Source organism: Vulpes lagopus, chromosome 5 (genome assembly GCF_018345385.1).
Source record: "Vulpes lagopus strain Blue_001 chromosome 5, ASM1834538v1, whole genome shotgun sequence".
Classification (NCBI taxonomy): Eukaryota; Metazoa; Chordata; class Mammalia; order Carnivora; family Canidae; genus Vulpes; species Vulpes lagopus.
In genome coordinates, this window is record NC_054828.1 from 76919067 (window position 1) to 77196938 (window position 277872).

A 277872-nucleotide genomic window follows, 5' to 3' on the forward strand; every position below is an offset into this window, starting at 1 on the left:
CTTAGCAGAGACTTTGAGCTATTCTGGGGTCTCAACTTCATCATCTGTGAAATAAGTACGACTCAATCAACATTACCACATGTGGGCACTATAAAGCTTTCTGTAAATTAAAAAAAAAAAGAAAGAAAGAAAAAAGAAAAGAAAAGGAAAAAGTCAGGGTACCTGGGTGGCTCAGTGGTTGAGAGTCTGCCTTCGGCTCCCATGGTGATCCCCGTGGGATCGAGTCCCGCACTGGGCTCCCCCCACCCCCCCACCCCCGGCAGAAAGCCCCGCTTCTCCCTCTGCCTGTACTCTGTCTCCGTGTGTCTCTCATGAATAAATAAATAAATAAATAATCTTTTTTAAAAAAGGTCTTCGGTAATGCTAATAATAACAGTGATCATGTCACATAATAAAAAGGTTTTATTTTAGAGCTAAAGAGGAGCTTTGGGGCTGCAAGCACTTTAATTATAGCATGTCTGACTTGCTTAAACCTCATTACATAAATAGACGGTACAGAGTCTCAGGCAGTGCCGTCACCAAAGGACCCTTTTCCATGGTCTTAGAATAATTGAGGAGGAGATTCTAGTACCGTTGGCTACTGTCTTGAAGCACTCCTAGGGCTCCAGGAAGTTCAGGAACCCTCTGCCCCCTCTGAAGCTAGTTTTAGTGCCCCAGTCGCCTCAGTGCTTGGAAAACTGAAGGCCGAAGAGGTACACGGTTCAAAATCACGGGCCACCGGAGATGGAGGCAGCTAAGGCTGCAAGGTTTCATGAGGATGTTTCCCCATCTGAGGCAGGTTCCTGTCCCCAGATTGATGGTGAAGCTGACAGGTCAGATCTCTGGGAAAAATCACACAGTGTCCTGCGACCGCCTAGTGGGAGCTTCTGCTCCTGAGACCCTCGGGGACTCCAGCTCGGGTTCGGGGCTGACCTGTGGCTGGGGTGAGGCAGGCACGCCACAGGGCCTTCCCTCCAAAGTCTCCTTACAGTCAGGTGGTGTATTTATTTATTTGCCCATTTTACAGCGCCCCTGGGTGGGACAGCGCAGGCTCAGCCCTCGGCCCTTCCGCCAACACCCTCCAGGCGCGCGGGGAGGGAGGAAGGGAGGCGCGCAACGCGGGCTGGCCCGGCCCCCGCACCCGAGCCCGGGAGCCCCGCCTCCGCTCGCGGGTGACAGCTCAGCTGGTGCGGGCGGCTCGTGCCAGCCAGTCGCGTCTCGGCCTGGGGTCGCGTGCGCGCCCGCCCGGCTGCCTCCGGCCGGGTCCCCGGACGCCGCTCCACGTCCCGCTCCCCCCAGGGCACTCGCTCCCGCGTGCCCCGACGCGCCGGCAGCTGGAGGTTCGGCCACGTCGCCTCGTTTTCCTCAAAAGATCGCGGAGCCGAGCCCCCTCGTTGCCAGCACGGAAGGAAGGGGCTGGAGGCCCGTGCGCAAGGGTTCTGGTTTTCCCAGGCTGCTTCCCCTCCCGGGCGAGGAGCGCCCCGAGAGTGAGGGAAGCGCCTGGAAAATGGAGCAGACGTGGACGAGGTAGGTGAGCGGCTTCCTCCCCGCGCTCCGGCCGCCGCGCGCCTGCCGCCCGCCCCGCGGGCCGCCCCGCACCCCGCGCGCTCTCCCAGGTCGCGCCACACCTGGGGCCTGTGACACTCTTCTCTGTTTTTAAATGCCTAATTCCCACTTCTCTCCATCCTTCTGCACGGGTTCTCTCTCGCCGTATCCTTGCTTAATGGATCTGCCTTCCACCCAGTCTTGATATTAAACATACCCACGGGGCTTACCTGGAAGTTTTTGTAGGAATGGCTCTCTGTCTTTCCCCTGTTCTACAGATGAGAGGGATTGTGTAGATCATTCTTTAGAGAGACGTTTCATTTCAGATATCTTGGAAAATACCAGATTCCTTCTCACCCTGCCACGTTTTTCTTCCCAACCTCGTCCTCCACCAGTCACACAAAAGGGAGAGCGGGGAGTGAGCAGAGCCCAGCAAGCTCGTCTCCAGAGTCTCCAGTTGGAGTGACTTTGGAAGAGGAAAGAAGGAAGACCAGGGTGCCCTTCACTGGCCAGGCTCTATTGAGATCAGAGTGATAATAGCCAGCTTTTAGGTCAGATTTTGGAGATGCCCAGTGGAAGTGTGTCTTCTCCATCCCCTAGTCCTTTCCCTCAATGTACTTTAAAACAGACTTACTGAGGGATAAAAGGTAATGTGTTGGGACAAAGAGCTGGTTTTCGTCTGTCTGTGGATGGAGAGGCTGTACTCCAGAGGTGGTTCCAAAAGAGATACTGCTCCATCTCCAGGATGTAGCTTTGGAGACTGGAGTGAGGCCAAATGTGTGTGTTGACTCCTAAAGGAAAGCAGAAGGTATAGACACAGAAGGGAAACTAGGGCTTACTGGGATTTGTGCAAAACTTCTAGGGTATTTCAGCTGATTGTTCAACAGAAGTTCTCTACATCTTGTCAGTTTTAAAGAAATTGAAGCTGTGAGTGTGTTGGTAGACCCACACTATTTAGGTTTACAAGTAACAATTCTGCTTTTTGCTCTTTTCTGCTCTTCTTAGCCCTTTCCTACCTAGAGGGCAGTTAGATAAAAGGAGTGCAATATAAAGACACAAGGCGTCTAAAAACCACATCTGGAGGGATGATCAAGGGACCTGAGGCTCTCCAGTCTTGAGAAGTGAAGATAGGGCTGGGATAGGGTGGATAAGGTAGCTTCCTTCAAATATTTGAAAAGCAATTAGTGGTAATGGGATTAGATGGATCTGGAATCTCTTAAGAGAACAGACCACATTGTGAGGAAGCAAATGATGGCTTAGTGTAAGGGAAAAGCTTTCTAACAAGCGACCTCCCTGGATGGTAAATAGATTCTCAAAATTGTTCAAGCAAAGGCTAGACGACCACTTGATGGTAGTGAGAGTGAAGCATATCATGGATTCTTGTTCTCTATCAGTGTGGTTCACACTTAAAAAAAAATATATATATATATGTATATATAATTTTTTTTTCCTGAAATTTATGTTTAGATTTCAGATAAATTTGGAAATAATTCAGAAAACCGCAAATAATATGTTTGTGGTTTGATTCATGTCACAAATGGAATATATCCATGCTAATAGGCATTCGGATCAAGAAAGAGGACATAAGCAGCACTACTAAAGCCCTTGTGACCCAAGAATAATTTATCCTAACTTGCAACACTATAGATGAGTTTTGCCTGGTTTTGAATCTTATGTCAGTGAAATTATCCACTTTGTATTCTTTTACATCTGGCTTCTTTCTTTCGATCTTATGCTTGTGGGATTCTACCACATTGTTGTGTGTAGTTGGAGTTCATTCATTCTTGCTTCCGTTTGGGATTCTACTGTGTGTAAATATATTGAATTTATCCATTCTATTGTTAATGAACATTTGGACAATATCGAGTTTGGAGCTATTATGAATAGGTTACTTCCTGTGAACATTCCTGGGCATGTCTTTTGGTGAACATATGTACCTACTGCTGTTGGGCAAATACACAGAAGTAGAATTTCTGAGTAATCGGAAATGCATGTTCAGCTTTAGTTGATACTGCCAAATAGTTTTTTGAATTGATTGTGAAGAGGACAGACAAGGGCTGAGATACACTGAAAAGGTGCTTCACATCACTAGTCATCACAGAAATGCAAATTAGAACCATATATCACTGTATACACCATTGGAATAGTTGAAATGAAAGAGACAGAAAATACCAAATGTTGGCCGGGTGAAAGAGTCAGAATGTTTATGCTTTTTTTCCCCTTTACAATGAGAAATATACTTACAACAGGTATACTTGCATACATACCTGAAACAAGAGTTTCATGTAACAAATCTTAACCTTACTATGTATTTTATACTCTGATCTTTTCCACTTTACTCTTTTTCTTTAAAAAAGAAAAAATGCTAGTGTGACTCAATTTATTTCACCACCTAGTGGATCATAGATGGAAAAATCCTCTAATCATATCATAACGATGTTTTAGATATTTCCTAACTCACAGCTAAAATCAGGTCATAAACATTTATTTAAAATGTGAGAACCGAGGACAGGCGAAGCACTGTGCTAAATGCTAAGGGTGAAACAATGAATGAGACTGAGTTTCTGCCTTTGAGGCAGGGTTGAGGGTTGTACTTTCTCATTTTCTGTGATTCTAATAGATGCTAATGCAGACATATGCATGAGAGCCAGTGGAAAAGCACAACTTGGGAAATTCAAAGAATAAAAATTAACTATAGGGGCGCCTAAGTGGCTCAGTGGTTGAGCATCTGCCTTTGGCTCAGGTCATAATCCTGGGGTCCTGGGATCAAGTCCTGTATCAGGATCCCTGCTCAGCGGGGAACCTGCTTCTCCCTTTGCCTATGTCTCTGCCTTGGTCTATGTATCTCTCATGAGTAAATAAATAAAATCTTAAAAAAATAATAATTAACTTAAAGCAACTGTTTAGAGGGTGCTTTAGTGGCTCACTACATTAAGCATCTGCCTTCTGCTCAGGTCATGATCCCAGGGTCCTGAGATGGAGTCCCAAGTCAGGCTCCCTGCTCAGTGGAGAGTCTACTTCTCCGTCTGTCCCTCCCCCTACTCGTGCATGCTCTCTCTCTCGCTCTCTCTCTCTCTCTCAAATAAATAAAATCTTTTTTAAAAAATAAAATAAATAACTTTATTAGGCTTCCATTTACTAACTTGTGTGCTAATCCCTTTGCAGACTTCCTTTCACCTTTTCCTCACAACTCTATGAGGTATGAGGGAATGTTATTATATTCATGCTTAAGACAAGAAAAAGTGAAATTTAGAGAGATTAAATAATGTGCCCAGCTGAGAAAGAAATACAGCCTGGAGTTGAGTTTTGTTGGTGATTCAGTTTCTAAGTTGGATCTGGAGCTGGCTCCTTATCCTGACTACTCAAGCTTATGAATAAGTGTAAGACTGTGATTCTATTCCCAAGTTTCATTCTTGGCAGCTTTGGAAAGCTTCCTGTCTGAAAGGTTCTTCACATGAGCCTCCATACCCTTTATCTTGTTCAGTCAATCCACAAAGGACAGGGTGCTGAGCATTTGAGTTCTCAAAGTAAAATATCCCCTACTGCCAGCTGCACATTGTCTGCCCTGTTAGAGGTCAATAGGAGTGTCTTTTCCCAGGGATGTTGCCTGACTGTTGCCGGATTCTTTGGTTAAATCATCTGGGGAGAACATGGTTGGTTCTGGAATACCATATTTCCTATTATGAATACATACACCAGCCTTACAAAAAACTGATTTGGTCACAAATCAAATTAATATCCATGAATAAGATAAGGGTTATCAAAGAAGTAAGCTCATGGAGATGATGAGGAACCTGATGATGAGGATAATTTTGCTCACGTTGTAAGTCTTGTATTGATCAGGCAAACAGCTTCTACAGCTCTGAATTTTTAGCAATCACTTTTCTGAACTGACAGCTCACTGAAGAAGAGAGCATATTTCAGATTCCTTAGATTGCATTAGTTTCTTTTTGCTGCTGAAACAAATTACCACAAATTTCGTGGTTTAAAGCAACAAAAATTTGTTATCCTGCAGTTCTGGAGGTCAGAAGTGTGGAAATTGGTCTTCTAGGCTAATGTGAAGATGTCTGCAGGAGTATGTTCCTCCTGGAGGCTCTAGGAAAGAATCTATTCCTTGCCTTTCCCAGCTTTAGAGGCTGTCCACTTTCCTTGATTCATGGCCCCTTTCCAGCAATGGCAATACTCCAGTCTTTGCTCCCTTATCTCATCTCCTCTTCTAATGCTGACTCTCCCACTTATCTCTTACAAATACTCTTGTAATTCCTTTGGGCCCTACTGGATAATCTGGGATAATCCTGCTATCTCAATCCTTAATCACATCTGAAAGTACTTTTTGTCATGTAAAGTAGCACATTCACAGGTTCTGGAGATTAGGAATGTGGATTTCTTTGGAGGGCCATAATCCAGCCTGCCACACTATGCAATGCTGGAGAAGTCATTACTAATTCTCTTCCCCTTTTGGGTGGAATTGCTCTTGTCTGTAGCATATGGGGAAGCTGACGAAAAGTCAGGCAAATCTTATGTGAACCTTAGTCAACTTCTCTAAACAAACGGAGGAAAAGTGAACTTGAACGTTCACAAGTGAACTTGAACTATTTAATGGCTACCTGTAAGATTGAACGTTAGGAAAAGAAAGTAATCCAATAGTCTGTTTTGCTTTGTTTTATATAATCTTGTAATTTAATTTCACACAATGCAAGCATTGATTGTATTTGCCTGCTGTGGCTATGAAAACTTGGAGAAGTGGAGCGACATCCAGGAAAAACAGTGATTCAGTCTCAAAATTCAAAAATTTTAGTTTGTTTTTTCTCCACATAAAGTGCAGCCTTCAAGGAAGACAAGAAGCCCATTTACCATGGTTATGTTGTGCTTAAATGATCCCCATTGATAGCATATTTGCATTTATTCTGCTTTATATTAACTTTTCTCTACATTAACTCCTTAACGGTAAAAGAAGCAGAGACATTTATTTCTCTTTGAATTCATGGTAAATTGGCAGACCCATTTACTAATGTATAGTTACAACCAGAAATCACACTCCCCTCCATTTTATAGGTGTGGCAGCTGAGGCCAGAGAGGTTAATTAAGCATTGGAGCATGAATATCTGCTTGCTTCCAGTACCTTCGCTTACTGTGGTGCTGCTGCTTTGCATATAGCCCCCCTTTTTTTTTTTTAATTAGGAAAATGCTCATTTTGGGGATGCCTGGGTGGCTCAGTGGTTGAGCATCTGCCTTTGGCTCAGGGCGTGATCCTGGTCTGGGGATGGAGTCCCGCATCGGGCTCCCTGTGAGGAGCCTGCTTCTCCCTCTGCCTATGTCTACGTCTCTCTCTGTGTCTCTCATGAATAAATAAATAAAATCTTATTTTTAAAAAAGGAAAATGCTCCTTTTCATAATTTTATTACTGAAACGTCTTTGGTCTTTGAATTTTCCTTTTAACATTCAGCATTTCTAACAATTAATTCTCTGCATTTGGGGAAGGAAAAATCTCTGCCTTAGAAACTCTGATCTACTTTTAAATAGGCCGATACTTGCATTTTGGCTTGAGGAACATATCTCAATCGGTGGTTTCATCCCTACTTGCATATTTCTCCTGTACTAGATCAGACTAGATACCCCCACCTCTGTGTATCTTTCAGTTTACATGCTAAGGGTAGATTTCAAATACCAGAAGATTGGGAAGGGGTCATTTTATGTCTGAAAGGATAAACTGGGTGGCTGTCATCATAGTGCCCTCTCCATTCTAGATGGCTCAGGGATAATTTATACAAAGCTATGTGGAGTATCCATCCATTCAGTAGATGCCCTGGGACACTACTCCTATTGAAATTGACCCTACTTTATAAATAAAATTCCAAAATGAGCTCAGAACATTCCACAAGTTGTCTGTGGCAGAAATTCAAATAGCATTTAAAGTTAGAAGAAAGTCCAGAATAAAAGAGATGTCATGATGACCCAGGATGGCTCTATTTACTTCTGTTTTAAAACATTCAAATACAATGAGGACTTGTTTTCCTTAGTCTCAGAACATCTTTGGAGTTCTTTGGTCAGCAAGACAAGCATGACCTGAACTTGTTTTTTCTCATGGCTGAAACACTTCATCATCACCATCATCATCACAATTGTAAGTTGTATTTTCGTGGCACTTTAATAGTTTCTAATACATTTTCCCTTAATGTGTCTCATTATCTCTAGTCCTTTTCTGCTTGTTCCACTTTCCAGAAACTTCTTTCTCCTTTGGCATCTCCTTGCCAACTAGGGACAGTAGCTACTGGTACCTTTTCATCATGGCCAAGGTGGAAGAGGTATGAAGAAGCAATAACTGCTGATGTATAGAAAGCATTGACTGACAAAGAAAATCAAATAATTTCTAGCATTTCACACAGTGGAAGAGTATTTTCCATGTTATAATGTGGAATATTGTTATTCATGATGTGGAAATATAATACTTTACTCACTCATTCCCTTATATGGATGTCTTTTGGGTTTCAGTTTTTAATTATTATAATAATAATACTTGATAAACATCTAGGTATATGAAGCATCTTCTTCCATAGGATTGTTTTTGAATGATAGATGTTCAGAAGTAGAAAAACAATATCAGACATTCCTAGTTGTTGCATATAAATTGCAAATTGCGGGGATCCCTGGGTGGCTCAGCATTTTGGTGCCTGCCTTTGGCCCAGGGCGCGATCCTGGAGTCCCGGGATCAAGTCCCATGTCAGGCTCCTGGCATGGAGTCTGCTTCTCCCTCTGCATGTATCTCTGCCTCTCTCTCTATGTCTACCGTGAATAAATAAATAAAATCTTTAAAAAAATAAAAATAAATTGCAAATTGATTAGCATTTAGACTCATAACTATTAGACATATAGACAATATTTTGGTTCAATTTAACCATCTTTTTCAAGACCCAAGTCCCTATATTGCAGAAGGGGAAGTGGAGGTGCACTGACATAAAATGATGCATCCTAGGTCAATCAGTAGTAACATTCCCAACTTCTATTTCTCTCTAGAGTAAAATGCTTCACTCTTGCTATTAATCTTTTACAATCTTGAAGTGTCTCCTGAAACGGTAATAAACAGAAATTTTTAATATAAGAAAATAAAAGTGGATATAAATTACATCAAAATTATGCATACAGGGGTGCCTGGGTGACTCAGTTGGTTAAGCATCTGATTCTTGATTTCAGCTCAGGTCACAATCTCAGGGTCATGAGATTAAGCCCCGCTTAGGGCTCTGTGCCCAGTAGGAGTCCGCTTGAAGATTTTCCCTTTCCCTCTGCCCTTTCCGCCCCTGCCCTGACATAACACGTGTTCTCTCAGTCTCTCTCTCTCAAGTAAATAAATCTTTAAGGGGATCCCTGGGTGGGATCCCTGGGTGGTGCAGCGGTTTGGCGCCTCCTTTGGCCCGGGGCGCGATCCTAGAGACCCGGGATCGAGTCCCACGTCGGGCTCCCGGTGCATGGAGCCTGCTTCTCCCTCTGCCTGTGTCTCTGCCTCTCTCTCTCTCTCTCTGTGACTATCATAAATAAATAAAAATTAAAAAAAATAAATCTTTAAGAAAAAATTCTCTCCCTCTCCTCTCCCCCTCCTCCCATTTTCCCTCTAAAAAAAAAAGAAATATCAGATTATGAAAACAATTTTAAAAATTATACATACATATTACAATGTCTATTGCAAGAAGAGGAAAAGAGAAAAGAGATGCTGTATTTGATGATGGGATTATGGGTAACATCCTTTACACGCTGCCTTAAAACTAAGTCAATATATGTTTTTACAGCAGGAAGAAATTTACATTTATGTCTATCAAGTGACAACATATAAAGTTTTGAACAAAGTTGGTTTGACAACACTTCTGTTATTACTCAGACATTTCCAGGTTATTGGCACCATGGGAGCAGTGTTATTGCCAGATCACCTAAGGAGCTGGTTGTAGAGTATCATTTTACTTTCCCTGGGCTAAAATTATGTGGGGCTTCCTATACCAGCTGTTCCCACCTACACACCTAGCCTTGCCTTTGTTAGGATAAGTTTACCCTTCAAAAATTAGTTTCACCATTACCTCCTTTTGGAATTATTTTTGGAACCCACTTCTGGGTGTTTTCTGTAGTCAGAGCATCCTGTCTACTCTGTCATAGCTTGCAGCTAGGTGTGGTTTATGTGGTATTTTCCATTCTCTAAGCTTATTGGAAGAAAAGACTTGTTTTTTTGACTCTAAATATTCAGCATCTAATGTTGTTTCTAGCACTTAGAAGATCCTCAGTTCGGAACTTTCTAGAGAACATTCCCCACAAGACTGATATGAACATCTATTTGGTAGAGACCTCCTTATTATGGAATAGAAATAGCTGGCCATCAAAGCTTGATAACACTATACATTCCAATTGCATTTATTTATTGTTTTAGTTATATGCTTCAAATTCCTGTTATGATCTAGACTTATTTAATACTAGCTATATGATAGTGGATGATAAAAAAAACTCTGCCTGCAAGTGGCTGATGTTCTGGAGGGATCACTAGGCATGAGTGTATATTACTATCCTGCCTGGACTCACACTTCCTTCCTTCCAGTCCACTTCCATACACCATCAGCAAGCCAGGTTTGCAGCTTGTCTTCACTGCACATTCTCTACCCCTAGGACTTTTAACTCTGAGTTTGTGTTCCCTGACCACAAGGTCAAGTTCCCCCCATCTCCCCATCAATATCTGAATATTCAGTTTATCTTATCGCTTACTCCTGTTCCTCTATCTTCCAGGCCACCTGCTCTGTGTCCACCTCCCTACTGAGCCTGGAACTTAGGGGCAGGTCTTTGGATCATTCTCAGCACTGCTTCAGAACTTCTCATTACTTTAACAATCCCCAAACCTTGGTAACCCTCAGTCAGTTCTATTATCCTCTAGATTCTATAATCTTTGTTTTATCTTTTTAAATTGATTTTCTTTTGTTGAAGTGAAATTGACATAGAATATCATGTTAGTTTCAGGTATGCATCATAGTGATTCAGTATTTTTATACATTATGAAATGATCCCCATGGTAAGTCTAGTCACCATCTGTTGCCATGCAGAATTATTACTTATGCTGTACATTATATCCTCATGACTTATTTATTTTATAACTGGAATTTTGTACTTCCTAATCCTCTTCATCTATTTCACCCACACCTTCAACCTTCTCCCTATCTCTGGTAATCATTAGTTTATTTCCTGTATATATGAGTCTGTATCTGTTTTGTTTCGTGTATTTATTTTGTTTTTTGGATGTCACATATAAGTAAAATCATACAATATTTGTCTTTCTCTGTCTGACTTATTTCCCTTAGCATAATACCCTCTAGGTCCACCCATGATGTCATGAATGGCAAGATTTCGTCCTTTTTTTTATAACTGTACATATACAGTGGATATCATTGTGGTATATGCCACATCTTCTTTAGTCATTCATCTATTGATGAATACTTCATTTGCTTCCATCTCTTAGCTATTGTAAATAATGCTGCAGTGAACATAGGGGGGCATAGATCTCTTCGAACTGGTGTTGGGCTATCTTCAGGTAATTACCCAGAAGTGGGATTGCTGGATTATATGGTAGCTCTATTTTTTTTTTAAGTGGGCACCACGCCCAGCATGGATCCCAATGTGGGGCCTGAAGTCACGACCTGAGATCAAGACCTGAGATCAAGAGTCAGATGCTTAACTGACTGAGCCACCCACAATTGCCCCAGTAACTCTATTTTTAATTTTGTAAAGAACTTCCATACTCTCTTCCATAGTGGCTACACCAATTTATATTCCCATGAACAGAGCATGAGGGTTACCCCTTATAAGCTTTTTTTTTTTTTAGTACATTATAGAACCATACTGAAAAAGAAGACTCTAGATTCAATCTTTTTATTTGGAGCAGATCTATAATGTTAAGAAATTCTCCTCTTCCTCCTCCTCCTCTTCTTATGTACTTCCTCCCTCTCCTCCTCTGACTCTTCTCCTGAAAATGCATTCTTCAAAGTCTTTGACTTCAATAATATAAATAAAATCAAGATACAAAGTTGCACATGAAATGTGACTTTTATTTTGTAGAATTCTCAGAGGCATATGAACTGAAGAATAGTGACAGTAAATACATTAAAAATCTTTGTCAATGTTGTCTTTAAGTGGTAGCATTTTTTATTACTTTTCTGTATTCATTTTTCTCTTTTCCAAAATTTTCTAGAAGGAGCATGTAATTCTTTTTAAATCATTAAAAGTAGGCACAATAAAGAATAGAAACAGTAGAAGATTATGTGAATAAAAAGCAGGTAGAAACAGGAAAAATATTTATCTCTTGATGTTTGATCTAGGGCACTGAGATGGACTGTGCCAACTGCCTTGGCATACTATAATGCCTTGTGAATATTGGTTGTTAAGGAAGACTGAGGAGTACAGAGTGCATTTCCAGGGCCAAAAGTCAACAGCACAAGCTAAGTTTTAGAAGTGGGTGAAGAGACCATATACCATCCCCCAGAGACATGATTGAATTTGAAGCAGATTATTTTCTTGTCTCTTTTGAAAAGAGTGCTATCAGTGTCTTAGCTGATTCTGGGCATGGGGGAGAGAATTTATTAGATATTTGGATGTCTGATAACCTTATGGAGCAAAGTGAGAAAAATAATTACTTGAACTTCCTTTACCTTTTTATAGAAGTAAGCGGTTTGTTTCTCTAAACCTTGATGGATAGGAGCAAGAAATACAACGTTCATTCCTTTTAGGCCAAAGACTTAGTACAAGAGCAAAAAAAAGGTCATAAAACTTCCATCAGTTGTTGCAGATGCAGGAATGATGCTGGCAGCTCCCCATAGCTATTGAAGACTTATTACTACTTAGGAAAACTGCCCCCCAGAGTTCCATTTGGCTGTGGTCACTCACAGTGAATAGAGTCTGTTGAGTGAAGGGTATAATTGCACCCTGTATTGGAGAAAAGTAGATGTTGCTGAATCAGTGCCAAGTCAGCCTACACTTAGTCGGCATGCATGGGGAGACTCATGAGGGATGCTGTCTATGTTCTGAGGGGGCTTTGCCAATTAAGCATCTTAGCTTGCAGAGGTTATAATGATAGGTCTTGAGATGAGAAAAAAATTATAACCTCCCTGTTTATGTGCTCTGCATCTGTGACTTCTACCCTATTTGTATTCAAATATGTTTTTGCAGTTTTGGTGCTGAATGAGGGTGAGATTTGGTGAGATTTGGAACATAGAAGATATACTCAGTGTCTCTCTTGGCAAGAGAAAAGAAGATCTGAGGAGAAGTCTTAGAGCTTGTTCACTGTTGGCCTTTCCTGTTTTGATTGTCTATCCCATCACTTATTCTGCCTTTCAGTTTATTTCCTTTGTCTATTAGGGACAGTGGCAAGTGTTAGCACAGAAGAGGTTCGGGGATGATATGAACATTTAGAGAGATTTGGGTAGAGATAAGGAAGTATAAAATGGTGGATGACTCACTTTTCAGGATAGGACCTATAAAAAAATAGTCATACTAGCCACTTCTCTTTTAGGATTTGAATTCATTTGTCACATGGCATCTGTTACACCAGTATTCAAATACTCAAGTGTGAGCTGTGTCCGGCGAGGATGAGTTGACATCTCAAAAAACAAATTTGTGTCTGAATTTGAGTCTAAATCCAATCTTGACACAGCATCACTGTCCACCCCTCAGATTCTCAGGGATCACTTTCCTGCAGTCAAGACAGGGATAGAGGAAGCTCCCTGGTAGGAGGTGTAGGTAGAAGTAAGACATATTGGAAAGAGAAAAGGTTTGGAGTCAAGTGCCATTTTCAAGTTCAGGCTTCACACCAACTAGCTGTGTGATCTTGGGGAAGTCACTTCATCCTTCTGTATGCTTTGTTTCCTCATCTGTGAAAGAGGGATACAGTACCTACTTGACAGGATTTTGTTAGGACTGAATGTGATGCTACCTGGAAAGCATCAGGCACTGAGTGAATTGTGGTGGCAGCATTGGTGGTGGGTGGTGGTGGTTGTCCACAGTAATGATGGACATTTAATGAAAGATTAGTGCTGAGGAGAATTCCACTGGAAGAAAACATGTCGAACTGTGAAGTTAGGCACAGGCAATCCAGAGACAGTTACCTGTCGATGTCTTTGTTCCGAAGCTGGTGCTACTTGTGAAACCCTACCATTAAAAGTTCTCAGAGCCAGAGCTTCACACATTAGAGAAAGGAGGCCATAGTTCTCCTTCCAACCCTTTTCTATCTGCAAGTATTGAATGTAGTAGATACAAAATAAAAATGCAAAAAATCGATCTCTGAACATCAGAAAAATTTTTATTTGAACCAGAATTTAGTAACTCATGCCAAATGAGCTTGAAGAATATAGGAATTAGAGGGCACCTGGGTGGCTCAGTCTGTTGAGGTCTGTCTGCCTTTGGCTCAGGTCATAATCCCAGGGTGCTGGGATCAAGTCCCCCATTGGGCTCCAGTCCCCCATTGAGCTCCCTGCTCAGTGGGGAGTCTGCTTCTCCCTCTATTCCTCTTCTCTGCTCATACTTTCTCTCAAATAAATAAATAAAATATTTTTTAAAAAAAGAATATAGGAATTAGAATGTGTGTTTGGTTCAGTGTCCAGTGCTGAGGAGGACCCCAATTAACAGCAAACTTCAACAATCTTCCTGTCACACCATATAAGCCCCACTCTTTGAGAAGATCAGACTGATCCTAATCTCCTACATTGTTTATCTTTTATTGAGGGCTTCATTAGAAGGGCAATGTAAATTGGATCAAAATACATTCTCTTTTTTAAAAAATAAGAATTAACCTTTTAGGGGCACTGGATGGCTCAGTTGGTTAAGCATCCACCTCTTGATCTGAGCTCAGGTCTTGATCTTGGGGTCATGAGTTCAAGATCTATGTTGAGCTCCATGCTAAGTGTGGAGCCTAGTTAAAAAAAAAAAATTAACCTTTTAGTATAAAATAGTAAAAGAAGAAAATAAAAAAGGCAGATATTCACTTGAATTTTCTACCATCCTAAACCTCTAGCTTTATCTTTTGTGCAGATTCTCTTCTAGTCCATATATATATAGATATTTTTTACTACAGTGCAAATCTTAGTCCTGATCCATCCTTGCATGACATTTTAAAATCATCTTTGGGGGTTCTAAGTAGTTACATAAAGCTGTGTTAGAGGAGGGAAGTACAAATGAAGAAATGGTCTTCACGCTTGACTTCCCTTAATACTCCTGCCTGAGGGTTAGAGCTTGGAGAAAGAAGGCTCAAGGAGAAGGAAAGGTAGAAACATTTGGGAGGACAGTCCTGGGGATAGTTTATGCCTACTCAGGCAGGAGTAAGGATAGATTCAGTGTTCTGTTTTCTGCATTTTCCTAGCTACCCTCCCCCCCCCAACCAGGACAAAATTAACTGCTATCTCATTTATGTTCTGAAATCTCTGTTTTAAATCTCATTATTCATGTAATTATCTCATTGAATCCTATCTGCCTTCCTCAGTAGATCCTAGTATCTTGATGAGGTATATTTCTTTTTCACCTTTATGTTCCCAGGACTTGCCATATAAGCCACTTCTCTTTTTTTTTTTTTTTTATTTATGATAGTCACAGAGAGAGAGAGAGAGAGGCAGAGACACAGGCAGAGGGAGAAGCAGGCTCCATACACCGGGAGCCCGACGTGGGATTCGATCCCGGGTCTCCAGGATCACGCCCTGGGCCAAAGGCAGGCGCCAAACTGCTGCGCCACCCAGGGATCCCTAAGCCACTTCTCAATAAATGTTTATGAAAAGTAATGGAAAAAAAAAAAAACCTAAAAATAGCAATCATGGCCCAGGTTTTTGCTCCAAGTTCTGCTAAAGCAGATTGTTTTTACCCCTTCTGCATTTTTGTTTATAACAACAACAACAACAATAAAAAGCTATATAAGGGCAGCCCCGGTGGCGCAGCGGTTTAGCACCGCCTGCAGCCCAGGGCGTGATCCTGGAGGCCCTGGATCGAATCCCACCTCAGGCTCTCTGTATGATGCCTGCTTCTCTCTCTGCCTCTCTCTCTGTCTCTATGAATAAATAAATAAAATCTTAAAAAAAAAAAGTTATATAAAAGAAGTCTGAGACATTTTGCCTCCAAGAGATAGCCTTTGTCCCTACACTAGAGATCTTAAACAAAAGTGGCAGTAAGTGATGAAGGAGGAAACCCAGACAGTGTGGGGCTCCAACAGCCTAAGTGGATATGATTGCCCTGGAGAGAGGACCTGAAAATAAGTGTCCCTTTGGGAGTTTGGACACTCATATCGGAAGCAATATTCCTCAGCTAAAATTTTTAATAGGTGAGACCAAGGAGAAGAAAGTACTAGGGATGGACTGGATGGACATCAGCTCCTTAGAAATAGTTTGGGGGGTGACTTTTGTCCTGAGATACCACCATCTCATACTGTTCAGAGACTGTTGCACAACCTGCTTTGTAATGTAAAGTTGTATGGTTGCCATCTTGTCATTGCTCATGAATAATATGGTCCAATAACATGATCTGTTGCTCTTCGCAGTCTACAAATGAAACAGGCCAAAATACAAGGCAATAACACTAAATGTGCAGTTTGCAAAGGAAGACCAATGGCTTCCCTATAGAAAATATCTCTCTGCAGGCTCCATCCTAGTGTTACCCTTTGGTAAGGAAGGAAGACCCACATTTCTATGCTTCCCCACAATGTTAGGAGAGAATAGACAATTGGCACCAGTGAGCTGCTTACATTTTGGAAAAGAGCTATGTCAGTGTGGCCACTTTTAAGCAAAGCAAAATTGAGTGCTTGGATATTCCTGACATAATTAAAACTACTATATTTAGGAAATTACTGGAAAAAAATCCTCAGAGCACAGTTTGACAGCAGCAGAGTATCAGAGTGTAGCAGATGGCTCTGAAAGAATCAATTATTTTCTGTTTATTTTCAACCTAATCACCCTGGGAAACTGTAGGAAAAGTTAGTAATATGGGATATCGGATGTTGATGTGTTGTTTGAGTCCAGTATCTTCTTAGCTACTTATCAGCAAATCAAGAAATCATGAGCAAGATACCATGCAGAAATTGAGCAGGCAAACAGCTTGTGGGTGGGTTGTACTTGGAAAATGCCTGGTTCTTCAAATTAAGCAAGAGAGTGGCTTGGCAAAATTTAATAACTGTAACTTCAGTAGAATTGGTATCAGTATTAACAGATTGAAGAAGGAGAGAGAAAAAGGATAAGGCTCATTGGGGTATATTTATACCTAACATTCAGTTCATTTATACAGGAATACCATTTAAGGTAAAGTATCTTGGGAGAAAGATTGTATATGTACATTTATGGGGGAGAGCTGTGACTGCCCTGGTGAACCATATGCTAGCTGAGCATGAGTCATTCATGGTCTGATGTTAAAAAATAAATCTACAAACACTTCAGTTTCAGAAACTAGGACAAGGCCATACGAATGTTTTCCAGGTTTGTGTAATATGGAAGAATTTACCAACACATATATATTACTGCTTCACAAAGCTGTGTGCATGTGTGTATATGGCATAGGTTGGAGTCTGTCTCTAGTATATCTCAATTCTCTTTGCACTTTGGTTTATTAGATGTTGTCACAAATTGCAATCCCCTAGACATATACCTTGTGTTTCTTCACTATGAACCTCTTCCCTGGGGGAGCATCAAATTCCTTCCCAACATTTTGGAGCAGATGATCAGCAATAAGAGAAGGAACTTGAGCTGTTAATAGAGTTAAAGTGATTTTTAAAAATCTCCTGAGACTATAAGTATGGCCATTAACTCAGTACCCATCCAAAGTGACCTCTCTATCCTTCCATTTATTGATTCATAGTGGGCAGACAGCTAGCTCAGAGAGGGTGTAGGTGGGCTGGAGAAGCTAAAGTATCTCATGGGGCCTAGATGCATTGCCTTGTAATCTACTCCTGATCTATAATGTGGAATCTTCAGAGCAAAGAGGATTGAATGAGATCATGTCTGGAAAGTTCTCCAGATCCTTGGAAAGTATTAAAAGGAGTTTTATGGTTAAGTGTCTATTGGAATAGAATTGCAAAATTACAGCGAGGGACCTTAGAAAAATCCATGTACTTCTTTTACAAATATTTGAGGAAACTGAAGCCCAAGAGGTGAAAGTGATTTATGAACCCGTTTTAGTAGTTTATCATCAAAGATTAGTGAATTGCATGCTGAAGCAAATAGGTTACCCAAGACTGTGTCTTTGTTTTGTTTTTTTTGCTTTGTTTTGTTTTTTAATACAGTATACAGCATGGTGGTATTTCAGATAAATAATATAGTGTGATTCCACAAGTTTAGATATTATATTCAGCAGGAGTGGAGCTACCATCTGTCACCATACATCACTATTATAATATCATTGACTATATTCCCTGCGCTGTACCTTTCATCCCTCTGACTTATTCATTCCATGACTGGAAGACTGTATCTACCACTCATTTTCACCCATTTTGCTCTCCCCTCCACCCTTCCCTCTGGCAACCATCAGTCTATTCTCAATTTTATAGGTCCGATTCTGCATTTTTTTGTCTATTCATTTGGGTTTTTTTTTAAGATTCTACATATGAGTGGAATCATATTTGTCTTTCTCTGACTGACTTATTTCACTTGACATAATATCTTCTAGGTCCATCCATGTCTCAAATGACACATCATCCTTTTTTGGCTACATAATCTTCCATTGTGTTTATATACCACATATTCCTTATCCATTCTCAAGACTATGCATTTAAGCAGAAATGAAATTCTGTCTGCACTTGATCTATACCGGTAACAGCCCCAGAGACCTACACAGAGCCAGGGAGGTATCATTGAGTATACAAGCTAGGACTGCAGAGATAGGACAGGGACCTAGGACTGCTGAGATAGGACAGGGACCGTGGCAAGCTGGAGATCACATATTTGTTCTGCTGAAAGAGGGCAGGTTATCCCCCTAGATGGAAAGGCAGGTCCTGTGTTGCTAGACCCATTCGTTTTTTTTTTTTAAAGATTTTATTTATTTATTTATGGGAGACACACCGAGAGAGAGGCAGACACACAGGCAGAGAGAGAAGCAGGCTCCATGCAGGGAGCCCATGTGGGACTCCATCTGGGACTCCAGGACTACGCCCTGGGCCAAAGGCAGATGCTTAACCGCTGAGCCATCCAGGGATCCCTGACCCATTCATTTTCTAAGAGAAGCTAGAAGTGGGTCAGCCTCATGCTGACCAAATAGAAGCAGGTTGGCTGGCTGAACTTGGCCTGAGGGATAACCGTGTTCCTGATGGCAGATGCACACTTACTGGCCTGAGTCTGCAGGCTTAGTACAAAGGAATCCATTCAATTGCTGAACAGCAGCAGCTGAGTGTAGGTTTTCTCCCCAGAAATGTTTCAAGACATTGTTCTGGCTGATGGCTTCAACATCCTTCCCTTACTTTATCTCAACAGTGATGTATTCGTAAGTAGTACCTTCATCTTTTTTTATTTTTATTTTTATTTTTTTTTATTTTTTTTTATTTATGATAGTCACAGAGAGAGAGAGAGAGAGGCAGAGACGCAGGCAGAGGGAGAAGCAGGCTCCATGCACCGGGAGCCTGATGTGGGATTCGATCCCGGGTCTCCAGGATTGCGCCCTGGGCCAAAGGCAGGCGCTAAACCGCTGCGCCACCCAGGGATCCCAGTACCTTCATCTCTTTAGCTGTTCCACTCTCAGGGAAAGTTTCTAATGAGAGGTAGTGACAGGAAAGAGGCAGATGACCTAGAGATCTGTTTTTGAATAATAAAAAAGTCACCAAGTGGTGTGTGAGTGTGTGTGTGTGTGTGTGTGTGTAGTCCATTGTGCCTTGTCTGGGACTTTGATGTCCATCTGGAACTTAACAAAGTGAAGATTCATGCCAACATCCAGCCCTGAGGCCCAGAAGGAAGAACGGCAATTTCTAAACAAATGTCAATCTCTCTCCTGCCACCCTGTGAGTGTCTTCTGGCTTTGAAAAAGAGAAGCCCTCTCAATCTCTGTCTGCAGAACTCTTTTTGAAACAACGAACTGGGTGTACCCAAGAGTTTAAGGAATAAATGGGATGTTGAAAGCATCTCTCTGTAAGATTATTGCAATCCGCTCTCTGTTTCAGCCTTCCCCACCCAAACAGTCTGTTGTCAAAATAATAGCCAGGCCTTTTAAAACATTCAGCACTCAGGTCACCCCTCTTTTTGACTCACAAGATTCCAGTGGCTAAATGCTTCTCAACAGCCTGAAAGGCCTTATACAATCTGACCCCTTACACAGCCTTCCCATTACTTCCTAGACCTCACCTCCTACTGGTTCCTCACCATGTGCTCACTCTGCCCAGCCATATTGGCCTCCCTTCTGCTCCCAGACACTCTGGCATGCTCCTTCCTGTGAGCCTTTGTATTTAATGTTCTCTACTTAGAAGACTCTTTGCCCCAGTACCCCCATGACTACCCCTATTGCTTCTCAGAGAAATCCTGCCTACTGAAAATGTCAAACCCTTCCTCCTTGCCATACCTCCAGCACTCCTTCTCTCCATTCCTTTCTTCAATTTTTTATAATTACTCTCCATAGTTTATTTATTCATTTCCCCTTAAGTTCCATGAGTGTAGGCATTTTTGTCTGTTGTGTTTACTGCCATATTCACGGTGCTTAAAACAGTGCCTAAAAACATAGTAGGTGCTTGACAAGTAACTTGTTGACTATATTTTGAAAAAAATTTTCCCTCCTGTGCTAAGGATGGTGACTTTCACTGTGCTGGGCACAGACATCTCTTGCTACTGAACCATGGTATTTTTAACATTACCATTATTAGACTATCTGGTTTCCAAGTTTTCTGAGTCAGTTCTACTTCCTACTCATACCTTGAGGTTTTCTGCTTATCTCCATCTCCACTGTCTTTTCTTAGTTAAAACTATCATAACTTCTTGCTCTTTCCCACCACTTGGATTCCCTCCACAGGTCTCACTCAGCAGCCAGAATGATCTATCTATCTATCTATCTATCTATCTATCTATCTATCTATCATCTATTTATTCTATTTTATTTTTAAAGATTTTATTTATTTATTTATGAGAGACACAGAGACAGGCAGAGGGAGAAGCAGGCTCCATGCAGGAAGCCTGATGTGGGACTCGATCCCGGGAGTCCAGGATCATGCCCTGAGCCAAAGGCAGACGCCTAACCGCTGAGCCACCCAGGCATCCCAGAATGATCTATTTAAAAGCTAAATCTGGTCATTTACCACTCACTCCCTCATTTAAAATCCTTCAGTAGTTTCCCTCTGCCCTTTACATAAAACTCAGTATCCTTACCCCATCCCACAAGGTCTTGCATGGTCTGGTGGCAACGCTGGTTTTCTCTGTTCTTCTATCAGTTTTAACTTCCTTCCCAACTTGGGGTCTTTGCTGTTCCCTCATAATGAAATTGTTTATCCAATGGCTATCTTTACATGTATTTATTGAGGATGGAAGCCCTTCCTGTGGGGTTTGTATTTGTATCTCCCACACTGAACACGGCCATTGTACATAGTAGGAGCTTAATGAATACTTGTGGAGGAATAAAACAGAACACAGGTGTCTTGCCATCCCAGGGATGGGGGACCATGTGGGGGTAGTCTCTCATTAATTAACAATATGTTTCTCTCCACAGAGATTACTTTGCAGAGGATGAAGGGGAGATGGTACCCAGAACAAGTCATGCAGCAGGTAAGGAGGCCCTGGGCCTTACCTTGATAAATTCTTGATTTCTTGCTGATCATAATTCTCCTTAAATTAGAGACCCTTTAAAGTCATCATGGTAATTTTCTCAGACTTTCTGTCAATTTCCAGACTTGCACATATCGCTGTAACACAGATTCCTGCCTTCCCAGCACGGTGCAGTACGATTATAATCAAAATACTTATGTGAACTCTTCATGCTTTTAAGGATTCTGTAATTGCAAAGTTAAAGTCTCTTGTAAAAAGATTAAAATAGATTCTGCCACTAAGATGAAATCTCTCCTCATATACCGTTAAGATGGGTACAATAATAGTGTCAACCTCATAAGTGAGATTAAGTGAGAGGAGCTCTTTGTACAGTTTATCAAGGAATAAGCACCCAGCAAATATTATTAATATTATTAATGTATTCATAATAATATCATATCATTAGCCAGGGATCCACTTGAATTATGAAACCAAAGTGAAGATAAGTCTCTTTTGGGGAATGTTTTTCACAAAGACTTTTAATTATTTAAGGATTCTACTTACTTTGCTAAGTGATTTGCTTTTTTCATACCAGCCTTGAAGCACAGATGGTTCATATGACAACATGGAAAAAGTTTTTAATTTGAATGTGTTAAGGATTTCAGAGTCACTTGAAATTAGAACTTGTAGTTGTGGTTGTTAAATCTACAAATTCCAAGGATCTACCATACTCATTTTGAAAATCAGGATCCTCCCATTTTGAGGTAAAAATCAAAGGGTAGAGATGATGCCTACTACAGGCAAGATATTAGGCTGAGAGCTTTCATTTATCATTTCCATATATTTATTATTTCTATATTATCCATATAGAAGCTCTGTGAGGCAATATTGTTATTCCCATTTTTACCAAGGCAATGAGGTTCAGCCAAGTTAAGAGATTTGCCTAAACTCCCACAATTTGCAAGTGGTCAGGATTCATATCCAAGTTTCAAAAGACTCTTATTCCATCACATTCCACTAATCTAACTATAATGTATTGTTCTATTTATTCAAAATATCTTCCATTCGATAGCCTGTTTAGTTTCACTTAAATGTGGGAGAAATAATTCTTTCCAATTTCCCTTTAGTAGAGCATTTGCGTTAACTTAGAAATAATCAGAGTATCAACAAAACAGATGCAACATTACTATAATTATTATTAATTTGCAATCATAAAGTGGTATGTAAGTAACAGAACAATTATTTTGTACAAGCTGAATCAAAAACAACTGAATATGAAAAAACACTATCTCTATTCATAACTAATTTGTGCCATGTGCCAATAAAACCTGCTTTAAATTTCTGTTCTGACTTAAACCCCCTATCTTCTACTGGGCAAGAAGAAAATACTACTGAAGACAGGGCTATCGAAAGATATACCTGATACTGTATTAATTTTACACAAATGAAGACACTGTACAGTGTCCAGTTTAAAAGCAAGTTATACAGCCCTTACATTGCAATGTTCCTTTTTTCTTTAAAATCAGTGGCGTGTAAAAAAAATAAAATAAAATAAAATAAAATAAAATAAAATAAAATAAAATAAAATAAAATAAAATCAGTGGCGTAATGGGGAGTTAAATACTTTTGGACAAGAAAAAAAAAAAAGCTGCACTGGAATCATCCTATTTCTCATGCTTGTTTTCTTCTACATCATACTTTATCTTCTTCATTTTTCTCCTTACCATCATCTTCCTGATCCTTTTTTCTCTTCTTCCTGTTTTTCTTTCTTTTCTTAGAGAAAAAATTCTGAGTCTATTGACTCCAAAGGAGACCTCTTTTTGTGCTCATTCTGGCAAGTTTGCAGAAAGAAAAGGAAGGAGGGAGTGAAGGATGTTTGCTCCCATCCCGTGGCTTGCTTTTTCATTCTTAATTGTTACCTTTGTGAGCAGAAGCCTTTTATTTTGATGTAGTCCTGCTTATTTATTTTTGCATTTGGTGCCTTTGCTTTCGGTGTCCCTGCATATATGGTTAATTAATTTTTGACAAAGGAGACAAGAATGTAAGAGGAAGGAAGGAAAGAGAAAAGAAAAAAAAAGGAAAGGACAGAAAAAGCATGTGATGACATTTTGCTTCTTGTATCCTTTGTTTGTTCAAAAGCGTGTGTCTAGTTAATTTTTCCTCAGTGGGGCGCAGAGTGACCCACAGCTCATTTTGCTCTTACTGGCACTGAGGCTGTCTGTGGAGTTCAGTGGATTGCAATGGCTGTCATTCTCTCTGACTTAAAAAAAAAAAGTGCAATTATAAAGGGTCATTGCTTCCTTCTGTCAACCAAGAAAGAAAAGATGTATTTTTCTATTTCTTTTACCTGAGTCTACAATCTTAAACCCACCTCAATCCAATGTCTTCTGTGTACTATGCTTAAAGGAAGTCCCAATTTCTTGCTTTTTCACAATGTTACTTCTCAAATGCAGGCAGAGGGTTAACAGCAACTTCATCCTCACTAGCTTCTCTCAGGGCAGTTCTTCCTTTGATGAATAGAATGATTGCATCTCTACCCCTTCCCTGTTTTCCCCTGACTCTTAGACCTGTTACAACTCTTTTGCTGCTAAGATCTTACAGTATTAGCATACAGCCAGGATGGTTGAGTGGGGAGAGCACTGACTGGCATGGTTCTGCCACTTTTTAGCAACGTGATCTTGATCAAGCACACTTTCTGAACTTTTATTTACTCGATAGTAAAATGGATTTCATAATCACATCAGTCTATTTCACTTGTGGTAGTAACTTTATAAACAAAATAATCTGTGTGAAGATAATTTGTAGCCTATAATACATGTTAAAGATGTTGGTTGTAATAATTGCTAGTATTCCTAAATGATAATCTGAAAAATTTTCTAGAGAGAGCTTTGTAGAGATACTTCTTAGCTAGTAGCTTGATTTGAGAGACAGAGAGAGAGAGAGAGAGAGAGGGAGGGAAGCTATTTCAGTCATTTTTTTGTCATATGACAAACTGCCCTAAAACTTAGTGGCTTGAAACAGGAGTCAGGGATCCCTGGGTGGTGCAGCGGTTTAGCGCCTGCCTTTGGCCCAGGGCGTGATCCTGGAGACCCAGGATCGAATCCCACGTCGGGCTCCCAGTGCATGGAGCCTGCTTCTCCCTCTGCCTATGTCTCTGCCTCTCTCTCTCTCTCTCTGTGACTATCATAAATAAAAATAAAAAAAGAAAAAGAAACAGGTGTCAGCAAACTATAGCCCATGAGCCAACTGTCAGTTTTTATAAATAAAGTTTTATAGCAACACAATTGTGCTCATTCATTTACATATTGTCTGCACCTGCTTTGGGCTCCAAGGGGAGAGTTGAGTAGTTTTGACAGAGATGGTATGACACATGAGCCTAATATATTTACTATCTGGCCCTTTCAGGAAAAGTTTGCCCACCTAGAGCTTAAAACAACAATAATTTATATCTTGTATGTTGGTAAGCTGGGCATTTCCTCTGTTGGTCTCACTTGGGATCACTCAAATAGCTACAATTTTTTGAGAGCTTGATTGGGGCTGTGAGGTTCCAGGATGGCTTAATTCACATACCTGGCAGCCAGTGGACTGGCTGTCAGTTGGGGCATCTCCATTCCCTCTGTACTTGGCCTTTTCTCCTCCAGGAGGGTAAACTCGGGTACTTCACAGTAGAGTGGTCTTGAGGTTCTAAGAAGGCAAGAACAGAAATGAATGTCCTCTCAAAGACTTAATTTCTAGAATTCATACAGTGACATTTTCATTATATTCTCTTGGTCAAAGCAATTCACTAAGCCAACCCAGATCCAAAGGCTAAAGAAAGAGACTACACCTCTTGATGGGGTAGCAGGAGTATCAAATCATAAAGAGGCACAGACATAAACTGGTGTGTTTCACTGGGGACCACTATTAATATGCTCAATCACAGGCTACTTTATGTGAACTGTTTCCATGTGGCCCAGAAGTGGTTTGTATTTTGCAGAAACCAAATTCTGCTGGATTGTGCCAGTTAGAATGATCATCATGCTACTGTTATAGAAAGTGTTTTGTTGTTCTCTTTTATTGGCAGCTTTTCTTAGTGACACTAAAGATCGAGGCCCTCCAGTGCAATCACAGATCTGGCGAAGTGGTGAAAAGGCCTTCTTTGGACAGACGCCTTCCTTGAGAGCATTTGAAAAACCCCCTCAGGTGCAGACCCAGGCTCTTCGAGACTTTGAGAAGGTAAGTCATGTGGGTGGATAATTGTTATCCCGATTAGAAGGAGCATCAAGGGATAGTGATGTCTCATAAAAATATGACCCATGGCTTAGTCTGGATTATGGACATTCTAACCATAATGATGTCTCTTTTAAGAGTATATGTCCCAATGAATGCATGTACAAATACTCTGGTTCATGGACAATTGCCTGTACTAGTGATTCTGTCTTTCCATCTTTATCCCTGGTTTACTTTTCCAATCAGTTAGGAAGTTTTGTTGTTGTTGCTGCTGTTTTTAGAGAGAGAGAGAGAGAGAGAGAGAAAGTGTGTGTGTGTGTGTGTGTGTGTGTGTGTGCCTGGGTAGAGGGGCAGAAGGAGAATGAGAATCTTAAGCAGGCACTCTGCCCAGCATAGAGCCTGACACAAGGCTCAATTCACAAACCTGAGATCGTGACCTGAGCCAAAGTCAAGAGTTGGATGCTTAAGTACCTGAGCTACCCGAGTGCCCAAATTAGGAAGTGTAAATGGTACCCTGAGAATCTGTAATGAATCTGTAATGACCATAGTGAGCCCAGGAGACCTAGTCCAGTCAGCTGGCATTATATTCTCGGTGGCTGGCTTGGACCACTCTACATGTCTGGATACTGTCTGCAGTATAAGGTGGCCTCAGCCACAATCATTTGCTTCTCAGAAAGAATCTGACGTTGTTGCTTGAAACTTTTTTTTTAAGATTTTACTTATTTATTCATGAGAAACACAAAAAGAGGCAGAGACACAGGCAGAGGGAGAAGCAGGCTCCATTCAGGGAGCCCAGTGTGGGTGGGACTTGATCCTGGGATTCTGGTATCAGGTGCTGAGCCAAAGGCAGATGCTCAACTGCTGAGCCACCCAGGCGTCCCTGTTGCTTGAAACTTCTGATTCAACTCTTGAAGTACTGTGTGTCTTGAGATGTTTATCCTTAGATTTGGCCAAGAGCCAAATTACTGATAATGTAATACAAGTCCCCACCTCCCTGTGCCCTGGATTGATCCCAGGAAGTCTGTACAATAGAACTTGTCTATTGGGATTTATATGACCTGGAAAGAGCACACAGGATTTCTTACATCCCAGGATGCTAAAAAAAGAAATAGCTCTTTGGTGCCCCCTGGGGGTTTGCCCAAGGTTCAGGCCACACATGAGTACAGTGTAAATAGGTGCTCAGATAGGTGGCTTCCTTTCATTCTTGGATTGATAGCTTTTGACATAAAATAATATAATTCCATGTTCCAAAAAGGGGCATAGAGTGGTGTTGACATGGGTTTACCCCCATAATTTGTGAATAGAGATGTTTCACAAGGACCTAATATACATCCTGCCAGTTAGTCCTGTGGACAAAGAACATGCTCATATAAACAGTGGCTGAGTATTAAAGAGCCTACTCTTAGTATTGGTGGATTTTTTTTTTTTAACTCAGTTGTCATGGATACTGTTGTGGGGCTTTGTTTTGTTTGTTTTTTAAAGACACAGAGAGCCTGTGGGAATATTAAGTGGTTTTGAAGACTAAAACTCCTAACAGCTGTGTGGTGCTGGTGGCAGGAAGGGGAGTGCTAACAACCCCTCCTCTTTTTTTCACCTTTTGCATCTGCTGCAGTGCAGAACAAGCAAGCAGAGCTGCAGTGCCCCCTCAAAGCAGGTGTATTCCTTTTGATTGAGAGGTGATTTGTAGCAGAGAAGTGAGGGAGCCACCTCTGCTGACAGAAAGAGTGAGGGGTGGGGTGGAAGGGCAGAGGGAAATGAACAGGATGGCACCACGCAGAAGAGTTCAGCTGACTTCTCAGATGTGACCTTTCCAAGTCCTTTCCCTCTGCAGCCTGGTAGAAGATGGAGGATTAGTCCTCACTTTCTCAGGACTGGGAACCACTGACAGAAACCAAGGGAGGGCACAGAGAAAAGGCCAGCAAGGGATATTTTACATCTCTCTCTGTGTCAGGTAATAAATAACAATGAGACAACGACATACCTTTTTTGTCAGAAAGGTCATTGCCAGGGCTCATAGGAATTGTGATTTTCTTAGTGTCATAGACTGTATGTACCATAATGATAAGCCCTGACAGTTATTGAGTCAGAATGACTTTCCCATACAGCATCCTTGCCATGTGCTATCTCATGGGTCACCACCCCCACCCCACTCCTGGCATATTTGGGATGAGTGAAATCAGAGCAGCATGTGGGTAATAAAAACTAGCATATGCCAGTCACTTTCTGCATTCCGGGTGCTGCTCCGAGTGTGTGCATTATTGTCTCATTTCATGCTCACCAGGACCCTGGGAAGAAACATAATTACCATCCCAATTTACAAGAGGTACTTACTTTACAAGAAGTAAGGCACAAAGAGAAACAAAGAGACCTACCCAATGTCCCCTAACATGGTCCTAAAAAATTCATTATTTTTGTGACCCAAAAGAGTGAGTACTTTCTAAACTGGGGAGCATACTTGGCAAAAGTATGCAGGTAACTCGACTGGAACCATGAGCTCTTCCTACTTAGAGGAGCAGAGGGTGGTGCTGTCTTCTCTAAGTAAACTGTAAATCTCCTTTGGATATTGCTGTGTTAATTGATTTGCCAAGATGAGAAACTGAGAATCAAGAAAAGTATGTTTGTTTTTAATGATAGGTTTAAAGGAAGACAGTGTTTCACTTAATGGGATGATAAAATTGTAAATGTAAAGTAAGAGACTTTTTGAAATATTTGACCAGGGTTATTAAGATAGTAACAGTAACTAGCAATAATAAATAGTATTTTTTTGGTGTTCCTTATATACCAGGCACTTTTTTGAGAAACTTAACATATTTTATTTCATCTGTTTTTCAGTTCATTTTCCTAACTGATGAGATAGATGTTACTATATCCATTAGACCTGTGAGGACACCAAGCCTCAAATAACTTGTATAAAGCTGCACAGGTATAAAGTGGCTGAGCCAGGACAACCCCAGTGATTCTCAAGGTTCTTGGAAAATGAAAGGACCATTCAGAGAAGAGGCTACATTAGTGGAATGTGTACAGTTTGGTTTTACAGATAGAATCAAAATGGCATTTCCTAAATAAAATTCATAGAGGGGTGTGGGGTCTGTGGCTGTAAGTTCTAGGGGCGGCCTCCACCGCCTTCTCATGTTTACTCATTTTCTAATAATGCCATCTTTAACATGAAAATGCCAGCAAAGCCAGCTGCAGTGTTTGCCTAGCAGCAGTCTGAAGCCAGCTTTCTCTGGCAGTCTCAACCCAACCACAGTGATTCAGCCTGTTGAGGCCCCACCCATGCTGGCAAATTTTTCCACTTGGATCTTGAAGTCTGTGGAGAGAGAGGGGAAAAAAAAAAAAGCCCTAAAAGGGGCTATTCTACCTTTTAGAAGATCTGAGTTATCACATATGGGCTTCCTAGTCTAGATGAGGTGAATCTGGCTCACGTCCCTGCTGCTTTTTAGGGCCAGCCATTCCCAGTGCCTCTTCAGTTGTTTCTTTGTCATTATGACCTTGGGAAAGGAATGTATCTGTTGACATACACTCTCATTTAAAAAACAGAAAAAAGAAAAATGACATCTATGCTCCCCAAACCACAGTGCCCCAAGCATACTGGTTTTATTTTCATTGGCGTCTTGAGACATTCAAAAAATTGTTGGATGAACAAGGAAAGGCAGGGGCAGTCCTAAACTTTGAGCAACCATAAGCACAGAATTCTTTCTTTCTTTCTTTCTTTCTTTCTTTCTTTCTTTCTTTCTTTCTTTCTTTCTTTTTTTCTTTCCTTTCTTTCTTTCTCTTTCTTTCTTTCTCTCTTTCTTTCTTTCTTTCTTTCTTTCTTTCTTTCTTTCTTCCTTCCTTCCTTCCTTCCTTCCTTCCTTCCTTCCTTCCTTTCAGAGAGAGAGCATGTGCAAGCCCTTGAACTGGGGCCAGGAGGGGGGAGGGGCAGAGGGAGAAGGAGATAGAGGATCTTAAGCTGGTTCCACACCCAGCATGGAACCCCATGCAGGGCTTGATCTCATGACCCTTGAGATCATGACCTGGAAATTAAAAGTCAGAGGCCTAATCGACTGAGCCACCTAGGTGCCCCTCTTTTTCTTTTGTTTTTAAAAGATTTTATTTTTAAGTAATCTCTATACCCAATGTGGGGCTCAAGCTCACAACCCCAAGGTAAAGAGACACATGCTCTACCAACTGAGCCAGCCAGACACCCTAAATTTTTTTTCTTTTTAAACATGACTTTTCAGAGGGATTCCATAGTCATTCTATAGAACTTTCGAAGTGTTTTCATTCCTAAGCAACATTACCAAAGATTATGTATCAGATCAATCTTTTTTTTTCTTTTCCTTAACTCTTGAGTAAAAGGAATGATTCTGAGTGCTGTAGAGGATGTAGAGTAGTTACCATTCTCAAAGAGCTGTGCAATCTGATGAGGAGCAGAAGAAATTTAAATTACACAGGATTTAGTTGAAATAGCATCTAAGGCAACAGTGGGAGAAACATCACAAGATTAGAGGAATTGCCAAACCAGTCTTTATTTTTTTTTTTTTAAGAGTTATTTATTTCTTTATTCAGAGAGAGAGAGAGGCAGAGACACAGGCAGAGGGAGAAGCAGGCTTCTCGCAGGGAGCCCGATGTGAGACTCGATCCCGACCGCAGGATCAGATCCTGAGCCAAAGGCAGATGCTCAACTGGTGAGCCACCCAGGTGTCCCAAGAACTCATGTTGTTAAAGGGAAAAGTGCAAGGTACTTGGAATTTACAAGAGTGACATCCTATCTTAGCCTAGCTAAGATAAGAATGGAGAGATTAATTGGTGGAAGGTCATCTTCAGGCTGCTTCTTTTTCAGTGGCTCTGCAACCAGTCAATAGCTTAGCCCTGCCACTTCTGCTTTTGCAGTCTCGTTCTCTTTCATCTGTCCATCTCTCCCACTCCTACACTGTCAGCACCACCAGCTGCTGCCCAGAATACTGTCACAGCCTCCTAACTGTCCTCTCTGCCTTAGACTTTGCTCCTCCAATCCAGAATCCATGCAGAAGCCAAAGGAAGTTCTCTAAAAGGAAAATCCAATCAGGTCACCTTCCTCTACACAACCTTTCAGCCATTCTCCATTGAGCTCCGTTAACATTTAAAAGCCTCTACATAACTTGCAAGGCCCTACATGCTGGCTTCTCTCTTTCTCTAGTCTCAAGACACTTCTCCACATTCTTTGCACCCAAGCCCTAAGGCATTTTAACTCGGTAAGGTTCTTTCTCAGCTGAATCTGGATTCTTGCTATTTTCACTGCAAGGAACATTCTTCTTTCTCCCATCCCCAGCCCATATTAGTGGCTGATTCTTATTTCTCCTTTGAGAATCTTGGTTAGATGTAGCCTTCTTTAAGAAACTTTCTCTGAACCCTCCCACCCCCTCTTACTGAGTTAGGATCCCCAGCTATATTGTGTAGCATCCTTTATTTCTAGGGTAACAGTCATTATATTTGTTGTAATCGGTTAATCTGTAAAGTCTAAGAGGGCAGGGACCCTGTTTGCTTATTATTGTATCTGCAGTGTTTAAGACATTATGTTGTATATAGTAAGAACTCTGGAAATATTGGTTAAGGGCTCAGATAAAATGAAAACATAATTAAAAATTTGGGGGGATCCCTGGGTGGCGCAGCGGTTTAGTGCCTGCCTTTGGCCCGGGGCGCGATCCTGGAGACCCGGGATGAAATCCCACGTCGGGCTCCCGGTGCATGGAGCCTGCTTCTCCCTCTGCCTGTGTCTCTGCCTCTCTCTCTCTCTCTCTGTGTGTGACTATCATAAATAAAATTTAAAAAAAATTTGGGAATACAGAAAGTTATAAAGGCAAAAATCATGGCTAAATCCATCACCTAGACATAATCGTTATCAATATTTTGGTGTATGTATATCCTTCCAGGCACTTCTATTTTTCTCTCCCTCATAATAAGATTTTATTTTACGTAATACTCAGTCAAATTGTTGTAGTTTTGTTGTTTAATCCTAAATTTATTATTATGGACACCCTTCCAAGTCAGTACATTGCTCTATGACATTCTGCTGTATGCATATACCATACTTGAAATAATCCTCATCTTTAATGGATAATTAGATTATTTCTAATATTTTATTAATAGAAAGAACATTGAAGTAAACATTCATCCTTGAACACACATCTTTTCATGCAGGAAGCATCTGGATTTCCTTCTATCTGTAAGTCCTTGTGGGGGTGAAGAGGCTGCCTGTGGTCACTGATGCTGCATTAAAGTTCTCTACATTGCAGATAATCCTAGGCCATAGGCAGGTGGGGAAGGGGAATCATTTCACCAAGGGCCAAGTTTTATCATCATCACTGTACTGGTGGCCTTTGTACTTTTTCACCTCTGCCATGTACTTGGCCCACGTGTCATGAAGTAAACATTCATTCTTTCATACACATTTATACCTGAGCATTGTGTATGTGACAGCTAGAACAGGGCCCAGCACACGAACTGCACCCATATGCTGAGGGGATGGATGAATGAACAAATAAATGAAATGAATAAGGAGATCAGCTGTCCACAGAGAGGCATAATAAAATTGTGGCTAAGAGCTCAGGCTCTGAAATCAGTACACTTAAGTTTAAATCCCAGCTCAGCACTTTCCAAGCAATCACCAGTCTTCCTGGCTTCAATGTCTCTCTCCATACAAATGAACACAATGGTTGTACTAACTTCAAAAGGCTGTTATAGGAACTGGGTAAGATAATTCAAGTTAAGAAAGCTCATCCCATAGAGCCCTGAATGCTGTAAGTACTCAATAAATATTACATAGTATCATTTTTATTGCTGTTTAAAAATTTATTATTGGAAGGGTGCCTGAGTGGCTCAGTTGGCTAAGTATCTGCCTTTGTCTCAGATCCTGATGCCAGGGTCCTAGGATTGAGGACTAAGTCGGGTTCCCTGTTCAGTGGAGAATCTTCTTCTGTCTCTCTCTCCCTCTGCCCCTCCTCCCTGCTCATTCTCACTCTCTCTCTCAAATAAATAACAATTTTTAAGAAAATAAAAATTTATTATTGGAATGGAAATTCCTTAGAGTCCATAGGAAGACAGAGCTTCTCTTCATATACATTGAAGAATAGAAAACAAATTCTAATGAAATAGAAAGGAGATAATAATAATTTAAAAAAGAATTAATCTCATTGCAATGCCACTTTTTAAAAAAAAGATTTTATTTATTTATTCATGAGAGACAGAGAGGCAGAGACAGAGGCAGAGGGATAAGCAGACTCCCTGAGGAACCTGATGCCGGACTCAATTCCAGACCTGGAATTACGCCCTGAGCCCAAAGCAGACATTCAACTGCTGAGCCACCCAGGCGTCCCGCAATGCCGCTTTCTCCAATAGAAGTGACTGTTCTCTTTCACATCTCTTTCACATTGGTAACCATACCTGTTGTAGTTTCCAGAGTCTTTCAAGTTTTGTCATTTCAATCTTTTGGATAAAGTTACTTTATTAATTATATAACCAAAGGTGAGATAAGATATGAGTTTGTGAAGTTCATATATTTTATATATATATATTTATATATAAATACAAATCATAAAATGTTTTGTTGTAACATTTAGGTTTTAAAGACTGGTTTGGGGGCAGCCCCAGTGGTGCAGCGGTTTAGCGCCGCCTGCAGCCCAGGGTGTGATCCTGGAGACCTGGGATCGAGTTCTACGTCGGGCTCCCTGCATGGAGCCTGCTTCTCCCTCTGCCTGTGTCTCTGCCTCTCTCTCTCTCTGAATAAAGAAATAAATAAATCTTAAAAAAAAAAAAATAAAGACTGGTTTGGCAATTCCTCTAATCTTGTGATGTTTCTCCCACTGTTGCCTTAGATGCTATTTCAACTAAATCCTGTGTAATTTAAATTTCTTCTGCTCCTCATCAGATTGCACAGCTCTTTGAGAATGGTAACTACTCTACATCCTCTACAGCACTCAGAATCATTCCTTTTACTCAAGAGTTAAGGAAAAGAAAAAAAAAGATTGATCTGATACATAATCTTTGGTAATGTTGCTTAGGAATGAAAACACTTCGAAAGTTCTATAGAATGACTATGGAATCCCTCTGAAAAGTCTGCCTGTGTCTCTGCCTCTCTCTCTCTGTCTCTCTTGAATAAATAAATAAAATCTTAAAAACAAACAACAAAAAAACCAACATGAGTTCTTTGTTCAAGATCTTTCTTTTCTTTAGAATCTGAGCTCCACGATGGCAGGGACAGGGTTTGTCTCATTCACTACTAGATATAGTGATTAGTGTAGTGCCTGGTACAGAGTAGACATGCCTCTTCCTTTGTTGTTGTATTTTGGATGTATGGATGATGGCAAGCTTTCTTGCTTGGGCAACTTCTAGATGATGTCATCCTTTGAGAAAGGGAGCAACTGGAGCAAGCACATGTAGTTCTTTTATGATCATTAAAACAATAGCAACAAAAACCAGTGAAATGATTTTCATTTTTGGAAGAAAAAAAAAGGAACTCTTTCCTGTTCTTGAAAAATTCTAACTCTAACTGGCAAGACAGGCAAACAGATAATTCTGATAAGAGTAGGTACCCAATGTGCTGTGGAAGCACTCCGGAAGAGCCCTCAGCCAGGCTTTAGGGTCAGATAGGCATCCTTTACTGAGTAATATGTAAGTCAAGTCCTAAGAGCAAGTTGCAGGTAGTTAAGTCAGAGCTGAGTGGGGGGTGAAGAGCTGTGACATTTCAGGCTAATGCTGCCACCCATGTCTGGAGGCAGCAAAAAGCATAGTGAGTTCAGAAATAGGAGGCTTGTTGTCAAGGCTGGAGCACTTGAGTGTCGATTGAGGTTCAGATTGGCTGTGTCTCTCTCCCCCCACTTCTCATGGTCAGAGCTTTATTGTTGTAGCCATGATCATTCATGGTATTACTGTGAGCTCTTAGCTCTTATGCTTAGAGAAAGTCTTAGCTGTGCATTTGAAATCACTTTCTTTACTAGAGAAGGATAAAGAAAGGATTATTGAAAATCTAGAAAAATAATTGAGGCCATAAATTGATATGTCACTCCCTGAATACTAGAAGCTCAGCATATAATCTGTCAGGGTTGAATCAGTTGTGAACAAACAATACCAAGTCCTGCTGGTATTGGTTGGGCCAAATGGATGGAGAAGCTAGTTTGGAGCCTAGGAGTCCTTGGGATCTCCTAGTATCAGTGCAGTTCAGCTGTCCTTTCTGCCATGGAGCTCATTTAACCTTCTCTAACAGCACTATTTCTGGCTGACCCATTTATTTTTGGTGTCCAGAGGAGTTGTTATTTGTTTTGTTTTGGTTTTATATAGTTCACAGTGCTCTACTGTGATGGTGACCATAGTACTTTGTTATTCTAGGATTGGGGGTGGTGTGGGTGTGTATCTATGGCAGGGGAAGACAGCAGAGCGTCATCTGAATCCCTGTCCTTTATCCACATGCTGCTGCTGTCAAAGATAGGGTTTATTTATCAACCTGATGTAGTAACTCTGTTGTTAGCTCTCTTGTCATCAGGTCAGTTATATCAAGAAAAGGCTGGGTAGACTATGGGTCTCAGTATGGTTCTGAGTTTTAGGGGAGAAAATGGAATGATATTATTAGTCTTTAAGCATTTAGAAGACTCTCAAACTGAAATTTTAGAAACAGAGATTTGGTTATTGAGAAGAAAGTTTTGGTTATTATGGAACCCAAAAGGGGAAAAAAATAGCCAGGTCTTTGTAGCATTTTCAGTCTGCTTTCTGAGGCAAGCATCAACAGTTAACTTCTGGAAGACTGGGAGAAACCCTGTATGGAAGTGAAAGTGAGGGATGCCTGGGTGGCTCAGCAGTTGGACATCTGTCTTCAGCTCAGGGCGTGGGATCGAGTCCCACATTGGGCTCCTTGCAGGGAGCCTGCTTGTCCCTCTGTCTATGTCTCTGCCTCTTTCTGTGTGTCTCTCATGAATAAATAAATAAAATATTTTTTAAAAAAGGAAGTGAAAGTGAAAGCTGATGAGTGGAAAACTAAGTTAATTGACTTTGATTGGCATTTTCCTTGTTAAAATGGTGTGCAAAAGTTATGCATGTTCTTCAGGGTAGCCTAGTGAGTTTGTTTTTCCTGTGTCAAAATACAGAGTGGATTGTGTGTATTCTGTTTTATTTAAGGATTATAACAATACTTTAACTTGATAAAACATGGGAACCTATGAGTTTTCAATGGTAAGGGCTACTTAGAGGTAACTTCCTCAAAGCCTTTATGTTAGGGCCCCATAATCTAAGATGGATTAACAAACAGAACATTTAGAAATGATCAGTTCTAAACCATTGCTTTTTTTATTATTTATTTGTGAGAGACACAGAGAGAGAGGCAGAGACACAGGCAGAGGGAGAAGCAGACTCCCTGTGGGACTTGATCCCAGGATCCCGGGATCACAACCTGAGCCAAAGGCAGACCCTCAACCACTGGGCCACCCAGGCATCCCTAAACCATTTGCTTTTAACTAAATTGAATTGAATTAAACTTTGAATCTTAGTCATTAAAAAGCCTTTGTAAAAAGCAAAGGACTGAACAAGTTACCTCTCCCAGCTGAGGTTTCTTTCTTCTTCTTTATTAAATAACAGCTTTATTGAAATTTAATGTGCACACGATGTAACTTACCCTTTTAAAGTGTACAAATTCAGGGGCACCCGTGTGGCTCAGTTAGTTAAGCATCTGCCTTTGGCTCAGATCTTGATCCCGGGGTCCTGGGATAGAGCCCTACATTGGGCTCCCTGCTCAGCCCTATTTTGGGCTGACCACTCAGGTGCTCAACAGGGAGCCCACTTCTTCTCCCTCTGCCTCTTGCTCTTCCCTTCTCCTCATGCTTGCTCTCTGTCTCTCTCAAATAAATAAATAAAATCCTTAAAAAACTAGACTGTATATTTCCACAGTTGTGGTATATTTACTGAGTTGAGCAACAATTATCATTAGCTAGTTACATAATATTTTCATCTCCCCTCCCAAAAAACCTCATACCTATTAACAGCCACTACCTAGCCCCTCTCTCCAGACCCTGGAAAACCATTCATCCACCTTCTCTCTGTGTGTATTTGGCTTTCCCAAACATTTCATATAAAGAATCATACAGTATGTGACTTTTTGTGCCTGGCTTCCTTCACATTAGTAAAATGTTTTCAAGGTTCATCCATATTATGCAAGGTATCACTATTTCATTTCTTTTTATGGCTGAAAAATATTCCCTTGTATGGTTATACTAAACTTTGTATCCATTCATCAGTTGATAGAGATTTGAGATGTTTCTGTTTTTTTGTTTTGTTTTTTTTGATATCACTAATAATGCTTTTATTAACATTCATATACAAGACTGTGTGAAAAAAAAAAAGACTTTGTGTGAAAAAAAAAAAACTTTATGTGGACACATGCTTTCAGTTTTCTTGTGTATATAACGAGGAGTAGAATTGCTGGGTCATATGGTAACTCTATGTTTAACCTTTTGAAGTTCATCTTGAAAATGGGGAAAACTATGTTTTCTTAGGCTCAGGTTCCCAAGGTCCCAGGGAAGATTATTTACAGCGAGGGATACTTTTTATAAAGATGCAGGGACATAAGGTAGAAGTGGGAGTACTTTCTCGGTCAAAAAGTCCCTAATTCACAGGGATCATCTAGTGTCATGGTTAAGGCCCTTGTGAGTATACAACACGGATCAAACTGTAGGAATCATTAGTCTGTGTTTTTCCACTTTCTCGATGAGCAAGGCAGCCAACTTCTTGATGTTTCACTGCCCTGGATAGTAATGGAGATAGTAGTATCTGATCTGCTTACTTCACAAGATAAAAAGAAATACTATACATTGGGCAGCTCCGGAGGTGCAGTGGTTTAGCGCTGCCTGCAGCCCAGGGTGTGATCCTGGAGACCCTGGATCGAGTCCCACGTCAGGCTCTCTGTGTGGAGCCTGCTTCTCCCTCTGCCTGTATCTCTGCCTCTGTGTGTGTGTGTGTCTCTATGAATAAATAAATAAAATCTTTAAAAAAAATGTTTATAGAAAAAAAAAGAAATACTATACATTGACGTCCTTTGTACATTGTCAGTTTCTATGCAGGTAATGGTCGTTGTGAAGACAACATAATAATACCCAATTAATTTTGTGATACAAGTCCAAGTCATTCAAAAACAGCCAGGAGTTAAACTTTTGTATTTCTTCAACTTAGATTTTATTAGAAAAGCATAAGAACTCCCAGGCACATAGATGTATTATAATTTTTTAAAAGATTTATTTGTTTATTTATGATAGAGAGAGAGAGAGGCAGAGACACAGGAGGAGGGAGAAGCAGGCTCCATGTCTGGAGCTCGACGCGGGACTCGATCCCGGGACTCCAGGATCATGTCCCTGGCCAAAGGCAGGCGCCAAAACGCTGAGCCACCCAGGGATCCCCACATAGATGTATTATAAATAAAATAATCACATGTGAAAAAACCCATCCTCCTTCCCCCTGCCCCATCTCTTCCTGTCTACTCCTATTCTCCAATCCAAAACAAGTTAGGCTCCTGGGTTGGATTCCACTGGATGTTCAAAAGCAGGAAATAGTCTCCACGCATTTGAATGCCCTTCCCATAGGGTTATCTTAAAAATGTGGCAGTTAGAAAAGTTATAGGTTAAATAAGCTATTGGGGAACATCCTCAGGTCCCGCTCATCTTTGCTGTTTTTGTCTTGGAAATATGATGTCCTTTTTGCTCATTAATCTCCTCCTTACCTTTCTGTAAAGGCAGCCAGAATTCTGTTAGGGCAGGTCGACTTTTAGGGCTCTACTATCAGAGAGCTAGTGATGTGTTCTGAGGTTTCTTCAAAAAGTTATAGCTTTCTCACTAGTGTTACCTTTGGTAGTATTGTTTCTATGAGAAAATATGCTTCACATATGGAATCTCAGGAGTAAATATCTTCATCTTTTTAAAGATTTTATATATTTATTCATGAGATACACACAGAGAGAGGCAGAGACATAGGTAGAGGGAGAAGCAGGCTCCCTGCAGGATCCCATAAGATCATGACCAATGTGGGCCTGGATCCCTGGACCCCAGGGTCATGCTCTGAGCTGAAGGCAGATGCTTAACCACTGAGCCACTCAGGTGTCCCTCAGATCTTTAAAGTCCGCTAGAGCTCACTTCTAGCTTATGTGTGAAGAATTTTAACAAAATCCCTGACAAGTGGTCTTTTGGTTCCAGTTGTGTCTCTTTTGTGACAGGAAATATACTGTCCCTTGTAATGTAAGTGCTCAATAAATATTTAATGAATGAATGGATGGATGGAGTGTGACAATGAGTTCATTACATCCAACTCTGCTAGAGAATTTATCCTCCTATCTAGTTCATAGCTGCCCCCTGTAATTCCTAGTTTCATTCCCTTTGAAGCAATCCTTAAACATTAAGACTTATTGCATAAACAACAGGAATGTACAAAGAAAAATAAAATCCTTGTACCCAATATCTAAACGTTTTTATAAATTCATTTACTTATTTGAAAAAGAGAGAGAAAGGGAAAGTGTAAGAACAGGGTCAGAGGAAGACAATCTCAAGCAGACTCCCTGCTGAGTGCAGAGTTCCATCTCATGACCCATAAGATCATGACCAGAGTCAAAACCAAGAGTTGGGAGCTTAATGGACTGAGCCACCCACATGCCTCCCACCATATCTAAATTTTTAACAAATATTATTTTCACTCTATTTGCCTTAGATTAAAAAAACAAATACAGTTGTAACCCTCTTAGCAGTCTACTCAGATCCCAGTCTCCTGGCTTAATTACTAATAAGTATCTTTCCCAAAGTTACACACTTAGAAAATAGCAGAGCTGGAAATTGAACCTAGATCTCTTTTGTTCAAAAGCTATTGCTCTTTCCATAATGCCATGCTATTCCACTTGAATAAATATGCATAATAGTGATAATATTTATTGCCTATTTATAAATGGATTAAGTGTCAAGGATTACATAAAACACTATTCTGTTCCTGTTTACCGTATTAAGTGACTTAAGAATAATTTTATTTTCGTGAAATGTAGATATGAATTATCGTAGATATCAAATTAACAGAGTTTAGTTGCAGAAGTATTATATATGAAAAGAATGTCAATTAAGATGATTAATCATTTTTAGTGGAGTGGAACTTTATTTTTAGGAGAGAGATTGGTGAGACATTAGTATGTTTTCAACTGTTTCCATTATGAGAGCAATCTGGGGGGTCTGAAATGATTAAGCAAATGTGAAGCTGAGTTTTTTTTTAAAAAGGAGACTTGACAGTTGGTTATGTTAATGGGGCATGACATACAACAGCTGGCTTGTAATCCTCCTACTATTGTTGGCAATGATTGAGTCCTTATTAAAGTCTTATTTCCAGCCTGAACTAATACATTAAGAAGCAGTGGGAAGATGAAATAAAAAAAAAAGAAAAACAGGGGAGAGCCATTAATGTTTGAAAAAAGTATTTTGAGAGAAGAGTAAAGGTTTTCCATGTTCTATGTAAAAAAGGAAGAACAAAGACAGATGCCCTCTTGCTTGTTCAGGAACCTGCAGTGTCTATTTATTTCCCCAGCAATGCAGAGTTTATAAAACCATATGGACCAGGCGCTAACCCGCAAGAGGCCCAATTTAGTAGGTCTAGCACGTGGCCCAGGCATGCACACTTTTGTGTGTTAAAGCTACAAAAAGCCAAGTAAAACAAAACAGAAGCAACAACCAACAAAACAATCTTCCCAGCAAGCAGCTCCTGGCCCTCTTCCATTGGCCTTTTCTTCACTTGTTCAAATCCAGAGCCAGGACGTTCCTGTAGGAACAGACTCAGGCTCCTTACCCTGACTTTTAAGATCTTCTTCCTAAAGTGGTTGTGAACTTCCTTTCCTTTCTCCCTCCGTGGCATGACATTATGGGCTCTTTGTTTCAGTCTAGTTGGCCCTCTGCACTTTTGCTTCTGTTCTACCTGCCTGGATTGCCTTACATCCTCCCCTGAGCCTAGCCAAACCTGATTCATCCTTTCAGGAGAGCTAAAATGCCAGCTCTCTGTGGGACCTTCTCTCATAACCTCTCTCCCCTATTTCCTATAGTGTTTACTATTTGCATAGTTCATATGGTCCTTTGATAGCGATTTGCATTCCCCATTGCTCAGAACTCTTATTCAAAGCCTGGATTCTATCTTGTATATTGAAGTTAAATTGTTAGAAAAGTTTATGTAATTACAAAATTAACATTTTATAAAGAGGAATGCCTTTAGATAAGCTTTTCATCCTGAAACACCTGGGTAATCTTGTATGCAGATTGAGTTCTATTAGAATTAAATCCAGGGGGGCCCTGGGTGGCTCAGTTGGTTAAGCATCTGAGTCTTGTTTTCATGGTGGTGAGATCTCCATGCTCAGCATGTAGTCTACTTGGGATTCTCTCTTTCCCTCTGCCTCCCTCTCTGCTCCTCTCCTCTGTCATGTGAGCACTCATGTGCTTGCTCTCTCTCACTCGAATAAATAAAAACTTTTTTAAAACAAAGCATTAAATCCAGAGAGGTCAAAGTTGGCAGGTTAATTATTCATCAATTCTTTCTATTTTTTAAGATTTATTTATTTTAGGGAGTGAGAGAGAGCTTGCACAAGCAGAAGGAGGGAGAGGGACAAGGAGAAACCACGCTGAGGTCAGAGCTCCATCCCAAAACCCCAAGATTATGACTCATGACCTGAGCTGAAATCAAGAATCAGAGGCTTAATGGACTAAGCCACTCAGGAGCCCCTATTCATCAATTATTTTGTTCAACAAATATTTATTGAGCACTTACTGTATACCAGGCTGTTCTTGATACTAGTGATATAGCTGTGAACAAAACAGGAAAAATCTTGCCTTTCTTATGGAGTTCACATGCTAGTGGGCAGAGACAGACAAGAAACAAAATTAACAAGGAAATATAATATTTTAAACAATTAAAGTGTATAGAATTTTAAAAAATAACAATGAAGGGAGTGCTGGGGTGAGGTCTAGGGTGAGTTACACTTTTAAATAGGGTGGTCACTTCCTTGTGGCAGTGGTGTTTGACCAAAGACCTAAAGAATGTGAGGAAGAGAATGAGCAGATATCTAGAGAGAGAGAGAGCATACCATACAGAAGGATCAGCAAGCCCCAAAACCCTAAGGAAGGAAGATGCTGGTTGTTTTTGAGAAGGAACAAAGTGAACCATGTGGCTGGAGCAAAGTGTGTAGGGGGAGAGTAGTAGGAAAAAGGGAAAAGACAGGGCATGGAGCCAGGCTCCAGATTCTGTAGGGCTTTGGGCCTTATAGGCTAATGAAACCTATCATTTCACTCTAAATTTGATGAAAAAACAGTGGGGGCTTACAGCAGAGGTGTAATCGGATGTGTTTTAAAGGGTCACTGTGGCTGCTGTGCTAAGAATACACACTATAGGGGAGCAAGGGTGGGAGCAGGGAGACCAGTTACAGGGGCTATTCAAATAATTTAATGGCATGATCAATCACAGTGTCTTGGGCCACAGTAGTAGAGGTGACAATGCTGTGGTAGTAGATGGATTCTCTCTATATAGAAAGTAGAAATATGATTTACAGACAGATGAGATGATGTGTATGAGAAAGAAGAGTCAAGAATAGCTCAAAAGGTTTTGGCCCAAACAACTGCAAATATTGAGTTGTTACCAATTGAAATGGGATCCACCAGGGAAGGAACATGTGTGCTGAGAAAGATCAGGAGTTCTGTTTCAGATGCCACAAGTATAACAAGTTTATATTCAAGTGGACATTTCTACTAGGTAGTTAGATACAGATTGGCCTTCAGGAGAGAGGTCTAGATGGGCAAATAAACTTAGAAATTTTCTACATTGACCATGCTAGCAAATACAGTCTCTTTGGAGCTATTAAAACAAACCTTTCCATATTATTGGAAAATTGTGAGAATAATATAAGCAAGCTAGCCCCTATCTAACATATCAGCAAAAAATAAAAAATATATGGAGCACTTACCTATTCATTAATTCACAAATATTTAGGGACTGCTTCCTAAACTATGCAGTGAGAGTGCCAACATACCTAATATGCCTTGTCAGCCCTGAAAATACTCTAGTGTAGTTGAGGTGATTCTAAGCAAGCTGTGACTCCACAAGGGGATGAATGCCACTGGAGAGGGCTTCTTGGCTGTTGTGGGAACTGAAGGAATAGAGAAAGACGTATGAATTATTGACCCTTTCCTTGGGCAGCTCACAGACATAAACACACGAAAAGTTAAATAGCTCTAAAAGGTGAAAATAATCCCTCAAGATGACAGACAAGCAATGTCATGAGGCACCATATGAACACTTGCCAAATGTTGATATTTGCCTTAGGAGTTCAGAGGAGGGAGACATCTTTCTGGGCTGGGGTAACAGAGAAGATTTTGTTTGGTTGGGATTGGAACTTGGATTTGAAAAAAAGAGGCGGTGTTTCTCGAGGGGATGTGATAGCACTTTCCTTTATTCTAAGAGTGATGAGATGCCTGTGAAGGGTTTTAAGTAAGGGAGATGTCAGGATAAGATTTGAATTTTGAAAACATTACTCTGGCTATAATATGGAGAACAGATGGCTGGAGTAAAGTCTGGCAGACGGGACAGACTGTTGCAAAAGTCTTTGCTATGAGAATGGAGCATTCAAGTTGAGCTACCTAGCAAAGAGTGGGATATGTTGGGCTAGATCTTGGGGGAGAGGACTCAGGTGAAGGTTTGGGGTTGGGGGTTGTTTGGGAGGCTGTAGTGATAACCCTAAAAGTGGATAAAATCCCTGAAGGAGAAAGTATGGAGAAAAAAAAAAACATCAGAAGGGGAAGAAATAACTGTTGTTTAAGTACTCACTTTAGGGAACTGGCAAAAAAAAAAAAACAAAAAAAAAAAAACACACACACACAGAAAAAAGGCCAGAGAGATAGAAAAGCAAGGTATCACTGGGCATAAGATGAAACAGGCATTTATGTGCAGAAAGTTGGGTAAGAATCCCTGCATTCATCTGCAATTTTACTTTCCATGAACTTTATTAAACTATCTTATGTGACAAAGGAATCTAAGTAGACATCGAAATCATGATTAAACACTAATCTGGAATCTGGCAGCCTGGTTCCCCTTGTGCAAAATGGTAGTAGATAGATAAGTAGATAATAAGTAGGTTATTTCCTCTAGGAGCTTAGATCAGAAAAGGGCCTTGAAAATCACCTACTTTCCAACCACTTCATTTTATAAATGAGGACACTTAGGCCTCTGGAGAAGTGCATTTCCAAGGTCATACAGCCATTTAGTAACAGAGCTCAGACCAGAAAAGGATCTTCTGAGTTTTTATTTAGACTTTGATCTTTCTCAATATCTCTAAGCCTAAATAACACTCTTGTTCTAAGAGCTCAGATTTAATGAAAAGAGCGAAATGAATTTTAAATTTTTTTTAGAAACGAGGAATATTTTGTCTTAAGTTACATCAATGGGAAGAAATGTGTTGCCCACTTCCAATCCAAATCTATTTGGGAGAATGCTCAGTTCTAATTATGCCCTCCTGAGGCTACTTTATTCACTGAAACTTTTTTTATCTTTCAAAGGGCAGTGCAAGTGCAACTCTTATTGAGGTTTGTTCTCATTGTTCCAGTAAGAATTAATCATTCTTTCTTCTGGATTCCCATAGACGCAGTGTTTTTCAAACTTCAGTATGAAACCTATTAGTGGGTCATGAAATCAACTCAGCAGGTCACTCCTAGGAAGAAAAATAGAATAGAAAAACACCAAGAGTACATCACACAAAGTGATGGTAACATTACTCTGTGAAACTTTTAACTTCAGTTACGTGTGTATGTGTGTGTGTGTGTGTGCATCCCGGATTGCAGTATAAAATGTAAAAAGTTGAATAATACAAGCTTGGAGGATTCTAGTGTCAAACATATCCCTACACCTATCTAGCCACCCAGCTCTTTGAGAGTTGTGACTATCTTCATCTTTTGTATCTGTCATGCCCAACATACTACCTGGTGGATACTCAGGAGATATTGATTAGAATTACTATGAAGAATTAAGATAGGGAATCCCTGGGTGGTTCAGTGGTTTGGCTCCTGCCTTTGGCCCAGGGCATGATCCTGGAGTCCCAGGATCAAGTCCCACATCAGGCTCCCTGCATGAAGCCTGCTTCTCCCTCTGCCTGTGTCTCTGCCTCTCTCTCTCTCTCTTTCTCTCTCTCTCTCTCTTTCTCTCTGTGTGTGTGTGTTTCTTTCATGAATAAATAAATAAAAATCTTAAAAAGAAGATAGGATTAGAAGAATGAAGAGCAGTCAGGTTAGGGTAGAAGTGAGAACTTGATTTAAGTATAAAGTATATATATACTTGATTTAAGTATAAAGGTTTTAGGGGTGCCTGGGTGACTCAGTGGTTGAGCATCTGCCTTTGGCTCAGGTTGTGATCCCAGGGTCCTGGGATCGAGGCCCACATCAGGCTTCTGCTTCTCTCTCTGTCTCTCATGAATAAATAAATAAAATCTTAAAAAAAAAAGTACAAAGGTTTCAGTTTCCTTTAGTTGTTAATATTATTTTTTTTCAACCTGGTATTACTGGAACTAAGAACCCATGTTTCATATCTGTGCTGTGGTATGGTCTCCCAGTCACCTTCAATGTCCTGTGTGATGTGGTATAAATAATACTTCCTGCTAATGTTGCAGCTGTCATTCAAGGATCTTAAATTGCTTTATGAGCAGGATCTGGTGATGAGTGCCTGGCTTCACTTGGCAGGTGCCAGAGCTAAGAACCAGTGACTCGCTGAAATCTCTGGGCTCCAGACTGACGCCTCCCTCCCTCCCCCCTTCTCTCTCCCCTCAGCCTTCTCTTTCCCTCATCCCTTAGAGGAAGGAGCCTTTGACCCTGCCTCTTTGTGAGCTTGTCCTACCGGTAAACAGTTTGCAAGGATTCAGGAACTAGATTTACCCTTTCTTTGGGGGTGGCTCTGGTGTCTATGGGGGTGGGAGGCATATGGTAGTAAAGGCTATGTATTTAACTGCTTCAGGACTTGAAAAGTCCAGGGAGGAAAATTGGGAAGGAACCTATCAGAGGTGAGTTCTAGATCATCAAAGGAAATTGGAGAACCCTCCTGTTAATAGGTCGTCAAGATTTGCACCTGACAGAAAGGGGTATTTGATGTGTGGTCCCCATTTTGTGTGCATATGCTCTTACCTGTAGCAACCTGTTTATTGCTTTTGGCCACACTCCTTTGGTTTTTGTTTGCCTATTTTTTTTAAATTTATTTTATTTTAAAGATTTTATTTATTTGTTCATGAGAGACACACAGAGAGAGGCAGAAACACAGGCAGAGGGAGAAGCAGTCTCCATGCAGGGAGCCTGACATGGGATTCCATCCCGGGTCTCCAGGATCATGCCCTGGGCTGAAGGCCACGCTAAACCACTGACCGGGCAGCTCACCTATTTTTTTTTGAATAAACTCTATCCCCATTGTGGGGCTGAAACTCAGGATCCTGAGATCAAGAGTCAAATCCTCTACCGACTGAGCCAGCTAGGTGTTCCTGCCCGTCCTTTGGATTTTATTGTGCACATCAGCCACCAGAAACTGAAGTGCTCACTCACACACAGCCCTGCATTTGGTTTTGTGCAAGGCCACTATCACCTTGAAGTACTCCCATTCCCCATTTCCTGGAAGCTTCCAGGGGGCCGTTCTTTCTCTTTTCCAAGAAACTGTTAACTGTCTACAGTTGGGCCTGAGAGGCTTGGGGAGGGTGACAGCCGAGTCCTGGCTTGGAGTCGGGTTACACCACTTGTGTCTGAGTTCACGCAGCATGTTCCTCTGTCAGGGATTCCGCAAATATCTCCCGGAGGTAAAAAAGGAAAGTGCGCTGCGCTCCAGCACCCAGAGCAGCGAGCCCGGTCCCAGGTCCCCGAGAAAGCCCCAGCCACCGAGATCATGTCGCCATAGCCTCAGCAGCGTCCCAGCGGCTCACTTGATGCCGCGCTGCAGCCGCACTATGTACCTAGGGTGAGGGGCGACTGGGCATGCTGCTCCCCATGGGCTGCCCACCATGTCTAATGGATATCGCACTCTGTCCCAGCATCTCAATGACCTGAAGAAGGAGAACTTCAGCCTCAAGCTGCGCATCTATTTCCTGGAGGAACGCATGCAGCAGAAGTATGAGGCCAGCCGGGAGGACATCTACAAGCGGGTGAGTGCAGGCGCTGCGCGCTGTCAGGGGCCAGAGGCTGGTGGCCCACCCACTGGTCTCCAGGCCCTTCCACCCTGCCCTCCGGAGGTGCTGACTAGGGAGGGTGGCGGCTTCCACGCCAGGTGACCGTGGACAAGCCCATCTCACCTCTCCTGTGTCTGTCTTGTACCTTTCTTGTATATAAAGACAGAGGGGGCTGGATTCAGTCCCAGGCTCTCAAACTCTGCTCTGGAACTGCTCAGAACGATCATGTTTAGGGACCGGTTTAAAATGTAGATTCCCTGCCTTTACCCCCAGGGATTCTGATTTAGTACTGCAAGGCAAGGGGAGCTGGAAAATTTGCATTTTCTTAGAGTTTATTTTTTAGTAATTGGGCTGGATCTCAGGACTCCAAGAGGCGCAGGTTCTTATGACTACTCCCGCCAGGTGCCTCCTGGAAATTTGCATTTTTAAAAGCCCCAGAGGTGAGTGTGAAGCAGGTAATTTCCAGAGCATAGGTTTCAGCTAGAGAAGGGCCCCCTCTAGCTCTATTTCAGTGGAGGCAGAGAAGGAACAGATGGAGCAAAGGGAAGGGACTGAGCATGGTTCTGTTCCCTGAGAAATCCGTGTTTGGTTTTGAAGATGATTTTATGCAGACAGTGTTTAAAGACCCAATCTTAGGCATTTTCAGGCTTTTAGAACTAGTTCACCTAAGAATGAAGAAAAGAGTGCTGATGGCAAGAGGGGTGGGGGGCGGGTAGCACTTCTCCGAAAGAGAGAGCTGTCTTGGTTGATGGGTGAGTGATTGGGGTGGGGAAGGAAGAGGGAAGGGTTTGGCTGAGGGAAGGGTGAGATGAGACAGCACCTTGGTAAGAGGACACAAAACTTTAGGATGAAGCTTCTTTCCTAACCGGTTACCACAGCATTCTTAGTGTTTCCTCAGCCTTCTTAGTGTCTGGGCAAACTCTAAAGTGGCCCAAGTGACCTGGAGCTGGTGGCCTCTGATTTTTTTTTTTTTTTCAGAGCTTCTAAATCTCCAGCTGTTTACACCAGAAGACTATACAAATATTATCATTGTCTATGTGCCCTGTCCTGTCGAGAAGGTTGGGAAGCTTTTGTAGGCTGCTAGATAATAGGTTGGATCAGAGGAATAACTGGTGTCTTTGAAACCCATTTATTTGGTAAATTCAATTAATGTGGTCAGCTAAATCTGGGAGGTTTAGCCCTGTTTTCTTCCTGAAATTGGTCCAGACTCACTTATCATCTCTTCTGTGGCTATAGAGTGAGCAGCCCTGAATGGAATTGCTGGGGGTCAAGGTCAAGGATGAGAATTGGTAATGCAGAGAGATTGAGGGTGGGATGAATGGCAGTCTTTGCCTCAGGGTAGGAATAGTGAATGGATTTGTTCATTGTGCAGAGGGAGGAACATTTTTCATTAACTGTCTCCAAAACAGGGCAGAAGGAAGGGGCAGTGTCTTAGATAATTTAAAGGAAAGGGTTTTTTTTTCCTTGCTTAAATCAACTGCTTAAGTCTTTTGGTCTCATCTTCTGCTCTGCACTGACTAACAAGACAGTCCTCAGGAACATTTTGGGTGGGGTGTGGGAGGGTACAGTTACTCTCCTAGCGGAGTGTGGTTGAGAAGATTCTAGAGGGGTGGGGTGGAGTGTAGTCACAGGACATTGTCACATGCAGAGGTGCTAACCCTTTTATTAGCTCAGTATTGCCAGTAAGCCCTATCTCTTCCTCGTACCAAGTAGTCAGGCACCTACTGATAATCATATGATTTAAGGAATCTCAAAATACTGTATCCCCTCCTTTCCCTTTTTTACCATCATACACTCATCTCATCTAGCTGTTATTCAGGAAGCGCTGAAGTTTTAAGTTAAAATGTTCTTTATATTTGGGAAGCAAAACACATAAAGCCATCATCAATCATTAATATCATAGTTGAAATTAGTTTATCACACTATATATTGATGAGGGATTTATAGAAACAAGGGCATTTCTATTTTGATGGAAGGCTTCACCCCAGCTGGAGCCCTGGACAACTGGGGGACCTAGGCAAGTTAACATTTCTTTTTTTTTTTTTTTTTTTTTAATTTTTTTTTTTAAATTTTTTTTTTTATTTTTTATTTATTTATGATAGTCACAGAGAGAGAAAGAGAGAGAGGCAGAGACATAGGCAGAGGGAGAAGCAGGCTCCATGCACCGGGAGCCTGACGTGGGACTCGATCCCGGGTCTCCAGGATCGCGCCCTGGGCCAAAGGCAAGCGCCAAACCGCTGCGCCACCCAGGGATCCCCGCAAGTTAACATTTCTGAGTCTGTGACAGCCCCTGTAGAACTGGCACTAATAATACTGCACAACTCCATAGGCACTGAAGATTATTTGTTGAGTATGAATAAATAGAAGCCATAAAAATTAAACAAGAAAACATAGCACCTTGTGAACTTCATAGCTTCATAAGTATATGAAGGGGAAGTAGTTATATACATTTACTGGTAGTAACAGTTATTATGAGTTTTAAAATGAGAAAGAGAAAAAATAAAAAAATAAATAAATAAAATGAGAAAGAGGTTTGGCTCTTTTATCCTCACCCTCAGATATTCCCATGAATATGCCTTACGTTCCTTCTTGGTCACACTGAGATTCCACAAAGTTAGGACAATGAATTAGAAGCAATGTGGGTAAAGAGACATGCAGGATGACATACAGTGCATCACACAGTAAGTCAGGTGGTTCAGATATGAATTTAGAGCCCTATTTTGTGACCAAACTTAGCTTGATATTTCTTTAGCAGTGGAAGGACACTTATAGTGTCCATATAGTAAAAACATTAAACCATACCCAGCTGAGTCAGAATCCACACTAACTTGGGTGCTGGATGCATGGTTCTTTAAATAAACCCAATGTTCGTGAAACATATGTAATGTAAGTCTCCTGTGAATAGTAATTATTTTATCATTTCACATATTTTTGGTACAGCAGACTTGTTGAGATATTTTACTAAAAAGTGAAATATTACTGTCATAATGAGAGACAATCAAGCATTTCACCATGACAACTGTAGGCAAGGGAAATATGAGAAACTTCAGGAGAAAAAGACTTGTGGGAGCTTCAATCTTCCTGTCTCCATGTGGCAAGTCCTCAGGTAGTTAAGTGAGGGAGAGACTAAAATAGATATAATCCTTAATTGTAATGGCAGCTACAAGGATGTTTAATTATATGAGAAGTTGTAAAAGAGAACTATGTGCAAAACTAGAGAAATCACCTTCAAAGCAAGTAAATTTAGCACAGGAGTTAAGGGTTTCTCTTCGAGCTGTTCAGAGAAGTCAGAAATAATCTTAAAACTCGTACTACTTATGGATTAATAAAATAGTATTAAATTATTCATAAAAATCGGTTCTATGAGATGGAGGCTCTTCTGTTGAGTGTTATCCTTTAAACTTCAATTTCTGTAAGCAATTTTAAAAGAAACCACATGGGAAGAGGCTGCTTACCTTCAGCACAAATAAAATAGGGAATATTTAGGTACCACTGCCCCCTCTTGGTAGCAAATATTAATTGTAGGTTCAGCTTTTGTGGGAAGCCAGTTTTGAGGGTCTAAAGCAGGGAAAGGAGAAACCACTGCAGGGCTTATAGCTCCTGATTCTGGAGCAGTTAGGTGAGAAAATGCTGTAAGTGGTCCACAGCTGAGTATGGCCCACTCTTGGGGAGACTGGCTTGTGAGCATTTCTGGACTGCAGCTGTTCTGGTAAATAATTGGGTGGCAACTTGGCTGACTTCCTGGTTGTTGTTGATTATCTAATCCTGCATCTTCTCATGATAGCTGAGTGTGCTGCCACTGGAAATATGCCCAACCCTGGAATTTATGAAATCCACTGCTGTGTGGTAAACATCCAGTCCCCATACAGCACACAAAACCATCAGCTGTGTTTTGCCCCATGATGACTACTTACATGTTAAACTTCTGTGAATTTATTATTACCCAAGGTTTTTTTTAAAAATGTTTTTATTTAATTTAATTTAATTTAATTTAATTTAATTTATTTTATTTTATTTTATTTTATTTTAGAGAGAGCAAGTAGGTAGAAGTGCAGAGAGAATCTTTAAGCAGACTCCCCTGCTGACTGGGGAGTCCAATGTGGGGGCTTGATCTCATGATTCATGAGATCACGACCTGAGCTGAAACCAATAGTTGGATACTTAACCAACTGAGCCATGCAGGCGCCTCCCTAAGTTTTGTTTTAAAAAAAATTTAAGGTTTCCTGTTAAGAATGGAAATTTAGAATCTGACAGGGCCAGATCCAATAACAAAACCATCACTAAAAACTGAATGCTGTCATCCTGGACCAGGTAGAGTCAATGTTTAGATATGACATTATCCATATTAGAAGGTTAAAGTGGTTTTGGCCTTTAGACAGGAGTTGAAAGTTGTATTTCATTGTGTGTTGCCCTTACACTGCCTGACTTCCTTGAACCGTGCTTTCTTACCTTTGAGATTGGATGGTATTTCTCCTGAGCAAACTTTGAAGCTTATACATAGCATAATTCTGTAACAGGTTTTTAAAATCATGATAAATGGCCTATTAACTTTGCTTGCCTCCTAAATTTTCATCATTTCTACTATTCTGTGATCACTGGGCATAGTAGTTAAGAGATGAACTCAGTAGACCTGAGACAGAATCTTGGTTCTATCACTTGCTACCTGCATTAATTTGGGAAAATACTATAATTTCTCTGAGCTGAAGTGGGCATTATAATAGTACCTATCTTATAGGATCTGAGGGAGGATTAAATGAGCCAATTAATTGAAATCAGTACAATGCCAATCATATAGTAAGCCCTGAAGAAATATTTGCCATTATTGTGATAAGTTGAAAGACGACAACATTATCCAGATAAGTCTAATTATTGGATAAGTCCAATCGATTTTTATGTTAAGTCAGTTTTTCTCCTCAGCAATGGATTTGGGACCATTTGTCCCAATTCTCCATTTTAGTTTGACCATAAATAAATAACATAATATAATCGAAGTGTCCCTATTGCAACAAGTCTACTGTCATCCTCAAATACAAATGTTCCTTCAAAGAGAATAAATAAGAAAGGCTAGGTTTGTTAAATTTGTTTTTTAAAATAAAATATTTTATTTAATAATAGTACAAAGTCCTTTACTTTCACAAAAATTAATTGACTATGATTGGTTGTAATTCAAAAATGTTTATCATCTTGATTTAATACTTTGTAATATATCTTGATCTGTTTCTTAATTCATTTTTTTAAAGATTTATTTATTGATTTTAGAGAGGGAGTGGGGGTGGGGGTGGGGGCAGAGGGAGAGGGAGAATCTCAACCAGACTCCACACTGAGCGCAGAGCCTAATGTGGGTAGGCCTCAATCTCATGACCCTGAGATCACAACCCAAGCCAAAACCAAGAGTTGGACGCTTAACTGACTGCACCACCCAGGACCCCCTTATTTTTCTGTTTTTTAAGAACTTTTTAAAAAACTGAGATATAGTTGACATATAACAGTATATTCATTTCAGATGTACAACATAATGATTTGATATATGCATATATTGCAACAATGATCACCACAATAAGTCTAGTTAATATCTATTACCACACATGGTTGCTAAAATATTTTTTTCTTGTGATGAGAGATTTTAAGATCTATTCTCTTTGTTAAATTTCTTTTTGGTTTACTGACTGATTTTCTTTAGTCCTAGCCTGAGTTTTTTCGGCTTTGGGCAATGTGATGAGTAACAGTCTACGTGCAGCCTTACTGTGCTAAGCAGCCAAAAGTTCAGTGAAGTCCAAGAAACTCCTTTGGGCTATACAATTTAGGAACTTTGAACCAATCTATTACAGCAAGACTAATATCTTTGAGGGATATCAAAATGTAGGTACACAACTCTTGGACTCAATCAGAAGACCTGAATTCTGAATCTATATAGTCCTTGCTACATGTCCTTGGCCATGCCGATAACTTCTTTGAGCCTTTGTTTCCTAAAATAGAGGCCTGAATTCCTGCCCTGCCCTCCTCCCCATATGCAAATATGTTTTAATGTGTTAGATGTTAAGTCAGTATAAAGGACTACCATCCTGCACACCTGGAGACATATGCTAGAACATGGATGCACCTTCTCAGGTTATTGCCTAAAGTGATCATGCAGTTGCTATTGTGCAACGAATGGTTTTCTTCCTATATTTAACAGAGTGGGCTCCTGTTTTCTTTTTATAGTTTAGTAAACCTTTAAAACCTTGTTTAGTTAGCTGCTAAGGCTTTTATCTCCCTCTATGTTTTATTTACATCAAGTCTAGGAAATGTGTATAATAGGGAAGGGAGAAATAGAAGTAAAGATAAGAGAAATCAGGATGACTTTGTTCAAACTATTTTTTATTTCATTATTTTTTGCTTTAAAGATGTTATTTATTTGAAAGTGAGAAAGAGAGAGCGAGAGCCAGCATGAGCAGAGAGGGAGAAGCAGATTCCTTGCTGAACAGGGACTTGATCTCAGGACCCTGGCATCATGACCCGAGCTTAAGGCACATGCTTAACTAACTGAGCCACATAGGAACCTGGCCAAACTATTTTTAAATAGTTTTCTGGAGGGATGCCTGCGCGGCTCAGTGGTTGAGCATCTGCCTTTGGTTCAGGTTGTAATCCCGGGGTCCTGGGATCAAGTCCCGCATTGGGCTCCTCTCAGGGAGCCTGCTTCTCCCTCTGCATATGTCTCTGCCTCTCTGTGTATCTCTCATGAATAAATAAATAAAATCTTTAAATAAACAAATAGTTCTCTGGAAGCCTGGTGTGAACATAGCCCATGTGTGCCTGTGTCTATATACATTGTATGTATGATTCCTCATTCTCTGCATTCTGAGGTCTATGACGGCACTCTTATCTATTTGCTCTTCTTTTTGAGAGTAGAAGTAGGTAGAAAGTACAGAGACTTCATCATTAAATAGTTGTAACTGGCATTTGTGTTCTTAGTTTAAAAAATGTTTAATCTTCACAGCTATTAGGGTAACTGCTATAAAAACAAAACAAAGAAATAAACTGGAAAATAACATATGTTGGCCAGGGTGTGGAAAACTGTAGCACTGTGTATACCCAAGAAGCTCCTCTGGAAAATAGCATGATGATTCCTAAAAAAATGAAACAGAATTGTTATATGATCCAGCAAGTACACTTCTAGGTATAGACCTGAAAGAAGAGAAAGCAGGGACTCAACCAGATATTTTTTTCACCCATGTTCATAGCAACGTTATTCACAATAGCCAAAGGGTAGCAGCAGCTTGAAATGTCCATTGACAGATGGACAGACAAAATGTGGTACACACATGCAATGGAATATTGTTCAGCCCAAAAAAGGAAAGAAATTCTGACACATGTTACAACACGGATGAACTTTGAGGACATTATGCTAAGTAAAGTAAACCAGTTACAAAAGAACAGCTATTATATGGTTCCACTTACATGAGGTGCCTAGAGTGGTTCAATTCATAGAGACAAAGAGTAGAAAGTGGTTGCCAGGGGCTGGGGGGAGGGTGTGGAAAGGGAGTTCTTGATTAATGGGTACAGTCAGTTGGGGAAGAAGTTCTGGAGATGGATAGTTGCACCATATGAATGTATTTAATGCCATTGGGTTGTATGCTTAAAAATGGCTAAAATGGTAAATTTTATATTGTGTATATTTTACTACAATAAAAAAATTTTAAGCAACTTTCCCATAGCTGTTATAGTTACTTTAAAATATCATGGAAGCTTTGACCAAAAACAACTTGTTTTTTTGTTTTTGCTTAATACAACTTTTCTCATTTTTAAATTTTATTTATTTATTTATTTGAGAGGAAGAGAGCACGCATACATGAGAGAGGGGAGGGAGAGGAAGAGGGAAAGAATCCCAAGAGGACTCTGTGCTGAGAGCAGAGTCCCATGTGGGGCTTGATCTCAAGACCCGGAGATCACGTAAGCTGAAACCAAGAGTCTGATGCCCAACCAACTGAGCCATCCAGGTGCCCCGAATTTTGTCTCTCTCTCTCTTTTAAAAAAAAAAAAAATTTAAAAGATTTTATTTATTTATTTATTTATTTATTTATTTATTTATTCACGAGAATATACAGAGAGAGAGAGAGGCAGAGACACAAGCAGAGGGAGAAGCAGGCTCCATGCAGGGAGCCTGACGTGGAACTCGATCCGGGTCTCCAGGATCACGCCCCGGACTGAAGGCGGCCCTAAACCGCTGAGCGACCTGGGCTGCCCAACTTTTCTCATTTTTAAGAGCTTTTAATTAGAAGTCATAATACTTCTCGCCTGTTGGGAAAGAGAACATTTTTTCTTTGAATATTTAAGACTTTTTCTTCCAATCACTAGAAAATAAATCTGAAACTAAATTCTGGAGTCTAATTTAATTCTATTCCTTTTCTAACTATCTTAACTATGTCTACAAAATTTATATTTCTGCATAAACTTAGAAAGTTATTTCCTCTTCCTATTGGTTATGTACATCTAAGTTTATATACTGATAGAAATAGCATGATACAATTGAAAGAATAAACATTCTAAATTCCTATCTCAAAGGTTTCCCTTGTTCGCATTATCACCTTGGCCATTCTTTTACTTGTGTTTACACTCATTCATTCATTCATTCATTCATTCATTCATTCAAGCATCTATTGACTATCTATTATATGCCAGCAACTGTGCCAGTGAAAGATATCAAATAAATAAAAACAGCATAATAAAGGCTACCATAGGGGTACCTGGGTGGCTCTACTGGTTCGGTGTCTACCTTTGGCTCAGGTCATGATCTCAGGGTCCTGGGATCGAGCCCACATTAGGCCCCCAGCTCAGCAGGTAGTCTGTTTCTCCCTCACCCTCTGCCCTTCCCTCCTGCTCTTGTGCTCTCTTAAATAAATAAATAAATAAATAAATAAATAAATAAATAAATAATGTAAGTAAGTAAATAAATAAATAAATAAAATCTTTAAAAATAAAGTGTACCATAGAGGCATGTAAGATTGCTATAAGTCCTAAGAATGACAAAATCCACCAGGAAAGTCTTCTAAGTGTGTGAAGTTTGAATTGAATCTTAAAAAGACACAACAATGAGGAAAAGCATTTTAGAAAGAAGGAACATCATATACAAGGGCACAAAGTGATGAAAAAGCATTTTGTGTTTGGAATATTCCAAGTCATTCTGTAGGGCTAGAACATGGTATTAAGGGCTTGTGGCAGGATTAAGATGAGATTGTAAAGTTAAATCATGGAGAGTTTTGTATTTATCCATTTCCTCATTTTTTAAAAGATTTTATTTATTTATTTATTTGATAGAGAGTGAGCAAGTGCATAAGTAGGGGGAGAAGGAGAGGAACAAGTAGACTCCCTGCTGAGCAGGGAGCCTAATGCAGGGCTAGATACCAGGACCTTGACATCATGACCTGAGCCAAAGGCAGATGCTTAACCTATTGAGCCACCAGGAGCCCCTCCATTTGCTCATTAATCAACATTAATTGGGTGCCTACTATATTCTGAGTACTATGCTGGAATTTGAGGCTTCGAAGATGAGTAAAGGTCAAGTGATAAATAAGAGTGTGGTAAAAAGCAGTAAGAGAGATGTATACAAAGTATAAGGAATTGAAATGAAGCATCTCTAACCCAACTGAATAGAATACATAGATGGAAGGAAAATCTACAAAGGATTCTTTGAGGAAATGAAGCCTAAGCTTTGTCTTCAAAGAAGAGTGATCATTAGTCAGTGGATGGTGAGCTGGAAAGAAAGGGTTTTTGCCAGAAGCAAATACCAAAGGCAAGAAATCACATAGTATGCATGGAGAATTATAAGTGGTTTTGTGTTGCTAAATTTAAGTGCTAGACACAGAATGAGGCTGAAGAGTATGTGGGACATAATTCTTTGTGTTGTTTTAAGACTATTCTGAGGATGGTAAGGAGCCATTGATGGGCTTAAACATCAGGGAACGCAATAGATCCTTCTGGTGGTTGAGGAAGATGGACTCAAGGAAGATAAGGCAGTAAGTCAGCAGGACAGACTAAATAAGAGATGTTGAGGGCCATGGGGAATAGGAATAGAGGGGAGGGAACTGATCTGTGAAATATGTGGGATGTGAAATATCTGTAGGACCTGGTGACGGATGGGATGGGAAAATTGAGAAAGACATTAAGAAGACTGTCAGGTTCCTGACTAAAACAAATCACTTTTTCTCACCATCCACTGACTAATGATCACTCTTCTTTGAAGACAAAGCTTAGGCTTCATTTCCTCAAAGAATCCTTTGTAGATTTTCCTTCCATCTATGTATTCTATTCCAGTTGGGTTAGAGATGCTTCATTTCAATGTATAAAATGAGTGGGCTGAACTGGGATGGTCACTGACATCCCTCTCAGCACTGAATTTCATGGTGCTGAGCAGTCTCTTCGGGTACTCTCACCAACATAGATCTCCCACTCTCTCAGCTCCTCTGATGCCTTTTCAGTAAAGGAGGTGCCAGCAGAGCTGAGATGGCTTTAACACTGCCAGCCAATGTCAGGGAAATCTAGTGCTGTTACCAGGTAGCTGGAGTTATAATTAGCCCAGTTGCTAGGGAAAAACTGAGATTCTGTAAGCATGGACTGCCAGAAACAGCTTTTCCCTACTTGATGAATTTGCTTGTTTGTGGGAACAAAGTGGATATGGATGAAGTGTTTTGAATGTGCTTTTGGAGAATTCCATTTTTGCCTAGAGTATATAGGATATGTTAAAAGCAAAAAAATAGGTTTGAGCTGGGGCTCATTGTCATCTTGTCTGTGGTAGGAAGAGTGGGCACAAATATATCGGGATGGCTGGAAAGAGGCTTATTTTCACCTGAATGGAGATAAACAAGAACACAGAATCTCAGTTTGGAGTTAGGGAAGATCTAAGAGATAATTTATATAACCTCTTTTCTTTCTTTTTTGAATTATCATTTTATTAGAGAACCAAAAAATCCACTTATACTTTATAAAAATGATTTTTTCAATAAAAGCAAAATTAATAAATAGCCAATGTACAGTATAATAGAGAAAGCTTATTAACATATAACATGCTAGAGAGCAGTTTTTCTTTATTTTTGTTTTTATTCCTTCCCCTAAGGCCCCCCAGGGCAGTTATTCAATTGCTACTATGGATGAGACACTGTAAGAAATTACAGAAAATTTTGAGAATTATAAGCATAAACTATTAACAAAACATTTTGTTGACAAGAATAATTTTTAATAGTAAAAATCATTCTATATTTAGAAACTAAAAGTAATATGATTAATAAAAAAATTTTGGATACTGTGATTTGTCTCCCCAGATTGATTTATCTGTAAAATCAATGTAATTCCAATAATAATTTTTTAAATCAAGCATAATTAACATACAGTGTTATATTACTTTCAGGTGTAAAATGTAATGATTGATCTATGCATTTCTCAGTGTTTATCAAGATAAGTATACTCTTAATCTCCTTTATATATTTCACCCATCCCTCCACCCATCTCCTCTCTGGCAACCACATTTGTCCTCTGTATTTAAGAGTTGTTTTTTAAAAAAAAAAGTTTTTTATGTCTTTTTTTTCTTCGTTTGTTTCTTAAATTCCACATATAAGTGAAGTCATGTGGTATTTGTTGTTCTCTGATTGATTTATTTCATGTAACATTATCTTTTAGATCTATCCATTTGTTGCAAATGGCAAGATTTCATTCTTTTTATGGCTGAGTAATATTCCAGTGTGTGTGTGTGTGTGTGTGTGTGTGTGTGTGTGTGTACACTGCTTCTTTTTATCTATTCATTTATAGATGGACACTTAGGCTGCTTCCATATTTTGGCTATTGTAAATAATGCTGCAATAAATAAACAGCATTTTTATTCCCTAAAATAAGTTTTATTTTTTAAATTATTTTATTTTATTTATTTTATTTCAGGCAGCCCTGGTGGCGCAGCGGTTTAGCGCCGCCTGCAGCCCAGGGCGTGATCCTAGAGACCTTGGATCAAGTCCCACGTCAGGCTCTCTGCATGGAGCCTGTTTCTCCCTCTGCCTGTGTCTCTGCCTCTCTCTCTCTCTGCATCTCTATGAATAAATAAATAAATAATCTTAAAAAAAATAAATCTTATTTATTTTATTTCCAAAATTTATTTTTGAGATATGGAAACTGAGGCTCAGAATAGTAAAGTCACTTGCCTATGGTCACAGAAAAAACTACTAATGAAGTTGAGACTAGAATCCAGGAGGCCTTGCTACCTGTCCGGGCATTTGCAGTGACTTCCTTGGTTTTCAACATAATTCAAGGGATTTATATACTTGTCAAAAATTTAGACTTTCTTCCTCTTTGCACTACTGGGCTAAAATAGAATGTTACACAGCAGAAACTGGAGCAATTCACAGACAAGTGATTCTCTGTCCGTACTCTGTGTGTACGGCCAAAAGAAAATATTTATTCCCTCAGCCTATATACCTCTTCCCCAGGAGTTTCATTTGTGTTTCCAAAGGCCATTATGAACTTTTTTTTTTTTTTTTTTTTGCTCTGCTTCCTCCTCTTGGCCTTTGCTCATGTAAGCAAGTTCAACTTCACAGAGAAATGGGGCTCTGTTATACATGGAGAAGGTGCACGGTGGAGGCTGATGCAGACTGGAAAGGAGCCCGCCCTATCATGTTAAATAGCAGCTAATCCACCCACACACCAAAAGGCAGTGCTCCCACACTTGGTACATGCCGTTCTGTGGAAAGCCAGTAATAGTCAGGTGGCTTTTTGCCAAGTAGCTTTAGACCAGACTTTGAGCTACACAGGGCAGTTACCATCTCTGTTATTTGGAAACTTGGCTTGGAGAGGTTGGGACAAATGAAAGACACTGGCTGCCTTGTAATGCCAGCTTTTCATCTCCCAACCTCATGCAAGGCCCTGCTGCCATGAAGGGCAGGAAGCCATCTCTACACACACAGTGCTTTAGAAAGCCTGCATGGAGGCTTGATGGGGAAGCCCTCCTCTAAGCCCCTGGGTAAGTGGAAGGGCCAAAAATAAGTGAATCCTTCTAGGGCACTTTTTAGATGGGTTTCAGAGCTTCTCTGATGCTACCCCTCTCAGGGATATACCAGCAGGCCTCCCTATCCAGATTCTCTCTAGTCTAGTGAGTAAATACTAAATATAAACACAAACCTCGTCCTGCCCATCTACTACAACTCAGCTGAGGACAAGGTTGCTGTCACTCCACCCCAGAGTCAGGAACTTCTGTGTCTAGAGCTGGACCCTAGGGTCTTCCTATACAGAAATCAAATGAGGATAGTGGACCTCAGGAGCTCAGAAGTGCAGATCTCTTAAAGGTGGGGAGCAGTCTCCATTCTAAGTCTTCTTTCTCGCCCATCCCTTCCAGGCTGTGGGATTGTAGAGAAGCCCAGCTTGCTGCCTTTACAGCCCCAGACAACCCAGGCAGAGTCAGGATAGCAGTAACTGGGGTAAGAGCAGAGGGGTTCCTTCAGCTACAGAAAGGTTGGTTTTGCGGGGGCCATATAGGGGAGCTAGTCTGAATCGCTACAGTTAGAGGGCGGTAATATTGATTGAACTGGAACTCCACCTGAGGCATTCTCTACCCTCACTTGGCCCTCAACTACTAACTTCCTACTTTCTCTCTCTCCTCTTTCCAAAATCTGTTTCCCCCTTCTTCTTCAAGGTATCAGAGTATGTCACCAATGCCTAAGGGTCTTAATATAAGATGGAGAAATCAAAGTGGTCATGAGAAAAACAACCTGTGGACTCCTCCACTATTTCTAGGTTACTTATCTCTAGGAGAGTTTCTCTTCCCAGGTTTTGTCCCGCCTCTGGTGTCAATGTTTCCCCCAAATTTTGGCTCTTTCTGTCCTTCTTTGTCCCCTATCCTCTATCCCCTTTCCTTAAACTCATACATACACATGGAAAATAAATGCTAAGTGCTTCCCATTTAAGCCCAAGGGAGGAAGAAGATGTCCATTTAGTGTTTACCACATGCCAGGCACCATTCTCTGCATTTTACACATATTTTAATCTCAACCATATTATAGCTCTAGGAAGTTGGTGTCTTGTCCCCATTTTTCACAGAACCAGATTAGCCATTATTAGCCTCTGGCAGTATACCTGGTATCCCAGCAGCTACATGGCCTGATTCTTCAGTTAATAAGCAAAGCATTGGCGCATTCTTCAGAATTTAAAGTTAGTCACTCTTTCAAATGCAAATGATGCCTTTTAGTGAATAACTCTACATTGTATTAAGGACTGACCAAAGAGAAAAGGAGCTGTAGTAAAATGATATCTATTTTCATAGTGGCTTTCACCAAGATTGTGGCAGGAAGAGGTAGCATTGTCTCACTGGTATATCTACACTAAAAGGCAGCATTGACCTCATTTTTGTTTGTGAAACAGGTGCAAATTGCTATGTGGAATGTAATAGAAACCAGGCTGTCCTTATCCCTGTACACTGTCCTGTCAGACTTGTGCTGACTCTGATATGGGACTCCAGGAGTTCAGAGGAAATTACAAAAATGAGCCTTATAAGAAAAAGACAATGGAATTGGAATTTTTAATTTGGGGAAGAACAGACTCAGAGATAAGCTAACAGTAGATTTGAGATGTGTCAGTATGTGACATTATGGTGATTAGTTGTGCTCTGTTTCTTCTGACAATTAGAATAGGTTGATCCTAGTTGAAACCTAAGCATTTAGGGCTCATTCATTTAAAGCTATTTATTGAACACATGCACTATGTTCCAGATGCTATTGGAGGTGATTGGAATATGTATCAATGAGCAGAAAAGACTATCATTCCTACCCTCATGGAATTTGTATTCTGGCATGAGAAGCCAGACAATGAACAGTAAATATTATAAATAAATAAAATATGTACAATATTAGAAAGTAATAAGCTCTCTTGGGGGAAGAAAAGAAAAAGGTAGAGCAGGGTAAAGGGGTCAAAAAGTGTGAGAGCAGATTACAGTATTAAAAAGTGGTGGTGGGGAGCGTCTTCGTGGCTCAGTCAGTTAAGCGTCTGGCTTTGGCTCAGGTCATGATCCCGAGGTCCTGGAATCAAAGGCCAAGTCTGGCTCCCTGCTCAGTGGGAAGTCTGCTTCTCCCTCTCACCCCCTACTTGCGCTCTCTCTCTCTCTCAAAAGAAAAAAAAAAAAGTGGTCAAAGGAAGCCATTTTTAGAAAGTGATTTTAAAAACACATGCATTTTTATCATCTCATCGTTTTATGTGTGTCAGCAGTAAGGGCAGGACTTCACTGAGTTCTGTGCTCAGTTTTACTAGGCTACAACCAAAATATTGGCAAGGCCAAGTTCTCATCTAAAGGCTTGACTAGGGAAGAATCAGCTTTCTGAAGTCATTTGGGTTCTTAGCAGAATTCATTTCCTTGTGGTGATAGGACTAAGGGTCCTGGATTCTTGCTGGGTGTTAGCTAGAGCCTGCTCACAGTTCCTTGAAGCCACCTCTATTCCTTGCCATGTGAGGTTTCCTCATATGGCCACTTCTTTCATCAAGTCAACAGGCTCTAGAGCAAGTCTGCTAGCAAAATGGAGTCTTAAAACTTAACATTGTCATAGGAGTGACATTCTGTCACCTTTGACATGTTTTATTGGTTAGAAGCAAATAACACATCTTGCTCATACTCAAGGGGAAGAGATTATGCAAAGGTATGAATACCAGGAGGCAGGGATACTAGGGAACCATGTTAGTCTTTCCAATTGCCCCACTTATTTTGCAGAGAGAAGATGAAAAAGGAAGCAAATAAACATATTAGTGGCCAACAGAGGAAGATTTGTTACTGTGTTTTACCCTCACAACATTTATAGTTCTCAAGGCTGACCTGAAGCAATGAAGGCATCCCAGATTCGTGGTCTCTGCTGAGCTCTTTGCTTACCTTTTTGTACTTGGCTGTTTGCATTGCCACTCTTATCATTTCTGTTTTCCTTTGATCTTTTGTTTAAATCAATTGTGTAAAGTGTATAGTTTGGTGAATTTGAATAAATGTATATATCCATGCCGCAATCACCTCACAGTTGAGATGTAAAACATTTCCATCACCCCATAAAGTTGTTTTATGTCCCATTGCTGCCAATCCCCTGCAGGAAGCCATCGATCTGCTTTCTGTCTATAGCTTAGTTTTGCTATTTTAGAATTTCATGTAAATGGAATAGTACAGTGTAGATTCTGGTATTGGACTTACGGTTTTGAGGTTTATCCATGTTGTTATGTCAATAGCTCATCTCTTTTTATTGGTGAGTAGTATTCCATTGTATGAATAGAATGCAATTTGTTTATCCATTCACCTGTTATTGAATGTATGTGTTGTGTCCAGTGATAGGCTATTATGAATTAAGGTGCTATGAAATTTCATGTCCAAGTTTTGTTTTATTTCTCCTGGGTGAATACCCAGTAGTGGAAATGTTAGGTCACATAAGTCAGGTCAATTGTGGCCTAAGCAGATGGAAGGATGGAGTTGCCATAATTGAAATATAGGGAAGGCTATGTATAGAGCAGGTTTGAGGGTGGAGAGTGGGAATTAATTTGGGACATTTTGTGTTTGAGATATTTGTTGAACATTTCCAGTGGCAATATCAAGTAAGCAGTTGAGCATATAAGTCTGGAGTTCTGGATAAAGGGTTGTGCTGGAGATATAGGTATTGAAGGAATCAGCATATAGTTGGTATTTAAAGCCATGAAACTGGATGAGATCACCAAGGGAGTCTGATCTAACAAGGGGGAGGAGAAAAAGACCAAAGGTCCAAAGCCCTGGGTCACTCTAACATTGACACTTGAGACAAAGGAAGGAGAACCAACAAAGGAGAAAGAGAAGGTACAACCGGTGAAATGGTATGAAAACCAGGTGAGTCTGGAGTTGTGGAAGCCAAATAAAGGAAGTGTGTAGTGGAAGAGGGAGGGAGCAACCTTATGAAATGCTGATGGTAGTCAAGTAATATGACGACTGAGAATTAACCTTTGGATTTAACAACATGAATGCCCCCCTGTGATCTTGATCATAAAGTCATTTTGGTGGACTGGTGGAGGCAAAAGCCTGATTGCATTAGTTTAAAAAAAAAAAAAAAGAACAGGAGGAGCCCAGTCAGTGAGTACTACTGAGTATGTTGAGGACCTTTGTTGCAAAGGAGAGCAAAGAAACAGGACAGTAACTAGTAACAGTGTGGGGTCCATAGAAGATTTTTTAAAAGATAGATAAATAATAGCCACTTATATACCAACAGAATTGTCCAGTAGAAAGTGAAATATTGGTAGAGGAAAGAGGGGAGACTTTCTGGATAGAATTTTTATTAGTAGATAGAATGAGACTTAATGCGTAGGTGGGAGTTTTGGCTTTAGACAGGAGTATGAACAGTTGATCTGTGATCACAAGTGCAAATACAAATGTGAGCGCAGATGCTGATGGATGGCTAGATGTGATGGTAGGTGATTGTCAGAGTTTTCTTCCAGTTTTTTCAGTATCCTTAATGAAATAGGAAGCAAGCTTGGTTCTCACACTATGTATTTGCAAATATGTTCCTGGAGTGAGTCACTCCCCCTCATGTGTGCTCATTCTTGCTGACACATCCTTGTTCACACCTGAAACACCTGTATCCTTTTTTCTCTGCTTCTCCAAACTCTACTCAGGTTTCAGAGTCCAACTCAGATTGCATCTGCTTGGGTGGGCCATTCCTCATCACTACTGCCTGAAATCATCTTTCACTTGCTCTACTGTTCCAGCAATTACAGTTCAGATGTATTATTTGGCACCTGTTATTTAATCCTTGGCTGGCAATTATCTTTCCCTGCATATATTTCTTATCTCCTTCTAAATTATAAACACTTGGATCTCAAATTCCTCTGTAGCTTCAACATAATCTTCACTAGTATTGAGTCCATAATAGAAACTTAGAAAGTTTGCTGATTGATTGCAAATGCTGGAAATTGCAGGTGAGGCTGATCTGTACGGAAAAGGTAGAAAGGGGACTGCCTTTGCTATTTCCTCCACCTGAGAGATCCAAAAGCTGGTATTCCAGGTAAACCTCCTAGAACAGAGCAGTCTCTCTGAGGGTTGGCAGAAGTAGAAAGCCAACAAATTGAGAAAAGAAAGTGTAAGATGAGGAAATTATTGATGGTGAGAATTGTTTGGGTTATATTTTTAAATTGAACATCTTTTCATATGATAAATATATAATCATCTTCTGTGTTTATGGGCACTGTGCTAGTGATGAGGACACAATGGTGAGAAGACAGAGGGGGCCTCCCTTCCTGACACTTGGATTTTACTGTCAACATAGTTGTTAGTACTGTGATCTTTTTTTTTTAAGGTTTTATATATTTACTTGAGAGAGAGAGGTAAGTTAGACTCAAGAGCTCCAGTGGTGGGAGGTACAAGGAAGGGGCATAGGGAGAAGGGGAGGGAGAATCAGTCTCCCCACTGAGCAGGGAGCCCAACATAGGGCTCAATCCCAGGACCCTGGGGTCATGACCCGAGCCAAAAGCAGAAACTTAACCAACTGAGCCACCCAGGCACCCATGTGATCCGACTTCTTCAAGTCACCTGGTATCACCTTTTATCACCACCACCACCACCCCCAGATAATTTTGCTTCACTTATTATTGGCTGGAGTCACTTCTGTATTTTGTTGTTTGATGAATGCCACTACTGCATAAAACTCTGAAAGATGCTCTTATACCACAGAACTAACTGTGATGCAGGTCAGAGCATATCTTCATGCAATGTACTTCAAACTAGTATATCTTTTACCTAACATCTTACAGAGCAGCACCGTCTAACAGAAGTACAATACGAGCCACAAATGTACTTACAGTTTTCTAGTGGCTATATTACAAAAGAAGTAAAAAGAAACACATGAAATTAATGTTAATAATATATTTAAAATATTATCACTTCAACATGAATCAACATTTGAAAATTATTGAGATTTTATATATTCTTTAGTTGTGGTTAGTTTTTGCAGCCCAGTGTGTATTACATCTCAGTTTGGACTAGTGATATCTCAGGGCTTCAGTAGCTACATGTGTGTGGCTTGTGGTTGCCATCCTGGACAATTCCAACAGCTTGGAATCTACAGTCTAAGTGCTGTTCCTGGTCCAAAGCAGAGGTATAACTTCAGAAGAATTACCTGGTCATAGCACCTAGCTTCAGGACACAGCTAGGCTTCCAAGGAGTGACTGCCAGGTGCTAGAACTTTGTTCCAGTTTGTAATGCAAGCTTCAGTGTGAGAAATGGACTTTGTCCTGCGCTTAGCAGAACACCAATGAGTGGCTTTATCCTTTTTGGAGAATACTTCAAAGCAAGTATCAATCCAGAATTGAGAGCTGAATTTGGACATGAATGTCAGATCATGTTAGATGCCGTGGTAACTTTAAAATAGTAAGGTTTTTATTTTTTTGATATTAAGTTTTTATTAAACATCACAACCTTGCACTTGTGTCATTTCTGAGTAGCTTTACAAACCTTATTTCCTTTGGGTCTTACCACCATCCACAAAACAAGATCAAACAGAAAGTAAACTCATGCTTAGAACAGTTATTTTTGCTTCCATTCCTTCTTTCAGAGGCAGGTGAGCAAGCCAGATTGAACGGAATGTGATGTTCAATGAGTCTGTCCATTTTGTTGCTCTCCTAGGATGCTGCTCTCCTTAGCAGAGCAAAGTTGCCTCACCAACACTCCATTGGTATATCTTCTTTTTCTCTTCTATTAGGCCTTTGAAGGTACTTTTGTACTTTGGAACAGCAATGCAAATCAAAACCAAGTCTGCAATCTATCGTCCCTTTATCCTCCCTTTGCCTGCTCTGAAGTTTTTCTACTGTTCTCCTTTGTTCCTCTTGTCCTGTGCACCGATTTGTCTGTAGAAAAATTAATATAGTTTTTATACTTTTAACTCCAAAGTAAATTTTTACTTATCCCAATTCTATACCTGCCCAAAGAGAAGTCAAAGAAAGCACAAGATGGTTCCCCTGAGCTCCCCTTCCTGAATAGCTGAAGGAAACAAATCATTCAGAGTAAGCCTTTCAGCCCCTTCAGTGGGGCTGGATTCCTGTCTATATACAAGGTGTCCTGGGGATTGCAGGGGCTCTGACCTCACCCCTGACTTTAACAGGAGGCCTGCACTTTGCTAAATTAAGGCCAACCAGGCCTATTTGTGAACGGAGAAGCTCCAGCCAAGTGAGAGAGATTCATCCTGCTAAGGAATGTGCTGGTAGGGGGAGAGAATCACTGAGATCATTGATATTTATGTGTATGTTTTCTCACTTGCCAGCTCAGTTGGGCCAGATCAACAGAGGCTGCTGGGACTCCACCAAGATTTTTAGGGTGGCTGAGAAGGGTTTAAGTTACAGAACAGTATGAACACCAAGGCAGTGTGTATATTGGGAGCTCTGATCTCAGAGTCTAAATAAAACAAGTCCAAGACACCTCTCATATTTTCCTCCATATTTTTAAATAGACTTTATCTTTTAGTGCAGTTTTAGGTGCACAGCAAAAATGAGCAGAAGGTACAGAGATTTCTCATGAACTCCCTGCCTCTCCCTTTCCCCTGCAGGCTCCCGCACCATCAAAATCAAAAGTCACTTCTTTTTCTTACTTAAAAAGTAGGCTCCCTGCCCAGCATGAAGCCCAACATAGGGCTTGAACTCATGACTCTGAGATCAAGACCTAAGCTGAGATCAAGAGTCAGACACTTAACCAATTGAGCCCCCCAGGTGGCCCATTTTCCTTCATCTTTTCTTGGGTTCCCAAACTCAGGGTTGTCCAGAAAGAGCTCTCTCTCTCTCCTTCCTATGCATCTTACTTAATGTTTATTGAACACCCACCATAAGTCAAGTATCTTAGCTTACATCTTTTTCTTTAATTCTCAATATAATTTTTCAATACCTGAAAGGTAGTGCTATTAGCACCTGAAGCAACTAAAACTTGGGTTACATGGTTTTACCTCTGGAATGTAGATAATGAACTATGTGAAACTGTGAAACTATAAAAAATAGTTGAATATTTGCACTTTGATGTGATTCAACATAAGAGAATGTGAGTTTGTATTTGAACCCGGGATGGTTTAGTTCTAAAGTCTACACTGTGGTGTCTAAATGGGGTGTCTCTTGATTGGATGGGGGCCCTTGAATGTGAGGTGAAGATTGGGTGGAAGTCTGTGACAGGCAGTGAAAGGATTCACCTGAAGCAGAACAAAGGAGATAGAAGTTTATTGAATACACCTTAAGGGAGCGGTGGGCAGGACCACAGAGGAGAGGCTGTCAGCTCGGAGGCAGTGGGTGGGGGCCGTATTTAAAGTCAGAAGGTGAGGAGGTATGGCCACGTATGGAATCTTCCCTTTTTTGGTAACTGTAACTGGTTGTAAGTAGTCCATTGGTCATATGTTGAAGTGGGTCACCTGATAGGCCTGTTTGTATTCACCCAGGGGGACCCTGTGGGCCTTTCTACCTTCCATCACTCAAGCCTGTTTACCTAAAAGCCGCTTCTACATACATTGCATTGTACCATACCACTGCCCTGAGTACCACCTCCTTTATTTTCCCTGGCAGCTCTGTAGTTTCAGATTTATAGCCCTCCTCCCTGACCGATTAAAATGAGGGAGCTGAGAGGAAGGGCAGGCAACCCAAGTTAGGACATATCTGAGTTGAGTCTAGGAGTGTTTCTTTGGAAAGCTAGAAGTTACAGGATGTGTGCCTGTGCTGCCATTTACACCTCTCACATGCTTGCATTTCCATTCAGCTGATGCTCTCATCTGTTTCGTTTTGTTTTTTAAGATTTCGTTTTTAAGTAACCCCCCCCCCACCCTCCCCGCAACGTGGGGTCAAGTATTGCATGCTCCACTGACTGAGCCAGCCAGGTGCCCTTAGGTCTCCTCTGCTTGTCACACTTTATTATTATAATCATCTGGTTAATTGCCTCTATAGCTGTAAATCCCCTGAGGACTGTGATTATGCCTGCCTTGCTCTTTCCAGTACCTTGCCCATCCAAAGTAAGTCCTCGGTAACTAACTGGATGAAAATACAAATGAGTAAACAAATCTCATAAGTCAGCTACCCTGTCCTCTGCCCAGTGAGCACCCTTTATGTCCTTTCTGTCTCTCTCTTTCTTGTTTACACACACACACACACACACACACACACACACTGAGCCCTGACTGCATCTGTCCAAATACCCTATCACCTGAGAACCCATCTACTGCCTCAATGCCGATTCAGTCCTTGCTTGTCTAACCAAGGTAAACTGGGCTAGAAAGGAAATGGTATTGTTTTCAGGCCTCTGCTAAGAACTGGTGTGGGTAGGTAGGGCTTGAAAGAGTGACCTGAATAGAGAAGTTTTGTTATTAGGATGTGGATCCTTGTATTTTGTATTGTATAAGCTGAAACTTTCCCACTTGGTTTTTTCCATCCCTTGGGGGGATGAGACACTGGCTGGCAGAAGAGTGCCATTGTCTTGTAGTCTTCTGGTTACTGAAATTGAAGATACTGCCTTATTGCCTTTCCCTGACAACAAAGGACACTTGTCACATGTTGGGGCAACCTATGTGTCAATTTTGGGGCTTAACCATGCTAGTGGATGACTTTAGAAAGGTAGGAACTGAATAGAGTCTTTCCTCTACCCTAGGGTCTAAGCACATTACATTTTGGATTTGAACACTTTCTGGCTAGGTATCTCACATCAACTGAGATGAGCAGTGCAGGCTGTGTAATAATAATTCTTATGGGCAAGAGGGAAAAGCTCTGATTTAAATTAATTGTATAAAAACAAAGTTTTGGGGATGACTAGTCCAAGGTCACACAGTGACCACAGGGAGCCTGCTTCTCCATCTGCCTATGTCTCTGCCTCTCCCTGTGTGTGTGTCTCATGAATAAATAAATAAAATCTTAAAAAAAAAAAAAAAAACTAGGTGAATGGAAAGCAACTTCATCTACAAAGAAATCACTTGGAAGCTACTACAATACGTTTCTGGGGATTTGTAGGGACCACTCATTTGTCCCTTGGTCAGGACACAAAGAACCCCTTATGAAAATACTCGATACTTCACCCTGTTTTATAGAGCTATGCCTTTGCCCCAGTGGCATCAGAGAGGTCCAGAAAAGACATTTCCTCTGTATGCAAAAAATATTTATGAACTACACTTTTTCTAGATGAGATACAGTTCTCAAAAGAAAAGATTTTAAAATAAAACTCACCTACTTAGAGTTAGTTTTCACTTTGAATAATGCCCACAAGATTTTGAGACTCTTCCTCCTTGTAGCCTATTTCTTCTTGAATTCTTTTAGTTTACAGAATTGATTTAAAGTGAGAACTGGCCATATTTATTTTTGTTCCAAATAAGTGCTATTCTATGGGAGGCTGTGCTCCTCTCTGGCTTATAACCTGCTGTCTTGCAAAGGTGTGATACCCATTTCTTTCACTCACTGATCCCAGTTCTCATTTTAGTACACTCAGAATTTCCTGAGATCAAGAACTACAATGGGAAAAACTTTGGTTTTAGCGACCTTTAATCTCTAACACATAGTTTACTTGCTGATTTTATCAATGAATGTATGCTGTCCAGCTTTTTTTCTCTTAAGTGCCTGCTCTTACCCCAGCAGCAAATTATGAGAGATACAAAATAAGGCATAGTCCCTGTCTTCAAGGTGATTGAAGATTAATAAAAACACACACAAACACATACATGAATATGAAGTTATGAGCAGTGGATCAATTTGTACAGTTAAAATTGAAACCTTGGAGAAGAGTTAGGTAATTGGTTACCACTGGTCGCTCTTAGCCCAGTTGTGTGTTGAACTTTGCAGTAAAAACCAGGGTAGAAATCAGGTCAGAAGAATCCTGTGTTTAACATTGATTGCTGTTAACACCCTGGTCACATGACATTTCTGGAAACAAGACAAGTTGCAAACAGAGAAAGTCTGAATAAACATAGTAAATCTATAAACTCATCATTAGCTTAGTTCTCAAACTCTAAGTTTGACATTATAATGAGGGTTTATTGTACTTCCAGTCATTTAATTTTAGCTTCATCAGTGAAACTTTTCCTTCAGTTAGATGAGTGAATACTCCTCTGGGGACATGTAGAAAAAGAGGCCCTCTCCCCGCCAGCCCTGCTGCTCCTTTTTTGAGTATAAAATTTTTCTCAGGGGATCCCTGGGTGGCTCAGGGGTTTGGTGCCTGCCTTCAGCTCAGGGCGTGATCCTGGAGTCCCGAGATCGAGTCCCACATCAGGCTCCCTGCATGGAGCCTGCTTCTCCCTCTGCCTGTGCCTCTGCCTCTCTCTCTCTCTGTCTTTCATGAATAAATAAATAAAATCTTTTAAAAAAAATTCCTCAGATATCTTGACAAAGAGCTGACAAGACTTGGTGATAAGATAAGCAGATGCAGTTAATTTAGGATCCACTCTGGCTGTACTTAGAATTGAACAATTTACATATGAATATTTGCTAACAAAGAATGGATAAATGTGATAAACCAAGCATATTTTTCTGCAGAAAGTGGTTACAGAAGGGTTAGACCATAATGCTGTAAATTGGTATGTACTTGCATTTCCAAGTGGTAGATTTTACAAGTACTTTGATCCACTGGAATAACTAATCATAAGATTTAGGATCTAGTTTTGTGGAAATGAAACTATGTTAGCAGTTCTGCATGAGCCTTATAAACTTTATTGTCTGAGTAGACCTAATGCCAAAGCCTGCTGGAGAAGTAATTCTATTTTTTGTCTTTCCTATTTCTTCTTTTCTTTTCTTTATCTTCCTTTCTGTTTTCTACTTATCTCAGAAGGGTAAAGCTCATGTGAAGACTATTCAAATTGGGTGGGTATTTGTGTGCAGGGGTCTGGAGTAGCCTACCTTTGGTGTAGTAATTTTCTTTCCTTTCCATGACAGCATTAGTTTAACATGTGACTGACTGAGAAGCTCACTAAGCTAGTCAGGGAGGGTAAATTCTTGTTTTTATAGTTAATAATAACAAACATTTTCTGAATGCTTACTGCATGCCATGTATTGTGCAATGTATGTCTTGTACATCATTCCACTTAACCTTAATACCCTAATAAGAGAGGTGCCATTATGCTTCTCCTTTGATAGACAAGGAAATTGAGGCTTTTAGAGAGGGTAGGTGGCTTGCCAAGCCCTCTTCTCAGTTTCAAGGCCTCTGCTCTTGACCACTATACTTACTGCCTAATGTAAAACATTCCCTAATTCTATAATTTACCACATTCTACTAAATCTAGCAAAAATTGGCAGTGCTTCCTGGGCTGCTCTCTGGTTGAAATGCTGAACCAAATATGGAATGCTGGACTCAATTTTTGTTTTTATCTTAGAGGAAGTCTTCGAGTTTCAATTTCCTTATTTTTCAAATGAGAGACCTGGAATCTTTTGCCACAATTCACATAATGACTTCATTTTCTTTTTTCTTTTTTTTTTTTTTTTTTAAGATTTTATTTATTTATTAATGAGAGAGAGAGAGAGAGAGAGAGAGAGACAGAGAATGGCAGAGACACAGGCAGAGGGAGAAGCAGGCTCCATGCAGGGAGCCTGACGTGGAACTGGATCCCGGGTCTCCAGGATCAGGCCCTGGGCTGAAGGCAGGCGCTAAACCGCCTAGCCACCCGGGCTGCCCTTCGTTTTCTTATCTAGGATTTGGAACAGACAGAGCCCACTGATTTTGCATCCTCCATTTCCCACCCTCTTTTTTTCTCTTTTAATTCCAGTGTAGTTAGCATTCCATTTATTCTTCCTTTATATTTAAATATTTTTCCCAGTGAGGCTGAGATCTCTTGACTGGTACTAGTTAGCCAGTGAACAAAGGTTGTTGAGCAGCTGTGTGCAACACAGAGTTCAAGGGATTCCAGGTATTTAAGGTGTATTATGTACCTTATCACATTGAATCTGTACACAAAACCCCTTGTGGAATAGACATTATTATCTTCATTTAAAAAGAAAGCAACCACAGTATACCTGGGGGAAAACTGGGTTGCACATGATAGAGTCCATAACATAGTATTGATGCAATTTTCCCTGTTTAATCCTATGTATTCAGGGAAGGGGCTAACTCATCTCTGTGTAGCTCAGCTCTAAGCCTTAATAAAGCAAATCCTTGACTAGTATTTTTAGACTCTCAGGTTCCCCTACAAACCTGCTCCTCTTTTTCTGTACCCTCTTTTAGTTAATAGTATGCATTACTCTCAGCATTGTCTGCTCCTCTTTCTCTCTCTCTCTCTCTCTCTCTCTCCCTCACAAACCAGCAAGCCCCATGGATTTGGAAATGCCTTTTGAGTCTTTCTCCCTATACCTCTTTGGCCCCAGACAGTCCCTGTCTTTTCTGAGCAGTTGCTTCCTGACTCATTCTTCTTTTTTATGTCTACTGTAAACTCCTTCCTCAACGCAGACCGGATCATGGCGATATTTTTGCTTAAAGCTTCCTGATGAGTTCTTGTTCTCTACCGACTACTATTCAGGCGTCTTAACATGGCTTTCACAAACTGGTTGAAAACTATTTTCTGTACTGATTTCCCACCCTTCACCATACACCAGGCCGCTCAAGCTGTACCGAATGTTCCATGGAAAACATTTCAACAAATCTCTGTCCATATTTTATTTCTCTTGGAATGGTTTTATTTCCTTTTTTCTATTTGTCAAGTCATAATTTACTGCTGTTTCATCTCAACAAAAATGGTCTCCTGTACAGATTTGCTATCAGAATCCCCTATCACATTCAGCAAATGCAATTTATGAAAATCCAATTCAAAGATAAAGGAACCATATTGTTTTAAAAAATGTTCACATGATTTCTTTAAATAATTAAATCCCCAGTTATGTTTAGAATATAATTCTATATTCAGCAATTTGGTTTTCAGAAGCAGACTTATATTAGTAAGAAAAAATTACTTTAATATACACGCTATCCTCTGATGGTTTAGAAAACAAATAGGCTTTGGTGGTGTTCATCATCCAGGGGCAATAATGAATGGCTTGGAAAAACAGATAAGTAGCTCTGGGGAAATCTCGAAACTGTATAGTCCATTTATCCTTGACCGAATTACTGACCCATCTGAATCTCATTTATGTCATGGGTCATGAAGAGAACTGGGATAAGATGAGAAGCTGTGGACTAAGGCAAAACCAAAGGAACCTGGTTCCATGATAGAGGGTCTGTGACAGTTGATAATGATCAATGCCTCTGTGCTTTTCAGAACATCGAGCTGAAGGTTGAAGTAGAGAGCCTGAAACGGGAACTCCAGGACAAGAAACAGCATCTAGATAAAACGTGGTGAGTTGCTGTTTGAACCGGTTGAGGTCTTGGTTCTTTTCAGAGTCTGGTTTATTAATCTCAGAGCTTTAGAATTGGGACCTAATTCCTTCACCCTAACTCTGGCATGTGAATAAAATGGCCAGTTGAAGAAGTGAAACAATGTGCTTTCCTTTCCTTTGGCTCTCGCTGTTATTAAATCCGACAGGCCTTGAGGTAGATTGGAAATTCACTGGGCCCAAGATTATAAACTCCCTATTCAACAATCTGCTAATAACATCAATGGCTGACAAAGATTTAGGGGGAAATGGGCACTCTCATACACTGTAGATGAGAGTTTGAATTGTGGCCACATTTTTGGTTTGTGGCACTACCTACCAAAGTGAAAAATGCACATTTCCTTTGACCAAATAATCTCTAGAAGGAATCTATCCTTTAGAAATAAGAGTGTAGGTGGGGCACCTGGGTGGCTGAGTGGTTAAGCCTCTGCCTTTGGCTCATGTCATGATCCCAGGGTCCTGGGATCCAGTCCCACATCAGGCTCCCCGCAGGGAACCTGCTTCTCCTTCTGCCTATATCTCTGCCTCTTTCTGTGTGTCTCTCATGATTAAATTTAAAAAAAAAAAAGAAGAGCACGAATATGAAAAAATAAATACAGAAGGGTGTTTACTACCTCATTGTTTATAATGGCAAAAAAACTAGAAATAGGTATCCATCAACAGGGCAATGGTTGAAAACATTTTGATGTAACCATATTGTGGAGTATTATGCATTTACAAGAATGAGTTAGCTCTATATTATTATTTTGCTGGGAAGTCCCTGATAGACTGGGCAAGGGGGAAATGTGCAAGGTGGTATTTATGATATAAGCCCCTTTGTGTAAAGACAAACAGTCCCTTCTGTGTCTATATGTTTGCTTGATTATGCATAGACAAAAACTGGAGGGTTATATGCCAAACTCTTTAACATTACTTGTATCACAGAAGTGAGATTAGGGTTTTTGGTGGGCAGAAGACTTGTTTCTGTTTTTCTTTATATATGTTTGTAGTGTTAAAATAGTTACTTTTTAAAAAGAATGTTTTATTTATTTATTCATGAGAGACACAGAGAGAAAGAGAGAGAGGCAGAGACATAGGCAGAGGGAGAAGCAGGCTCCCTGCGGGGAGCCCCATGCGGAACTCGATCCTGGGACTCCAGGATCACACTCTGAGCCTAAGGCAGATGCTCAACCACTGAGTCATCCTGCCATCCCCAATAGTTATTTTTTTAATTTATAGTTTCTATAATTAAAAACCCCTTAGTTTTCAATGACAAGTATTGATAAAGTAGCTATTAAAAATACTTTTTAGATTTTATCCCGGGATCAGTATACATTCAATCTGATCTGGCTTTCTTTCTGTCTCTACAGTATTTCTTGATATTTAGAATGACAGTCCAGCAAGATCAGACTTAATTTTACACATGATGCTGGTATTACTAAGGACTTACTAAGTCACTAAATGAGCTAATAGACTTTAGGAAAACTTAGAAAGATTGAGAAATAAATTTTGAGATTCGTGTGATGCTTTTAAAAAATGTTTTATGTCAGTTCAACTTTTAACTAGGTGGCATTATACCATTTTTAGAAATAAGAAAACTAAGGTCCGTTAAAGTCTTCTCAAATGAGTGTCAGAGCCCACATCTTTTGGCATCAAGTTCAAGGCCCTTTTACAACAGCTGTAGCCCATTAAATCAGGCATTCCTTGCCAAGTTACTTAGAAAATGTATAACTTCCATTCTCAAGATATTGTAGTTAACTTTTGTCTGTTGCATTTGTCAAGGAATATGAAGTCAAAGTCAAAGTTGATGATTCCTGAGGTCTGTGTATTTACAAGTCTTGGGTTATTTTCTTGAGTTGTGTCCCTTGTACAACCAAGATCCTCTGCCTATCCTCCCAATCTGTATAATGACATGGGAACTCAAGATAAATATAGCCTCTGAGATGGTGCTGAGTAGTGTTCATTATCAACCAAAGAATCCATAATCTTTGGGAAAGCCTCCTTTGGTCTTCATAGGAACAACTGTATGGGTCAAATATTAAAGTACTTGGGCTTGGATAGAGCAGTTTTGATTTGTCATGAATCTATGAATGCTTAATACTGTTCTCTGCCTTGAGAACAAGAAGATAGTCCATGGTTGTCAACAAATGGCTTAAAACAGGAATAAAACCAAACCGGAATTAAGATCATTCAGCACCTGATATTGCCTACGAATTGTTAATCCTCAGACATCCAAGGGCAGCTGTTGTTAGCTATAAATAAGCTGGTGATACCTTACCCGCTTCATGTTAGTGCCTGGACATTCATTCCTAAGGACATCAGAGAAGCAAAGCTGGGCCAGAACCATGAGCTTCATAGATTAAATGTCTGTTCTCTGCATAGGAACATGGGAAAACTGGATAGCTCAGATTCAGAACAGCCTATGGGTTATTAGCTCTAAAAGAGGAGAACATTTCTGTGGCTGTCCAAATGGATATTCTGTCCCAGCACCCTAAATGGAACACTTTAAATTCAAATAGCAAGAAAGGCAGGGAATTAACAAAGTGCTCTGGGAGAACAGTCTAAATGGAAGAAACCAGAGATAGATGAACATGGATGTTGAATTCTGAACTGTTTGATGACTGTCCACCTCCCAAATGGAAGATTCTCCTCTTAGACAGAACATGAGAGACTCCTAACTCTGGGAAACGAACTAGGGGTGGTAGAAAGGGAAGTGGCCGGGGGGTGGCGTGACTGGGTGACGAGCACTGAGGGGGGCACTTGATGGGATGAGCACTGGGTGTTATTCTGTATGTTGGCAAATTGAACACCAATAAAAAATAAATAAAAGAAATAAAGATTCTCCTCTTGAAGCAATAGCAAAAATGAAGCCTCTAGGAAGTCAGGTATATTCTGATTGACAAGCAACAAAAAAATTAGAGTTCCTGAAAAATTATCTGAGAAGTTTGGAAAGAACAGTTCCACAAATAATTGCAGAGGGGAAAATGCTTCATTTTTCTTCTCATCAGTGTGACTCTGAATTATTGAAACTACCTTACTGGGTCCTTTTGCTATATGACTAGCTCTGACTGGCAAATGCTTTGTGGTTTTAGGGCTGATGTGGAGAATCTCAACAGCCATAATGAAGCTGAGCTCCGGCGTCAGTTTGAAGAGAGACAGCAGGAGACGGAGCATGTTTACGAGCTCCTGGAGAATAAGATCCAGCTTCTGCAGGAGGTGAGTAGGACTTCCAGAGATCCATGGCTACAGGTCCCAATTTATCTATTTCCCTACTGCTCTGCCTCCTGACATTCACCTTTTTTCTCTCTACTTTCCTTCCCAAACTCAAGTGTCCACAGCCTTGGGCTCCTAACCTAGGTGGGACTTTGCAGCCTCTCTGTTTTTGTTCTTTTTTGCAGGAATCCAGGCTAGCAAAGAATGAGGCTGCACGGATGGCAGCTCTGGTGGAAGCTGAGAAAGAATGTAACCTGGAGCTCTCAGAGAAACTGAAGGGAGTTGCCAATGACAGGGAAGAGGTACCAATGGACCAGGTCAATCCTGACCAATACACTGAGGCCCTGGCCCAGCGGGACAAGTAGGTGCCTCTAGTGCTCTATTCATCATTTGTCTTTTGCCTGTTCTCCAAGTTTCCAGACTAAAACAGCAAGGTGCCATTGAAAGTTCCCTGTAGGAGTTGAAATCTGAGCTTGGTTTTGAAGAGTGAATAGGAGTTCAAAGAAATAGTGTAGGATATGGGTGGGAAAGGGAAAATTTCTGTGCGGATGGAGAAACTGCAAGGGAGACAGATGCAAGGGCATATTTCAAGACCAGCAAATAGTTGTATGGAACTAGAGCAGCAAATAGTTGTATGCAATTAGGTCTGGGAAGAGCTAGTGAGAGGCAAGCTGCAGTGGGAATAAGGTCTGATTGTGCTGGCTCTGAATGCCAAAAGGAACTTGAATTTTCTTCTAAAGGTAATTGGGCAATTGTTGAGGTCACCCCTGTCTAGGTTAATGCAGCAACTCCCTAATTATTTCTTTACTTCCAGTCCTGTCACTCTCTATTTTATTGCAATCTAACAATTCAGAGAAATTTTGAAATGGAAAATTCAATAATATCAGCCTACATAATTTAGGGTCTTAGATGCATGGTACTATGGTGGCATAAAAAGCCTTTAGTGGTTTTTAACTGAATAGGCAAAAAAACACACAATGTACCCACAATGAGTAATCTGGTCTTTTTGAGACACAAATCTGATCATGACATAGCAGAGTCATTTAAAATGCTCTCCAGGGGCACCTGGGTGGCTCACTTGGTTAAGTGTCCAACTGTTGGTTTTGACCCAGGTCATGATCTCATGGATCATGAGAATGAGCCCCATGTCAGGCTTTGCACTCAGTGGGGAGTCCACCTGAAGATTCTATCCCTCAGCTCCTCCCCCCATGCACACACACTCTCTCTCAAATAAATAAATAAATAAATCTTTAAAAATTTAAAAGAAAATGCCCTCCAACACCTTCAGGAGGTAAGATCCATTCTCCTTAGCATAGCCATCAAAGCCTTTTATGATCTGACCCCTGATTTCTCCCAGACTCGTCCCTACCATGATCCCTTCACACTTCACTGATGCAGGATTAGTAATAATAATGATGACTAAAGTTTGTTGCACTTTTACTATACAGCTAAATTGAGTACTAGAATGTTAATTCTCCTAATAACTCCAGAGGTAGGGATTATTATACTTTATAATTGAAGCAACTGGCATTTAGAGAGTTGTGTAACATGGCCACAGGCATTGCAGGAATCTAAACCCTAAATCCACACATTGCCTCCAGAAGCAAATGATGTTATGTCAGGTGTCCTGGATTTTGTTCATACTCTTCCTTCTGTGGGAAACATCTGTGGTCTTTTTCCATCCTTATGAACTCCTATTCATTCTTCAAAACTTATTTAGGCATTAGTTGTCACTTCTGTGAGTGCTTTTGTGACAACAGAATTAATCTTTATGTCATTGCCTTGTTTTATATACACAGCTGTTCTCAGTGTGGCATTGTATTTGCTTTCAGATCTTCCGTCCTAGACTCCCTGAGACTCTTGTCCATATCCCAATAAACACTTGTTAAACAAACAAAAGAAAACATATGTGCATGTGACCAATAAGTTAGGGAGTTTGTATCACATGGCCTTACCAACTTTGTAAAGTAGAAGAATAGATTATCTATAGAGACTGAGGGTCAAAGGGAAAAGCAAGGTTGGAGGCTTGGAAAAAAGAAATGTTCTAGCACAGATACCATGAGGAACTTGATAGGGGATCCACATTCATCATCATAATTACTTTTTTTTTGAGAGAGAGAGAACATGAGTGGGGGAAGGGGCGGGTAAGAGGAGGAGGGAGAGGGAGAGAGAGAATCCTAAGCAGGCTCCACTACCCAGCCTAGACCCTGACATAGGGCTCGATTTCACCCCTGAGATCATGACCTGGGCCAAAATCAAGAGTTGGACACTTAACTGACTGAGCCACCCAGGTGCCCCTCACCATCCTAATCACTATTACAGCTTGCATTTGCATGATGTTTTTTAATTTTTTTTAAAGATTTTATTTATTTATTCATGAGAGACACACACAGAGAGAGGCAGATATATAGGCAGGAGAAGAAGCAGGCTCCCTGTGGGAAGCCTGATGTGGGACTCCATCCCAGGACCCCGGGATCACGACCTGAGCCGAAGGCAGATGCTCAAACAGTGAGTCACCCAGGTGCCCCATCTTTTAAATTTTTAAAGTTCTTTCTCATCTGCATATCTTAGCTGATTCTCATAGCCTCAATTAGTTTATAATTTATAAATAATGTATAATTAATTTAAATTTATGGTTTATTTAAACTTTATAAATTAATTTATAACTTGTCTCTGTGCTTCTTATTTGACTTTCTGGTACCCCTCACCTTTCTACCAACTTTTTTTCAGAGACATAGGCAGAGGGAGAAGCAGGCTCCATGCACCGGGAGCCCGATCCCGGGTCTCCGGGATCGAGCCCTGAGCCAAAGGCAGGTGCTAAACCACTGTGCCACCCAGGGATCCCTCTCCCAACTATTTTCCTCCCAAAGTACTATCATTGTCTTACATGCCTACACAGGAATAATGACAATTGGAAACATTTCATTTAGTACCAGCATGTTTTCCAAGGACATATATCTCTGATACTCTAAGAGAAACAGCAAGATGTACCTTGCATATAACAGATGAGGAATAGCTATTGATTTGAACCTGTGGTTTGTATACTTCAACACGGCATGCAGTCTGATAACCTAAATCCTAGTCTGAATTTCTAGCCTCTTCTCTCACCATCACCTTTCTTGCCAGCCTTTGTTCCAGTGACTCTTCCCCCAAAATATCTTGTATCTTTATGCTTCATTCCTTTGTTCAAGATCCTCCCTGTATACCTGGAAAACAGTCCAGTTTTCCAAATCTCTTCTCCTAAACTTCCCCCAGACTGCTCTAGGCTCAATGACTCCCTTTATCTTTCTTCCTATAGTTCCACTACACTCAGTGTAGTATTATACAGGAGATAACTTTGTCATGGTAGACTCCTTACATTCTCTTCCTGTTATTCCTGTTATATATTTTTTTGTAGCTCTGTCTCCCCACTCCACAAATACACCAAAACAATTTAAGTTTCTGCAGAGCCAAGGGGTGCCTGGGTGTATCATCGGTTGAGTGTCCAATTCTTGATCTCAGGTTATGCTCTCAGGGCTGTGGGATTGATCCTCACATCAGGCTCTGTGCTCAGCTGGGAGTCTGCTTGAGACTCTCTCTCCCTCTTTCTCTACCCCTCCCTCCCACTCTCTCTAAAATAATAAATAAATTTTATAAGAAAAAGTTTCTACAGAGCAGAGATTGTGTGTTTTCAATTTTATATTACCAGGTATTTAGTAGGGTGTGTTGAGTTTACATCATGGTTATCCAGAAATTGTTTTTTGAGTGGAACAATAGCAACCAGAAACACAGCTTCTGAGTCCATATTCCAAGAGTTACATATGTACGGTCTATAGATCCATGAGTCAGTTTCAGGAGGTCCTTAAACCTGGTGAAAATGTAAGCAGAAAGTCATTTGTGTACATAGTAGGGGCTAGGGCAGAGAATACATGGGTCTCTGAAATAAGTATCAGAGTTCAGTGAATCAAAAAGGTAAAAGCCAACTGGACTGGATCATGCTGTCTTTGGAGTGGGCTGAAAAATAAAGGCAATAATAGTATCATGACCGTAAATATTGTTCTTACTTTTTCTTTGCTCCAGAAGAATTGAAGAACTTCATCAAAGCCTGGCTTCCCAGGAGAAGCTTGTAGAACAGCTGTCTCAAGAGAAACAACAACTGCTCCATCTGTTGGAGGAACCAATGAGCATGGAAATACAGGTGAGGTGTGGGCAGTGCTTCCTGAACTGGTTGCCTCTGTGTTGGCTATCTATTGCTGTATAACAAGTTACTACAAATTTAGTGGCTTAAAACAAGATACATTCATCATCCCACAGTGTGTCAGGAGTCCAGGCATGGCTTAGCTGAGTTCTCTTCAGATTGCCTCAGAAGTCTGAAACCAAGGTGTTAGGCTGCTTTCTCATCTGGAGTTTCACTCAGGGAAGGCTGCTGGAAGAATTTATTTCTGGGTGGCTGTAGAAGTTGTGGCAGCTTGCTTCTTCATAGCCAGCAGTGGAGAGAAAGAGGGGGTCTGTTGCTTCTCTACCTCTACATACTCTTTTAAGAGGCTTATAACCCTTTTGGCTAACTGAAGATCAACTGAATGGGGACCTTAACTGTATGTGCAATATCCATTCACTTTTGCCATGTAACATACCATACATATCATCTTTGCTGTGTTCTGTCCCTTAGAAACAAGTTGCAGGTATTGCCCACACTCAAGAGGAAGGGATTACACAAAGATGTGGGGACTACCAGGGGGTGAGAATCACTGGGGCCATTTGAATTTTGCCCACCACCCTGAGTGATTAAAACTATATAGAATGTTTAATGTGGATTTTTTCCTCAGTCAATTTTGCTTTTATTTTTTTTATCATTTTAATTCCAATATCATTAACAAAGAGTGTTATATTAGTTTCAGGTGTGCCTAATGTAGTTTTAATATTGAAGAACTCTTACTGTGGTAAAAATAATTATATTATCTATATTGTTGCCCTTGGAAGTTTACCTCAGAGGAAACTCTCCTCTTCTGTTCAACTTTTAATTTTCTAAAAAGATATTTCCTAAAAGAACCCTAGAATATATCTGTGCCGAAGCAGCATCAACAATTATTGGATACTCTTATAGGTCTTAGACCAGTGATAAAGCAGACTGTGACATTTAATTTATTGATTCACATATGTAGAGGTTGGAATCAGTATAAAAGGAACAGTGAGAAGAATTAGTTTGAAGCAGTGCTTTCCAGTCTTTCCTGTTCCATGGCACAAATAGAAACTGATTATATTTGTAAGGTACAGTGGCAAATGGATGGAGCTTCTTTCTTGGAGGTGGTCAGCTTGGGTACTTGGGCCACAATGAGGCAGAAGAAATCACTATTTTGGCTATACTTGTAAACTTCTTGGACTGTGGCTCTATTTTGGTTAGAAAGCTCTGATTAACCAATTCAGGAAATGATGTGTATACATGTACTTTGGCAGAAAGGAGAGGAAAAATAAAGTTCCTAGACTTTTTACAAGATAAATACTGAAATATATGAAAAGTTTCTGAAGAACTTTTTAAAATTCAAGTATAAGCACCATACAGTGTTATCTTAGTTTCAGTAGTACAAAATGATAATTCAATAATTCTATACATTTTTCGGTGCTCATCGAGATGAGTGCACTTCTATTCTCCTTTATCTGTTTCACCCATACCCCCACCCACCTCCCCTATGGCAAGTTTGTTCTATGTATTTAAGTATGATTTTTAGTTTGTCTCTTTTTAGAAAGACTATTTTATAGGCAAAGACTAAACTCAAAGTTAGCAATTTCTGTTATTGCTGTCCACAATACAGTGTCAACTCATAATGAGAATTATATCTCAACTTTAATCTCCTAGACAAAAAGAAATATTGAAGCACTTTCTATAACATCTTGGGAACATTTAGTTACACTCAAAAGGTTCAGATTATTATAAAACCTAGAAATTGATTCATAGAATTTCTTAAATATATATTCTAAGTACAATTTAAAAATATTTATCAATGAATATTCAACAACTTTTTAATAGTAATACTTCAGCACATATTGTAGCATTTTCTCTGTACCAGGAGCTGCTCTATCCAACTTATATATTAACTCAAATTAACTTAACCCTCAAAACAACTCTATGAAGTATACTAACATATAAAAATAACAAGAATAATTTATAATAAAATAATGTTAATTTTAATATATAAATTCATGAGCACAATTATATTAGAAGACATAAAGAAATAGGTGCTCATATCTGTATGTCAAATCAAGTGAATGTCATAGCTTCAAATGTAGCCTGATATAGTCATGTTATATTGGCAATTCAAAAATGGCAAGAGGAATGAGTAAATGAGAATGACAATGCCAAGGTAAAAAACTTGATAAATTTCCCCAAAAAACCCAAAAATCAACCCTTTCTTAATTTTCATAGCAGTTCAATTCATGGAAAACTCATTGTGTATTAACACTGTGTGTGCGCATATATTTATAGATATCAGAATTCAGTTCTAGGTTCAGGTGATTATATAAAGTTGTATTACCTCACCAGTGCTCCATGGAACATATAAAAAGCCATTCAGAAAAATAAATAAATAATAATAAAAAATAAATCATTCAGAAATGAAAGCACAAAACAAAACTTCACATTTTAATCCTACAGAGTTACTAATAATACTGTTATTACTACAATCATAATAGGAACATGTTGGTAATGGAAAGCAACATAACTTTATTGCAAGTGAAAAAAATTTTTTAAGAGAGAAAATGCATGGTCATATGTGTGTGCATGTGCAAGTGTGCAGGCAGAGGTGGGAGGGAGGGGCAGAGGAAGAGAGGGAGAGGGACTCTTTTTTTTTTTAAGATTTTTAAAATTTATTTATTCATGAGAGACACAGAAAGAGAGAGAGGCAGAGACACAGGCAGAGGGAGAAGCAGGCCCCATGCAGGGAGCCTGACCCATGACTTGATCCTGGGTCCCCAGGACCACACCCTGGGCCGAAGGTGGCACTAAATTGCTGAGCCACCAGGCTCTCCGGGAGAGGGACTCTTAAGCAGGCTCCATGTGCAGCACAAGCAGGTTACAGGGCTCGATCTCACAACCCTGAGATCATGACCTGAGCCAAAATGAAGAGTCAGACACTCAACCCACTGAGCCACCCAGACATCCCTACAGGTGAAAAAATATTTTTTGAAGATTTTTTAAATTTATTTGAGAGAGAGAAGTTAGAGCAAGAAGGGAAGGGTCAAGGGAGAGGGAGAAGGGTCAAGGGAGGAGTCAAGGGAGAGGGAGAAGCAGACACCCTGCTGAGCATGGAGCATGATGCAGGCATCTACATGGGACTTGTTCCCGGACCCTGAGACCTGAGCTGAAGTCAGAAGCTTAACCAACTGAGCCACCCAGGCACCCACAAGTAAAAATATTATAAAAAAATAGTCATGACAACTACTGTACAATATCACTTATATGTGGAATCTAAAAAAGCCTAACCCATAGGTACAAAGAAGAATGATGGTTACTAGAGGCTTGGGGAGGTGAGGATGGGGAGATGTTGGTCAAAGAGTATAAAATTCCAGTTATAAGATAAATACGTCCCAGCAATCTAATGTATAACATTGCAATTGTAAATAAGAATACCCTACCATATACTTGAAAGTTATTAAGAGAGTAGATTTTAAATATTCTCACCACAAAGAAAGAAATGGTAATTATGTGATGTAATAGAGATGTTAACACTCTGGTGATAATCTATATTGTAATATATAAGTCAATGTGCTGTACACCTTTAAATTACACAATGTTATAATGAGATACAAAATGTTTATTGAAATATCAATTACAGGGGTGCATGGATGGCTCAGTTGGTTAAACATCTGTCTCTTAATCCCAGCTCAGGTCTTAATCTCAGGATTGTGAGTTCAGGCCTTATATTAGGCTACACACTGGGCATGGATCCTAAGTAAATATATATATTATACATAATTAAAAGCTGGGGAAAAAACAAAGAAGTGATGAATTTTCCAGGGAGTATGCCACAGAAAGAAGTCTTCTGTCACTGACCCTCTGCAATTGCTGGCATGTGGTTCTAATAAAAAGCACATGACTTTAAATAAATAAATAAATAAATAAATAAATAAATAAATAAATAAATAGTCATGAGACCGTAGAAATAATGTCACTGGTCTACTGGTATAATATTGAACCAGCTGAAGACCCAGCTTTTATTTTTTTTTAATTTTTTATTTATTTATGATAGTCACACAGAGAGAGAGAGAGAGAGGCAGAGACATAGGCAGAGGGAGAAGCAGGCTCCATGCACCGGGAGCCCGACGTGGGATTCGATCCCGGGTCTCCAGGATCGCGCCCTGGGCCAAAGGCAGGCGCTAAACCGCTGCGCCACCCAGGGATCCCAAGACCCAGCTTTTATGGAGTGTCCATGAAACAGAGTGATTCTGCTAGCCAGTGGATGCAAAGAGGAATGGGAGGGAGGAAGGACTCATTTTTGAGTCCTGATCCTACTCCAAGCACCAGGTGGAGGACTGAATATGCAGTTTTTTCCAACTCTCATTTCCTACTATCATTACTGTGAAGTAAGTAGGATAAGGATCCCTTGGCAAGTAGCAAAACCAAACAGTGAGATTAAATGATTTAACCCAAGATGTTAAGACAGTAAGTGGTGAGGTCAGACAGATTTATATCGCTTCACAACCATATTCACCACTGCTATTCTGAAGAGCTAGTATCACAAATGTACATGTGTGTCATTGGTCAAAAAATATCTATAGATAAAATTCAAAACCAGCTCTCAGAAGATCAATGAACCAAAATTTCTAGAATTTTTCATTGAAATTACCTATGAAATAATAATTCTTCCCTTCCCCAGTTCCTGAAAACATCTTTTCTACTCTCTGCCTTAATGAAGTTGCTTGTTTTATGCATTTCATATAAACTGGAATCAGATTGATCGATCAATAGATAGATAGCTGGATAGATATGTTGTTCAAAATTCGGGGCAGTGCTTTGCCCTACCCATTCCAAGTTATGTAGCACCCATTGCCCCACTCATCATTATGGTGACAATAAAAACAAGAAACACTCCATGAATTTGCAAAATACACTTTAGGAGATGGTGAAGTTGCTCAGTAAGAACCACTGGTCTGGAGGTTTTAGCTTCCAAAGAGTTTATAGTTCCATAAGAGATTGGCATGTAAACAAAGAACTAAAATACAAGATAATAAATGAAGAGACAGAAATATATGAATAGTGCTAAAGGAACCCACAGATGACAGGGATTAACTCTACCTTTGAAAGTCACAGAAAGGGGATCCCTGGGTGGCTCAGCGATTTGGTGCCTGCCTTCAGCTCAGGGCGTGATCCTGGAGTCCCGGAATCGAGTTCCACGTCAGGCTCCTTGCATGGAGCCTGCTTCTCCCTCTGCCTATGTCTCTGCCTCTCTCTCTCTCTCTCTCTCTCTCTGTCTCTCATGAATAAATAAATAAAATCTTTAAAAAAAATAAGTCAAAGAAAGCCTCACCTGGAAGTTTCTCTTGATCTAGGCCTTAAAAAGGTGAGTACCTGGGAGAAATTGGTATTACCAAATATATGCTAAGTGTTAGAGAATGATGTAATACATAACTGGGACATCCCTTAAGTATCAAGCTAAGGAATTCATGTTATAGGCAACAGAGAATTAAAAAAAAAAAAAAGTTAAGCAAAGGGAATAAAATCATATGATTTGCATTTTAGAAAGGCAATCCTGGAGATTGTTTAAACTGAGGATTGACTAAGCAGATAATTGCCATCGTCTCGTGAGATAGCAAATCATGGTTTGACACAGCTATTAACTGCTTCATCTAATCCATTCTTGAATTAGATAGGGGCAAAGGACATTATAAAACCAATTAGAAAGTACTTTGTCAGGGGTCCCTGGGTGGCTTAGCGGTTTAGCGACTGCCTTCGGGCCAGGGCCTGATTCTGGGGTCCAGGGATGGAGTCCCACATTGGGCCCCCTGCATGGAGCCTGCTTCTCCCTCTGCCAGTGTCTCTGCCTCTCTCTCTCTCTCTCTCTCTCTCTCTGTGTCTCTCATGAATAAATAAATAAAATCTTTTTTTTTTAATTTTATTTATTTATGATAGTCACAGAGAGAGAGAGAGAGAGAGGCAGAGACATAGGCAGAGGGAGAAGCAGGCTCCATGCACCGGGAGCCTGATGTGGGATTCGATCCTGGGTCTCCAGGATCGTGCCCTGGGCCAAAGGCAGGCGCCAAACCGCTGTGCCACCCAGGGATCCCAATAAATAAAATCTTTTAAAAAAAAAAAAAGAAAGAAAATACTTTGTCTCTCCCCTCTGTCTAGTCATGTGTGTGGCAACTCTTGCTGTGACACCTGTAGCCTTTGCTGTGGGCATCATCCTTGTCTGCCAATAGTAGCAGCATCTTATGCCCACTGTATTATCCTCAACTTTTGTCTGCCATGCCACCTCTTACCACAGAAGTCACACCCCCACAATGTGGAAGGGACAAGTTCCTTTTCTAAGCTCTGGGCCTGGTCTGCAGAGGTCTAAGAATTCCCTCATCTCCAGCAAAGCCATCCCTAGAGTTCTGGTAACTGATTCCTTTCCTCTACCTTCCCTGACCCCTCACAACTGAGAATACCACATGCCTTACACGTGTAGGTTTGAGTTGTCCAAGTGAAAACGCTCCTCTTGTTCCATTTCCCATAGATCAGGACTTCTCATGTGATCTCAGTCTGAAAGTCTAGACTGGGTATAATCTCTAGGTACAGGAGGTTTCAGTTCAAAGCCTTCTATCCCTTAAATAAGACAGACTGTTTTGATCAAGATTATTTGATTTGGTTGATTTTACTATTCCTCAAGCTGTTTTCCTTTTCCATTCCACCAAAATATTGTACAGCATATATTTTAGCTGTACTTACACAATACTTGGAACTTCTGTCATATAATTGCCTCCATAGAACAACAACAAAAGCCATAAACTTGACATGCCACCAGTTGACATCACTCCAATCCTGTGTCCATTCAGACTGAGAATATATTGTTGTGATCAGAGTACTCAGGAGCTTTTTGATATAGCTGCCATGGCGAAGCAACATGTCCACATCTTTTTTAGTAAAAAGAATCTAATAAAGTGAAGTTTACAAAGCATTTTTCTCTTCTGTGAGTGTATTCACAAATTTGCAGATGAAAGACCTGCAATCTGAAAAGCTGGTGATAGTTCTAGTTATTGATAATATTCTCTTCTACAGGATAGTAGAACTTTATTTCAAAGAACCTTTTATTTTATTTTTTTTTTTATTTTAAATTTTTATTTATTTATGATAGTCACAGAGAGAGAGAGGCAGAGACACAGGCAGAGGGAGAAGCAGGCTCCATGCACTGGGAGCCTGATGTGGGATTCGATCCCGGGTCTCCAGGATCGCGCCCTGGGCCAAAGGCAGGCGCCAAACCACTGCACCACCCAGGGATCCCTCAAAGAACCTTTTAAATGAAACCAGACCTAGAAGGTGTAAAAGGCACGGGAAAATGATATACTTGCAAAGGAAAGTCTGGAAGAATTCTTGTTTTATTTCATTTTTCTATTCTCCAGTTTTTCCCTGGTAGAATATTTATTAACATGTAATTTCACTGTGGTTGCCTTAAAAAATGAAACAGGACAACAGAATTAGGGTGAGAGAGATTAAGTAATCAAGACCTTCTTGCCCACACAAATCAGCACACACTCAAGCCATTGCATTTATACCTTGTTTGGAACCTAATGTAAATAGCACTGCATGCAGTGAGGCATATTTCTTAAAATAGCAAACATTCCAGCGTTACCATGGAGAGATCTGACATGGAAGTTAAGGCAAAAACACATTCTAAATGCTCATGGCAGAGACAAAAACCTTGCAGGGATTCATAGCTCAGGCAGCTCCAGTCAATTTCATATTAAGGAGATCTTTTTCAAAGCAGCTTTTCAGTATCCTCTTCTTATGGCTGATGAATGTTGAAGGTGGAGACTCATTTATAAATCCTCATTCAACATCACTGTCTCCCAGATATAACCTCTGTTGGTAACATGTCTCAGAAAAAAGCCTTATCATCTAAGGCAATCATAATCCTGATCCTTTAAAGCATCAAAGGAAGTGGAAAAATAAGGGATTTCATTATGGCTTCATGAAAAGTATTTATTGAACATTTATAATGCACAAAGTACTGGAACATGAAGGAAGAAGAATATATTTTTTTAATAAGAGATGAAAAGGAAAGGCATTGATTTATTCATTGAATCATTCAATGATTATTTATTGATATCTAGAAATGTACTGTTCAAAGTACCTCAAAAGAAACAGGTAGAATAGATCAATGAAACCAGGAGCTGGTTCTTTGAAAAGGTAAGTAAAATTGATAAACATTTAGACAGACTCATAAAAAAAAAAAAAAAAAAGAAGAGAGAGAGCAAGAACAAGAGTGGGGGGGAGAGAGAGGAAGAGAAATACAGAGGACTCATAAAATCAGAGGAGAAGAAGGGAAGTAACAACTGACACCACAGAAATACAAAGGATTATAAGAAAATATTATGAAGAATTTATGCCAACAAATTGGACAACCTAGAAGAAATGGATAGATTCCTAGAAACATATCACCTTCCAAAACTGAATCAGGAAGAAATAGAAAATTTGAACAGATTAATTACTAGCAATGAAATTGAATCAGCAATAAAAACCAAACCAACCAACAAACAAAAACGCAGGGCCAGATGGATTCTACTGGACAATAAAGAAGAGTTAATACCTATTCTCAAACTATCTCAAAATATAGAAAAGGAAAGAAATCTTCCATTCATTCTGTGAGGCCAGCATTACCCTAATACCAAAACTAGATAAAGACACTACAAAAGAAAGAAGACTATAGGCCAATATCTCTGATGAACATAGATGCAGAAATTTTTTACAAAACATTAGCAAACTGAATCCAACAATACATTAAAAAAATCACTCACCACCATCAAATGGAATTTATTCCAGGATGTAAGAGTGGTTTAATATTTGCAAATCAATGTGATATATCACATTAACAATAAAAAGGATTAAAAACCATATGATCATCTTAATAAAGAAAAAACATTTGACAAAGTATATCCATTTATTTTTATTTTTTTAAAGATATAGATTTTTATTTATTCATGAGATACACAGAGAGAGAGAGAGAGAGAGAGAGGCAGAAACACAGGCAGTGGCCGAAACAGGCTCCACGCAGGGAGCCTGATGTAGAACTCGATCCTGGGACTCCAGGATCATATCTTGGGCGGAAGGCAGGCACTAAAACTGCTGAGCCATCCAGGCATCCCAGTATATCCATTTATGATAAAAACTCTCAACGAAGTAGGTTTAGAGGGAATATAACTCACATAATAAAGGCATATGAAAAACCCACAGCTAAAATAATCAGTGGTGAAAAACTGAGAGCTTTCCCACTAAGGTCAGGAACAAGACAAGGATGTCCACTCTCAGCACTTCTATTCGACATAGTATTGGAAATCCTAGGCAAGACAAGAAAAAGAAATAAAATGCATCCACATTGGTAAGGAAGAAATAAAACTTTGACTATTTGCAAGTGACAAAATAATATATATAGAAAACCCTAAAGATTCCACCAGAAAAACTATTAGAACTGATAAATCAGTAAGGTCAGAGAATAAAAAATTAACATACAGAAATCTGCTACATTTCTATACACTAATAATGAAGTAGCAGAAAGAGAAATTAAGAAAACAATCCTATTTATAATTGCACCAAAAATAATAAAATACCAAGAAATAAGTTTAACCAAGGAGGTGAAAGCACTGTACTCCAAGAACTGTAAAACATTGATGAAGGAAATTGAAGACACAAATGGAAAGATATTCCATGCTCATGGATTGGAAGAACCAACATTATTAAAATACCCATACTACCCAATGCAATCTACACATTTCATGCAGTGTCTATCAAAATACCAATATTTTTTTCACAGAGCTAGAACAAATAATCTTAAATTTTGTTTGGAATCACAAAAGACCTTGAATAGCCAAAGCAGACTTAAAAAAAAAAAAAAAAGCTAGAAGTATCACAATTCCAGATTTCAAGATATACTACAAAGTTATAGTGATCAAAATGGTATGGTGCTTCCATTTGCTTCAACGTGGATAGTACTGGAGGGTATTTATGCTGAGTGAAGTAAGTCAATTGGAGAAGAACAAACATTATATGGTTTCATTCATCTGGGGGGAATATAAACAATAGTGAAAGGGATTAAAGGTGAAAGGAGAGAAAATGAGTGGGAAATATCAGAGAGTGACAAAACATGAGAGACACCTAACCCTGGGAAACGAACAAGGGGTGATGGAAAGGGAGGTGGGCGGGGGTTGGGGTGACTGGATGACAGGCACTGAGGGGGGCACTTGATGGGATGAGCACTGGGTGATATGCTATATGTTGGCAAATCGAACTCCAATAAAAAAATATACAAAAAAACCCCAAACAGTAAGGTGCTGGCACAAAAATAGACACCTAGGTCAATGGAACAGAATAGAGAGCCCAAATAATCTATGACAAAGTAGGCAAGAATATACAGTGGTGAAAAGACAATGTCTTCACTAAATGATGCTAGGAAAAGTGGACAGCTACGTGCAAAGGAATGAAACTGAACCACTTTATTACACTATTACACAAAAATAAACATGAAATGGATTAAAGACTTAAATGTGACACTCGAAACCTAAAAGTCCTAGAAGACAACATAGGAAGTCATCTCTTTGACATTGGTCTTAGAAACATTGTCCTAGATATGTCTCCTTAGGCAAGGGAAACAAATGCAAAATTAAATTATTGGGACTATACCAAAATAAAAGGCTGTTGCACAATAAAAGAAACCATCAACAAAACATCAACCTACTGAATGGGAGAAGATATATGCAAACAATATATTTAATAAGGCATTAATATCTAAAATATGTAAGGATCTTATGCAACTCAACACTAAATCCCCAAATAATTCAACTAAAAAATGGACAGAAGACCTGAATAGAGATTTTTCCAAAAACAGACATATGGCCAACAGATTCATGAAAAGGTGCCAACATTCAGGGAAATGCAAATCAAAACCCAATCAGATATCACCTAACACTTGTCAGTATGTCTAACATCAAAAATACAAGAAATAACAAGGATTGGTGAGCAAGGATGTGGAGATAAAGGAACCCTTGTGTGTTGTTGGTAGGAATGCAAGCTGGTGCAGCCACTGTGGAAAACAGAAAGGAGGCTCCTTGAAAAATTAAAAATAGAATTACCATATGACCCAGTAATTCCATTTACTGGAAAATCCCAAATACTGGGTATTTACCCAAAGAGAATAAAACACTAATTTGAAAAGATAAATCACCTCTTTGTTTATGGTAGCATTATTTACACCAGTCCAGATCTGGAAGCAGCCCATGTGTCCATCAATAGATGAATGGGTAAAGAAGATGCAGTATATATACACAATGGAATATTACTCAGCCATAAAATGAATGAAATCTTGTCGTGCAACAACATAGATGGACCTGGAGCATTTTATACTACATGAAATAATCCAGGTAGAGACAAATACCATATGATTTCATATATATATATATATATATATATATATATATATATAGTCTCAAAAATAAAAAAAACAGAAAGAGACTCACAAATACCTCTGTACAACCAAAGTAAGGGAGGTGAGAGGATGGCAAAATAGGTGAAGGGAATTAAGAAGTACAAATTTCCAGTTATAAATAAATCACAGAGATGAAAAGTGTGGCATAAGGATAGTTGATAATATTACAATAATGTTATATGGGGATAGATGGTGAGTACACTTAGCATTGTGAACACTGAGTAATGTATAGAATTGTTGAATCACTATGTTATATACCTGGAACTAATCTAATATTACATGTCAACTATATTTCAATAATAAATATTTTAAAAATACTTAAAAGAGGAAAAGCAAGAGCTCTTCCCCTTAAGGAACTTGCATCTTATAAGTGTGATAGATAAATAATCAAGTAATCAAACAAATAACTAACTGAAATTGTAATAAGTTCTTTGAAGAAAACAAAGAGCAGGGATTAGCCATCTTTTCTATAAAAGGCCAGATGGTAAATAATTTAGACCTTGCAGCCCATAAGGTTTCTGCCATTGTAGCACAAAAATAGCCATATACAATACAAAACTGAGTTGGCATATATGTTCCAATGAAACTTTAGTTACAAAGACAGGTGGGGGACAACCTTAGCCCACAGTTCATAGTTTGCTGACCCCCAGTAGAGAATTAGGAGGAACAAGTAGGGGTATTATAGGTAAGGGGAAGATGGTAATTTTGAGATGTCTCTGACATAGCATATGCAGATACAAATAGGTAGTTGGCTACTTCAGAGTTTAACTCAGAGGAAATTCTGGGATAAAAATGAGAAAGGATTAGATGATCTTGAAAGAAGATAAAAATAGGGAGGTGAAAAGGGTCTAGGGCTGGGCCTCAGTGAATACCTACAAAAGGTTTGCTGTGGGTTATGACTTAGTTCACAAATTCAGTTATGCAGGAAGTACCACCTTTCTTTCTTTTAATCAAATTTTGATTAAATTACTTTTAATTAAATCAATTTAATGTGACCCTGAGTCCCTATCCTAATCAGGCTAGTGGGAAATTCAGTTTTATCCATTTGATACATATATTCCTGCCTGCTTTCTCAGTTATGTGATCGTGACAGTTTTATCAGGTGCCATCAAGGGATTAACCTTACCATCAGTCCACCTCTGAAGTATCCCTGCTCGAATAAGCATGGTTCTGCCAACTCTGACAGCTTGCTATACTTGCTATGGAGTCTTTTATGAGCCAGAACCCCTTTAGATAGAGTCCAGCCTTTCCAGGTTACCCATTGCCTAATTTGCGCAGGTCTCGCTGCGTTCTTGGGGCACTAATATGGAATGGAGGTATGTCCTTGTTACTCTCTGATCCCCAGTCTCTTTCTGATCTGGGTGAAATCTCACCCCCTCTTTCTCTGTTGACCTCAACGCATTTCTCTTGCCTCTCTTCCCACTAGGACACCTGGTTTAATCTTCTCACTTGGTTTAGAATTTTATTAAAGTCAGGAAATGCATTTGACCTCAGCCGCTGCTCTTTGCTCTGCAAAAATTCCTAAATTAAGGTAATTAATGCTAAGGGTCTGATAATCAGATTAGCAAAGAGGGAGGTAGGGCATACAAGTCATAATGCAGTTTACATCCTGTCACCATATGATTAGGAAAGGAGTATAAGATATAGCTGACAAGCAGATTAGGATCTTTCTGTAGAGATACTGAAATCCCAAGTTGAGAGTTTTTGACTTCATCCTATAGGTAGTGGACAACGAGGGATCTTTACTATGAATGTTCTGGAAATAGTATGGAGGATGATTAAAGGGGTAAGCATCTAAGTTTATGTGACATGTTTCAGGTTTTACATTTCAAGAACCTGAAATAGAAAATTTAGTTAAAATGTGAAGCAACATTTCTGAACATGCTAGATATTTTCAGGAAAAAAAAATCCCAATTTAGTGTTTAGCTTGATAGGGAAGGATTCTCAGGAATTAAAGGTAACCGCTCTGAAGTTTACAAGTCTACTTAGTTACAGAAAATGATATGCCTGACCTTATCTCTCCTGCTGTTCTCTCTTTAGCTTTTGACCATTAGCAAAGAATGTCCCTCATTCTTGAAACTCTGGTCCTTATCTCACTTGTGCTTTGTTTGCAGAAGAGCCCCATTTAATTTTTTTCTACTTAGTCTTCTCAGTCATCTAAACTCAACTTGTTCTGAATCAAATTTCATTATCTTTTTGCAAATAGACTCAACTCTCACATCTCTGTTCATTTAGACCAGGTTTTCTACCAGTCTTTGAGACCAAAAACTTAATTTTATCTTTCATCCTATCTTTTCCTTCATCCTCTCAATGGGTAGGTCATCAAGTCCTGCTGTTCATTCCTTCAAAATGATTCTCATATTTACCACTTTCTATTTCTATACCAGACTTTTTTTTTTATACTACATGTGAATAACTACATGTGGCTTTTTAGCAGATCTTCCTATAACCATCCGCAAATCTCTCCCTGAAATTCCAATCCATCCTGTTGCCTGGCTAATCTTTTTAAGATGAAGTTTTCACCATGCCATTCTTTGTTCAAGTCCATAACATTAAATCCAAATTCTTTGGCCCTTGCCAAACATTAAGGTCTAGTTGCCAAGGCTTCCATAGCACCACAGCATAGTATCTGGCTTACAGTTGGCTCCTCACACATGTTCTTTGAATGAGCAATTATTATACAGGATAAATTGTATAAAGTCAGATGAACGAGGGCATTCAGATGACCCTTGAGGGCATCTGTATTCAGGTTAGCACTGTGTCCAGCCACTACTAAGATTATTGACGATGCTCCCCCCTCTTTTGTTCTGGAGTCCTGTTCTTTGTTTCCAACATCCTAAGACCTATCTCAAGTGCCACTTATGTCCCCTTCAACTATATCAGCCCATACCAATCTCAATTTTTTCTGGACTCACATTGAATTTGCCAGTACCATTTCATTTGACAATCAACTGTACTAATTTTAGTGTGCATGTTTTCTCCCCTTTGACTAAACTGAAAGCTCAGTGAAGACAGAGAAAAGACATACTGAGTGTGTGCAAATTCTTGCTCATTACTTGATTGACTTACTATATGCTTTATTTTTTTTTTAATTTTTATTTATTTATGATACACACACAGAGAGAGGCAGAGACATAGGCAGAGGGAGAAGCAGGCTCCATGCACTGGGAACCTGACGTGGGATATCGATCCCGGGTCTCCAGGATCGCGCCCTGGGCCAAAGGCAGGCGCCAAACCGCTGCGCCACCCAGGGATCCCGACTTACTATATACTTTAAAGTTTACTTGGAGCACCTGGGTGGCTCAGTTGGTTAAGCATCTGACTCTGGATTTTGGCTCAGGTCATGATCTTGGGTCCTGGGATGGAGCCTAGTGTGAGGCTCCCAGCTCAGCCGGGAGTCTGCTTGTCTCTGTCTCTGTCTCGTTCTCTCTCTGCCCCTCCCCTCACACTTGTGCATATGTGCCCTCCCTCTCTCTCTCTGAAATAAATCTTTAAAAAAATTCACTTAAACAGCTATGGGTGTTTAATAACTTTACTTGAAATACTCTATTATTTCAAGATGGATTCTACTGATGACCATATTGCAATTTATAGTTGAACTGGAAATCTGGTTTTAAAACAAGTCTTTCAAAATACTATATTATTAATTAATGCAAAGTATGATTGCTTCTGGCTTCTTAAAGGTTCCAGCCATCACAGGGTAGTCATGCACATGCCTGTGTTTCCATAAAACCTAACTGGTTTTACTTTGATATTATTGCATTTCCTCATTTACCTTAGCTTCTCTGCCAGAATCACTTTTTTCTTTTTTGGCATAGTTTTTAGTAATTAGAACAGCTATTTCCAATGTCATAACTAGGGCAATGAAACCTAACACAACTGTTTGGGACATGGGGATTTTCCATCTCTCTGATTCTCTGGGAAACGCCTTATCAGCCCAGAATTAGGTCTGAGAAACGCTACACGTAGGGTTTACAAAAGTGGCTATGGTTCTAAGACATACCTCTCAGGCTCCAAAATCTAGAGGTCAAAATAGAGATAGTGCAAAAGATCTCTACCATAATACCACTTAGGAATTTTGATTCAAATGAAAATATACTTTTCTAAATCTGACAATTTGTAAGTAATTCTTCATTGGTGGGTTTTTCCATTTATCTGCAGAACTTCTGATCTTTTGACTGAGATTTTCCTGAATACAGTTTAGGATAGTTCTAGGTCAGTGGTTTTTCAAAGTGAGATGCCCAGGCAGCAGCAGCATAACCTAGGAATTTGTTAGGAATGCAAATTCTTGGGCCCTACCCCAAGTGAACTGAATCAGAAACTCTAAGAGGTAGGTCCCAGCAATCTGTTGTATCCAGCCCTCCAGGGAATTCTGATGCATGCCAAGGGTTGAAACTACTGTTCAAATTCAATGTTTACTTTGTAGGAAATTAAAGGCCAGATAAAAATTATTTAACTAGCACATATAGCTAATAAGTGCTGTTTATGCATTGCCAATGCATTTTGAGGGCAAACTGCTAATATATAAAATTAATAATTTAATTTATTACAGCTTATCATAATATGAAACCTGTTCTCTGTCAAATTTTCCTTTATTACGTAATTTGATATGTTTTAGAAGTAATTATCCTATTCTAAATCATCTCAGGAGCCCCAAGTCTCACCTTAGCAGCATTGCCTTGCTTCAATCATATGTGTGTTGTGCATAGGAATGTAAAATATTTTTCAAAGCTCCTCATATGGATAGGAACTATAAAATTTTGAATTTGCACAAGATGGGCTTTTTATAGAATCTTTTCTAGGCCTTATTTTATCTTCCCAATTAAAAAAAATAAATTTTATTTATTTATTTGAAAGAGAGAGAGGGAGCAGTGTAAAGAGCAGAGGGAGAAGCAGACTCCCTGCTGAGCAGGGAGCCCAACGTGGAGCTCCATCCCTGGACCCCCAGTATCATGACCTGAGCTGAAGGCAGATGCTTAATCCACTGAGCCATCCAGGCACCCAATTTTACTTCCTTCTCCACAGGTAGCCATTGTTAACTAAATACAAAATCTTGACCAAGGTGATATTATCACATGATTCTTCTAAGATTTTTTTTTTAAGATTTATTTATTTATTAGAGGCAGAGAGAGGAGAGAGTGCAGGGGTGGGGGAGGGGGAGCTAACTTCCTGCTGAGCAGGGAGCCTAATGTGGGCTCCATCTCAGGACCTCAAGTCAGATGTTTAACGGACTGTGCCACCCAGGTGCCCCTGTGTTTTATTTTTTAATTTTTATGTTCAAGTTTTGTTATCTATACACCAGTGATCTTTTAAGTGGGATGAAATTGTTCTATAATACCAAATAATCATTTTAGGACTAGTTTAGTACTATATAGTTTACTATCCACTTCTAAATAATGGTTTTTAAATAGATTTTCTAGGAGTGAAGAGAGTGCTTTCTTCAAGGTTTTTTTGATTTTTGAGTGATTTATTCCTATGTGTTGTTGGAAGCCTAGATATGTATAGCTCTTTCTTATGGTGATCTTTACTTATATATAGCAAACCTATTCTTCAATGATAAACTGCCTTTTCTCCACTTATACTGGTTTACATTTCTACACCCAGCTACTTATATATTGTCATTAAAGTTTAGAGACCATAAGTCAGATTCAAAATCTTATTAATAGAGAATAAAGTATTATGTAATTGGTTCCTGAAAAGCATTCTCATTAATTACTTTATTTCATTAGCCTTCTCATTAAGAAAATGTGATTTGCATTGATAACTGAAGATGAGGACTGGATTAATGTCTTAAATTTGCACTTTTATGGACCTTTGAGTTTTTTCAGTTCTTTAGAACTCTTTACTTCAGACAGGTACAGCAGGGTACAGTACTGACAGGCAGTCTGTGAGTAGCTGAGTCCAGAAATTCCTTGCCTCTCTATAGATTACTACAGATTTCAAAGATTAATGTTTACTTTCTTTTGACTTTGAAGTTCATAAACTTAGAGACAGGCAAAAATACAGCTGTAGTGGGTTTTACTTGGAAGTCTATTTAACATTCTTGGTTTTAGGGCCAGAACAATGCATATTTAGGTGAAATAACATAAGCAAAGTTCTGTAGTTTCCCAAACCCAAAGATCAAACGATGGTTCTTCTCTCAGGATGGAGCTACTAAGATTTTGTTTTGGTGATTAAATAATCAATACAACCTTATGTGTGCAGAGACTCATAAATTTTTAAAATTATCTTAAAATATTCCATTATAATTTTGAAATAACAGTATTAGCTATTATTTAATGAGCCACTGTTAAAACACTTCTAAATCATCTCTTTTAATTCTCTGTTGGAAGTTTGGTGGTTTATTCTGAGTTCTTATTGAAGGCATTTTAATGTCTCCCTGCTTAAGAGTATGGGCTCTGTCTTAGAGATGAGGTTCAGAAATACTTAAGACTGTTGCTGGCCTTAACCTCTCCCAAGGTTAAGCCAGTGAAATTTAGCATTTTTGTAATTGGGAAATGTTCTGCTCTGGGGGGACTCCAGGTGGTTGCTAGGGCTGTTTTCCTTCCTGCCTGTTATCTTCAAGCCTCTCAAGCCAAGAAGGGAATTCTTTGTTATCAATGGAAGACTCCTCCTCCTCAGAGCGCCAGCTTCCCCTCCCCTCACCCCCCACCCCCCACCCCCAAGCCCGCCGCGGCAGTGAGCATTCTAAGTTCTATACCCAAGAGTGGGATGACAGCTCTATATTGTTGAATAACACAGGGTCCTAACTGAAGTCAGTGGAATGTCCGGCCCTAATTCTGCAGACACCAGTTCTCCCTGGCACTCTGTATTCTTGCTCAAAGCAGCTAGGTCTTTTGTTCTAAAGTTTGTATACTCTCCCATCTGAACCTGAAAGAATTGGGTGAGGGTAATCTGCTCTCAGGTGTCTACATTCTTGAAAAAGCCCATTTCCTCTTATTTTTAAAATCTTGGTTAACCAGCTGCATTCACGTGGCATTTGCTGGACTCTCTCAGGTGACTGCTTTGTGTCCTCTCTCAATTTCTTTTCTAAAACAGGGCAAATCGGCCAGCAGTGCTAAACCCAACCGCCCACCCCCAACGTTGCAAGAAGAGAAACACTCGTCCTCTTTTGTAGATACTCCATTAGTCATAGGAAAGGTCGAACGGACGCCCTAACTGCCACCTCTGGTTTATCAGCCCTGTCTCCCCGCCCGCCGCTGCAGCCCCAAGGGCCATTGAATCCCGGCACTGCCAGGATAGGGGAAAGAGGTGGGGCTGCAGGCGGGAGGGAGGCGCCGCGCAGCGGTACCTAGTGGCGCTGCCCGGCTGCTCCTTCCAGAGGACGTGGCACTAGCAGTGGAGAGCGAGGGTGGGGACTCAGCTTTCTCCTCCCCTGCAGTTCCTCGGGTCATCCTACTAGGGCGGGAGGGAGGACCCCTGAGGGAATTGGTGCGCTGGTTCGGTGAAGTCTTAGCAGATGAAAGCAACCTGGCAGTGGCCAGCGCCCGTCCTGCTGCCCGCCGATACCCACAGGGAGCCAGGTCTCGGTTCCTACGCGAGGAGCTGCCAGCCTATTTAGTGCAAGGCAGGGGCAGAGTGGGTGTGTGTGTGTGCGCGCGCGCAAGGGAGGGGCAGGGTGGGGGTGTGTGTGCGTGTGTGTGCGCGCGCGCACCCGCCTTCGCACATGCGCAGCGCCGGGAGCGGCCCGCCGGACTACAGCTCCCAGAGGAACCCGCCGCTGCCCGCAGGCGCCGAGCCGCTGGCGCCATCTTGAAATCTGATCCTTGTTCTGCGAGTCTTTGCGTCAGCAGCGGGCTGCTGCCCGTGTCCTGCGAACCCAGGCAGCTGAAAGGGAGGACGTTGGGGACGCGGCGGCTGGCGGGAGAGACAGCTGGACGGGACATGGCAGGTTGCGAGCGCGGCCTGCGCGGCTGTCACTTAGCATCCCCCTGAGGAGTTCCTACGCCCGCCCCCTTCCCGCGGGGCGGGGCTGCCCACTCTGGTACCCAGAGCCCGAGCGCGGGTGGCGGAGGTGCGCCCCTGCGGAGGGGGAACCCCACCAGATTGTGCCATGCCGGCCGGAGGCCACCGGGGCGGGAGACGGAGCGCGGCCGAGCGCCAGTGATCGAACACCAGGCAGCCGCCGCCTCAGGGAGGCTCGGCCAGCTCGAGGAGGGAAGATGAAGGAGAGCTGCAGGATCTGTGCCCGGGAGCTGTGTGGGAACCAGCGGCGCTGGATCTTCCACACGGCATCTAAACTCAACCTCCAGGTTCTGCTCTCGCACGTCCTGGGCAAGGATGTCCCCCGCGATGGCAAAGCCGAGTTTGCTTGCAGCAAATGTGCTTTCATGCTTGATCGGATCTATAGATTCGACACCGTTATTGCACGGATCGAAGCTCTTTCTATTGAGCGTTTGCAAAAGCTGCTGCTGGAGAAGGACCGCCTCAAGTTCTGCATTGCTAGCATGTATCGGAAGAATAACGAGGACTCTGGCACGGAAACCAAGGCGGGGAATGGGACGGTTGACATTTCCGGCTTACCCGACGTAAGATACTCTGCACTGCTCCAGGAGGACTTTGCCTATTCAGGGTTTGAGTGTTGGGTAGAAAACGAGGATCAGATTCAGGAGCTACACAGCTGCCATACTTCGGAAGGTCCTGGAAACCGACCCAGGAGATGCCGTGGTTGTGCAGCCTTGCGGGTTGCTGATTCTGACTATGAAGCCATTTGTAAGGTGCCCCGAAAGGTGGCCAGAAGTATCTCGTGTGCTCCTTCTAGGTGGTCCACCAGCATTTGCACTGAAGAACCAGCATTGTCTGAGGTTGGGCCACCGGATTTACCAAGTACAAAGGTACCCCCAGATGGAGAGAGCATGGAGGAAGGGACACCCGGATCCTCAGTGGAATCTTTGGATGCAAGTGTCCAGGCTAGTCCTCCACAACAAAAGGATGAGGAAACGGAGAGAAGTGCAAAGGAACTTGCAAAGTGTGACTGTTGTTCAGATGAACAGGCTCCACAGCATGTGTGTAACCACAAGCTAGAGCTAGCTCTTAACATGATTAAAGGTCTTGATTATAAGCCCATCCAGAGTCCCCGAGGGAGCAAGCTTCCTATTCCAGTGAAATCCAGCCCACCTGGAGCCAGGCCTGGCCATATCATGACAGATGGAGTTAGTTCTGGTCTCCTCAACAGGTCTTTGAAACCCCTTTACAAGACACCTGTGAATTATCCCTTGGAGCTTTCAGACCTGCAGGAGCTGTGGGATGATCTTTGTGAAGATTATTTGCCACTTCGGGTCCAGGTATACAAAATGGCTACACAGTGCCTTTCTGATTAGTTAGCTGGCCTCAGGCTTCACATGATTTCTGTCTGTCTAGGTGAAGGTTAATATTCTACACTTGAGAAAACGTGAGCCCAATTTTGCACCTTTGTGTCTCATTTTAGTGAATGTGAATCACACTCAAATAGGCTTTTTATGTCTTTCTTGCAACGTTATCTATTGGCCTCCCTGTCAGTTGTCAAAATCATGGAGTTTTTTTTTTTTTTTTTTTTCATGGAGCTTTTAAGACAAAATATTTTTAATTGACTTTCACCCTATAAAAAGACATTTAATCTTATATCTGGCACTGGAACTCTTTCCTTTTACCTCAGTTTCTGTCCCTCTGCCTCTTCTTCTTCTTCTTCTTTTTTTTTTTTTTTTTTTTTTGCTTTGTTTTTATTTTTAGATTTATAGATGTTTTCTCCATTCCGTGAGAGAGTTCTAGGGTTAGTTCTTTCTAGAGCATCAAGGGTTTCATCCCAAAGTTGCATCTCCAATTGATTAGGGCATAGGTTAAAGGTGTGGGGAAAACCTATTAATCCACCAAAGTATTGTACTATCTGGGCAGTATTTATAATAAGTCATTTGAGAACTAATGATGACTTGTTCATAAGAGAAACTGGGAATTCAGGTGTTGTCATTTAAGATGCTAAGGCAAAAACTGTTCAGTTTGCCTTCTGAGCTGTATTAAGAGGATGTTAGACATTAAGAAAGATTTTCTCCATTATTGGATGTTAGGAGTTCCATCCATTATAATCTTGAATTTCTTCGTGACTAGAAGATGGCAGTTAATCCTAATTTGAGCTATTTTTTTCTGCCCAGTTGATTTCATACCAGTCTTTTAAATTCATCTATATGTAGGGAACCTGACAGATGCTATTTTGTTCCTGCAGCAACAATGAATGCTAAATTCAAGTAACTTTGTGAAACATCTGGCATGTTCTACTTGGTATATAGATTATTTAGTGATACCATTACAAAGGTGGACAATCTAGAAGACATTTTTGGAAAGCATGCAACTATTCAGCGTCATCCCAGAAATTCGGGGCTTGATAAACAAATGAAATTGTTGTCATTTGAAGTTTTTAAAAAGTAGTTCTAATATATATAAAATTTGCATCACAATAGAACTTAGCGGAAAAATGGGAGAAATGTTTTTAAATTTACATAAAACTGTCAGAAACATATGAAGTGTTATGGAAGAAGAAAAATATCAAAGAGTTTTAAATGTGTTTTCATTTGTATAAAATGGTTAGAATGCCTAAGGCTCTGTACTACTTTTCTTTTGCTTCCTTTTCTTTCAGTGGAGCTTCACAGCTGAACTTGGGTATTATAGTATTTCTGCAACCAGACATAGATGTCACAAATTAAACGTGATGTTCTCATATTAGGATCTACAAATAGTCTGGACAGGGTTGATGGCAAATAAACCCTTTTCCCCCTCAAATATGGCCAATATGGTGGAAAGGTAAAGAAAACTAGATTACAGGCAAAACGAGTTTTTTCTCTACATTTAATGAAAGATGCTATCATTTGGTACCTGGATTCAACAAATTTTGGGGTTGAGAAGAATTTTAAGGACTATCTCATGCAGGCTTTCGATTTAGAGGTAAGGAAAGGTCATGGTTTAAATAACTTAGGCAGAGCCAAAGATCCTTAACCATTCTCAGCCAGAACCTTTTTATTCTGTATATGAAATCACATTTCCTGATGTACATTGAATTAAATAATACCTATTTTAAATAAAGGGTCTTCTTTCTGTAATCTAAGGATTCCAAAGAGATTCTTTAGGGATTCAGTGAAGAAAATTGTCATCGTAGTGAGCACATTTAAACTATGCTAACTACCTTCAGGTCAGGTCTTCATTAAAATCACTTTGGAAAAAAATAGACCTCTAAAGCTGTAATGTGTAATCTTTCTGCTGTCACTTGGCTTACATTCTTTACTGCTTGTGGAATAATAAAACATTGAGAGGAGAGGGAAAACATTCAGCTTGAAGAATAATGGCATTTAATTGCTATGCCATTTTCTTCAATAATTAAGGATGTGGAAGGAAGCAGATTAAAGTGGGCTCAGAGTATAAATAAAATGTGTATTTGGGATATCTGGTCTGTTTAAGTCTGGTTGACTTTTAAGCTCCTTTAGGCCTGGTGTGCTTTATGTCAGAACCAGAACTCACCGGGACAAAGGCAGACTGGTGTTCGTCTATTTCTCTGAACAAACGTGGAAAGAATAGAAATAAATGTAAATTAGTTTTGATAGTTCCGTTTTTAGTTTGTAGAAAGAATAAACTATGAAAGAAAAAAATGTTTTCTTTAGTTAAATTCTACTAAAAATCTGAAAAGCTCCTTAAAGAGCAAGATTGTTCTGTAAAATCATTTTGATTCCTTTATTTAATCCTCCACGTACCCATTCTATGCGCTACATATCATCCGAGTTCCTTCTGATTGCTTTTATCCTTTCTCTTTCTCATATTAAAGAAAAATAACAACAGTGTAGTACTTCTGCTTTCTAATTTTCTGGCAATATGCAAATTGACTTATTTGCCTTTCACAGAATTTATGCCTGAAAACCCAAGGTAGTTTAAGTACCTAAAGAAAGATACTGATTCCTTATTCTATAAGCTGATAATTTTCTCCTTTATTGTGTGGCCCTGAACTAGAAAAGTGATGATAGGAGGGGTGTGGTCACTTAGTAAACATTAGTTCAGCCCTGACTCATGCAGTTTCCTTTTCTATCTAAATTCAAAGAGCAGGGAGTATAAGGGAAGGGAGAAGAAATGTGTGGGAAATATCAGGAAGGGAGACAGAACATAAAGACTCCTAACTCTGGGAAACGAACTAGGGGTGGTGGAAGGGGAGGAGGGCAGGGGGTGGGGGGGAATGGGTGAGGGGCACTGAGGGGGACACTTGACGGGATGAGCACTGGGTGTTTTTCTGTATGTTGGTAAATTGAACACCAATAAAAATTAATTTATTAAAAAAAAAATAAATTCAAAGAGCAGGAGATCTTTGCTCTAAGCCTTGCAATGCCAAGGTCTGCCCCTGTGTGACTATGGAAAATTTATCCCTCTCACAATTTAGCTTCATAACCTAGATCAGGCCTTTTGGAAGGTGTAGGCTTTAGATGCTACTCAAAGATTAGGCCTTTAATTTTATGCTAGTTGATAGCTCTTTTGTATCTCCTGTTATTAAAAATGGAATAGAAAACCACAGCAGTTCCAGATCTAAGACTTGTTATTGTGAGGACTGGGAAGTGCCAAGAAAAACACTGACAACCCAGAAGGATCTAAATAACTGCTTTTTTAGCCTAAAGGTCTTGTATTATGCAACATCAGGCCTGGAAGCAATTCTCTTTTCGGCTACTGGAAAACATTTGTCTTAAATGAGTCAAAAGGAGCTTACCTTAAAATTGCATTAGTATTATAACATGATTTTAGTGACTTATAGTCTAGAAATTAGCACTGATTCAGCCAAATTGAGTATTACTGATTTCAGGCTTTATAAAATCATCTTAAGAATGATTGGTTTATGTCTTGGTATTTCTCAAGAATTCATTATGAGCTCGTAACTCAGGACTTTACTGAGTGTTCTTTTGGCAGACGCTATGTGAAAGGACATTTTTCTGAGATGTTCAATAATAAAGTGTTAAAAACATCTTCCAGCCTTTAGGTCAGTACATTACATTTACAGAATTAGAGATTTCCTATGATCATTAATGCCAAAGATGGGTTCAGATTAGATCCAGATTCATTATGTACTATTCAGTGGCATTTTTTGACTTTAAAGTTGCTGTTGAAATGTCTATTAAATATCTATCCATCTATCTGGTCTTATTTCTAAAGAGCTACTGAAGGATTAGAGCATTGGATTGGAAATTAGGAGACAGACCTGATTTTATTTGCATTTGTTTCTGTTCTTCCTCTCTTTTTAAACAAACTTTTGGTCCCTACAATATTCCAGGCATTATGGTAGGCAATGGCTTTATAGAGATGAAAACTACATTCCCAAATTCGGTGCATCTGGCTTAACTAGATCCTTTTTCTGATTTCCTCCCACAGTGCTTTACATATTATGGTACTTAACATGTTTTAACAGATGTAACTTTGGACATTACTTATCTTCTCTTAAGTCTCCATTTCCTCCAGTGTACTCTGTCTGGGATGAGACCAGATGGTTAATTTATAGTTTCCTTCACAGCTCTGAAATTCTTTGATTTTTTTTTTTTTTTTTTTTTAAGATTTATTGATTTGAGAGAGAACACAAGCAAAGGGATAGGGACAGAGGGAGAAGCCGACTTCCCATTGAGCCTGGAGTCAGATGTGGAACAGGATTCCAGGACCCCAGATCATTACCTGAGCTGAAGGCAGATGCTTAACTGACTGAGCCACCCAGGTGCTCTTGAGATTGTTTGATTTAAAGTGAATAAATAGAACCACCTTCCCTACCATTTTAAACTTGCAGCTATTTTCTTGAATTCTGCTTGTTTAAATTTGAAAAAAAATCTATAATAAATATCATTGGAAAAGTGTTTTACCCTAAAAAACTGAGAAGCCAGGTTTTGTAGAAAATGTTTTATCATTAAATAAATGATGTAATTATTTACTTATCAGTTAGAATTGTTTTATCTGTTTGTATAGTTACCTCTTCCATGGTGTGACATAATTCACAGTGCTTCAGGGATGCCTGGGTGGCTAAGCGGTTTAGCATCTGCTTTTGGCTCAGAGGGTGATCCAGGGATCCAGGATCAAGTCCCACATCGGGCTCCCTGCGAGAAGCCTGCTTCTCCCTCTGCCTATGTCTCTGCCTCTCTCTGTGCCTCTCATGAATAAATAAATAAATCTTAACAAAAAAAATTTCACAGTGCTTCAGGGCAAGCACGGCTCCCTGTTACACCCACAACAAATACCTCAATTTTTCTTGCTGCTTTTCTCTCCTTTCACGGCCCTCCAGGTCTGTTGACTCTCCTTTCAAAACCTATCCAAATATATCATTTCTCTCCCCATCCATTCTTACCGCTATAATCCTAGCCACTATTCTCTTTTACCTGCACTACTGAAGCAGTTCCCTGTGTGTCTCCCTGTTCTACTGCTGCCCCCCAGACCAGTCACCACAGAGCAGCTGTAGTGACCTTTTTGAAATATAAATACAATTGCGTTACTTTTCTGTTAAAAACACTGCAATCCAGGAGTGCCTGGACGGCTTAGTGGGTTAAGTGCCTTTGGCTCAGGTCTTGATCTCAGAGCCCCCTCTTTGGGCTCCTTGCTCAGCAGGGAGCCTGCTTCTCCCTCTCCCTCTCCGGGCTGTTCCCCATGCTTGTGCTCTCTGTCAAATAAATAAAATCTTAAAAAAATAAAAAATAAAAAAAACCAGAAAAAGTAAACCATCCTCATTTCAATGAGAATGAACTCCAGCTTCATTAACCCTGCAGTAGAAGCTCTGTATGACCTCGTCCCTGACTTTCTCTCCACCTCATCATGTATTACCTTCCTCTGTGCTCAGTACACTTTAGCACTGTGCTAGCCAGCAAGGCAGCCACTAACTTTATGCGGCTGTTGAGCACTTGAAATGTGGCTACTCTGAATTGAGATATGCTGTGTGTGTAAAGTACACCCCAAATTTCAGAGACTTAGTATGAAAGAAAGTCAAATACCTTGCTGATAATTTTTATATTGAATACATGTCTATGATAATTCTTTGGATATAATATAGTGGCTGAGATAAAATATTTTATTGAAATTGAGTTCATCTATTTTTACCTTTAGTCAGTGAAGTCATTACAAAATTTTAAATTACCTACATGGCTCCCATTATACTTCTTTTGGAAAGTGCTACTCTAGCTTCTGCCTAGGTTGTTCTGTGGGACTGGCTTTCTGTCCTGTGGGTCTCCATCTAACCAATTCAAAGTAACTGGTCAACCAACTTAGAGTAACTTTACCACTCTATAATGCTTTTCTGTTTTACAACAAAGGGCATGTCACTATCTGATATTTTATGTGTTTCCTTGTTCCTTCATTATATAACTCCTCATTCCCAGTTCCTGCAGTGCTTTACGTATTATGGTACTTAACAGATGTTTTTAAAAAACTGATGAATAGGGGCACCTGAGTGGCTCAGTGATTGAGCATCTGCCTTTGGTTTAGCTGTGATCCCCGGGTCCTGGGAAGGAGTCCCACACTGGGCTCCCCGCAGGGAGCCTGCTTCTCCCTCTTCCTATGTCTCTGTCCCTCTCTCTGTGTCTCTCATGGATAAATAAGTTAAATATTTTTTTAATTGATAATATGAAAGAATAAAAAACTTTTTTTTTCTGAAATTTTTATACTTCCAGTCAGTTGCTGGCAGGAAGGGATTTGAGGTAAGCTCTAACTCCACTGCCTAGAAGGTGGTAGTCAGAATTTGAAAATGTGAGAGAAAAGGTAAATGAAAAGCAATTGCCTTTTTCTCTTCCTAATGGATTTATATTTTTCCTAATTGGAGTGGGTGTGGGGGGGGGGGGGGTCCAGTAGGAAGGGTCAAAGAACAAGAAAATGGATTTTAGTGCCACAGTGAATTCCTACAGTTTTCTTTTAGTACCCTTACCTCATAATGAATATTAAGTACAGTTCACTAAGTTAACCTTAACCTGATTTATTGCTATATTATATAAACAATGTGTTTTTTCCTCCTGAGTCTTTTTGATGAATTGATTTTCCTTTATAAAACATACCTCCTTCCCAGACCATTATGGATTTTGAAATTTATTTTTAAGTTTTTGTACTTTTTATTTTGAAACCTCTTCTAATTTAGAGAAGTCACGAGAGAAATACAAAGAACTCCCAGATTCACAAATTGCTAACATTTATCAAGATTCACTGGTTACTAATATTTTGCTACATTTGGTGTTTCACTCCCACTGTCTATATAGACACATCTTTTTTTTTTTTTTAATTCCTGAACCATCTGAGACTTAGTTGCAGATAGTATGAGTCTTTATACTAAATAAGCATATTTCCTAAAGACAAGAACATCTCTTACATAATTACAATATAATTACCAAATTTAGGAAATTTAGTATTGATAAAGTTTATCATGCATAGTCCATATTCAAAATCTGCCCATTTTTCCAATAATATCATCAGGCATAGTTGAAATGTACCTTCCTCTCTTAGGGATGGTAGAGGTTTGATTTTTTTTTTTTTTAAAGACTTTATTTATTCATGAGAGATACAGAGAGGCAGAGACCTAGGCAGAGGAAGAAGCAACTCGATCCCAGGACCCCAGGATCATGCCCTGAGCCAAAGGCAGACATTCAATCACTGAGCCCCCCAGGTGCCCTGGTAGATAGTTGATTATTGAATTCCCTGATTAGAAATAGGATAAAGTGAATGTTTGGTCATCTCAAGCATTTTCTTTTTTTTAATTCTTTAACCTCTGAATTATTTGCTTTAACTGAATATGTACTATTTGTGTGGGTTCATAGGGAAAGATAGGGAGAGGAGCTGGGGAGTATCATAAGGGTGGAAGTAAATCAGTACTCTTAATAAGGAACAGGATTGTCTTTAGGAATTTGTACTGATCATCTGCACAATTTTGGTTTTCTAAGTCTTTGCTGAAAGATGCCGGACATATTTGAAGATGAAATTTATTGTTGGTTGCATTGAACTCAACTTACTTGTCTTGCTGCTTCTTCCCAGCCCGTGACTGAAGAGTTACTCAAGCAACAAAAGCTGGATTCAGATGAGACCATTATAACTCAGCAGTCTGTATCTGATTCCCACTTGGCTGAACTCCAGGAAAAAATCCAGCAAATGGAGGCCACCAACAAAGTATGATCAATCAGTCCAGGCCCTTGGAGATCACAGGGTTTCCTGAGGTTGTGACAGGCTCTAGCTGAGGTTCTTAACCTCTCTGAGTAAGATTCAGGAGATGGATACTGTGTATTTCTCTTCCTCTAAGGAATATTTGATTAAAAGTGTAGTTCTTTCCTTTATCTCTCATCAGGATTTTAGCCTTCTCTGCACAGATCAGAATTTTGGCCTTTTAGATCTGTAATTAAAACTTGAATGTAGTCTAACTGTATAAGGCACCAAGAAAGGAGGTTTGTGCTTTTGATTTTAGCTTAACTTCTTACCTCTTTAGAGTCCAAGGAATCTAATGTTTGTTTAGAAGAAAATTTTAGCAGTGCCCACAATTTGAATGCTGAGCTTCTGGCTTGGTACCTTTACCTCATAATGAATATTAAGTACAGTTCAGTAAGTTAATCTTAACCTGATTTATTGCTATATTATATAAATAATGTGTTTTTTTCCTCCTTCTGGCTTGGTGTAGCTTTGTAGTGTTCTGTCCTGTCCTAGATAGCAGAGCTCTTGGTCTTTGTGTAAAGGATCTACAGTGAGTGGTACCTGAGTGGCTTAGTCATTAAGCATCTGACTCTTGATTTCAGCTCAGGTCATGATCTCAAGGTTGTTCGTTCGAGCCCCCCTCATTGGGCTCTGAACTGGGCAGTAGACTGCTTAAGACTCTCTCCCTGCTGCTATGCCCTGCATTCTGTGTGTGTGCTTGCTCACTCTCATTCTGTCTCTCAAAAAAAAAAAAAAAAAAAAGAGAGAGAGAGAGAGAGAATCCCCCAGTGACTCATGTGGACAAGTACCCAGTACAACTGCCCATCACAAAGAAAGCGCAGTACATGAGAATTGAAGCAATTGAATATTGAAGGAAATATTTCATATTTCCTGCTACTTTGTCTTAATGAACGACTTAGGGCTTTAAAGGTTACTACACCTGGGAAAAAAAGTAAGGCAATGTTCTCTAGGAAATTCTTTAAACCTAGATTTGAGGAAGGACTTACTGGTTGCATTTGAAGGTAAAAAAAATTGACCTGTTTTTCTTTGCTGAATTCAGATTCTTCAAGAGAAACTGAATGAAATGAGCTGTGAGCTAAAGTCTGCTCAGGAGTCATCTCAGAAGCAAGATGGTACAATTCAAAGCCTCAAGGAAACTCTGAAAAGTAGGGAAAATGAGGTAAATATTTGGCAGTCAGGAACCCATGAGGAAATTATTTGCTCTATCAAAGTAGACACATATTCTGTATTTTGTAGAAACAGATCATCAGACTAACAGATGTTAGTGTAGAGAAACTGTAGTGTAATCTAAATCAGTGTTTCTAAAATCTGTACAGGTGAGATAGTGGAATTTATTTTTAGTTTACTATCATGTTCAGTACTCCCTGTCTCATTTTCAGACCGAGGAGTTGTACCAGGTGATTGAAGGTCAAAATGACACAATGGCAAAGCTTCGAGAAATGCTACACCAAAGCCAGCTTGGACAACTTCATGTATTTGAGGGTCACATAGGACAGGAGGTGAGATTCTGGTTGAGGAAGTGCCATGCTTTTCAGACACAGTCTTGATTTTGTTGGTCTTCTCAGCTGCTCAGTGCTTTCTGTCCTCTTGATTGATTTTTACTTTTTTTTTTTTTCCAGAACTCACAGGGTACTTCCCCAGCTCAGCAACAGATGGCTCTGCTTGATCTTCAGAGTGGTTTGTTCTACAGCCAGCTTGAGATTCAGAAACTCCAGAGGTTGGTACGTCAAAAAGAACGCCAACTGGCTGATGCCAAACGATGTGTCCAATTTGTAGAGGCTGCAGCCCATGAAAGAGAACAGCAGAAAGAGGCATCTTGGAAACATAATCAGGTAAATCAGCAATCATTTTGTGACCAAAAATGCTAACTTTGCCCTGGTAATAACTTTGTATCAGGACAGTTTGTGTTGAATCCTTGAGTCACTTTGCTTAATCTGAGTAATTCAGTTCAACATTTATTGCCCTCATACCAGGTGCCAGATATTGGGCTGTGTTCTGGAAATACAAGAGTGAATATCATAAGCTCTTTCCTGTTAAGCTACTTGTAGTTTAGTATGAGATAGTCACATAAACAGAATTTTCATGTGGCAAATACCAAAATGAGTTAAAGGAGTTCTGTGTGGGTCCTATAGGAATATATAGGAGGGGCTGAGGAAGGGAGTTAGGGAGAGCTTCATGAGGGAGGAGCCATCTGGGGTTATTCTTGAAGTGTGAGTAAAGGTTACCAAGACACAATAATGGTAAACAACAACCAAGCTCAGAGGAATGGCATGTACAGTTAGCCACATCTTTAAAAAATAATAATTATTATTATTATTATTAAGTGGTTCCTTTATCTTGCTAGAGTATATGCTGTCGATTTTCTTTTTAAGGATTTAAAAGGGGGCAGCCCGGGTGGCTCAGCGGTTTAGCGTTGCCTTCGGCCCAGGGTGTGATCCTGGAGACCCGGGATCGAGTACTGCATCAGGATCCCTGCATGGAGCCTGCTTCTCCCACTTTCTGTGTCTCTGCTTCTCTCTCTCTCTCTCTCTGTGTCTCTCATGAATAAATGGATAGAATCTTTAAAAAAAAAAAAAAAAGATTTAAAAGGATGATAGAAATATTCTGTCCTTGAGCTTATCCAGGTTTCCAGTGGGACAGAGTTCTGCTGAGTAGTTAGAGCTATCATTTTAAAACTAGAAAGTATTAGACTACTATATAATATGAAATTTACATCTTACCGCCATTCACAGTTGCCACAGCTTCCCGTATCCTATTTGATTCATGTATAATATATATATTTTAAGATTTTTTTTTAAAGCTTTTATTTATTTACTCATGACAGACAGAGAGAGAGAGAGGCAGAGAGAGAAGCAGGCTCCATGCAAGGAGCCCGACGTGGGACTTGATCCTGGGTCTCCAGGATCACACCCCAGGCCGAAGGTGGCGCTAAACTGCTGGGCCACCGGGGCTGCCCAGATTTTATTTATTTATTCATGAGAGGCAGAGACATAGGCAGAGGGAGAAACAGGCTCCCTCTGGGGAACCTGATGTTGGACTCGATCCCAGAACCCTGAGCCAAAGGCAGCCGCTCAACCACTGAGCCCCCCGGGTGCCCCTGATTCATGTATAGTATTTCTACAGTAATTTTTTTTTTTTTCTACAGTAATTTTAAGAATGGCACTTTTCTGCTACTTTTGTTTTATTCTATATGTCTTGAAAGTTTTAAGGACTCCCTATCTACTAACCAAGTGAAAATTTTAGATTGTTTGAAAAAGGGAATCTCTTTAATTCAGGAATTACGGAAAGCCTTGCAGCAGCTCCAAGGAGAATTACAGAGTAAGAGCCAACAGCTTCGTACCCTGGAGACTGAAAAATGTAATGAGATCAGAGCCCATGAGCAACACATTCAACACCTAAACCATAGTCTGAGTCACAAAGAGCAGCTGCTTCAGGTGAGTCTACATAATGGTTTTAACTAAAACTGGGCTCGCAGAGCTCTGAAAGTTCCATTCATGTAATCTCAGGATATTAGTCCACTTATGTTGAGTACCTGTTACATGTAGAGAACTGAGAGGTGGGAACCAGGAGGGCACAAAATAAATAGAAAGTACAATTCACGAACCACAATACTAATCAGCACATGTACAAAATAATAAATATAGATCCGAAAGATTTAAGCAATAAATATTCAGCAAATTAAACATGTCTGTGAACCAGATACTATGCTAGATGCTGGGAAGACAGAAGATACAGCCACTACTCTCAATCTAGTAGGTGAAGACATCTGTATAGGAATTTCCAGTTACTTATGTGATAAAATGAACATCAGGGAAAATAGGAAACACTGAAGATGACTGTATTTACTTCTACCACCTGCTCTAAGCTTTAGTCCCATTGAATCCCTTCTGTTCTGCTGAACGTACAGTTTTTTCCTCATGTGCATGTATTGTGTATACATTTTTTCTCTGATAGAAATACCCATACCACCTCTTCATTGGGGAAACTCCCAGTCCTTTAAGATTTAGAGTAAATGTAACCCCTTTGGAAGATCTTTAGTGACACCTTCAGGCAGGTTTAGACCATGCATCTTGTGGTCCCCTAGTAGCTGGCGACACAGACATAGCCGTATATGCATGGTGTATATATAAATTCATATATGCACACACACATATACACATGTGTACAGTAATTAACAATTTGTATGTCTGTTATGTCTGCTAACCTGTGTTTTCCTGGAGAGTGATCACATTTTGTTTTTTATCCTGAATAACAAATAGCTTGGCAAAGTGTAGGAATTCAATGCATATTAGATAAATGAATAAAAGGAAATATTTTTTGGTCTTGTTAGGAATTTCGGGAGCTCCTGCAGTATCGAGATAAGTCAGACAAAACCCTTGAAGCAAATGAAATGTTGCTTGAGAAACTTCGGCAGCGAATACAAGACCGAGATGTTGCTTTGGAGGTATGTACCTTGATTTTGTTTATGGCACTATGGATTGATTGTTCTGTTCACATAGGTACTTAAAAATATGTGTACACTTAATTTACTGCTTTTAGAGTTGGTCTTCCCTTCCTTTATATTTTCATTGTATATGTGTAATCACAATAGTGAATCCTCAGGAGCTTTAGGATCCTTACTTTCCTTGCAGCGGGCTATAGATGAAAAGTTCTCTGCCCTGGAAGAGAAAGAAAAAGAACTGCGTCAATTTCATCTTGCTGTGCGAGAGCGTGATCATGACTTAGAGAGATTGCGTGCTATTCTCTCCTCTAATGAAGCTACCATGCAGGTAAGACCACAACCTGTCTTGAGATCCTTTTCCCACTTAGATTCTATACCTGAAGTATCAACCCCTTTCCCTCATTATCTGAAAACCAAGATATTTGCTTTATGAGAAAAAAAAATACAAAAACAACAACAATAGCCATCATTATAGATTAGGAAGTAAGAAGTGTTAGTACTTCTGCTATGGACTTTGTAGGGGGAAGCAGTGAATATGGATTTTCAGACATCCTTCTGATTTGTTTCTAATCCTTGTCAACATCTATATACTTTTACATGAGCATTGCCAGCATACAACTGTTACAGTGTTGTTTTCTCATTAATACTATATACATATCCTTGTATAGCCATAGTCAGAACACTTGATTGTTAGTATTTACTCTGGCTATTTTCGCATATATATTGTAGAGCTTATATATTTAACCATCTGCCACTTCTGAAAGAAGTCCTTCATTTCCTCTATAGCATAGCCTGCCTCCTCAAAAATACTTCATTTATCATATACATTATATTTATTCTCTAAACAAATTAGCTGAGAGTTTCTAAAACCAAAGAAAAGATTAGTACGGTACTGTCAGATAATAAGTTTTCTTCTTTTGCAAAAAATTGATAATTTAGGAGATAAAGACGGATCAAGTCTTGTTTATCCTATGGAGTGTGGGGTGGTCCTTTGACTTATTTTTGCTTTCTTTTACTATAGAGTATGGAGAGTCTCCTGAGGGCCAAAGGCCTAGAAGTAGAGCAGTTGTCTGCTACCTGTCAAAACCTCCAATGGCTGAAAGAAGAAAAGGAAACCAAATTTAGCCATTGGCAGAAGGAACAAGAAAGTATCATTCAGCAGTTACAGACATCTCTGCATGACAGGAACAAAGAAGTGGAGGCAAGACTTTAGTTAATTAAAGCCAATTGGTTTGGTTATTACATAATCTCAGTCTTGGATTGGGACTCTTTATGTCTGGGAGGCCAGTGCCCCAAGTCTCAAATTCCATCCTGTGCCTGGGCAAGTCATTGGCTTTCACTGAGACTTTTTTCCTCCACCTTCAACTCAAGGTGATAATTATCTTTCTCAAATAAGTCATGTGAGAATTAGAACTAAAACATGCACCTATAATATGATAGCTAACTTTTATTAGTGATGGTGCTCATGCTTTTAGGCACTGCTGTAATTGCTTAATGAATCCTAACTGATTGAATGTGGCAAGTCTATGAGGTATATATTATTATCCTTCTTTTACAGACAACGAAACAGACTTCTAAAATGAAGGAACTTGTCCAAAGTAGCATAGTTCTAAAGTGGCAGAACGAGGAAGCAGTCCAGGCAATGTGGTTCCACGGTTTTAACCACCAGTACTACCTCTAAGTATAGAAGTAGGAACTTTGTCACCATGGTAATCAGTATAGTGTTCATTCTTTTTCAGCTTATCATTTTATGTTTCCCCTATAAAAGTTATACTGGGGAGAAAATAAATAAATGGACTGAGTGTCCATTTATTTTCATCTAGTATTAATTATTACATACCCTGAGCAAGCATATGTAATATTTCACCTAGAAAGGGCAAGGGCATACTTGAGAAAACAACATGTAAGTGGCCATTATAAGTATTTTTCTTTATTGTTAGTGTTTGTTCATTGAGCGTGTTTTTACAGTCTTCTGTGTACCAGATCTGTGCTAGATCTGGGGAAACAAAAGTAAATAAAACATGGTACTTGTTCTCCAAAATCCCAAAGGTCTTTCTTCTATAACAGATTCTTATTAAACCTCTTGATAAGTAGCAGAGGGACTTCTTTCCTCTGAAACTTACACTGTCCCTTCCGTTTCAGGATCTGAGTGCCACCTTGTTCTGTAAGCTTGGACCTGGGCAGAATGAGGTAGCGGAAGAGCTGTGCCAGCGCCTACAGCGAAAGGAAAGGATGCTACAGGAACTGCTAACCGATCGAAACAAACAAGCGGTGGAACATGAAATAGAGATTCAAGGCCTGCTTCAGTCTATGAGCACCAGGGAGCAGGAGAGCCAAGTAAGGACTAACATACAGACCAGAAAGGTGTCAAGTGCATTTATAGTCAGTCTCTGAATAGGGAGCATTTGAACCTTGTAGCATGTGTGAGTCTGTGTGTGTGTGATTTCACAGTATGTCGTGTTAAGGTTTCTTCCTTCAATCTGTTACCTAGATGACAGTTTTACATCCATCAGTAGAGCATGCAATATTTTAGAGCACTTTGCATTGAGAAGGGTGCCTAAACAATACAACGTGCCCATTAACTGCATTATGTACATTTTTTTCCTTAGTATTCTGATAATTTTGAAAGAAGGGAATATAGGGTTCATGAGTATTTGGGTTTTTGATTCTTAATTATCAAGACTTGAGTGATAGTTTCTATTTCTAGGCAAGGTATGGGAAAATGTACACTTGACATATTTTTTCTTAATTCCTATAAAATCTGAATTATATTTAAAAAATATATATTTTATTTATTTGAGAGAAGAAGGAGCAGGGGGAGGAACAGAGGGAGAAGCACACTCCTGGCTGAGCAGGGAGCCTGTTACAGGGCTCAATCCCAGGACCTTGGGATTATGAGTTGAGCTGAAGGCAGACACTTAACCAACTGAGCTACCCAGGTGCCCCTAAAATCTGAATTATCTTAATAGGAAAAAAGATTGTGTTCTTTTCAAAGGCTGTGATGACAAATAATCTTATAGTAACATGGGATATATTAATCTTACAATACTGGTACACAGGTATTTCAACAGTCAGCTCTTTTTTTTTTTTTTTTTTTTTTTTTTAAGATTTTATCTATTTATTTGAAAGAGAGAGAGTGTGAGCATGACTTGGAGGGAGAAGCAGACTTCCCACTGAGTAGGAACCACCCCCTTCCCCCTTCCAATGCAGGGCTTGATCCCAGGATTGTGACCCAAGCTGCAGGCATATGTTTAACGGACTGAGCTACCCAAGCTCCCATCAAAAATCAATTTTTAATTTATCCTCATTCCCAGATATCTTACTCCTCAAGGCTAGAGATGTGTGCTGCATTTCAGGGTCCAGTTACTCAGAATCCCCCCAGCCAGTTTTGGGGAGGACTAGATTCTCAGCATTTGCCTTTGTTATTTGACCATATTCTCTAATGCTTCCTTATATCATGGTATGATTACAGCCCTCTTTTCTAATCCTCAGGCCCACTGAAGTGAATATACATTTCCTTAGAAACATGTTGCCGTGAGCTGTAGAAATTGCTTCTAGAATAGACCTCACAAAAGCACTGAATTATTTGTCTTTGGAAGGAGGCTAACAAGTCTTTCGATGAGTGTTCTTAACCCCTTTGTAACTTGAAGTAACTAGTTTATTTCACCTAGAAAGAAATATTACACACTGCTGATAGTGGAAGCCAGCAGATGACTGAAATTACAAAAAGATTGTTTTAACTCAAGAAAGAGAGTAATGGCTGCATTCTTCTAGATCTGCTTTTAAAATTTTACATCAGGAGAAATTCCCCTGGATAGCTTTTTAAAAACAGACTCCCAGGCTTGCTCCTGGGACAGAAATTAGGAGGTATAGGTAGATTCAAGAATTTGCATTTCTTACAAGCTTTCTTCTACAGATTTTTATTCAGGCAAATTAACAATGTACTGTTACCTCTAAAATGGCTGTGTCCAGATCCCTAAAGATCCCAAATTTTACTTACAAAAAATGTAAGGTTACTCTTTTATTTCCCTTAGAAATTATGACAAGAGCTTAGCTTCTCATTAAAACAGTAGTCATTGCCCTCAGAAACAATTGGTACTGATAACAGCTAATATAGTTCTGATTCATCATCTTTTACTCCCAGTAATTTTAGTCTTAGTTTATTATTTCCAGATTTTCTGATTAAATGCAGGCTTTCTGTGTGGTAGTGGTCACAAATAATGTTCTAGATCTTTTCCTATTATGCCATCACTTGCCTTAGAAAACTGGGATTTGAAATTAAATAAATGGAGTTTGGTGGTTTTGAGGTTCAGATTTTCTGGATTGTCTGGTCTGATAAGAAAAATGTCAAAAAAAAAAATGTCTCCATGTAACTGATATATTTAATAAATATATATTGAAGGCCTACTATGTGCCAGACACTGTTCTGGATGCTTGTGATTCAGCACCAAAGAAAACATCATAGAACCTGCCCTTAGGAAACTTATATCTAGTTGATAGACAATGAGCATAAATCAAATGACAGTAAGTGTGTTGTAAAAAAAACTTAGCAGGACAAGGAGAGTTGGGAGTAGAGAAAAGGTTGCTGTTTTAGATAAGATATGCAGAGGAGGCCATTCCGATGAGGTATCATTAGGAAAAGATATGAAGGAATAAACCAAACAAATGTTTGGGTGAAGAACATCCAGGCCAGAGGCGCAGGTGTCTGCATAAAGGACATCTGCTCTCCCACAAGGTGGAATCTCCACATCTTGGCCTGGAAGAGTTCTGGCAGGTCCAACTTCATATTGTTTTATCTGTAATAGATATGTTACACTCCGTTTTTCCAGTGTTCTTCCTTTGAGAAACTTTCTTTCCACTCCTCAGCTATTTTTCCCTGTAAACTGAAAGCAAGGAAACTATTTTGGTGGAGCCCACTGGCTTTTCATAAACCGTTGACTTTTAACGAATAACTTCAGAACACAAATTTTGTTTTATTAGAGTGTCTTCCTAAAGGTATGTTTGATTTCCTTACTAGGCCGCTGCAGGGAAGATGGTGCAAGCCCTTATGGAAAGAAATTCAGAACTACAGGCCCTGCGCCAGTATTTAGGAGGGAAAGACTTCATGGCTTCCCAAGCACTCATCTCTAACCAACCCACAGAAGTTACCTCCAACAGCCCTCGTCTTGGAGAGCAGACTGATCAAGTAAGAATTATATGCTTGTGTAGATGTTCATGCCAACTGCCTTTTCTCTTTATGTGTGAAGCATGTGTCTGATGATTTTAATACCAAATTATATGAGAACATGCCAGGTCCTTGTCATTGTGATCATGGTTCCTGCACCTTTCTAAATCCCCTGACTCTTCCAATTTTTAGGGTTCAGTGCATATACCCTCCAAAGATGATAGCATTTCCCTGACTGCCAAAGGGGATACCAGTATACCCAGGTCCTCATTAGGTAAGTATCAAATTTAATTTCACTAAGGAACCTTTTGTCTTTTCTTTCTGTAACTCTGTAAACAGGTTTGGCCAAGAATCTCCCTTTTCCTACCTTAATGGAAAAAAATAAGTTTAGATTTCCTTGAAAGGCTGAAGACATGTCTCTTCTAGAAAGAACTGCCCTTATCTTATGTTGAATTGAGACTGTTGTTCTGGGTATACAGTTTGGCCCCAAAAAATTGCCTCCCAATTATTCTTTCCAGGTAGCTTTGCAGAGGCTCAGAAATGCAGGAGGTAGTGTTTCCAAACCTACACAACAGGACCATGGGGCTGACACCTTCTCCTGGGTATCTTTCAAGCAGGCCAGGGCTACTCACGGTAACTTGATGTAATCTGCATTACAGTGTTGAGAGGGGGAGGCAGTGTACTGGGCAGGATCATAGCCATCTAAGAGATGGTTGTATGCTTTGAACTCCCTAAAAACAAACTCTCTACTATACATAGTAGGAGCAAAACTTAAATGAGTCCTGGGGATTATTAAAGTCTCTGAATTTCACAGAGCAAAAGTTTGGGATCTAGGGTAGCATTAAGCAAGAGATATACCCAGTGAGTTCTAGAAATGAAACTCACCATCATTAATGAAGTGGTGATTATAGTGCTATATAAGAAAGGTAGTGGACTTGGAGAATTAATTTATAATTTGTTAATGATATTAAGAATGTAAAGGGGAAAAAAAAAAAAAGAATGTAAAGGGGTACCTGGGCGGCTCAGTTGGTTAAACAGCTGACTAGATTTCAGCTCAGGTCTTGATCTTGGGCGGTTCAAGCCCTGTGTTGGGCTCCATAGTACCTACTTAAAAAAAAATATATATAAAAATTTTGTGTCAGTGTTATAGTGTAAGGTATTCTGGAATTCCATAGATAAGTCATGCAAGTAGTTATTTTTTAGTAGGAAAACTGTCTCAGTCAAAGAGTAAAGAATGCTGGATTTGTTTAATTTACTTCCTATGCACCTCTTTTCAGAAAGTATCTTTCTGCAATTTTTTATTTTGCAAATTTCAATCTTCTAGAAAAGTAAAAATAATGGTGAATACTCATATACACTTTTATTAAGATTCACCACCTATTATTTTGCCATATTTGCATTATGTCTTTACATGTACACACACAGATGTTTTTTTCTAAGCCATTTAAAAATTACTTAGATATCATGACACTTCATTTCTAAATACTTCATTATGTATTTCCTAAAAGCAAGGCCATTCTCATACATAACTAATTCTCATATTCAGGAAATCTATCCTTGGTATAGTCCTGACACCTAATGTACAGTCATATCCAGAGTTCCTGTTGTCCCAGAAATGTTCCCGACGGCTGTGTCTCCCCCTCCAAGACCATAAATGCATTTAGTTGTCATGTCTCATTAGTCTCCTTTAGCCTAGAACAGTTTTCTAGCCTTTTTTGTGTTTTTTGACATTGGCATTTTTTTTTTTTTTAAGATTTTATTTATTCATGAGAGACACAGAGAGAGACAGGCAGATACATAGGCAGAGAGAGAAGCAGACTTCATGCAGGGAGCCTGATGTGGGACTTGATCTGGGGTCTCCAGGATCACGCCCTGGGCTGAAGGCAAACACTCAACCCCTGAGCCATCCAGATATCACGACATTGGCATTTTTGAAAACTCTGGGCCAGCTAATGGCCCTCAATCTGGCTCTGATTGTTCCTCATGGTTCGATTCAAGTTAAACATTTTTGGCAAGGATACTAAAGGGTGGGACGTCTGGGTGGCTCAGCGGTTGAGTGTCTGCTCAGGGCATGATCCTGGAGTCCCAGGACCAAGTCCCACATCGGGCTTCCTGCATGGAGCCTGCTTCTCCCTCTGTGTCTCTGCTTCTCTCTCTGTGTCTCTCATGAATAAATAAATAAAATCTTTAAAAGGATACTAAAGGGTGAGGTCTTTCTGAGTGTACTACGGCAGGGGAGTACATGATGGCGGTTTGTATTATCCTTGGCTATGATTACATCTGCCACACCTCTCCATTGTGAAGGCTCATTTCTCCTTCTGTGTTTAGACCCTCCAGCTAACATCCTGAGAGGCTGACATTTTCCTCACAGCCACTCACCCAGGAGTTCTAGGCATCCTTTCAGCCTTGCCCAAACCAGCTGTTATGTTGGTAGTTTAAAAAAGGGACTTCTCTTTCTAAAATTTCTTCCTTGTTTATAAGCATCTGTTCTTTCATAAAGAGCTGACCTTTCCCTATTATTCTCCCCACTCTCATTTTTTTTATATCAAAGTGTTCTAACATTCCTTTTTTTAAAAAAATCATTTTATTATTTGTTTCTGTCATTATTCCATCTGATACCCCAAGTACCCTCGATTTGGCCAGTTGGAGCCCTGTCAAGCTGCTCCTCTGTCCTTTTGCTGTTTCTCCATCCGTTTTTCAGCACTTCCATACTTGCTGGCACAGTGAAATGTTCTGTGATCACCTTTCACTTTCCTTGCCTCAGCCCTGGAACTGTCCGTTACTTCAGGGAGCCCTGGTTCCTTTAAATGGTTAATGATAGTTAGGTACTAATATCTGGGCATAAGATAGGTTCGTAGCCACAAGAATGTCATTTGCTTCTAGACCCTTTTAAGTGAACAGAGCTAAGGGATGTGTGTGCATGTATGTGTATTTGATCCTGATTTCTCTAATTCTAATTTAACAAACAGGTTTTTTCTTTGCCTTATTTTGTATTTATATTTGCCTTTTTTTTTACCTCAAGAAACCGGTTATGTCTAACATCAATATATTTACCCATTTGCACAATACACAAAGGTAGGTTGGAATTGCTACATGAATACCACTGTCAACAGTGAATCTACTAAATAATGTTTTAAGATTTCTTTTTATTATTATTTTTTAATCCTTAGACTAAGGATTGGAAGACATTCCCACTGCGGGTATACAGTTAGAATAGTGAGTTCAAAAAATTACTTGGATTAATTTTTTTATTTTCTGGATGCTTATATTGTTTATTTGCATATTATAGGTTCATTTATTTATGTTAACATTCAGTTTTAGGCTTTTTCTTCCCCATTATTGCTGAACTAACTTTGCACATTAAAAATAAAACATTAACATGGTTCACAACTCAAATATATAAAAAAGTATGCTCAGAAGATCCATAAACTTCCATAACATTCCTCCAGTTTTGGGTGCCTGGGTGGCTCAGTGGTTGAGTGTCTGCCTTCAGCTCAGGTCGTAATCCTGGGGTCCTGGGATCGAGCCCTGCATTGGAAACCCTGTGGGGAGCATGCTTCTCCCTCTCCCTATGTCTCTGCCTCTCTCTCTGTGTCTCTCATGAATAAATAAATAAAATCTCTAAAAAAAAAAAGCATTGCTCCAGTTTTCACCCCTCCCTCGAAGACATCCAATTTCATTTCTGGGTTATCCTTCGTCTCTTTTTGCAAAGTGAGAAAGCAGTCCTATGGTCTGTATGTAATATGTATGTGTGTTCTTTCCTAATATAAAACATACTACACTAGATGTCTTCTTCTGTACCCAACTTGTTTCACTTAATATATTTTAGAAACTATTCCATATCATAGAGTTTCGTCATTCTTTTTTACAGTTGTATGTAATACTTCATTGCATGTATATACTGTGGTATATTCAGTCTTCTTTTTATAGACATGTGGTTCGATTACTGTGTTTTGCTATTACAGGTAATGCTACAAAGAACAACCTGTGTGTATATTTTTGTTGTCTTTATGAGATTGTGTATTTGGACTCAGTTCATCAGAAACAAGGCAGCAGAAGTCATATGATGTTATAGTGATTAAAACTAGTGCTGTGTGTTCATTTTTAGGAGACCAGGATACAGTTGCAGGGCTGGAAAAAGAACTGAGTAATGCCAAAGAGGAGCTTGAGCTCATGGCTAAGAAAGAACGAGAAAGTCGGGTGAGTGTTCTAGTAAGGCTAATTTCTAAATTCCTGTTATTTTCTTTCAAAATAGTTTATATAGAAAAGAGTACAACTGTCCAAGTATAACACCTAGGCCTAAATGCAAAGTAAGGCTTTTTTTTTTCTTTCTGGAGAAAAATAGAATTGCTTTATGTATACATTTTCTCAAAAAGATGCTCTTAATGTTTATAAATGGAGACCATTAAGTTTTTAAATATGAAAAGACAAATGCCGATTGGCCCATTGCTGGTTGGAATAATTGTAATGGACTTGTGAAAAAATGAGATACTATATAATTGCTGCTTGGAAGTATGACGTTAGAATCCATGAAATTAGTATTAGAAACATGGAATAGAAGAATTTGGGGGATGATCAATGATGTTCATTGAGTTCTTGCTATATGCACTGCACTGTACTGGGTAGTTAGATTAGCACTAAGGCTTAAGCTCTGCAAAATAAGTGGTATTGGCCCTACTTACAGATGAAGAAGGTGAAACACTGATTATTTATTTATTTATTTTTTAACATTGAGATGGGAAGGAGCGCCTGGGTGGCTCAGTCAAATAAGCATCTGACTCTTGATTCCAGCTCAGTCAGAATCTTAGGGGCATGAGATTGCAGATTTCTTTCTCTCCCTCTGCGCCTCCTCCTCCCCCACTTGCTTATGCAAGCTCTCTCAAAACAAAACAAAACCCTAGAGGTGGGGAATTGTCATAGAACTAAGACATACCAAAGCTGATTTAAATTCAGGTCTTTTGTGATTTAAAATCATTGGTAAGAAGCCCTTACTTGGAGCAGATCATTTTCCCATTATGCTGTATTTCTAGCAATATAATTTTCATGGGCTCCTGCATTAAGTTTACTTGGCTTCTCAGATTTGTTCCACCTCATTGCAAGAATGAGATCTATAATACAAAACCTGTATTCATATCTGTGGTAAAATTGTCTTATTGTACCTCTTAATTTCTCTTATTACTGTATTTCTTCTTACAACCAGACTCCTATTATATGACTCAAGTTTTGAGGTTATGAAATTGTGTGTTGTTTTATTTTTTATTTATTTTTTTTTTTAATTTTTTTTTTTTTTTTTAATTTTTATTTATTTATGGTAGTCACAGAGAGAGAGAGAGAGAGAGAGGCAGAGACACAGGCAGAGGGAGAAGCAGGCTCCATGCACCGGGAGCCTGATGTGGGATTCGATCCCGGGTCTCCAGGATCGCGCCCTGGGCCAAAGGCAGGCGCCAAACCGCTGCGCCACCCAGGGATCCCTGTGTGTTGTTTTAAAAATACCAGTTTTAAAAATCCCCTACTTCCTCTCCTACTTTTGGGTTCCACCCTAGCATTATCTGATTACTCAATGTCAGATATTTCAGTTTCCATATGGCATTCCTGTCTTTCTCATATATGCTTGTTTCAGAGTAATGTTAACTTTTTGGCTTTGTCCTGTTTGGGGGAATCATAAAATTAAGACTATGTATAGTTGTTTTGAGTGAGTTGTATTTAGTTATATTGCTTAACTTTTATGTTCTTAATCAATTACCAACCTCTCAGTTCGATGCCATATATATTCATTGTCACATTCTGATATTAGATATATGCCAAAAGCCGTGTGGGTTTTCCTGAATTTTTAAACATTCCTTCTACCACCTTGAAATAATAGTAATAGTGGTAGTAACAGTTATCATTCATTCTTTGCCTGCCCGCCACTTTTAAATACATTTTTTTCTATTCTCACATAGCCCTGAAATGTAGGTATTATTTCTGTTTTACAGTTGAGAAAACTGAAGCTCAGTTTACATGTTGTGTAGGAAGATTATGCCAAGATTTAAAGCCCAAACCCATGTCTGCTTGACTGCAGACCTTTATCATGCTGCAATGTTTTCTTCTTCATGTTTGAATTTTTCTTATATGGGGCAAATACCTGGCTATATATTGGTAGAGGTCTCTGAAAGGAGCCTAATAGGTAACATTCCTTTTTCCATACCCAAGATCCAAACAAACTGAGAAATAAAATAAAACAACGTAGTGGCAGATAGTTTGGTATTTTATCAACTGCATTACTGATAAAGGGTTAAGTAGAGAACTTAATGCAAGAACCAAGGGGCCCTTTAGCCAAGCCCCAGAATTAGGTAGACTTATCTACCCTAATCGCAGACAACATTGGGCCTCTGCAGACCATTCTGCATGGTGAGAAAGAGCCTGCCCTTGGAGAAGCAGTGGCAAAAAACAGGCTTCCTGCAGGCAGGTGCCTCCAAAAGAAGAAGAAAGATGGAGCGGTGTCAAGCCTGCCTGGTTTCTTCTTCCCCAATATACCATTAAGATTAAGCCCCTTTACCTGCCTGGGGCTGAGTAAGGGATGGAGAAAGGTGAGGAGTTATACTAACTGAGGTCTTTCAACAGGGAAGAGTAAATGAGGAGAAGCATTTCTTCCTAATGCACCACAGGAGCCCAGAACATCAAATAACTTTGTGTAGTTATAAATCATCACCAGCTCACAGAGTAAACTGTCAGCATTGATGGAAGTCGAAGTAAAATTCTTACTGCTTATGACTTACATGTTATATCTTAAAGAAAGAGGTGCTGCTTTCTTTAGGAAGCTTGGCTATACCTTAAACCAACTGTATGTCATGTCTTCCTTGTCACACCAATTTCTTTAATTATCTCAAAATATAGTTCCTTATGGTGTGTACTTACAAATAACTTGCTATTACCATAAAGAATACATGGATGTGTAGAATCTACAGGGCATTATAACCTCGTGTTCTGAGTCTGCTTCCTTGAGTTTACATTCTGAATCTCCCACTTTGTAGCTCTGGGACTTTGAACAGGTTTTCTTGATTTCTCTGCCTTAGTCACTTCATCTGTTTACTGGGGAATAGAAGAGTAGTGATTCAGTTGTTGGGAGGATTGACTCATCTACTAATGGTGACCAATTTTTTTAAGTAGCAGAATAAACTCATTAATTAAACATTTGATATGTTTGATAGTGCTAATTTAAAAAGTGCTACCATTACAGCTTCCCATTAAACACCCTTTGGTACCACACTATGTGGTTTATTGATCTGATCCAGTAGAACACTACTTGTCTTCTAGTTGGCACTTGCATTACTGGCTGTTGGTGATCTAGTATGGAAAAACTTTGACCTTGGTATTCAGAAGTAATTGTGACAGATACTGTGTCTTCTACCTACTGACTTCAGGATTTCTTCTCTCCACAGATGGAACTTTCTGCACTACAGTCCATGGTGGCCGTGCAAGAGGAAGAGCTGCAGGTGCAGGCTGCTGACATGGAATCCCTGACCAGGAACATACAGATTAAAGAAGACCTCATAAAGGTCTTTCAAAGCTTTTTAAAGATCGTTGAAAATGACTATAGCTCAGAATAGCTGTGGGTCATCTTCAAACATTTGTATATTTTGAGTCCCTTGGCCAGTCCTTATTTCCTTGATGTGCTGTCAGTTTGAGCCTTTTAATATCACCGTATTTTTGACTAGTATTAGAGTTGCTGAGATTTCATAAAGAATATATTATTTCATATGGCTTATCAATATTCCACTTGGAAATATGGTAGACTATTTGTTCCTTTGATGCTCTGCCAAATAGCAGGTTACAATTCCGAGATCAGGAGTCACATGCTCCACTGACTGAGCCAGTCAGGCACCCCGTGGATTTATTACTAGCTTTTTTTTCTTGACTTTTAGGACCTGCAGATGCAACTGGTTGATCCTGAAGACATACCAGCTATGGAACGCCTGACCCAAGAAGTCTTACTTCTTCGGGAAAAAGTTGCTTCAGTAGAATCACAGGGTCAGGAAACGTTAGGAAATCGAAGACAACAAGTAAGCTGTTAGAATATAAACTTTATTTTTACTGTGACACAAACAGTGGAAAAGTTGTCAATCTCAGTTATCTCTGAAGGGGTCTGTTGATGGGATTCCATAGAGAATTTGTGCTCTAAAGTTTCCTGCCTTGGTCTGGAGCAGCAGTTGGTGCCTTAACTATTTGTAATTCCTTTGTAGCTACTACCCTTTAGCTGACCTTCCTTCAGTGCCAGATGTCTGAAAAAAGACCTACTTGACTCTACTCCCTGTCTCTGTTATTATCTCTCTCACTAACTACTCATTTCTCTCTAATCCTGGCTTTAACTCAAGCAGTTCACTTAAAGTGCTGCTGATTGTGTACTGTCATAGCTCATTTTCTTTACAGCACTTCCTATAGCTCACTGATACACGTCTGTGACTGATGGGGTCTCCTCCACCTACTAGGTAATAATTTTATCCCTAGAACAGAGGCTGGCAGTTGGAATGTGTTTGATAAATATTGAATGAATGAATGAAGAATATGAGTAAGTCTAGCTGTATGTCTCCTGGCGCTTCCTCTCTTTCCCTTCCAGTCCTTTTTCTTAGCCTCTTTCCTGTGCTTCTGAATTCTCTCTCCTCTTTCTTCTTCTTGCTTCTGTGTTTAATTTCTGCCCTGTAGAGTTTTAAAGATTAAAAAAAGATAATGTGACAATGATTTGAAAACTGTAAAATATAGAACGTTAAGCAAGTAGTAAGATAGCTTTTTTGGTCATGGTGCATGTGAACAGATTACTTTGACTAATTTCTCGGGATCTACTGTGGCTTCAGGTCTCATGTCTCTGTTTGCATATTGCTTCTGTTCTTTCCTCAGTTGCTGCTAATGCTCGAAGGGCTGGTGGATGAACGGAGTCGGCTGAATGAAGCTTTACAAGCAGAGAGACAGCTGTACAGCAGCCTGGTGAAGTTCCACGCCCATCCAGAGAGGTAGGAGACTGACAGCAATGTTTATCCTTCTATTCCTCTTTAGGTGCAGGTGCTTATGACCTCAAAGCAGTGAGTAAGAAAGGTAGAGACAATTACAAGTGCTACTCCACTTGTCGTTTGTTGTATGGGGGTCACTCTGAACCTAAGTCTTGAGTCTTGAATCTTGAATAGGGCCTGTCTCACATAGCTACACAGAGATCAAACGAGAAGACTTGTCAGGTGACTAAAATACTGCCTTGTGTGTATGTATAGTAAGCACTCCATGTATTCCGCTTTCCTTCCTCTGTCCCATGTCCTGGTAAAGGCTGTTCCATTCTAAGAGTAAGAATATAAAGGATATTGATACTGAGTATCACTGAAGAAAATATATTTACCATGATGGCTAATATCAACCCAGGATCACTGATAGTAATCATGATCAGTGTATATGCTTGCACCTCCTGCTTTTCAGTCACATATATTATATTGTTCTGGTTCATTTCATATTCCCTTTATTTTTTTTTTTCTTTCTGCCTTCACTCTTGTCCCTTTTTCTCTTTCCTAATTTTTATTCTTTTACTATTCAGTTTCTTCTGGTTGTTGGTTTGTTCAGTTTAAGCATTGTTTATCTTTTTACTTCAGGAAAATGAAAGCAGAGCAAAGGTATGATAGGACAACTTGATTTTATTACTTTTTAAAGACTCTCTGGATCTTTAGTCTCTCTGAACTGGATTCCTTTTTAGAACTGTCCATTTTGGTGATCAGACGAGAGAACACAGATCTTCAAGAGCGGTCTCCTTTGTTCAGAGTTGCTTCAGCTTGCATTTAGTTTTTCCTGGGCTTTGGTTTTTCAGAAACTAATACTTATAGTCACAAAGTGAAATTTCCCTTATGTTGGCTATAGCGGTATGAGATAAGTCTGAGGAACTATAATTTAAGTGCTTTGGGCCACAATCTAGCATAAAAAGGAAAGCTTTAAAGAAAGGATCAGGCTTTGCTAATATGTCAGCAGTGAAGGATAACAACACCAAAACAAAGACTGCATTCAATTATTGTGTCCTAGAGAGTGTCTTTGAGAGTCTCATGGCTCTTTGAAGTATATGTAGACTCATAGCAATCAGTAGCTAATCCATCTTCCTTCCTTGTGGCATGTTTACTCAGCTCTGAGAGAGACCGAACTCTGCAGGTGGAACTAGAAGGGGCCCAGGTGATACGTGGTCGGCTAGAAGAAGTTCTTGGAAGAAGCCTGGAGCGCTTAAGCAGGCTGGAGACCCTGGCCGCCATTGGAGGTGGGGAACTGGAAAGTGTGCGAGTTCATCACAAGCATGCCTTCTGAGCACTGCAGCCCAGGATGGAAAACCTTGTTTGCACTAACCCGAGAGCCCTGTCTGACTCTGGCAGAATTCAATGGTGACTTGCTAATGGTAGAACGATTACAAGTAGCATCAACTACAAAGTGAAACTCACCTTAGTCTACCTGTATGGCACTGTACATATCTATCTCTGAGTTAAATGGTGGAGGTTACAAAGTATGTGTGCACCTTTTAAATCATTCCATTTCAGCTTTCTCACCCATACTCACTCTTTTCCCTGGCCCCTCCTTGTTCCCTCATCTCTTTCCATGGGCCAATAAAGTTTATTCCTCTCCTGCTCTCACTGTCCATTTCATATGTTCCAGATCATGTCATAAATGCATGCGTGTGTATTTTTGCCATCAGTCAACTCCTGCTCTTTGAGTGAGAAAATTTGTTTAATCAAATAAATTCAAGATGAAAGAGAGAGACATTAAATGTCTATAAGAATGACTTTGCAAAAGAGGTATAATCCTTATCAGAAGATAATCAGACCAAGTCTTGCCATAGTAGACTACAAGTATTGGAAGGGTCAAGTCGAAGAGAGGAGGCAAAGACAAGAGTGTTGACAGTAAACCTTCTCCTCTGATATGGTTTCATAGTTGATATTGAATAATGTTGATAGTGAAATTAGATTAGTAAAATGCAGATTAAATTCCATTAATATTTTCCCTTTAAGCCAAGGGTATACTATGTAGTCAGAACACAACTTCAATAAAAACTCATTTCAGTTTTTTTTTCTAAATATTTATTTATTCATGAGAGAAAGAGAGAGGCAGAGATACAGGCAGAAGGAGAAGCAGGCTCCATGCAAGGAGCCCGATCAGGACTTGACCCAGATCCCAGGATCATGCCCTGAGCTGAAGGCAGACACTCAACTGCTGAGCCATCCAAGCGTCCCTCATTTCAGTTTTTATTTTCATTTTATTTTTTAAAATTTATTTATTTATTTATTCATGAGAAACAGAGAGAGAGAGAGGCAGAGACACAGGCAGAGGGAGAAGCAGGCTCCATGCAAGGATCCTGATGTGGGACTCGATCCCGGGTCTCCAGGATCACACCCTGGGCTGCAGGCGGTGCTAAACCACTGGGCCACCGGGGCTACCCCCTCATTTCAGTTTTTAAACATGGAATTGGGTGAACAGGGATTGAGGCTTTCCAGCCTGTCTTTCAGAGCATGATTCTTTATATAAAAAGATAATTTCAAATGCAATGTTCCCCTTTAAATTCAGCATTTCACCAAACTGCTTATTGCAGCCAGAGAAAAGTAGTGCGTCTAGTTTTTCATTTGGTAGTGGCACAAGATGGAGTCCTAGGCTTTTCATGTTTTTAGTGCTTAACCATTACTACATTAAAATAAGTAATTAGCAGGCCTTGAAGTGTTTGAATAGTTCAGCAAGAAATGTCACAAATCTGGGTTCATATTGTCTCAGTGCTTTCTTATAGGAGCGTGACAGGCATAAGGAAGGGGCCCTGAAGATTGTATTTCTAGCTTAAATGTCAAGAGTATAAAAAGTAGCCAGGATTATTTAGGAGCTTTGTGGGTTCAACACCATGAGGTTTCATAGTTCTGCTGGTTATAAATTTCCTAGACTAGAAGCTGAGATTTCAGGTTTTAAAACATGGAATTTGGTGAAGAGGGCTTGATTTCCAGCATCATGAAGGTGACTGAGTACTCTTTCTCAGGGGGTGCACTATGATTTTTTTTTTCCTGTTTTCCCTTCATTTTTCACGTGACAATTTAATTTCTTTCACATTCATGTGTTGACATGGGCTGCCTTACATTCTAAATTCTGTGCAACTTTCTGTAACCTTAGCCACGTATGTAACAACAGATAGAGCATCAGTCAAACCAAAGTGGACAGGGAAGAAAATGTTCTACTAGAGAAACTCCCTGGGATTTTCTGATGAAGTATTTTGCAGAAGATTGATCGCCATAAACCTTCCCTTAATGAAACGCTTTCCAGTTTTCATGGCCTTTGGGGTGGGGGGTCATTTAAGGAAGGGGAGGGGATAGGAAGTATGAGCAGAACCATCACTTTCTTAGTCTTCTAATCTTTAGAGACCTTTTCCTGCACAAGGCTAAAAAGGAAAGCGGGTAATTGAACTTACAGAAATGTCACCCCAGCAAAGACTACCCTCATATGATTACAAGGCATTTAGGAAGTATTTTCCCTTAATTTTGCTAACAGACCAAGGAAGTTTTCTAAGTGTTCTGTTAAGATTCAACCATGGATGATTCTTGGATTCTAATGGTTTATAGCAATTACAGTAATGTCTGATTACTACCCCTACTTCAATCATCTTCTAAAAGTAGGAATTCCATTGGTATCTTGAAAATATTAAGTGTTACTAAGTGTTAGAAATATTAAGATAGGTAGTTGAATAATGAGAAACCCAACTTCCAGTTGAAAAATGATCAAAATAGATTAGTGGGAAAAAAATAAGTGAATCCTGGTCCTGATTTGGATCCTGAAGAGACAGACTAACTTATGCTACAGTTGGTCCTTGGGAAATGTTTTAGAAAATTAAGTTATTTTGTGGCAAAAAATAGAAGTTGCTCCTGATACCATAGATATAACTAAAATCTGCTACTAATGTCCTGGAATGAGGCTTGCAAACAGCTACCTGGCGAGAGCTTGCTAGTCTTAACAGTTTTGTGTGATTATTTGGCATCTTATTAGAGAACTCACTCTGATGAATTTTGTTCTGTAACCCACAGATAGAGGAATGTTACCTTAATCACATTTTTAAAAGATTTGTCAATGTTGCTATATAGAGTAAGAGATCTATAAGGATTTAAAAAATCATGACCTGTACAGGATATTAGATCCTAGCCACAAAAAGCTTCCTAGAAAGTTCTTTATTATATTCTACTTGCACAGTTTATATACCTAAGTGACCTCTGGGACAGATATATATATATATATATATATATATATATATATATATATATATATATATATATAGATACATAGATATAGATATATATATATATACCTTTCACTTTTATGCCTATTTATAGTAATTTGCTATCTGGTTCTGGAAAGTTTGGTTCACAGATTCAAAATTCAAGAAAATTCATGTTCTATCTCTTTTCAAGATTAATCTAGGATTCTCTGATTAGGGAAAGGAGAAGCAGATCAGACTATACTAACAGTTGCTCCTTTCATTGAGGAATAAAAGTTGACTTACCTACAGTCCCATCCCTTTAGACTATAAACCTCAGAGGGATGATACTTCAGTTCTTTTGCTTTCCTTGAGCTAGTATTAGTAAACTCTAGTTCCTGTTTGTTAGGATAAAGGTATTGTTTTCTGCTTTTATGATCTTTTTATATGAAAAAGTCGTAGAATCTTCACATTTGAAGTCCCTGAAAAACTCAAGTTGCCTCTTCAACTAGGGCCTCACTAATAATTCTGTAGGTTTATAGCCAGTGTCCTGCAGGGAAATGTGATAATCACCCTGTGAAGCTAGGAAGAAATATTAGTAACCCACACCCTTAAAGTCCACTTTCTGTCTTGCCTTGTAGAAATGATACTAGAGGTAGAATAAATGAAATTAGCTTCCTTTTTCAGATACTGACATCCTGTGAGATATGAACATGAGCACATAGGATATTTTCTCTTTTAAGATTAAAACTTACCTTTTCTTCTCACTTTGGTCGTGAAGAACCATCAGTACTACAAAGAGTAGCTAGGAGTATGGAGCATATAGGAGGGAACCTGGTAATAAAAAATAGAAGGAATGAGTCAATGAAACAATACATCAGAATGATTTCCATAGGTTAATAGTTTCTGAGTTTTAAAGCTTCTTGGAATATGGATTTAAGACATCCTCTCACTAGACATTTAGAGTAATAACTTTGTTAAACAACTTCATTATAATTAGAAGACAGGCATGTTGCTTTTAAGTAATCTGAGTATTGACAAAAGGTAAGTCCTCAACTTCTTTCAGTATAATCACATGAGCCAGGATGAACTTCCCAAATAAAAAAGTTGCATTGTAATTTTCTTCGAGTAGAGGATGAGAAGTGGAAGGGAAACACAAGGGGATCCCTGGGTGGCGCAGCGGTTCGGCGCCTGCCTTTGGCCCAGGGCGCGATCCTGGAGACCCGGGATCGAATCCCACATCGGGCTCCCGGTGCATGGAGCCTGCTTCTCCCTCTGCCTGTGTCTCTGCCTCTCTCTCTCTCTCTCTCTGTGACTATCATAAATAAATAATAATAATTAAAAATTTAAAAAAAAAAAAAAAGGAAGGGAAACACAACATGTAAAGCTGACAATACTAATTTTACCAGATGTCGAAAAGAATGATCAAACTTATAAAGTGATGTGCTAATTCTTTTTGCATTACTTTCCCTTTACGCTGCTTAAAGTCAAATTCCAGAAATAAAATTTTTTTATTTATCATACTGTTTTCCTTTTGCTAAAATGAAGGATAAAATAGAAAGTTCAGCAAGAAAATGTTCGATGGAAAATAATATGAAGAATAGGGGTGTTAAGAAGATGAACTAAATCAGCTTCTGTGTTCCCTTTAAAAACTCATAATTTTCTAGCACATGCATGTAGCTTTGCTTTTAGTATGTAACTTGAGTATGTAGTGCTTCCTTTTACAGTTATCAAAATCATTGCTCTAAAATACCAGCCTCTCAATCTGTAAACTTTAGAGGTATGTGTGTGTACAACTATGTTATATAAGTCATGAATTTCTGTTTCCATGAAGTATTCAGTTTGGTAATAAAAGCAGCTTTACTTTTATCACTTCTTAAAATTTTGATCCTAGGGCTGTCAAGAAAAAGTAAAGTGATTCCATAGCAATTCAAATGAAGAAGGAAGTGACATGTTAAATGATCCAATCACTTGGCATTAGATTATTTATAGGACTATTTTCCCACCAAAATAAGCTGTATATTTTCCTCTGGAAATTCATTTCTTCATGGCACTGTGCTGTGTTAAACTGTGTTAACGTTTGTGCTGAAATGGAGAGTGTACTTTTTAATACATAAGTGTTAGAATTTCAGCTACTTTAGTTGAGACACAGAAAATTGTTACTGATCCAATAAAAGTATCAAAGGCCAAACAGTAACCATTTGGTTTCATTCTTGAAAAGATTTATGAGAAGTAGGGAAAGCTCACGTCTTTTTTTGTTTGTTTCCTTATAGGAGAATCAGTCTATTGATCATTCTACTAAAAATCCAAGGCAAAGTTAACGCTCTGGAATGAGTGAATGCTTTTGTAATTTATTTAACTAGAGGAAGGAAGAGGAAGAAACCTGGATTATTCTCTCAAGGAAGTGAGACTAAAGAAACAGCATTACACTTCCCTCAGAAATGTGAAATGAACTACTTTATCTTAAAAACTCTTTCTTGTTCTCCTTGCTGTTCTCCTCTTACTGTTCTCCTTGAGAACAGTAGCAAACAGGATGGAGATTTGAGGAGCAAGCTGTTATGCTGGGTGGTGTTATTCCTGTAAATATTCCTGGAAAGGCCTGCTGCTTATGCTCTTTGGGGGGAACAAAGAGGCCATGAGCAGGAAAAATTCCTTGACGTTAACATCATTTCAAATCCCTGGAAAATTGCTTTCTGAATAAAGTGCAAGCTGTAAAGCCACTTAAGAGATGTTGCAATCTAAAGACAAAGATACACCATAAAAGGGCTTGACCACAGACAGCAGTTTTCTTTCCTAGCTACTTGTTTCAAGATCAGAGTCTGTCTAGTGGAAGAATTTTATTTTTCAGCAGAAGTCTAGGGAGGACTATATATATATATATATATATATATATATATATATAAAACCACTTCTCTATATATTAGGATATACATGATCTTAAGGTATTTTTTAAGAAAAGGAGTGGATGCGGAGTTTGACAAGAACTTTTTTGTTTGATTCTGTCATATAGCATAATATTTAAGTCAGGGGTACTTTAGTTGGTTCATGATGTGAACATGTGAGAGTTCTGGTATTGAGCACATGGCAGAATGCTACAGAGTGAGAGTGAGCTGGCCCTCTTGGATCTGGTGTGAGGCTCTGATACGAGGGGGAAGACGAGCTGCGGGCTTGGCATCACACGCTGGCTCTTGCTGTACAGTTTTCACTCTTTGAATCTCCTTCCAAAATCAGTCAAATATGACTTCCGCTGTGTTCTGAGTATATGGGAAAATTACTCCTTTTCTGTTGGTTGAATGTAAATAGTTTTTTTTTTTTAAGATTTTATTTATTCATGAGAGACACAGCGAGAGAGGCAGAGACGTAGGCAGAGGGAGAAGCAGGTTCCCTATGGGGAGCCTGATGTGGGATTTGATCCGAGGACCTTGGGATCATGACCTGAGCCAAAGGCAGATACTCAACTACTGAGCCACCCAGGTATTCCCAACAAATAGTTTAAACAATAATGACTGTAGAGTAGAATTCAGGGAAAATGACCTTGTAACCCCATTGGCCTTGTTACTGAAGAATGAACACTATATGACTTTTCCTCTAAGGTTTATTCATACATGATGGGAGTTTTAAGGCAATTACAATGTAATAATGATGAATCCTATTTGTAAAACACCGGTTCAAAAGAATTCATCCTACTTTACTGGCAACTGTCCTGTGAAGCACAGAGACCAGAAAGTATTATTTCAAGCCTCCTATTGAGGGAAACATACTCAGAAGTACGGAAGTACAGATAGACTCAATCAATCAAGATCATCCAGTTATAACATTAGGTATAAAATTTCTGCTGGTGACATGTAGGTTATGTGGCTGCTTTTTTTCAGCCCATAGACCGTGTCAGTTTACCAACAATAATACTATTGTTTAAAGGCGCTATTTATTGAGTACACGCTGTTTGCAAAGCACTGTTCTAAGCACCTCAAATACAGCGAATCCTTCAAAGTTCACTACAACTGCATGGAGTGGATGTCATTGTTAACCTTAATTAGTAAGTAAGGAAAATGAGTTACAGGAAGGTTATGGCTTGCCTAATGTCACATAACTAATGACAGAAGCAGAAATCTAACCTAGACAATTGGGCTCCAGAATTCATGTTCCTATGCTACCTTGATTTTTTTTCTTTAAAGATTTTGTTTATTCCTGAGAGACACAGAGAAGCAGAGACATAGAGGGAGAAGCAGGCTCCTCACAGGAAGCCCAATGTGGGACTCGATCTCCGGCCCGGGATCGTACCCTGAACCAAAGGCAGATGCTCAACTGCTGAGCCATCCAGGCGTCTTGTCATCCTCAATTTAAATATCTTCACAAAACTATCAATTTTTGTTTCAAGTAATTAAAAGAATACATATGCTTAACACTTAAATTTTCACTGAAGGATTTATAGTGTTTTAGAGGCTTTTATTTCTGTGTACTTTATCAAGTCAGATAGCTGGTAGGAAATAATTTTCTAAATGTAAAAGGGAGTTTGAGGTACCACCTCCATTATATATATGGCTCAGAGCCTAGAAATTTGCAAGAACCACAATTTGGGAACCACCATCAAAGCCTCAAATGAAAAAAAAACTTTAATAAAATTTCTACTTTAACATGTAAAACTTAACCTGGAGATAAAACCTGAAGGAGAAAAACTCGAAGTAACAGACTCTTTTCAGAGTATCTAAAATAATAAACAGTAGATACACCATTATAAAGTATAGTACCTTTAGAAATTTAGAACATTACAAGTTAGTTTGGAAAATGGTGTTTTGTTGCCTTGTAAAAACCTAGAAAAGGGTATTCTCTCACAAAAGAGAAATTACTTTGTCATGGATTAAAAAAAATAGTGAAAGAAAGGTATCAATTGTAAACTTACAGGGCTTTATGTGGGGTAACTTACTCATTCCAATATTTTCTACGAAAATTTTCAACTTTATTCTAGTGTGCCCTGCCACTCACCACCAGCCTTGAGCATTCTTTTTTTTTTTTTTTTTTTTTTAAGATTTTATTTATTTATTTGATAGAGCACAAGCAGAGGGAAGCCGCAGGCAGAGGGAGAGGGAGAAGCAGGGAACCTAATGCATGGCTCTATCCCAGGACCCTGAGATCAGGACCTGAGTTGAAGGCAGAAGCTTAAACCCAGACTGAGCCATGCAGGCTCCCCAGCCATCAGCATTCTAATTCAAAATTGATAAAAGGGTGAGCAACTATTGAAGCTCCCCTGAAGGAACTACAGCAGACTAAGCTAGCTAAAAATAAATAAGGAAAGCAGGATAAGTAGTAGAATGTTGGGATGAAATAGGCATTCTTTCTTGGTCTCCATTTAACTCCTGATGAAGTCAAAACCATTGGCATTGTGTCACTGAGTGAATTAGAACATTACCTAAAAATGCAAATGTGGCATCAGGAAGGCAACAAAGGTAAGTAGGGGGCAGAACATGTGAGATAAAACCCTTCAAGACCAGTGGCAGTCACTTTCTCTAATTCTCCCTTACTTTACTCCTAGGACCTAGCACAAGGAGTCATCTTCAGATGTGAGGCAGCATGGCTGTACAAGTCACCAAGAATGATAATGGAGATGAGTTCAACTCATACAGCTGAGCTTACTTCAACCACAGGATTGTCTAGCCCAAAGCTCAGGGGAGAAGCGGTGTGAAAACTGTGTTTTCTTAATCTGATATTGAGTGGGACATTCATTTTCTTTGAAAGAAAAAAATAAAAGATTCTGATCTCTACTGTTGTACAGGGAAAGATTTTCCAAAATAAGCATAATAAGATATGTAAGTCCACAAGTGAATTAGCTTCCTGGATTCAGTGAATTGCCAAAGCTTAGAGAATGTGCTCATCCATCTCTCCACAACCAGTATTGAAAATGAGATCATTCTGGGGCCAGTTTGAAAGAGTAGATATTGGAAATCCCTTTTGTACGCTGCCAGGGAATGTCTAAAAATGCTGAGTGGTTGAGGTACCTCATAGGTAGAACCTTATCAAATAGAACACAGGAATTTGGTCCAAAGTTAATACAACAAGAGGCACCTGGGTGGCTCAGCAGTTGAGCCATCTGCCTTCGGCTCAGGTCATGATACCAGTCTGGGGATCAAGTCCCGCATGGGGTTCCCCACAGGGAAACTGCTTCTCCCTCTGCCTATGTCTCTGCCTCTCTCTGTGTCTCTCATGAATAAATAAATAAAATCTTTAAAAAACAAAAAGTTAATGCAACATTTGTGGAATGAGTCATAAGATTAAGTTGTTAGGGCAATATGCTTACTACCTTCTAGTATTTTAATAAGATTGACCTCAGTCACTGCAAATACTCTGGCATGAACTTGCAGATGACAAGAGATGGAATGAAGGTGTGAACTGCCCCTGTTCAACTTCTCTGCAGAGAGGGTAGTGAATGTTCATTACTCATCCATGGATGTCTGAGCTCAAGAGCAGGTTCTTTGGTCATGGAGGAAGAAACAAAGATATGATTTGTCACCAGAAGGAACAGTGAGTTGCCTCTGTCTGAAAGTCCAGAGATTTGACTTCTTGGCACAGCTCTTGTCAGGACCAGCTGCATAAACTTGGACAAACCCTTTCAGGCACAGGTTACTCAGTGGTCAGAAGAGGAGTTTTAATAGGCTGGTTGCTGAGGCCAGGGTCAGAACTAGATCTCAAGCTTCTCTAACTTGGGCAGGTTCTATAAGACCTGTTCTGTAGACTCAGGGAGTGTCATGGTAGATTTTCCTTGGTATTAAAGTGAATTAACCATCATGAATTCCTCCATTTTCAGAAGAAATCAATGATGTGGGCCACAGATCTTAATCTAAAATTGGATGAACAGTCTTATTGTAACAGATGTGAAGAGGAAGAAATGCCCTACTTTTGTTCTGTCCTATACGGTAGCCATGAGCCATGTGTGGCTAGTTGAATTTACATTTAAATTAATTTAAATTTTAAAAATTTAGTTCCTCAGTCATTCTAGCCTATTTCGAGTACTCAGTAGCCATATGTGTCTACTGTATTGGGCAGCACATGCATAGAATTGCAGAAAGTTCTGTTGGTCAACACTGTCTCAGTCCTTTGCCCAGACCACAAATGGCAGTTACTAGTTCTCCCTTAGTGCAAGACATAGATGTTTGTGTCCTAGGGTGAGGGTGTCCGTCTTTAAGGAATGAAAGAATGTTTTAAAACCCACTTGGACATTGGGGTGCCTGGGTGGCTCAGGGTGTGATCCTGGAGTTCCGGGATTGAGTCCCACATCAGGCTCCCTGCATGAAGCCTGCTTCTCCCTCTGCCTGTGTCTGCCTCTCTGTGTGTGTCTCACAAATAAATCTTAAAAAAAAAAAAAAAAAAAAACCACTTGGATAAAGAAGCGTAAGAAACCTCTCAGGCAAAAAATGCAAGGAACAAGAGTTTAGAGTGATGGGAAGGTTAAAGGAAGGAATTAGGAAACACCCAAACCATTTTGTGCCTTGAGTCTTGACTAGTCCTGAGCTTCTGTAGAACACATAGATCCTAGAAGGGTGTTCTTCAGAGATATTGTCACCCCATGATCCCAGAGATGGAAAAATATGAGAAAGCAGGTTACCTTAATCCCCAGCAAGTCAGGGATCCTCTCAGTACTCAATGGTAGGGAAATGGTTAGTCATGTAGGGCCCATGTTTCAAAAAAGAAAGTTGTTACATAGCTTGGCTATGTAACTGGCAGGACAGGGATTAATTCAGGCTATCTAGAAATAGGTGAGAGGGGTAACCACTCTAACAGCCAACTCCTTAGGTACAGGTCTGTGCAGTCGAAGCCAGCAAATGTTTTAAGGCTTAAGCTTCAATATTAGTAAGAAAGTATCTGATATAATGCTTTTCTACAGATTTGGCACACCGGTTCCACCTTCAGTCCTCCTGACTAGGGAATCATGTATATGTGGAAAGGAAGAAATCAGAGGCAGATGGCAAAAAGTATAAATTTAGCTGCTCTCTGAAAGCCACCTGTGAAGGGAATCACCTTTCTCTTCTGGACTCATTTACAGGTGCAGCTGCAGGGGACGATACAGAAGATGCTAGCACTGAGTTCACGGACAGCATTGAGGAGGAGGCTGCACACCATAACCACCAGCAAGTAAGTCCATGTCAGGTTCTGGGTTCCCAGGGTGGAAGGCTCATAGCCCTTTGGGGTCTGGTGTCTCCTGCAGCCCTTGTGAGCCTAGAGAGAGAAGCTATCTTTTTATAAAAACCACTTCCCAGTCTTCTTTCTGCCCTCCCTGAGCTTCCAGCCACCTTGCCAGCCAACCCCTGTCTTCACTTTCCACTTTTCTCTCCAATCTACCTTTTTTTTTTCTCCTTCTATCCCCTGCTCCTCCTTCCCACCTTTGCCTCTATGTACCATCTATAGCTATAGCTTCAGAAGAATTTTACTTACAACAAGACCATGGACAGTTCCCCTTTTGGGTTTTTGTATCTGAAACACACCACAGAAGACAGGGAGACATCGGAGGGCTGCTTGGGAGGTGGCAGGCCTAATACCTGCTCAGGAGAGTGCTCTCTGAGAACCTCCCAAGAGGATCAGAATGCTTCCAAAGCGGGGATCTGTCTTGGTGAAATCTCGTTACACAAAAGAGAAGTCTGTTGGGCAACCTGACAGACCACCCAGGTTGTGACACATCAGTGACCAGCAGCAGGTGACACTTCAAGAGCAAGCCCCCATCAAACCTCAGAACTTGGTACCCAAGGCTGAAACACTGTTCCCAGCAGCCATCAGTGAAGGTGTAACCAGCATGTTCTCAAGCTCAAGAGTTGAATGTCCTGGACCTCAGAGATTAAGTCACCGACAGTGATCCCATTGCACTCACTGGCACTTCTATGTGTCTTCATGTTGCCCAGTGACATTTAGCAATCACATCTCCTAGATGGACCATGCCTGTGAGTCTCTGAGTTATTAAGGAGAAAGTGGATCATTGATAGCTGTCCTTCTGCAGACATAGCTAGGCTTTTCCATTGATAGCTTCCTTGTAGTTATTAGGAAAACTACTAAGAAAATGAGGCTTTCTGGGTCTGCCTCTATACCTCTCATATAAGGAAAAAGGGAGACCCAACAAAAAGAACCCACATGATCATTCCTCAAATATCATAGGACTTGGCACAATCTTTAGTTCTTGAGGACATGAGTAGTTAATTGTCTAGGATACCTCACGTCCTCAACACAGTTTCTTTACATTCTATCAAGATCCCCTTTTTGTTGCTCTAGCCATATCTGACCCTCACTCCCTTAAGTTCTTGCATGAGTTCCACTTCTCCTTTTATTTGAATATCTTCTTCTAAGTCCTCCTAACCAGTGCTTGTGACTTTAATTATGTATACTACTGCCCCTCCAGACAGATCCCTTTGCCTCTCATTTCCTAATGTCACTGAGGAGCTTTGGGGAGAAGAGAGGGATCTGTAAGATAAGCAAATATCCATTCTAAGAGTTAGATTGAGATGTCAGCCAGTCACTGGTAGTTATTGCTGCTGTGGACAGGATTAGCTTCAGAAAAAGTGAACAACAGACACAGATGTGAAGACAGCCAGATTCTGATTCTGATTGACACAGTCTAAACTATGTGTAGTCATAAGAGCCCTCTGCTCTAATTCTCAATTGTAGGCAAACTGCTTGTAAAATTGTCCCTTCTTTAACCTTCCTTCCTATAGCTTAGCATGGAACAAATGACCAGATAACATTTTGAGAAGGTCAGTTCAACCCTGGAATAAACCTTTTTATTGGGGCATATGTATTTCCCTTGCAATGTCTACCCTATTACTTGGCAGAGATACTTAATAAATTATTAGTTAACCTTTGGATTAGGTTTTGACTCATGATAGACAAATTTACATACTTGATGGATGAAGAATATCTTGGGTAAGCATCATTTTCTTTTCATAATCTTTCCTTGAAAATCAATCTCCAGTTTTGGGTAGGACGAACGTTGGTGTATGAAATCATTGTAAATTCACTTCAACTTTTCTGGAGTTTGAGGGTATGACTCTCCTGCTGCCAAATAAATAAAGCTTGTTTTGCCATAACTGTTTTGTGTACCGATTCTCAAAACTGTGTTTGCTGGTTCCCGGGGAAATCGTCCTTTACAATTCTGCTCTGAGTTCCTGCTTGTTAAGTCCTTGGAAGATACACTTTATTCGACACCGAGCTACCTCCCGCGTTAGACATACACAGACTTCCCCCAACAAACACATCCTATTCTGTGTTCCTTCCAAGGCAAGAGCTATCTTTTGGCCAAAGCAGGTTGCTTCATCCTTATTTTTAGACTACATCAGGAAGTCTCAGGTCTGGCTATGTTGGTAATTTCCCCGAGGTATCTCCCACAGAATCCCATTCTCAAGCAAATGTAAGGTCTATAATAAATAAGTAGGAAATGCCTGTGAAATGAATCAAGCATTGCCTTTCTTCATTTGAACCTTTGTAGTGGAAAAAAAGTTCATCAAGAATCAAAATTCAAAAAAAAAGAATCAAGATTCAAATACAAAGAAGGAGAAAAAAGTAGTGTGAAGAACTTGAGAAAAAAATCATTTTTAATTCCCTTATGCTGCGTGAGGACTGATTTACATTATGAGACATATTGTAATGGGTAAAAACAAAGCAACTCAATTCAAACGAGATCAGTTGTGCACATAGATTTCTGTAGGGTAAAAGAAAACCCAGAGTACACAAAGTTTAATTATACAATGGAAGCAATAGAACAGATGAATTAGGAAATGGCAGATGGAGAGGAACCTGTAAGAGATATAATTAACACTAGACCTAGAGGGTTCTTACGACCACCACACATACTGAAAGCCCTGGGGTTTTATTTGGGGAAAATATAGAAATATTAACTTTGCATAGGTGAGAAAGAAAAACTGATTAAAAAGATTCTGAGTCAGTTTTCATGCATTTACATTTCAATTTAAAAAATAAGCCAAAGTAAGCTCCCTTTGATGCAGAAATGAGAACCCAAATTAACCTGGAAACAAATTAGCCTTTAAAAACTTCTTTCTTTTAGGGCTCTGTTTTCTTTCTTTTCTTTTTTTTTTTTAAGATTTTATTTGTTTATTTGAAAGAGAGAGTGTGAGTGAGAGAGAAAAGGAGCAAGAGGAGAGGCAAAGGGAGAGGGAGAAGCAGACTCTTCACTGAGCAGAGAGCCCAACGAGGAGCTTGATCCCGGGGCTCCAGGATCATGACCTGATCCGAAGGCAGAAACCCAACCGACTGAGCCACCCAGATGCCCACATAACTGTTTCTTAATTTTAAAGTGGGAAATTAGATCAAATATACCTTAAGGCCCCTTCTGGTATTGACATTCCATGGTTCTTAATTTTTTCTTTTTAAAGAAAAGGTAAATTTAAATCAATAGAAGATAACATACATCCAGAAGGCACTTTAAAAATAGATAGATAGGGATCCCTGGGTGGTGCAGCGGTTTGACGCCTGCCTTTGGCCCAGGGCGCGATCCTGGAGACCCGGGATCGAATCCCACGTCGGGCTCCCGGTGCATGGAGCCTGCTTCTCCCTCTGCCTGTGTCTCTGCCTCTCTCTCTCTCTCTCTCTCTCTCTCTCTCTCCCTCTGTGACTATCATAAATAAATTTAAAAAAATTAAAAAAAATAGATAGATAGGTATTGCTGGGGCATCTGAGTGACTCAGTCAATTAGGCATCCAGGTCTTGATGTCAGTTCAGGTACTGATCTCAGGGTCATGAGTGTGGAGCCTACTTAAAAAAGACAGTTATCATTAAAGTGAGACATTATTTTTAAACAGAAGGACCCTTTAGGTTTTAGAGAAGAATAAAAGCACCCATATTTGAAACTGATGCCAGTTTATTTTTTTAAAAGATTTTGTTCATTTGATAGAGTGCGCACAAGCAGTGGGGAGGAACAGTGGGAGACGCAAACTCTCCACTGAGCACAGGGAGCCTGACCCCAGAGCTCAATTCTAGGACTCTAAGATCATGATCTGGGTTGAAGGCAGACGCTTAACCGACTGAATCACCCAGGTGCCCATGCAAAGTTTATTTTAGTTAAGTTAGTTGGAAAGGGTTTATTTTAAAAGGTAACATCACATAGTTTATATGAGAGTTTGAGGTCCTAAATTTTCAAAAGTGGTTTTATCCAGTCCCTTTTATTTTGTCCCAAGTCCTTGGCGGTATGTACAGAGACAGGCCAGAATAACTGAGCCCAGCAGCAGAACCAGAGAGACAAATGTCAGGCTCAGAACTGTAGGGATGCCTAGGAAATGAGCAACTTTGTCTATGCATCTTTCTTCTTTTTCTTTGCAACCTCAAGTGCTGTGCTACTAAATACCGTGCATATATGTGCTATCAATCAGCCCCACTCATACAGCCTAGATCTTACCATGCTCAGTTACAAACAAAAGCCCTACAGCTTTGTGCAAGCAGCTATTTATCAATCATTGATCCATTTAAGCTGCTCTGGGCCCTGTTTTGTTCAATATATTTGTGACCTGAATAAAGCTATAAAGCATGTAATTAATTCTACAAATCATTCCCAATTGAGTGGCTACTACTTGAGTTATGGAGATGCACATAAAATATTTCAAGGACTTTGATCATTAAGAAATGATTTGTATAGCAACAATGAATTTACTGGCAACAAGTACAAGTCACACTGTTAACACAGAAGAAACAGCACGACGTCGAAATAGCTGCGGGAGAGAGGTGGGAAACTGGGAGATCAAAATAGACTCCAAAAAAAAAAAAAAATAGACTCAAAGCTAAGTAGAACCCCAAAGTGCAGTCGCAGAGAGGAGAAAGAAGCAACATGGCATTGGGATGTATTAAGATTAATGTTGGGGGCACCTGGGTGGCTCAGTGGTTGAGTATCTGCCTTTGGCTTGGGAAGTGATCCTGGGGTCCTGGGATTGAGTCCTGCAATGGGCTCCCCACAGGGAGCCTGCTCCTCTATGTCTCTGCTTCTCTCTGTATGTCTCCCATAAATAAATAAAATCTTAAAAAAAAAAAAAAACGATTGTTGGATGGATGGATGAGAAATCCTTGCACTAAAATATGTAGTCATACACTGAATAGGTTATCATACCCAGGATTTGGTTTCCATACTTTTAAAAGTGTGTGGAGAACTGGAGAGGAACCCAAGATGAATAATAAGAAAGTCTGAGTCTCTGTGGAGACTCAGAACGTATTTTGAATTTTTTTTCAAAAAAAAAATTATCCTTTGAGGAAAAGCTACACAAACCACTTGAGTTGACACACTGAAGAGTAACTACAGGGGTATCCTCAAAACGTAGAAAGGTATTGGGAAGTTATTTCCACCTTGTTTTCTTCCCAGGTGTTTAGATTTGTAGAGCTCTGTGCCTGGTAGCAGCAGCACAAGGGTGATAACCAACAGGTGATACTGGCTGCTGGGCAGGTGGTCTCACTTTTAACTTCTCCGTAGTTCCAGGACGAGAGTCTTAAGCTTCTGTTCTCTGTAGCTGAGTGCCTTCTGTCTTAGTTATCCTTTTTAGGGCCTGAGGTTCAGGCATGGCCTGAGGCTTTGAGTGCTGGTGTCTCAAGGTGTGATCTTTGCAGTCAAGGACTTGGATGTTGTGTGGAGTCAAAGAAGTTTCCTGTCTTGTAGGAAGATTCTCAGGGGACTCTGCCCCTCTGGAGGAGAAGAATCACAGCCTCCACACTCTCCAGTCCTATGTAAACCTCATGTGTTTGCATTTGGTTTTTATTTATGATGTGCTGTCGTTTTTTTCACCCACATCTGGATGCCACTCTTCCTGCCCATGGAAGCAATTCTTCCTGCTTTCTTGCTGTCCTCATCACCTAAACCAATCTCCAGGGCCCTTATGACTGAGGAAGTCCTTAGGGTGAGCACATTTTAGTGCTGCCTCTTTGGTTCGCATTAAAGCCTGCCTTTGCGATCTGAAGTTCCTCTTGAATCCTCTTCCCTAACTTCTTTATACTATGGTTTTCTTTCAGCTCATCAAGGTGGCTTTGGAGAAAAGTCTGGCAACTGTGGAGACTCAGAACGTATGTCTCCCCCCTCCTTCCTCAGCAGGAGGGGACAATAACAGGGGTCTTCAGGAGGAGATGCTCCACTTGAGGGCTGAGATCCACCAGCACTTAGAGGAGAAGAGGAGAGCTGAGGGGGAACTGAAGGAGCTAAAGGCTCAAATTGAGGAAGCAGGATTCTCCTCTGTGGCCCACATCAGGTAGGACACTGCCTAGAGAAGGGGAGCCTGCCCATTGAGAGGCCACCATAGCCAAGGAGTTCACCTTGCTGCAACCAAGGCATTTGTGCTACTATAGGGCTTCTTGGTTCACATCCCAAGCTCCATGCCTTAATGGTTTGAATTCTTTAGAGAAAACTCAGTAATATTGGATAATGGTGATTGTTAATAATTACCATTTAAATTATTTAAATCTGGTCTTAATTCAGTATAATAATGCCCATTATTAGCTATGCAGTCACAAGTGCAAACATCCCAGTTGTATGACAGGTGTTGCCCTTTGAATTGACTGGAAGATATGAGAAATGATGCTTTGCTGCTGCATGCAGAACCAGAATAGTTGTTGAAGGAGGAGGATTTTTACAGGGACCCCTTCATCTCCACTCAGCTCTCTCTCAGCAGCATGAATCCCTACATCATGGAGTAGCAACTGTAATAATCTCTGCTCTTTTGTTAACTTTATGAAAGTGGCATATAGCTGATTCATTGGCTAGATTGGCCACTCTGTTTTTAATGGCATTTTTTCAAAAGATGTTTGGGGAACATGCTAATAATGTAGGGCTAATCCATTCATTCATTCATCCTTGCCTATTACATGCCACCTAAGCAACCTTGAGTCATAGAATAATATTAACACTAAAGAGGACCTTGGCATCTAGCCTATCCCTTATTTCATGGCCAAGAAAACTCCAGTGTAAAAAGTTCTAGCAACTTGCTCAAAGTTGCATATTAGTCCATGGCTAGACCCCTGCCTCCCAATTTTTAATATGTAAGCCTTTTCTTCTATGCTATATAATTTGCCAAAAATTTTGGAAATATTCTTGTGATCATCCTTCATGTTTGTTCTTTTACTCTGAATGCTCATGATCTTTTTTCTTTCTTTTTTTTTTTTTTTAAAGAAAGAGAGCACAAGGCAGGGAGGGGCAGAGGGAGAGGAAGATAGAGAATCCTAAGTAGTTCCATGCCTGCCGAGGAGTCTGACAGGCTCAGTCTCACAATCTTGAGGTCATAATTTGAGCTAAAATCAAGAGTCAGATGCCTAACTGACAGAGCCAGCCAGGCACCCCATGGTATTTCCTTCTACTGAAGTGAAATTCTACTTAAGTGAAAGAATAAGTTTTTAGGGATCCCTGGGTGGCACAACGGTTTGGTGCCTGCCTTTGGCCCAGGGCGCGATCCTGGAGACCTGGGATCGAATCCCACGTTGGGCTCCCGGTGCATGGAGCCTGCTTCTCCCTCTGCCTGTGTCTCTGCCTCTCTCTCTCTCTCTCTCTCTCTCTCTCTCTCTCTGACTATCATAAATAAATAAAAAAATAAAAAAAAGTTTTTATTTTTTAGTAAGCTCTATATAGGCCCAATGTGGGGCTTGAACCCACAACCTCGAGATCAAGTCACATTCTCTACTGACCTAGTCAACCAGGTACCCCAAGCATAAATTTTACTTAACCTTTTTTATGTGTAAACTTGGTTAAGCTCTTGGATAAGAACAGTACATCTCTTTTGATCCTACAGCTGAATATAAAATCAAACCAAATGTAGATACCTTCATAGTTTATTTTCTTTTTTCCCCAGAATTACTAACCTGAAACTCTGATTCACCTTTCCATCCAACCTTAAGAATCACAGATACTGTAGAAGACAGAATCTGTCTAATGTTTCCATTAGCAATAATCATCCCTCAGGTAAACTTCATTGCCTATGATACTGCCACTGCGAAAAGCTAAGATCTATCTAAGGAAAGCCCATCTTTTGAGAAGACTTTGTTGAGCTTTGTTCTCTTCGGTTTATATCATGAAAACAGTTTTTCCCCCAAAAATGAAGCTATAATATAATACCAGATATTTTTTCCATACTACACATGTGTTGCCTTCTCTCCATCTCACATCTCAGTTTTGGCAAAATACCTGTCCCCCTTCTTCATCGAGGAAACTCTCCTGGATAGTCAGTCTATCTGATTCCCATGTCCGAAAGTATTTTCTTTTTTTCTTCTTAATTCCCACTAGACAGGTATTGCTCATGTTTTGAAGACTTCAGGATTCTAAGAAACCAAATCTAGGGGGATAGGCGACTGCTAATCCTTCCAGGTGTGAATGACTTGTGTCTTTGGCTCCTTTAGGCAGCACTTCTCAATTTAGCATGCTTAAGAATCACCTGCAGAACTTAAGCAACATCTAGATCCATGAGCCTTAGCTCTAAAGTTTGGTTTTTTTAAACAAGGACCTCATAGGATTCTGATATTAGTACTTTTCAGGTCTGCAGCTGGTACAGCAGAATAAAATGACTCCTCTGTGGCAGATCCTGAGCTAACCAGACCACATATGCAATTTCATTTAAGAGTCCAGTAACTTCACTGGGTCCAAGTTATCCTTATTTTTCATAAAAGGAGACTGAAACTCAAAGAGGTTAAGCAAACTACCTATTTAAATGAATTGCCTTGTTAAGGCCATGTTTTTTATGGCTTCCATCCAACCCTGGTGAAGGATTTGGTGGGAAGAAAGGGTAAGGTCTAGAATGTCTTGATGAAAATGAGTTGTTTATCCATTTTATTTCTTCTACAAATAGGAATGTTTTATGTGGCAGGTGCTGTGAAGGCTCTGGGGATACAGAGTGAACAGAACAGAAAGAGTCCTGACCTCATGAAGATGATCTATCACAAGAGCCAGGCATTAAACAAAATAATTACAGAAGTACATTTGATTGTAGTTCTGATTAGTATTATTTATTTCTTGTTTCCCCAGGTCCTAATTTCTCATTCAGTGGTTGAGAACTGACTGATGATAATTAATAGAATTCTAGAATCCATAATAATAAATTTGTCGCAAGCAACGTGGTCTTTATTTTTTTTTTTCTTAACAGCATAAGTTAATTCCAGAGGCCACTGAAAATTAGAACCTTAGGTTGAGAGGCACCTGGGTGGTTCAGTCAGTTAAATTATCTGCCTTTGGCTCAGGTGGTGATCCTAGGGTCCTGGGCTCGAGATCAGCATCAGGCTCCCTGCTCAGTAAGGAGTCTGCTTCTCCCTCTCCCTCTGCCCCCTACTCATATTCTCTCTATCTCAAATAAATGGAATCTTAAAAGAGAGAGAGAGAGAGAGAGAGAGAGAGAGAGAGAGGCTAAATGACATGGGTTAAGACAACTAGACCAGGTGTGTTGAGTCCAAGATTTTTAGCAATTGCGTCGCCACAAAGTACGTGTGGTAGTGCTGGCAAGTCTCTCTTTTCCTGAGTTTTGGTTCCTTTGTCTACAAAATAAGGGCACCTTTGTAGCTCTCTGACGTTACTTCATGCTTTGGGGTGTCTCTGAAGTCTTTGCTGGACCCAGACCAGAGCCAGCCGCTCACGGTGTGTGTTTCCTGTAGGAACACCATGCTGAGCCTTTGCCTTGAGAATGCAGAGCTGAAAGAGCAGATGGGAGAAGCAATGTCTGATGGATGGGAGATCGAGGAAGACAAGGAGAAGGGCGAGGTGACAGTGGAAACTGTGGCAGCCAAAGGAGGTCTGAATGAAAATAGCCTTCAGGCTGAGTTCAGAAAGCTCCAGGGAAAACTGAAGCATGCCCACAACATTATCAACCTCCTCAAAGAGCAGCTGGTGCTGAGCAGCAAGGATGGGAATAGTAAACTTAGTCCAGAGCTCCTAGTGCGCCTGGACCAGGAGATCGACAGAATGAACACAGAGCTGGTCTGTTCTCCGGAGAAGCCCCAGTGCCAGGAAGAAGAGCATATGACCACAAGGCCCTGCCCCAGACCCCAGAGCCTTGACCTTGGGGCTACCCTCTCAGTGGATGGCCACCAAGTAAGTATGGGATTAGATGGAATGAAAGACCTGTGCAGAAGGTCTGTGCTGGAGGTAACAGTTTTTACCTTCAACAGTACTACCCTGTGGGTCAAGAAGGACTCAGGGAAGGGCACCTTTGCACCACAAGCAGTAGTAATAGTCTACACGTTCAGCCTTTGAAAAGGCTTTTACAACAGTTTCTCATTTACTTGGGTAATTAATCTTTCATAAGTCTTTCTTCAGCATTTAATTTTCCAGATAACCACACTAGGCATAGGCAGCAGGCAGTAAGAGCTGGGCTCTGTCCTGGAAGTACTCAGTACAGTGGGGAAAGATGACACAAACAGACCATTTCAATAGGATGCAGTCTAGGGATGCCTTGGGGTTAAGCTAGCCCAGACAGGTGGTGTGTAATGACATCTCTCCTTATCACTGCCATTTTCATCACAGCTCCTCCCAGCTCTCTGTTCCTGAGCCACAGGAGGGGCTATTGGATCCTCATAAGGAGAGGGGCTTTGCTGAGTATTGAATAAATGGAGAATACAGAGGATTCTGAGGGGACAAGTTGGGGGGACAGGAGTGCAAGGAGAGATGATTAGAGGTTTCTACCCCTTCTCTTTTCAACCACTGAACCAACATTTACTGAGAGCTCCTCAGTGGACTCTACTGGTGCTATGTGCTGTAGATAGAGATGAATAAAATATACTAGCTCGGCAGGAGCTTGGTCTGGAAAGCAAGTGACTGCCAAATGTCATGAGTAGTGCTGTAACAAACCCTTGAATCGAGTCCACACGGTTCAGAAGGGGTAGTGGCCATGACTACACGGGGCTGTTACTGCCCTGGTCCCTATGCTGGCTCTTTTTGCAGCTGGATAACCGGCCCCAGGCCCAAGACCCTGGGCCTCAGACAGAATTTAGCCTTCCTGGATCCACCAAACACCTGCGCTCCCAGCTGGCCCAATGCAGACAACGCTATCAGGATCTCCAGGAGAAGCTGCTAATATCGGAAGCCACAGTCTTTGCACAGGCCAACCAACTGGAGAAATACCGAGTCATGCTTAGTAAGTCTTAGAGTTCACCATCATGAACGTGTCAGTCTTCTCCTTGAGAAACTACATGCTTTGCAGACTTGATTTTTCTTCCCCAGCCTCAAAACAACTATAATCCTGACCAGGGTCCTAGAACTGTGGAAATGGATATTTAATTGCACCTGCAGAGAAGAATAAAGAACAAAACAAGTTTGCATGAGCATATAGTGAAGAAATGGGCTAACATCTAGGTTTGCTGATTTCTGGTATAGGCAGCAAAATGCCTTATGTCTCTCAACATAGTTTCTCTCCTCCTCTTGGCACCAAATAATATTCCTCAAAAATATATAATCAAAAAAAAATATCATCATTGTTGGTTTAGAATCCAGGCTTTCTAATAGAACTTCCTGTGGTGATGGAAATACTTACAGAAGACATGAAATGTGGCTAGTTCAAATCAGGAATTTTATTTACTTTTAATTTAATATGAAGTAGTCACATGTGATTAGTTATCTTAATGAAAAGTAAGGATCTAGATGTTTTAGGACTTGGAATTAGTTCAGCTCCATTCACATATTTACTGAGCCTCTGTGGATAAAGCACTACTAGTTTCACTGGGGCTTCTGGGTTTGGTAATATATAATACCCAACTTAAAGATGTCTGGTCCCCAGAAAGCCTCAGTTTTTGTAGGTCAGATCATCAGTGGCAAACATAGGCTCATCCTGGTGGAAGGAAGCCCTGCCTGGAGTGGGTGGTCTCCTCTCCCACTTGAGTCTGAAGAAGCATCTATCTCACTCTGGCTCTGACCTCTCTGCCCCCTGAGGACTAGGGCATGTGCTACTGAGATCTTGGGAGTAGTGGGAAATTCAGATCCTCTGTAACGCCCTCTGTATCTTCCCGAGCAGGTGAATCCTTGGTGAAGCAGGACAGCAAGCAGGTGCAGGTGGACCTCCAGGATCTGGGCTATGAAACCTGTGGCCGAAGTGAGAATGAGGCTGAGCGGGAGGAGAGCACCAGTCCCGGTAAGAACACAAGGGCAGGGCTCTTGGCCTCCCTGGAGTCAGCTTCACATCTGGGAGCTGTTGGCCAGTCCCACTGCTGATGAGGAGTAGGGCTGAGGGGATATTGTAGACTAATAGGGGACCCAGGACCAGAGAGTGACAAGAAGGTTGGCACAGAACTCTTGCCCAACATAAGGCTGAGTGTGAGTTGGAATGTCACTAATTAGTTTTCAGCATGCTGCTGTTAATTAAAAGAAGAAATAGGTTATCATCTGAGACTTACTTTTTAATGAAAAGACCAGTTTTGGGGGGTATGCCAACTGTATGTTAAACTTTTTTTTCTTTATAGAAAGACTTTGACTGTAAGGGCATCCACCAAACCAAAATCGAGTAGAGAAGAAAAACAGTGCCATAGAAGATGACTGTGCCTGACCTTCAGGGCTGTTGGGTGGCTAAGAAATACCATATTTGAACACTAGTAAAGCAGTGAAGTGCAGGGCTGAATAAAGTACCACTTTAACGTTTGCTCTAATAGTTCTTATTCCCAGCACCAGAGCTGCCTCCAACTACAGCAGCATGTATAGCTTTATTCAGGAAGCTGTCTTTGTCTTTTCTCAGAGTGTGAGGAGCATGACAGCCTCAGGGAAACAGTCCTGATGGTGGGGCACCTGGGCTCACTGCTGGCCAGCCCTCCAGGGAAGAAGCCCTTGGAAAGCCATCGAGGGAAGCAGGAGGAGTTCCAGGCATATGGAAAGTCAGAAGACATCTCTGTCCTACATAAGGACATCAGAGATCTGAAGGCCCAGCTGCAGAATGCCAACAAGATCATTCAGAATCTTAAGAGCCGGGTCCGGTCCCTCTCAGTTACAAGTGATTATTCATCTAGTCTGGAGAGACCGAGAAAGCTGAAGGCCATTGGCACCCTCGAAGGATCCTCACCTCACAGTGTCACTGACGAGGATGAGGGGTGGCTGTCTGATGGCACTGGGGCTTTCTGCACCCCAGGGCTTCAGGCTAAAAAGGATCTGGAGAGTCTGATCCAGAGAGTGTCTCAGCTGGAGGCCCAGCTCCCGAAAACTGGAGTGGAAGGGAAGCTAGCAGAAGAGCTGAGATCAGCCTCATGGCCTGGGTAAGTAGGGTACTCTTTGGACCTCTATTTGATTGATGACATCTAAGTTTGTGTTTGAGGTAGGCTAGTCCAGGCAGGTAGAAGAGAGAATCCATCATGGTAATCAGAAGAGCACCTTTATAAATGCTAGGCCTAGATCCGAAGCAGGATCAGTAGGTCTCTGGGTTTCCTCTCAGGGATCTACTAGTAAAGTGATAGGATATATATGTAGTAGTAAGACTGGAGCCAGACTGCTGGGTTTGAATCCTAGCCCTGGCACTTTCTAGCTGTACAGCTTACCTATTACATGAGGATAGTAAGAGAACCTATCTCAAAAGGTGATTATTAGATTTAAATGAATTAATACAAGTACTTAATAATTACCTAACATATATTAAGTTCTCTCTACTACTTGCCATATCTATTATTGTTATTGAAACTTTGTGTTGAAAAACACTGGGTAAACTTCCATCTGGGTCCTTGTTATCTGCACTGAGTATCAAACCATCCAAAAGCTTAGAGGCCTCAAATAATAATTTATGTGGATTGACTGGGGTCAACAGTGTGGCTTATGCTTGGGGGTCTCATAAGGCTGCCATCAGATGGTGGCTCAGGCTGGACATAGCTTCTTCATTCACATGTCTGGTGAGATGGTGCTCCTTGGCCTCTCTCTTTCTCCCCATTGCTTCTTGTCTTCTAGGGTTTTTCTTCCCAGTGTAGGCCGCTCATAGTATAGTGGTCTCAGGGTAGTTCCACGTCTACATGGCAGCTGGCTTCCAACAGATAGGAAGTAGAAGTTGCCAGGACAGTTAAGAGCTACTCCTGGACTTGGCACAGTGTCACTTCCATCCTTATCTTGGTCAAAGTAGTCACAGAGCTTGCCCAGATTTAAGGAGTGGAGAATAGCCTCTACCTGATGATGAAAGAAGGGGCAAAGACAAATCACAAAACTCTGTGTGGAATAGGAACTTGTGTAATGGCCATCTTTGCAAAATACAGTCTGCCCTAATATAGATGGTCTTTGAAATAGAAGGCAGGAAAGATCCTATCTAGGCTTAGTGATTTTTCTTTCAAGTTTATGTATTTATTTACTTTAAGTAATCTCTCTACCCAGCATGGGGCTTGAAGTCATGACCCCAAGATCAAGAGATGCGTGCTCTTCTGAGTGAGCCAGGCATCCCAGGATTAAGTGATTCTAATCACTAAATTTATTTTTATTTATTGTGTTTATTGAGTATCTACTCAATAAATACATTTAGTGTTTATTGAGTATCAACTGTGAATCTACTCTCTACTAGTTCTGGAAGGAATGTAAAATTTGGCACCATATTTACCTCCACAGGATAGGATTCACCTGGACATATGACTAACATATATAAAACAGTGTAAGAACAGTGGCACACTAGATTGATGTAGTCATGTATCAGAGCAAGATTTATTCTTAAATACCTTCTTTGGTTTCTGAGCCAGAATATAGCCTGGGGAGCTCCTTAGAGATGGTCTCACAGAAATCTCTCAGGGACGCCTGGGTGGCTCAGTGGTTGAACATCTGACTTTAGCTCAGGGTTTGATCCCAGGGTCCCAGGATTGAGTCCCACATCGGGCTCCCTGCATGGAGCCTGCTTCTCCCTCTGCCTATGTCTCTGCCCCTATCTCTCTCTCTCTCTCTCTCTCTCATGAATAAATAAATAAATAAAATCTTTAAAAAAAAAAAAAAAAAAGAAAAGAAAAGAAATCTCTACCAAAGGCCGATAATTTAACGTTCACTCATTTTCATTCTTACTTTTTCCTCTTGTCTCCTATATTAGGAAATATGATTCCCTAATTCAGGATCAGGCCCGAGAGCTGTCGTACCTACGCCAGAAGATACGAGAAGGGAGAGGTATCTGTTATCTTCTCACCCAGCATGCAAAAGATACAGTAAAATCTTTTGAGGACCTTCTTAGGAGCAATGACATTGACTACTACCTGGGCCAGAGCTTCCGTGAGCAACTTGCCCAGGGAAGCCAGCTGACAGAGAGGCTCACCAGTAAACTCAGCACCAGTAAGTTGGCCACAGTGCTTTGGCACACTCTCAGCCACTCCCACAGCCTCAGGCCCAGGCGGCCACCACACCTCCACCACAGCTGGTTAACCCAGGTCCTGCTTCCACTTCATTTCCCGGGACCATTACAGGATTAGGACTGACTAGGACACAGGGTTGGAGAGGTCATGATTGCGACAGCAGAAACCTGAGCACTCGTGGCAAGTGACCTTTAGGGAAGTAGGCTATGTCCATCCAGTGCTAAGGGAGAGAAAGTGAGAAGAGATTAGAGGACCTCATCATAGTGCAAAAGAGCCTGACAGAATTGCAAGACCCAGGTGGTGGCCTGGATGCTTCCATTAACTTGCCTGGGGCAATGGCTTAGCCTTTCAGCATCTGTTTCTTTGTTTATTGCATGGTGTCATACGTGAATATAATTCCAATATGGATAAAGCACCTTCCCCTTTGGCCATGGTTTGGGCACTGAATGTCATGGTGCAAGGACTAGGAATATTGGCTATTATTGGTTATTATTAATGGAGCTCTTTGCCTAGAAAAAAATTCTTGAGAGTACCTGAGGGGGAGCACAATCGGTCTTGGGGGCCAGCCATCCCACATGCTGGTGCACAGGTTGGGACAGGGCTGTTTGTCATCTCCTCAGAGCAAGAGTGGGTTCTACAGGAATGCTATGATGCGACACAGAGCATACATCTAGGAGTCAGTCTGTGGCAGGTCTAGAAGCTGGAATGTTCCAGAGAGAGGCTGGGCAAGTGCCTTTTAAACTTCTTTGCATCAAAAAAAAATTTTAAAAAAATAAACTTCTTTGCATCAATTTAGGGTAGAAGATGTCATGATGTTGATCACCAGGTCAGGAGAGGTGCCTTGTGAGCTCAGGAGAGCCTACAGGTCTCCCCTCTGAGGATACAATCTGCAGCCTCCCAGAGTAATTATCCTACATGTCCTGGACATAGAGGAGTCACCGTTCTGTACCCACATAAGCTCCTGCATTTATAATGTGGGAAGTGGGACCTGTTTAATTTCTTACCATTTCTTTCTGAATTTGGCTTACAGAGGATCATAAAAGTGAGAAAGATCAAGCTGGACTTGAACCACTGGCCCTCAGGTAATTTGAAATAGGGTCTGGTAAAGGAATCAGGAACAAGGCTCAAGGGGTCCAGGGTGACTACAACTTCATAAATCGGGGTGGTGGGGGGTGGGGGTAGAATGCTGCTTATAATGAATTCATGAAACACCTTACTATTGTTTTTAGCCTAATTCTTTACTCTCTTTTGCTATAATTCTTTTGACTTCTATTTGCATATTTATTCTCCAGGCTTGGTAACCTAGAGTCAGTCTGATCCAAAAGTAAACTAACCAGGTTCCAGGGCTTCTAGGCACCCTCAGGTTATCCTCTGCTTTCCTCCTATGTGTTTAAAGTTGAAGCTGTGCTGCTAAGTCAGCTTACCCCAAGCTGAATTGGCTGCTAGTTTAATAACTGCCCAATTTCCTTGGGGGAATAAAGAATCAAAGAACCACAGTACAATTCCTAAGGGGAAAGGCCTAGGTGTTGCAGATGCCTGGGAGGCTACAGTGTCTCAGGAGCCAGTTTTCAATGAGTCACTATGTATAATTGTATAATGTGCAGTAAAATATGGGGCCAAAATCCACTGTAGCCACTAATTCAAGCCCCTTTGTGTCAGAAGTGTGCTTTAGACTATGTGGTGCTTCTTAAAATTCCAGTGGTGAAGAATAAAGTGGGGTTTTTTTGGTTATTATTTCTGATCCATCACAGACATAGACAATCAACCAGATGATTCCACACACCCTGCTTTTGGCTGTCCATGATAATTTCAAACTGCTATATGTTTCTCACCACTCACCTTCAATTACTGTACTTATCTTCTTGGAGACTGGTAACCAAGAATTCTCGGACTCCAGCTCTGCTGGGGCCGCACTTAGAACAGTAGTGCCTTAGGGAGTTAGCCCAATCTCCGCCAGTCCCCAGCACATCATGTGGCCAGTGCACTGACTAGCTACTGCTCCCCAAACCTCTGTACTCTCCGCCCCTAATCAGTGATAGGTTATTTTGATCGTTCTTTGCAGGAATGGTTTCCTTGACTTCTGTGGCTTTTCCCATGTGCCTTAGTCAGGACTAGTTGACCCAGTGACCTTGGCTTCACCTGTTGTCCCACTTCACCCCACCAGGCTCAGCAGGGAGCTGCAGGAGAAGGAGAAAGTGATTGAAGTCCTGCAGGCCAAGCTAGATGCCCGGTCTCTCACACCCTCCAGCAGCCATGCATTGTCAGACTCCCACCGCTCTCCCAGCAGCTCCTCCTTCCTGTCTGATGAGCTGGAAGCCTGCTCTGACATGGATGTAGCCAGCGAGTACACACATTATGAAGAGAAGAAGGCTCCGCCTGGTCACTCAGGTAGCCTCCACTTTCTGAGTGGTACCACCTTTCTCTAGGCTGAGGGGAAACTTCCATAACCAGGCTTTATAGATCCATCTTGGTGTGTATCAGGCTGAACATGGCTCTGGGACCAAGCACCAAGCACAAGCCCCTGTGGTTCAGGATCTTTGCTCTGCTCCTGACTCTGCAGGGTGTCACTGGGTCTCCAATGGATGTGCACACTGGTAGACCCAAGGTGAACCACAGTGAGAAGAGTGAGAAGATCCTGGCCAACTTTTCTTCCCCACTGCCTCATGACCACAGACTACTTGACTAACTTCCTTCTTAAAATGGGACATCTTATCTCTCCTGCAATGATCTTGCTTGCTGCATTTCCTGAACAGTATCCCAAGTTATCTGTCAGGGGTCACAGATGCTGTCTGTCCCACCTGGTATTTTTAGAAGCACCATTTTCATGGTTTCCAGATCTGGGCCTATCACCTCTAAGGTGGCTTGCCCCACTCAAGAAGCTTTCTGAAAGCAAGGAAATGAACACTGTTCACAGTGCTTGTGCTTGATGCTTTTCCAGAAAGCAAGGCTCTGCCTTGGTACCCCTGGTTAAATATAAGGCCAGATTCTAGTTCTTTGTCAACCACCATTTTCTTTCATTCATGGGTTTTGTAGATTCCATCCATCATTTGAGTCATTCTGCTGTACTGTCTTCTAAACCATCAGCAACCAGTGTACCTCAGGGGGTTAAGGCCGAACCCAGCAGCAACCCCATCAGCTTGCCAGCTCCCCAGAACCCCCCCCAAGAGGCCAGCCAGGCCCATCCAGGTATGCGACAGCTGACATGGCGGGAGGTTTTTCTCTTCTCCCTCAGCAGCCTGTTTGACTTTTCTTCAGGGATGAATGTCTCCACTGTCAGGAGAGAGTGCTATAAATTATATGCATTAAATCCTAGATGAAATCAAGAGATCATCATAGTTCACCACTTGTGTCTGAGTTTTCTTTGTTTTAAATATTTTAGAAAAATCAGAAATCTACAATAGACTTTGATCTGCATAATAATTTTGACCAGTAATTGGAGAATCATTTTAAAGAAAATATTTTCATTTCTTTTCTCTCATTTTACCCTGGGGAGCAAAGAGGCAAAATGTTTCTCCTAGGATTACAGTAGCCAAAGAACAACACAACAAAAGCCACTTCTGCTCACCTGTAAACATTACCCATTTTATCTGTACTGTAAGCCTCTGTAGCAGCTCAGGATGTTTCAGTGACCTCAGAAAAGATCCTGTTCCTATTATATGATCATTCATGGATTTACGAACAGGTTGGCAGCCCTCGATATGTATGTAGTGTGTATCCTGGAGCCAGCTGGGGTAGTTTTTATTTACCTGCCCCAGCCTAGTTGCTGGGGGGTGTGCGGTTCAATCACAGCCCCATACCAGTAATGGCAGGAAAAAGGCAAACCTTGTCCTCACCTCCTACCTCCTGCCACAATCGTCTGTCTGCCTTCAGTGTGGTAAGGTGCCCCCAGAGATCACAGTGCTTTCCTTCTGCTGCCCCCAGCTCTCCTGAGAACAAGTCACTGAAATCTTAAAGAGGGGATGTGTCTGACTCTTTCAGAGCCTGAGCTCAAAGTTTCTGGGCCAGAGTAGGCAGCAGCTGGCCCAGGGAAGTCATGGGAAAAAGCTATATGCCTAGCACTTAGACATATGTGTAAATGTTGTGGGATCAAACAGAGCAGAAGGCCATGGGTTTTAAAATCAGAAGGCTTCCCTTCAGGGGATGCCTAGGGATGCCTGGCCTGTGTCTCTTGGCAACGTGGGTGTCTTTGCAGTGCTACTCTGATAGTGTGTCAGCATCCTGGGGCAAGGGATGTGATTTAAAATGTAAGCACTGTCTTCCACAGGAGGCATTCTCCACAGGTCAGTCTTGGTTTCGGCTCCCTCCATGGGCTACCTGCTACAAAACTGTTTTTAGGAAAAAGGAGACCGATTCAAACATCAGAACATCCCAGGGTCCCTAAAGACCTGTCTTTAGATGGGCTACATCATGGTCATCTGTGAAGATTTTTTAAAATGCACATTTCCAAGCCCTCCTCCCAAAGTTTATGATTACATAGATCATGGCCTGAAGAATCTGCACATATTAAGAATTTTTCCTAAGTGATTTGAACATCCAGACAAGCATGCAAGCTATTGTGTTTGAGTCATTTCACCAAGACCTTTATTTTTCATTTGGTAAATGAATACACTGATTTGAGATTCTGAGGTTTGTTTCCATGAGACTTGAATTACATGCATGAGGAATGTACATTTTCCCACAGTCCTGGCCTGCTCCTGCCTTCCTCAGGGTGAGCCCTCATGCTCTCAGAGGAGTTCTAGGTACAGGGAGTCCTGTCACAGGGGCAAGGACTGATACACACCCAGGGATGTTTGAGAGCACTGAGGCATAACCATCCTGACCAATCTGTTCATGGGATAGCTGGGATGAAATCTCATAGCTGCCCAGGTGACAGTTATGCAACTTTGCCTTCTATAACCAATTGTTTCCAAGATGAGCCTAGAATATGTATGCCAGATATCCCTGGCAAGGGAGAAGGCAGAGAGGCCAGCTAAGCCAGCCTCTTGGATAGCAATGCTTGCCCTTTGCCATGTCAGCAAGCACCATGCTGAATGATAGCCACCACCAAAGGAGGCATCTGGACAAGAAATAGTTTCATCTTCTCCATCTTTTCCCCGTTCCTTTCTCCCACTTCCTTTCTAATGACGTGTCTCCTTTCTTCCCAACTTTGTGTTTCTAGGCCTTCATTTTCCCTCCATATCCACACTGGTTAGCCTTCCCCAGGCACCACTGCCCTCAGCTCCACCCAGCTTCCTGCCTTTCAGCTCCACTGGCCCTCCCCTCCTTGGCTGCTGTGAGACACCTATGGTCTCCTTGGCAGAGGCTCAGCAGGAGCTGCAGATGCTGCAGAAACAATTGGGAGAAAGTGAGCACTTCCTGCTGTGTTTGTGTGCTTGGGCATGGCAGCCCTACCCTGTGTGGCTCTGCATGGCTTTGGCTTGATGGCAGAGTTTTTAAAAAAAACATAGGGTGTACACAATACTAGTGGATGATTGACAGATGGCTCTGCTTGCTTTTTTTGGAAATATATTTACTGTTATCTTTCTGATGTGTGTGTCACATCAATTCATCAGGCCCTAGACCTGGTCCTCTCCCACTGCTGACAGTGTGGGGTACCACTAAGTATAGTGAAGCCCTGACACCTTGATGACATGGAAAAAGCTTTTGTACCTTGCCTGAGAGGCAAAGATGGCCACTTTCAGGGGAATCCTTTCCATGCCTATTATATTCTCCTGCTATGAAAAATGCTTTTTAATCAAGTTCAGATCCTGACATCATTAGGTTGAGGGCAAAAAGGGTGGTAGTGAGGGATTCAGAAGAAGTGGCAAAGCCCCTCTTGCTGTTGTACAAGGTTCATTTCTACCCCTGGACAGGTGACATCTGGGTGGCTAGAACCAGAAGCACAGGCTGTGATATCTGACTATAAATTCTACCCTCTGACTCCCAGAGATAATTGAGCTTATCAGTTATAGACTATGTGCAGTCATCTTTTTGGAAAGGCTTTGATATATGTATGGGCTGGATGCCTCATCATAAAAATTTTGTGGGTGATTAACTATAGCTTAAAAAAAATAAGAAAAACCGTCACGTGAAGAATTTACTCCTAATAATGCTTTTAAAAATCTAGAAATAAGTTTGATGTTACCTTAAAATCACATTCTGTGACTTTAAAAAAGAGTCACGTGATCCAGAGATTGATGCTAAGAGTCACCATGCACAGTGTCCAATGATCTAGAACCACAGCCAAGAATTTATATACCTGAAGCCCCAGTTGTCATTTACCCCAGTTTATTTCTTTTGTCATCTCTGAAAATTAATATGCTGTCTAGCCTACTCTGTCCCAGTTTGATTCCCAAAACCAATTAAATAAGACCATTTTTAGAAGAGTTTTACATCTTCCTTCTTGCAGCAGTGAAGTCTGAAAGACTGCCTCCTAAAAACAAAAATAAAATAAAAGACTGCCTCCTGCTTATCACAGCTTTACACAGATGAGGCAATCTAGGCTTACCCAGCAACAGGAACCTGGTCTTACCTGAGCCTCACACCACTTGAGTGATAGGTGGAGCCAGAGCAGGGAACTAAGGCTTGGGAAAGTAGAGCTACTTGTTTAAGGTTACTAGTAAGTGGGAGAGATGGGCTTGAATTAGGTCTTCTGCTTCCAGTTTCCTGTTTCCATTTTACCTTTTCTGTCTAGGATGGTTTTGTTACCATCCTGCTCAGAACATATGGCTGAGCTAAGCTCAACAAATTCTAGAAGCCCCTTTGAACAATCTTTTCTCTTTCTCTTTAGAGATCAGTAGAAGATTTTGATGTCTATGACCTAAAACTTGTTCCTTTAGTGGTTCTGGAATAATTTGATGGATAACAAATTTCTCCTGTATCAAAATGGCACGAGTGTCCTCTAGCTTATTTTTCTTTTCCTTTACCTTTCCATATCTGTCAGTTTGTCCAAAAGGAAAGATAGAAGCTAACATTTGTGCAAAATGGTCTGTGGATATTTGTTAAAGTCCTGTCTAATGTAAGCCATTGACCAGAGTTTGGATGTTCCCAGCTTTGGTGAGCAAGATTATAGCCCTGTCTTATCCATTCTGAAGCAAAGCCCTCTCTGAGGGATTACCAGTGTTCCTTGTTTGCTTTGAACAGGCTTCCACGTGGAAAGTGGTGCATGGTGGTTTCTCAGGTCACCTTGGGGCAGAAATCTCCTTGTGCTAGAGTTTGTCTGGTGTCTTTGCATGGTTTAGGGCATGTGCTCTGTATTGTGTGGCCAGGGCAAACTGGAACATGAAAATACTGATCACTGTTACTGATAGACTTGGAACTTTCTAAGACCTTGGTTAAAAAGTAAGCTGTTGACAATCCCTGATTTTCCCCCTTTGCCTTATGTTGAGCTAGGGTGGAAGGGAGTGTGAAAGAGGTAGGAAATCGTCGTATCTTTACTGAATCCTAAATTTAGATGCTAAAGGGCACCTGGGTGGCTCAGTCAGTTAAGCATTTTATCCTTGATCTCAGCTCAGGTCTTTATTTTAGGGTTGTGAGTTAAAGCCCTGCATTGGGCATAGAGCCTACTTAAAAAAAAAACAAACAAACTTAGATGTTGACATTTTTCATCCCCCTTTTTAATTCCCAGGGATGCTAATAAACACCTAGTATTTTCCAAATTGGGGAAAGAGTACTTCTCAAACTTTGCTGTCTATTAAGATCACCTGGGATGATTTTAAAACATCCAGTACCCAAGCTGTACCCTCATACCAGTTAAGGCAAAAATCTCTGGGAGGTCCAGGCATCAGTATTTATTTGTTTACATTTTCCAAGGTGACTCTAATATGCAGCCAAATTTGAGAACCAGTTATAAATGGAGATAAAAATTGACAAGTGCCAGTTGCATTATCCCTTCAGAGGAGTTTGGCTTGGTTGGTGGGGCTGATGACCTCTTCCTCTTTGCTTAGGTTGAGCTACCTGTTTACTCTGCTGCCCATACTGATAATCCCTGAAAGAAAGCATCTTCTGAATATGAATATCCTAAACTACAGCCCTATCCACCTGTCTCTTCTGCAGGCTGGACTTCTTTTTACATAGAAGCAAAGATGATTTGGCTCAGATGAAGGCCCATGATTTCCTAAGATCTACGGAAGCATCGGCCTATGTTAAATGAAAGGTCCTACATCCCTCCATGGATGCTAGCATTGAGCACATCTGTGAATAGGAATGTGCTGTATCCCCTGACTTTGGGAATGAGTTTTCCTTCTGAAACTTTCCTGGACTCTATCATGAGGAATTATAGTAGAAGCCAGGAACAGAGCTATTGGACTTTTCCTTTGTGTACACTGGTGACTTTCAGATACTTTATCCATCCTCTACCTCTTGATGTCTCATGCAAGAAAATACATAGGGTGAAAGTTATGGCCTCTAGGTTATGCTCTTCATCTAACTGGTATTCTGGAATGGACTGGGATCTCCGCCATTGCACGTGTCCTCATTGCTGTCCATTATCAACAATCCCACACTTCCTTGCTGGTCCTTCCCTTCCAATATTCTCTTCCTCACTCACATTTCTTTCTGCCCAGGTGTCAGCACCGTCCATCCTGCTTCCCCAGCTGCATTACCAAGAAACCATTTAGAAGCCAACTCTTCCCAATATCTCAACCCTGCCCAGCCCCACTCTCCTCCAAGTGGCAGCACAGAATTGGGCAGAATCCTGGAGCCTGGCTACCTGGGTAGCGGCAGCCAGTGGGATGTGATGAGGCCTCAGAAGGGGAGTGTATCAGGCGACTTATCCTCAGGATCCTCTGTGTGTCAGCTTAACTCCAAACCCACAGGTAAAACATGAAGCTGAGGGGGTCGGCCTGTGAGATGAAATCTCACTTAAAGTCTACCCCTCTGCTACATGGGCAGGGACATTTTTCATTTCTCTAGTCCCTAACTCACCAAGTAGGGGTAAAATGAAAGGGCCTGATCAGTGCTGGACCTTTCTACATGCCTCCCTGCAGCCTCCCTGCCCAGGTGTCAGTACTATTTAGAGGCCTGGGAAAGTCAGGGACGTACCTTGTGCTTTCATATTCATGTCATTCACTACACAGAAGAAGTTTATATACATGTCTGTTTACCTTAGGCCTTCTCTCTAAGGCTGGAGGAAGGGCTTAAAGCCTTGTTAAGAAGTGCTCAGAGGCACCTGGTTGTCTGTGGTTGAGTGTCTGCCTTTGGCTCAGGTGGTGGTCCTGGGGTCCTGGGTCCTCAATGCAGGGAGCCTGCTTCTCCCTCTGCCTATGTCTCTCTCTCTCTGTCTCTCGTGAATGAATAAATAAAAAATATCTTTTAAAAAAAGTGTTCAGTCAAGTATCAGTGAGAGGAATGGTATCAGGATAGAGTGAGGTCTTCCCCACTGCACTCAGGTGAGAAAGTCACACTCGGGAGGTCACCACACCTTTTCAGATACTTCAGTTATTTTTCTAAACCACATGGAACTTCCTTATATTCCCCACTTATACTGGTCACTCTACACTTACACTTAAAACTTCCTCATGCTTTGGGGTACCCAGCTGTCTCAGTGGATGAAGTGTCTGCCTTTGGCTCAGGTCATAATCTCAGGAATCCTGAGATTAAGCCCCACATTGGGCTCCCTGCTCAGCAGGGAGTCTACTTCTCCCTCTGCCTTTCCTCCACTGCTCATGCTCGCTCGCTCGCTCTCTCAAATTAAAAAATAAACAAATCTTTAAAACTCCCTCAGATTTTCTGTGTGTAGGAGAAGCCCTGTGGGAGGCATGCTTAGTGCCAGGCTGTCCTGGGTTAGAAAACCAGTTTACTCTTTAAGCAAAGTCACTGAGTTCCTGAGTGCCCATGTGAGAAAAGGCGGTTGGTGGAAAGATGCAGAAATGCTTAGGGATCCTGCTGAGGGGCCACTGGCCAGGCCCCGCCAGTGACCAGGATTCTCCATCTCCCACCTCTTTCCTCTCCTGGTGGGATGGCTGCAGGGGCTGACCTGCTAGAAGAACATCTTGGTGAAATCCGGAACCTGCGCCAGCGCCTAGAGGAGTCCATCTGCATCAATGACCGCCTGCGGGAACAGCTGGAACACCGGCTCAGCTGCACAGCCCGTGGCAATGGTAGGAGAGGCCCAGAGCCACCATGTCTGGGCATGATTGGGGGACTTCTGAAGGGAGGGCTGAGCTTCACGCTTTTCAAAGCGTCATGCTAGGCTTTACTCTACTTGCTCCTTTCAAACTGTCCAGCAAGTCAGGTGGGGTAGATATTCTTATCCTCGCTTTGTAGATAGACTGGAGCTAAGAGGGAACTTTCCTCATGGCAGAACTAACAAGGTATGTCCACAGAGTGTCTGACTTCTCATCCCGTCCTTAATCTGCTCATGCAACTGCCTGCTGACCTCTCTGTGCCTTGTCATGGGATTGGCAAATGGTAGAGCCAGGCCAGCCAGGGCCCTCCCCAGCCACTCACTGAGGTGGCCTTTCTCCTCACAGTCTCCTCTCAAGCTGCTGTCACTTGGAGGTCATTCCTTCTATACACCCTGGTCCTGCCCACAGCACAGCAGCAACTATTGCAGGGCAAGAGCCCCGGGTGCAGCTAGGGCATGTTGTAGTGCCCGCACAGAACCCACTGGAGGAGGCACACAGAAACGAGGCATTCAGCCCACTGGGGTTTGGGTCCAGGCCTCAAGTACCCAAGCATTTCTGCTAGGTTGAAATAGTATTTCTGGAGGTACAAGATGGGTAACTTCTGAAAGCATCTGTTACCCAAATGTGTAACTTGTCTGTTTGTATTTTCTGGGACAGGATCCACCTCTAATTTCTACAGTCCTGGCCTGGAACCCACACCTCAGCTCTACAATGAGAACAGAGTCCTTAAGGAAGAAAACCGGAGCCTTCAGGCTCAGCTGAGTCATGTTTCTAGAGGTGGGTGGTAAAAGCCAGAAGAAACTGTGCTCATTCCTGTTCCCCTTCCTCCTGACCACACCAGTCACCACTTGGAGAAGCCCCAAGAGGATGATAGAATCAACAGCTAATCTGCTAACCCAAAATCTCTGGGCTATTCTCAGTCTAGAAGGGGCTTCTCTCTGAGAGGTTAGGGCCCTCACATTCTGAGGCTCCAGGAACAAATAGCTCTAGGAAATCCACCACCTTCATGCAACCCTAGACATTCAGATATTCAGTTATTAGTTATGAAACTAGATACTGGTTAAGTGTCTGCTCTACCTGTCCAGAATTTATTACAGCTTCCTGTGTCTCTTCCAGCACAGATCTTTCATCCCTGTCTCCTCACTACCTCTTCTCATATGCTCCTTCCAGGCTCCTCTCTGCTCAGAACTCTCAGGACTCTGAATTTGGAGGTGTCAGCAGAATGTCCTCCAGAACTTTCCCAATACTCTCGGATGGGAATTCAAAGGGGAGAGGACATCATTTCTCTGTGACCTGTGGGGTAGCTGAGCTTAGTGTCAATTGACTTGGTCAAATCAATATATTCTCAACAGCAAATTATATTTATCTTCAAATGTTTATTGAAAAGCCATGAAAGACTAATAGTTTCCTAAAGCATTAAGCTCAGAATGAAAGAATGCTTGTGGAATGGGAAGAGACATCAAGTGTCTATTTTGAAATTTGCCTCTTCAGAGCAGGAAGGTGTAAGGGGGAAAGTCACTGATGGGGAAATAACATGACTTCAAAGATAAGAGAGAAGGCACAGCTGTGAAACCACCATTGCATGCCAGGACAGGCTAGCACAGACCTCACTGGGGAGAAGATACCCAGATGTAAACAAGCATAGTCAGCCAGGTCCCGGGACTCCCTCTGCCCCTACCCCCCCCCCCCCCCAGGACTGACAGCACCTGCAGTTTGATTCTCAGAGTCCCTGTCAACGTCTCTGAGGAACCATGAAGATCATTTAGATGCCACAGGCCCAGAAAAGAACAGATTTCCCTGTTGTCAAATTGACAAATGTAAAATATTCTAAAAACCCGTAGATGAGACATCTTGATGTTGATCTTTGGCAAAATTCAAGAACAGGTTATATCACAGAAGGTGCATGAGCTTAGAAAATAGCGAGCATTAGAAACCAGAGTGTTTTCTCTTTTTTTTTTAAAGGACAGTCTTTTTTTTTACTTTTTTTTATTTTAGATTTTATTTATTTATTAATGTGAGACACACACGGAGGGGGGAAGAGAGAGAGACACACACACACAGGCAGAGGGAGAAGCAGGCTCCATGCAGGGAGCCTGATGTGGGACTCCATCCCGGGTCTCCAGGACCACACCCCAGGCTGCAGGCAGCGCTAAACCGCTGCACCACCGGGGCTGCCCCAGAGTGTTTTCTCTCAAAGCAGGGTAGACCTTATTAAATCAGAGGATCAAGGGCAGTGCAAAGATGAGGCTGCACCTTCCCCCAGGTGTGTGGATGTAATCAGCTGATGCCTTCTGCCTCCCACAGCAGCTGCGGCAAGAGCTAGTTTCCCTGTTGCCTGTGTCGGGATGGAGGAGCTTGGGCTCATCTTCCTGATCACCTCTGGCCCCACACTGTAAATACACCTTTGTTCTGCTCACCAGAGCACTCCCAGGAGACAGAATGCCTGAGGGAGGCTCTACTGTCCTCTCAATCCCGACTTCAAGAGCTGGAAATGGAGCTAGAGCACCAAAAGGAGGAACGGCAGCAGCTTTTGGAAGACTTGAAGGAGAAGCAGCAGGAGATCTTGCACTTCCAGGAGGAGCGCCTGTCCCTCCAAGAGAAAGACTCTAGGTAAGATGGAGCCCAGTGAGAAGGAAGGTAGCCCTGTTTTCAGATTTAGAAGAGCGGAGAATGGCAAGACTGGTATTGGTGCCTTTCAGGACCCTCAGTTTCCCACCTGCTATTCCTGAATTATGGATGACTTTAGGAGAGAGAAGGACTTCTCTGGGGATGCCTTTTTCACTCCAAAGTTGGGAGAGTAAGACCCTATTTTAGAAGGTTTCAGCATATCCTGGGCACCTGGGTGGCTCAGTCGATTAAGCACCTGGCTCTTGATTTTGGCTCCGGTCATGATCTCGGAGTCCTGAGAATGAGCCCTGTGTTGGGCTCCATGCTCAGCTCAGAGTTCGCTTGGAATTCCCTCTTCCTTTCCCTCCTCCTCCTCTGCCCCTCCTACTGCTTGCAGCACTTCATGCTCTCACTCTCTCAAATAAATAAATAAATCTTAAAAAAAAAAAATTTCAGCATATCAATTCTAGAGAAAAAATGTACTCATCCTTCCAGTTGGTTTAAGGATATTAGTCTCACCATAGTGTAGGAAGCATCCACACTAGCTGTCATACGCCTCCTGGGCATAAACCCTGTAACTTCCTGTCATGGTGAGAAGAGCACCACAGGCACAGCAAGAATATGGAGCTTGTGTGTCTGCTCCCAGTGAATGTAGCTAATGGCATGACTTCAAGCAAAGTTACTGCAACCTCTCAGCCTCTGCTTCCACATCTGTAAAATAAAAGTAATGGTCTTCATGACCCCTGGGCTGATGTCTAGGGCAAAAACACTGTGGTGCAGAGGCTGGCTGGATGGCTGGTTGCCCTTGGAGTGGCCAGCGGCCCTGGCAGTTCAGCGGGCCCTGGCAGTTCAGCAGGCCCTTGCCTCTTCCCTGCAGGCTGCAGCATAAGCTGGCCCTACTACAGCAACAGTGTGAAGAGAAACAGCAGCTCTTCCAGTCCCTCCAGTCAGAGCTACAGATCTATGAGGCACTTTATGGCAGTTCCAAGAAGGGGCTGAAAGGTAAGTGTTTCCCCTGCCCTGTGAGCTCACTGCCCCTTGCTTGGGATCCCCATGAGGTCCTTACCCTGGGAGTTGTAGAGCTCTGGAAAGCTACAGAGTACTGCCTAGAAAATCCCAGCCAGGTCTGGGCTTCCCAATAAGAAGAGAAGGAGTCTCTTATGCCCAAAGCCCAGAGGTTGCTGACATGAGCAAGGTCCAACTGAGAAATCTTTATAAGTAGGCCAGAAGAGTCCAACTCTATCTACCTAGAGGCCAGAGAAATGATCAAAGCCCAGATTATACAGTGATTTTTTTAATTCAAAAAACTGTCCTGATGGCACCATCATGTGAGAAAGTCTTTAATATTGTGAGTAATACATATTGACCACCCATGCAACCAGGATAACAGGCAACCTGCTCCCACCCTGACCCATTCCCCACGGAGAAAATGAAAGGATCCAAAACAATATTTACAGAAATACCTCTAATAGAATCTAAATTTCAAGCCTGGATTTAAATTTTAAACTGTTTTATTGAGGACTTTTGAATATATATATATATTTTTAATTTATTTATTTATTTATTTATTTATTTATTTATGATAGTCACAGAGAGAGAGAGAGAGAGAGAGAGAGAGAGAGAGAGGCAGAGACATAGGCAGAGGGAGAAGCAGGCTCCATGCACCGGGAGCCTGATGTGGGATTTGATCCTGAGTCTCCAGGATCGTGCCCTGGGCCAAAGGCAGGCGCCAAACCGCTGCGCCACCCAGGGATCCCCTACTGAGGACTTTTGCCACATGCTAAAATACTGATCTAACATTTGAGAATCACCTTCTTTTTCCCCATTGTTCTTCAAATGGGGGAGGTATTCTAAACATCAAGTTAATGACTCCAACCAGGCTGGAACAGAGGACTGACATCAATATGATGAAATTTAGAAAAGATTAAAAAAAAAAACAAAACACCTGAGCTTGATTAAAAATATCAGTGGTAGAAGTACAGGATGATGAGGCCTGACTCTTTAGCCATCTGTGGGCTTGAGGTTGAGGAGTTAGAAACTTGCTGCAACAAGGAACTTGTAGGTCAAGGTTTGCTACAAAAGCCAACTCAAACTGAGACCACAGTAGGGTAAGAGTGGTGTCCATATGGAAAGACTATGTCGGAAATATGGAAATATTGTTAGATTTGGGGGCGCCATCTTGTAAAAGGGACATTGACAAACCAGGGAACAGAGTGATGACAGGGGTCACCATGCTGAGGGACCTGAAATCTCAAACTGATTGAAGAAACTAATTTTTGGCCTGGAAACGATCACAAGGAGATGAGAACTGGCTTTAAATATTTGAAGAACTATCAGGTGAAAAAGAGATGATGTGTTTGGTGTCCCTTCAGATGGCTGAACACCAGTCAAAGGCTAGGTGAAGGACAGTGGAATTTTGACTTACCTAATTATGCCTTCCTTATCACTAGAGCCTTCAAGTGATGGAATTGCTAGTTTGTGAAGGAATAAGCTTCCAATCCAAGCTCCCTTTGAATAGAAAGGGATGACTTGTCAGGAATCCCATAAAAGCATCTCTTGCTTTGGATGGGATGTTGGCTCTTGAAGCCTTTCAGTTCTAATTTTTTTTCATTCTATGTTTAAAAATTCTTTAAGCAATATAGAATTTTCAATATCCAGCCAAATTTGAATTTTCATAAAACTTGATTGGATTTCCTAATGGGCTGATGAGAAGGTGAACCAGAACTTGAAGAAGTGTCAGGGACACTGCAGGCTGAGCAATAGGTAGTGTGCACTCATGGGAGCATTGGATCAGGGAGTGTGAGGAGTCAGGTCAGTTGATGAAACAGATGCCAATATATAGAGGACCTACAAGGTACAGTGATAGTTTACATTCTACGTAGCAGGCCATGGAAAGTGCATATGTTTTTCCAAGCAAAACAAGTACTTGACAGGAACAGAACTCTCCAATGATAGGACTGGTGGGACATGCTGAAGTTGGGAGACATTCCAATCAGGGAAGCTCACTGTATGGGTGCAATGATTGGGCATTTATGTATGTGAGGAAAGGCTAATCTAAAGTGCTGTTGGGAAGATACAAAGGAATGGATAGAATGGCAATTTTTAAAAGAAAAACAAGCAAAACTGTGAAAATTTGGATGTAGGAAAGAAAGACAGGAAGGAGCTTCATGGAACTTCGGGGTTGATATCTAGAAAATACTTCATCCTGACTACATCCCCTTTCATGCCTTGCTCCATTCTTACAGGTATTTAAGGAGTCATTTCAAAGCTACTACCACCAAACCTCCATAATCCTTAATTTTATAATCCCATGAGAACTGTGAATTCTGTGAAATCTCTTTCATATATTCATTTGGTCACAAAACCTATCTGAACTGACCAAAGGGGTATTCACAGCCATTACTTATCCCACTCAGTGATACTGTTCATCTGGCTCATCACAGAAATGTGAATTTGTTTGACCAAAGGCCTGTAGCCCAGATGCAACCAGATGCATATGCTATTTATGACAGATAGGTCCTATTGCCTTTCTAAGCAACAAAACAAATTCTACTCATTGAAATATATTTGGCTTCAAGCTTTCAGGTAAGAGAGGTGGTCCTGTAGAATATTTCTCAGCTCTCTTCATCCCCAAGTATGAAGAAACAGACTGTGTATGGCAAATGAAGGCACCCTCCCCGCCCCCTCCAAAAAAAGCAAAACCATGGAGAAGTGGAACCATCCAGTGAGCTGGCACTTCTGGCCTCCAGTGAAGACTCCCATTTTTATGTACTGCCAAAGGCCTGGCACTCTCTCTTCTTTTTCTCTTCCATGACTCCTGAGCATGGTGGCATCAACTCTCCTTCTCCCTCATCCCCTGCCCTTCTCTAGTCCAGTGGTGACCCCCGATCTTAGAAGACCCTGCTCTCTGGCCTGTAGGTCTAGGGTTCCTGTGGAAGCAGAATAATACTAGGCTTGACCTCTGATCCAAGGCTCTCTAGCTGCATGTGGGTCACGTGAGCCTCAAGAAAATTCCAATGTGTGGTATCTCAACTCAATGTGAGCCAGGCCCCACACAGGAAAAGTGGCAGCTGCATCCCAGTTGTGTGGCCTGGGTCCCTGAGAGGACCGTGGTGTCCTGAGCAGAGAGGGATATCACAGAGGAGTGTTCTGACAGATGCTTGTGATGTAGTTCTGGAATACAGGTGAGGTTGGATGAGGTGAGGTCCGGAGCTGACAGCCAAGAAAGAATTCTTGAGATGTCTTTGGTGCAAAATGTCTTTGGTTTTATTAAAGCTGGGGACAGGACCCCTCTGCAGGAGGACCTGCCCCAGGGTTGTGAGGGGTTGCTGATTAAATACTTGGGAGTTGAGGGAGGTCAGGAAAAGGGAAGTTTCTAGAGGATTTTCATATGTTAAAGAAGACATACTTGGAGGCCATGCAGTTGTCAAGTTGAGGTTGTTTTTCCTTCTAGCAAGGCATTACCATTAAGATTTTTGGGAGCATCATGGAGGAATGTCACACAAATCCCATCCAGGATTGTGTGGATTGGAGAAGGGGGTAGTTTACCGGGCGTCAGTTTGTGCTTTTTCCTCACTCAGCTAGCCTTCTGCTCCCTCATCGTTTGGAAATGCTTGGATCCATGTCACCATACACCTCCTCTCCTTTCAGCTTCCACTTGGGATGCCTATCACCAGGTCCCTTTGAGCAGTGACTTGAGCCACCTGGTGGCAGAGATCCGAGCTTTGCGAGGGCAGCTGGAGCGAAGCATACAGGTGAATAACTGTCTGCGACTGCAGCTGGAGCAGCAGCTGGATGGCGGAAGGAGCAAAACCAGCCTCAGTCCCTCTTCCACCAGCCAGGAGGACCCTGGAGACAAACAAGGTAGGAAGGACAAGGGGACCAGGAAGCCTATAGTGAGCAGGGCAGTCACGAGGATGTCACTGGTCAAGGGACCGACTTACCTCTTCCACACTCCTTGGGGTCAGGGTGAAATGGGAGCTTTGGGAGAAAGCATGGGATTTAGGATCACAGCTGGCTCCAAATTCTGAGTTTGCCACTACAGGTTGCTTGCCTTGGACAAGGTGTTTGAAGCCCTCAGGTTCTTAAGCCTTAGATTTCTCTTCTTCAAGATGAGGATGATAATCATATAGACGTTGTATGTCATTTGGAGCATGACATGAAATCACTTACAAGTGCCTGACACAAGAATTGCTCAACAGTAACTAGCTGTGTATGTTAACATATATTCCTTGTATTTGGGGAGTGCTTTAAAATGTACCATTGTTGGGGGAACACAGGGCTAGCTGAGGACAAGGCAGGAGCCTGGGGCAGCACATTGACAAGTCCTTGAAACAGGCAAAGGGACTTCCCTCTGCGGACTCAACTGCCTCAATGTTCAAACTTTCAGCGGTTTAGCGCCGCCTTCAGCCCAGGGTGTGATCCTGGAGATTGGGGATAGAGTCCCTCATCAGGCTCCCTGCATGGAGCCTGCTTCTCCCTCTGCCTGTGTCTGTGCCTCTCTCTGTGTCTCTCACAAATAAATAAAATCTTAAAAAAAAAAAAAAAAAAAAAAAAAAGCTTTGCTAAGGGCAAAGGGCAATCTTAGCCAAACCCCCAGGAGCCTGTAAGACTACCTTAACATAGAAAAATTCCTTTAAAAAAAAAAAAAAGAAAGAAAGAAAAATTCCTTTAGAAATTTCCTTTATTTTATTTTTTTTAATTTTTATTTATTTATGATAGTCACACACACAGAGAGAGAGAGGCAGAGACATAGGCAGAGGGAGAGGCAGGCTCCGTGCACCAGGAGCCCAATGTGGGATTCGATCCCAGGTCTCCAGGATCGCACCCTGGGCCAAAGGCAGGCGCTAAACCACTGCGCCACCCAGGGACCCCTAGAAATTTTCTTTATCTCTAAACCCCCAAGATACATGTTGGCAATCATCCCCCAAGCACATGGCCCACCCATATACATCTGAAGGGTCTCATGACTCAGGGTTTATTAGACGGTAATAAGTGACCTTTTTTCCAACAATAGCTAGCCCCCTCAAGGTCCTGGAGAGCTTGCTTCCAAAATTCCTTAGATAGTAAACTATCCTCAAACCCCTCCCAACTCCCAGAGATATAATCAGCCATCCCTCACAGGCCTGGGGCAGCAGCTCTCCCTGCCCAAGGGTTCTGTCCTGTGCTTTAATAAAACCACCATTTTGCACCAAAGATGTCTCAAGAATTCTTTCTTGGTCATCAGCTCCGGACCTCACCTATATTCCAAAACTTCATCACCATGAATTTTCAAACAGTTTTTCAAACTGTTTCATCCAAGGAAAGGGAGGTTTTACTCTCAGTATTTCACATGGGAAAATTCTGGCATTGAGACCTTAACTGGAATCCTAAGGTTTGCAGCCAGAGGTTTGGATTTCCAGCCCGTCCTTCGTCCTCACTGTGCTTTGTGTCAGTATAGCTGGCCTCCCATTCCCTAATTTTGAGGGGAACTCAGCTGGGAGGAAACCATTCCTGCCCCCAGGGCAGTCCTGGCTGTGGGAAAGCATTGACCGGACAATTATCTTATTTGTCAAATGAAGGTGACAGCTTCTGAGATCATGCATTGTGGCCATTAAGTAAGAACGAGTTGCGTGGGCTGCTGAGCATCTTGCCTGGCCTGTAGAAACTGCTGGGCTGCTTTAGGTGGATCCCTGGCTCCCCTCAGGCTGCCACAATGGTTGTAGTGTTCATTTGTGATTCCCAGCTTTCCCCTCTCACTGTGTCCCCATGACACCGGCCGGGATTTAGTACCGGTGACGCCACGGCTTCTCCTGCTCCTCACCCAGCACAGACACCTGGCCTGGAAAGCTGGTTCTAAACCACCTTTGCCTGAGCAGGATTGTTCCCGTCTTCTCTGTGATATTTTCTACTTCCTCCACTGGAGGGTTGCTGCCTGGTGTCCAGGAGGGGATCTCTAGCGCACCATGGCTTCTATCTCTACTCTTCTCATCCTACTACATTTTTTCCAGCACTAACTCAGGATGGTGATTGGAATGCTAGTTTATTTTTATTTTTATTTTTTTTTAATTTTTAAAAATTTTTTTATTTTTATTTTTATTTTTGGAATGCTAGTTTAATTGGCGACAAATCAATTCATTCTTTGATCCAGTAATTTTGATACATATATTACAAAAATGTGATGTGGGAAAATTGGGGTTCGGAGCTGACAGCCCAGAAAGAACTCTTGACACATTTTTTGGTGCAAAAAGGTATAATACAAATGTATTATAGCATGGGGACAGAACTTGTAGGCAGAAAGAGCTGGACTGAAGCTGTGAGGAGCCATTGATTATATACTTTGGAGTTGGCAGAGGTAAAGGCAAAGGGATGTTTCCAAAAGGATTTTCATATGCTAAAGAAGACTCAGAGGATACCAGAGGCCTGGCTATTGTCAAGCTTAGACTGTTTTTCCCCCTAGCAAGTCATTAACATTAAGACAGTTGGGAGTTCCTGAACTACTGTCCTGCTCTGCCTGCCTCAAGTATTTGTCAGTGAGCTGCAGGTTTTAAAGAAATCTTTTTAGTTTTATCTACATTTCCTTTTGCCTTTGTTTTCCACATCATATGTACGTATATTTATATTTCGTTACAAATCATTGTATTAGGGATGCCTGGGTGGCTCAGTGGTTGAGTGTCTGCCTTGGGCTCAGGTCATGATCCTGCATCCAGGGATGCAGTCCCTCATTAGGCTCCCCACAGAGAATCTGCTTCTCCCTCTGCCTGTGTCTCTGCCTCTCTCTCTGTCTCTCATGAATAAATAAATAAAATCTTAAAAAAAAAAACAAAAACCTGCAAGGCGTTGTATTAGAAATTGCACGCAGAAATATATTCAAAACACAGGTTACGGGATCCCTGGGTGGCGCAGCGGTTAGGCGCCTGCCTTTGGCCCAGGGCGCGATCCTGGAGACCCGGGATCGAATCCCACGTCGGGCTCCCGGTGCATGGAGCCTGCTTCTCCCTCTGCCTATGTCTCTGCCCCTCTCTCTCTCTCTCTCTGTGTGACTATCATAAATAAATAAAAATTAAAAAAAAAGAAAACAGGTTAGAAAAATGTACCTAGAGGGGATCCCTGGGTGGCGCAGCGGTTTAGTGCCTGCCTTTGGCCCAAGGCGCGATCCTGGAGCCCTGGGATCGAATCCCACGTCGGGCTCCCGGTGCATGGAGCCTGCTTCTCCCTCTGCCTGTGTCTCTGCCTCTCTCTCTCTCTCTGTGTGACTATCATAAATAAATACAAAAAAAAAAAATAATAATAATAAAATAAAATAAAAAAATAAAAAAAGAAAAATGTACCTAGAAAATTTTCAAACCAGAAGTTGCTTCTCATGGAACACACTTCCACTAAAGGAACATGTTTTTGTTCCAAACTAAGGGATTTTTTTTTTTTGCTGTCACTTACGATCCTGTGAGTGAGGATCATGTGAGATGAATCACGCTGCCTTAGATATCTGCTGGTGAAGACTAGGCTGTGCATGGTCCTTGATGAGTAGTGTGTTCTGGGGATCCTGAAAATTGTTCTTCTTCTCTTTCCACCCTAGACTCAATTGCTTCCCCTCCAGTCCGAGATGTTGGCATGAATTCTCCAGCTCTCATGTTCCCTAGCTCTTCTCCTGCTGCTCCAGGCTCAGAGACAGCTATTTTCAATAGGATAAATGGTAAGTATGGCAACTGAAGAATTCAGGGACTGATGATGGGAAGTTATTAATGCAAGTAACCTTGGTTACTAATGGACACATTATCTGATTGGAGAGATTTTTCTCCCCGGGTCCCAAGGTCTTTAGCCCTACTCATTGCACCTTCTGTGGCCACGTTTCTTGCCATTATCCCTCCTGTGGTTTTCCTTTGGCTCTGTTGTGGTTCATTGCACTTTAATCTTTCTCCTTGGAAGTGCTCTCTGCAGTCAGCTTAATTTCTTTGTGTCTTCCTAACCTGAGATTTAAAATTTTTTATTCAAATACCATTTGTCCTGGATATTTCATTTGTCAATAAGGATAAAATTTGGCTCCCCTCAATTTTATCATTATGAGATGATGTAAGAAAGACTGGAAAAACATAGAACCCAGAAATCTATGGGCTTGGCACCTTGCTTGTATCTTCCTGTATGATGAAGTTTTGGAATATAGGTGAGGTCCGGAGCTGATGACCAAGAAAGAATTCTTGAGACATCTTTGGTGCAAAATGGTGGTTTTATTAAAGCACAGGACAGAACCCTTGGGCAGGAAGAGCTGCTGCCCCAGGCCTGTGAGGGATGGCTGATTATATCTCTGGGAGTTGGGAGGGGTTTGAGGATAGTTTACTATCTAAGGAATTTTGGAAGCAAGCTCTCCAGGACCTTGAGGGGGCTAGCTATTGTTGGGAAAAGGTCACTTATTACCGTCTAATAAACCCTGAGTCATGAGACCCTTCAGATGTATATGGGTGGGCCATGTGCTTGGGGGATGATTGCCAACATGTATCTTGGGGGTTTAGAGATAAAGGAAATTTCTAAAGGAATTTTTATATGCTAAAGTAGGCTTACAGGATCCTAGCGGTCAGACTAAGATTGCCCTTTGCCTTTAGCAAAGCATGAACATTGAGGCACTTGTCCATAGAGGAATGTCCCTCTGCCTGTTTCAAGGGCTTGTCAATGTGCTGACCCAGGCTTGTGCTTTGTTCCCAGCTAGTCCTCTGTTACCTCATCACATAGTATCTCTCCTGTTCCTGGCCTCTTTGACTACTTGATGTCTCTTTTAGAGTGAAGTGGACTGAGATTATGCTCTTCACTGTGGATTCCGTGTTGTTCTGGTTTTGTTTTTCAGAGCTGAATTTGGATGCTTTTCCAGTAATGAAGAACTCTCCCAAGCTGGAGGGCGAAGCTATCGATGGCTCCTTTGCCAATAAGCATGGCCGCCATGTGATTGGCCACATTGATGACTATAGTGCCCTAAGACAGCAGATTGGTGAGGGCAAAGTGCTGGTCAAAAAGATAACAGCACTTGTGAGATCAGCCTACCCCCTCCCTGGCCTTGAAACTCAGGCGACAGAGGTAATCACATCATAGGTCTGAGGTCCTCCCCTTCCTTGTGCCCTTTTTCTTTCTGATTTTAGCTCCTTCTCCTGCTGTACATCTCCCACAGTTGAGGATACATCTTATGCTTAACACTCAGCCAGGCCTCTCTTTTCCATCTCCTATCTTCATTATAAACTCTGTTCTGATTGACATTTCCTCTCAGAACCACAGAAAAGCCTGTGCAGCATTGTCATCCTCATCTGTAGAGCATTAGCTGAGCATTGGATGACATGTGGTGCTCTGCTGAGCACCTTTTGGTAGCTTCCTGTCTGATCCAGTCACCCTGGAGCATGGTCATCCATGGGCAGAGTAAAATCACTTAATCAGATGGCTGGAAATTCAAGATTTGCATCCCAATGGGCCTCATGCTGTTAGAAGGGGTGAGAAGCCTGGCAGCCAGGGGACTGCTCTGTGAAAACTGAGCAGGGGAAGGAAGCAGCCAGCAAGCTTTCTCAAAGTACTTCCTTGTTCAGAGAAGTACCAGCTGCTGGGGCAACCCCAATGGCCCAGCGGTTTAGCACTGCCTTCAGCGGGGGGTGTGATCCTGGAGACTCTGGATCGAGTCCCACATCGGGCTCCCTGCATGGAGCCTGCTTCTCCCTCTGCCTGTGTCTCTGCCTCTCTCTCTCTCTCTCTCTCTCTCTCTCTCTCTCTTTGTGTATGTGTGTGTGTGTGTGTGTCTGACATGAATAAATAAAATCTTAAAAAAAAAAAAAAAGTAGTACCAGCTGCTCTGCTAAGCCACTGGAGATACATGGATGTGCAGGGACAACCCTTTCCCCAAGAGCCCCTACCACAGAGAGAAAGCCACACATCCAAGTAAATAAGGACAACAGAGGGTCTGCGCTCCCTGTCAGAAGCCATCCTCTTGAGTTGTGAGGGCAGGAAACAGAGGGTTCATTCTGTGGGGCAAGGAAAGTCACAGGGTCCTGGAGGAACCATTGCGGGGATGCACAGTTTCTCTGGGTGATGGAGGATGGCATTCCAGGTCAAGGGAATGGCATCTCAGTCCTTGGAGCTACAAATGGTTCAGCCCTGTTGAAGCAGGTGTGATTTAGGGGTTTGTACAGGGGGTGCCAATAAAAAATCAGGGACCTAAGACTTGAGAGCAAAGAGCAGTACTAGAAGTGATTCTTACAGGTTGGAGGTCACTGCTGAGGTGGAGATCCTGGGCTTCCAGGGTATAAAGGGGTTTCACAGGGTCAATCAGGCCCATGTGTGGGTGTTGTACTCATGAAGGAAACTTGAGCCCTGTGCTGGGTGGGGGAGAGAGGGGCAAGACAGTGTGATCTCTCAGCCTCAATGATGTCCAAGCCTATCTCCCCCATCTCCACTTTCTCCCAGGCGCCAGGTGGCAAAGGCAAAGGCATCCATGAACTTGGGAGCAGCGCCCAAGCCCTGCAGCACGTGCTGGAGGAGTCGGCCTCCCTCCTCAATATGTTCTGGCGAGCGGCCCTGCCAAGCTCCAGCCCTGCCCTGTCTGGCAACATGGTGAGTGGCAGCATCCTTCCATGCTTCTTCCCCAGATGGCATTCTGCCTCCTTGGTTCCACACGTCCTAAAGGTCAGGAGCTGAACAGTTGAGGTGGGACAGAGGGGCTGTAGAGGAGTGTCCCTGGAGGGAGATGGGTCACCTCTGGTGGCTGCTTGCAGTGCAGCTCTTATGACACCCCTTCTCCTCCCACCCCCTGCAGAGAGGAAAGGGCACAAAATGGAGATAGCACTTTCTCTTTCTCTCAAATAAAGAAGTAAAGATCTTAAAAAGAAAGAAAAAGTAAAGGGTGCATGGGTGGTTCATTTACTTAACTGTCTCACTTCTCCCGGGGTCCTGGGATCAAGCCCCACATCAGGCTCCCTGCTCAGTGGGGAGCATACTTCTCCCTCTGCCTCTGCCCATCCCCCCTGCTCTCCCTTTCTCTCTCTCTCTCTCTCTCTCTCTCTCTCTCTCCCCCTCTTTCTCTCTCTCTCAAGTAAATAAATACAATCTTTAAGTAAAAATCTTTAAAAAAAACAATATGGAGAAGGTAGATACACAAGAACGCTGGTGACCCATGAATGTTCAGGTTCTTTTACTTTCTCAACTTATCTGAACTGAAAAGTTTAGGGACATGTGAAAGGGTCAACACCTCCTTTCCCTGTGCTACCCCTACAGAATGTCACCATAAGATGACCAGCCTTTAGCCACCCACTGCATCCCAACCTACAGATTACTTCCACATCTTTGGGACAGGCCCAGAAGAGTCAGCCACCCCCCGACTTATGAAGGGCTCTCAGATATGAGGATTAGATTCTGGTTGGCAGGATCCTGGACAGGAAGGTTTCTCAATCTCCCCTGCCCCTCCCCTGCCCCATCCCCCATGACCATGGGAGCCAAGTTAATATCAATGACACCTTACAGGCTCCAACTATGTCAGTTCCAAGGGAGTGTTTTGCCATCTTGAAGTTGGTACAAATATTTACAACATGGCAGACTGTATCCGCAGGCATAACATTCCCAAGGAGCAAATCTTATCGGTGAGGCCAGGGCAGGAGAACGGATGTCAGCCACTAACTGTGAGCTCTGTTCCCCACTGGGAGTTCTGGTATTTCCCTGGAGGCCTGAGTTCATCTCCATGGGGCTCCCAGGTTTGCAGTGTCCTGACCTGATGGGCTCATCCTAAGCTGGCCTCAGCTGGAGGGTTTTAGAGGCTTTCCTGGAGGGAATCCAGTCCAGAAATCATTGAGAAGATTATAGAATCCCACTTTTGATTTTCAAGAGCCACAAAGCATGAGGAGCTTTAGGCTTTCTGACCATTGACAGAGAGCCTCTAATACTTCCCCAGGGACAGGCCATGAAAAAGGAACTTCTGGAACTGAGAACCAAACTGACCAAACAGGAGACCCTCCTTCAGTGCACAGCTGAACGTCTAAAGACCACCCACCAGCAGAAGGAGAGCATGGAGCAGTTCATCTTCAGCCATTGTGGGTGTCCTGAGCCAGGGGATGGGAGAGGAGATTGGGGGTGCAGTGGGGGGGGGGTTCCACACTCCCTACTTAGGCTGTGGATGGACGGTGACAAGACAGATTGGGGGGAGGGGGCAGACTGATGTAATGTCCCCAAACCTCCTGTGACAGGAGTCCTTGTGGGTGCAGAGGGAGGGGCAGGTGGGGCAGCAGGAGGCCCTGGGATGACCTGCCAGAGAGACACACTTTAGAACCCACACCAGGCAAATATGGGCCAAGCTGGTCACTTCTGCCTGCCTGGCTATTTTGTTGTTTCAGTGACCAGGACACATGATGTTTTGAAGAAAGCAAGGACTAATTTGGAGGTAAGGATCCCCTTGCACCAGTCCAAGCCACAGAGCCCAGCCCAAATCTCTCCCCACGTCTTCAGAGTCTGCGGACTTCTGCAGAGTCTGCCAACCCGCTCTGACCTTCCAGGAGAGGATTTCCAGTCCACTTGTAGGACTGGGGTCCTCAATAAGCCTCCTTCCAGCTTCCCACCCCAACTCCTCCCCTGCCATCTCGGCTCCTTGTCACTTTGTCACCCTCTTCTCTCCTCTCTACATTTCTTCCCTCCTTTAGGCCAAGTCAGGAATCCGAGGAAAGCAAGTGAGTTGATTCTCAAGGTCAGGGGACATGGGGAGACAGCCTCTGAATCAGCATCCAGGAAAGGGGTGCTGGGGCCAGCGCTAGGGTTTCCCGTAGCACTTCTCATTCACTTCATGAACACATGAAAACAAGATGCAATCTAATCGGTTGCTCCACTGCACACTCTATCAGGCTGAGAACAGCAATTCAATTTTCATACAACTTTTTCCAAAGAAAACCATTGGTTCTTATTGACCTAAAAGCAAATTTGGTAACAAATAAAAATGAAACTTGAGGAAACATGTTACCCATATGGCAGGCATTCTGTACATTACCTTAAAATACTAATACATTCCCTAGCAAGTTTGATGATGAATAGCAGGTGGCCTGCAAATCAGAAACTAAACCTTTCACATGGACTTTAAAGCTCTGCCATGAGCAATGGGGCCTATTCTTAGGACGGCTCCTTGACGGTAACCTGAGAGAATGCTGATCCCACAGTGTGAAAATGGGGTCAGGCCATGAGTTCACCCTCCCTATTTTTTCTGTTTCATTTTTTCTTTGGCTAACTCCCTTTTGTTCTTCTCTGCTGACTCCTTTCTTTCCTGAGCCTCTATAGAAGAACACTTACAAGATGGCCTCTGTAAAGCCTTATTCCTGCCCCAGCAAAGGTAACCCCACAGCCCCAAACACGGACTGGCTTCCCCTTGATTGGACATTTCCTCTGCACTTCCCAGAGACCAATGGGAAGGACCTAAGTGTCTAATCCCTGTCCCTGAGGCTTTGGGTGGCCCCTCATCTGTAAGAGGGGGCACTAGACTCAGGGGGTTCTGAGCTCCCTGCTGACTCAGCCCCTCCCTCTCCTCATGAATAAATGGGGTGTGAACTGAACAGGGGACCTCCCTGCACAATGTCCTCTCCTTCCTACAATAGGCTGTTACTACATGTGGATGTGTCATACCAAGCCCTTCTCTTCCCGGGAGGTCACAGAAGGCAACATTTTGCTCCAAGTGACCAGGGATGGAACTGGCCCCTGAAGAGGGACTGTGGGATCTGGGCACTATGTGTATCATGGCTCTGAGCAGGGCCATCACCTGTCCCTGGTGGTGGGGAGCTTTCTCTTTGACCTGGTGGCAGCAGGGGATCCTCAGGAGCACACTCTGCCCCTGGGTGCATCCCCCTATAGGCTCTCAAGGAGCTCCTGGGTCTGCCACTGCCCAGTGCTCACTGCAGCTCAGGGAGCCACCAGCAGGACCTGATACTGGGCTCTCAGCTTATATTTTTGTTCCCAGGTGAAGTGCCTAAGGGCTCTGGCAAGCACCCCAGTCTTGTGACCCTTGCCTTCCAGGAGCCACGCAAGAAGAGGAGCCCCCAGAGGTCCTTCAAACAGCAGGAAGGATGGGCCTGCCCCCCTTTTGTGCAGGTCCCAATCTGCTGAGGAGGCTTGGACCCCACTCCTCCGCACTGGCTGGAGGGTCCAGGAGGAGTCAGAGGCATGGCCCAGTGGACGAGGGGGAAAGGAAGACAGCCTTTCCTGGGGCTAAGGAACACCATCCTTCAGGGGCTGCTCAGCCCAGCCCTGAGCAAAACACGCAGGGTTTGTAGAGGAGCTCCTGACACTGCTTCTAGGGCCACTGTGGCCTGGGAACTCGCAGCAGCCATTTCTCACTGCAGCACCTTTCTTCAGATGGTCAACTCAGGGGGCCAGGACCCTGCTTCCTACATGTGGTCCCCACATGGGAGCTCCTCAGCAGTTCTAGAGCACAGCATACAAGTGACAAAGGTGCCTGGGGGCCAGTGGGGCTCAGCCAGCACTGCTCCCAGATCTACCCTTACCTGGGGCCACGTCAGCTGGCCACACTGTCAGGCTGGGCATCAGTCTACACTGCAGCACCTGAGGGCTTTGATCCACCTGGTAAAAGCAGTGGCTTCCCACGTGCCATCTCCTGCTTAGCCTGGCACCTCCTATTTCCATTCTCTTATGATCTCCAAAGTGTGGCGACCTCACTCTAAATATGCCATCTCTTTTCATCATCCTAACTCCTCTCTGGCAACTAGGACTCATGGCCAGACCAAGCTCACTGAAAGTCCTGTGTAAGACAAACCAGGGATCACTTTAAGTGGCACCTCAGAAGCCCCCATTGTGTGCAAGCCTAGTCTGTGTCTTAGCAGTGCTTTAGAAGGCATGTACGCGTGTATAAATGTACCATAGATATTTATGTATGTTACTATAGCACTATGTGGAGGGCAACATAACAGGTGGACAGCGTCTGTCAGAGGAAATGAAAGAATCTTTCTGGTCGCTATGAAAGTAAAATCTGTATAAAGAATAAAACGTTTTTCTGCACCTGCTCTGTTTCTAATATCAGCGCCAATCTCTAGGCTGGTAAGAGTATGAAAGATGCGCTGCCTCTATGAAGGTCATAGTCTAATGCTTGAAATCTAAATTTAAAAGGAGACATCTTGCCTTCTTTGTCTTTTTCTAAGAGTCCTTAATCTGAAAATATAAGAGGGTACTTCTTAGATCTGGAGAGTCTTAGAGTCAGCAGTGGAGATCACAGGAGCTACTTCCTGGGCTCCAATCCCGAGAGTTTTAGTTGGTGTGGGGTTCCAGAATCTGCATTTCTTGCATCAATATCCCAGGTGATTGTGATGCAGGTGGGCTACAGACCACAGTTTAAACTTGTCCTTTCACATTGACCCAAGACTATAAATAAAGTTGTTTTACTCAGAGACATTTGATTAACAAGTGTATAAGTCACTCCATAAATGTTGGCATAGGGGATCCCTGGGTGGCGCAGCGGTTTGGCGCCTGCCTTTGGCCCAGGGCGCGATCCTGGAGACCCGGGATCGAATCCCACATCAGGCTCCCGGTGCATGGAGCCTGCTTCTCCCTCCTCCTGTGTCTCTGCCTCTCTCTCTCTCTATGTCTATCACGAATAATTAAATAAATCTTTAAAAAAAAAAATGTTGGCATAGAGATCTGCAAATATTCCTTGGAAGAGTTCTGTTTTATGACCTTTACCTTCTAAGGATTACTGTAAAGCTATCCCTCCACAATTATTTCTAGAAAGAGTTACAAACCTGGGCAATCACCACAAACATAACCCACTAATACTATCCTCACACAACCATCACCAGTAACAGAAAGATCCAACAAGAGTCAGACCTCAGGTGAGATGCCTCCTACTCTTATAGTCCATGGGGTGACCCCACATCTGCTGTCACACTCTGCTGTTCAAGTGTTTCCATGAAGGCTTTTGGCTGTCAGTATAGAGGAACTCGCTGGCCCAATCAGCAGAATGGATTGTTGTGCCCAAGATTACGTATCCAAGAAACCACCAAGGAGCCGACACCAATGCAAACACATGAGGGTTTATTTACAAGCTCGAGCTTGGGTCCTAGTGTACCCGACACATGGACACATCCATCGGAGCAGGAACTTGGACACCAAGCTGGATTTCAGCTTAGTTTTATGGGCTGGTCTAGGGGACCTCCAGAAGGGAGGGGAGAGGAATTTCTCAAGTTCTATTTACATTCTGATATGGGGCTTTCAGGGGCGTTAAGCTCTGTTCTCATTCTAATATGGGACTTTATGCCACTGGCTTGGGCTCTGTTCTCATTCTAATAGGGCTTTCTAGGGCGTTAAGCTGTAAGCTGTTTTTTTTTTTTTCCCTGTAACTGAAGTAATGTAAATTTCAGCTCTTATTCACAGGGGCCTGGGATGGCTGTACTTGTGCTAACGCTGAACTTAAAGTGGAATGGCCTTAATTTTCTTGGCCTCCACATTTCCCCCTCTCAGAGGAACCTAAGGATGGACCCAATCATGGGTCCAGGTTGCTCTCAGAGTGAGCCAGGGGGAATGACTAAACCAGGATTCGAACCAACCTTGTTGCTGTTCTTGCTCCTGTTTACATGCCAGGGAAGAAACAACATCCTATGTTTAAAGCAGCACATATCCTCCCTCCCCCTTTGTTGTAAGAAGACTAAGTCTAGGGCAGCCTGGGGGGCTCAGGTGGTTTAGCACTGTCTTCAGCCCAGGGCCTGATCCTGGAGACCCGGGATTGAGTCCCATATTGGGCTCCCTGCATGGAGCCTGCTTCCCCCTCTTCCTGTGTCTCTGCCTCTCTCTCTCTCTGTGTCTCTCATGAATAAATAAAAATAAAAAATAAAAAGAAGACTAAGTCTAATCCCCTTCTATTTTGAAGGACAACCTCAGACTAGGGAGTCTTGGAGGTGGGAAATAAGTGACAATGGCGCAGTCTTAGCTTTAGAGGATTGTCCTTGTCTGGTTGGCTTTTCCATTCTGGAACAAAGTCCTTGAGAACGGCAGCGTGTGAATCAGCTGGCGGGACGTAGGTATAGTGGACCCAGGGAGTAATCCTGTTGACCTTGAGAGTGGTGGGAGTGGTCAGGATCACGATGTAAGGTCCCTTTCAGTGAGGTTGGAGTGTCTGGTGTTGGTATCTCCGCACATACACCCAGTCACCCGGCCGATATCGATGGGGGCCTGGGGGTGGCCCAGGCTTGTAGAGAGCCCTCAGCTTAGGCCATACCTGCTCATAGGTTTGTTGTAACATTTGGAGGGAGAAAAAAAGTTGGTGATCATCAAATTCAGCAAGCACCTCAGGTTTTAAATTGGGGATAATAGGTGGAGGAAGACCGAACATGATCTCGTAGGGAGTCAGTCCCATCTTATATGGGGAGTTCCTCACCCATATAGGGCGAAGGGTAGGAGAGTCACCCAGTCCCCGCCAGTCTCCAGGGCTAATTTAGTTAAGGTCTCCTTTAATGTTCTGTTCGTCCTCTCTACCTGTCCTGAGCTTTGGGGCCTATACGCACAATGTAATTTCCAATTACCTGCCCCAAGTACTAGTGCTACTCCCCCTGTTACCTTAGAGACGAATCCTGGGCGGTTGTCTGATCCAATCTTAACAGGAAAACCATACCTCGGTAAGATGTCTTCCAGCAGTTTCTTGGTCATGGTCTGTGCTGTTTCATGTTTGGTGGGAAATGCTTCTGTCCATCCTGATAAAGTATCTACAAACACTAGTAAATACCTGTATCCGTATTTTTCAGGTTTTACCTCAGTGAAGTCCACTTCCCAGTAGGCTCCTGGGTGGTCCCCCCAGAGCCGGGTGCCTGGGTTAGATCCATGGGCAGTGGCATTAGTTAACTGGCATGCATGGCAGCTCACCACAATCTGCTCAATCTTTGCTCGAGAGTCTTTAATAGTGATCTTTGCATGTCATATGAGGTCTTCCATCTTCCGTGTCCCCATGTGAGTACTCCGATGCATTTTGGATAGGACTCGCCGTCCTATTTCCTCTGGCAGGATGATATTGCAGTCTGCGGCCCTCCACCAGCCACGCAAGCACTGGGTCATAGGCAAGCGTTTGATCCACTGTAAGTCCGCATCAGTATAGTTAGTTGGGGGTGTCAGGCAGGGTCACAGGGTTGGTGCCCCTGATCAGGTCTCCATTTCCATGGTTACAGCTGCCCCCACATATCTGATTCCTTCTTGGATGAAACTGCTGCTGTCCATGTGCCAGGTGGTGTCCACATTTGGCAGTGGCTGGTCCTGGAGATCAGCTCTGATTCCGTGCACCTGTGCCAAAATTTCTTGACAGTCATGCAGAGGGGGGGTCCCAGTCTGGGTTAGGGAGACGAGAGGCATGGGGTATTGGCAGCCCCTGACAGGGTCTGCCCCCGTCTTTAGTTCTATGTATATGGCCAGTCGGTGCTGGGCCAGCCCAGTTCCCCCAGCTTCTGTCCATGCTTGGGGAAATTCCTGCAGCCAATGATCAATGTCAGTCATTGGGGCTGAGGGTGGAGAGATAATTTGTCTTCTAAGCTCAGGACAAGCACCTGAATAGGGTGCCCGCCCTAGTTTAGGATTTTTGCCCCTTCGGGGTGGAAGTAAATTTGTGCCCCCATCTTGGTGAGTAAATCCTGACCTAACAACGGGTAGGGACACTCAGGAATGACCATGAAGGAGTGGGCTACCCGGCCCGTGCCGAGATCCACAGTTCTTCGGGTAGTCCATGAGTACTGTTTGGTGCCCATGGCCCCTTGCACCCATGAAGTCTTGTTTGCCAATTTCCCTTGGGGCTGTAATAAAACCGAATGTTGTGCCCCAGGGTCCACTAGCAATTCAATAGGTTGCCCCTCGAGTCTAAGAGTTACTCTGGGCTCCGGGAGGGGTGCTGAACCGTGACTCCCCTAATCGTCCAGATCCCCCATTTCCAAGATTTTGGCAGAGGCCTTAGATCTTTTGTTAGGGCAATCTTTCACCCAGTGGCCCTCTTCTTTGCAATAAGCACATTGGTTTTTGTTCAGTTTGGGGCATTCCCGATGGGGACCAGGGCCATCCTCCTTACCTGTCCCTGAAACCAGCTTCTTGAGGTGTCTCTGTCTTTCCTGTGGGTCATCCATGGTTGTGGCCGGCAGGATCTTGGCCAGGTTTCAGGTCTGCCGGTCACTTAGTTTGGTTTGTTGCTCTTCTGGACTTTCTTTCTTTCTTTCTTTATTTTTTTTTAATTTTTATTTATTTATGATAGTCACAGGGAGATAGAGAGAGAGGCAGAGACACAGGCAGAGGGAGAAGCAGGCTCCATGCACCGGGAGCCCGACGTGGGATTCGATCCCGGGTCTCCAGGATCGCGCCCTGGGCCAAAGGCAGGCGCCAAACCGCTGCGCCACCCAGGGATCCCTGGACTTTCTTTATTATTATTATAGACTCTTTCTGCTACTATAAGTCCTGCAAGCTCTTCTCTCCTAGTATTCTAAGAAGGCTGCTGGACTCTCGTCCTTACTCTGTCTTACATAACTTCAGCCAGATTTGTAGGCTTAGGCGTGGCAGCCTGGAGACCTGCCCCTAGAGTCTGGCAGTGGACCCGGAATCTCTCCTTAACTTCAGCTGAGTTGTGCACTTTGGGGGGTAAAAATAGTTTTAGCCAAAGAGGGGAATTCTCAATCATGTCCTGCCAGACCAAGATGTAGGGCACCTGGTCAGGGTGGCCGTCCAGTTTGTCCCTGAAGATCACAGCCTTAACCTGTAAGATAATACGTAGGTGCAAAGTTCCTTCTCAGGGCCATCCCACGCCAAAGGTTGGCCATTCTGACATGCAGTAAGTTTGAAATCTCCCTCTCCTTATGTACAGTTATGACAGTTAACAAAGGCACAGTGACACAGACAAATGCACAGTTAACAAGAACATAGTAACACAAACGTTCCAGTGCAGAGACAAAACAGAAAGTAATCCGAAGGGCTGGCAGCCAGCCCTCCTTACAGACAAGGACCCCGTCCTCCAGGCAGGAGCAAGGGACGTTTCCTCAAGATCCCTTGACGATGGCCCGCCACGGCGTCCACCTAAGCCGATGTCGACCCAATACAGATTGGAATTCCTACAGGTAAAACTACAGTTTAAAGCTCTCAGAGAATATGGGCACAAAAGGTGGAAAAAGTTGAGTGCACTCACCACGCGTGAAACCCTCCGGATGGGGTCCTGGAGTGCTCTTGGATCCCAGAGGAGCCCCCAAATGTTGTGCCCAAGATTACGTATCCGAGAAACCACCAAGGAGCCGACACCAATGCAAACACACGAGAGTTTATTTATAAGCTCGAGCTTGGGTCCAAGTATACCCGACACAGCGGAGCAGGGACTTGGACCCCGAGCTGGGTTTCAGCTTAGTTTTTTTTTTTGGAGTGTCTGGTGTTGGTATCTCCGCACATACACCCAGTCACCCGGCCGATATCGATGGGGGCCTGGGGGTGGCCCAGGCTTGTAGAGAGCCCTCAGCTTAGGCCATACCTGCTCATAGGTTTGTTGTAACATTTGGAGGAGAAAAAAAGTTGGTGATCATCAAATTCAGCAAGCACCTCAGGTTTTAAATTGGGGATAATAGGTGGAGGAAGACCGAACATGATCTCGTAGGGAGTCAGTCCCATCTTATATGGGGAGTTCCTCACCCATATAGGGCGAAGGGTAGGAGAGTCACCCAGTCCCCGCCAGTCTCCAGGGCTAATTTAGTTAAGGTCTCCTTTAATGTTCTGTTCGTCCTCTCTACCTGTCCTGAGCTTTGGGGCCTATACGCACAATGTAATTTCCAATTACCTGCCCCAAGTACTAGTGCTACTCCCCCTGTTACCTTAGAGACGAATCCTGGGCGGTTGTCTGATCCAATCTTAACAGGAAAACCATACCTCGGTAAGATGTCTTCCAGCAGTTTCTTGGTCATGGTCTGTGCTGTTTCATGTTTGGTGGGAAATGCTTCTGTCCATCCTGATAAAGTATCTACAAACACTAGTAAATACCTGTATCCGTATTTTTCAGGTTTTACCTCAGTGAAGTCCACTTCCCAGTAGGCTCCTGGGTGGTCCCCCCAGAGCCGGGTGCCTGGGTTAGATCCATGGGCAGTGGCATTAGTTAACTGGCATGCATGGCAGCTCACCACAATCTGCTCAATCTTTGCTCGAGAGTCTTTAATAGTGATCTTTGCATGTCATATGAGGTCTTCCATCTTCCGTGTCCCCATGTGAGTACTCCGATGCATTTTGGATAGGACTCGCCGTCCTATTTCCTCTGGCAGGATGATATTGCAGTCTGCGGCCCTCCACCAGCCACGCAAGCACTGGGTCATAGGCAAGCGTTTGATCCACTGTAAGTCCGCATCAGTATAGTTAGTTGGGGGTGTCAGGCAGGGTCACAGGGTTGGTGCCCCTGATCAGGTCTCCATTTCCATGGTTACAGCTGCCCCCACATATCTGATTCCTTCTTGGATGAAACTGCTGCTGTCCATGTGCCAGGTGGTGTCCACATTTGGCAGTGGCTGGTCCTGGAGATCAGCTCTGATTCCGTGCACCTGTGCCAAAATTTCTTGACAGTCATGCAGAGGGGGGGTCCCAGTCTGGGTTAGGGAGACGAGAGGCATGGGGTATTGGCAGCCCCTGACAGGGTCTGCCCCCGTCTTTAGTTCTATGTATATGGCCAGTCGGTGCTGGGCCAGCCCAGTTCCCCCAGCTTCTGTCCATGCTTGGGGAAATTCCTGCAGCCAATGATCAATGTCAGTCATTGGGGCTGAGGGTGGAGAGATAATTTGTCTTCTAAGCTCAGGACAAGCACCTGAATAGGGTGCCCGCCCTAGTTTAGGATTTTTGCCCCTTCGGGGTGGAAGTAAATTTGTGCCCCCATCTTGGTGAGTAAATCCTGACCTAACAACGGGTAGGGACACTCAGGAATGACCATGAAGGAGTGGGCTACCCGGCCCGTGCCGAGATCCACAGTTCTTCGGGTAGTCCATGAGTACTGTTTGGTGCCCATGGCCCCTTGCACCCATGAAGTCTTGTTTGCCAATTTCCCTTGGGGCTGTAATAAAACCGAATGTTGTGCCCCAGGGTCCACTAGCAATTCAATAGGTTGCCCCTCGAGTCTAAGAGTTACTCTGGGCTCGGGAGGGGTGCTGAACCGTGACTCCCCTAATCGTCCAGATCCCCCATTTCCAAGATTTTGGCAGAGGCCTTAGATCTTTTGTTAGGGCAATCTTTCACCCAGTGGCCCTCTTCTTTGCAATAAGCACATTGGTTTTTGTTCAGTTTGGGGCATTCCCGATGGGGACCAGGGCCATCCTCCTTACCTGTCCCTGAAACCAGCTTCTTGAGGTGTCTCTGTCTTTCCTGTGGGTCATCCATGGTTGTGGCCGGCAGGATCTTGGCCAGGTTTCAGGTCTGCCGGTCACTTAGTTTGGTTTGTTGCTCTTCTGGACTTTCTTTCTTTCTTTCTTTATTTTTTTTTAATTTTTATTTATTTATGATAGTCACAGGGAGATAGAGAGAGAGGCAGAGACACAGGCAGAGGGAGAAGCAGGCTCCATGCACCGGGAGCCCGACGTGGGATTCGATCCGGGTCTCCAGGATCGCGCCCTGGGCCAAAGGCAGGCGCCAAACCGCTGCGCCACAGGGGCTGCCCATATCTCCCTCTTTGTTTTTTTTTAATATTTTATTTATTTATTCATATTCATAGAGACACAGCTAGAGAGAGAGGCAGAGACACAGGCAGAGGGAGAAGCAGGCTCCATGCACCGGGAGCCCGACGTGGATTTCGATCCCGGTCTCCAGGATCGCGCCCTGGGCCAAAGGCAGGCGCCAAACCGCTGCGCCACAGGGGCTGCCCATATCTCCCTCTTTGTTTTTTTTTAATATTTTATTTATTTATTCATATTCATAGAGACACAGCTAGAGAGAGAGGCAGAGACACAGGCAGAGGGAGAAGCAGGCTCCATGCACCGGGAGCCCGACGTGGATTTCGATCCCGGTCTCCAGGATCGCGCCCTGGGCCAAAGGCAGGCGCCAAACCGCTGCGCCACAGGGGCTGCCCATATCTCCCTCTTTGTTTTTTTTTAATATTTTATTTATTTATTCATATTCATAGAGACACAGCTAGAGAGAGAGGCAGAGACACAGGCAGAGGGAGAAGCAGGCTCCATGCACCGGGAGCCCGACGTGGATTTCGATCCCGGTCTCCAGGATCGCGCCCTGGGCCAAAGGCAGGCGCCAAACCGCTGCGCCACAGGGGCTGCCCATATCTCCCTCTTTGTTTTTTTTTAATATTTTATTTATTTATTCATATTCATAGAGACACAGAGAGAGACAGGCAGAGACACAAGCAGGGGGAGAAGCAGGCTCCATGCAGGGAGCCCGACGTGGGACTCTATCCCAGGACTCCAGGATCATGCCCTGAGGTTTCAGCTTAGGTTTATGGGCTGGTCTAGGGGACCTCCAGAAGGCAGGGGGGGGGGGGTGGCGGGGGGGGATTTCTCAAGTTCTGTTTACATTCTGAAATTGGGCTTTCAAGGGCGTTAAGCTGTAAGCTGTTTTCTTTCTGTAACTGAATAATGTAAACTTCAGCTCTTATTCACAGGAGCCTGGGATGGCTGTACTTGTGCTAACACTGAACTTAAAGTGGAATGGCCTTAATTTTCTCGGCCTCCACAGGATGAAAGTCACTAACTTGAAAGACAGAGACACCAAGTGGGAGCTCACGTTGCTCTGTGGTTATTTGAGTGTCCCAGCAGGTCCTCCTACATCCCTGTGCTGCCAGGGGTGGCGTGCATGGATGCTGTGATTAGTAATCCATGGAGAACTCAGATATTGCTTCTGGAAAATTCATTTGATGTCCATACCATTTAGGAAAGCAATGACTTATGATGTCATAAAAATCTCAGCTCTGCTCAGGATCCAGTCACAGATCAGTGTGGGGAAAAGCCCTAAAGCCCATTCTTGCATGTCACCCTTTGGGAGATGTTGAAAAGTAGTTCCGTGCCGTAAGAGAACTTGTTGCAACAAACATTTACGTGTGAGAGGATGATTCTCTAATATCTCCCTCTTTGTTTTTTTTTAATATTTTATTTATTTATTCATATTCATAGAGACACAGCTAGAGAGAGAGGCAGAGACACAGGCAGAGGGAGAAGCAGGCACCATGTATGGAGGGTCTCCAGAATCACGCCCTGGGCTGCAGGTGGCGCTAAACCGCTGCGCCACAGGGGCTGCCCATATCTCCCTCTTTGTAAGTTATGTCCTACCCCTCCCTGTGAAAGTAACAGAGCCCATTCTTTAAAATTAAAAAAATCTTTCTGTGTGATCACCAATGGTTCCTACGCTGCAAAAGTCACATAAGAACCTTGCTGAGCCTCGGGCAGGGAACAGACTGGGAATCTCACAGGAAAGAATGGCAAGAAAAAAGATGGCAGGGGATGAGGAAAACAAAGGCAAAAGAAATGTAGATAAGATGAAATTACCTTAGAATCCACAGCCCATTGATACATACCTGAGAGAGGCAGTGCAGGATCTTCCTCTAGGAACTCCCAAATGCCTTAATAGCAATGCTTTGCTAGAAGCAAAAGGCAACCCTAGCTAAACAACAGCCCGACCTCCAGGATTGGGGAAGTCTCCTTTAACACCTAAAAATCCCTAGGGAAACATCCTTTATCTCTAAACTGGCCTCCCTACCCCTCCCCCAAAAGTATAGAATCAATGGCTCCTTACAATCCGAGGGCAAGGGACCTGCCCTCGGGTCCGGCCCAGAGCTTTAATAAAACCATCTTTTTGCAATGAAAAAGCTTCATCAATTCTTTCTTGAACTTTTGCTCCTTGCCCATGTCACATCAGCTGGTACCTAAAGTTAATGGGTAAACACTTCAAACTAGCACTGACCTGCTGACCTCAGACCACCTGCAGAATTTGTACAGAATTCATCACCACATTCCGAAGATCTCATTACCCTTGAAGTCAATGAGCCAGACGCTTTCATTGGTTCTCTGTTGATGTGTTACTGAGTCGGCATAAACACAGCAGCTTAAAACAACACACAATTTTTATCTTATAGATCTGAGGGTGCAAAGTCCCAACACAGATCAACTGGACTGAATTCAAGATGTCAACATGGTCATCTTCCCTCCTGGAGGCTCTGGGAGACAGTGAAACTGAGACTTACTAAGATGCAGTCCGGAGGTTTTGACGGGGGAGCTCCTGCACCCCCCTGACCTCCTAGGGCACTGCAGCCCCAAGGGGAACAGACGGATCTGACCTTAGACGGGCTTGACATTTCACATGGTTAGGCCTCTACTGACCCAGCCACAGTAAGAAACGCCAGCCTTGTTTCCCCAGGGAGATGTCAGCCCACTTCCGATTTACAGTTCACCCCTGTGACTTTTAGAACAGCCTTCCAAACTGAGCCCTTTCATCCAGAAAGAAGAGCTTCCCTCCTATTTGTTCTCAGGACTTGCCTATGATCTGGCCACAACTTGTTTGTCCCAGATTGCCTTTCCCTTAAGATTCCCACGGATCCCAGTTTTGCTGGCAAAATACCTGGCGGTTTCTCTTTTTTAGGTTTCCAGACAGTGTGTCCCTTTGCCTGCTGCAGCTTTGAGAGCCCCCCCGCCCCCATCCTCGGCCCCAGCAACAGCAGGCAGAGTCCTCCTCACACAGCATCCCCCGACCTCCCATTTGGCCTCCTCCTGTTGAAGGGCCCCTGTCATTCCAGGGGGCTGCCTGGATAACCAGGCAGGGTCATCTCCCCATCTCAAGGTGCTTACCATCAGCACCTCTGCAGGGGCCCTCGCGCTGTGTGATGGAACACCACGTTCACACGTTCCCGGCATCAGCGTGGGGACCTCCTAGGCAGGGGGCATTATTGTGCCCACCACCACCCTATTCACTCAGGTGGCTAGTGGACGCCCCCTACCCCCCAATCCTTTGTGATTTCAACAATTCGGTGAAAGTAAAACACACCTCAAGGCGCAATCGGAACGAGGCAGATCAGAACCCTCGGGCGCTCCACGGATGACCATAAGATTGCCCAAGTACTAGTCTCTTCAGAGGCGCGGCTTTGCCCCGTTTCCCAGACCTGGCTTTTTCCCTGGAAGGCTGATTTGATCGCAGAAGTAGCATCCAAGGGGACGCGCCCAGCGGTGGAGGGAGGGAGGGAGCGAGGGAGGGAGGGAAGGCCGTGGCAGAAGGGGCGCCTGGGACCCCACTGCCCCCTGCTCTGAACTGTGAGTCTGGTCCCAGGGAGCAGAGGGGATGGTGCCCTTGGCCCTGCCCTTGCCTCTCAAGCGGGGGGACCCTTGTGCGCCTCCCCGGGCGGCCACGAGGGGGCGCACGCCCTCCCCGGATCCCGCCTGGGGACCGGCAGGCACCTGGGTGTTTTCAGCCTGGGGGCCCTGGGGGGCAGGTGTCAGCCCGAGGGCCCAGAGGTTCCTGACGTTGGCCCCACCCCGGGGGTGTCCCTGCCGGGAGCGGTGGGGGTGGTGGGCAGCTGGCACGGAGGCTGAGGTCCTCAGGTGCAGGCATCGCAGTCTGTCTCCTCCAAACCAGGTTCTGGCCAGAGACAGAGAGAGAGAGAGAGAGAGAGAGAGAGAGAGAGAATGTACCTGCGGCGGCCTTCCCTGGCTGGTGGAAAGTCCCTCCTCTCGTCCTCTCAGGCTGCGCAGGCTTGTCTGTGCTGAGGGCTGTGTGCGTGCGTGTGCGTGTGCGTGTGCGTGTGCGTGTGCGTGTGCGGAGGGGTCCCGAGGCCGAGCTGAGGGAGAAGTAGGAGGAATGGGAACAAAATCAGGCTGGAGGGAAGGAAACAGGGGAGCCTGGAAAGGGGAGGAGGAAAGCCAAGGCAGGGAGGGGGGAGGGCGGAGGGGAGGGGGAGGAGCTGGGGGAGGAGCAGCTGGAGCAGGAGCAGGAGCAGGAGCAGGAGCCTCAGAGCTGCGGTCCTTGGAGGGACCCAGGCGGGGCGGGCGGGGCGGGGCGGGGCGTGGCCGTGACGTCACGAGGGGCGTGTCGGATGCAAACGAGGCCCCGGCGGGCTGCGGCTCCCGGCGAGGGACTCCCCCCGGGCGGTGGCGGTGGCGGCGGCGGCGCCCTCGCTCGCGCTGTGTTCGGGAGAGTTGTGTGGGGGCTGAGGATGCTCGGGACAGGAGTGGGTGCGGAGGGTTTTGGGGTGTCGGCCGGGTGAGCGTGTGTGTAAGGTGGCAGGCGCGCGGGGCTGCTGCGGGGCGGGGCGGGGCGGGGCATACTTACCTGGCGGGGGAGACACCGCGATCCTGCAGGTGGTTCTCCCGGGGCGAGGCTCGGCCATTGCACGCGGGCCGTGCTGACCCCCGCGATTTCCCCCGACGCGGGAAACTCGACCGCGCAATTTGTGGTAGTGGGGCCTGCGCTCGCGCTCGCCCCTGGCGGCGGGGTCTAAGGGAAGATGACGGTGTCTTTGTTTCGGAGTTTTTTGGCTTTTTTTCGTGAGTTTAAAGCGGGTTCTGAGCTCAAAGCGGGTTCTGAGCTCGTGCTCTGGTTTCGTTTTTTCTTTTTCTTTTTTTTTAATATATTCTTTTAAGATATTATTTGTTTATTCATGAGAGACACAGAGAGAGAGAGAGAGGCAGAGACACAGGCAGAGGGAGAAGCAGGCTCCGTGGCGGGAGCCTGACGTGGGGTTCAATCCCGGGTCTCCAGGATCACGCCCTGGGGTGAAGGCGGCGCTAAACCTGAGCCACCCAGGGATCCCCTTTTCTTAGGGTTTTCGTTCGTGAGTGGTCAGCAGAGAAGGGGGAGGCAGAGACACAGGTGGAGGAAGGAAGCTCCATGCAGGGAGCCCGCCGTGGGACTCGAGGATCACGCCCTGGGCTGAAGGCGGCGCTAAACCGCTGACCCACCCGGGTGCCCTGACCGGCGTCTAAAGAGGCACGTCTGTCCACTCGCCAAGGATCCCCCCCCCCCACTTTTAGATAAAATTTACATATCGTCAACACTTGTTCAGATGCTTTTTTCACCCACCCACGTTCCCTTCAGCGGCTCTCAAGACCCTCCCCGTCCCCCCTCCAGCCCCCAGCCACTGGGCTCTGCTTTGTGTCTCTACACGTTGTTCTTGGCTGGACATTTTATGTTGACCGAGTAGGACAGTACGTCGTCATTGGTGACCGGCTCCTGAACTTAGCATGCTTTGAGGTTGTTCCATGCTGGAGCTTAGTCAGGTTTCTCTGCTTTTTCTTATTGCTTATTAGAATTCCATGTGACTCCTAGGCCACACTTTGGCCATTCACCACTTGACAGACCTTTGTGCCGTGTGCCAGGTTTTTCCCTACTGTCAGGAATGCTGCCCTGAACATTTCTGTACGACTCTTGAGTGGAAGTACGTTTTTACTTCTCTCAGCTAGGTTTCTAGCCGTGGGATTGCTGGATCCTATGGGAAGCTTTTGCTTAACTTTTAAGGAACCCTCAAAGTGGTTTCCAACGTGGCTCTTGTACGTTGTGTTCTCAGCAATAGAGGAGGCTCCCAGGCTCCACATCCTCAGCAACACTTGGTGGTGTCTTCTGAACATAATCTCACTAGCTGGTGTAAAATGGTACCTGGTCTTAGCTGCATTTCCAATTTACCAACATATAGTATAACACCCAGTGCTCATCCCATCAAGTGCCCTCCTTAGTGCCCGTCGCCCAGTTACCCCATCCCCCCACCCACCTCCCTTTCCACAACCCTTTGTTTCCCAGAGTTAGGAGTCTCTCGTGGTTTGTCTTCCTCTGATGGCACAGCTGGAGTCCAGGATCAGTGCCAGCGCCTTCCACCTCTGCCGCTGGCAGTTCCTCTGGACTCCACAAGGTGGCAGATGACTTAAGGGAGGAAACCTCCAGGTGGCACAAGGAGACCAGGGGGCAGCAAGCAAAGATGGGGGGACCAGCTCTCTGGAGATTCTGGGAGGAAGTGAGGGCTGCAGGACACACGAAAGCAGTTGGCAGGATCTGGATGGGTCTTAAGTGGGCTTGGTCCCTGGGTAGGCTCTACCCACCAACCTTTAGGTTAACCTTTGAGGCTTCCTCCTGCACTAGCTTGAGGCTCCCACCCCACTTCCCCTTCCCATCAGCAGACAGAAAAGTGCCTGTGGCACCATTAACCTTCTCCTCTGTCTAACTAGGAGAGTTTGGGATGGGTTTTGGGGGGCTCTACCCCTTTCTGGCCACCTCTCTTGGGGCAACTACTTGGGGATGAGCCATCCCTGCAGGGACCTAGAAGGGGTCCCGTGTCCTTCAAATTGGAGCTGGGCTCGCAAAGAAGAAGGGCTCCCTTCTGTATTTCTGTATTTCCCTGGCCTAGGCTGAGCATCCTGCTCCAGGACTGAGGGGCTGAGATGACCTAAAACAGAAAACCTCCTAAGGTGGCCTGTGGTGGTGGTGAGGAGAGAGGTAAGGCAAAGAATTCTACACTCTGTCAAAACATCTTCGAGTGAAGATTTTTAAAAAGAGTTAAGAGGGTAGATCTCATATTATCTACTTGGTGGTATAGTTAATAACTGCGTGGTGGCAGAGGGTAGCTACACCTCTAGAGACCATAACATAATTTATGGAGTTCTCCAGTCACTGTGTTGTAGATGTGAAATTGATGTTACATTTGTATCAACTAGAAATCAATTTTAAAAACCTGAAGGTGAGGGGAAACATTTGAAGAGGCAGCAATAAAAGTATACTTGACTGTGGAACAACATGAGTTAGAATTGATTTGAACAACGTGCGTTCAATTTGAAGTGAACATACGTCCACTTCTACATATAATTTTTTTGAATAAATACAGTATAGTACTGTAAATGTATTTTCTCTTAGGATTTTCTCAATGACATTTACTATCACTGAATCAAATGAATAAACTATGATACAAATAACATGCAAAATGTATGTTAATCAACTCTTTTTTTTACATGTAAGGCTTCAGTAGGCTATGAGCAGATAAGTCTTTGTGGAGTCAAAGGTAATACACAGATTTTAATTGTGGGAATCTGCACCCCTAACCCCCAGGATTTTCAAGGGTCCGTTGGTATCTGTATTTGCAGATGACATGCTCCTATAGTGAGAAAAAATACCAAATACTGACACGGCCCAACTCCATAACCTAATTCTACAGAGTGTCAGGATACAGGACAGACCACACTGCTAGTGTTTGAACAATCAGAAAAGGAAATTAGGAAAACCATTCCATTTACAATAGCGTCCACCAGAATAAAGTATCTAGGAATAATTGATTCAAGGAGAACAAAATCTGTACACTGAAAATGACACAGCGTTGCTGCAAGAGATTCAAGAAGACCTAAAGAAGTGCAAAGACATGCTGCATTCCCGGATGGGAAGCAAGGTGCATGTGGTTAAGATGGCAATACCGCGACCCGCAGATTCCCGTAGGATTGCTATCAAACATTTTCCTTCTGCCTTCTCGAATCGCATTCAGCCCTTGCTATACATTTCTTTTCAGACTCTGTGGTTCTCATCTCTTCACGTGAGATTGGATGTTTTTTCACATTTCCCATATATCTGCTGAATATTTTGAACCAAAGGAATGAATGCACTTGTAACAAACACTTTCTAGTCCTGCTCTGGTGGTTCTCACATCTGTGTCAGCTTTGGGTTTTCAGAGGATTGATCCTGAAAGGGGGCCGTAGCCTGCGAGAGTGCCAGGCCCTGGTCCTATGATTGTCCTCAGAGGTGCTGTCGTCGTGTCTCAGGGAGGACCCTGTTGCACGCCACGCAGGTCCCTCCACAGCTCTTCCATGGTTCCTTTCCGCAGTTCTATCCTCCCCAGATGCTGTCCTGGGGTCTCTCAGCTCAGAGTCCTAAACTCCAAGATGTCCACAGGGCTCCTCTTCCAACGCCACCCCTGCTGGCTTGGATAAGATCTGGAGGCAGTACCCTGGAGCAGCTGTAGGGCTCAGGTCACCTGTGTCTCCATATCTCCAGGAGTACTATCCTCTCTGCCTGACCCGGTATTTTGGAAATAAATCTGCATTTCGTGCATCCTGTGTGCTTCTGTCCTGTTTTGTTTTGTTGTTTCAGGCAAGAGAGTGAACAAATTCCTGTAAGTCCTTTTTGGTGTGGCTCCTATGTTAACTTCAAATTTGGAAAACCTCTATGTGGATCCTGAATAAAAGTAAATAAAAGTAAAGAGCCCCAGCTCCTGTGAACGCATAAAGCCAGAAACCGCTTAAAACCCTTAAAGCTTGGATTTAGGAAGCAAGGCTCACACAGTTGTAAGGGCAGTTTTTGCTTCAGACCCAGAGAGTGGAGAGGGCAAAACGCGCCTTGCTTAAGAGCTAACCTGCTGCTTGTGAAATTTTTGTGGTGTCAACCCAGTGAATTCTTTGCGAATGGACACAGGGGCGCCTGGCTGGCCCGGCTCCATCAGGTGAGCTGAGTCCGGAGCCCCAACCTTCGGAGCGGAGACTACTTAAAACAATCTGACGAACGTAAAGCTGCCAAGCTCGACCGTCTCCATCCCCCCAGGGCCCTCCGGAGGAAGGCTCTACGGGTAGGGCAGGAAGGGCCTAACCTAAGGAGGGGTAGAGCCTGGAGCTTGGGTGAAGTCCCGCAGGGTGCCGGGTGGATGGGGGCTGGGAGGAAGCGGGAAGGAGGGGGGTGGAGAGAAGCAGACTCGGGCGCAGACGTGTGTTCTGCAAACCGGCGGGGACTGAAAAAAGCACCTTTGTAGAAAAGGAAAAAGCTGAGCTTATCACGTAAACAGGACACAGGGGCAAGGACGTCTTCCTACTAGAAAGCTGTCGCCACAGAAAATGAACAGCCAGAGAAAGAGAAGGACGCATCTTCCCTTAGACCCCGCCGCCAGGGGCGAGCGCGAGCGCAGGCCCCACTACCACAAATTGCGCGGTCGAGTTTCCCGCGTCGGGGGAAATCGCGGGGGTCAGCACGGCCCGCGTGCAATGGCCGAGCCTCGCCCCGGGAGAACCACCTGCAGGATCGCGGTGTCTCCCCCGCCAGGTAAGTATGCCCCGCCCCGCCCCGCCCCGCAGCAGCCCCGCGCGCCTGCCACCTTACACACACGCTCACCCGGCCGACACCCCAAAACCCTCCGCACCCACTCCTGTCCCGAGCATCCTCAGCCCCCACACAACTCTCCCGAACACAGCGCGGGCGAGGGCGCCGCCGCCGCCACCGGCACCGCCCGGGGGGAGTCCCTCGCCGGGAGCCGCAGCCCGCCGGGGCCTCGTTTGCATCCGACACGCCCCTCGTGACGTCACGGCCCCGCCCCGCCCCGCCCCGCCCGCCCCGCCTGGGTCCCTCCAAGGACCGCAGCTCTGAGGCTCCTGCTCCTGCTCCTGCTCCAGCTGCTCCTCCCCCAGCTCCTCCCCCTCCCCTCCGCCCTCCCCCCTCCCTGCCTTGGCTTTCCTCCTCCCCTTTCCAGGCTCCCCTGTTTCCTTCCCTCCAGCCTGATTTTGTTCCCATTCCTCCTACTTCTCCCTCAGCTCGGCCTCGGGACCCCTCCGCACACGCACACGCACACGCACGCGCACACGCACACGCACACGCACGCACACAGCCCTCAGCACAGACAAGCCTGCGCAGCCTGAGAGGACGAGAGGAGGGACTTTCCACCAGCCAGGGAAGGCCGCCGCAGGTACATTCTCTCTCTCTCTCTCTCTCCCTCACCGTCTAGCAAGTAAATAAAAATCTTTAAAAAAAGAATGTGCCAAATTGTTTTTCAAGATATTGTACTAAAGTACATTCCTACAATACATATTATCAAACTTTTTTTTGAAATCTTTGTCATTTTAATAAGGAAAAATAAGGATTTGCTCTTTTTCGTTATAAGAAAGCTTCAAGGGCAGCCCGGGTGGCGCAGCGGTTTAGCGCCGCCTGCAGCCCAGGGCCGGATCCTCGAGACGAGGGATCGAATCCCGCGTCGGGCTCCCTGCAGGGAGCCTGCTTCTCCCTCTGCCTGTGTCTCTGCCTCTCTTTCCCTCTCTGTGTGTCTGTCATGAATAAATAAATAAAATCTTTAAAAAAAAAAGCTTCAATATTTTATAGAATGTTCATTGGCCATTTTCCCATTATATACCTTTTTTTAATGAGAATTCTATAAATGAAGGAAAATAGCTTTTTGTTTGTTGTCAGTACTGCAATTACTTCCCCAGTTTGTCTGAGTTTGTTTCTGATAAAAAGTTTGAATTTTTAGGTAGTCAAATTTACTAATCTTTGTTTAACAGCTTCTAAATATTTGTCTATAGTTTCCAAGATGAGAGAGAGAGAGAGAGACAACAATACTTTTTTGTTTGGGGTTGGAGTAGGAGTTGTTATAATTCTTAGAAGAAGGTTCTTGGGTTTCAATGAATTTGTGTTGGAATCCTGACTCTGAATCCTTGTCATGCCATCTATTAATTGTGTGGCTTGGGCCAAGTGACTTAAGTTCCTTGGGCCTCCCTTTCTGTGTGGATAGGAGGGAATATCTTATATAGGGTATATATACCTGGTATAAAGGCTTATCATGAGGGAAGGGATTTTTGTTTATGTTCACTGGTCTATCTTTAGTACTTCAAATTGTACCTTGCTCACAGGAAGCACACAGTCTACTTGAGATTTGAGTAATGATCTTGAGTAGAGATAATTACTTCTTGTCTCTCATTACAGGTCGCTATGCGATGGTGGTCTGTGGAGACATTGCAGTGTATCCCAGTGGGAATGCTCGCCCCACAGGTGGGGCTGGAGCTGTGGCCATGCTAGTTGGGCCCAAGGCCCCTCTGACCCTCGAGAGAGGTCTGTGATAAACTGTGGAAATGTGGTACCAAAAGACTGTGCACAGCAAATGCATAGCTCCCAATCCCAAGTTGGCATACCTGCTACACAGGGCTGAAGTATGGATTTGAGAGTGACGTGGATTGTCTTCAAACGGCTGAACTAGAGAGCAAAGGGCAGGTAGGAAGAAAAAGGAGGGATCAGTGAGGTTTCCTCTTCTGCACTATCACGCGCTATAAAATGATGCATGGAATGAATGATGCTGCAGATGAGGACCTTTAATGATCCTGACTGGAAATTGAAGGTGAAAGAAGATAATTGAGTATAAGATTTTATGTCACTGTGGCACTCTGTGGAGTCTCTCCTCACTGTCCAGACTGTCCAGCCTGCTCTTCTGTCAGGCAGAACCATCATGGGGACCCTGCCCACGTCCCCTGGCTCCCGTGACATTGGGCACAGGTGGCTCAGAGGTCCAGACTTGGAGCTGGGCAGGCTCCTGATGCGGGCAGGAGGGCCCCTCCGCATAGCCTTACCTCAGACAAGAAATAGGTACTGGGGGCAAGGGCAGAGGGATGCCCGGGGTGAGACTCACACTGAATGTTCTTCTTTTGCTTCTTTAGATTCTACAGATGGTGGTGCCTGGGAAATCTACACTAGCAGAGTTTCTGCCCATGGATCATGTTTTTAAAAGCACACTCTTAGATGGAAACGGATTGGATTGGACACGGTTGTCCCCAGAGGCAGCGGCCCTGGAGAGTGAGGGGCCATCCTTAATGGTCCTTCCTGCCTTTGTCTGCTGCAGTCACCGTCCTGAGCTAGTGGTGGGGCAGGGGTCCTCTGTGGAAGAGGGAATGAGGAAGAGGGGAAGGCCTAGCCCAGAAGCACCGCCCTCCAGGCCTGGGATACAAATCCAGATAACTGCCTATCGTGTTCCCTCGTGGCCATTAGCCTTATTAGATTTCTGTGCTGTTACATCTTTATTCCTTTCTTAAGTTTTTCTATCAATTTCCAAATGTTGTAGCTGGTACTAAACCCATAAAACACACTGCAAAAGTGAGGAGGAAATCAGTCTTGTATTTCTTGGAAACTAGAGCACAGATGTGCCCCAGCTGACATGCAGAGGAGCCTCCTGGACCTCCTGGCTCTGAGGGCCCCACTCTCTGGAGCCCCACCGACCCCCACAGCTGTAAAACTGTTGAGCACTCACCTCACACACACCTGCCTTAATGCAATTCCATTCTCCTAGGAACAGGGGAAACTGTGGGGACACACAGCCTCTGCACCCGGCTTCCTTCACTGATGTAAAGATGCCGTCATGCAGTTTGGGCCAGAAATGACCTCAAGGGCAGCCGTAGCTCCTTGCTCAGAATTTGCCAGTGTTATCTGGGCAAATAAACACAGGGCCGAGGTTAATACAACATGCTTTCTGACTCCCCCAGCCAAAAAAGAGACTTTAGTTACCTAGCAGGGAATGCTTCTGCCAGAGATTGATTTGTCTCCCTTGGATTAGGGCACCACTTTTTCCAGGACCCTCGAACCAAATAGCCAGGGTTTGGGGAGGTGGAGATTGAGCTGGGGAGGGGTACAGAGGACACCAGGTCTTTTAAAAAGCTTCCTCAGCTGCCCGGCCACAGGAGAGAAGATGGATTTCATCGGTGGGGAACAGGGCTGGCTGGGAGGGGGCTGTTTGGATTAATAGGGGGCGCTGGGCACATGGGAATGAGGCGCTGAGCCAGCCCATGTCACTGTTTGCCCAGGGCTGCTCCTGTCAGCACAGGCCCCAGAAAATCTGAGTGAAATCCCGATTGGAGCAGCTAGTACAGCAGGGGCTGACTTCCCCAGGCCCCCCCAGGTGCGTGCTGCACTCCTCCTGTTACACCAGCTGTGGCTCCCCCTCTGCTGGCCCCTGCAGCCTGCTCCTCCCCCCCAAGCTCACTGGAGGCCCTTAGTCTGGTTGGCCTTCCTGGTAGGACAGTACATGCCTTTCCTAAGATCTCTGGAGTGGCGTCTGTCGTCACGGGAAAAAGCCCCTACTCAGCGGAGGTCTTGAGCTAAGTCTCTGGGCCTTGTGTCCTATCCACACGGAGTTCACTGTGGGGTCTTGGTGCTGAAACTGCCTCCATCAGCCTTAGCAACCAGGACCTTCCATATCACCCAGTGCTGGGGCCAGGCCTGCCTCCCCTCAGGAGTCATTTGGCCACAATGTGGGAGTGATGGTGAAGAGATCGAACAACGGGGTATCAGGTTGCCGGCCAGTTGAAGGGATGCCGCCGGGACCCCTGGCACAGAGGCTCATTATCAGCCCTGGTCCAGCTGCAGGCCTCAGGATGCCCTGGCTCGCTGCCCCCGCCCCCTGCACAGATAGAGGCTCCTGGCCCCAGCCCCCAAGTCTCCTTCACCACCTTTGGTATCGAGCCCCCGCGCTCCCCTCTATGTAAGGTCCACATAGAAGGGAAAGATTTCCAGTTGCCCTGTCCCACGGTCACCCTCAGGTCGGCTACGGCCATTTCTTTGTTTGTCCAGATAAGCTGGCAGGTAAAGACTCCCTGTGAAGGCCAAAAATGCCCTGGCTGACTAGGAGCAGGAAAGAGGATGAAGGAGGCACCAGACAGGGCGCTGAGCCGCGTGATCCTCGCTGGGCAAGGCCGCATCCCCGGGGGGCTCCAGGGGCCCGAAGAATGGCCTGGCCCCGCTTCCCCTGCTGAGCGGCCCCGCCTGCTTCCCAGCGGGGTACGCGGAGTGACGCTGCGCTCCGAAGTGAGGTGCAGAGGAGATGCCGCAAACCAAGAGCAACTGAGGAAACAGCACCTCTGTGGGGCGCCAGCTGGATTTTAAAATCTTGACGCTTTTGCCCTGGGAGTTCCGTGGACAGCCCCGGGACAGGGGGGTGCCAGGAAGTCGTCCCCCGCCTTCACGTGCCACCGGGTCAGGAGGCTCTTGGGCGATGCTCAAAGAACTTGAGCTCCCAGAACGTGCTCTGACTGCCTCGAAGTAGTGGCGTGTCCGGGGAGTTTTGGAGAGAGAGGCCGAGACACTGAATACTGAGCTCAGAGTTTCACCCAATTTTTACCAGTCCCTCCTGTTCTCCTGGGATCAGCGAGCGGCCTCAAGGGAAGTCCTTGTCAGCGCGAGGGGTTCAGTGAGGGGCGGAAGGAGGACCTGCTGCCCACTCGCAAAGGGATGAAGACGCTCGCGTTCACCAAGTCCTCGGGCACTGCCCATGAACCACGTCTTCATCCCTTCAACCCTCACTGGGGCTCTGAGGCACCGCATCCTTCTTACTGATGAGGAAACAAAGGCTCAGGAGAAGTCAACATTCCTTGCAGGCCTCCCCCTTCGGGGCCTGCTACAGCCAGGTGGGAGCACACCTGTTCTCCCGCACTGCGGCCGCGCTGCAGCCCCGACGGCGGGGGCTTCCCACGGACCCTTTGCTCAATCACAGCACAGAGGCCAGAGTGGTGGTTCACAGCCGCCAGCACCCATCAGCTGCCCCAGGCCAGCCTTCTCAGTCCAGACGGGAGTCTCAAGAACAGACGCCATGCGGCCCAAGCTAGGGAGGGATCACCCCCTACTAGTGGGGGAAACCGTTTCCTTAACAGGTGAAGCCCTTAGGCTCAGGGAGTGCCATTGTGTCACGTTTCAGGAAAATCATCCTAGGAAGAGTCGAAGAGTCGAGGAATATACTGTCCCACCCGGACTGAGCTGGCTTTGTGAAACAGGCAACTACTCCCATGCTTGACCCCTTAACGCACCTTGTCTCCCTCAGGGATCCTTCCAAACATCAGATACCACCCTCAGCTTAAATCACTCCTCCAGACTGAACCGAACTCACACACACCCCACCACACCCAGCGGCCTCTGTGTGCTGTCCCTCCCACCGAATGGGGACCGCTGTGCCAAAGGTCTGGGTTTTAGCCCTCCTCTTGGGCAAATCACCCACCCTGCTCCCTGGCACGTAGTGCTGTGCATGTTTGCTGGCATGTTTATTAATGTGCATGTATATTCCCAGATGGAAGGGATCTGACATACCGAGGTGACTTCCTGTAAAAATGCCTCTGGATAATCTGAGAGACAGACAGGAGAGGGATCCCTCTTCTGAGCACACAGCCAGGCAGGCACTTTGCCCACCCCCACCTCCCTCCACACCACCTACCCTCCCTGCTGCCCAAAACTCGGCCCACGGCTCCCCCCTGGTGGCTCCTCAGGGTAATAACAGAGACACACAGGGAGATTGGGCCTAGGCTCTTTATTGGCTGCTTCTCACTTCACTGTAGGGGTCAGCCAAGGTCTGCAGAGGAAGCAGTGTCAGCCTGAGGAATGTGGACCTCCTCTCTCTGGATCCCAGAGGCCAGGTTTCTTCAGAAAGGCCCCCCAGAGCTTAGAAGAGGAACTGGAAAGCCTCAGTCACATGTTGCTTCCATGCTTCCAGGCTGGGCAGCAGGGAAGAGATGCCCATCACGTGCCAGGTCTCCCCATCTGACACCACCGAGGTCTGGTAGGACAGCAGCTGCACCCCTGCCTCTGCCAGGAGCCCTGGGAAGTAGACGGGAAAACCGCTGATTGGCACAAGGCAGGGGGGGAAGGAGAAAAAGAGGCTGAGAATGGGGTCGGAACCCGTGGACCTCTGTGATCAAAGTTGCAGTGGAGGGTGATGGTGTCAGAAACAAAGAGCTAAGAGATGGAAGAACAGGGCATCTGCCCAGCTTCCCTCACTACTCAGAGACCCTTTAGGAATCCCCTGACCATCGTGCAAGGTAGGGAAGGAATGAGCCAGCCACAAATTGCTAGAGCAATCTCCTGCCATGCCGGTCATCAGATTTATCCAGACCAAGAGCAAAGGAGAAAAACAGGGGAAAGTTCCTTTGGTCAGTTGGCAAGGATGGTGAAATTAGGCCTTTCGAGGTCTGTAGACACAACCGCCAAGCCCGGAAGTGCTCCGAAACTCCCAGTGGGCCGGTGCCAGGGTCCTGAGGCGGGTTCAAGATGCCCCCAGCTGCTGGAGCACACGCCCCAACATGCTTTGTTGCAGTCAGGCTGGCCCCCAGGGCCTGCAGTCAGAAGAAAGAAACCTGCACTCAAAGGCTCGGAGTTCTGAGACACAGCCCTGCAGGCAGGTGCACACCGTGTGCTGGACATGGTGAGCAGGCCGGCTAATAGGGACTCTGGGGCTCTAACTCTGCCGCGGGGCTCTGACACGGGAGAGAGGCGCTTGCCCTCTGAACTCTGTATCCATTTCCCAAATGTTCTGGAAACGGGCAGGACAGATCTTCTGTATGCTACAGAAATGTGCTGAGGGATGGGGTGGGACTAAAGGAAGCAAAGGTCCATGAAGCCCAATCCCTGGAGAGGACCCCCCCCCCCGCCACACACACACACACACACACACACAGCTTCAAGGACGCGGGCAAGCCCTACGAGACCCCTCCTCACCAATCATGGTGGGCAGCATCTCAGGATGAGACGGCTGAGCCCGGAACAGGAGCAGGGGCAGGCCCCTGCGCAGAGGCACTTCCGGTCTGAAGACAGCTCCGTTGAGTGCGCGCAGCACAGGTGTCGTGCCCTGCACCCAGCCGGCCGCCTGGTAGGGGGCACCTGCTAGGGCCACGGTCAACAGGCATTCCCCACAGCCCTGTTCCCCGGGCACAGCGGGGTTGTGGGAGGTGGTTACCTGCAGGGAGAAGGCGACGACGCACAGTTATGCCTCCCAGCTGCATGGCATCGCCCCTCCGTGTCCACCGAACAGAACAGCCGCTTTGCGGAGCGCCAGCCTGGCCGACAGGCTCAGCCACTGAGGCTGGAGGAGAGGGCCCAGGGCTCTGCCTGGGTCCCTGAGCCTTCACTCCCGGGACAGTCAACGCCCTCCCCAAGGACGGGCAGGAGAGATCTGCGGGTCCAGGTGAAGGCTGCGAGCTGGGAGGAGGAGGAAGGGGGCAGCGGCCCCTCCGGTCACCGCTTCCCCGGCAGATCAGTGGCCCAGTGCAGCGGGGAGCAGAGGAGGGGAGTCACGGGAGCTCCGCTGCCCACTGCCCCTGCCAGCTGCCACCGGCTGAGACGCAGACTGTGATCTAACAAGGGAAGCAGAGGGGAAGGCACCAAAGGGGAGGCGCGGCGGCTGCAGGCGCTAAGCAGCTATGCCGGAGCTTCCAGAACTGGCAAGCAGATCAAGAAACTGGGTGCCTTGGCGAAAGGAGCACGGGATGGAGCCAGAGGCGAGCGTGCTGGGCGACCCCCAGCTTGCGCCGGTACAGCCCGGCTCTGTGTTCCTCAGCTGTGCAGTGGGGGCGCCGCGCCGCCTGCCGTGCACAGGGCCGCCTGCACAGAGCACCTGCAGGGGTATTAGTTCACTCATAGCAAGCTCGGAGGAAGGCAGTACTCCCGCTTCACGGACGGAGAGGTTCGGGCTGCCCGGCACAGTCACAGGCGGACGGTGTCAACCGCGGGACCTGCCCCGGGCTCCCACTCCAGGAGCAGGGGGCGAGCAGGCTCTGCAAAGGGAGGGAGGGGGGGCGGGGCGGACAGGAAAGGAGCGGGTTCGGGGGCCACGCACACTGAGCCCGGCCTCTTGCACCAGCAGCCTGGCGTTCACCAAGTTCACATCCGCCTGACTGGAAGTGTCCTTTAGGAGGCCGACAATGACTGCAGCGCTTAGGCAGTTGCCAGCGTTCTTCAGGGATGTTCCTGGGGACAGAGAACCTACAGTAAGGTTGCTGTTTGTTGAGCAGCACAGGAGCCGGCCGGGCACTGACACCCAGCTTTGGGTCAGGGACTCCTCACTGCCCGGGGCCCAAGCCCCAGCCTGCGGGCGAAGCTCCGCTTCCCTCTGGAAGGCACCCAGTTCCCTGCCTTGCGTCCTCTGGGGATCCCGCAGCTCTGACCTCCCCTATTTCTAGCAGTGCCCGGGTCTAACCACCCCCAAGCTCTTCCCACGTGAGCAGATGCTCAACGGGCCATGAGGAGGACCAGCCTCTGCAGGGTGTAGGAACTAGAGCCCTGCGCAGTCTCTCAGCTACATATGCCTACGGCTGGGCCCACTGGGAAAGTGGCCGGAGCCTGCATAGACACAAAGGGAGACCGAGGCCACTCTCTTTGCTCCCACCCCCAGCTGACCAATGCTCCGGGGACCGTCAGCTCGCCTCAGGACCCACCTTACTGTGTCACGGGGCACACCCTGTCCCACCACCCTATCTGGCACACCCGCCCCGACTCTCACTTTATACGTGAAGAACCCAGGTTCAGACAAAGGGAAATCTCACAGCAGGCAAGCAACAGGGTCAAACCCAGAATCAAGATCCTGTCGCTTAAGCTGGGACTCCCTCCCCCAATCCTACTGCCTCTCCCACGAAACTGTCTCTCATGGAGGTTTCTCTTGCATGCAGAACACGTGCATCTTAAGAATACTACACAATCGTGACTTGTGAAAATCACACATATTTCTTAGTATTTTCTGGACCGTCCCCTCTGTCCCCACTGGGTAGCGAGTGAGCCCTATGCAGACAGAACAGGGGACTTGGCGTCACAAGAGCTATGTCCAGTCCTTTCCCAGCCCCTCGCTGTCTGGGACCTGCTACAGACACAACCCTCTTCCCTCCTTCTGCAGCGTCCCCAACTCACCCTGTGTTACCACCTGGATGGTCCCTTTGGGGGATCCAGCCCAGGCTTGCATCAGCGCCCCCAAAGCTTCTGCGAGACCAATCCAAGGCTTGGTGTGTGGAGAGAAGGCACTGGTAAGGGCCTGGGCATTCACCTGCACAGAACGGGGAAGCAGAGCTGAGGTCAGCACGAGGCAGGGTAGGGCTCCTGAGCACAGCTCCACAGTGGGGAGCAGAAGGCACAGGGCTGTCCTCGTTTCGGGTGCCTGGGGCGGGGAGCGTGGAGACAACTTCCATTAGCCACCACAAGACTTGTGCCTTCAGCTTGGGAGAGCTGTAGAGCCAGAAAAGAGCACAAAATTGCCAGAAGGGAGAAAAAGGCATTTCTCTGCACCCTATCCCCAAAAACTGTGCCCACCTCACCCCTTACGCAGGAGACCGGTTTTTCCTGAGATGATGGGTCTGGACACCACAATAGGAAGGTGGTCTTTGACTTAAAATGTGTGGGGAGTCACAGATCACTGGGACCTAGAGGGGTAGGTCGCTCCAAGACGCCTTCACTTTTACTTTACACCTCAATTAAAAAAGAAAGTGGGGGTGCCTGGGTGGCTCAGGCGGTTAAGGGACTGTCTTTTGCTCAGGTCATGATCTCTGAGTCCTGGGGACTGAGCCCTACATCAGCTTCCTACTCAGCCGGGAGTCTGCTTCTCTCTCTCTCCCGCCCTCTGCACTTCCTCAGCACTGGTTCTCTCTCTCTGTCAAATAAATAAATAAAAGTTTAGGAAAAGAAGAAAGTGAGTGTTTATACTGTCATTAATCACTTTGACCAAATATCACAATTTGCAAAGCTGGTTTCACATATTTTTAATTAATTAATTATTCATTCATGAGAGGCACAGATACAGGCAAAGACACAGACAGTGGGAGAAACAGGCTCCTCGCAGGCAACCTGAATTGGGACTCAATCCCGGACCGGATTACGCCCTGAGCTAAAGGCTGAAGCTCAACCACTGAGCCACCCAGGTGTCACTGGATTCACATACTCTTAATGATCCTATCACTCTTCAAAACTTGGCCCATGTGGAGTCAACCAGGAGGCCTGCCAGGCAGCTAAAGGAGACAAAAGCCACATTTCCTCCTAAAGCTGTAAGTCTAGGGTAGGGTCTGGACGGCGGGACTGTCCCAACAGGGGCTTGATAACAAAGCCAGCTTGTCCCGGGTCACAATTTCAATTCCATTTTGTGGTTCAAGATGGTCTGGCTCTGAATGAAGCGTTGGTCATTTTTGTGAGTCAAACTGTAAAGAAAACCAAGGAATCTAAGAAGGATTTAATTCGAAACCTGGGGTGTGATATAAATCAAACAGGCTGCTGGTGTTGGAAATGGCCAAGGAGGCAGGCAGCCTGGCTTGGGGGCTCCTGTGGTAGGGCTCCTCTGCTCCTCTCCAACAGGATACAGAAAGGACCAGCGCGAACCAGGAGGCGGGAGGAAGGAAGGCCAGTGCTGGCAGCAGAGATGAAGGGCCATGGGCCAGTGGGCTGGGCTGAGCCTGCAGCTGCTGGAGGCAAGTGTCCTCCGGGCAGCACCTGTGGGCAGCACCTGTGGACTCGGGGATGCTCATGGGAGGTCTAGAGAACAAACAGGAGGGCTCTAAGAGGCAGGCGCCATTAAGCACCAACCCGACCCTAATGTGAGTCTGTGTCTAACGTGACAACCAAACCGGGAGAAGATGCAGAGAAGAATTAGGGAGGGACTTCCCGTGTGACACAACTGTCTTTCTTTCTAAAACTGCCCCAGTTGAAGGCCTTTAACCAAGAGAGTTTACTTCTGGTAAAAGATGGGAACAGTCTGTGCTTCCATTTGATGGAGCCAGTGGTAAGGAGCCCCCTTCATGAAAAGGCCTAGACTGCCACCACCACCTTCGGACTCCATGGTAACCCATGAGGGCTGCAACAGTGAGGGCAGAGGACTGCCCAGCAAAGGGCTGCAGAGGGACAGGTCCAGCCTTGACTGGCTGGCAATGGCCTGGGTCCCAGCACGTCACCCGGGGAGAGCTGCTCAGAAGAGAGATGTGCAGAGGGAGTGAGAAAGTGTCCCCGACACTGAGGAGCCACGAGATACAGAATAGAGAAGGGAGAGGCACAGGTGGACGGGCCACGTGTTGTGGTTGAGCGCCGTCCTGTGGGTCCTTCAGGGGAGTAGCTGGCTCCCCTACCTTCTCGGGGTGTAGCCGGCAGGGTGGCCCGGAGAGCTGGGCTATCACACCAGGCCTGGCAGGCTGAACAAAGCACCCTGTGTCTTTCCTGCTACTGCTCTGTCCTCAGCAATGAAAATCCCCATGCCGAGGGTCAGCCAGGAAGGTCAAGGACCAGCCCCAGACCCCACCCGCCATCCCCACGGTGTCCAGCATCGCCCAGGCCACGCTCCTTCATTCTCAAAGCATGTGGAGAACAAAGGAGCCTTTCTCTTGAGCCCGGACCCTGGGAAGAGCCACAATCTCTGCACCAAGGCTACAATACTGCAGGGCCGAGCCGCCTCCCTGCAACCAGGCTGCAACTAGTAAAGCTAGGGATGGGGGGGGGGGGCTCCCGCCGCCCCACCCAGAAGCCTGGCTCCAGAGGAGGCCTTATCTTCTGCCCCCAGGGCTGAATCTGGTCAACACACCACTGCTCACCAGAGCTGTCAGCATGCCCCAAACCGGACACCACCCGCCCTCCCGGGCCTCGGCTCCTCCCCCGACCTCCCGGCCCCTGGCCCACTTGGCCATACTTACGACGCCTGCCAGAGATTTCCCCTTCACCATGTCCACAAACTGGATGGCGATCTCTTCCCCGCAGCGGCTCTGGGCCTCCTTGGTGCTGGCGCCCAGGTGGGGGCAGCTGATGACGCGCTCATGGTCCACCAAGGCTCGGTCCCGTGGCGGCTCCTGCCCAGAGAGAGACAACCTCTCGGTCGGCTGCCCAGGGAGGCTGGAGGAGAGGCGTGGGGCCGAGGATGCCTTCTACTCTGGTTCTGCTAGAAGGTTCTATGCCTTCTGTCTCTGGTTTCAACAGCCGGGTTCCTTGTCAACACCTCTCAACAGCAGAGTGGACAGGGCTAAGGATGGGATGCACATCTCGGCTCCCCTGCTTAGACCTATGTGCCTTTGGAGAAAACTCCACCTCTCTGAGCCTCGGTTTCTCCATCTATAAAATGGGTGAATACTACCCAGAACAAAACACTGTCGTGCAGACTGCACCCCAGTAATATAGGAGGTTCTCAGCCAGTGAAGCTACTGTTTGTTACTGGTTTTTCCCTCGAGCTCCCCCTCGCTCCTGAATCCTTGCAGCACTTCCAGGCCCTCTGCACAGCTGTCCCATCCTGGCTCTTACCATGACAGGTGGTCCACCTGGGCACCTCTGCCCACCCCCTCTGCTCACTGAGCACAATGTATTGCCCTTGGGAATGTCTCTCAGGCCTCTTGTCTGGCCACCTGGGCCTGTGAGTGCTGTGCACTTGGTAGCAGGTGCCACGAGAAGGCCAGAGACAGGCAGGGGAAGGTGCTGATCAGGGAACGTCAGTACAAAGAGGGCCAGGCGCACGTCTGCCTTCCAGAAGCTTACCATCTAGTTGTGAAAGATGACCAGGAGTATAAACCCTGTGTGCTCAGGACAGGGAATACACAGTGAGGGCAACACAGTGCTCAGAGAGGGCCGGGGCCGTGCCAGGGCCCCACCGCAGATAACCAGCAACCTCCAGTGCCTAAGCCAAAATCCCTGCTCTTTGCCCTGGATCTGTGATGCTGGAGTCCAGTGGAAATGCACCGTCCGTCATTCCTCTGGGGGAAGGGGGGGTGGCCTCGGGCGAGCAACGACGGGGTCTCTGGCTCCTACAGAGAGACTGGGGGAGAGCAGCCCCCAGGGCAGAGGGGACCCCTTCTGGCCATTCGCCTCAGGCTGCCCTCCCTCCCCAGAAGACACGAAGGAAAGGAAAGCCAACAGACACTGGGCAGAATGTCTTTTTGGCAACAGGATTCATTTCATCAGAGACCTCGGTCAATAATTAAGAGACCTTAAACCCCGCCCCAAATGCTCTCTCTCTGCTGCAAACCCTCAGCCTCATAAGGGATGTGCTGCACGGTCCTCCCTGCAGTCATCAACAGGACAGCAGCCCAGGGAGCCTGGGACCAGGAACTGGGTCCTATTTAAAATCTGAGTTTTGCAAAGACCACACGGCGGCCTGTGCACCGCACTCCGGAGGGCTCCCCAAACCACAAAAGCGTTATTCTTGGCAACATAATTCCTCCTGAGTGCCGTGGAGGCCTCCTTAAGGCAAAGACCTTCTTCTTGCACACTGGGCTTTCCCGGTCCTGGGCCCCTCTGCTCACCGCTCCTCTCCTCCACCAGGCACTCACCTCTGTAAACACGTCCAGCGCGGCACCAGCACACTGGCCAGAGTGCAGGGCCCGGAGCAGGGCCCCCTCGTCCACGATCCCTCCCCGAGCGCAGTTCACCACGCGCACCCCCTTCTTGCACTGGGCAAAGGTGCTGTCGTTCAGCAGGCCTGCAAGGAGGGAAGGGCTTTCCTGCGGCACCGCTGCCCGGGACCCCAGCACCAGTGCCAGCAGCCCTCCCTGCCTCATACCAGCTCCTTCCCCACACGCCGACAGCCTCTCTGGTCTCAGCTCTCCCTTCTCACAGGCTCGGGGGCAAAGGCCCTGTTGTGGATTTAGACCAAACTCAGTCCAGAAACATCCTAGAGTCCCTGAGATCCTAGTGTTTTGAGTAAGTCCCGGAACCAGAAAGGACAGCAGTGGCCCCAGCAAACACCATGGGGTCACGGGTCGTACGTGTCGAGCCATGCATTTCCAGCTAGCTCATCCCTCCTCCGTGTGATGCAGGATCAGCTAGCAGAGCATCACTCCATGCTCGAGGGCCCACCCTCCTCTGGTCTGTGGCTTCCGTGGCCGACCCACAGGCAGGGACGCACATACCTGTGGTGGAGGGCAGCAGAGGTGTGTGCACAGTGATAAAGTCACAGAGAGGCCAGATCTCCTCCAGGGGCAGCTGCTGGACACCAAAGGAGGCCGAGACCTCTGGCGCAATGATGGGGTCGTACCCTACAGTCTGGTCAGAAATGAGAGAGAGACGAGCAAATGTCACTGTTCCTTATTAGTACTGGTATTATTATGATGGAGGCCATTTACCAAGTACTACTGCTAAGTCTGTCCAAATACGGTAATACAACAAGGGTTGATACTATTCTACTTTAGAGCTGAACAAAGTGGGGCTCTCAATTTAGGAGGGGCTGGCCCAGAGTGTGAAGGGAGTTTGTTTACCTCCGAGCTCTTAACCATGAACAGATGCAAGAGCAGCGTGTGTGTGCGTGTGTGCACATGTGCGTGTGTGAGGTTGGATAAGGGGGAGCTCAGAACCCTTAGCAAACAGGGAACCCAGGAGAGGCAGGACAGCCACGTGGGGAGCAGAGACACACTACACTAGCAGGGTATAACCAGGCGAGAGAGGACAGGCTGGCCACAGCCACGGACCCTCAGGGCCAGAGAACAGGCAGGGGCCCTGACTCTTGCACAGACTGAGAAAGAAGTAGGTTGGGGCAGCGGTGCAGAGCAGGGCAGGCAAGGAGACCAAGACCGGTCGCTGGGGAGGAGTGCTGACCCCCCAGCGGGCAAGGTTTGGTCCCATCCTGAAGTGCCTTTTAAGAAGGCTCCAAATGCATCTAGTCTCGGAAGGCCTAACTGGGTGACTCACCACACAGAGGCCTCAATGACTGAGGACGGATCCTTTCAACAGGGCAGGAGTGACGGGGAATAGGGAGCGAGGATCAGGAGGAGAAACAAGGAGGCACCAAGGCACCATAGAAGGCAAAGGTCCCAGAAAGAACCTTCCTCTGGGCAGATCCCTGCCTGCCCCGATTTACCAACGAGGAAACTAAGGCAGAGAGGTGAAATGATTCAACCAAGGTCACAAGGTTGGCAGATGGTCGAGTGTGGATAAGAAGAAAGTCTGGATTTGGAAGCCTGCACCCCTGGTGCCCACCCTTCTAAGGTGGGGTGAGGTCAGGGGGCTCACAGCCCCACCTGAGCAACCGGGTAGAGTCGATGGAAACATGTCCTGTATCAGAACAGTCTCGGGCACCAGTCACACATCTCCTCAGCAAGGGCAAGCCTCTAAAGGTGATCAAGCCAGCACCAGCAGCAGGGATTTGAAGAATCCACAACCACCAGGACGCAGCCACCTCTTGACACAGCAGGACATAATCCACTTTCTGTCTGGTCACCCCGGGAGGCCTGCCGCGGCTCCCTCCTTCGGCTTGGCCGGGGCTGCAGCACCCACTGGGGGAAAGAGGCGTAGGAGCCTTAACAATCTCAAAGGCATCCGTGTCCTCAAGAAGGCAGGACGCAGCTGCAGGAGCCAAGAGACGGACGCTGACCCAGGAGACCTGGACCTGGGTCCTCAGTACTAAGTGAAGGAGCTGGGTGGATGATTTCAAAGTCATCGCCTGCTCCAACACTCAGTAATTCAATATTCCTTGAAAAGACAGTTCTCTTAACCCTGAAATGTTAGGGGCGAACCCTAGAATGTTCAGAGGTGGCCTGGCACTGAACAAAAGGTAACAAACAGAACAGAAGGCCTAATACTTGAAACCGTCATCATCTGTGTGGTGGAACTCATTTTTGTTCTCCTTTATGCTTTCCTGTGCTTTGTAATGCTTCCCCTGCTCATCATGAATTTCCTTGGGGGAAACAGAAGAGTCATCTCGAAAATACTGGCAAAGAGGATTCCTATGTAACAAATTCCGCCCTTGCAGAGAAGAGACTGACATGGTCATGAATGAGGAACAAGTTTCAGATCACATTTTTCATCATCAGCCTGTGGAAGAAGCAAAGCCAAGGGGGAGTTTTTTGGGAGAGGCTGTAGGATTGAAAGCTCACAACCACCAGCCCCAGTGGTCATTCCCCCCTCAGCTGTAACCTACTCGTTTCCGGGGGAACAAGCAGCGTCCAGGGGAGGAGAGAGGATCCCTTACAAGTGCTCTTTGTCTGCCAGCTCAGGGGCTGCCTGGAACAAGGGCCCTGTTCATCTATAATCCAGATGTACTTCGTTCACGTGAGCGGGGCAGGACGGGGACCACCAGCAGAGGTCACAAAGCTGACCCCGATGGAGGCGAGCTCCCGCCACTCTGGGGCTTGGGGCTCTCGGGAGTCCAGAAGCAGCATGGAGCGCTGGGAGGAAGGGTCCAGTGGGAGGAGCCGGGCCTAGTGCCCCTGTGCTGGGTGCCTGCAGCTGGTGGGGAGCAGACGGGGAAGGAGGGGACCCGCATCCTCCACAGCGGTCAGCAGGGTCTGACTCAGGTGTCTTTCTCTTGTTCGGCTGCAGACAACTGCAGGGCAGAATTCGGCTGAGAAAACGGTTTTCAGTTTTCACTCGGGAGACCCAGGGCAGATGGCAGCTGAACACGGCTAGGAGCTGGGATTCTTACACCAGGAGACCACGTTGCGGGGAGTCGAAAGAGTATATCGTTGGGCCCAGGGGAACAATGTCTGAGTAGGGTCCTAACGCACCCTGGAAAGGGTCAGATGTCCCGATACTCACAAGTTGCAACACTTCCAGGTATGTACCCTCTGAAGACTACCCTATGGAGGAGCTTTAGGGAGACCCACCAAGGGGTTCTCCACCTGAATCCCAGCCTCAGGACAGGCTCCTAAAGCTGGGGAGCAGGGGAACCCCAGCTTTTCAAGTGGCGCTACAGAGCCACGTCCTAGCTGGTGTCATAGAAGGCAGCCTTGTGAGGATGACTACACCTCCCCTGGGCCTCTGGGTGAACAGTGGATGCCTGAGAGCAAGGAGGCTTTCACGGTGAAGGGGTTCCAATAAAGGAGCCTAAGCATCACATCCTCCTACTGCCTCACAGCTAATTCTTCTGGCTGAAGATGAGAACTCTCTTCCCTTCACACAATGACATCTTACTCAGAAACCCACTATAAAAAACGATCAGAGCTACAGAGGTGAAGGCCCAGAGCCCTACCACTTACTCTCTCTCTCTAGGGTCCCATCCCCATGTCCCTAAGGCACCTTCCCAGAACTTGAGGCTCTGGGAAGAATGTAAAAAAATCAGTACTCTAGTGCAGTAGGAATTCCAGTTACCAGACTGAGCTAGGAGCATCCTGAGGAGATTTCATCCCGAGGAAGGGCGAGCACAGTGACAGAGCAGAGACCGTCTAACTCACCTGGATCAGGCATGAAGACAGTGGTGGTGATGCAAGACAAAGCGTACTAGATTGGAAGTCAGGAGACCTGGAGCTCTAGCTGGACTCCACCATTTACCAGTCCTATTATCTCAAACATATCATATAACCTTCCTGGGCCTCAGGTTCCTTGTCTGTAAACCTGGAATAAGAATGTTGACCCTGCAGGGGTCACTGCAAGCACAGTCTCTGACACAGTAGACCTCAGTAAGCATTAGCTGGGCCTGAGAGAATTGGTGACATCTGGTGCCTCAGGTTCAATGTCCATCCCTCTGGGATAACTTCAGATTCATCACAACACGGGCCACCAAGAAACTGTTAGGAGATCCTGGCCTGTTCCTCACAGGAAACCTTGGTAAGCGAGTGCAAGGCTCAGTTCTTGGCTGGCTTGGCCTGCTAACACTCTAGCGGGCATGCTGGCATGAATGAGTTGTGTCTCCAGAGTGTACAACATAACATGTTCAGCAAATGGGTTGAGAAAAAGCTTCAGGCAGAAAGAACACCATGGAGCATCAGACTCAGATGACTCACACAACCAGCAGGCTGCAGATGGCCAGAATGATTCTGACACCCACATCTGTGCCATGTGGCTCAGAGCAAGTCAGGTAGCTCAGGTGGCACGTGAAGATTCCTCTCCAGGCCTGTCTGGTTGGGATGGGGGCCTAGGTGGGCTTTCTCTCCCCAACACACACCGCCCCCGCCAGGTGCTGTGGGAAGCCAGGTGGCTGAGCTCCCTAGCAGAGCTAAGGTCTAGGATCCCCGCTTCCCTGAGTGAGCAGATAGTGACAAAGAAAGGACGGGAAAGGAAAGGGGGCAGTCCCTACCCAACGTCTGAGCACAAGAGGGACTCTGTTGATTGCTCCTGTGACACAAAGGGGTCAACTCTTAAATCACGATGTTCTGGAAGGGTTGGATGTTAGTTACCCAGCCTAATTAGTGACTAACAGCCTAGGGGACAGGTTATAGCCCAGGGGACATCCCAGGACCAGGGAAGGAAGGGGTGATCAAAATCATCTTCCCGTGCTTTGCAGCACTGCCCGAGCCACCCAACCAGAACTACTCAGGGTGCCCTATGCCTTCTGGTCCCACTCTGTCTTTACTTACAGTGTGCCCACGAGTTACTGTAACAAACCACAGTCCTTAATAATTTTACTCTATTTCCTATGATCACACAAAAAACTCCCTGCTAAAGACCATTCCGCAGATACAGAAACTCGTAGCCTATGGGCGATGGGTGCTCAGAGATATCACAGCTTTAAAGGCCATCTGCTTCTACCTCTCTGCCCATGCTCACACCTCGTCCTCACATACTGGCCAAGTGCTTAACCAGTCTCATGTTGAGTATCTGCAGTAGTGGGAGACTAACTCTCTCCATTCCATTTGGGGCCAGCTCTGGCTGGAGCTCTGTCCCCTATGGCTTGTACCTACTGGTCCTCCTTGGATCCACTCCTTGGAGAGCATGACTCTTCTATAGAAGAGCTAGTTGATGGCCTCCCAAGTCATGACGGGGCTGTGACCCCAGTGCTTTCAATTCTTCGTTAGGAAGTACAGACCATAAGGAATGTCACCGTCCCTGTGCTGGAAGTCATACTTCTTTTGATGCTACCAAAAGTCACATTACCTTTTCTATTAGCCATGCCACTGTGAACCACACTGCTTTTCTGTCAACCCAAGGTCCCCTCCTCTAGAAAAGCGTTTTAACAACACCTCTACATCCAAATGTGTTTGGTTGCTTTAGGGGCCCATATAGAGCGTCCTGGTAGGTATCTTAGCTCAACCTCTTAGTAGGATGCCCAACCTTGCGAGCCTTCTCACATCATTTAGGATATGATTCCACAGTCTTAAGAATTAATCACGTCCCCCTGCTTCCTATCACCCAGACCGCTGATGAGAAGGATGGATAAGGCATAGCCCTGCATCATCCTGTACCATCTCCCTTCAGACTGAGATGGAGCTTTCCTTCAACCTGTTACTAAGCCTTCGCACCAAGATTACAGTCTCCATCTTAACCCCAAGGGAGTCAGGGAAGATCTCACCAATGTCTCACTAAGTCCACATTTCCAAACAATCTAAACATCTGTCCTTGAGGAAGAAGCCAAATAAAAGCAATTCGTCCACACAACAGAACCCCATGGAAGAGTTTACAAATAGGGTAAATTTATTTATTCCAAGAACTACGTTTTACCACCATGTACAGTATTGTATTTTCTATAGGCATTGACCCCCCCTACACACACACAATGGGAAAGAACTCTATGTGTTCCACATAAATGCACAGAAAAAAGTCCGAGATATTACACAACAAACTGATGTTACCTCACAGGTAACTGGGAGGAGACCAGGATTGGGGTAGTAAACAAGGAGATGAGGATCTATATTTCAATTTTTGTGAAAATCCCTTCACCTATTACATGACTAAAATACAATTTTAAATCATCCAGGTATAAGACCCCTAAGGATGTCCATGACGATCGGTTTAATATTGGTTTCTAAAGAGAGGACAAGGCCAATTTAAAACAACTTGTGCTTAGTGAACACTGATCATGGTTTCCTGACTGGATGCTGATAAACTCTTTTTTTCACAGCCTGTTTTAGAATCTTCCCTCCTTGCGCTTCGAAAATCTTGCTTCCCCACCTGTTCAAATACCAACTGAGGAGCTTTGGATGATGCAGGTCCATAATCTGTCTGCCCCGAGGCAAAATTCATCTGGACCTAGGTATCAGTTAGGAAGCGCAGTCAAAGTGAGCCCTGAGCATGAACAAAGGCCACTTGGGCCACTGCAAAATGACCAGGGCTGCTGGCAAGGGCAGGGGCGGGTGACCGTTTCAAGGTGTGTTTCAGCGGTTTATAAAGATCATGTCCCAGAAGCAGGATAGTCTACAGGGACCGGCCAGAGATATCCAGACAGAAGAACCCCCGAGGGGAGCAGTGCCATGCTGCAACATACAAAAGCATGCAAACCCTCAAAGTCACGCTGGAAATTCGGGCGTGTCGTGCGAGGTATGCCTGGACACACAGAAGGACATTCATGAACAGTTTCTAGACATTTCTGATCAAACACATGTCTGAGGGGTGTCAGCCACTTCCACTGAGATGCTCAGAATCCATATCCCTCCAAGCCTCTCGGGAGCAGCCTGGCAGCAGCTGAGTAGCTGAGCACAGAAGCTTACTGATCAAGTCCCTTACTCAGCAAACGAGGTGGGGGTTTTTGTCTGGGTAAGTCACTCCCCCAAAGTCTCAAGTCCTTGATAATGAAGGCTCCTGAGCAAGCAGAGTCCAGTGAGCTGTGGTGCTGTGGGGAAGGGGAGGGAACTTAACAGAAGAGCAGCTGGGCCAAACAGCCTGTCCCCAAGTCTCTGTCTCATCAATGAGGTGCTCATCAATGAGGCGTTAGAGGATCAGAATTCCAGGTGAGCTAAGCCTTTACTTTAATCCCTCACAGAAGAGGAAGAGAAAGCTCTCCTTGCAGCACAGGGCACCTGGCCAGCCCTGCACAGGAGGGACTGGCTTTGGTTTGTTCTCATGATCAGTGGATCCTGCTGGGCCACAGCCCCCTCTCCGGGATCTAGAGAAACGTGCGGAGGCTTAGGAAAGATGTCTGGCTGATGTAAATAAGTGTGTGGGGGAATAAGGACAGGAGGGAGAGGAAGATGTTCCGCGTGGTGTAATGGGATGCCCTCCTGTTTACCTTCCATTGCTGGAGGCCTCAGCAAAAATTCACAAACTCCTGACATCAATATAAAAATTAAGGGTTAATCCGTAGGGTTCCCTTTAACTCTACGAAGCTGAGGGGACAAAGAGAAAGGGAGGAAGAAGGAAAGAGAAGGGAAATGCCAGAGCAGCTCCATGTAAAGTTTTCTAGAAATGATCTGATTGTCAAAACTGCCTTTTTTTTTTAATGTTTAACGAAAGCCTTCCTGGCGGCAGTTTGAATATATCATCCCCCCCACGGCAGAGAGGGCACGAGGAGTGAACAAGGAGTTCTGCTAGCACCCCTAGCCACCCTGTCACCCGCCCCTACAGGTCCCCTCCCATGGCTCTGGGGCCACCGCTCTGCAAGGTCTCCTGGCTTGGCCTCAGGTGTGGCACTACTCTCGATGACAGCCTTCCCCTGACCAGAAGAACCACTGAGTTCCCAGAATAGGGTAAAGCAGGGTCCTGGAGGGAAACAGGGGTCAGGGAGAATTTCTGAGAAATGCGTGAGGTGCTCCAGCCACCACGGGATTAACATCGTGTCACGGCATTTGCACAATCATCTTGCCATCTCTTCTGACTGTGGAGTGGAGCCAGAAGGCGGATGGATAACGGCTCTGCTATAAGGCTCCACATGTGCTCCTGTCTTTCTGAATCATCACAGGCAACAGACACAGCAAAACAAAGAGCCCTGCGGCAGCAGAGGAGAAGCAGCACAGGGATACGAGCCCCTCTGTTCTGCTGGGACTCAAGGCAATTACTGCCCCAGAGCTGAGGGACCTCCACCAAGGATGCCCGGACTCTGAGTTCAGGTGTCCAGAATGGCAGGCCAACATCCCTGCCCTCCCCGGCTACACCGCCTACTTCGTTAGAGGCTCTCAAGGAGGGTCAGCCCGTCCTAGGAAAAAGCCTTTACCTTTTCTCAAGCAAACCTGCCTCTCTCAAAACTGCTGCAGGGAGCCCCACACCAAAGGGCCTCACCAACCTCTTACCTTCATCCCAAAGGACTGCATTCGAGTGGCCACCTCTCTCCCAATTCTGCCCAGGCCAAGAATTCCCAGGATCTTCCCATTTAGCTCTGTTCCCATGAACTGCAACCAAACAAGCAAGAGGCAAAGTGGCCAGAGTAAGCCCCAGGAGTGAGGCCTCGGGCGCCGAGCTGGGAGGGACGAGGCAGGACTGGCCGCTCACCTTCTTCCTTTCCCACTTGCCGTCCTTCATGGAAGCTGTCGCCTGGGGGATGTGCCTGCAAGGACAGACAGGTTCAGTGGGCCCACATGGGAGGTGATGTGAGGTCTGCACAGCCACCCTCTCTGTCAGTCAGTCATTCCCAGGGCGAACCAGGCTCAGGCTGGGTACAGAGACCCGGAGCAGAGCAGAGGAAAACCTGTCAGGCACACCTGATGTGGGAGCCCCAGGATTTCTGTTCCCAGCTGGGAGTCTGAGAGTCAGTTAACTGCTGAGTGGCAAGGATGTAGAAAGCAAGCACCAATCCTCCACGGTTCTCAGGGATAACAAAATGGGGGTACTCGGGCTCTGAGAACATCCAGTGCTCCAGAAGTTCAAGGATTTTCATTTTCCTCTTTCATCCAAGCCTGCAACCTACACTTTCCACCGTATCAGCAGACAGCTGGGTATTTCCCCTTCCTCGAGAGTTCCTGAAACCCCAGCAGTCTCAGGCTGCACTGGAAGGGGGGGAGGGGATGCTATAGTCCATACCACCTCTTCTCCAAACCACCCCCAACCAAGCCTCTCTCCTCTGATTGGTTAACACGGGGGGTGGGGGGTCTGAGTCTCCACATGTTTCTGGAAGGGACAGAGGCAGTTAGGGCAGAGTCAGAGGTGAGAGGACAAGATTATGTCATATGGGATGTGGTCACCCAGGCTTCTCTGGAAGAGAATCCGGGAGACAGGAAACAATGTTTAAAATGTTTAAGGAGTCCATGCTCTATTTTAGACACTCCATGAGACATGCTTGGAGATGCTTTAGCGCATAATGCTCACAACAACTGCGTGGAGACAACTGGCGACTCAACATCTTGCAGGACATCCCCCCATCGGAAGTAGTTGAATGGACTCAAAGAACATTCCCAGCAGTGAGCCTCCTCCGTATTTAAGTGCAGTCTTTCCTGCAGGCCACAAAACTCAGAGTGGGGTGTGTGTGTGTGTGTGTGTGTGTGTGTGTGTGCCCGGGCGTGCGTAAGAGGGAGAGACTCCAACATAATGTCCCTGTAGCTCCATCGCTGAGTTCTTATAAAAGCTTTCTCTCATGTCTACACATCGCCAGGACATGCTTCCATCTGCGAGTCCAGCTGATGGGGGATCTGTGCTCCTGGGATCTCATGGGCAAACTCCCAAAGCCTCAGTAACAAGCCTCCTGGGGAAGAAGCTCCATCACCGGATGATGGGCTGCTCTGGTGCATCATCCTCAGTAGAGGGTCCTCGTTTCAGAAATGTCGCAAGGACAATGACTTGCCTTGAGGAAATGCCCCCTTCTCAGCAAGGCTAGCCTGCTCACCTGCCCCTGACCAAGTGAGACAGAGCCCACCCGGCTCCTCTCAGGTCTGGCTCACGTCCTGCTCTTGGCCCTCCTGGCCCCATGGTGCCATCTAAGAGAGCTGCATGTGGCACTGTGGGGCACAGGATAGCAGGCCGCTCAGGGATCCTCTCCAGGCTTTAGTACTTTGGGGTCCCCACTGGGCCAGTTTGGGGAGGACCATGATGTGGGGGAGGGGCATCCCAGGAACTGAATGGTAGCCATCCTGACTTAGAGAAAGAGAAGGTAAGGTGGGAGAGATGACTTCAAAGCAGGTTGCATTCTCCTCTTTCTTTCTGTGTCATTGTTCTGCTCCTAGACCTCAGGAGCCCCTGCTGTGAGTTCAAAGTCCACCACTGTGAGGCCCATGCAGGCCCCCTCTCCACCCACATTGCTCAATGCTCTCAACCTTCTGTCCAGAACTCCCACTCTGCTGTTGCTGCTGAAAAAGCAGTCTGAGCAGACACACCAGAAGGTGTGGGAGACTCCATTCCTCCTCAATAGGGTGCTTGTTTCTTAGTTTTGATGCATCTTTGATGAGTGAGGTCATTGGGTAAGAGGTTGGAAATGGGCCGCTGTCTTGAAATCATTCCACTTTATCTACTCTATTAAACAAAGCTGGTCCTGCAATAGGAGAAAAATTATTTCTGGTTCCCAAGCCTTTCCTTCCACCTCCGGAAAACCAATGAGAGAATTAAATAGATAGAAAGGTGACAGATCAGTCCCTAACTCAAAAACAAAACCAAAACCAGCACTGAATTTAATAGCTCAAGTGAAACCAGGGCATCGGGCTTCTCTGTGAGAAATACGTCCAGCCCAGATGTTGTGGGAGATCCAGACAGCCAGCTCCCGGACCCCGTCCTGGCTGGGTCCCGTCTGCTGTGCACGCTGCCCATGCTCTTTGCTTTCTCCAGTCTCCTCTCCTCTCTTCATTGGCCAGTGAGTGGCAGTGAAGACTTAAGAGCTCAGGTAGAAATCTTGGGGAGCATCAGAACAAAGGTCAGCTCCTTCAGACCCCGTCCCAGCAGGAGGGAGAACAGGTCTCCAGAGGGGAAAACAGTAATTTCTTGGCCCCAGAAGCTTCAGGCCTGAGTAGAGAGAGAAAGAGCCCTGGCTGCCTGGGTCCCCTGGTTTAAGCATCCCAGGCTGTGTGAAGGGACCTAGTGAACTCCCTGCCCTGTCCACCGGCCCCTCGCCCTCCCCACTGGCCACACAGGTGCCTGAATTGCCTACTCGACAGCAGTGCTCAATGCCGTCATTTTCTACCCAATACAGTAAGACTCATGTACATTCTGTGCCACATCCGGTGGTTCTTAGGCTGTGCCCTCTACTCAAGAGCCCCACACCCCCAGAGTTCCTGCTGGAAGAGCAAGACACTTCCCCACTTGAGTTCCCTTGTGTTGGGTGGTTCCCTTGTGTTTAGAATCCACAGGTTGGCACAGGGATCCCAGAGGAGTTCTTACTCCATCCTATCACAATAAAGATCTGAAAGGTTAGTGACAGAGGTAAGCCCGGGGTCAGAACAGTCAGTGAGGGACTAATACTCGAGCTTAATCTTGAAGAACAAGAGTTATCTGGATAAAGATGATGGGGAAGACTTCAGTTGAAAGTTATGTATTGATATTTCAACATTGGTTCATTGATTGTGACCAATGCACCATACTAACGTATGATGTGAATAATACGGAAGACTGGGTATGACATATGTGGGACCTTCTATCTTTATGACTTTTCTTTATATCTAAAACTCCTAAAATAAAAATTTTGTTAAAAAATCCCTATGCCAAATTTCATCTCATACCAATGAAATCAGAATTTCTGGGGTGCAAGTCAGGCATTAGGATTGTTTCAAGATCCAAGATGTTATCAATGTGCAGCAAAGTCTGGGAACCTCTGCGGTATGAGAAGTCTCTGAGGCATGGAGGTTGCTACATTTTGGCATTAATTCACTCAATAATGTTCTGAACTAAATAAAAATGTTGCGTGTTCCCTCTATTTTATAACCTGTGTGAAGTTGTATTTTTAATAACGAGTGTAATAAAGTACTGGAACGACTCAGAAAAGAAATGATGATGGAGAAGGATATTCCAGGGAGCAGAAACCATATTTGTGAGGCCTGGAGGTGCAAGAAGCCAGAGGATGGCGTGGACACAGGAAATGACCAAGGAGGAGAGGAAGATGGCACATAATCATTTTCTCGGTGAGCCTGCTCCCAGGTAAGGAGCAGCCATGCCGAAAGCAGCACCCCTCCCCGCCCCCACTCATTTGTGAGAAGCTGTCTGACCTTTGTGTGCCAGGACCAGTGTATTGAATGTCCCATAAAGATGGGTGTCCTCGAAAATTCTCGGCTGTCTGCACAGTGTCAGGCTGAAGCGTTTCTACCCTTCTTCAGAACACGTTATTTGGGGAGTCGTAATCATGGACACAGAAGAGGCTGGCTCTGCTGAGAAGATGGACTTACCTGGCCAGGCACATGATCATCCCGCAGGTGAGCTCTGCAGCACTCAGGCTGTTCCCATTGGGGGTGCTACAGATGGAAGAGGAGAGGGGATGTCAGTGCGTCCAGAGCCCATATGCCCACTCCTGTCCCAAGAGAAGGCCGTGAGTGAAGTGTGCTCAGGCTCCTGCCCCCTCTGCTCACCTGCTCTTAAGTCCAACCCCCAACCCGCAGACCTCCAACCTGGGCTCTCTGATGGACACCTGCCCTAAACCCTGGCTGCATGTTTCACATGGAGGGACTTCAGTTAGAGAAACACACTTGGCCTCCTACCCAAACTCCCTTCTCCCAAGGCAGAGAAGTGTCTCATTTGATGGGGAGATATGTGGGTGGCTCAGCATTTCTCTTCCGTCTTGTTTCAGGATCCACCTGCCCACCGAAACCACAGATTCCCGCTACTCTATGCCATTGATCTTACTGAGGCTGTGCAGAAGATGCGTGAGCAAGCCCATCAAACTCACGTCGGCCCACTGCCTACACACCTTCACCTAGTTGCCCAGCCCAGCCTCTATCAGTGACAAAGCTAGGATTTTTATCTTCACCTGTTTGACTTCTCCTATCTCTCAACAAGTTCCAAAGTGAGAACGCTTCCTCACACCTTAATGCACAGGGCCATGTTGACTAGGGCCATGCTGACTCTGCCCATTTCACAGAAAGGAGAACAGAGCTAAAATCCACGAATCTATTTTTCTTTTTTCAAAGGCTCTCTCACTCTTTTTTTTTTTTTTTCTGGTTTTTGAACTGTTTATTAACACACATGTTTACCTTTTTTTTTTCTTTCTTTTTTTGGATCTTTTCATTTCTGGAAATGAAAGTTACAAGGAGGAAAAGGCAAGAGATCTTATCCCCCCCAAAAACGTCAAGAGTAAAGGATTCTCAGAGTTTGTCTTTCTACCGAGCTTCCTGCCTAACCCTGCGAACAGGCTATGCTAGGATGTAGGAAGGGGTGCAGGGCTGAGGGCTCTGCCTCTGTGTCCAGGGGAAGAATGTAGGACGGGTTACCATTTAACATTTCTTCGGTTGGATGTTGACCTCAGTCAGATGACTGGTCAGTTCACCCATGCTCCATAAGAGGAGAGAAGGGAGGGGAAATTTTTGGGGACGCTGAATTTCCTGAGAGAAGGGAGAAGGCTTGAGGACGAAGAAGTGGGCAACAATGACCTGGCCACATCATCTAAGGGCCAGCCGGGAGCCAGGAATGTGTGGCCCAGCCCTGGCATGCAGTCACAACCTCTGCTCTGAGTTTCTGCAAAAACAGCCCTCACCCTTCCCTTCTTGGCCCTGGAGTGTGAAAGAGAAACTGCGACCCTGACTGCTGAAGGACGAGGGCAGTGAGGAAAGGAAAGGATGTAGAGCCGCTCAACTAGCAAAGGCTGTGCATCTGCACAGGGCACAAAGCAAAGCAGAGCTAAGGAAAACCCTGCTCCAGACACAGCAGCGGAAGGGGAGGGGTATCCCTGGAACAGGGGATGCAGGTGGATTCACTAACAAACATTCTTCTAATTCCCCAACCAGGCTGCAGCGCAGATGTCTGTGGGGTGGGTTTGTCCAGTGATTTGAGATCACAAGGACCGCCTCCTCCTCAAAAACCTGGGGAACCAGGATGCCGTGAGCGAGACCCGACTGTCTGGACTCCGCCTGGACCAGGCATCCTCGTGGGAGCCCTTCTTACTCTGACCCGGTCTTCACTAACCCAAGTGTCCCCCTCCCCACTCGTGGTGAGCCCCTACACCCACCCCCGGGGGCTTCGCGACTTACTTCATGACCAGAATGCCCTTCCTGGTTGCAGCCTCCAGGTCCACATTGTCCACGCCTGTGCCAGCCCTGCCCACTACCTGGAGCTTCTCTGCCGCGTTGATGACGTCAGCAGTCACCTTGGTGGCCGAGCGGACGATGAGGCCATCACAGTCCTGGGGCAGAAGACACTGTAGGTCCACAGCCGGTCTTCAAGACCGCCTTGCACCCATTCTGCCCGAGTGGGAGTTCCTGCATGCTGCCGACTTCGGATGTATGTGTGCAGAGAAAAGAAGCAGACAGCATATGCATCCTAAAGGGTCTGCCATCAGGCAGGCCTGGGGTCAAATCCAAGCTGCATCCCCCATGAGCTAGGATTCGGAGGTTTGGCTGCCTTGAGTGTGTGAGGAGGAAGTGAGAAGTGATAGAGAGAGCAATGGACATGCTCTCTGGCCCTCCTCAGAGGCCATCACCTCCTCCACTGGGCCCCAAGAATCTGGCCTCCTCAAGTGCTTTCTCCAAGGCCACCAGCACCCTCCCCAAACCTTAGGAATCTGCCTCCCACAGGGGTGGCTGCATGCTCTCCAGCAGTCCACCCACTTCGTGCTTGCAGGCCCCAGGACAAGCACAGAAACGGCACTACCAGACTTCCACAGGCACAGCCTTCACCATGGAGGGCTCTCCCTCAGGATTGTTATCCTGTAGTCTCTCCACACTTTTCCCACAAGGGTGGTGTCTGTCCCTCAGACCAGCTTTCTTTGAAGCCAGGAAGTCTGAAGAGTCTCCAGTCAGACCAGTACAGATGTTCATTCAGAGCTCACCTGACCCAGGTACAGCATCTGCCTTTGGAGACTCCCCTTCAACAGACCCTGGTCCTACATCCTACATGGCCAGGGCCCACCAGCCTTCAAGGTCGCTTAACACCTTCCACTACCCCCACTTCATTCAATTGCATCACCGATTGAGATATCCAACCAGCACCTATTGATCGCATCTACTGGCGGCCTATCTCTGTGACTCCTCAACACCCCTGCACTCCTGGGTACCATCCCCTACTCCGGTCAAAGGTCATCCCTCCAAGACTCCACTCCAAGATGCCTGCTCCTCTACTCTCTGTTAAGCAAACTGGAGGCCTTTGCAAATCCTCCCCCTTCCACAGTGCAGTGTGCCGTGACTACAACTTTCTTTTCTCCAGGGCTCTGCAGTCCATTTTGGCAAATCTCAAAACTGCCCCCATTCTGCTGTCTACTGCTCTCTGCAGCTGCCTTACAGCTGGAAAAAGGCCACTGTTCTGCTGGATTTATGGCTGTTCTAAGCAAACTATGCTAACTCAGCAGTGGAAAGCCATTCACGTTTCTCAAGTTCAAACATGCCTCCTTTCCCACGGAGGACAGGCTTGGCCTTGAGGGTAATTCTAGCATGGCTGGTGCCTCTGACATAAATCATAAGGAAAGTCCAATTCTCCAGGTCATTGTTGCTCAGCTAGAGAATGCAGGGAGGTGTCGGTTGGCACAATATGCGAGAACCTGATTTAAGAAATGTCTATTTAACTTTTGCAAATTAAATCCTAGTGCAAAAGACCGAGAACTTGCTAACTTTTTTTTCAAATATTTATTTATTTATTTTTGAGAGAGAGAGAGAGAGAGAGAGAGAGAGCAGTCAAGTGGGAGGAAAGGCATAGGGAGAGAGAATCCTCAAGCTGACTCCCTGCTGAGCACAGAGGCTGACTGGGCCCTCAGTCCCAGAACCCTGAGATCAGGACATGAGCTAAAATCAAGAGTCAGACCCTCAACTGAATGAGCCACCCAGGTGCACCGGAACTTACTTTCAAAAGATGGACCCTTGCATGGAAAAGTTTCCCATTCTTTAACCTTTTTAAAATTCTGAGCCAAAAATAAGAAATGTGCTCAGTAAGTTAAGTGCATTATTAGCATGTGGCTTATTAGCTATTTTTTTTGCTATTCAATAAAACAAAGAAAAATGTATGTATCACATATGGCAAGGGTATTATTTCATGAAACTTTACTGTGTGTATTGTACACATATGTATGTATACACCGAGTTATGATGTATAATGAATTTCTTCTCGTGGGTCGTGGTCAAAGTTTAAAAACCACAGATACGGGGATCCCTGGGTGGCGCAGCGGTTTAGCGCCTGCCTTTGGCCCAGGGCGCGATCCTGGAGACCCGGGATCGAATCCCATGTTGGGCTCCCGGTTCATGGAGCCTGCTTCTCCCTCTGCCTATGTCTCTGCCTATGTCTCTGCCTCTCTCTCTCTCTCTCTCTCTCTCTGTGACTATCATAAATAATAAATAAAAAAAAAATTAAAAAAAAAAACAAAAAACCACGGATACGTGGTAAGATTTAAAGGTTCCTGCGTATTAGGTTTCTTTAAGATGTCAGATCTGCTGACGAAAGAGGAGTCCCTGATCTAAGAGTTTGTGAGTTCTGAACACGAAGCTTTACTATTCTAAGCCAGGGTTTTCTGAACTTTTTTGAATAAGACTTATGGTAAGAAATATATGGGGACACCCGGGTGACTCAGTGGTTGAGTGTCTGCCTTTCACTCAGGTCATGATCACAGGATCCTCGGATGGAGTTCTGCCTATGTCTTCTCCCTCTGCCGATGTCTCTGCCTCTCCCTGTGTCTCTCATGAATAAAGAAATAAAATCTTTTTTTGTTTTAAGAAAGCACGGAACATACTTTTAACTTGTGATTTTATACTCACAAACTACACAGGCAGCACAACTGCCCATATAATTGAAACAAATTTCCCGACACACTACTGATTGTCTAACTATCTGCTTTGCTCCCTGATATTTCTTATTCTGGTTTTTAAAATGCTAATCATGACCCATTAAACCCACTTCGCTCCCCAATACTGTACTGTGACTTGCGTGGAGTCTGAAAAGCACCATTCTCAGGGGTAATTGTACTTCCTGACCATGGAGTCAGTGAGAGCAAACTGTGCCTGCCCAGAATACCAAGGAGTGGGAAGAGAGGCCGGGCCTGGGCAGGCAATGAGCTCCAACTTCTGTCAATATGAAAGATTTAATGGGAGAGGGCAGGGGCCACCAACTCAGACACCTCCCCACCCAGAATAAGAAGACATAGTGTGGACACGAGGCCTCTCCAGGTTGAGTAACTGGTATTCTGACGTGAACGTTTTACAAAGACAGACAGGAAGGCTGGGGGTTCCCAAACTGCCCAACGAGGCCGCCAGCAAGTCGCCAACAAACACCCCTCCTCTCCGGCCGGGAGATTTCAGTGCCTTTAATATATCCTCCAAATTGCCGCTCCAGATCCCAGCTATCCACCCAGCCAACTTCCCAACTTCTCGGAACCCCTCCACTAGAGGAAAGGCCTCCAGTTCCTCTCAATTCCGCCTTTACCACCCCCCCCCCACCCCGTCCCTCTCTCAAAATCCTAGAAATGAGGATTTCTAATTTCCACAAGAAAGCTGCAAAGCCCCAAGTGAGGCCACTCATCCCAACCTGGTGCTCTGGCGGAGGGAGGGTCAGAGGCTGGTCTAGAAGCCACTGCACTGCCTTCTGGCCATTGCCCTGAGCCAAGGCCACTGATAGCACCCATACAAAAGAGGAGGTGACAAGTGTGAGGTGCCTGCCTCCCATCCAGTCCTACCGTGTTCCAGGATCAGATGCCGAGCCCCTGTCCCCCACCCCATTCAGGCTAAGCACCCATCTTGTTCCACTTTTGCAGCGGAGGCGGAGGGGAAGGCTAGGCTGCTGGGGGGGTCTCACTTGGGGCTTTGTCTGTACTGTGTCATCTGGTCAACCCTGGAGCGCTGGCCAGGCTCCCTGACTGGTCCACAAGCCTCTTGAAGGCAGGGCCGGGTCAGCCGCTTCTCCAAGTACAGGACAGTCCAGGGCTTACTCTCTAAGTAACCAGATACAGCACTGGGCGTGGGTGCGGTGGCGTAGGAGGGTAGCCTCATGGAGAAACACAGCAGCAGGTGCCAGGGCAGACAAGGGAACGCAGTGGGTTTCCAGCCCCGTGTGGTTCCAGCACAGCTAAAGCAACTGCAGCCGCCTCTGTGGTTTTTCATTCAAGGGGCCCTCCAGGGAGAAAATGGAACAGGTGCATGTGCGCTGGGGCCGCGGGGGGTCGTGGGAGCTGGAAGGGGGGGTGCTGGGTGCAGGAGCCAGAGCGAAGAGGTCACGCAAGAAATGTCCTAAGGCTGCACGAGGCAACCAGCCTCACAGGACCCTCACAAACAAAGTAGGGAAAGATCCGAAGTGGATTGCGCCAACTTTGCAGCACAACGAACTGGCCCGAGAGAGGTTTGCTAAGACACAGAAACTTCCCGGGGGCTCTTGGGATCGGGTTCTAATGCAGCTGGTCATTCCTGCCCGCGGTCGAGGCCCGCGGGGAGGCGGGCAGGCAAGAGGTAAGTAAGCCGGGATCCCAGTGCGGGTGGCGGGGCGGCCGCGTGGGCGGTGCAAGGACCTGGGGCGCCCCCCGCCCGCCCCCTCCCTGCGAGAGCTCCCCGGAGGCCCAGGGGCGGGGAGAGCTCGCGGCAGTCTTGCATCAGACGAGAGGCGGGCACGGGGTTTGCTGCCCTGGCCCGGCCGCCTTGCCTGCGCTGCAGCCTCTCCAGCTGCCACGAGACAGGCTGGGGCTCCGCCAGCGCCCCCCACGGAAAGCTGGAGCCGCAGGCCGAGCCAGGACGTAGTCCGGAGGATGGCGGGTCCCCGGGCTCCCTGCGGGAAGCCTCTGCCGCCCCCTGCCCCCGCGGGCACTGCCGCCAAGGCGCTGGGGAGCCGCGGGCATCCCGCGTGCAGCCCGCGGGCCCGGTGGAGCAGCCTGCACTTCGCGGTGCTCGCCGCACGGGAGCCAGCTGAACCTCGCGGTGGGAAACGGCACGCAAAGTTTGCATCCCGCCGCTCGCCGCCCTTCGTTCCTCCCTGCCCGGCCCCCAAACGCGGGAGGCCCGGGACTGCCCGGGGCCGGGGCCGGGGCCGGGGCCGGGGCCGGGGCCAGGGAGTGGGGGTGGGGCGCGCTGGCCCCGCCGCGGCCGGCCGGCCGGTTTCTGCAGGGGATGCCGCCGAGCTCGGTGGCGCTCGTCTCCCTCCCGCTCGCCTGACCTGCAGCTCGGCTATCAGCTCCTCTTTGCTCAGGTTCTGCTTCTCCACCACCTGCAGCCCTCCATCTTGCAGGATCTGCCGGCAGCAAGGGTCCAGGCTGTCACTGATGAGCACTTTCCGCAGGTTTGCGAAGGCCATCGCTGGGGTCAGCCTCGGAGTAGGCCCTGGCGGGGCAGAAGCACCCAAGGGAGAAGCCGTGGCTCAGGCAGGCGGGCTGCGGGAACCGGGCAGGATCTCGGCCTCGCGCTCCGCTCCTCTCTCCCCTTTCTGCTGCTACCGCCTCCAGCGTCCTTCTGATTGGACCAAAATACTCAAACTCTCGGTGACTCCGCCTCGTCCTCCCGCCAGAGCCTTCGGTTCCCCGCCCACTTTATTATTCTCCAGCGATGAAGTTCTCAATCTCAGCCAAAGCCCTCCCCACACCTGGTGAGCCTGTAGAAGCCCAATGTGCGCGGACTGGCCGATCCATATCTCAAAAGAAATACCTGTTCTCGCCCTGAGAGCAATGCTACACGTCCCCTCCTTTCATCAGAACATCTTCAAGAATTCCTCAACAAGAACTTCTTGAACGCACCTGTTGTGTGCAAGGCACCGTGCTGGATGCTGTCGGGGCTCAGCATCCTCTGGTAGGCTAACACAGACGGTACCAAAGGCAGACATGGAAAGTTACGTACTGAAAAGCAATAGGAGGCTTTCCGAGACCTCATAAAGCCGTGCTTAATTACAAATGAATGATGCAAGGAGAGTTCTGGGTTTGAAAGAGAACGAGGACTGGGTGCATTTAGAGCAGGCAGAATTTTTGTTGAAGCTCCTTATTCTCTTCCTCCACTTCCTCTCTGATTATGAAAAAGACAAAAGGAATGTGAGATGCCAGTCTGGTCTAACTTATATGTTGACCAAGGAGGCACTTCCCAGCTCTTAACTCCTTTATCTTTAAACCCCACAGCAAATGTACCTATCCCCTGCCCCTCTTTACAGAAATATTGGGGGGAAATCCATTTTGGATTATTTAAGGTCAACCAGGATCAGAAGCAGAGTCAGGCATGCTCCTAGGTGAATGAGAATTCCAATTCTCCAGCCTTGAGCCATCATTACCCAGCATCTGTCTTGGTCCTGAGAAGCACCCATCGTCCCCTAGAGGCACCAGGAGGCTTCCAGCAAGGCTGCCTGCAGGAGGAAGCTCTTATGCTCCTTGAAGGCAAGCACTCTCAGAGGCCTGAGGATATGGAGACAAGTAAGGCATTATCTGCCTTCAAGCTGCTCTTAATCAATTGCCTACTCTTGAGAGCAGAATAGGAAATAAGTGGATAGAGAAGCGGTGACATTTACAAAGGCCCAGGGTGTGAAGAATAGCTGAAGGAGGGGGCGCCTGGGTGGCTCAGTCCCTTAAGTATCTGTCTTAGGCTCAGGGTATGACCACAGGGACCTAAGATAGAGCCCCACAGGAGGTCTTGCTCAGCAGGGAACCTACTTCTCCCTCTCCCTCTGCCTGCCCCTCCCCGTGCTTGTGCTCTCTCTCTTTCCTTCTGATAAATAAATAAATAAATAAATAATAGATAAATAAATAATAATAGATAAATAAATAAATAAATAAAATCTTTTTAAAAAGAAAAAAGAATGTCTGAAGGAGATGCCTAAGAATACAGGACACTAAACTGCAGAGGGGCCATGGTGCTCAGCAGGGGCATTGCCCTGGGAAGGAGTTTGAACTGCCCTCTGTAGTAGAACAGAGGAACTGAGTGATTTTTTAGAAGGGATATGCTTACATTAATTGAGCTGAGCCCTGACACTCCTAATGGAGAGAATATCCCTCTGCACCACTCCCCATTCCCATCCTTCACCCCTATCTCTACCATCAACTGTAAGTTGAGGATTTTCCTTTTATCATCAGCCTAGGAACAAAGGAAATATTCTCCCCTTACCCCTGGTATGGTTTCCATCCATAAAACAAGAACTTTGGCCTTCTTGGAAGTATTAGGAAAATAATTCTACCATTCTCTCCAGCCCACTCACTCCCTCCCTTCCCTGAGCCCCAGTCCCTTGGGAAGAGACAGAGTCTGATTAGTAAGTTTAGGGGAAAGGTCCTAGCCAGCCCGGGCCAGCCCCTGCTTAGCTCTGTTTTTTTGCAGCTGAAGCCCACAGATAATGTGCCCTACCCTGGTTCCGTGTGTGTGGTGAGCCCACCAGGGCAGGCCCCACCCTGTGTACCCTCAGGTGGAGTATAGGATAGGTGGAGTCACAGCTATCCAGTTGCTCTGCCTATAAAGGATAAGGTTAATGGGGGAGAAGGATGGAGGAGAGGTAGGAAATTTTTTTTTTTTTAACTTGGAGCCTAGATGTGATCTCCAAAGTCACATTAGGAGTTATAAAACAGGTATTTTGATAAGTGGAGGATGAATTGTCATCTGCAAAACAGCCACATCTGATTCTGAAATTACTGATAATGTGACCTTGGGCAAATTACATTGCTTCTCTTGGACTTAGTTTTCTTCTGTGTGATATGGAGCTAATAGGATAGTGCGTACTTCATAAGGCTGTGTGACAATATGCAAAGCACTCAAATGAGTGCAGTCTGTAGAGCTTGCCTTTCATTCATCCATTCAATCATTCATTCGATCAATCAGGCAGCCAACATATATTTATTAAGAACTATGATGTGCCCGGAACTGTTGAGGAAGCTCAGAATGAAGCTTTCAAAGGAATAAATATGGTCCCTGCTCTCATGGAGCTATATTCTGTTTGGGGCCAGAAAATAAACAAACAAGTGACAAATACACGTGTTAACAAAATACGTGAAAAATGAACAAGGTAATCTCAGGATGTGAAAGTGTGATGAAGAACACAAAACTGAGTGACAATATAGAGAAGACGGGGTGAGTAGGCATTTATTTTAGACTTTATAACTAAGAAGGGCCTTTCCAAGAAAATGATACTTGAGTTGACACTGAAATAAGAAGTCAATCTGCAAAGAAAGGAGGAAAGAGAATTCTAGGCAGAGAGCAAAGAGAACAAGTTTGGCACATTCAAGGAACTTGTGCCCAGATATTCCTGTAGCACCTACAGTGTACCAGGTACACTGCCATGCCTGGGATAACAGTGCTGAACAAGTCACACACAGTGCTTGCCCTCAGGGGACTTGCAATCTAGTGTATGAGCATGTGTGCAGTGTGTGGCCTGCGTTGGGTAGTCAGGAAAATCTCTGAGAAGTGCAACACTTAAGCTGAGGTCTGCAGGTGGTGACGGAGCCAGTGGAGAACATTTGGAAGGATATTCAGGGGAAAGAGGATAGTAAGAATGAAGTCTCTTGTGCAGGAAAGAGCATCTGTCATATAGAGACCAGAGGGGAATGACGCAGGAGATGAGGTGGAGAGGTCAACAGGGAACAATAATTCAGGCCATGTCAATTGTTAGGGCATTTGTGGATGCAAATTAAAAACTCAAGTTAAACTGGCTCAAGGCATCTGAGGAAACCAAACGTGGACAGAAATGAGCTCAGATGGTGTCACTGGAAATCTATCTCTCTCCCTGTCTCTGTTTTCTCTTGGTTTCCTTCATTTCCAAAAAGGCAAGATGTGGCAAGAGTCAGCACTTAGTGAATAATGTAAGATTCAGTCATATATATTCTAAGCATTTTAGTAATCCTAGAAGATTGTACTCATTTTCTAAGAATTGCCACAATATTTTCATACTTGGTCCTCATTGGGTGAAGTGGGGTCATGTTTCTGTCCCTGAACCTATCACTGTGGCCAGGGGAATAGATATGCTGACTGGTCAGTCCTGAGGAAAGCACCCACTTCAGCTCTGAGGAAAGGATTTGTTCCATCTGGAATATATACTAAGAGTATGAAGAAAGTCTCCAAAGAAAACTTCAGAGTGCTAAGCCAAAAGAAGGGAAATAGGAACTGGGGGACAGGCTGGTGACACCAAAGGTTGACCACTTCACCTGCTAAGAAGTTTAGATTTTATTCTAAGTAGGATGGGAAACCACTGAAGTTTAGTTATAAGGAAGGGAAAGTATTATCTAAGTTTTAAAATGATCATTCTGTATTTACACCAAAAAGACTCCTTTTTACAGTGTTCTTTCTATTATCATTATTTTGATGATGACAATGGAGGTACAGTAAGAATTTGAAAAAGCAACATTCTGACAATGAAACTAATAAGAATGAATGAATAATCAATGAAGTTAACCACCTGAGAAAGTAACCCGTCGTGACAGAAGGTATATGTCTGAAAGAAGAGTGTTGGGAACAACCAGGTCAAATTAAGAGAATACTGTTTCAACCAAATACTACTAAATGTTAAAAAGAAGAAAAAACATCTATTACTACAATAAATTGCATTATAATTTTTCTGCAGGAAGAATATATTAACAGAAAAGCTGGTCTGTATATTCAGAAAGATGATCCACGGTGAGTTTGCTTTTACCCAGCACTGTTTCAGGACAAAGAAAGGAAGACTGCGTGTGACAGGCAGGAGTGGTCAGTAGCAAGGTGTACTTCGAAGTGGTCCAGGGAGATTTCACCAGATTTTATCATAGTCTGTATAAAAATATCCCTTCTGATTGTGCAACTCCTTTCCTTTGCAGTTCTTCCAAGTACCTATTGTATTTCCCAGATACCCTGATGCCTGTAAAGGGTTGCTGAGTCCATGTGTTTCTCTCCATTGCCAGGTCCTGTGGCCAGAGGAGAAACAAGTAGAAGCTAAAAGGCTGTGTTTTGAAGGGCTCTGGTCAACAGGAGAATGTTGTTAAGTGACAAGTATTGAGGGAATCGGGCAACATGACTAGATAGACAATCTGCCTGTTCAAGAACACAGGAGTAAAGGGGAGCAAAATGCATGACCCCCAAATTTGCACTATGGCATGTGGATTATTTTGAGCTAAAGGCAATCAAGACCCAGCAGACTCAAGAAAAACTTTTACCTCTTCCTTAAGTGTCTAAAAGAATTCGGCTCTGCCTAGAAGAAGAGCTTGCCAGAGACAGATTTTTATCTGAAACACCTATCCACATAGTAGGACAAATATCTAATTACTAAACATTTGCTCTGTTACTGTCCTGTGAATTAACTTCTTCCCCTTTGAAGGCCAGGCATCTATCTTATTCCTTAGCTCAGGAGGCTATATAATATTCTATTGTCTGGCTTGACCTTGGCTCTCATATTCTAATGGGGTTTTGGTACATAAATAATTACAATTGTTTTTTTCCTGCTAATCTGTCTTATGTGCATTTTAATTAATAGGCCAGCCAAAAGATTCTAGAGGAGTAGAGGAAAAATTTTCCTCCCTTGTAGGAGAATTCAGATTTGTACTCCTGTCTCTTCTGAGTTAGGGGAATGGTAGTCTTTGAAACTCATCAACACAAGTTTTCCTCGGACATCTTAGGCTCTCGTCTTCTTACTTTTAACTACAATGTCTCAAAACCTCTTTAGGTCACTGAACTCTATAAGAATCTGAGAATAGGTACAAACCCACTTACCTTCTAAATTGTTCATACAGTTTTAGGAATTCGTACACCATTTACAGCCTACTCATGTGCCTCCTGGGATCCCACAAACCTCTTGCTAGAAGCCCATATTTACATGGATTAGGAATGGTAACAAAGTGTAAAATAGTCATAATGATAATATAATTATTTATTGATTAAAGTGTAACTCAGGAAATCCTCACAATTCTGTGATATAGGTGACACTATTAGTTGTGTTTTATGGTAAATCTGAGACAATATTTAGCCCACCTTTACAATATAGAGAAGTGAATTGACTTGCCAAAAGTTACATGACAATAGGTTGTAAAGCTATGATTAAAGCATTTCCTTTAGTCTCTAGTCAAACTTCTAATTGTATTGTCCTTGCATCTTTCAAAATAAAATCAAAAGTCTTCCTTTCTCTAAAATAGTATACTCAACTTAGAAACAATAATACAGGGGCACCTGGGTGGCAAAGTTGGTTAAGTGTCTGATTCTTGAGTTTTGGCTTAGGTCATGATCTCAGGGTTGTGAGATCCAGCCTGTGTGGGCCTCTGCACTCAATGTGGAGCCTGCTTAAGATTCTCTCTCTCCCTCTATCTCTGCTCCCCTCCATGCTTGCTCTCTCTCTGTCTCTCAAATTAAAAAATTATTAAAAAATAAAATGAAGGAACAGTGCAACAGGCTTTCATGTTATAGCTTTTTTTTTTTTTTTTTTTTTTAAGAAAACTCTACCCCAGTATGAGGCTTGAACTCACGACTCCAACAACAAGAATCACATTCTCTGCCAACTGAGCAGCCAGCCCTGTGGGGTACTCTGATCAGATAGGGGAGTTCATTAAATGTTCACCCAAATGGGTGGTGACTGGCGGTGACAGTGGGGAAAGAATTCACCAAAGCAAAATAAAAGTGATAGAATTTTATTGAATATACCATAAGGAAGCAATGGACAGGATAGCAAAGGAGAGACTACAACCAGTTACTAGTGAGAGGACACAGTTATAGGGCAGATGGAGGGAGTATGGGGACATATGGAATTCCCCCCCAAAACTTTTTTTTTGAGTAATTTTAGGAATTCTGCCTGATTGTAAAGGGTCAGTTAGGGTCTATGGCCGTTTTGAGGTGGGTTGCTTAATGAGCCCATTGGCATTCATCTTGTGGTTGCTGTGGGCCCTTCTGCCTTGCTCAGGTTTCCATTGCTCAACCTGTTGCCTAAAAGTGGCCTCTTCAAGGTGCCCTTCAAATTTTATAATTATCGATCACAGGCAGAAAACAGGATTCTATGTTGCCTAAGAAATTGTCCAAGATATTGGTATTTACTGAGAAATATAAATCTTGGTCTGATAAGTAGAATTATGGCTCCCCAGAGATGTCCACACCGTAATATCCGCAACCTGACTAACTTACATAGCAGAGAAGACTTTGGGAATGTGATTATGTTACAGAATGTTTGGTGGGGATATGGTCCTGGATTGTCTGGGTGGTGTGATGTAATCAAAAAGGTCTCAAGGGAGGGACGCAGGGGGAGTCAGAGGAGAGAGAGAGAAGGCCATGTGGTGATGGAACCGGAAATTGGAATGATGTGCTTTGAAAATGGAGGAAGAGCCACAAGCCAGATATACAGGTGGTGTCTAGAAACTAGAAAAGACAAGGACACAGGTTCAGCCCTACAGCTTCTGGGAGGAGCAGTGATGCTGACACCTTGACTTTAAGCCTATGAAACTGATTTCTGTCTTTGGAACCCAGCAACTCCAAGAGAATAAAGGTGCATTGTTTTAAGCTACCGATTTTGTGATTTGTTAAGCTGCAATAGAAAACTAATAAACTTGGAAATCATGTGAAGTGAAAACAACAAAATTTTACCTAGACAGAGAGATTAAGCAGCAGTGAAGCAAAAAGAAATTTTAGAAGACAGAGAGGGTAGAAGGAACATTAAATGGACCCTTCCCTACTTTGCCTCTTATTAGCCAGGGAATTTCACCTTAATACAAACAAAGAAGATTCTTGGGTAGTCCTAGTCAAAGCTCAAATGAGACAGGATGGGCAGGACCTGAGGAATCTCTCACCTTCTCCTCCCAACTCCTCAAGCATCTATTTCCTGGGTGGTTAGTTGATAAAGGATGCCTGAGTACCATACATTATGTGCAGTAAGGAAGACCAGCAGGAGATAAAATTAGAGAAGTAAGAAGGGACCTGAAGGAATATGGCCTTGTAGGCCATTGAACTGACCTTGATTTATTACTCTGAAAGGGCAAGTTATTAGTAGGTTTTGAGCAGAGGAAAGAATTGGGTGTGACTCTGAATGTGATTGACAAGTATGACATCGGAGGCCAGAGATGAAAGAGAAAATGAAGGATAAGGTGCTGCCCAAACCCCAGCTAGTTCAAGAGCTGGATTGTGAGCTATGGGAGAGCAGGGCCTGCTGGCCATCACTCTAGTGCCTCCTGGGCCTTTGGCTGCATCTCTGGCAGAGATTCTGGCGTCATCATGGTGAGTGCCGGCAGAGTGGTAGAAAGGAGGCAAGGGGCAAGAACCAGGGAACTCAGCCTCTCAATGTTAATGTAGTGTAAGAACATAGACGCTACGTCTAAATAAAAGAATCTTCTGTGGCTTGAGGTACAGTCTTCTGACACACCTTTGAAGACTCAAGCATTGTGACCAATGCCTAGAGAAGGTGTAGTTTGATCCCTCAATGCCACTAGGGTCTGGGGCAGAATTGGGTGGGGAGAGGATCCTGGCACTGTCACTCCCTTAATGTTTACCATGTACACAGGAAGTGACATTGAAGACAAAATGGATATCTCTACATAGATACCTGGCTGAAAGTTTCTTCCATTTCATGTCCTGTCATCACCAAAATGAATCAGACACCTGTGGAGGGCAGAGCCACTTTCCTATATATGCCTTAGTCAACTCAGGTTGCTCCAACAAAATACTACAGACTAGATAGTTGAAACAACATTTGTTTCTCACAGTTCTAGAAGGTAAAAGTCCAATATTGTGGTGTCATTATGGCTGAATTGTTGGTAAGAGCCCTATTCCTGGTTTACAGATGGCTTCTTCCTTGCTGGTCCTCACATGGCAGAAAGACAGCACTCTGATAACTTTATCCCCTTGTAAGAATACCAATCCCTACATGGGGGCTCTATCCCCATGACCTCTTTAAAATCTAATTACCCTCTTCAAAGGCCCCATTGCAAATACTATCCCTTTTGGGTTAGAGCTTCAATATATGGAATTTTAGGAAGACATAAACATTCAGTCTGTAGCACTCTACAAAATCTTAGCATTACACCCTGAAAACATGGGCTCCAAGGTTAGGCTTCCTCAACATCTATCAAGCCCAAGGGGTCCATACTTCTACAGGACAGTGCCTAGGTGATTTCAGAATACATATATATATATATGGGAGAGATGAGTTACAAATTCAAAGTCTCCATTTATTCAGTTTGCATTGGCTATACTGCAGAAATTAATCTCTATTTTTAACAGGTTCTTCGATTTCATTTCTCTTCCAGATAGCAAACTTTCCATCCATGACCTGGAATTACTCTTTTCTCCTCTAAGGTCACCATCTGACATATTCAGGTGAGAGGTACTCTTTCTCCAAGACTTAAATCTTCAAAGAGGCAGTATTGTTAAAGAATACCGGACCAGGCTCCAGGTCCAGTTCTTTAACCTCTGATCGAAACATTTATTGTTGTATTTTAGGATAATCTGGAATAATTCATTGATTAATTTACTCTCATCTAGACTTACTCTTCTATATAGGACCCCTAATCTCTTGTATTATACAGAGTGAGAAAGCCTGGGGCAAACGGGTTGCTATCTTTAATGCTACTGTCAATTCTGAATCTGTTTGAGTTAAATCTTGGATTTACCATTCTCACTAATGTGCAAATAACTGATACAATCTTAATATTACCTCTCTCACAGTTACCTGTATGCACATTTCATCTCTCCAAATAAGGTCATATATCTTATGTAGGAATTGTGCAGTTCATAAAATAGTGATGACTCAGTAAGGTAGAACAAACTTATATTATCAACACCATTTCAAAGGTGAGCAATTGAGGCTCTCAAAGAAGCTGCACAGGACTTCTGCTCATGGTCAACATAGAGTAATAGGGTCCAAATTTATCCCCTACCTGAAACAACTAAAACAAAAGACAAATATAAGAAGCACTAGTTTTCAAGACACTGGGTGTTAGAACAAAAGACAGTCATCTCTGAGAAATAAGAAGCACATAAGATAAGTCCTATGATTGCCTCTGCTTACTGTCTGGGGAGATTTTCCAGGCCATGGTCAAAATGGGGAAACTAGGTGATGCTCAGTGGTATCCCTGAAATAAGAAGATGGAGTTATGTCACAGAGAATACTGGAAAGGATGCAGCTTAAAACTGGTAATTCTGGGAATATGGAGAAGAAGGTCTTTTGCAATTGCAGCTGAGGCTTTGTGTATGTAAAAAAAAAAAAAAACAAACAAACAAAAAAAAACAAAAAAAAACCACTACTTGAATCCAGGAAATAATCTCTAGAAGGAATAATCTCTAGAGCTCACACAGGCCACACACAGCTGCTATTCTCTCCAGCCAGACCAGAAACCCTCATAATTCACAAGAGACTGGCTCTTGCTTCAATAGTAGGTAAAAATAACCTCTAGACTAAGCATTGCTTTGATATATCCTAACAAAGCTTAAAAGACATACCCAAAAAGATTGAACTGTTCCTAGTTAATTTAACCACATCCCTGATCAACTTGAGAATTTGGGTAGAAAAACAGTAATTACCAATGTGCAAAAAGGAAGACTTGCAATGTATAGAATTCAATAAAAAATTACCAGGCATGCAAAGAAAGAGAAACAAATGATTCATAATAAGGGCAAAATCAATTAATGGAAATCAACCTAGAGCTTGACACAGATGAAAAAATATTATAGCAGGGACATTAAAACAAGTCTGAGAACTGTATTCCATATACTCAAAAGACCTAATGGAAAAAGTGACCAGGTCAGATATAGACATGGAAGATGTAAAAAGACTCAAATCAAATTCTAGAGATGTTAATTACATGTGTGAGATGAAAAGTCACAGGATGGACTCAACAGTAGACTAGACTTTATGGAAGAATAGACTGGTGATTTTGAAGATTTATTTATTTATTAGAGAGAGAGAGAAAGAAAGAAAAAGTGAGCACACCTGTGTGAGCCGGGGACAGGCAGAGGGAGAGGAAGAAGGAGGAATCTGACTCCTGGCTGAGTGGGGAGCCCTAGCTGGGGTTTGATCTCACAACCCTGAGATCATGACCTGAGCCAAAATCAAGAGTCTGAAGCCTAACCAACTAAGCCACCCAGGCACCCCAAGATTGGGGAATTTGAAGACATTGATATAAACTATCCAAAATGAAATGCATAGAATAGTATGACTAGGAAAAGAAATTAGCAGGGCATCAGTGAGTTGTTCGAAAATTCAAGTGGCCTGATATACATGTAACTGGAATTTTCTTCCTTTTTGCACATTGGCAAGGGAGGGTATGAGGGAGAGGAAAAACATTTGAAGTAACAATTACCAAATTTTTTCCAAACTTGGAGCAAACCATGAATCAACAAATCCAGAGGCTCAATGAATCTCAAGCACAGGATACATGAAAAAATATTACACTAACGATCATGTAGGCAAGTTGAAAAAAGGGCAAATCCTAAAAGCAGCCAGAAGAAAAGACAGACGTTACATATAGAGGAACAAAGGCGAGAATGATGGCAGATTTCTTACCAATGCAAGCAATAAGAAAACTTAACAATGTCTTTAAATCCTGAAAGGAGAAAAAAATTCTTTAGCCAGCAAACACAGTTTTCAAAAATGAAGACATGTTTTTTTGACAAATAAAAACGGAAAGAATTGATCATCAGCAGACTTTCACTGTAAGAAATATTAAAGGAAGTCCTTCAGGCAGAAGGAAGATGATACTGTCTGGATCTATACAAAGGTATGGAGAGCCCTGGCAATGCTAATTATGTGGGTAAATACAAAAATGTTACATAACTTGCTCAAAATTAGAGAGTGGCAGACCAGGGACTTGGTGCAAGTCTTTTGACACCACGGTTGATTTACCCACTGCATGAAGCTGTACATAGCAAGCAGCATGCCATTTATGAATGGACAAACACTGTTTACACACTTATTCTGTACAACGTGTTATGTGAGATTGGTAATCTGAAGAAATGCAGGAGTAAATAAAATACACACTCTGTTCCCAAAGAAATTTGCATTCTGTGTAGTGAATTTGACATAGGGAAAAAAAAGGATAAATTTACAGAAGAGCAGGGGAAGTTCTGCATCTTCCATGAGATTGGAACTCCACCATCAAAACTTCACATTAAAACATTAGTATCAGAGGCACACTTTTAAATCAGGAGCAATGCCTCCTCATCCATTAGGTATTATAGGCTCAGGGCTCAGGACCTGTGATGGTCCTCAAACAGTTCTCAGGATATTTCAAATAGAGTCTGGCATTAGAAAATGTAAATAAAATCATTACACTATTCTTTCATATGAAAAGCATTTACTGAAGGCTTCATTATGAGCTGTAGTAAACGTTAAGATATGAAAACTAATAAAGCATTATGTTATTATCATCATTAAGTACCAAGAAAATGGAATGGACCATATATTTGGTGGTTTGCTCAGAGGTGGGCTAGATCACTGGCGGCTGGCATTTCTGGAAGACTTCATGGAATTGTCGACTGGGTCTTTAAAACTGGATAGGATAGGATAGGATAAGATAGGATAGGATAGGATGGGACAGGATAGTTACTGAAGTATAATGGGTCTTTCTGGAGGTTTCTAAGCACCTGTGTGGAAACAGCAATGTGCATCAGAGATTGGTGGAGATGAAGATGGGGAAGCGGGGAGGTTGGCTTGCCTGTAGCAGATGCTTTCTGTTGGAAAAGAAAGGAGATTAATTTGGAAAAGGAGGTTATGGAAAAACCTTTTATGTCTCAGTGGAGTTTTTAACTTAGAAATTGGCACAAATTGAGAGAGAGAAGAAAAAATAAGATAACTGGTAAATTCTAGAGTCAAGCCCATGATTATATCCTCATTAGCAATTTGGTCCAACCATCTATGTTCCAATTTATTAGATGATGCATAATATATGCCCATAAGCGTTTGTGTTTCTGTATTCTCCAGGAGGCAGACAGAGACTTTTAGGACATTAGATAGGCAAAGAAGATGTAAATCAGCAATCTGATAATTAGAGTTCATAAACATTCAGTTTGGCTATATAGTGGCTACTGGATTGGTGATAAGTCATTTCTCTATGTAACTCATTGTCTTCATCTGAAAGCAGAACCATTATGAATATGTCCTGAAAAAAATAATGTGAACATGGTTTAAAAGCAAGCATCCTAAACAACAGTCCCTTGGTACCACTTTTCCATGATGAGAAAAAAGAGGCACTACTGTTCTGGGTGTGTTTGAAGAGTACGTACTTGATAAAAAAGACAAATATGTTCAAAGATTATTGTTTATTTTCTCTTATTCTGAAACCATTTTCACTGAGACTTTTCTTGTTTTTTTCTTGTAGGCATTTTATTGATTGCTTGTTACTTTACTCCAGTGTCTCTTTGTGCTTTGCCTATTTGTATGAACTTATGAGTCACCTCAACTATAAGTCAAACAAACCAAAGAGTTGAAGCATCTGGGGTAAATATTCATTCATTCATTTATGTATTTGTGTATTCACATTTATGGCTCAATTAAAATATGCCAGAAACTATGTAAATAAGAGAGAATATGTGGCTTTGAGCTGCTGATACTCAGTGGATCACACATTCAGGTAAATCAGTGACACAGAAAGTCTGGGAAATGCTCTGGTGATTGTGGTCTCAGATGCACTAGTGGAAACCAGGTCAGCTGGCTGGGTTGTGGGACTGGGCTGAGGAAGTCCCAATGCTGCGGACACTGAGCTGAATATTGAAAGCCCACAGCAGCAGTCTAGCAAGTATATCTCACTTTATGCAGAGAGAATGGGATTAAGAGTACCAGTGTGTGAGGAACTATGGCATGTTCTGGAAAGTGCAAACTGATCAGTAATATCAGAGAGTGGGATATGAGGGGGACTTGATGTGTAATGAGGCAGGAGGATGGGCACTGGCCAGGTCAGGAATAGCCCTACAATCAAGGAGTGTGCATATTATCCAAAAAGAGATAGATAAGTACTGAAGGGATAGAGAGTTGATTATCTGGAATATGTAAGAGGGACTCTACTTGTGGATGTGTTGACAGCATTCAGGTATGAAATATTGTGGAATCTTAGATCCTCTTTGTATTGTCTGTTTCTTTTACTTCTCTTATTAGCTATTGTTACTGAATGTATCTGGACTATTTCAGTGTGGCTAGCGTTTGGAACAAAAGAGTTCCAACAGTGCCCACCAGGCACTAGTTATTATTATTATACTTACTTTGTATCTAGATACTTTGGAGAGTTGGTAACAGGCAGAATTTCTAATCCATTTGAAAATCAAATGGCTATTATAAGCAAATTTGGCAAAAACATGTAGCAGGGCAGGAAATACTTTGAAAGATCAGATATAGGTCTGTGAGTGTTCTAGAATGGAGTGGTGTCCATAGTCATGAGTTTGATATAGATACATAGCAGAGACCAAAGGGACAACTTGTAAACTGGAATCTCACCCTGAGGGTCAATAGAAATCCAAGAATAATTAATTTCAGAGAGTGGAAAAACTGGTTTGTTGAAGTTTGGGGGATATTAATAATGCTCTGTTTCTCGAGTGATTCTTCCCCTAGGGGTAACTGGATTGCTTGACAATCAGTCTCATTACTTACAACTCTGCTTTTGCTTGGGTTGGCAAGGTTGTGAGGCATCATTAGATACCATCATCATACATTAGTAGCAGTGAAACATCTGGATAGTCTTCCTCAGGTCACACTAGGAAGTTAGGTCTGTTCACCAATCAAGAAACATTTACAGACCCTATAAATGTCTGGCACTTTGTTAATACTAAAAATAAAAAGTCTCAGTTATTATACCCCAGTGTTTGGTATACAGTAGGTATACTAGTGTACGGCATGATGATTTATTGTGGAAAGGATGTAGAAATAATCTTACCATGCTCCTAGGCTAGAACTCCTGCTACAATATGTTCATGCTCAATCCCCTGCAGCAGGTCCTGCTAGTGGATCATCCATCCGGTTCTTCTCTAGGACTCACCATCCTATAGGTACACAGAGAGACCACATTTTCCAGGCTTGTGGAGTAGGTGTTATCACGTGACTGAATTCCAGCAACAAAATGCAAACAGAATCAATGAGATCCCATTCCAATCCTGGTCCTTCAAATCCCCTCATAGTTTCTACTTGTAATGAGAGTAATGAGAGTAGAAAATGCTACCAGACTTCCCCCCAACCCCGCCCCCAAAACAACTATCAAGTCTAAGCATTTATCAGCTATCTAAAGATATTGGAATATACTGGATAATGAGGAGTACACTCTGCTTGTATCCAGAATATATAGAGTGTAACTCTGTAACAAGGAGACAATCTGATTTATTTTATTTTATTTATTTATTTTTTAAATTTTATTTATTTATGATAATAGGCACACAGTGAGAGAGAGAGAGAGAGGCAGAGACACAGGCAAAGGGAGAAGCAGGCTCCATGCACTGGGAGCCCGACGTGGGACTCGATCCTGGGTCTCCAGGATCGCGCCCTGGGCCAAAGGCAGGCGCCAAACCGCTGCGCCACCCAGGGATCCCCTATTTTTTTTACAATATGATTTTTTAAACAGGCAAAAGATTTGAACTGTTAGTTCACAAAACAAAACAAAAGAAAGCATGTGAAAAGATGCTCAACCACTAGTTGTTAGGGCCATGAAACTAAAACCAAGATTCTCCTACACACCCACTAGAATGGCTAAAATTAAAAACACTGATGAGTTCCAAGTATTGGTAAGGACGTGGAGCAACTCGAAGTCTCTGACACTACTGGTGGAAATGCAAGGTGGACTGCCATTTTAGTTAACACTACAGTGATGTCTTACAAACATATACTTAACCATATGACCCCGTGGTCCCACTGGTCCCACTCTGAGGTATTTTACACAAGAGAAATGAACATGTCTGTACTCATAAAGAGATATGCAAATTATAGCAGCAATCTCATGATAACTAAAAAGTGGAACTCATTCAAATGTCCATCGACTGATGAATGGATTAGCAAATCATGGGATATCCATACAATGAGACACTTTCAGTAATAGAAAGAAGTGAACTGCCAATACAATTATCAACATGAATTATGCTGAGCAAAAGAAGCATGCCACCAAATAATACAGATTTTATTCCACTTATGTGGAATTGAAGAACGGGCAAAATTTATCTTTATTGACAGAGAGTTGCCTGGGGCTAAGGGTCAAAAGAAGGGACTAGATATAAAGGGGCACCAGGAACTTTCTAGGATGTTGGAAATGTCTATATTTTGATTGTCACAGTGGTTATGCAACGGTATACAATTACCGAAAGCTCAGCAAATCGAATCATTAAAATGGGTGAATTTTATTTTACGATACCTTCACATAAACCTCTGTCTCCCACTCATTTGCTGGTAAGATCAGAGAGGCTTTGGAAGCCATGTGTTGACAATAGTAAAGTCCCATCACCCAGGTCCTCTAGTGAATAAGTGGGACAGAACCCTCCCCAACATTGCTGAGCAAGGGGATACAAACAGGAATTGGACATCGTTCTTGACACAAAAGCTCAAATAAACTGGTTAAATAATATTTAGATGAACATGCCAATGTCTTGCAGCTAAACTCGGAGCAGATTTGAGATTTGAAGTCAGGGATTCCACCTCCAAAGTTTATACTAATAGCCACAACACTGCTATCTTTCTACTTGCTTTATGGAAAATAAAAAATGGATAAAACCAAGAAAAATCCCCAGCCTAAATGCTTCTGATTTGGGATATGCTCAGTACTGATTCCCCACTCTGATTATTATATAAAATACTACTGAGGATGGGCATGCCAGTGACATTCCTTTGGTGTTTGCCTGGCTCTCCATCCCCTCAAGACCTCTGAGATCCTCTAGTAAATCCAGTTGGTCCCCACTTGCAGATTCAGCTCCATCCCTGACTTAGAGATCAACTGATACCTAGGAAGAATGTAAGGAACAATAGACCCAAAGCTCACTGACTTGAATCAAGTCAACCTCCTGCTACTCCTGCTGGGAACTCATACATTTGTTTGTGGAGTATGTGCTTATTTCAAAATCACCATTTTCTACTGTAATACTGGTGACTGGGTGTCTGTGTTGTTCCCCTGAGTCTAATTTCCTGCCTTGACTCCCAGCTCAGAATGCTAGCTTCTGTCTTGCTTCTCTTAATCCTAGAGATTATAGTCCTGGCCTGACCCTCGGTTCCCAGGTTAGGTTACTGCTGTCATCTGATATCCTGTCAGGCTTTCTTGAGATGCTGCACCACCCACCTGCCTGGTTACTTTCCTGGTACAACTCCCAGGACATCCTCACGTTACCTATTACTGAAGCCTATCCCAATGTGGTAGAATGGCCAGATTAGGGGTATTAGCCTTCGTGTGGTGGACCCATCACTGATGCTAACAGATCCCTAGTTCTGACCCTAAACCAACCGTAATCCAGCTGAAGGAAGAGAGATATGGATGATTGGATGAGATAGGACCCAAGCAAAAGTTAGAAGTAAGAGCGCTTAGTGGTCAGATATGATCTTAATAACTCGTAATGGCCAGGGAACCTCTGTATGGTACTGAGCCACGAGTCCTTAAGACATTATAAAAGGTGTGTTTTGGAATCTTGGTTCAGGTTTGATGGGAGGTGTGATGTACTTTGGGAGAATTAGTGGTCAACAGGCTAGTTTCAAATTAAATTAAATCTATAGGGTTTGTGCAGTTGCCTTATCCCTCATTCACATAGTGGGACTTCTTAACCTGGAGCCCATGTATTCCTAGGGATCTACATGTAGGCACTGGGAATGATATGCCCATGAGTCTTTTTCTTGAGGGAGGTCTCAGTTGCTTAGGTCAGATTCTCATAGGAATTTGTGACTGACAACTCAAGAAACTTTCTCACAAGTACCAGCAAGTCTGAGTTAAGGGGTCAAACATTTTTCATTAACTTTTTCTTTCCACACTGAGTTCTCTAGACCTTTCAAGCTGAAAATAATGTGAAAATATGTAGTTTAAGTAAAATAAAAATTATACATGTTCATTACATGTAACATGTAATAGGCACACATACATAATTACATATATATGTTTGCTTATATATATGGTATATTATATATATATCTCAGGGTCTGTATTCAACCCTGCTCTTTTTAAAGACCAATTGACAAAGTGATTCACTAGCTTGAGCACGTGGTGCTTGATTGAAATTCATTTGACTAATTTAACAGCACTGGAGGCTTCTAAGTAATTGAAAACAGAAAGTTTAAAAGACCACACCCTGGGGAAAAAGTTCAGAATGCATAGGCTAGATCTAGTTTAGATGCACAAAACACATGCTGCAAAGATTTGTAGCAGAAAGAAGCACAGGAGACAGCTGGGTTTGGGTGGGGTGGGATTAGGGGCAAGGGAGAGTTGCTCTGGAAAATATTTTACCTAAAGAGAAACGCCTTGGTTTTCTGCTTAAAGAGAAGTTCATCATCCTGAAACTTCAAAGAACGAGTACTCCTGACCTGAGGTTCACACTGAGCTACAATTATCAATTGACATTGTTTAAAAACCAGCCATGCATAGACGTGGGCATAGGCCAGAGCCATGGCGAGTCAAAAGAGCAAAAAGAAGCTTAGAAATCTTCGAGTTGATAGGTCACTAACTACCACTCAAAAACACATTTGTTTCTTGGCCCGCCGAGTGTTTCTTTTCTTTTCTTTTTTTTTTTTTTTAAGATTTTATTTATTTATTCATGAGAGAGAGAGAGGCAGAGACATAGGCAGAGGGAGAAGCAGGCTCCTTGTGGGGAGCCTGATGTGGAACTCAATTCAGGACCCTGAGACCACCACCTGAGCAGAAGGCAGATGCTCAGTCACTGAGCCACCCAGGTCCCCCCCATTTAGTGTTTCAAAAGTAATTTTGAGCCAATATTGGAAAATTCAAAGATTTCACATGAAAATCAAGATTTACACTTCTTTTGAGAAATCTGAAAACATTGCATCAGGGGCCCTTCATACCCACTGGGTCTATTTGTTGACAACTGTCCCTTATAGAAGGGGAAATGCACACCGGTTCTGGCGCCCGCTGTCTGGAGGCTGGCTGTTGGGTTAGCAGGGACTGGAGAGAGCAGAGCTGAAATGCAGGGGAGAGTTAAATCACACACAGGAGAGCTGTGCCCCCCCTGGCCTTTCATCCTATGGGGGCCTGAGTCCCCTCTGTCAGAAGTTGCCTGGAGTCCAGGAGAACTCTGGTGGCTTCCTGTATGTGCTGCAGGAGCCTATCTGGGCTCTCAGATGCTCTCTAGCTGGGAGTTGGTTTTATTCCTCAGTGGTGGGCACTGTACTCACCACTTTATAACCAGGACACCTCATTCCTGATTTTCAGCCCCTTCTACTACCAGTTCAGACTTGACTCCAATATCCACCCCCAGCCTATACTGAATCAATACATACCCTATCAACAATTTCTGGTTGCCGATAATCTATTGATTGCACAAGGTGTTAAGGAATTGAAGACAAGTCATAGTCCTTGTCTCCGGGAGGAACTTAAAATGTAGACGTGGCCAATGTAACTGAAACTTTGTAGGGAAAATGGAAGCACGTTTGACGTGTTAATAGAAATCTGTGCACCAAATGGCGCTCAGGAGAATCCAGTGTAAAAAAACCATACCGGGAATGACGGGGTTGAGGGGGCAGGGAGGAGTGCGAAGGCGCAAATCTACCTGCTGAAGAACATTGAACCATGACTTCTATTTCACTTGTACTTTTAAGTCCTATCAAGCCTCCAGCTGTTACATTCCCCAACCCCCAGTACTCTCTAGGTGTGATGTTTGGACAACGTTAGTCTAAAAGTAGACCTCTTCCAAGTGAGACTAGGAAAGAATTGGCCCTTCCGAGGTGTGCTTTCATGAGGACACTTCCTTGTGGATGGAAGGCTGATTCTTTTCTGAGTTCTTTAACCAGCTCTGTGGTGGCGTCTTTTGGGAACCAGCCACGTTTCTCTTCCCATAATGGCTCTGGTCTTCATCCCTGTCTGTTCCTTTCATCTGCTATGTCATTTGATTTAAATATACTGATTTTTTATGTCATCTATTCTAACTGCTTATAGCTTTTCAAGACATTTTTTTCTGATTATATAATAAGATCATTTTTTAAAAAGGCAAAGAAATTAATGACTTAGAAAGGGTATAATTCCTCTACATAATAATTCAACTCTTGGAGATACTCACTGTTAAAGGAGTTTGGCATATATTCGTCTAGAACAAGGTTTCTTAACCTTGGCACTATTGGTATTTGGGGCGAGAAAATTCTTTGAAGAACTACTCTGTGCATTGTAGCACGTTTAGTGGCATCCCTGGTCTCTAACCACTGGATGCCAGTAGTAACCTCTACCCACGCCCCAAAATATATCCAATTACTGCAGTATGGTTTCATACTACACATGGTCTCCTGCTTTAAAAAACCTGCTTAAAAAAAAAAAACTCAATGAACAAATTTTAGTCACTTTTCCATTTCAGAATACTGGATCTATTACATTCTTTAATAATAACTATAATAATAAAAGCAATAATAATACAGAATGAGGCTTAATTGATTCTACCTTTGCTTCATACTAGCTTTGATGACCTTGGGTAAGTTAATTTATCTTCTAAGTCCTGGCTCTCTCTTCTATAAAATGGAGATAATGATAGCACATGTCTCATAAAAGTTATGAAATCTAATAAATAATGGCTGAAGGGTTTTAAAAAGATTAAATCAGATTGCATATGAAAAGCCCTTACACAGTATCTACAATGTAACATGCACTCACCTAATACAGATATTATGATTATCAAAAGAAACTATTGAATTATATTTATCTTGGATTTAGCTATTATACTTTCTGTTCTTATGCATTTTAGCTTTTTTTTTTAGTTCTTTAGTGGATATTGTCATTTGTAAATAGTAATTCTTTGCATTCTCCTTTCTAAAAGGAAATTTATTTTTGTGTCCTATCTTACTATGTTACCCAGGACCTTTGAAATGATGTTAGTAATCCAAGAGATAATAGATTTTACAGTGGGATGACTTTCAGTAATTCACCATTGAATACAGTTGGCTTTTGGTCTGAAGTTAAATATTTTTAAATCATTTTTTAAAAAACATTCTTCTGTGCATAGTTCTTTTTGAAATACATTTTCTTTTGGGTGGGGGAAGTTATAGGCTCACAGCAAGACTGAGCAGAAAGTACAAAGAGTTCCCACAGACCCCTGCTCCCACACACGCAAACCTCCCTATCAATATACCACACCCCTCACCAAAGTGGTACATTTATTACAATCTTTGGACCTACACTGGCACATCATTATCACCCAAAGTCCTTAGTTTACAGTAAAGTTCATTCTTGCTCTTGTACTACCTTATGGCCTTTATCAAGAATGGATATTTTTCAAATGCTGTCATAGCATCCACTGAGTTGATATGATTTACTTTTTTGTCCTGTTATTGATATTAATAGACTTTTTCATAGTACTTTGTCCTTGCATCCTTGAAATGCAACTGCTTTGTCCTCGTGATTTTTCTATTGACAGTAGTGTCACATTTGATTCATTGGTATTTTTGGTGAAGATTTTCATGCGAAAGTTCATAAAATGGATTGGACCATAAATTTTTATTTATCAGATGAATTTGATAAATTTATCATGATTTATCAGATTATGAAAAGCCCTTCCAAACATTTGAGCCATTGATCTCTCAATTGCAGCTGGTCCTCTTTCTATTAAGAAAGAAATCTTTTCCTGACAAACAATTACTTCATCCCTTTCAGGTTCAAAGAATATGTCCTGTCAGCTTTTCTCATGGTTCTGGCAAACATTAAAAAAAAAATTGATGCTAATTATTTACAATTCTTAAAAAAGAAGAAGAAGAAGAAGAAGAAGAAGAAGAAGAAGAAGAAGAAGAAGAAGAAGAAGAAGAAGGAGTACTTTCCAAATCTTTCTATGGGGTAGTACCCTGATACCAATATCGAAGACATACAAACTGCAGACCAATATCTTTTATGAATCTAGACACAAAACCCCTCAATGAAATACTAGCAAATTGAATCCAGCAACCTGTAAGAGTAATTATATCCCACGACCAAGTACTCCCTTGGATACTAGGCTGATACACCTTTGGGTAGTATCTATTTGCCCTCTCTTCTGCCCATCACTGCCAGAGCCTTGAGCAGCAACATGGTCAGAATAGAATCTCCAGAGCTGTCGTAGAAGCAGAAGTCTGGTTAAAGCTAATTTACCTGACACTTACCCTTAGAAATCTTACCTGCCTACCCCTAACCTCATGAAGTACCGAACTATTTCTCAGTGCCCCTCTGAATGCTATCATCCATCCATCCAAAGCATCTGTAACATTTTCTTGTATATACTTGTTCACCTATCTCTGTTTCCATTGGCAGTGTAATGACTGCAAACAGTTTGGCATCTTCAGCATCTGGCACAGCACCTGGAACTAAGGAGAAGCTTATATATATGATATATTATATATATATCTCAGGGTCTGTATTCTGAACTGTAATGTGGGGTGGAAGCATTTATGAATGAAGTGATACAGTTCAGAAAAAGTTGGACAGGGAAGTCTGGAAGGGTCTAGAACCTTGAAAGTAGACACACCAAGAGTGGGGCAGTGGTCAGTAGGGGTGATAGAGCTACTCCAGGTGTTGGGAGAAAGGTCTATGAGGAAAAATGTGTGTTCAGCCAAGTGACAGATACTAGTTCAAATAAATGATGGATATCATGAGACCTCAGCAAAAAGTACAGGGTATCTCCAGAGGAGAAGAGTTGCCAGGAGTCAGAAAGTGGGATTAGTCAAGGATTCAGACAGGCAGAACTAGGAAGGCCTGACAGTGGGAAGCATCATCTTGCCATCCCCCACATCTGGCAGGGGCTTAATGAGTTTTTCTGAGTGAATAACTAGGCCCTGTCCTCCAAAGGCTTATAGTCTGATGGGGGTCTATCATATATAATCTATAAACGAAGAGGCAATCCCTCAGATAACCACTGGGTAACTGTGTCCCTAGTTTGTTTCCCGCAGCCAAACCCAGATTTTCCCAAAAGACTTTATGATACCTAAGTGATTTTGAGGAAAATACCAATAACAACATAATTCTTAAATGTTTTTCAGGTAATTTTTTCCCCATTTTGTTTCACGTGCCTCCTCACTTGCTTGCGGTTTCTTTTTAAAAAAATTTAATTCTAATTCCAGTATAGTTAACACACAATATTATATTAGTTCCAGGTGTACAATATAGTGATTCAGCACTTCCACACATCACCTGGTGCTCACCACAAGTGCCCTCCTTAATCCCCATCACCTATTTCACCCATGCCCCACCCAACTCCCCTCTGGTGACCATTGGCATGTACTCTAGAGTTAAGAGTCTGTTTCTTGGTTTGTCTCTTTCTCTCTCTTTCCCCTCCTTTGCTTGTCAGTTTTATTTCTTAAATTTCACATGTGAGTGAAATCGTGTGGTATTCATTTTTCTCTGATTTATTTCACTTGGCATGTCTCACAAATGGCAAGATTTCATTCTTTTTATGGCTGAGTAATATTCCACTGGATATGTTTACACCACATCTTCTTTATCCAGTCATCTATTAATGGATGCTTGGGCTACTTCCATAATTAGGCTATTGTAGGTAATGCTACTATAAACATCATGTTTTGAACTGTTTTTGTATTTTTTGGGTGAATAATTACCAGATCATAGTAGTGCAATTATTGGACCATAGGGTAGATTTATTTTTAACTTTTTGAGGAAACTCCATACTGTTTTCCACAGTGGCTATACCAATTTGCATTTCCAATGATGTCAGAGGGTTCCCCTTTCTCCACATCCTCACCAAAACTTGTTTTTGCTTGCAGTTTTTTTTTGGGGGGGGGAAGGGCAGAGGAAGAGAGAGAGAATCTTAAACAGGCTCCATGAAACAGAGATCATGACCTGAGCCAAAATCAAGAGCCAGCTGCTTAACTGATTGAACCACCCAGGCGTCACTTGCTTGCAGTTTCTTACCTGTCTTTGTTTCTAGTCTGGAAGAGTGAAGCTCATTTTGCACAAATGCATAGATCTGGTTTCAGTTTATTTTAAATAAAAAGAAAACGTTATTTTTAGGGCACATTTCCTTTCAATCCTGTCAATGCTCTAATAGGCCAGCCCAAGTATGCTAATACTTCGGAGACAGCTAAGTCAATGATTAATGTAAAGGGAAAAACAGTTTGGCAGGACTTAAACTCCCTAGGCCAAAGGTGGTAACAAACACAGAGAGCCAAACATGCACATTTTATAGATTGGCCTGTAGAGTAGAGACCCATGAAACCCTCATGCCACCCGAGACTTGTTTTGTTGTCTGTAATTTGGTCCTAACAGATGCTTTCCACTTAAGTTGACACAGCTGCCTCTAGAGCAATGGTCTAGGAGCAAACAGTCTTCCCCTTCAAGATCAATTACAAGGAAAGCCTTGCAGTTCTTTAATATTGCCTGCAGGTCTCCAGCAATAATCTTCTCTGAGTTGTGTAGACTAAACGAATGGTCCATATGTTATGCCATGATAGCCAAATATCTAAAGAGATGATGTGTACTCTAGTTAAAGTGTTAGCACTGAGCCTTACTACAGATGTCTTATTAAAAATAATCAGCTCAAAAAAATAATCAGCTCAGTTAAAAAATTAATTAATTAATTAATTAATTAATTAAAATAAATTAAAAACCAGCTCAGGAAGGAAGGGAAAAGTTCCTCCATGGCCATCCTTACATCTGCCTTTGGTTTTGCTCTTGCATTCAGAAAGTGAAAGGTCCTAAAGCCTTGAAAACAAGGAAGTGATGCAGAGCATTTTCTCATGTGCATGTTGGCCATGTCTATGTCTTCCTCTGTGAGATTTCTCTTCATGTCTTTTGCCCATTTCATGATTGGATTGTTTGTTTCTTTGCTGTTGAGTTTAATAAGTTCTTTATAGATCTTGGATACTAGTCCTTTATCTGATACGACATTTACAAATATCTTCTCCCATTCTGTAGGTTTTGTTTCCCATTCTTTTAGTTTTGTTGACTGTATCCTTTGCTCTGCATCACTTGCCATCAGGGAAATACAGATCAAAACCACAATGAGATACCACCTCACACCAGTGAGAAAGGGGAAAATTAACAAGGCAGGAAACCACAAATGTTGGAGAGGATGCGGAGAAAAGGGAACCCTCCTGCACTGTTGGTGGGAATGTGAAGTGGTGCAGCCACTCTGGAAAACTGTGTGGAGGTTCCTCAAAGAGTTAAAAATAGACCTGCCCTACGACCCAGCAATTTCACTGTTGAGGATTTACCCCAAAGATACAGATGCAATGAAACGCTGGGACACCTGCACCCCGATGTTTCTAGCAGCAATGTCCACAATAGCCAAACTGTGGAAGGAGCCTTGGTGTCCATCGAAAGATGAATGGATAAAGAAGATGTGGTTTATGTATACAATGGAATATTACTCAGCCATTAGAAACGACAAATACCCACCGACAAATACCCACCATTTGCTTCAACGTGGATGGAACTGGAGGGTATTATGCTAAGTGAAATAAGTCAATCAGAGAAGGACAATCATTATATGGCCTCATTCATTTGGGGAATATAAATAATAGTGAAAGGGAATAGAAGGGAAGGGAGAAGAAATGGGTAGGAAATATCAGAGAGGGAGACAGAACATGAAGACTCCTAACTCTGGGAAACGAACTAGGGGTGGTGGAAGGGGAGGAGGGCGGGAGTTCGGGGTGATTGGGTAACGGGCACTGAGGGGGGTACTTGATGGGATGAGCACTGGGTGTTATTCTGTATGTTGGCAAATTGAACACCAATAAAAAATAAATTTATTATTTAAAAAAATAAATAAATTGCTGCTCCCTTACTCTTATTCCCACCCTCCCCCAAAGAAAAAAATTTTCCTGTTTTGTGAGAACAGACATCTGTGTAAGAGCAATAAAAACAGTCTTCCCTCTTGTGGATTAAAAAAAGAAGAAGAAAAAGAAAACAAGGAAGTGCTTTTCCTACAGGCTAAATCTTTTACAAACATATTCATAAAGAGACTATCTCAGAGAGTCATTTGGATCTTTATATTGAGGACTTCATTTAGCCAAATTCCAGAAAAAATCTTGATAATTGGGAGGCACAGTCCAGGGCATCTGCCAGATCTGAAAATGAAATTAAAAGTTTTATGGGGATCCCTGGGTGGCGCAACGGTTTGGCGCCTGCCTTTGGCCCAGGGATCCTGATGACCCGGGATCGAATCCCACGTCAGGCTCCCGGTGCATGGAGCCTGCTTCTTCCTCAGCCTGTGTCTCTGCCTCTCTCTCTCTCTCTCTCTCTGTGACTATCATAAATAAATTAAAAAAAAAATAAAAATAAATAAATTGTTCAGCTTTATATTAAAAAAAAAAATAAAAAATAAAAGTTTTATGTATACTTCACACCCACCAGAATGGCCAAAATCGAAACAAAACAAAAACAAAAAACAGTAGATATAAAGCAACTGGAACTCTCAAACATTGTTTAGGACATTCTAAATTCCATGATCACTTTGGAAAACTGTTTTGAGAGTATCTTCAAAGGTTGAGCATACATATATGCCCTATGACCTAGCAGCCAAGACACTCTTAGATGCCTACCAAAATGCACGTGGTAGAAAGACCATGGCAGCACTATTCATAAGAGCCTGAAACTGGAAATAACACAAATGCCCAGGGGGAAATAGAATGGATAAATAAATAGTGGTATATTTGCAACAAAATTCCTTACGGCAATGACAATAAATAAACTACAACCTCTGCAAAACCACATGGGTGAACCTTGTAAGTGTAATGTTGAGTGAAAGAAGGAAAGCAAAAGAGTTATAGGGATTTCTATTTACATAAAATTCAAGGACAGACAAAATTAATGTACAGTGTTAGAAGTCAGGATAGTGGTTACCCTCAGTGGGGGGGACAGTGACTGGCTGGGGGCACAAGGTGGGCTTCTGGGATGGTAATAACATTTTATTTCTTCATCTGGATTTTGACTGCACAGATGTGTTCTCTTTGGGAATCTTCATTGGGCTGTACACCTGTGACTACTGTGCTTTTCTGTAAGTATGCGTATTTCAATGGAAAGTTTGCTTTAAAAAGAAATACAATATGATTGTAGTCTGTATGTCCCGAGCTTTATTAGGCAGTTTATGTAATTAAAGCTAAGGGTCAGATTTATAGTAATAATCAAAATCCTGATCCTTCAGCCCACAACTGCTGACTAGCTGGAAGGCTTTTGTTTTTCCTCACTGTTTGTTTCTCTATTTCTGAGAATTCCCAGAAATGTATGATTTTAGTGGAATCACCAGGTGGTTGATCCCTCTGAGATTTCCAGAAGTCAGACCATCACCTCATATAGAGTCAGAGCTCCTGCAGACCCTCTCTTCTGTTGTCCACTGTCACTTTGATCACCTCTGGGTCCTGGTCTTGTCACTGCGTCCTTCTCTGGACATCAGAGTCTCTCTCCCAAAAATGAGTGAAAATATCAGTGAGGGTGACAAAACATGAGAGACCCTTAACTCTGGGAAATGAACAAGGGGTAGTGGAAAGGGAGGTGGGCAGTGGGTTGGGGTGACTGGGCGGTGGGCACTGAGGGGGGCACTTGGCGGGATGAGCACTGGGTGTTATGCTAAATGTTGGCAAATTGAACTCCAGTAAAAATAAATAAAAAAATAAAAAAGAGTCTCCCTCCCAGTCTTCTGTGCTATCTTCTCCCTGGCCACAACATCCAGATGTCCAGTTCTTTTAGGAAGATCCCCATAGCTGCATTCTGTGAGTCCTTAGATATACATTCCTAGACTTTCCACCACAGCTCTGTCCTCTCAGGACTCACAGGTACCCTGGGAATGATGGGAGATTGGGAGGAGGGGTAGAAATAACTATTCTACATTATGTCTTGAACAGCTGCCCTTTCTAACTCCAGATACTACTGCTCAGACCCCATCCTAGATATACTTTCTTATTCAAGATCATAGGGGTCAGATGAGAGTCCCTACTGTTCTACCTCCCTCAGGGTTCTCCAGTTCACTAGATAACTTGTATGTTTCTGAACACCAATTACAGACAGGGTTCTAATTCTTTCCAACCAGTAGGGTAACCAATTCATTCCAATGTGCCCAAGATTTCCCCAGTTTTAGCATGGAAAGTCCCACGCTCCAAAAGCCTTCTCAATCCCAAGCAAACCAGAATGGTTCGTCACCCTACTAGTCTGGCTTCTGGGTCCCAGAATGGGTTCCACCAGAGACAGCTGGACATCCATTAAGCAGCTGTGAAGCAGCTGATCCATCCAGAGCACACACAGGTCCTTTAGAAAACACTGTTGCGGGATCCCTGGGTGGCGCAGCGGTTTGGCGCCTGCCTTTGGCCCAGGGCGCGATCCTGGAGACCCGGGATCGAATCCCACGTCGGGCTCCCGGTGCATGGAGCCTGCTTCTCCCTCTGCCTGTGTCTCTGCCTCTCTCTATCTCTCTGTGACTATCATAAATAAATAAAAATTAAAAAAATATTTAAAAAAAAAAAAAAAAAAGAAAACACTGTTGCTTATCTCTATAAGCAAGCCTATTGGCTAGACCTTGACAAGAAAATTGAGAAATTGAGAATTAAAAAAAAAAAAAAAACTGGGATCTACAGTCAATTGAAGAATCTGTCCTAAACTTGGGTAGATGCAGTTCTTCCTGGCCAACATGAAACATGTCTAGCCAATTCTTGAAGAGTCTGGAGCTGGAGCATCTTCTGGCTTTTCAGGAGACGCTTTCCACATTCATAAAGGCAAGAGTCACAGGAAAGTGAGCCAGATGATCAGAAAGTGAGCCACAGATTATCACCAAAGAAGGGTAATTGGACACTGGCTGTGGACAGCTCAAGTTTTCTGGAGATCCATCAGGAAAGATGCTGGGATCAAATGGAAGATCCAAATCTTTACAATGGGTATCAACCAAGCAGAGAAAATTCTTATTCCATTAGCTGCAGAGTGACATAAACAAGAGGTTGAATTGGCTGAAGTGCATTCAGTTGGGAGACTCACTGTCATTAGACAAAGCTAAAGAATAATAAAACAGTAACTAGCACATTGTTCTCAGATAACTCACTGGGAGCATGTTGATTTTAAGTAGTGATCTTTAAACACATCCAAGTGAGGAACAATCTGAAGTCAAACTACTCTTTACCAAAACCAAAAACAATAATAACAATAGAAAAAATACCCTCTCTTCACAAAAAAACATAAAATACTACTATATTAAATGTTGCCTACTGGAGTATTTTTGTGCTGATATGAGATTCTAATATAAGTGATAAACAGTTATGGATAGAATCAAGCATTTTCCCATTAACTTAATTTTTTCTTCTGGGGAAAATGACACCATTTGGTTCAAAGTCAGTGCAAAAAAACCTTCCTGTTTATGGAAAAAGTAGGAGCTGAATTTGAGAACCAGACTTTAAGGAACAAGAAAGACTCTTAGGATTGGTACTCAACTTGCTTTAGACCTGTTTTTCTTTTTTAAAGCCTTTTCTTTTTCCGGACCTGTTTCCTTAAGTTAAACATTTCCTATCACAATCTTGGTTTTGCTCTTCATTTACCTTGCAAATACCATCATTCAAATAGTTCAAAGATGAATCAGATGTGCAACTTTTTGAGATTTTACTGAATGGAACAAGAGCTGGTTTCTTTCCTTTCACATGGTCCTGCTTACTTGGTGCCCCTTATGTTTCTAGTTCTTTCCTGGATGACTGCCCAAGGATTTGAGGGTGACTGTATAGACTCTGCAGTGCCGTGACTTGGTCCCAGAGTCAACAAACCTCATTTGGCAACTAAGGAAGTGACTTTTCATCAAGGAGGGAAAGGCATAATGAGCCAGCTGTAAATGAGTGTCTCTTGACTCCAACTGATGAATTAGGTAAAGAACTACAAGGTCATCCCTGGTTTCGCATATTAGCTGGAAGACTGCTTAGCCTAGAGCAATATCAAGCTCAATTAGAACACTTTTGCAGCAGGATAACTTTTAGTGAACTGGGCTGATGGTTTTTTGCTGTAGTTCAATTCGTTACAGTGTTGGCAATCGCTATAACTGTGGGAGTGGGCAAATCTCCACTGTGTGCTCTGGTAACCTTCTCTGTGTCCAGCTCCAGCACCTAACCTCTCTTTCTACACTTTCACTTCACGAAGTCCTTAACCATTTCTTTTTAAATTTCCTTTGGAAGAGAACCATCTGAGTTGCTAATCAAATATGGTCATATGTGAGGAGACTTGTAAAGAGTAGACTGCTTACAAGTTATTTTCACCTTGATTAATCCTAGTTGGAATAGTCAGACTGAATACACCAAGTTCTGTAAATCTCCATCAGGGGGCACCCGTTCATTTCAAATTCTCGATGCAGTTCTATTCCAAATTCGGCAGGTGGGTTTCCAGTGCTTTTTTCTTAACCTTGAGAGGCAAGAAAAGGGAGAGTATTGCTTCATGTCCTCTCAGCCTAGAGACTGGACTTGGCTATCATTTATGATTAGACCAGAAAGATCCCTTTCCTTTATGCCTTTAGCAAATAATACCCTAAATGATATATTAGTTTAGAAGCCCATTTTTATGGGAAAATATTATGGTCAGCACTGCAGAAAAAGAAGTGATGAAGAATAGGCATATGTATCAACTACATCAGAGTGTGGTAATGGGGGGAACAAGATACTGTGAGAGCAAAAGTCATTGGCAGATGCAGGAACAGTTATTTAAAGTCTATCTTGTTCTAGATGTTTTATAGATATTATTTTACTTAATCCTCGATAAGAGGGGCTAGCAAACTATGACCCACAAGTCAGAATTGACTGGCTGACTGTTTTTGTAAGTAAAATTTTACTGGAACATGACCACATTCATTTGTCTATGTATTTCAGTGTGCCTTCACTGGATGACAGCAGAGATCATTTGGCGTATATTGTCTCAAGGATTTACAATCTGGCTCATAACAGAAAGGGTTTGCTGACTCTTGCTCCATAACCATGTGAGATGGGAGTTTTTTGCATTTCACTGATGAATAAATGGAAACTCAGAAAAACTAAGTACCTAGCCAAAGACATACTGATAGTAAATGACACATCTAGACCTTGACTCAGAGGCAACTTTCTTTCCAAATCGCTTGCTTTCTCTGCCCTAAGCGTACAACAACCTCCCGGTTTGTCAAGTGCCCACATAGGCTTGGTATTTTATCTTGTGGATCTCATTTCTTATAATGAACTCAAACTACTTTGCATTGTTTTTGGGAATCTGTACAATCTAATTTCAGCTTGCCTGTCTTGTCTCACTCCCGCTCCTACCCTTGGTGAGTGTAGACAGAGTGGAGCTGGTGCTTCCACTGCTCTCAAACATACCTTTCACTTCCTTACTCCATGCTTCCGTTTTTTGATTCCACTGTCTCCAGGTAAATACCCTCCCTTGCTCTTCAGATACTGTCTCCAGGAATCCTGCCCTGACTGCACATTCAAAAGTGATCTCTCCCTCTTCCATCCTGGAGAGCAGTTCTTCCTGTTGCTTTAGCATTTATCATATGCTGCCTTGAATGATATTTTAGATATGCACTCTTATCTTCTACAGGATGTTGTAAACTTCCTGAGTGTGAGGACTGTACACACCCCGCTCCACACCCTGGTAAACTGTATCATCCAAGTTGGTACAGCGTAATGGCAGGCCCATTTGATTGATGAGCATTCTTGCAGAGGAAACAAACTCTGTTCACCCTTCTATGCAACTTAACATGCAACTGAAGTACAATACTAGCATCTGGGTATGGGGTATAAAATGTGATAAAATGAAGAAAACTGGGGAAGAGTTGCGAAGAGATAAGCATCCTTCCCTTATTATTATTATTTTTAATCTAGGGCTGCATGATTAGATTTACCTTCAGGTACCTTTCCTAGAACAACATAGTGATTAGCAGCCTGAGGTCTGGAATCAGACCTGGGTTTGAAATCTAACTCTATTACTTACCAGCTCTGTGGCTTTGGGCAGGTTACTGAGCCTCTCTGAGCTTCAGTGTCCTCACATTTACAATAGAAAAAGTAGTCATGCCTAATTGATCTGTGATGAGGAATAAATGAAAAGATATATTTAAAGCTGCATTTAAACATACACCCTAGCACAGTCTCTGGCACATATGAATCTCTTAATAATCACCAGCCATTACTTTTCCAAAGCTCTGTCCCTAGGGGGGCACTGGATCTAAACATTTAGGACTGACTGGACCCTGTCCACCTACTGCTATGCATTAACCATCCTTCCTGACTGTGTCATCAAACAACACCACAAAATGGCCCACTGGGATCTGAGGGGTTACCAAGAAAGTAGATGATGAATACCCTGCCCACAGCACCTGTATTTTAATAGAGATGCAAGAAGCAGAAACACAGATATTTCATCTCGTCCTCTTCTCTCCAAACACCATTTACAGCAGACATGTGGTTTCAAACTGGAGACAAAATTGAGAAACAGTCATGCATCTTAGTCTGCTAGTGTAATGCCTCAGGGTCTCTTGAGTAGGAAACTCTCCTTGGAAACAATAGGTTCCTTCATTTGCCACCTCAAGAGAATTTAGTAACTCATTTTTGCTCTGTTGTTACCTTGGGGCTGGAGGTTAGTCCCACTCACCTATTCCTTTCTCCCCTAAACTTCCTCAGCTGTTTATTGGTCCAGGACACACTTGAGTTTTCAGATTTAAAAACTGACTCTACTGTAGGATTTGGGTTGATGTAAGCAATAATATAGATGGAGAAGCTACTGGTATTAATCATGGGCATTGAATCCAGCCTGATTCCTTGAACTCTGGCTTCACAGCTCCTGTCTCTTTCCCACTGTACTTGGTCAGACAATTTTTCAATATGGTCCTTGGAAACATCTGGTGTTTTCTGGTACCTGTGAGCCTTTATCCCTGGCTTCTAATTACAATTGCATTCTATATGTAGCTGTCTGAATTCTTAGAATAGTTATTACCCTGGCTTCTGTGCCTTCAAAACTTTTCACGTAATCTTTAACTTAGAGACCCCAGCCTGGCACATACCCTTGTTCTGATTTCCCCACATCTTTAAATGGAGTCAACCCAAATATTCTAACAGATGTATGTCAGGGCACAATCTCAATTAACTGGCCTCCTCCCACCAGGCGTTGCATTTCACTCATCCTCAAAAAAATAAATAAACAAATAAATAAGTCTTCATATAAGATATAAAGGCTCTCCATAATTCTTCCACTTATTTTTAATGGGCACACAGGTTGACTGGTTCCTTTTTCAGTTGACCTTTTAAGGCTGTTAAACTGGTTCGTTTATATTCAACAGCCAAAGCAAATGACCATGAGTAAAATCTCATAGGAAAAAAAAAGTGCACGATTTTATCTCTAGAGTTACAGATTAGGTCCCAGGCAGGAGAACATGCAGGTACAATGAAAGCACATAAGACCCAACGACACTGGGACAGAATTTCCCATTTTGTGGGCTGGTGTGGGTAATCTCAATAAATAATTGTAAGTGTAAATGATTAAAGCAGCTATTAAAGAGTCCATTGGTAATGGATTAAGTGCCTCTAGGAGCAGCCAGAAGAAATAGAAGCTCATATGATGAATCTTGAAGTAGGAGAAGGAAGCAAAGTAAGCAAAATAAGAGAGTGTCCCATGAAGTCCTGGACCAGAAAGGATTTCTGGCTGATAGTTAATCGGAAGTTAAACCAGGAACTAAGTACAGCTGGAGTACTAACGATAGGACCAAGGAAACTACTTTGGGAGGCAGGACCAGGAAGAGGCTTAGGGGGTTTGTGGAGGAGAGCCCACAGCACCGGCAACAGACCAAGACTGACCTCCACACTGGGAAAACATGAACTCTGCATCTGCTCTGGGCCATGCACATGTGGTTGCTGAGTAGTTACCCTGAATTCTGCAGAAGAGATAGGGGAGAGCTACAGTCCTCCAGGTGCTTCTGAACTTACTCCGTTCCCAGTGCAGCATGGGCACTCAGTGCTGGAGGCAGGTGAGGATAAGCATGAGGTGAGATTCCTGCCCTGAGAAGCTTCAAGTCTAGTTGGGGAGACAGAATCAATAATTTGCAGAAAACATCTCATAAATCAATGAAAACAGTATAAAATAGAAAGCAAGGGGGCCTGGATGGCTCAGTCTGTTGGGCATATGCCTTCCACTCAGGTCATGATCCTGCGGTCCTGGAATTAAGCCCCACATCAGGTTCCCTGCTCAGTGAGGAGCCTGTCTCTCTCTCTCTCTCCTTCTGCCCCTCCCTCTGCTCATGTACTTTCTTTCTCTCTCAAATAAATAAATAAAATCTTAAAAAACAGAATGTAGCCTATCAATAGATGAATGGATAATGAAGATGTGGTGTGTATATACACGATGGAATGTTGCTTAGCCATAGGAAGAATGAGATGTTGCCATTCACAACAACATGGATGGACCTAGAGGAGATAATGGTAAGTGAAATGAGTTAGACAGAGAAAGACAAATACCATATAACTTCACTTACATGTGGAATATAAAAAGCAAAACAAATGAACAAACAAAAACAGTAGAAAACACAGAAAACAAACTGGCTTTTACTAGAGGGGAAGTGGGTGGGGTGACAGGCAAAATAGGTGAGGAAGATCAAGAGGTACAAACTTCTACTTATAAAAAAATAAATGACAGGGATGAAAAGTACAGCACAGGGAATATAGTCCATAATTTGTAGTAGTGTTGTATGGTGACACTTTTCACCATGGTGTGACCAGGTGGTGAGAACATTTGTGGCAAACATCGAGTGATGTATAGAATTGTTGAACCAACATGCCAAACACTTGCAACTAATGTAACATTGCATATTGATTGTATTTTAATTTTAAAAATCTGAATAAAATAGTGCGAGTGGTCTGTGGTGCTTAGGACTCTAGGCATTTGGGGTGGGAAATGTGATAGTGGAAAGAGCAAAGAATGTACAGTGAAAAACAGACTGTCAGGGTAAAAGAACTGAACCCAGCCAACAAACTGAGGCCGGGAGGACAAATCTAGACCCTGGATCATTTGGCGTCCCTTCAAATTCATAGCCTTTAATAGGGAGGGCTGGTGAGCATTGATGATTAGTTCCATTAAGAAAAACCAAATCTCTCTTTATGCTCAAATAAAGGGATCTGTTACATGTACTAACTACAGCAGTATATTTTTACTTGTTTGAAATTATCTTTTGCAGCACAGTTTTCCTGACACCTGTAACTGGAAAGCATTAGTCACTCACACTCACCAAAGGCAGAGTTAACTTACTTGGATATAATTGCACAGTCTTGTTCAAGTTATGTTTCCTAAAAAAAAAATATTTCTCCTAAATCACTGTGGGAGTAGCAGGACCACCCATGGTATGTGAAGAGTGACTTTTCATTTTTTATCTAAATACCTTGTTGTTCTAATTCCTTAATAGCAAGGATGTAATTACACTTCTCTTGTATCATCTATAACATGAGTATAGCTTTTTACATTTCCTTTTATTAATTTATTTATTGACTTTGATATCCATAAAACGTTACATTTCTACAATCTTTGTTCTCTCTTCAGCTTTCATTTCCAATTACATGACTCCGTGGGAGATATAATCAAGGGATTAAAATTTATACTTCAAAAAATCTCTTATTCTCTGTGCTTTGTCATATACCGGTTTCAGAATTCAGCTGCCAGCCTTAGGCCTTCTTGGGATTAGGACAAGACTCTAGTTACATCAAGGAACATACATGTACACATCACAGAAAATCTCAACTAAGGTAAATCCACAGACCTGGGAGTGTTTTCGTATTTTTATCCAAGGACATCTTCTTGAGTGAGGATAGAAACAATTTATGTTTCATCACAACTTATGTTTCATCACTTGTGTTGAGAGTATTGGTGGAAATCTGAGTTAAATGGCACTGAAACTCTGATTAATTCCTGGGGTGTTTTATGTCTCTGTGGATTGCGGCCTGGGGCAGCTGACTCTGCCCTCCTGGCTCTTACTTTGTCACCATACTCATGTCACTGAAACCCTAAGCCTCCGTTTCCTCATCTGCATGGAGATTAATATCTATGAAGTCTACCTCATAGGGTCACTTGAAGTTCGGATGAAATAATGAATGTGAAAACATTCTGGTAAATTGGACAATGTTGGCTTTTTCTAGGCTATTATTTTGTGAGAGGGAGAGAATGTTGCTATATATACATAAGTTTATTTTTATTGGTGTTCAATTTGCCAACATATAGAATAACACCCAGTGCTCATCCCATCAAGTGCCCCCCTCAGTGCCCGTCACCCAGTCACCCCCAACCCCCACCCACCTCCCCTTCCACCACCCCTAGTTCATTTCCCAGAGTTAGGAGTCTTCCATGTTCTGTCTCCTTGAGAGGGAGAGAATGTTAAATTGCACAAGAAATACTCCAATGAGAATCCCAATTTACAGCATTACTTGGCTTTTCATCAAATGCTCCTTTGAACCCATGATTAAGAATGTATAAGCTAAAAAAAAAAAAAAAAGAATGTATAAGCTAGTAGAGTGCTACTGTAAAGAGCAATGACATGGGAATATGTGATTCTAGGTCAAGCCCCCAGCACTGCACCACACTGAGTTGTAAAATCGCTTAACTTCTTTAGTTTCTTTATCTGTAAGATGAGATGTTTGGGCAAAAATCTTTATATATTCTACAAGTATTAAAACCATGGTTTAAGACTTCTAAGATACTCAGGATTTGCTGAAATATGCCTAGTGCAAGCTCACGGACCTGTCTTCTTCACTGAGGTATCCTCTGGTATCATATACTAGGCCTGATATATAGTAGGTGCTCCATAAATATATGTTGAACTTAAGAATGACAGTTCAATCAGAGTAGTAACTGACTTGTAAGAGTAATTTCATATTTATTTTAATGCAATTCTATTCCTTTCAACAGAGATGAATGGTTAAACATGTAACTCCATGTAGTTAATAAGTAATACTTTTCTAACACATTAAATGAATCCACAAATCCAAAAACAAATGATTTGAATTTTGACTTGAAAAAAAGTCATCATGTCTTGAAAGGGATATAATATTTAAACTCAGGATTTTCTGGAACTTAGTTCCATTGCCTTGTTTATGTGCTTTCTTCTAGCACTAAACATTAAGATCTATAATAGCTAACTTAATTTCTATTCCTCCCTGTCTCCACCTTCACTCTCTCCTCCTGACCTCATTTGGCCTTCCAAGATGTTCTGCAATGGGTGCCATACTTGTTTCTGGGCTCTGAGTCCTTGCACTTAGGATTCCTTTGATCACCTCCCTCCTTTCCTCTGTCACCTGGCTAACTCCTACTGCCCCTTTCAGGTATGGCTTGAAACTTTTTCAGAAAATGATTCCTGACCCCTAAGCCTGGGTTAGGTGCCAGTATACCCTGAACGTTTCTCTAATGCAACATGTCTGCATCATATCATTTATCACACTAGATTGTCACTAGACCATTAAAGTGAAGCAGATAAGTCACAGACACTGGAGTTATGCTGCTGGGCTTCAAAGCCCACTAGTAAGGTGAGATGGCAGGAATGTCTCATACAAACTGCCTCATAGGGTGGGCTGTCCATAGAATTAAATGACTGACAGATTCCTGTATGGAAGAACACAGCTTGACACACAGTATCATATAATGTTTGCTGATTCTGGTTTAAATTTTATTATCCATTTGGTCAACTCAAGCCCATAAGCTCCTTTAGAGTCAGAGCCATTTTTTATTCACTGTGGTATCCTAGCACTGTAAAGGCTCTGCAAATATTTGTTGAATAAGTGTATTTTTCTTTTCTGTTTCATTGAAGCCATATTGGGGAACCCTCTTGCTTGATCGGAGATGATAAACCTACTGATGAAGCCAGAAGGATCAAAGAGAAAAAGGTGATGAGTGGCGCAGGCGGGGAGGGTACCAGCCAAGTCGGCTGAAGGCTTAATACACCCTTATTCAGAAGAGGATATAGTTTTGGTAACACCATTTAAAAAGCTGTGACTAGTGGTAAATTACAGAAAAATGATTATGGCAATGGAAGTGAACATTGCTGTTGAGTGTATGTTTCTTTATGTCTATAAAGAAAATAAAGCAATTTAACCCCACTTCCTCATTCAACCTATAAGGGCTGAGTTATGTTCTTTCCAGTCTGTCTACCCTTATAGATGCTTTCTTTTCCAGGCTGTCTCATTAACCCTGTGCTGCATCCACTGTCCATACTCTTCCACATGGCTCACAGTGTCATTCAGGGCCTGGCCAAACCTAATTCTCTAGCCTTTGTCACATTGCAGGGCTATCCTGCCCCACCCTCTCCGCTGTGGCACCTCGGTCTTTGTCCTCACTGGAAGTGCTCAGAAAACCTACTTCTCAAAGACTCAGCTGTGGTGTCACCCCTGGGAAAGCAATTTCTGACAATCTCAGTTTCTTCTGTGCCTGGATTCCTTCAGATAAGCAGAGTTATTTCCTTGTATGGTTATTGATCTCCCACCAGATTACCATCAGGACCTATGCTGTCGTTTTGGTGTCCCCAATGCTGTGCGCCATGCACAAAAGGTGCAGGTATACACCAACACAGGAATGAATACAAGCATGGGTGGGGAGGGCTGTTGGGTGGGACTTCCTGGCTCTGTCCTTCACACTCCCACACTGAATGTTCTTAAATTCAGACTCTGAGACTTACTTCTGAATAACTTTGGACTAATATAGCCTCTCAGGGCCTCCTTATTTGTGAAATAGGGATTATTTGTGAATGCTAAATAAATAGATGGTTCCTGGTTTATAATGAATTCCATGTAGATGAACTTATCATCTACAAATAATTGTTTGTTTCTTCTTTCTTAATGTTTATACCTTTGATTTTCTTGTCATGTTGGGTTGGGATAGATTTCCAGTGTCATCTTGAAGAGTAGCACCAATATTGGATATTCTTCTGCTTCTAATCTTAGAGAGGGGGCATCTAAAGTTTCTCTATTTAATCAGTTACAGATTTGTTTTAAAAACTTAGTGAACTAAATGTCTTTCTAGTTTTTGGAGTACAGAGGCTGTTGAAGTTTATACCTTGGTCTATATTCACCTGTTTCCTATGACTCATAATTTATTTTCTTCCTCTCCTGATCCTTAAGGGGTAAGAGTTTCCAGGCTATTTGAAGCCCAGCAAGGAAACAAAGTCTTGTGCTCATGCTAGGGGAAACATTTGTAGGAGGTGGACTATTTTAGACCTAGCCCTCAGCTAAATTAATCCCAGCAAAAAACATCCCCTTCTCCTCCCTCTATTTCCCTTGATCAGGTGGAAAATACTCTCATTTTCCTCATCTCCGAATTCTCCTCTAGGAAATAAGATAGTCTTTGATATCTGCGTATTTTATACTTTAATGAAGTCTTCATTTTTACACATTATACTTTCATAAGAAGTTTACTGTAAAAGAGTATCTCTAAGAGAAGTTGTTCACATTGAACATTAATGCTCTTCACAGGTGCTTAGAAAATATTTCCTCATTAAGAGCATTCACCAAGTAACTTCTGAATTCCTGCTATAAAAGCTGAGCACTATGCTAGACTCTTGGGACAAAACTATGAATCAGAGAAACACTGACTGTACTCACGGAGTTTCCATGCTACCTGCAGGAGGGAGACAAAACACAGGAAAAAAAAGTTTCTTAATGTATTTCAAACATGAGGAAAACAAAGGACTGAGATAAAGAAGGGGGGTTTACTGTAAATAGAGTGGTCTGAGAAGGTCTCTATAACAGGTATAGGGTGGGAAGCAGCTATCCACAAAAAGATTGGGACTGGCAGTGGAGAGCTGGCTCTGGGCAGAAGAAGAAGAAAGGCCCCGATGTGGGAATCTTAAGTTTTAGGCCTGAAGAAGCAGCAGTTCAATGTTACCAGAAAACAAAATAAAACAAAACATAAGAACAAAAAATGAAGCTGTGTGTTAACTATTAATAAACAAACCAAGTTACACAATAACTGTAAGGGTTGAAAATCTTTTTTTTTTTTTTTTTAGTTTATTTATTTTTCAGCAAACATCACTACAAGGATGAGAACATGGCTGCTCTCTCTCAAATCAGACACTGGCCGATCCTTGTGTTCTGTGTCATTTCAACCCTTGACAGTGGTCAGTTTCCCATACACTGTCCTAACCAGCCTGGATGATGGAATTGGAGAGCTGGCACTGGCAACAAGTGGTCTCTACTGAGAAAAAGAACACTTCACTAGAATGAAGCTGGACTGTTCTCTTACACCAGACACAAAGATACACTCAAAATGGTTGAAAGATCTGAATGTGAAACAAGAATCCATCAAAATCCTAGAGGAGAACACAGGCAACAACCTTTTGGAAGTTGGCCACAGCAACTTCTTCAAGACACATGTATGACGGCATGGGAAACAAAAACAAAAATGAACTATTGAGACTTCATCAAGATAAAAAGCTTCTGCACAGCAAAGGAGACAGTCAACAAAACTAGAAGACAACCTACAGAATGGGAGAAGATATTTGCAAATAACATTTGAGATAAAGGGCTAGTATCCAAGATCTATAAAGAACTTATCAAAGTCAACACCCAAGAAACAAACAATCCAGTCATGAAATGAGCAGAAGACACGAACAGACATTTCACCAAAGAGGACATACACATGGCCAACAAGCAGATGAAAAAATGCTCCGCATCACTTGCCATCAGGAAATACAAATCAAAACCACAATGAGATACCACCTCACTCCAGTAAGAATGGCTAAAATTAACAGAACAGAAAACAACAAATGTAAACGAGGATGTGAAGAAAGGGAAACCCTCTTGCACTGTTGGTGCGAATGCAAACTGGTACAGCTACTCTGGAAAACAGTGTGGAGATTCCTCAAGAAGTTAAAAATAGAGCTACCCTATGACCCAGCAACTGCACTACTGGAGATTTACCCCAAAGATACAGATGCAGTGAAATGCTGGGACACCTGCACCCAATGTTTCTAGCAGCAATGTCCACAATAGCCAAACTGTGGAAGGAGCCTCGGTGCCCATCGAAAGATGAATGGATAAAGAATATGTGGTCTATATATACAATGGAATATTACTCAGCCATTAGAAAGGATGAATACCCACCATTTGCTTTGACATGGATGGAACTGGAGGGTATTATTATACTGAGTGAAATAAGTCAATTGGAGAAACAACCATCATATGGTTTCACTCATATGTAAAATATAAGAAATTGTGAAAGGGACTATAAGGGAAAGGAGGGAAACTGAGTGAGGAAAAATTAGAGAGGAGGACAAACCAGGAGAGACTCCTAATTCTGGAAAATAAAGGGTTGTGGGAGGGGAGGAGGGTGGGAGGATGGGTGACTGGGTGACAGGAACCAAGGAGGGCACAGGATGAGATGAGCACTGAGTGTTATATGTTGGCAAATTGAATTTAAATAAAAAATATTTTTTAAAAAGAACACTTCACTGATACTCTGTCCAGGTGAGTTCACCTTTGCCACCTGCTCCCCTCCCTCTTTCCTAAGTATTTTGCCACAAGAAATACCCCCCCCCCCAAAACTCAAAATCTCTGAGTTTAGTTAGAACTAATTCTGCTGAAGTGGGTAGACATCCACTTCAATTAGATTAATAAATAAGCACAGTCATGGTTGGGGACGTTTAATAACTGACCAGTACAGGGATAGGTTAGGAATGTCTGAATTTAAGACCTCAGATAAGCTTCTCTCTCTCTTTATTTTGATGCCACATTCAGGTTCCAGCCTCTAGCCTCTAGCCTCCAGCCTCCAGCCTCCAGCCTCAGCATCTTGAGATTTATGTAGTCTTTTCAATCAGAAGTTTCAATAGAGAAAGAGGGCTTCTTTAACCTTAGCTTCTGGATCAGTTGCCCGCTCTGAACCAACCACCAGCCTGTGCCACGTGGGAGAGCTAACCGGCCAACTGGGTTCCAGACCTAGCCCTTTGTCTTCAGGACAAAGAGGGAGAAGTGGGGAAGGTAAAAGGCTCTTCCAGACAAGACTAAAATTGAGAGACGGATAGTCCCTCAGAAGGAAAATTAGGGCATTTGTTATAAGAAGGGAAACAACCTGAGCCATCCAAAAATAATAGCTCTGCACTGCAGTCCATCTCTTGGCTTCCTTTCTTCCATACACATGATTTTTAAAATGCCCCCACTTAATAGCGTATAATGATTCTATGCATGCATGAAAATGTACTCACCCACACTCCAAAGAGAGAGAACTTTATTTTGGGTCTAGCACCTAATCCCTGACCTTTAAGTGATCTTTCTTTCTATCTGTCTGTCTGTTTATTTACTTGAGAGAGAGAGCTCAAGGGGGAAAGGGAGAAGCAGACTCCCCACTGAGCAGGTTACCCAATGTGTAGCTTGATCCCAGGACCCCGGGATCATGACCTGAACTGAAGGCAGACACTTAACTGACTGAGCCACCCAGGTGCCCTAGTTATTTCTGTTCTCTTGGATAGCTCACAGTGAAACTACAAATCTGATGACTCCCCACACAATCGGTCTAAAGTGGTAGAAGGAAAAATATAGCAACTCCTACTTTGAAAGTAAAGGAAAGGGAAAATAATAACCAGTGAGACTGTCCTATAGGATGCATTAAATTCTGCTAAATAGAAATAGCAAGAATTACCTGCCGTGAAAGGAATTGAGTTGTTGGGCCAACATAGCTGTCTCCACTTTAAATCTCAAGAAATATTCTTACTGATTATTTTCATATGTAACTACAACTTCAATGGGAACTGGGGAGGGTTTTCCATTCTCAGGACTGAGCTGTCCTAGCCACCCACTTGCTCAGTAGTGTTGGAGTTCATCTACACTCTAGACTCTGGCCCGGAACTTTCTATCTTTTAAGGAAAAACCTTAGGGTTGATTCACTTTCCAGTCTTCAGTTTAATGGCCACCACCCTGACCTCTGCTTAGGGGCAGTTGAAAACAACTAACTGGATTGAGGAGGACTGATAGATTGGCCTCTTGATACAAGGCTGTATGCTAGTGGCAAGCTCTTTTAATTAGGGTGACCTGCTTTAGAGCTGTCATTCAGGTGTAATTATTAATAGCACCCCTCCCCACACTCCAAATTGTCCCATTTTGGATGATAAATTATATGGTCACCCTACTTAAAATGGGGTTAATTCTTCCCTTCCTCAGGCAGGGATGGCACAGCAGGAGGAGTTTGATGCAGACCCTGGAGACAGTCTTCCCATGATCAGTTTTTTACCTTCCTGTCTCTGTTGTTACTCTGGAAAGGGGAGAGAATTTCATTTTTCCAACCTGGCAAGGATCAATATATCTGACACTTGACCATTTGGGCTTGCTGACTAAAGGCAGAAAGAGAATTATTTAGCCAAGCTGTAATTTCTTCCTCCCTGCTTCCACAGAGGCCAGTTTCAACATTAGCATGTCTCTTTCTTTAGAATATTTACAAACACTACAAGCAGTCCAAACTTTTT

At 43.2% G+C, this 277872-nt stretch overlaps 3 protein-coding genes, 2 long non-coding RNA genes and 2 other non-coding genes across 22 annotated transcripts; 4 read left to right on the forward strand and 3 right to left on the reverse strand.

Annotated features, from left to right (window-relative positions):
- Positions 1–1140: 1140 nt before the first annotated feature.
- On the forward strand, positions 1141–184573 carry LOC121491101 (phosphodiesterase 4D interacting protein). 15 transcript variants are annotated; one of them, XM_041755555.1, is made up of 49 exons: positions 1141–1506; positions 21178–21233; positions 25276–25427; positions 46468–46578; positions 73770–73846; positions 76956–77079; positions 77262–77437; positions 81136–81253; positions 109698–109829; positions 110905–111024; positions 111245–111364; positions 111485–111697; positions 113141–113299; positions 114196–114309; positions 114497–114634; positions 115328–115507; positions 116449–116643; positions 119324–119491; positions 119663–119744; positions 123579–123670; positions 126892–127008; positions 127375–127512; positions 128345–128457; positions 129598–129725; positions 140713–140801; positions 146652–146884; positions 150261–150696; positions 151546–151738; positions 152612–152728; positions 153326–153836; positions 155624–155859; positions 156910–156961; positions 158044–158267; positions 158913–159065; positions 161038–161223; positions 164423–164674; positions 165827–165958; positions 166643–166762; positions 168406–168595; positions 169470–169594; positions 173243–173455; positions 177147–177263; positions 178407–178633; positions 180002–180148; positions 181479–181617; positions 181918–181964; positions 182221–182247; positions 182846–182897; positions 183519–183815. In XM_041755555.1, the coding sequence occupies exons 1-49, from the start codon at positions 1487–1489 to the stop codon at positions 183662–183664; spliced, it is 7407 nt and encodes a 2468-aa protein (XP_041611489.1). In that variant the 5' UTR covers positions 1141–1486; the 3' UTR covers positions 183665–183815. The 15 variants fall into 15 exon arrangements, 14 of the variants coding, with proteins under 14 accessions (XP_041611489.1, XP_041611484.1, XP_041611483.1 ...); XM_041755550.1 differs by lacking the exons at positions 1141–1506; positions 21178–21233; positions 25276–25427 and having other exon boundaries at positions 46247–46578; positions 81139–81253; positions 183575–184573; XM_041755549.1 differs by lacking the exons at positions 1141–1506; positions 21178–21233; positions 25276–25427 and having other exon boundaries at positions 46248–46578; positions 183575–184573.
- Positions 184574–193094: 8521 nt separating this feature from the next.
- Positions 193095–199978, reverse strand: LOC121491831 (extensin-like). The gene is made up of 4 exons (XM_041756977.1): positions 199915–199978; positions 196796–196960; positions 195518–196682; positions 193095–194581 (listed from the first exon to the last, which is right to left on the reverse strand). The coding sequence occupies exons 1-3, from the start codon at positions 199976–199978 to the stop codon at positions 195601–195603; spliced, it is 1311 nt and encodes a 436-aa protein (XP_041612911.1). The 3' UTR covers positions 193095–194581; positions 195518–195600.
- Positions 196788–196949, forward strand: LOC121492260. The gene has a single exon (XR_005988167.1). It is a non-coding gene; the product is annotated as a U1 spliceosomal RNA (small nuclear RNA).
- A 1391-nt stretch (positions 199979–201369) lies between the features above and the next one.
- Positions 201370–201531, reverse strand: LOC121492272. The gene has a single exon (XR_005988174.1). It is a non-coding gene; the product is annotated as a U1 spliceosomal RNA (small nuclear RNA).
- Positions 201532–201927: 396 nt separating this feature from the next.
- Positions 201928–204332, forward strand: LOC121490400. 2 transcript variants are annotated; one of them, XR_005987652.1, is made up of 3 exons: positions 201928–202160; positions 203171–203455; positions 203896–204332. It is a non-coding gene; the product is annotated as an uncharacterized LOC121490400 (long non-coding RNA). The 2 variants fall into 2 exon arrangements; XR_005987651.1 differs by having other exon boundaries at positions 201933–202160; positions 203171–203296.
- A 3174-nt stretch (positions 204333–207506) lies between these two features.
- PHGDH (phosphoglycerate dehydrogenase) lies at positions 207507–234962 on the reverse strand. Its single transcript, XM_041756153.1, has 12 exons — positions 234677–234962; positions 229594–229745; positions 227800–227865; positions 223994–224048; positions 223795–223893; positions 215836–215968; positions 215257–215405; positions 213637–213789; positions 210887–211019; positions 209823–209953; positions 208706–208943; positions 207507–207808 (listed from the first exon to the last, which is right to left on the reverse strand). The coding sequence occupies exons 1-12, from the start codon at positions 234812–234814 to the stop codon at positions 207654–207656; spliced, it is 1602 nt and encodes a 533-aa protein (XP_041612087.1). The 5' UTR covers positions 234815–234962; the 3' UTR covers positions 207507–207653.
- Positions 234963–268066: 33104 nt separating this feature from the next.
- LOC121491462 lies at positions 268067–274922 on the forward strand. Its single transcript, XR_005987988.1, has 3 exons — positions 268067–268419; positions 272236–272311; positions 274426–274922. It is a non-coding gene; the product is annotated as an uncharacterized LOC121491462 (long non-coding RNA).
- The last annotated feature ends 2950 nt before the right edge of the window (positions 274923–277872 follow it).

Excerpts from the sequence above, each read along its gene's own strand:
- PHGDH (XM_041756153.1), bottom strand. The coding sequence starts at position 234,814 with ATGGCCTTCGCAAACCTGCGGAAAGTGCTCATCAGTGACAGCCTGGAC. Across the intron at positions 229,746-234,676 it reads AGCTGATAGCCGAGCTGCAG|GACTGTGATGGCCTCATCGT; the intron begins GTCAGGCGAGCG and ends CTTCTGCCCCAG. Across the intron at positions 224,049-227,799 it reads ATGATCATGTGCCTGGCCAG|GCACATCCCCCAGGCGACAG; the intron begins GTAAGTCCATCT and ends CTGTCCTTGCAG.
- LOC121491831 (XM_041756977.1), bottom strand. The coding sequence starts at position 199,978 with ATGCGATTCGAGAAGGCAGAAGGAAAATGTTTGATAGCAATCCTACGG. Across the intron at positions 196,961-199,914 it reads ACGGGAATCTGCGGGTCGCG|ACCCCGCCGCCAGGGGCGAG; the intron begins GTATTGCCATCT and ends ATCTTCCCTTAG. Across the intron at positions 196,683-196,795 it reads CGCGGTGTCTCCCCCGCCAG|CATCCTCAGCCCCCACACAA; the intron begins GTAAGTATGCCC and ends TCCTGTCCCGAG.
- LOC121491101 (XM_041755541.1), top strand. The coding sequence starts at position 100,886 with ATGAAGGAGAGCTGCAGGATCTGTGCCCGGGAGCTGTGTGGGAACCAG. Across the intron at positions 158,268-158,912 it reads GGCTCCGCCTGGTCACTCAG|ATTCCATCCATCATTTGAGT; the intron begins GTAGCCTCCACT and ends TGGGTTTTGTAG. Across the intron at positions 178,634-180,001 it reads TTGAAACTCAGGCGACAGAG|GCGCCAGGTGGCAAAGGCAA; the intron begins GTAATCACATCA and ends ACTTTCTCCCAG.